The sequence below is a fragment of the Pipra filicauda genome, unplaced genomic scaffold (genome assembly GCF_003945595.2).
Source record: "Pipra filicauda isolate LSUMZ 115617 unplaced genomic scaffold, ASM394559v2 scaffold29_size4552773_pilon, whole genome shotgun sequence".
In the NCBI taxonomy this organism is placed as follows: Eukaryota; Metazoa; Chordata; class Aves; order Passeriformes; family Pipridae; genus Pipra; species Pipra filicauda.
The window spans coordinates 1,202,740-1,491,097 of NW_024104420.1; the positions used below are offsets into that span (position 1 = coordinate 1,202,740).

At 36.6% G+C, this 288,358-nt stretch overlaps 1 protein-coding gene and 1 non-coding gene across 6 annotated transcripts; both read left to right on the forward strand.

The window, feature by feature from the left end:
- Positions 1-2,582: 2,582 nt before the first annotated feature.
- Positions 2,583-149,728, forward strand: PRR16 (proline rich 16). 5 transcript variants are annotated; one of them, XR_005564240.1, is made up of 3 exons: positions 2,583-2,853; positions 103,196-104,090; positions 144,208-149,728. XR_005564240.1 is itself a non-coding variant. In XM_039383091.1 (3 exons), the coding sequence occupies exons 1-2, from the start codon at positions 2,692-2,694 to the stop codon at positions 103,952-103,954; spliced, it is 921 nt and encodes a 306-aa protein (XP_039239025.1). In that variant the 5' UTR covers positions 2,583-2,691; the 3' UTR covers position 103,955; positions 144,208-149,728. The 5 variants fall into 5 exon arrangements, 2 of the variants coding, with proteins under 2 accessions (XP_039239025.1, XP_039239026.1); XR_005564242.1 differs by lacking the exon at positions 144,208-149,728 and adding an exon at positions 120,005-120,049; XR_005564241.1 differs by lacking the exon at positions 144,208-149,728 and adding an exon at positions 109,893-110,414.
- On the forward strand, positions 54,781-54,852 carry TRNAE-CUC. The gene has a single exon. It is a non-coding gene; the product is annotated as a tRNA-Glu (tRNA).
- Positions 149,729-288,358: the final 138,630 nt, after the last annotated feature.

A 288,358-nucleotide genomic window follows, 5' to 3' on the forward strand; every position in this document is an offset into this window, starting at 1 on the left:
ACTATAAAAAGAATAAACTGATAGCACACTGATAAATAACACTTTATAAAGAGACAGCAGCAAAAAGAAATAAAACAATTGGTAGATAACTTCCATATGGGAAACCACCTACGAGTTAACTGAGAAAGGGTCTGGCAAGGTATAGAATGTTTTTCAAAAGGCATAAAATTGCTTGAAAGACCAATAGGACAATGAACTTTACTCAGGACTTAGAAGTGCTGTCAGTTTTTTTCAGAGCTAAGCAGTAGATACTTGAATGAATAAAAAATATCAGCCACTATATGATTCTGCACAGCTCTCAGAAGAATGCCACTACAGAAGTGGAGGGATTGGTAAAATGAACATGATTTATCCTCAAAACTTTGGGAAGTCTCCAAAGGTGGTCACAAGATTAATGAAATTGGATAAACACAATATTATGGGTAAAATCTTGTCATGACTTAAAACTAACTGATGAGATAGAACAGGAGTCAATTCTCCTTTCTTAAAGAAAAAATATTTAGCAGTGAGCAAGAGATGGCAACACTTTTTACTGAGACAGTATATAAAATGTAAGCAATTGTGTATGAGGGGTATATTTAATAATGAATTCCCAATTGGACTGGACAGGGTCTGTAGCAAATCTAGTAGCAATTTGTGACAATGATGATTATTTCTACAGTAATATGGTAGAAACCATCACTTACCCATGTAAGCCATGTTATGTGTAGGTACGTACAGTATACTGTTGTATAGTAACTAACTTTTCTCAGAAAATAGGCTTTTTTCTCTAACTAAAAACTGGATATGTACAGGTGTCTACACAGATGATTTCACTGATAGCTTTCTGTAAATGTTTTATTTTTTCTGTTCATACAATGCCCTTGAGGAATAATATTCAAACATATTTAAAACTTATTCAACAACTTGTGGGTTTCTTTTTTCCTAATTTAGTGGTGACTGCAGTTTGGAAATTCTGACTGTATTACTTAGCTAGCTTCAAAAATCATATGATGTTGTTGCTCATATAGAAACAGTTAAGTAAAAATAACCAAAAGGAATGCTTTTAAAAGTCAGTGTTGGAAGAACTTTAGTGAGATGAAAAAGAAATCTTCCATTTTACTTGAAAATCAAGAGGAAAGACATGGGCTCTCCTTGAACACGGTCTCACTGAAATTATTTGAAAGGTCTTTAAAACACCTGGGAAAAAAATTTGCACTATATGCCCACTAACAAATTATTTCAGCCAAACACCACAGATTTTATAGTGACAAAATGTGGAGAGACAATTACAGTTAATGCTAGACAGTAACAGGTGCTGTCAGGCCCTCTCTATTCATATCCCAGTCCCACAATCTTCCCAGAGACAAACTGTTCATCACCAAGTGAGATTTTTACCACGTGCAGACACAACATTCTGGGCAAGGTTGCTTCTCCCTTCCTGCTTTAGCTAGGTTAAAACATTTCAGGCTGCCAAAACTCTCAGAAACACAACATCAAAGTCAGCTGCAGCCATGCAGGGCAACCCTTAAAGCAGGGCTTGGCTGCATGCCTCCTTGCTGTTCATAGCTAGTGGGAGGTAGGAGTACCTAAACCAACTCCTTTTACCTCTTTTGCAGCAAGACGAAAAACCACCAGAGGTGAGTGATATCTTGCAATCTCTTCATTTTGCCCCACAGATCAGTCTGTGAATAGCGCCAGGGAAAGTGAGTGTTGTAAAGCTGCACTGGCCTGTAGTTCAGAGAAAGAGCCTGACGGCACATTCATCTGGCTCACGTGCATTTTTATTTCTATTGATGAGAGACACAACCTTTACTTCCCAACCAGAATAGGGTCTACCGACCCCTGCGTTTTTGCACGGCAGTATACAGGGGTGAGCAGACGCCTTTTACCAATTCTGTGGCTTTTACAGAACACTGTCCTTCCTCATAACTTCATTCCAGCAGCAAAGTTCAAACCAAGCAATGTACACTCCAGGCGAGCCAAAGTAGTGACTTTACAGTACAGGGGTATGTGAGTGTCTCTTCCCAATTATGACTTTTATCACCAGAAACAGGCACTGGTGTTGCCTCCTTCGACAGGAATTATTCAATGAGCCAGCCACGAAAAGTGTTTCCTTTTTGAGGGGCTGTTTTGGGGGCTAAGTATTTTTCTCCGGAGAGCTTGCGCGACCCGTCCCCGCTCCCAAGGACCACCGGTGCGTGCGCGCTGGGGGGGTTCCAGGGGCGATACAGCACCGTGCACTCTCTGGGAGATACAGCGCAGCCCACTCACCCCCGCGGGCCTTGAGGCGCGGAGGAGGCGGGAGAGTCTCTCTTCCGCAGAAGCCGCCTTGCCTCCCCCGCCCCTCCGGAGCGCGGGCGGTGGGCGCTCCTCCCCCGGCCCCTCTCGCCGCCCGGGGCCGGTGCCGGGGCCGGTGGTGGCGCGGGCGGCGGCGCGGGCGGGGCGAGGCGCAGGCGCGGCGCACGGCGGGGCTGCAGCCGGGCCCCCGCGCCGCTCCGGGAGCCCATGGCAGCAGCTGCACAGCGCGGCCGCCCGGCGGAGCGCGGCGCGGCGCGGCGCCCCCGGCGCGGGATGCGCGGGCGGGCAGGCGGCGGCGGCGGCAGTGGCTGCGGCAGCTCCGGGAGCCGGAGGGACGGGGCCGGGCGGCCGGCGACCGCCGCGCTCCCCTGACCTGCGTGCCCCGCTGGCCGCACCGGGCTGCCCCAAAGGATGTCCGCCCAGTCCAAGGGGACCGCATCCTCCTCCTCTTCGCCGTCCGAGGGGCCGCCGGCAGCCTCCAAAGCCAAGGTGAAGGAGCAGATCAAGATCATCGTGGAGGATTTGGAATTAGTCCTGGGGGACCTGAAGGATGTCGCCAAGGAACTTAAGGAGGTGAGAAACGAAGGGCTGCGCGGGCTGACCTCCGGTCTGCCCCGTATGGGGCGAGAGCCCCATCGCCCGCAGGCCGGGGTCCGGCTCCCGGTGCAGCTCCGCTGCCGCCCCCAGGCTCCTTTCGCCGCTTCTTCACCGCGGGTCAAGCAACTGGTGTCCAGGCTGGGTAGCTCCCAGTCGTATCCAGGGGCGGGCGGCTGAGCCTCGGTGCGGCGCCCGGCGGTCTGGGATGGGACGAGGAGCGCGGTTGGAGCCCCGTGTCCCGAATGCCAGGCGCCCCGTCGCCGGGCGTGCTCCCCTCGGCTGCGAGGCGGCTCTGCCTGGGAACTTCCCACCTCAGCGAATCCCTCGGAGTTTTATTTTTTCCCGGGAGGCCGAGAGTGCCTCTCCTGCGAGGTTCCTGCTGGGCAAGGAGGGTGTTCGGGGGAGCTGCGGGACTCGCAGCCCTGCCCTATTCCGGGCTGCGCCGGGCCGGCATCCCGACGGTGGGAGAGGAGTGAAGAACGACCGCACTCCCGCTGCAGCGGGTTTAACTTTCGGGTTGCACCGTGCAGCCCCACGCTCACCCCCAGGGAGCAACCCGGCTCTCATTTCCCCCCCGGGCCGGGCTGAGTGGCTCCGGACCCGCGCACCCGCCGCCCTTGGCGAAGGGTCCGTGCCCGGCGCCGGCAGCACCGGCTTGGGGAAGTCTGCTTCCGCCTCTGCAGCCTGCTTCCCTGGGAGCTGAGCGCCCTGTTTATCTTCTTTATCTGGCAAGATTGCCTTTGCAATCTCTCTTTTGCCGGTGGCGAGTGTCATCTTTCTCAGGTTAATCTGCAGGCAGAGTGCGATTACCGCGGGCATGTTCATAAGCAGGGAAATGAGTAGCCGAAGGATGAGAATTTGGCTGTCCTTTTGGAGATTTCTACATTCTCTTGATTTTGCTACACAACTGGTCGACAGATGGTTGGATTATGCACCGAAATTCAAGTCTAGAATCTCTGTGCATTGCTTTATAATCCCGTATTTGACATTTATAACAGGCTGTGATTTTTTGCTATCAAATATTAGTTTTCTATTTTAACAACATTGTCAACAAGTTTCATTCAACAGTCTTTTGCCATCTGAGGCAATCTGAATTTCACCCAGTGCGTTGTATAATGTTGAAAGATGTATAAACACATGGCTCACTAATCACAGCTGTTAGGCTTCTTTCTCACTCACGATTCCAGATTTCTCCTTTTTTTTATTAATATATCTATAATTTCTATTTTCCTTAATGTACTGCTGTCTATGCTTTGTAATTTTTGTGGTATTTTGAAGTGGGAGTAAACACTGTAGAGCAGCTCTTACACCAGTTTTTAAGACTGATGGTGCAAACTGGCTTCTGTTGCTGCAGAAGAACATTTTCAGGACCTGGAGAGGATGTAATGTGCTTTGTCCCATGAATGTAAATCGTTCGCCGCACGTAATCAGCCCTAGCTTTCTTCTAGTGAGCAAACAGGATTGCTGTAAGTGGAGATCATATATCATCATTTACTGTGGCATGTTTTATCTAAGCAAACTTGTCTGTTCTGGTTGACTGCATCTGTGATAGAGAAATGGATTTACCTCTGCTTGATGGAGAAATTTATAGAGAAGTGGAGCTGTAACTCTCTTAAGTAGCGTGTACCTGTTGAAGGGTGGAAGGATTGCCAAAACCATCTGTTTTGAGAAAATAAAAGTGTTTTTATAAAAAGAATAGTTAAATCTTGATTGTAGCTACACATGAGATTTTGAGTAATGCTTTTCACCAAATAAGTCTTACAAAGATCATAGCTGTGATAGTTCAGTAAGCAGGAATTGAATACACATACATCTCCTTGCTTGCAATATTATCATTATCTGTTAAATACACTGTGTATGATATTTACATTGAAAAGTCTGCAAAAGTTTGACATCTGAGTACCTTCAGTTGGCTGCCTTTGTAGTATGGACTCAATCTGTTCAAAACCGTTTAGACATAACTGCAGTGTATACTTTTTAGGTGAAAGTAAGGTAATTGATGATATTATAAGCTAATCATCAGTCTTTTTCATAGATTGTTTGTAGATGTTAGAAAGCACTGGCAGCTCATCCGTTAAAGCAAATGCGAAGTTAGCTTATAGTCAGTTTTGGTGTATTACATATAGAAATATACCTGTCCTTTATTTAGGTTCCCTACTGTAGGATCAGTCAAAGGGATAAACTAGTGGATGTAAGTTTATACCTTCCATTTTCACTACAAATTGTGTTTTTCTGTTTTTCTGAAAATGTTATTGCTACCTTTCCTCCCTGCCCTCCACACTGGGGGTTTGCTGCAGTCTAGCTGTTGTGCTGTGTTTTCTGTTTGGTGTTTTTTATTTTATTTTTTTTTTTCTTCTATTAGGAATATGGTATTCTGAAAAGAGCATTTCATTTTTTTAATTACTATTTCAGAAGTCTTCAGTTCTGGTATAGCGGTAGGACATGAAGGTTTTTTTTGGTGCAGTTCCAGTAGTAGTTCTGAGTAGAAAATTTGGTGTAATATTTATTTGTGGTATACATAATTTGTAAAACAATTTTTTTTCTATTTATACCTACATATTTGTTAACCTTAAATATAAATTATGATTATACTTAAAATAGCACTTCAGGTATTGTGATAAACTGGATGTCTTCTAGCATCCTTCAGTCTTCTTTTGTAAGATTTTATGGTCAAAACGCTGTCAAATTGAAATATGGTTTCATTGCTTCAAAGTGAACTGTTCTGTAACAGTAAAGAGCATGGCTGTACAGGACTTCTATGCCTTGTTACATTTAGCTTATGATGGTTTACTTACATTTCTATCTGCCCTTCGTTCTGAAGCTTTTTCTAGTCGGTTCTTTAGCTTTTTTTGTTTTGTTTTTAAATAGGGGAAAAGGAGGAGTGGGTAGAAGATGGGATGTTAAATCCAGATGCACAAACCATGAAGTTTATAAATATACTCTAGAAGCATGTGACTAAATCATGTGTATTAAAACTAGTACATTTTAAGAGTTACTGTGTCTCAGAAGTGCAACATCTGTCTCTTCCTTCCCACCTCCCGCACTCCCCTTCCCCCTAATTTATTGGTCTTGTCTGCTTAGGCTGAGGTAACCACAGAAGATTAAGACTGCAGAAAGGGGGTGACGGGGAGACATGATAGGATGGAGTGATGCTGAGTCCAGAGTCTCAGCTGGTGTATGGCAGTCTTCTCTAGGGTGCAGTTAATTTAGGGGAGGCTTGGCCCCTTTTGTCTTCTTGCTAAAGAGAAACATCTTGAGGCTGTGTAGCAACAACAGGATGTGTTTTTGTGTTGAAATGGATTAAGTGGCTCTTATTTGATGAATATTCCAAAGAAAAATCAAAGGAGTGCCAGAGGATTGAGTAACACTTTCTATTCCTTTAGTCCAGATTATTTCAAAATCAAGTTGGCAGAGCCTTAAACTTTGGTTCTCCTCCAGAGGGCTGAATAAAAGACTTTTTTCACTGAAGTCTGTCTAGAAAGATGATTATTATAAAGTCTTGTTTTGGAGTTGATACTTATCTGTCTGGTACCTAAATAATGTCCAGCTGGAAACCAGAGGATGTGTGCTAAATTATATTGATTGTAAAATGCATGATGTAGCCCTAATTCTCTGATGACTTCAGAAGGGACTGTAGGAGATGTGCATTTGCAGCTGCAGACAACAGGGCACAGAGATTTATGTTATCCTAATACTGATATTGTAATTTTTAAGACTTCCCTCCTTTCACATTTTATGATAATGTTGCACATTTCTGTAGCCTTGCACTTGTTTTCATTAAGGAAATACTTAACTAAATAATTTGATAAATACTTTTTGTAGCAATAAAAATTCATCGTGCAGAACAAATTCCTGGAAGTTATGTGTGAGACATTTGCATAGCTTTTAATTGGCTAAATACTCTTCAACCTTTTATCAAAAGGAAGCAGCTGTGTAGCTATTGCCAATGTTTAGAATAATCCAAAATGGAGGTTCAGGAGAAACAGAAGCCCTCATAGGCGTTGCACATGGATCAGTAAATTTCCAGTCTTTTGAATCTACCTCCACTGTTTTAAATCCTGTGAAAATGTCCTGCTGATGGAATGAGTGCATAATTCTCTGTCATCTAACTGATGTGTTTATTATCCATAAAGATGTGATCTATAAAATTTAAGCATGACTTAACAAATAATATTTTCTAAGTGATGAAATTAGCAGATACCAATCCCCCTCCCTCAAAACACCATAACAAAGTTTGTTAGGGGATAGACAACCTGACTTCATAACCAGGCCGGTCATCATTCTCTTAAGTGGAGAGTGGTCATGTATTTTGTGGTCTTAATTTCTGAATCAGGCCTGCAGAAGTGTTTTACGATTTCAACACCAGTGTTTTCCATTGCATTTTTGGTTTTGTGTTCTGATAACAATGAAGATGGTAGGAAGGTTCTTGCCTGTTAATCCAGAAAATAGGAGGCTCCAGTTTGTATCTACCAAATACAAATGATTGGAGCAGCAACAATCAGTCATGTATCAGTATCTCTGATGTGCAGGCAGCAATACAAGCAACAATATAAAAAATCTTTTGGGTTCATGCTGCTGCGTGGAGCTGAGCCAGGGAGTTATTACAGCATAGTTATAGGATATACTATATAGAAATCTAAGGGTAGGTAGAACAATACCAAAGCATTTTAATCTATTCCTTCTTCTCCTTCTGATTCTTGCCTCTTCTCCTCTTTGTATTCTCTCCAGGTGTCAAGGACCTGCCACTCTTTTTACTATGCAGTGGCAGTTGAAGGGAGAGGTTTTTGAGCATATTTGTTCCTACCATTAAAAATCCAATAAATGCAGATGCTCTACTTATATCTGGATCCTGGATGCAGGCCTGCTTAACAGTGTTCCTCCTGGAGTCTTGCTTCAGTGGATACACTGTCTGTATATGCAGATCCTGGTCAGAAATGAGAAGGACAGAAGCTTCTTCGTAATTTCTATTGCTGTGGCTGGGATTGTGATCCAGTTCAGGCACCAGGACCAAGGTGTATGAGTGAAGGAATATGCCATTCCAAAACTTGCAAGACTTTTTTTTTTCTGATTTCTTATTACGTTCCTTAATGTCAAATGCAATCATGAACCGTACCTGGATATTTGATTGCAGAGTATGATTCATTATGTAAGAGAAGCACTGCACAGCAACTTTATTGTGATCTACCCAGGGATCCAAAGAAGGCCATAAATAGTCATTGCAGATAACTGAATTGTAATTTTTCTTTCCATTTATTTCTTGTGGCCTATGAAGCATTTATACAGTTATAGAGAATAAAATGTGCAATATAATAAGATAAAACTCTTACACTAGTAGTGTCAATAAAGCTAATGGAGCTAAAAGGTAATTGTGAACCTTAAAAAAACCCCCATGTGTTAAGGTTGTCAGGAACGTTTATATGCCAATACATGACAAGGTGAAGTTGCTCCACATATCATTTGTAACCAAAGCTACCAAGAGTTAGTAATTGCATTGTGTAACCCAAAGAAAATAATAAGTGGTGTACATATAGAGAATTGCTTGTCAGTATCAAGAGGCTTGACAGAGGGAAGCATACTGTCAATTTGTGCTAGCTATTTTATGAACATCCATGTCAACTACTTCATTCCTTGTATGTACTACTAGGCTCCTGAGAGCAATGTATTGTACAATGGGGAGCTAACTAGAACATATATAAATTCAATTTTCAAATAAAAACAGTACCACAGTGAAAATATGTATTTTTTTTTTTAATTTGAATTTCACACAGTCTGTCCAGTACTGACCATGATAAAGAAAACAAAAATAGTAAGGTACAAACTTCTGTCTGTTGCAGTCAGATTTGTTCCATCGACTTTGGAGGGAACAAAACTTAAGTTTGAGTGATGTAAGTTAGTTTTGGGTTGCATAATTTTTATTAAAACTTCAGAATTTAGAGGAATCGGTTGCTGCCACATGTATATATGAATGCATTATGCAATACCAATGACTTGGTTGAACACCATCATTGATGTTTTGAATATCTTTGACAGTTTCCTCTGGAAATTATGCAAAGCTTCTGTTTCCATTATTCACACTGGACAAAGTTCTGGAATACCCTTCCCACTTCCAGTCAAAAATTCCAGCCAAATTGCTGCTCACATGTTGTACACGTGCTGTACACAAATAGTTAGTACTCCTTGTGGTAGCTGTGGGAGAGGTGCTAATGTTGTCCCTGAGTTTAAAGAGTACTTTCCCACAATACCTCTTTTGCAATACCTTTATGAATGAGCATCACTATTTTCTTCCAGTTTTCATTTCTTTTAGAGCTGCAAAACATTGACATCTCGTAGTCTTCTCTGTATGTTATACTCGTTCTTTAAAAGGCCGGTGTACTAAATGTTCAGTAACCTCACAGGGTAACTCAAGTATTTGCTGTGCAGGCTTTGTTTTCCTTTGCTAGTAGTTGCCATTTTTGTTTGTTTGTTTTTTAATAGAAGCAGTAAATAGCAGTTGATGTACACTGTATTTTTAATGAGTAAAATGTTACCTCTTCTTGAGGTACGAATGTGTGATAAGGGCTGCAGCTGATACATGCCTCCTCCGTAGAGTTCCTGTCCAGCTCTATGCAATATTGACTGGTCATTCTTGCTGTAGCTACCTTCAAAATGCCATTTATTATTGTACCCAGCGGAAGAATCAAAGCAGACCCTGCTTTCATTGTGGAAGGGCTGAGAAAATCCTCTCTCTCTCTCTCCAACCTCCCTCTGTCAGGTCGTGTGTGTGTTGAGTGACGCATGAGAGGTCTTAGTGGCTTAGCTGCTGGCATTCTGGTTTAGTTTAAAATTGTTGCACTACAGCTGATGGGAGGTCGTGAGGAATAATTGCCTCCAAACAGTAGTAATACCATCAGTTGTTGCTTTTGTAAAAACGATAGTATATATTTTTAAAGGTTACCAGACTCATCTGTTGTTTCATGCAGCATGTGCCACATTGCGTTATGAAGACTGAGAGCACTGATGTTGAATCATTTCCAGATTTCATTGTAGATTATTTCTCAGTAATGTGAAAAATCCTGTAATTTTAAAACTTTTCAGTTTTTTCTCCTTGATTTTTTTTTTTTAATAATCCAAGTCATTATTTCAGTCCTTCACCCCTGATGGTATTATGTTTTTCTCTTTTTTGTTGTCTGTTTTCAGTTCTTTGAGTGAAGAGCTTCAAGGTAGAAGTAGAGTATGACATCCTTACTTGCACTATAATCATTTGCCTTGTAAGTAGAAGAAGATTAGGAAAATCTTAGGAAAATAGTGTGAGAAGTTTACTATGTATTTAAAGTGAGACCAGCTGCAGGGTGCTCCAGGAGTACCAAAAACTAGACTTGAGCTTTTCACCCAACTGCAGAAAATTAGATAAGTATTTAAAATATGCAAAATTTTGGTATCTAATAACGATTCATACTTTACTGGAAATGTCACTGTGTTAAAGCAGGCAGTTTATGTGGCTTGAAGGATGCAGATTCTAAAAACTAACAAACTGAAAACAAGAAAGAAGACGAAATTAATTCTCTATTGTAGTTTATTGGTTTATACCCATGTATCTGTCCTTTCTGTATAAAATTATTTGGGAAGATGCGAAAAATCAAGGTCAGTTTGTTTTTTCTTTACTGCGGTGTAATAAAACAAAATGTAATTCTTTCTTTGTATGCTTTGTCACTGAGATTTTCAGCTAAATTAACTACTGAAAGTTCAGCAGTTATTGGGCAAATAATTGGAGCAGATATATTTATTTTTTAATATAGAATCACAGACTGGTTGAAGTTCAAAAGGATCCCTGGAAATTGTCCAACCCATTCAAGAGTCAACTAGAGCAGGTTTCTTAGGATCACCATCTTGAATATCTTCAAGGGTGGTGACTCCATGACCTTTTTGGATTACCTATTTCAGTGTTGAATCACCCTTACGGTAAAAATGTTTTGTCTTGTGTTTCAGTAGAATTTCATGTATTTCTAATTGTGCCCAATGTTGTCTCATTTATTCCTTCTAATCAAGTCTATAACAGATGCTCCAACCCCTTAGTTATCTTCCAACCTCTTTCCTGAACTAGGTCCTGTTGTTCATATCTGTCTTGTACTGGCGAGCCCGGACTTGCACACCATATTTCAGACTCAAACTCAAAAAATCAGGTATATATTCATTAAAAATGCTATGTCACAAACATTAATTTCCCTCAATAGATATTTCTTTATCTGAAATCTTTAAATTAGCTGAAAAACCTATTTTCTACCTTTTTGTTTGGATTCTAGTTATCTGGTTGTTATTACAAGCAAAAACCATCCATGATAGATAAAGTTCACATTGTTTTCTAAAATTTGCTTCATTTTTTCTCAAAATACTACAGAACTGTTCTCTTAAATAAATGATTTTCAGTTACCACCTGGAGTGCACTTTATTCTGTATGTGTTTTTACTGATGATTGCAGTCACCCTTTGAATGGGGTAAGTTCATGAAGCAGGTGGTTTCTGCTACTGCTATGGAGTTTTATTTGTGATATCTAGAGTGATACAGTCTAGACTTATTTCACTTTCATTGCTTATGGATAATGCATGTTTTAAGGTTCAGTAAAGCTGTGGCATTTGGATAAAGAAATATTCTGTGTATGAACACAGTGTTTGGTAGTTTGCATAATTTATTAAGACTAGGAAACTATACAAGTATATGTAGATCTGCTCAGGTAATAACTTTTAATTTCTCAAAATCAAAGTGCAGATGGTAAGACTTACAGGAAACTGATGTTCGATCAGGGTGGGATGTTTATGTTCAAGCAAAAGAATGAAGAGGTTATGATTATTATTTTTTGTTGTTTCCTGTTGACGGTTGGTTTGCATGTGCTTGTTTTCCTGTTGGTGGTTATTTGATTCTGTGTATTAAATAAAATTCATAGAAAGTGAGTGGTTGAATTGTAAGCACTTTAAATGGTATGCAAACACCTTAATTATTTTGATTAGATGTTCTTAAATCTTAGCAAGCTGATGTGATACAGCTTTGACTTTGCTAGAGCTGTGCCATCTTGTATTGACTGCACTGTTGTCTGTAAGCAGTGCCAGTCATTCTGGAGATTTGGTGTGTGCGAAACTGGTGTCTTCAATTCACATATCTAACTTCAGGAGAAATTAGAAACCCAGTACTTCTATAGACAGTAATATGTATAAACTGCAATGATGAGGTTCCAGTTCTTTTATCTAAGCCTCAAGTTCATTGCATACCAAGGAATTGTAGACTGAGATTGAATAAAGCTAGACATACATAGAAATTTTACATTTGGTATCATGTAACTGATGAAAATGTCCTTTAAAAATCTCTAAAAATATCTTCTAAATTTTAAAAGTCCTTAAAGGTAGTTTAAAACCTTCTATTCAATAATTAATCTTTTCTATTTAGTGCAGGATTGTAAGTATGACAGGTAGCATCCTAATAGAAAAAATTGACTGTATTTTAATGAATGACTGCTGTATACTATTTCTAGGAGATGAGCACTTGACCGGCATCATGAATATCTAATTGAAGTTTCTTATGAATTAAAAAAAAAATAAATTAGTTCTATCAAAGTCAAAGTTTACTTAGCAGATGTCATCTTAAAAACAGGAGCTACTTTTATGATACCTTCAACAGAATATTAAATATACCTAGTCAGTTATTGTTTCAATAGTTTGGTAGTCTGCTACAAACTTATTTCTGTCTTAGAATATAAACTATTTTTGAGTTTGTATGTTTAACAAGTATTAGTCAATCCAGGGCATAAAATAAAACGCTAAAAGTAAAAGTTAATAAATAACCCTTTCGACTCATACTTTCTTTGAGAAAATGTAAGTGACCTTGACTTGATGCCTCGTATTATGCAATCAGCTGTAGTTAATAGCAATCTATTTTGAAAACAAGGAAGATCTTGTGGATCATGTACTAAATGTGAACTCTGCTTTTGTTTAGTTTTCACCTCTTCTTAGAGTGACATCTCATAACGTCCTGGTATAATGTGACAGCTTTTCAAATTACTTTTGGTTTTTTATCACTATCTTTTGAAAGAGTGGCAAGGCCCAGAGGGAATTTGAAACATTATTGAGCCTTAATTTTCTAAAAATCAAGGCAGAGTACTTGTGCCATGTTCATCTGTTATTTCTCAGTTTAATTTACTAATCAAGAATGAGGCATCAGTTTTGTCACTGTGAATTACAGATATGATATATCTTCCTTGTTTGCATGGTTTCTTGTACATAATGAAACATAGTTATCTGCTACATAAATGTTAATACACTGCAATTAAATCTTGAACAAGTAGATTTTTTGATAATTAAATGTCTATTTTGAACAGATTAAATTGTTTCCTTGCTTTTTGTATGGTAACTATAGACTTGTAGAATGCTGTGGAATTTTTCCTTGAAGAAATTAGTGTTAGACTTTGGTAGCCTGTATGGCTAGAGGACAAGATGTCAGCATCTTACTTTCTTCTGATGCAACACCCTAGCAGATGGATATGTCTTTAAGATTTTCTTCTGGTGAAGGAGATATTCTTGGAGTCTTCACATGCTTCCTGTTGCAGACTGCCAGTTGATACAGACAGGGGACATAGTACAATGCTTTTGTGGCTGGAAACTCTTTAATCTAGGCCAAAAAACTTCAGTGGGCAAACAAATAATGACAAATTAATAACAACACCTAGGTTGTTGTGGTTTCTTTGTGCTAGTGTTGACACTCAGCTCTGGTAGCTCTTTAATATTTCTTCATCTGGCTGTACATCTATGTTGGTACATTAGTAAAGAATATATCTTTTTATTTATTTTGGTAGACTCTCCGTTTGGTGAAACAGATCTTTTCTATCTCTGTTTTGGTTGACTTGGTCTTCATAGAAATGCGTTTAATCCTGTAGGTGAGGTCTAGTCAGAGCTTTGCACAGTGTTGCTTATCTTTGCTGGAACCATCTGTTTTCCTACATCCTGAGGTTGCATTGAAGTTGCCTGGTGGTAGCCGTTCCGTGATGACCCTCTGTGCAGAGCTCTGTGAACTAGTGGATTTCCAGTCTGTAGAACAAAGGGATAGGTCCCCCCTGAGCCTCCTTTTCTCCAGGTGAGACACCATCTCAATTCTTCAGTGTCTTCTTCTGTGACCAAGTGACTGGTTTAGTGGATGAGGGAGAGGCTGTATATATGTTGTCACCCACAGTGTCCTCCTGGAGAAACTGGCTTCTTCAGGAACATAGCGGGTGTACTCTTTTCTGAGTGAAAAACTGACCAGGCTTAGAGGGTGATGGTGAATGGAGTCACTGGTGGCTAGTCATGTCGTGTTCCCCAGGACTCAGTGTTGGGACCAGTGCTGTTTAATATCTTCACTGATGTCCTGCATGAGGGGATCGAGGACTCACTCAGTCAATTTGCAGACAACACCAAGTTGTTGATCTTTTGGAGGATAGGAAGACTATGCAGAAGGATCTGGACAGGCTGGGTAGAGGGGCCAAGACCAATGGTATGAGGCTCAACAAGGTGAAATGCTGAGTTCTGCCCTTAGGTGACAACAACCGCATGCAGCGCTACAGGCTGGGGGGAGTTTGGCTGGAAAGCTGCCAAGCCGAAAAGGAGCTGGAGGTGCTGGCTAACAGTGGCTTAACATAAACAAATATTGTGCCCAGGTGGCCAAGAAGATGAATAGCATCCTGACCTTTATCAGAAATAGTATGTCCAGCAGGACCAGGGAAAATATTGTCTCCCTGTACGTGGCCCTGGTGAGACTACACCTTCAGTCCTGTGTCCAGTTTTGATCCCCACACTTAAAAAAAGACCTTATGATGGTGGTGTGAGTCCAGAGAAAGGGAACAAAGCTAGGGAAGGGTCTGGAGCACAAGTCTTGTAAGGAGCAGCTGAGAGAGCTAGGGTTATTTAGCGCGAAGAAAAGGACATTCAAGAGACCTTATCACTCTGTACAACTGCCTGAAAGGAGGTGGTAGCCAGGTCGATGTCAGTTTCTTCTCCCAGGTAACAAATGACAAGACAAGAGTTGCACCAGGGAGGGTTCAGGTTAGATATTAGGAAAATTTTTTCATGACATAGTTGTAAAGCATTGGAACAAACAACCCAGGGAGGGATTGAAGTCACCATCCCTGGAAGTGCTCAGAAACCATGTGGATATGGTACTTGAGGACATAGCTTGCCAGTAGAAATTGATCTTAAAAGTATTTTCCAGCCTTAATGATTCTATGGAGCCTTTCACTACTTAATATCAGTTGCAAAATCTAATTCAAGTTGTTAATTATCTCTTTAACAGCATATTCTTCTTTATTGTGCAGTCTTTATTTTCATGAAGTCACAGCAGACTTTTTAGTTCTGTGTGCTCTCTGAGGTAGTTTCAAACCAAGTTAGTTCTGGAAGTGAAGGGCTGTGATATTTCTGATTGGTGTTGTACTTTTACTTGAACAATTCTTCTCTGTATTTAGATTCATGAGCATCTCAGTTAACCTTGTTAGTCCCTTATAGTCTGTCAACATCTAAGTTTTTTAAATGCAAAACCCCTTTATGTTTGGGTTTTTAAAATGATTTATTAAAGTCTAATTATGTTGATCTACTGTCATTATATGCCAGAGTAATTTCTATCATTACCCTTTTTACAGGGTCTGAAATGGTCTGCAAGTATAATTTTTACTGAAGCAGTGGCTGGTTGAGAAGGATATGTCTGCTTTCACCCTCAGGAGTACTTGTGTATTACCATCAGCAATAACAATGTTGCAGGTGTTAATGGACATATTTGGAGTTGGGAAGTGCCAATGCCAGCAAATGAGTACTGGACAACAAAGTAGATTCTGCAGGTTTAGTTGGTCTGATAAGTTCAAAGACTAATTGTTATTAAGGATTTTTATGAAACATTGGTTACAACACTCTGGTGTTAAATTATTGCTACAGTAATTTATATTGCAGAAGTTGAACCTGCAAAGAGATAGGCTGAGAAAGGCAAGACACAAAGTAAAGGAAACTGATATTGATCTTCAGAGTCTGAGTAATGTCTGTGTGATCTGGCAAGGAAATCTGAAATGTCAGGAATACAACTTCAGAAAGATTTTCACTGAAATTTATCCTCGTTATTCTTTGTCCTTGCTATTCTTAGTTTTATTTTTTCCCCACCTCCTGAAAAAACTTCCTCTTAGTCACCTTAAATTGCCACTCTTATTTTCATGAGGGAATATGTCCACTTTGACTTTTCCACAGTAGTAGTCACTTATTGTTATTCGTAGACTTATGTATGTTTCTGTTTCTTTGGGGATTCTTTTGTTAATATTTTGTTGTTTGGATATTTGAACATCAGATTATTCTTGCATTGTGCATGATTAAGAAAGCATATATGGTAGTTCTGAATTTTATCTGACTGTTTTCTCAGACCATGATTATTCTCCAAAAGCATATTTCAAAATACCTTTTTCTTTTCTCCTCTCTTATTACATCTTAGAGTAAACAAAGGCTGTTTACATCACTTAAATTTCATGCTTGTTCTAAGACAAAGTAATGCTTCTAATTAACTACCGTTAGGTGTCCTAGCCTACTTTGTCTTGTGGCAATGCCTTAATTCTCTCATCAGGGCAGTGAACTTCCTCAGTGTTTCCTGTTTCCCCCCCTCCCCTCTCCCTAGTCAGCAGACTTCTGGTAAGGTTTTTCAGGCTCTGGGAAATGTTATATCAGCATACCCAATTAGAAGTAAGAGTAATAGTAGCTGAAGTCAGCAATTTAAGTTGTTTTCTTCTATGAGGGAGTGACATTAATCATTTGTCTTTGCATGTTGGTACAAACCTATTCTATCAGTGAAGTAAAATAATGTATGAAGGACCAATTTGCTATGGGATGCTGTATGTTCATGTCAAAGGATCACTGTCCAAAACGGCTGGGTATATTTACAAATGCATAAAATGCCATTCTGAAGAGTTAACTTGGTTTTGTTAATTTCATTTTGTTTTGTAGACAAACATAATGTTGCAGAAAGTGTAACACATCACTAGATTGCCAGGTGCTTCCCAGTATAAAATCTGACCTTCAGCTATTTTGTAAAGGTCAGATAGTTCAGACAGAATTTTTCAATTCTGAATTCCATATCATGCTGGTATTATTTTTTAGAAAAACCTTTCTTTTAGACTAAGTAGCTGCTCTACTTTAGAGCAATAAGCATGGGAAAATGTTATGGGTTTGATCATACTTGTCATCTTCATGCTTGAAAGCTTCCCTCCCCCCAGCCCTCCCCTTCACATCCTTTCTGTACTGTAGCAAAGAAGTCTAGCCTTTGCTAGAGTATAGTTTTTTGATCACAGAAGCCTGTCTGACAGGACCAGGGGATGTAAATGTTCCCTCTGAGCTGCTATAACAAGTTTGATTCTTTTTCTCCTCCTCCCCTGAGTAGGCCATGCCACCATCCTGAGCTAACTTGGTGGAGAGATGCGTAGCTCCAATGAAAGGAGAAGGTTCAGGACAAACTGGGGTTAAGATGCTGTGATGTACCTAAATTGCATGTACAACTTACTTTTGCATAAAGGTTGTTAGAAGAGTGTGGAAAAATGACCGTAAGTGAAAAACTAATACAATGATTAAGCTGTGTCCTGAGATGTGCATGTTAGAGGGCTCTGGAAAGAAGATGCCAAGTTTAAGAGTTTCGAGCTGAATCTATGTATTAAAGACCTTTTCTTCGGAGGGCTGAATAAAAAGGCTCCCAGGATCCTGGACTCTCATCTCTAAGTGGGTGAAACCCTCTAGTGAAAGGTATATCAGTCTTCCATATCCTTCATATCATGAGTGTCAATTGTCTTGTTTCTTTGCGTGCCAGAGGTCTGTCATGGTTTGAGAGCCCTAAAAATCCAATTCCCTAGTCCAAGCCCCCTCCCACATCTCAACTCAGTGTGAGATGGATTTTCCAGACACCACACGAGACTCAGAAGGGGGGAAAGGGAATATATATTACAATGACTGTACAAATAAATACTACAATTCATTATATACAATCTTAGCTATCTCTACCATGATATAAGTATTTACAGTGGATCAAATCTCTCCTCCCCTCCAAATAAAAGTCCAAGAGGGAAGAAGGAAGATCCTTTCCACTTTCAGAGCAGCAGTCTCTAAGGCAGCAGGCTCTCTTCCTCTCATGCAGCATCTGTATCTGGATCTCTGCCAGTACACACGACGGTTATCCAAGCCCCTCGGCCTGTCGTCTCCAGGCGAGGGTCTTCTCTTCCGTGGACTGCATAGCAGGGACAAAACTCGCTTCACCACATCATATCATGGGGTGTAAGACCCCCATGAAGGTCCCTTCCTCAGGGGATTCACCCCTAAGTCAGAACGTCTTGGGCAGCTTTCAGTTGAAAGCCTTTGCCTCAAGAGTTCTACCAGAGCTCCTGTGCTCTGTCTCAGGCTGCTAGCTTAGCTTGGCAGCAGTGGCGAGGGGGGCCAAGGTCACCCCCTCTGCATTCCTTCTCCATCCCGGTCCAGCTTTCCAGGACGCTTTGAGCTTCTCAGCTCTTCTCTGCAGTGCATGTTGCGCTTCACCCTTCCCTTCCAGGAGGTGAGGGGTCTCCAAGGAGTTTGGGGGGTTTTTGGTTTCAGTTCTTACCCAAACTTTCTCTGTAGAACTCAGTTCTCTCTCTTCTGCCGGCTCTCTCTCTCGGCTCTCTCAGACAACTCTGTGTCTTCCTTGGCTGCATGCTGTTTGCTGCTTCTTCAGTTCTTATCTGTTGGCTCTTTGCCACTGCTCTCTGTCCGCTGCTGCCTCTGCCACTGCTCCGTCTGCCCACTCACGGTGGAGAAAACTTCTTTAGTTTTCAGCCACAGGTACTTAGCCCAGCATTACACTGTTCCAAGTCCCTGCAGCCCCCCCAGCCAGCAGCCGGGGGGGCCAGAGCCCCCCAGGGGGCTCCTGCCCTCACTCCTCGTGGCTTTTACAACATGGCTACTTCTCTAAGAACTAACTGCAACTACCTTCTCTTCCGTTCTGCTTGTGATATGTTTATATTTTGCAGAAGCGCTCATTGGGTAAAACCTCAAAACTTCAAGGCTCACCACTCCCTGGGGTTTTACCATTTTATAACTTCAGGGGGAAAACTGTTTCCCCCCACCACAAGGTCTTAAAATGATCTACATGTCTCAACTATCAGCATGGTGCCAAATGATGGAGTTGATCTTTTCTCCTGTTTTGGTTCACTTTTAAACTAGGAGATGCAACATAAGCTTATGGTTTGTGTTCTTAAAATGGTTTCTTAGTTGGTTTTGATGGAGTTTTCAGTTGCATTCCCATAGCTGTTTTATATAACACTCTACCTTGGTGTATTTTGTGATGGTTCATACTTACTATGTAATTAGCTGTATGGTACTATGTTGTTATAATTACTTGGTGTAATAGCCCATGCCTTATACATAGCATGATGTTTAGAGCTTTTCTGAATGATGAATTATTTCCTGTTGACCTTTTCTGTGATGTGTCATTATGATGCTGGAAAGTCTTATAGATGTTTAATGAATTCATTTTCATAATACTGCTATGAGGTGAGGGGGTAGTATCTCCAGTTCACAGACACGAGACTGGGGGATGCCAAATGTGAAACAGTAAAGCCCTCATTTTCAGTGTATTAAGGACTTTATGGATCTCCTTACTTCAACTGAAATAGGTTTATCTTTGACAAATCAGATATGACTATTTCAGGTCAGAAAATAAGAAACACGCATCTGCAATGTAGGTACAATTTTGGTGGCAATGACTTCCTGTGGTATCACCAAGCTAGGTAACAGAGGCAGGGGTAAGATCAGGGTACGTTCGAAATTAATTTTTTGAATTGGTTACTGAATCTTCCCCCTGCCACTCTTTAGGGCTTTTTAAAGTCTCTATTGCTTTGGTATCTTCCAACACAATGATCCAGGACTCTCTTAAGAGAAGATATTGGTCTAGTCTCGGGCCAGCTTGGCCTCTTCTGTTCAGTCAGGTGGGTCTTATGTTGAAAGTACTGGGCAGTCCTAGTCTGGACCACAAATATATGCGCCAGGGGCTCCAACTAAAATTCTAATTTTGGCCCATTTACCCTAACTTTTGCCCTAGTTTTTAGGCTTTAGAATTCAGTAGAAAGGGCACTAGAGGCATGTAAAGTTTGCATTAATTTAAGTGGATTAGGAAAACTGAAACATATATTGAAACCAACATCTAGAAACAAATCCTTAACTGAAATGAGGTACTGATATTCATAATTTCTGAGGTGGTTTACGCAAAATGAATCTGCAGCTAGCTGAAATTAGTTAACTCAATTATGAAGAAGTGTAATAGTTTGTCTATTCGTTAATTGTTTTCAGTTGAAGTACTGTCAAAATCAGGAGAAAATACCACCAAAAAGCTGACTGTATTTTGGGGAAGAGATTTCAGCCTTCTGTTTGAACAATGTGGTATAGTGGAAGGTGCCCCAGTGTATGGCAGGGGGTTGGAACTAAATGACCTTTAAAGTCCCTTCCAAACCAAACCATTCTATGATTCAGTGATTCTATTATCATTATTCTGAGTTCTCGGAAACGCTTTTGCAGAAGGATCTTGTAGTGCTCATGTAATGTTCACTGATCACAAAAGCATCAGGTATAAGCAACTAGCTATTTTAAAAGTATATCAGGATCTGAAGAGTCTAATCAGGCTATGGAAATATTTTTACTTATGACTGAATAAAGTAACTGTAAACAATAATTTTAAATGATCTGAATTGCGTAGTGTTATAAAATCAACATTTTGTACTACCATTATTATTTTTTCTCCTACAGTCTAAACTATATAAATCCTTGTTTAAATTTCAGTCCTGTTCTATCTTATTTCTCGAAGATGATCTAAATTATTTTCATTAAAAATTCATCATGCCTTGTGAAAATGTGTACTTGTTTTACTATGTTAACTTGATCAATAATCACCTTTCATTATACTATGACACTCAAAGAGAATCTTTTATTCTATAATTATGAATGATCTTTCAGAAGAGAGTTAAAAAGAAAAAATAAGGAAGTGCAATTTGCTTGTGCTTCACATGTACTGTGAAAAGAGACTAATTACACTTTTTTACTGGAATTTTCATTAAGCAAAGGCATCAGGGAACTCAGGTAGATGCTTTTTAAAATTGTAAATTGAAATTTATAAAAAACATAAGCCTATTGCAAAAAAGGGAGTTCTTCCCATAGATGAACTGTGTAAGACACTCTACTTTGTTTCCACAATGCATTTAGCTTCCTTGTAGTGTACTTTTTATGCAGTAAAAGGATGCTAAAAATGAAGATATGAATCTTTTCCTCTTTTTATCTTTTTATGGTAGTTCCTTATTTCTTTCACTGGATATTATCAATGTTTTATTTCTTTTTATAAAGGCAACACAACTTGTGGAATAATACACCGTTAGGGAAGACGCTGTTTAGCTACTTCTCCAAAATGTTTTTCAGTCCTGAATTGTGTTGCAGCATAAACCAGAAGGCAGTGATGTATTTTGTTTTGCATATGTTGCAAGGCTCTTCACAGCTTGGAAAGATGGGAAGGGGAGGGTTTTTTTTAAGTTTTTGTTAGATTTAGAAGTGACATATAGGTTACATATAGCTAAAATTATGAATAAGTCAGCAGTTGAAACTGAAAAACAGATTAAATTGGTCTTTTGTTGATTTTTAGTTTCTGTGTTTTTAGGTTAGAGTTTTTAAGCAAAACAGAGTTTAGCACAGTTTTGATACGTGTATGCTGTTGGCTGTTCTTTATGTGTACACGTGCACAAGTACACTCTCTGTCTTACCTATTTGGTTTGTTTTAAATGTGGTTTCTTTTGGATCTTTTAGTCACCTCTCTAGATGATCACTGTGACAGTTTTGAAGGTCTATCATGTTCACAGCACATTTTTCAACTGTCTTGCTTAACTGTTGATGTCCTTCCATTGCATGTGCATCTGTTCAGCTGCTAGGAAGACCATCTTTCCAGTTTCATTAGCTGAATAAGAATTAGTTTTAAATTCAGTTGGAAGTGGGGATTGTTACTACAGCAAACTTCCAAAATGACTCCTGTCTATGGCTTTAAACTTCGGCTTCAGCAAATTCTTTTCTTGAAAACCATTTTAATATCTGAATTAGATTTTAAATTTGAAATTAAACTCTGAAGTTAATAATTTTTCCTTTGTTGACTTAGTTTTATGTTTTATGAGAAGTATAGTGCACGTGGAAATATCTCCTGACAAAGGATTTTGTAAATGAAATTCTGTGTAACTTTATAGCCTAAACTCAGCTCCACATCTGTGCACTTGGTTTGACTGTATTTCGTGACCTCAATAGGGTGTTGTAAAAATAACTGCACTAAAGATTGTTAAATGCCTATATATTATAGTAATAGGACCCATCTAAGTACATAAGATAGATAGATAGGCAGATAGCATTAGTGCATTAGAGAGTTTCTTGAGAACACTAACCAGATTAAGTGCCAGTATTCTCCTATGTAGTAATGTTAATTGCTAATTTTTGGCAGTTGCACAGGCACTAATTACTTTTTAATAGAACCAATGGAAGAAAATTTTCCACTAAGCTTTTATGGATAATTATTGCAATTTTTTTCCTTCCAGGAGCTTGAAAGTTTGCTCTTGTAGCATCCATCAGATCTGTCTTCCAGATAAATGGAAGCATTGCAGTACGTGCAAGATCTGTAGTTTATACCAGCCCTGTCTGCTTTTTAAATTATACCATTTAGAACCTACTCCTTCACTGAACAGAGAGCTTGTACAAATAACACATCAACACATTGCTTTGTCTTGTTCAAATGCATCATGTTTCTTCACAGTGCGTTACCCAACAGCCACATCTGCAGGGACTGTCCACTGTACTCAAGCTTTTGAAGCGAAGCCTCACAACTATGCTGAATAAATATAGAGGAGTGCTAGGATTTAATGCACTAAATTTGCCAGGGTCTGTTTCCTTTCTATGGCTCACTCTCTCATTATGTATTCATGTGTGCTCAAAATAAAAAGAAGAAATTGCTGCATGAATTGTCTCAGAGATACAAGTCCCACGGAAGATGATAAGCATTAAACTACGTCAAAAGGTGAGTGTGTCAAAAGGACACTGCAGCTGGACTGAAACAGTATTGTCATTATCTTATGTCACCCTTCTGTCAAGGGTTTCTTAGAGTTAATTGGGATTTTGATGTAGTGCTGATCTTTCCTAATTCTTCATAAACCAGTGTCATGCCTTTTCTTTAATGAGTTAGGCTAAACGTTTGTGGGTTTGTCTTCAAACCCCACTGTGGTATTCCACCTGGGTAAAGCATCAGATCTTCAACTCTAGGAGACTTCTTGAAGGACAAGACCTACAATTTTAAAAGAAAATTAGGGTCTGTGTTGGTCAAATTCTGATAGTTTATAAGAAGGTCAATAAGATAATAGATACATGTGAAAATGGGGCCCCCTGGTGGTCTAGTGGTTAGGATGCGGCGCTCTCACCGCCACGGCCTGGGTTCAATTCCCGATCAGGGAATTCCTCCGGGCAGATGGAGCTCGTCAGCCCTGTAAGACCATCCAAGAGAAGGTCACTCTAAACAAACCTACGTCCTGAGGACCTCGCTGCCACTGTCCAAGCTCACTCGGCCCCGGCAGATGAACCTCAGGATTAAAGGGTGGGCTCAGTTCAGCGCACACTGTGTCTCACCTAAAAAATCCACTGCGCAGGCTCGAAGGGTAATGATCTTTCCCAAATCTTCGTTCGCGAAGACTGGCCATACACACACACACACACACACACATGTGAAAACGAGACTGTTTTGGTGGTCTGTTGGCAGGTAGGGACAGTGTGCCCCAAAACCGTGCTCTCAGTGGTGATTGATGCAGAGTTCACTCAGGTGTGTGTGTGTCCTACATTCACTCTTGTCCTGTGTTTGGCTCTACAATACCTCTCTGACAAGTCTGGCCCTCTTTGAAAGATTACCAGAATTTGGAGAAAAATTTTTGTAGCTTTTTTTTTCTTTTTATTCTGACTGGAATAATTGTCTAACCAGAAAGATTAGAGGGGAGCCAATGTTTATATTTCAAGTATTATTCATAAAGATTTTGTTCTTAATGTTGTTATATGCAGAAATTCCAACCTTTACACCTTAAATTATAAATTACATCATGATATGAAATCCTGATCACAAAGTAAGAAACCTAAGTTTTAATTTAAAAAATAATTTAGATGTTAGCAATTGCTAAACCTGGTTGAAGCAGTGTTTGCTGAGAAACCCATTAAAAAGATCTCTTAGTGTTTGTGTGTATATAAGGATGATGTGTTTATAATGTAGCATATACTCATTCTCTTCTCTAGAGCCAGTTGATTTGCCTTAATTGTTCCTCACTGCTTCTTTCTCCCTTTCTTTATGCTTATAATTACAAAAAAACCCCAAAACAAACAAACAAAAAGAAAATAATTTCTCCTTCTATTAAAATCATCTTTCCTTTCCAGACAATCTCTTTTCACTGTCCTTGCAACTCAGTGATTGAATAGTCAGTATCACAAACTTGCTTACAATACTTCACAGGGTATTCATTTGCACATTTCAGGGTTTCTCCAACTGCAGTTCCTTTTGGTTTTGATCAAGATGAAAATTATTTTTGTTCTCCTGACGCTTAAATAAAATAAACTGCAATTTACGAAGTTTGTTGCACTTTCTGAACTCTTCCATAGAATGACAATATTTTAATCAGTTTGTATTGAAGTATTTTTTAGTTTTTGTAAGTTAGTAATTTTTACAGGCAGAGTCAAATTAATAGGTGAGAGGGAACAGGAGCAGAAAAGAGAGAAAAGGCTTCTAGGGAAAGGAGAGCACTCTTAACAGTTGAAATAGATGGAAGATGGCTGAAATATCTGTGTGAAGTTACTGTCAGCATTGGGTGGAACTAAGTTGTCTAGTTCTCTCACCTCCTAGTGGTAAAAGCAATTACGTGATGTGAATAACCTGTGCAGGACTGTGGGGAAGGTGATTAAATCTAAGAAGTTCTATTTTCTAAGATCATCCAGACATGGAACATGGAGCAGGAAAGCATCAACACCTGTTAAAACAAAGAGAAATCAAGAAATCTCTGTAATACTGAGGATAAGGAATAACACTCCATATAAGTCACTAGATCTTATAGCAGCTTAATCCAGAATTCTCATTAACATCTGAATGTTGGGCTAAATGGCTAGCACAGGGACAGGAATGGTATTGTCCTCAGCAGCTGTCTTCTCATAACTAGTAATTCCTTAATAGAGTATTGCAGAATGCTGATACATGTAGAAGTTTATTAATCAGAACAAAGTTCTGACTGTGTGATCATTGTCTACAGTTGTATGTAGTCCAAGGAACTCTTAGTCCCAAGCACTCAATTCATGGACCTCATTAATTGTTAGAGCTGTCCTCATATACATTATCAGAACTGCTGATGCCAGTGTTCTGCCACTTCTCCTGCAGTGTGTGTAGGGAACAGAAGTACACCAGGAAATTGGCTATACTATCTATTTAAAACTTCAGATGTTAATTTGTCATTAGTATACAAAGGATTTTGTGATGGGTAGTTGGAACTAGGATTCTCTTCTACTGTAAGAAACTCTGGACATTCAGAAGGCTCTTAATTCTCTACCATAGATGTTACTGTTTCAGACATGAATTTGTCATTAAATTGAAACTGAATTAAAAGGTAGTTCATTCTTAATTTCAATAAAAATATGAAAAAGCTTATGGTTCTTAGCAGGAATTATTTCTTACAGTAGCAAAATGCTGCAGTTTGTTACACATGGAATTTTGAAGCCTATAGGTAAAATCAAGGTAAGGACATGTTTCAATAATTGATACAGTTTCCTAATTCTATATCTAGTTTATTAGAACCTACCATCGAAGGAAAATCTAAACAGTTGGTGCTAAGTCTAAGGAAACTCTAATGGCAGTGCTAGAATTGAAAGGTTTTCTTCTAATAGAGACTACATTCTCCTTTTCTATATCAGTGTAAATTTATTAGGTATAAATCTGCTATTTTTTAAAATTATAATTTTGGGAGAAAGGAATTAAAAATGTAATTTTTTTTTGTGGTCAGAAGTCATCTTTGTTGGTTCAAAATCTGTGCTTCTCTGATTTTGATGATAACCAGAAATTTTGTGAAGAAGTAGTTATTTGTGGACTGTTCTTTAAAAGACACTTAGACTGATTTACTCTTCCTAATTTTATCTCATTAGGTGCTGAATAAGTTTGTCTCCAGTGACCACTTAGCTGCCTGGATGATTTAGGTTGTATTCTTACTCTTTTTTTGGCCCTTGATTGAGATAAGAGAATTGCAATGACTTTAGAGGTTTCTGGATTTTTTAATGTCAGTTCAGTTTTAAAAATACTAAAATTACTTTAGTCCATGCTTTATAAAATGTTTTCCATTTGAAAACTCAACAACTTATTCTATAAAAGTTAAAATGCTAAGATTTCTATTAAAGTGATTCTGTTGTTCTGATGATGGCAAATCTACTTGGCTGAGATAGAAAACAAGCTTTGGTGGGTTGACCTTGGGTGGCTGCTAGCTGCTCTATCACTCTCCCTCCTTGCCAGGACAGGGGAGACAATAGGATGAAGAAGCTCAAGATGAGGACAGGGAGATCACCCAGCAATTACCATCACAGGCAAAACAGTCTTGGGGAAATTAATTTAATTTATTTCCAATTAAAAATAGAGTAAGATAATAAGAAACAAAGGCAAAACCTAAAACACCTTTCCCTTAACTCTCTCCTCTTCCCAAGCTCAACTTCACTCCCTACTGTACTCATCCTTCTCCCGAGGGGTGCAGAGGAATGGGTAATGGGGTTTGCAGGCAATTCCTAATACATGATCTCTTGTCCTGTCTCCCTACAGTCTTTCCCTGACTTTTTCAGCTTGGGTACTCACCATGGGATGCGTATTTCCTTCAGAAACAGACTGCTTCAGCATGGGTCCCCTATGGGTCACAAGTTCTACCAGAAAACCTGCTGCTGTGTGGCATCCAGGCTGCAGCTCCTGCCAGGAGCCAGCTCTGGCGTGGGCTTGCTAGGGGCTGCAGCTTCCTTCAGGACTCATCTGCCTGCTGTGGCATGGGGTCCTCCACATGCTGCATGTGGACCTCTGCTCCACCCTGGACTTCCAGGGTGACAACCTGTCTCACCATGGTCTGCACCACAGGCTTCAGGGGAATCTCTGCTGTAGTAACTGGAACATCTCCTTTTAGCAGGACCTGTAGCAGTAGACTGACCCTGAGATAAGCTCAGTTGGTTAGAGCACAGTGCTAATAATGCCAAGGTTGTGCGTTTGATCCCCTGTAGGGGCCATTCACTTATGAGTTGGACTTCATGATCCTTGTAGGACCCTTCCAACTCAGAATACACTGTGATTCTGTGATAGATTGTAGTGGTTTGAACCTTGTTTTCCCCAGAGGCTAAGAGAAGTGGTAGACCCCAAGGGGTGGAAACCCCTGGAAGTTTTGAAGTTCTGCCCAATGGGCGCTCCTGCAGAAATGTAAACATACCACAACCAGACCGGAAAAGAAGAGTTGTAGTGTTTGGTTGTAGGAGAGGTGGCCATGTTGTAGAGCCACGAGGAAGGGGCTCTGAGCCCCTTGGGGCCTCTGGCCCCCTCCCAGCCCCTGGCTGGGGGGCTGCAGGGACCTGGAACAGCATAAAGCTGGACTAGGTGCCTGTAGTATGCCGGGAGATGTTTTCTCCATGGGCACAGAGCAGCAGCCGACGCTGACCAGAGAAACAGTGGCAGAGAGCCAGAGATAAGAACCTGAACTGAAGAAGCAGCAGAAGCAACATGCAGCACTGCAGAGGAGACTCCTGGAAGGAGAGTCGAGGAAAGGAGAGCCAGCAGCTGAGAGCTACAGAGTTCTTGGGGGTAAGACTGATACCAGATCCCCAAAACTCCTTTGAGACCTCCTGGAAGGAGGAAGATGATGGACTCTTACTTGAAAGAGCCTTGAAGTGCGACATGCACTGTAGAAAGGAGCTAGAGAGCTCCGAGAGGAATGCAGGGGGAGTTGACCTTGGCTTCTCCCCCCTCGCACTGCTGCCACGGTGGCAGCCTGAGAGACAGGGCACAGAGGCCCTGCAAGAGATACCAGACCGTCACGAAGACCCCCCTGTGTCTTCGTGATATGACGTGGTGAAACGACCTTGTCTGGGGTTACGAAGTCCACGGAAGACCCCTCGGTTGTGAGGCGATGGGGCCGGGGGAGCTTGAATACCTCCCTCGTGGACGCTGGCAGAAAGCCAGCTATCAGCTGCTGCATGAGATGAGAAGAAACCTGCTGCCTTAGAAGATGCTGCTGTTCAGAGACTGGAAGGGATCTGTCCTTCTTTCCCTCCTGGACTTTTATTTGGAGGGGAGAAGAGATCTGATCCATTGTAAATACTATATGTCATGGTAGAGATAGTTATGATCATGTGTATAATGTGATATGGTATTTATTTGTACAGTCATTGTAATATATTTCCCTTTCCCCCACTTTGGAGTCTGGTGTGTTTTGTCTGGAAAAACCTCTCTCACATTAGGTTGAGATGTGGGAGGGGGGATGGAGCTAGGGAATTGGATTTTGGGACTATCTCAAACCATGACATAGATCAAGGGGTAATGGTTTTAAACTAAAAGAAGGTCAATTTAGATTAGCTATAAGGAAGAAGTTTTTTACAATGAGGATAGGTAAACACTGGAACGGGTTTTTCAGAAAGGTGGAAGATGCTCTATCGTTAGAAACATTCAAGGTCAGGTTGATAAGGCTCTGAACAACTTGATCTAATTGAAGATGTGTCTGATCGTTGCAGGGAAGTTGGACTAGCTGACCTTTAAAGGTCTCTTTCAACCCAAACAATTGATGATTCTATGATCTTAGCTAATGGGTGCAGCTGTGTTCTGTGGTGGAGCCATTGGAGCTGGCTGGAAAAGCTGTGCTAGCATAGAGTAGCCCTGGTCACTCCTCACAGAGGCCACCCTACAGCTGACCTGACAGTGCCTAGGCATCTTCTCCCACCACAGAGCATACATGGAGTGTACAACAGATTGGAGTGTTTGATTAATAGGTGACTTTTTTTTCTAGGAAACCCAGATACTGAAAGCAAGGTGTGGTACAACTTCTTTTCATAATTCAGAAAACATAAAACTGTTCTAAAATATAAGTTCCACTGATGACTGGAATAAGTAAAGCTGCTTTTTTCCTGTGTGTGTGTGTGTGTTTGTTTGTTTGGTTTGGTTTGGTTTTTAATGTAAGAATTCCCTGTTTATTTGCAAAAAAAAAAAAAAAAGAAATTGGAATCATGTCTTATCAATGAGATGCTGGTTTAGAACATTATAGTATATTTTTTACCTAATTCAAAACAATATGGAGGCACTAGGATCTTTCCTTTGTTTTTGCTGTCTGATAGAAACCCTCCTAGGTGAGTAGCTGAATAACACAAATTTGATATGTGCTCAGCCCTGCTGGACTGATACATGGCTGCTTTCTTTTTTGGCGTGATTCAAGTTTTTTCCCCTCTATCCCCTTCAATGGTATTAGTGTCATAGAAAACTTTGTAATTAATCCATAAATATTTTCTTTCTTGCAATTGGATAAATGATTGGTTGGTTTAAATGTTAACGATGCTTTAACTTTTTAATTTGCATTGAGACATTTTAAGTGTTTGAATGTCCAGGGGGGCATTTAGTTTTAGGTTGTCATACATAAGGAGCAGGTTTTGGGTGAATGCTTTGTTGCAGCTTCAGAGGGACATTTCGAATTTCCTTGCAGAAGCAATTTGGACTCTAACACTCAGTAAGAGCACTGAACAGTCAGTGCATTATGATGGTATTTATACTGAGAGCTAAGAGACTTTCTTAGGGCATGAAGCTTACTCTGACTTGCCTAAAATATAATCTAGTCTCCAGAGATGGAAGATTGTGGTTATTAGTACAAAACTACTATTTTAATAGGTCTGATAGTAATCAGCTGTTAAAAGTGAGCATCCACAGTAATATTGTATTCAGAGTCTTTGTAAGAAAAACACTGACACCTGAGAGGAAAGAGAAGACAATGTTAAATCTATCATGTCACACTTTTTTCAAAAAAAGTGATTTTTAAATTATTTGTGTGATCCAAAGTGAATCTATTGATATTTGACTGACTTGAAAGCCCCCTAATATCAGCATGGTTAGGCACAAGTATCTGTAACAGTAGAGGTGAGGAGAACCTACAGCTAAAATGAAAGACAAAAGAGTACGATGCATAAATTTCAGAAATGGACAAGAAATGGCAATTATAAAATTTTATGTGAGATTCCTTGGGTCCCTTCCCTTGAGAAGTTGTGGTGGTTTGAAACTCCCAAGAATCCAATTTCTAAGTTCAAGCTCCCTCCCACAATTTGCCCCTGTGAGAGGGTTTAGTAATGGCATGGACTTGATATCTTCCTCACTTCATGTGGAGAGTTTTCAGACAGAACACAACTATTCGGTATTGGGGGAAGGGGAAAATATTTACAAAGGTTTATTTACATACATATATATATTTACATTAAATTAATTTCTTCTTTTCCTTCAATAAAATTCTAAGAAGAAAAGTCTTTCTGTCACTCCTCAGGCCACAGTTCCTTCATTTCAGTTTTTTGTGGCACTGGTTAGTGTCCTTCATCTTTCTAAGGCAGCAGATTTAAGTATGGCAGTCAGGATTTTTGTTCTTACTTTGTGGAAATTCCAACCCTGAGCCTGAGCCTTCGGAGGATTTTCCTTGAAGACCTTCACTTCTCTTGGGTTAGAGCATTTAAGGCAGCTTTCAGTTCAGTCTTATCAGAGCTCCTCTGCTCTGTCTCAGCTTGCCAGCATGGTAGCAGCAGCAGCAGCAGAGGACAAGGTCATCTCCTCTGCATTCTGTCCTGGTTCAGCTCTCAGGACGACTCTGAGTTTTTCAGCTCCTTTCTCTCTCTCCCTCCCTCTCTCTCTCTCTCTCTCTCTCTCTCTCTCTCTCTCTCTCTCTCTCTCTCTCTCTCTCTCTCTCTCTCTCTCTCTCTCTCTCTCTCTCTCTCTCTCTAGCTGCTGCTGCATTTTGGGACTCTCTAAGGGTTTGGAAGTCCACCCCTCCTCTTCAGGAGGTCTCTGGGTTTTGGGAAAGTGATACAGTCTTACCCCCAAAACAGCCCTGTTGGGTTTTCCTCTGTTTTGTTGCCAACTCTCCCTGCTGCAGGAACATCTCTGTGTCTCTCAGCTCTCACGTTATCTCGCTGCTACTGGCTATCTTTTGGCTTTTAGCCATCGCTGTCTCTGTTCGGGACTGCTCCACTCAGTGTCTTCTGCTGCTGCTGACAGTAAGGAAACTCTTCCAGCTCTTGATTACGGGACCCGGTCCAGCTTTGACACTATACCGGCTCTCCCATAGCCTCAGCTGGGGGCTGGGGACCCTTGGCCCTCAGAGGGGCTCACTGGCCCCCTGCTTCCTCCTGGCTCAGATCATGGCTACCTACCTTCTAAACTATCTTCACCACCTTCTCTTCCGTTTCTGTGGGTATGTAATTTTCGTAGGGCACATGTGGACTTTTGATTGGTCCAGTATTATCAGTGGGGCAAACCATTACTACCTCAGAGAAAAGGTTTTTCAAACCACCACAGAAGTGTTTTATATTGAACTACTCCACTATTTTTTATTCATTGAATATGTTTCTCTTATGAGCAAGTGGATGCTATGCTATGTGGGAAGCAGATCTGAAGTATTGAAGTGTTGCATGCCCTGTGTGGAATGAGGACAGTAAAGTGAATTGGACTTGGCCTTTTTAAGTTCTAGAAGTGAAATATTTTAGTTCAGGAGGAAAAGGCAAAATGGAAAACAGCAGCTGAGAGGGTCTGTACACAACTGTTTAATTTTGCTTCATGGTTAACCAGAGCTTACGACCAGGCCTCCAAGGTTTTGTGTGTGTGGACTCAGAGCCCTGCAGGGTAATTAGTCCAAGGACTGTTAGTCAAGAGTCTGTTAAAAATGAAGGCTGGACATGGGTCACTGCATGTATCAGAAGGAAGGTCCCTCCTCCTCCTCAAAATTTGACAGGTAGGACTGTACCTTCTACAACAGGTATGAGGCTCTGGAACAAGAAGGCCAGACAACTAATGAGGTGGACAATGGTCCTTCGGGGGTAGTGGGGCCTCATAAAGCAACACCACATGTACCCCGCTTCAAGACCTCCTCTGTTAACAGGAAAAGAAGGGTAGTTTTGTTAGGAGACGCCCTTCCAAGGGAAACAGAGGGCCTGATATGCAGACTGGACCCAACTCACATGGAAGTCTGCTGTCTCCCAGGGGATTGGGTAAACGACATTATTGGAAAACTTTCCAGTCTAATAAGGCCCCCTGATTACAATATGCTATTGGTTGTTTGAATTGGCAGTGATGAAATAACAAAGGGAAGTCTGAGGGCAACCAAAAGACACTTCAGGGCCCTGCAACGGTTGGTAGAAGGATAAGGAGCACAGAATCTCCTCGATCCTTCTTGTAACTAGAAATAATATCGACAAGAACAGGCAGATTCATCAGGTCAATGAGTGGCACCAAGGTTGGTGTAATCGGAAAAATTTTGGGGTTTTTGACCATGGGATAATCTATTCAACACCTGGTCTGCTGACATCTGATGGGATGCACCAATCTCTAGGTGGTTTTACCTAGAGTTCTAAAACAGGAGCTTGTTGATAGAGCTTCAAACTATCTTGGAAGAGGGAAAGGGACAAAATCAGGCTCGACAGTGATGAGCAATGGGATGGTGTGCCAAAATGTGAAGAAATGAACACTAATGGGATCCCTCAATCTGTTTCATGAGATACTGGATACAATGTACCACACCTGAAATGCTTCTACACCAATGCATACAGCATGAGGAACAGACAAGAGCAGCTTGTAGCTTTGGCTCAGTCCTGGAGATTTGACATCACTGGCATAAGTGAAGCCTGGTGGGATAAGTCCTGTGACTGGAATGCTCTGTTAGACAGTTTCAGGCTCTTCAGGAGGGATAGGCAGGGCAGAAGAGGTGAGTGGTGGCACTGTATATAATAGAGGGGTGAGAATGTATAGAGCTCACAGTTGGCAATGGCACAGTTGGGAGCCTCTGGGCAAGAATGAAGGGGCAAGCAAATAATGCAGATGTTGTCGTGGGAGTCTGCCATAGACCTCCCAGACAGGACATGGACAAATTATTCTTGGAGGAACTAAAATACACTTCCAAACCATCTGCCCTTGTCCTTAAGGGGGACTTCAATGTGCCAGAAATTAACTGAGAGCATCACACAGCTGGTACAAGCTGGGCCAGAAGATTCCTAAAAAACCTGGATGTCAACTTTATGGAACAAGTCCTAAGGGAACTGACTCGGAAAGATGCTCTCCTTGATCTGCTGCTTGTCAACAGAGAGGATCTCATGAGTGAAGTGGAGGTTGATGGCCATCTTGGCCACAGCGACCATGAAGTGATTGAGTTTAACATCTCTGTTGACAGGAGGAAAAGTGCCAGCAAAACCTCAGCTCTGGAGATGATGAGAGCAGACTTCAGACTGCTCAAAGAATTAGTAAGTAATTTCTAATTAGTAAGTAATTTCCCCTGGGAAAATGTTTGTGCAGCTCCTGGTGTCCATCGGTGCTGGTCACTTTTCAAAACATCTCCTCTTAAGGGCACAGGAACAGCAATTCCCAAATGTCGGAAGTCAAGCAGGTGAGGCAGAAGGTCAGCTTGGCTAAGCAGGGATTTTCTCTTGGAAATAAGGCAAAACAGGAAGGTATATACCCAGTGGAAGCAAGGTCAAGTGACATGGAAAGAATTCAGAGATGCTACTTGCTGCTGTAGGGAGAAAATTCATGAGGCCAAAACTCAGCTGGAGTTGAAGCTGAAATGTGGAGGACAATAAAAAGAGATTTTTTGAATACCAAGCCTGACAGAGTTCAAAAGGTGTTTGGACAATACTCTCAGATACGTGGTTGATTCTTGGGAATGGTCCCGTGCAGGGCGAAGGGTTGGACTCGATGATCCTTATGGGTCCCTTCCAACTCAGCATATTCTGTGATTCTGTGAAAATACCTGAGGCTGGAAGGTGAAATGGACTCAGTAAGTAATTGATTGATGAAGGGAAACAAATCCACAGGTTGCTCCTACAAGTACTTTGTGATGCAAAATTATTTATATTACTTGGTTATGTATCAGGACCATATTTTGCACCAGATGCAATAGAATAATATTCTTAGTGTTTTGTGGTGTAAGAGTAAGAAAAAAAATGGTGCAAGGATAAGTGAGAGCACACAGTGGAGGATTGGGAAGGGAAAATAAAGCAGGTAATGTTTGAAAAGGTTATCCAGCAGGGAGGAACCTTTTTCAAAAAGATGTTTTAGGTTACTCGTCTTCACAGGAATGCTGGGATTAGTTCTGGCTGAGGCAAGTTTATCTCTCTCAAGGCCCAGGAAAAGGATGTTGCAATAAGCTGTACAGTTGCTGGTGACTAACCTCTTCCTCAGCAGTCATGGATGTTTTTCATAATATTTCTACCGTCAGATCATAACAGTATTTTTTGGCCTGTAATGATTACGAAAACTGTTCAGCAGGGTGTATGAGTAAGAGTGCCCAGCAAAATACACAAATGTACAGCTGCCTTTTCTCCATCAGTAATCACTCTGTCTTGGGGAATGGAAGCCTATATTTGTTCATGGCTGTAGAACCTGTCTCTGAGAACAAGTAATTGCAGCACAGCAAGAAGTGGATGCTAGAAGTGATATTGATGGCTCACCTGCTTCCAATTATTTATTGGCTTCTCTAGTGAAGCCAGAAATTGTAGTGGACAGATGACATCATTGACTCTTTCTTTTTTCCCTGCTATTTACCCACCACAAGACTATAAACTACAGAAGCTTGTTATAAGTAGTTTCTTTTCTCTCAAAACTGATCCAGCTCTGTTTTTGCAAAGCAATGTCATCCCCAAACACTCCAGCTCCTTTTTAGTATTGTTGCACCGTCAGATTCCCAAAGTTTACAAGCTTCCATTGCAGTACCATGTTTTGTGATTCTTGTTTGTCTGGTTTTCTTAAAAGCTCTAACCCCCAATCACGGAGTCAAATGTCCTGGCACTGCTTTCATGGTGTGTGAATGCGAACAATTTCAAGATCTCCAGCTGTCATCATTGCATTAGTGCCTTCGCTGCAAAAACCTGAAGGATGGGAAGAGCTGGAAGTAAATATATGCAAATACACTGTTCAAAACCCCTACTTTTTAAGCAATTGATGTGAATTTTGGAGGCTTTTTGAGTTTTAATAGTTGGTTGGTTGGTTTTTTTCAGTTCCTTATTCTGACATAAAAATATCCCATATGTTAGGGCAAGTAGCACATGTTTGCACTAATTAATCACTTCATCTTTTAGTGTAGTGCCACACTTTGGTTTTTTTGGTCACTAATCTCAGAAGTCACCTTGCCTTGCCAATAATAACTCCAACAGGCTGTGAAGAGTTTTTCTGAAGGAAGAGAAACTGAACAGCTTCTGTCAGGATTGTTTCTGTTAGAAGTTTCAAAGCACTGGCCTTTTGATGAAGTTGTCAGAGTGGACCTGGTAAGATGGGGCAAAAGAACATGCAGCTCTGATCATGTTACCTGTCATGGGAATGAGTTCTGCATCACCTATGGTTTCTGGAGGTGCAAGTCCCCTAAATTCCTCTGCTTTCTTCCTTTTCAGACATGTGTCAGGTTGTATGCGGTATCTGTTTCAGGAACAATGTGTTTTACTGATCCTAATTTTATAAAACTCTTCTAACATATCATTGCTGTCTTGCCTATATGAAGCATGAAGGCTGTTGTTTTTTGATCTTTGTTCTCCAAGTTTAAAAGCATCTTGTATGTTAATTGCATGCTTGATTTTTTTTTCTTTTCATTTTTCCAGGTAGTGGAAGAGATATTTAAAGTATGTGAGGTACTGTACATCTTCTAGATTTCCTTTTGTGTATGCACAAATCTGTTGCTCAAATCTCTTGGTTTTGCCTTATGCAGATCAGTTTTGAGGCATATCCTCATTACCCAATGGCTTTAAAATAACAAAACAAAACCAAAAAGACAGACTAAAAATTTGTTCTTGGACAAGCATAAGAAATTAATTATGCTCAGCTCCAGTGAATAACCAAAATTAGTAGAGATTAAATTGGCCATTACTGCTATACATTTTTTTCTAGACCATGCAGGCGTGATTTTTTTTTCTATGAAACTCCTTTTAAATTATTTACTGCTGTAAATATGGCTTTGAGGAGAAAGTGTTTTTCAGCATTTCAGTGTATTTGCTGCATGACTGATGCAGCCTGACTTATCACAACATGACTTGTCATCAGAAAAGAGCTGAGAAAACAGAAGTGAGTTCCTTGAAGCTAAGGGCAGAGCAAGTAAAATGCATGCTTTTAAGAATGGCTTCTCTCTTCTCATCTTGTTCTCTTTCCACTTAAAGAAAAAAAGCCTAGCTTATAGAAACCAGGCAAATAGTAAATTTTAAATATGCTCCTGGATTTGGAGTCTGTTTTCTAGTGATCAGGTAAAGGAAAAAAGATAGGGGACATTCCATTGTTTTTTTTTTTTTTTTTTTTTGAGAGGTGTTAAACTCTTAATAAAGAAGGAATGCTGATAATTAGCAAAATAACTATAAAGGTTGTACATTCCAAATGCTGTTGCAGTTTCACTGGTCACTTTTAGTAGTTTGAAGGTTGGAAACATTAATTTTCAATGATCTAGCCTATCTAGATTGTTTATTAGCATTCAATTTTTATATTTTTTTAATAATATGTTTTGTTAGTTTCTGTTTTTATGGATGTTCTTCTTTGACTAATAAACTTAGTGGCAGTCAAAAATAAAGCACAAATAAGAATATGTTCTCTATAGTCAAATAAAAGTATTTAGTAATTTTATACATATTTAACAGTGTGAATACACAGAGGAATATAATTAGTTTACTGGAGTTGTACTGCTAAGCTCTTGTAGGGCAAGGTAAGAAGACAGTGATTAAATAATTGTTAACTACTGTCTTAATGAATGAATTCTATATTTGCTAAGAGTGAGTTTATCTGAATGCTACTTATATTGAAAACAAATTTGAAGCATGTTTGAAGTTATTTCAAGGCCTCAGAGTGTTTAACGAGAGATACTTTAGTGCAGTCACAAACATATCACGTTGTTTTTATGTTTCAAAACACGGTCTGTGCCCTAGTCCTAAGTACTCAATATAATTTTTGCTGGCTTTCTGCTATTAATGTGACAAACAAAAGTGAGAACTAAGGTAGGATTCTAGTACAAGGCACCACTAATGGTAGACTGATATGTAACAGCATAACTTCAAAGTGAGTGCTGTATTATTTTAGAAAGCTATTTTCACTTCAGGATGGGAGAGAGAGGATGAGTAGCGACACAGTGAGTCCAAGTCTACCATGATGAAAAAAGCAAACTACTGAAAAGGAAGCCTAAAGAGATGTAGCATGAGTTCCGTAACCAACACTTCTATATGTTTGCCGTATTTTGTGGATCATACAGTGTGAATACATAAAATTTCTCTTCCTTCCAAGAAGCAGTGGGCACAGCGGACAAATAAGGAGGAGATTTGGTCCAGATAACCTCTAGAGGTTCCCTTCCAGACTCAACCATTGAGTCGTTCTGTGTTTGCATGTGCTTGAACTTTACTAGCATGAATCTAAAGACAAAAATTATTTTTATTATGTATCACTCAGCAGCATTTTCTAATATATATGTTATTGTAAAGATTATATAATCATAGAATAATTCTTAGTTGCTATTCAATTACAGATGAAGAATAGCAGGAAAAATAGTTTACCACAAGACATAGTTTACCAAAAGAGCTTATATTAGAAATATTTTTCAGTTCAGTTTCGTCTCGGTGCTGGAATTGAAATATGTTATTTGCTAGTTAAGGGAATTAAAAGAAATTGGCTTAATACTATTTTATAATCTTTTCTCCATTAGTTCAGTGACTTAATATACTAAAAAGCATGTCAGTCGTCAGGAAAAATTTAAGAATTACCTCTTTCAATGGATGTGCTTGTTTTTCTGTGAGTATATCTTTTGTTACTGAAGTCTGCCAGCTGCCTGCTATTTTTTAAGGAGTTCTAGTGTGTCATTGGCTAATAGTTGCCTTGAAACTTAAAACAGATTCAGAGTTAATAAGGATAAATCTTGGTCTGATCCTACAGATGTGTCCTTTTGCTTACATAGTGCAAACACTGAATATCAGCTGTAGAAATCTTATTAAACTGTGTAAATAAAAGAGAATACATTTGGACTAATGTTTAGTCAATCTTCCTTAAATGAAATGGAAAAGGTACCTAACTCAAATTTAGTATAAGGTGTTATTGAATTTGTATTGGGAAGATGAAACAAATTGTGTTTTGATTTAATGTGGGTTAATTTTTTCATTGAGTCTGCTGGTATGGCTGAATTAGTAGAGATTAAATTGGCCATTACTGCTATACAGTAATGATAAGAGCATGCAAAAAAAAATCCCACTCATTTGTTTGTATTTCCAGTGTTGTAGTAGAGATCTGGGTTTTGCGTATTTTATTTTGCAGCTGGAAGATATTTTCTTTTGGCTGTGTTGCTGCTTGTTTTGTGTCTGGCAGCTCAGAAAGTTCAGGCAGTTACTCTTCACCCTTATGAACATGTTCTTTTCTGAGCTCTGTGACTTCTCAGCATGGTTATAGCCAACCTAATTTGGTTCTATGAAATAAGCATCAGCAACATGTCAAACCAATGACTCTTGAAAAAAATACCACTAAGAACCCTATTAAAAAACATAAAAATGTGTCACCTGAAAATATTTATTTTTTCAAGTATTTTGAAGTGTAATTTTTTTTTTCAGGTTTTATTTTGTCTCGGTGCAGAATATATGTCTGGAAAATGTTTGGGTTTTTTTTCCCCCAAAGGTTTCATCTAGCTTGAGGCAGGGATAGAAAAAGAAAGGAAAAATGAAAGAACATGACTGAAATACAAACACAGCTTTGAAAACAACTGTAATAGTTTTACTTGTCCCAGTGTTTTTGCAGAGTTAAGCCTCCCTTTCGTTGTCTATACTTTATGTGTCTTATCACATGAGTGGCATCTCTTGTTTCTTCAATACTCTTCCTCCATTTTCCTTGAAGTGGAGAAGAAACATTTGTTCATTAAATACTTTTCAGCTTGCTGGAGTGGTTTGACAATTTTTATGTTGTAATAAGTAGGAAAGCTTGGTTTAGGAACCATCTGCAAGTATATGTTTTATTTTCAGACACTGCAGATAAATACTCATAGAAGTATGAGTATTCTACATAATAAGACTATAATAAGTAAATGTCTAATAAGAGACTAGTAAGTAAATGTCTTACTCATTTAAACAACCATCTTAGGCTCATCAGTTCCTTATTTCATCATGTCTGCATATCAATTAGGCAATTTGGAAAAAGTAAGATCTCTTGGAAGAGATTGCTTAAGCAATTTATTGGCTGCAACTTTCTTTTTGAATATAAATGACAGTGCTGAGTAGCTATGATTCTATGATTTTTTTATGGGATTGGTGAATTCATCTCTGGTGTGTTGAAATGGTTGACTCCTATCGGTTGCATGTTCCTCTAACAAGATTATGGGAACGTATTGATGATCACTGAATTCCCTTTTCCTGTTAAAATGTCATTATTTTTTTCTGTGCTAAATTTCACTTAAACACATTAAAAAATGGAAGTCTGAAAAATGCTCTACTTCTCCAATACTCAAAAAAAAAAAAGGCTAAATTATTGTGATAATTAAAAATATTTATCTTGATATAAAAATAAAAATATTTATCTGTGTGAGAATGTCTTTGGCACTCCAGAAGTAAGATTTCCAAATTTGCAGTATACAGGCTGAGTAATTAGGCCTATAGAAACAGAGCGTTAAATATATTTGAGAGGAGGAGAAAAAGGAATCAGTTTCGAATACTTAGTGTAATCCACAAAGACAAAGCTGCTATCTTCCAGAGAGCATTGACTATGAGTCCTGGCTATGCTTTACTGCACTCCTTGTGGGACTTGCTGAGGTAGGCAGCTGTACAGTGTACTTTTGCATCCCATCTGTGTTGTCTAAGCTTAACTGGTGAACAGAATGACCTGATGTTCATAAAAACTTAAGTCGTTTTCCAGGAACTTAGTTGTTCTATGCTAGGGTTGGTCCACTGTTAGAGACAATAGTGCTGGGTCAGGGTGGTGTTCCTGAGGCTGACCTCTGCCTCTTACTTGCCCGGCTTGGCAGTGCCCTTCAATAGTCCTGCTGGAGTTGGTTCATCTGGAAAGGGGTGTGATGACACACGCCATCTGGAGGGAGTTGCAATAGGGGGCTTTCTCTGTGGAATTTCTGACTTGAAAGTCAAAGAGCAGACAGACCTTGCACAATATATGTCCAGGTAGGTTTTCAGGTCTCCTGAATTGCATCCTCTATTCTCAATGCCACTGGAAGCATGATAGTTTTGCATATTCGTAGTGTAAGTGGTTTTGGCAGGAATACTCCAGACATTACAAAACATTCACAGAAGTAGGTTCTGCTCTGCATTTAGTTAGCTCCCTGGGCCAGCCAGAGCACTTTTGAGAGAGTTTACCAAAGCTGCTACTCTTCACAAAGCTTGTGATTTGCCTGAAAGTCCAAGTTTTCTGCTCAGCAACAACTAGCGTGCTCTTTTACCATTCACTGAGTGCTGTTTTAGGTGGTGTAGTTTGTTGGATTTTTTCAGATTCTTTTAGTAAATGAAGTAGAATAATATGATCTGTAATCTTTGTAATTGTCACTGATTCCTTCGTTTATATGCTATAGAGTATGTGTGAGCAAGATAGTGGTGAAGGAAAATGTTTACAGATAAACACACCTATTTCTCTTCCAGAAGTATGACTAGAGGTAGGTTAGCAGATACAAACTGAAGGACTTCTGTCTGTGCTACCAATGTGTGTTTTACTATTTAATCTCTTTGCAGAGTATTGCAGATGTTCAGTGCTTGATTTAGAAGGTTAGAGATGAAAAGGATGGCAGCCGTAATTAAAAAGGATTTATTTTCTGAACACAGTTTTTGTTTCTTCATTCCTTCCCTTGACCTTATGTCAGGGATGCTGAATACCTTCAATTTTCTCTTAAGTAAAATGGATTCATCTTCCAGATGCTCAGTATTTCTCAAACTTACTGTGATTTCCTTTTTTTTTTTTTTTTTTTTTTTTAAATCATGTATGATAGTGGTTGAGATAGAAATGTTAATAGTAATTTTGGAGAAGAAACTACTTCTTCTTAGGCTAATAAGCATTTTAGAGATAGTGCCCTGGCCTGTTTGACCAAAGATATTGAGTTAAAACAAGGTATTTTAATGCCTGAATGCCTGGCTTTGTTCTGGTTTTTTTTTAAGGTTTGGCAAATTTCACATGACTTTCAGTAAATTGCCTTTACATCATTGTCATTTTCATCTTATTTAATAAAACCTGTTTATTCTTAAAATAAACAAAATAAACTCGCTTATCTCACTTCAGAGAATCACCTTTTCTTTAATTAAACTTCAAATAGCATAAAACTGTGGAACCTATATAAAATAATCTTTAACTCGTTCTCTTTGCTATTCTCTTCTTTGACCATGAAAAATAAAAAGACTTATATGCCTTAATCTTTTAAGTTTGCAGGACTTCATCTGTGCAGTGAACACCTAAACTCTTCAATTACGAGTCAATATAATCTAAATTTCACAGATTTTTAGAATTCAGAAGTGTTCTGAAGTCTGCATAGTCTGTGAGCAAGTCCTTATTTTTATAGATTTCATGCTAGAGGAAAGAACTGAGGGGCTCCATTGGTCCCAAAAGCTGTTTGTGGGCTTGAATGATGAGAGCAGCTTAATGTAAGAACTAATTTTTCATTTGCCTGGTGGCTGCATGATGAAGAAGCATCTCAAAACAGGAGTTTCCTAAATGGAAAAGGCATTTTTAATCCCTGACTGTGGTGGCTTGACCGTAGTGGTCTGTTAGGCAAGTGCCCACCAAGCAGTTCTATGACTCCCGCGGGAATAATCTTAACTGTGTTATTGCAGAGGCATTATCAAGATTGCTGAGGAGCTCAGTTTGGTCAGTTTTGGTCAGTGACAGGTGTGTCTTGAAGCTGGCAGGAACTGCCTGTTTCAAATGTGGGGGACACTTCTGGTGTCTTCTCACAGAAGCCCCTTTTGCAGCCACCTTGTTACCAAAACCATGCATGTAAACCAATACACTTACAAAATGCATCACAAAAGGAAAGAAGGTTCCTTTTTGGTAGCAAGCTAGTTGTTATAGAGCTTCCTTTACACTGTGACTCAATAGGGAAATAAACAGAATCAGAGAATCATAGAACATGCTGAGTTGGAAGAGACCCATAAGGATCATTGAGTTCAACTCTGACATTTTGATCTATGGAAGAGCAAAATTCTGGTTTTGAAAATGCTATTATACATGGCAATTAGATACTAAAATTTTCAATTATCATTATTTGTACCTTATTTTAAAAGTTTGTTCTAAAAGACTATTTCATTAAAAATGCCCCACAATTTCAATTTTCTGTCTTGTAAATGAAATAAATGAGGTGAAATTTGGTAGATTTTTATTATTTGGCAAGCAAGACTCTAGGGCTGGCCAACCTAGGAGTTTATTAAATCATTATGTATAACAGTTTCAGCACTGGGAAATTAACTTTTGGTGGAGAAAAAGTCTTCTGCAGATTAGTAAACTGTTAGCATATATGTTAATGGAGTTTTAAAGCCATGACAATACATGTGAATTCTAATACAGAAGAGGCAGCTTCCTTCCACAGTTTGTGCATGGACTGGATCTGCTGTTAGTGCGAATTGTCTGGGTATGTGTAAGAATGGTCAGTGTCATGCAAAGTATTTTTTGGGGAAACCCTGGGACTTGTTTGTGGTGACAGTGTCATTCATTCTGCATGACCTGTTGCAAGCAGTGCAGTATCTCCCCTTCCATTTTTCTGCATTTCAGGAGAAGGCAGAAGAGAGAAGGTTAAAATTTGAACTGCAGATTATTAACAAATATTTTTAGCGAGTGACAGGGCTTGCTTTGGGTTTTGTTTTGTTTTGTTTTGTTTTGTTTTGTTGTTGCTTTGTTTGGTTTGGTTTTGTTTGGTTTTGGTTTTTTTGTTTGCTTTTTGTTTTTTGGTATATCACCATTAGGGTGGTGACCCTGCTCCACTGCTCAGCCTTAGTGGGGCTCCATCTGGAGTGCTGTGTCCAGTTCTGGGCTCCTCAGCACAAGGGAGACCCAGAGCAGGTCCAGTGAAGGGGGCAACAAAGATGATTAAGGGTCTGGGGCATCTCTCCTATGAGGAAAGGGTGAGGGACCTGGGCCTGTTCTGACCTGAGAAGAAACAGCTGAGAGGGGACCTCAGTAAGTATCTGAAGGGAGGATATTCAGAGAATGGATCCAGCCTCTTAGTGATGATGAGAGCTGACAGGCAGGAGCTGATGCGCAGGGAGGTCCACCTGAATATGAGGAAGAACTTCTTTACTGTTTGAGTGACCATGCACTGGAATAGATTACCCAGAGAAGCTGTGGAATCTCCCTCACTAGAGGAATTCAAGAACTGTCTGGAATCAATCCTGTGCCATGTGCTCTAGGATGACCCAGGATGTGCAGAGAATTTGGACCAGATGACCCATGTGGTCCTTTCCAACCTGACTGATTCTGTGATTTGCAAAATATTTTCAGTTCTTTGGGTTTGTTTGATACTCATAATGCAGATCCAATTTTGCAGCTAGATTCAGTACTTACGACTCATCTTGCTCAGCAGATGTATTTGTGAATTAATTTCATTACTATTTCTTACTCTTTATATCTTGGTATGTAATATTCTTAAAAAAAAACTCTCTAAAAAAATCAGTATTTGTGTGAAAAAATGAAGTATTGAGCCTTTTTGGTGAAGTATTCAGTCCCATTTGTTTTTTATAGGACAAGACAGTGGGAAGCTTGGCAAACAAGCATAACTTAATTTGCTTTCAAAGATGTGAATGCCTCTTGAAGTGAAAAGATCCACTCTGTTGCAAATCTAAAATTAGATTATGTATAATGTATTCAAATCTGACAAAACACAATGGCTCCATGATGAGTGTCATTTTGTTGATATGAAAATTATTTTAAAATCCCTTTTATGTGGGCTTTTTTATTTAAGTTTAAGCTCAGGTTGAATACCTCAGACAGTGTAACTCTGTTCTCTGATGGATTTATATAATTTTTATCTTAAAATAAAATAAAAAGGAAGGGAAGTGAGGACGTTATTCCAGTATGTGCAAACTGCTGAATTCTTGACACAGCTTCCACAGCTTTAACCCATGAAGATTTTCTAACTCTGCAATGAATGAAAGAAATTAGAGGCAGCCGAGCTTTCTACCTGACCAGGCATTTCTGCAATGGGTCTGCTCCTTGTCAGACCACTTGGAAAATTTTTACTTGTATTTTATTTTTACCTTTTTTTTTGTCTTTATTTCAGGTTGTTTCATGTGGCTTGGAAAAGCTCAGTCTCTTAGGACATGTTAACCGTAATACAGGTGCCACAGGAACAGACTCAAACCAAGTCCAGGCCAAAGCAGGCATAGTTATGGGATGCTGCACCACTTAGCACATCTTGTTGGCTTGCTTCTGAGCCTTCTGGGAATTTTCCAAACAAAATATAGCAGATCTGTGACACTGCAGATTTAAGTAAAATATTGCATTCTTTGGTACAAGATAACCATATCTTCATTCTCTCTATTGCAGTACAGCATAGTTTACTGAGGCTGAAAGCTCTCCTCCCACTATTTTAGGTAGAAATTGAGAAAATGATGCATCTAGTGGGAGTACCCCCTAATTCAGACATGGTTATTCAGATCTGATGCTTAGTCCAGGCTTACTGTTAATGGCAAAAGAAATTTAAATACAAACATGCCATGTGGGCAATTCCACACCTGCTAATGACCTTGTTTATAATCTCTTTTCCTTTAACCCTCACATCACTTCTCAAATGCAGATTTTAAACTAAGATAGTTTGTTTTCCCCAAGATGGTTCCCTTTATACCTTTTTTTGGTATGGTGAGGCGGATATCTGAATGGATTACCCATGCCACAGCTTGAGCATGAGATTGATTGAGGGACAGAAAGTGGGTCATGTCAGTCTAGCCTGAAAAATATAGTAAGGATTTAGATGACCTGCTTTACCCAGTGTTTCAATTGTGATTTACTAAAAAAATTCTTAAAATAGATACTACTTAATTTTAACTTTGCTCTAAACAATACGTTTGCCAAGACAAGTATCAATGTAGATGAATATTAATATGTCCCCTCCTCCCCTGTTTATTAAAGAAGTGAATCAGGTCTCACATCTTAGAGTAATTCTATTAATTTAATGGCTTGTATTCAATGTATGTATTAAAAGGTGGACTTTGAGAGGGAAAAAAAAGTTCCTGTCCACTTGCAAATATGTGTATTTGTATCTGGGGCATCTGTGGTGGCATACATGGTAGTACAGCAGCTACACAATCTAGCATAGCAGATAGATTTACAGCTGTAGGTTGCAGAGAAAACAGTCCTAATTTTTGTATTACAGTTCCTAAATTCTATCATTAATTGCTTTTCCATATTTAATCTGAATACAGTAAAGTATGGATTGTAATTATTACTGGAAAATAATCATAAACCAAGCCTAGGTGAACAAAATATAGCGTGTATGGAATATATAGTTAGTATAATTACTCCATATATGTAGACACGATATTAACTTACAAATCAATTAGTACAGTTCTACAAGACTTTGTCTCAGAGACTTTATTTAAAAACACTCCAACTTGATAAATTAAATAAAGGCTGTGTTATTCATTGATACATTTTAGATTTGTATAAAATTATCTACATAAACCTTTATTTTAATAAAATCTTTATGTCATGTCGCTTGACCATAGGTCCATGCATATACATAAGGCACTAAGTCCTGCCTGAAGTAATTGTATTTCCGTAGCTTGTTAGTTTCTTGATTTGTCAGAAAGGAACTCCCGCAAATAATTTATTAGTATTTATAGTAAGGTATAAAACTAAGTTGACTGTGCACTAAAACCCACCTGGGAAAAGAAGATTATGTTTATATACCTTATGGGCTATATACCAGAGTGTGAGGTTCAAAATAATAATTATAATTCCAATTATAATAGGAAAAAGATACAGATGCTGAAGTGTATGAGAATGCATTGCATGACTATAAACCTTCAGCTTCTCAAAGTTGGATTAGTCATAGAATTTCTTTCATGGAAGTTCATGCAAACATCCCAGAAAAATGAATGAAGTGCTTGCTCTGTCACTTGCTTTGCATTTCCTTGAAAAAAAACAAACAACGAAACAAAAAAAACCTGGTTAACAAGAAGGACAGAATTTTTAAAATACTGGTTTTGTTTTAAGTGAAAGGCAGAAGGTCACTGTCAACCTGTCTGGGCTTCACTTGGATATAAAAGAATGTATTTGAAACTCAAATGTTTTGAGAATTAAGAGTACACCAATGCTAATTCCCTTACTTTTTCTGCTCTGAAAGTCTACCATACTATTTATATTTGATAATAGAGAGTTGTGACCTTTAGAAAACCTGATTTCAAGAAGGATAAAAAGTGGTATTAAAAGTGAAAGGTTTACTGCAAATACTGGAAGAAAGGCATACACTTTGGAAGCTAATGTTTACATAAAACCCCAAAATGTTACACTGGTATTTCTATGATAATTAATTAACGTCGTGCCGGGGTAATCATAATTCAAATGACTTGTATGTTTCCTTTCTAACTGCTGAATTCTGCTCTTTTTAATACTTGATGACTTTCATCTAGCCAACAGCCCTTCTGAAGATATTTTTGGTGCAGTACTTGATGAAAATAGATCAATCTTTTTTTTTTTGTAGAACCCCTCTTAGATTTGTATGACTTTTTTCCTTTTCCACACCTCTACAAAGACTTTCTATTAATTATCTCAAGTCCAAGTCAATGGCATTGTAAGACTTTTATTTTTTTTTTGAAGCATGTTATGACATACTAGATGTGATCTGAAGTAAAACTGATCTGAGGAGAGCAATGGCATAGAGTTTGGTCTTTCTTGACATTGGCCCAATGTTGTGTTGCAGAACAGAGTGTAGTGCAGAGATTTCTGAAGCAATGGAAACTCTAGTTAGTTGTAAACCTAATTTGAGTAAAACAGAAGAAACCTTCAGCCTAGACAAATCCCTTCATGTAATCATAAAATTAATTGGATTTTATTTTTTTTTAAATTTAAAACAAAGGGATTAGTATTTCAGAGGTGGCATACTATTTTTAAACTGGAATCATGCTTTGGTGCCACAGTGATAAGTTTTTATTAAGTGGGTAAAACAGAAAAGGTCTGGGTGTTATGGTATACAATGGAAATCCACTGTTTGTAGGGGTAGTCATTCGTACGGTTGTTCCTCCTATTGCTCAAGGCATGAGAAGATATCAAGGAAACTTCTCCTTGCCAGCACTGAAATGGTAATCAGAAATACAGGACAGCTCCATCAGAAAAGGAAACTGGGGGGTGTCTGGTGCCAGGAGCTGCTCGCAGCAGAGTCAACCAGAGGGTCAGACCACACTGCTTGGGGCTTCATCCCACTGGGGCCTGAGACCCTCTGATGATCCACAGCCCCTGGACAGTCTGCGCCAACACTTACGTGTCCTCCCGAGGAAAGGTTTCTGTACAGCCAGTCCTAACTTGTCATGTCCCAGTCCTTGACAGTTGTTTGTGTGGCCTACGTTGTTAATGAAAAATAGTCTGGCAACAATAATGAAAATCCGGTATTTATGTCACCAAAACCAGGCTATTATTAAATGGACCTAATGAATTTAATGTATTCAGCAATAGCGTTTCTTTGTGCATTAACATCCACTTATATGCATGCATCATTCCCTGTGATGATACTCATTAATAATAATTGCAGTACTTACAGGGTTACTCTTTCCTGCAACGAAAACATCACAGCTTGATCTAAGCATTAACTACATCTAGCAATAGGAGTTGACAGTGCAAGTAGGATTCTTAGATGTGGTAAGAGTAGGTTTGAAAAGAAGTGAAAGTGATATGTTAGAAATTATTCATTTGGAACACAGAATCCAGTTTTAGGCTGATTTTCAGAGGGGAAAAAACCAAGACGCCTCAGAGGATCAGATAAGATAGAGAAACCTGGTGAAATTTGTTGCATATAAAAGTGGAGATTACAAATAAAGAAAACATCTGTCAGGATTAGGGTGAAACTTTCAAATTGCAAATACTTATAAATGGCTCCTTTTTCTTCTGTTGTATAAAGTAGTGAAATTATTATGGAATAGAATTACTTATCTGTAGTTCTGGTTGATAACAGCCTCTGCCCCAGTGGATCACTGAGAAGTAGTTTACAGATAGGTATTTTAGTTTCAGTATTTTATTTATTTAATTGATTTGTTTGATCTTCCCGTGTGATTAGTTACTGAAGTTTAAAACAGCTAGGTTTATCTGTTTCTGTGATCTATGTCATAAATGGAAGACTGTGTGGTATTCTGAAAACTGGAGTAGCTCTAAAGAGGAATTTCCTCTTTTATTTTATATTCTTAAAAACCTGTGTCTGAGAGCAGAGCATTAGGTAAAGTAGTACAATCAAGTGTGGCAAGCAGTGCACTGCAGAAGGTTACTGTTACAAACATTAAACCCTTCTTGTACATTTTAACAACACTGAGAGCACAACGGAAGGTTTTAACCATTATGCCAACGTTGATCTATGCAACTGACATCAGCCACTTGCTAGACTTGTCACTTCTGGGCTCTTGCATGTTTTTAAAACCTGTGAAGTCTGTGAAGCATCTCTAGGTGCTGCCTCTCCCTGCTGCAACTGTGCCCAAGTGTCTCTGTCTCTCTGCAGCAGACCCATCTGGCTGCCTCTGGCTGCAGGGTCCTGGGATAACCTGTGGGCAGGGAGCTCAGAAGGGGCTGGCTGCAAGGTGTCCACAACACCTGAGTACATGTTCTGACTTCTGATAAACCAGTGGTTCCCTACCAGGAGCTAAACTGTCATCTAAAGTAACATGATTCACTATTAGTGAAGGGATCGTAGTTGTTCCATAGTACAAAAGGGATGCCTTTTGCTGAGATCTTGGATGTTGAGAACTGGATTTTCACCTTTTTTATCATGAGACTACTTACAACTTAAATGCCTTTTCAGTGATGCTGTGAAAATGTGATTGAATTGGAGTAGTTAATGAATTTGGCTTCTTACAGAATTTGTTATCTAGTCAAACAGCTAGGCTTAAACAAAAAAACAAATAAAAGAACTGAATAACTGTTCCAAACCTGAGAAATCTGTGACTTTTACTGGCTGGGGGCATTTTTAGTCTGATAATCTCAATTTTAGTTCTCATTCTAGAAAATGTCAGATAAATAGTGTGAAAATCAGTCATTTGTGCAACTTCTATTCAATTTTCCACCATTGGGAGTATTCAAACTCCACTTTCTGTAGCTGGGGGTTTTGTTTGTTTGTTTGTTTGTTTTTAAAGCAGGAGCTTGTGATTTCTGCTTTGAGTGCTCGGGTTTACATCTGGTTGGTCAGAAAGGTGCAGTACTAGTGTCAGAGAGCTTATTGATAAAAAAAAGATTAGAAGAAGCATGTGGAGTTGCTATAGCAAAGATCTGATACAGAGTCAGACTTGCCAATTGGCCAAACTAACTTTTTTTTTCAATTCTGTCTTGGTGTCAAAAGTTGATGAATAAAATATCTTGGTCAACTATGAAGCCCATAACAGCAAGTTAAGAAGTTAATATTTCATAGAGTCATGGAATCATAGAATCATAAAGGTTGGGAAAGACCTCCAAGATCTTGGAGTCCAACCTTTGACAGAATACTGCCATGCCAACTAAACCATAGCACTAAGTGCCCCATCCAGTCATTTCTCGAACACCACCTACCTGGGAAGCCTGTTCCAATGGTTGAAACATAATTTCTGTGCTTCAAAAGCTATCAATAAAAATGCTAATACATCTTTTGCTCTCCTTGTTGTTCATTTGAATCTTTAACACTTTTTGCTTGTTTTGGTATTTCTTCTGAATATTAAGATCTTTCCTCTGAATATTGAATAATAATATGTTTAAATTATTGAGGTGTTTGTTCTGATAGAAGCTGACTACCTTTTCTCTATTTCTAACAGGATGATAATACTCAGTACTTATATTAGATTTTCCATATTCTAAGTTTTGTAGTCATCAATTAAACAGATAACAACACTTGTTGGAGTTGGATTCACAGAATAACTTAAATGCAAGACATAAAAAATTGGAATGTAGTACTGTCAAATTCTAATGTTTTCATTTTAGTTCTGTTGAATAGAGTCTTTGCAGTCATGACTAATTCTCTAGTTTTGATTTAGTTTCTAATGGTAAAATTGAAATTTTGAATAACGTAGCATGCAAAGGATCTTTCTAAATTTTGGCTGCCATAGCTACCATCTCAAATGACTTTTTTTATTTCTTTTATTAAGATCAAAGTGGCACATTATTCAGAATTTTACTATAATTCACTTTACAGTCAAATGTGTATTTTAATATAATTTTCTTTTGTATTTTGTATATAACACAGTCACTTATCTCATCTTGCATTAGCATTTCCAGATATTGTTGCAAATGCAATATTTAAATGTGGATTGGTATGTCTGATCTGCTTGTTATTTGTTCAAAGGCAACGCACAACTGAGTTAGATGTTAATAAACTAGTTACAGTATTTCCATGTTCCATTGTTGTATTCAATTCCATTTCAGTATTTCCATAATTTTAAGCTTAATTGCAAAGTTTAAACCAGGAAGTAAAGTGTTATTATTTTTTATATAGCAAAAGATAGCTATAAAAGATAGCTATAGCAAAAAAATTCTTCTTTGTAAACTGGAGAGGGCTGCCCTTGAATAATTTTCAGGTAATTTTCATGTTTGTGACTGTTGTAAGTAAAAAACCCCACCATATTGTGGTTTAAATTATTTAACATGCGTATTTATAACAGAAGTTTCACATGGATCATTTATACTCAGTTTGGAGAGGGACAGTGATGCATAAAATGTGTTCATATTACAGTATTAGCATCTATGAAAATGTTTCATTTACAGAATACAACATAATAGGCATTTTGAAGGTCTGATGCTTTTCCTGTGTTGGTAATCCTGATTAAAGTAACATAAGTAGGAATTGACACAAGCTGGTGTAGTCTATTATGCCACTAATCCGTGGTTTAAGGGTTCCTAAGATCTTGTGCACATTGGTATGAAGGTACTTAGTTAAACCATCATGTAAGTGGTCTACAGATAGATTTCATTATGTCAGTTTTTGCTAAGTGTATCTTTTGTGTCCATGGGAGAAAAAGTTTTACAGGATGATTGAAAAAATATTGTCTGTAAGCAAAGACTCTGTAAGTAACCTGAAAAAACCCGCAGATAAATAATCTCTAGGGTATTTTGAAACGTTAAATAGATGTACATGGTCTATTAAGAGATGTATTTTATTTTTCAAGAAATAAAACTTTCATATTGATTAATAGACTAACAAAAATAATTGACAAACGCCTGTTAAGATTATCTCAAACTGTTGCAGTACTTAAGCACAACAAACCAAAGGGAGGACTTTCTGAAAGTTAATTAAATTTCTGTTAGTATTTGTAATCTCTGTAACTTTAGAGAAACCAGGTGTTGGAGGTACATGGTTTAAATATAAGTCATGGCATTTACTTCTATAATTAGGAGGTTGCCCTTTTAACTTAGGTCAATGTATCAACATCTATAAAACTGATTATACATGCTGTTTGGGAAAAAAACCCCAAGTTCTGCCATTGGAACTCATCAATCGATGCTCATCGTTTCTTGCCAATACAAATTTCAAAAGACGTTTAAAGTCTTGATAACACTAAGTGATACTATTAGAGGTAGTTGCTGGGTTCTTTGAAAATGTCAGATTTGTAATAGCATACCTGGCTTTTTTAAGGCAATGCTGTGACAATTTAAATTTTAACACTTGAGTTTCTTGGCCAGTTTAAAAGAAAAAAAAAACCACTCAAATTAGAATCAGATGGATTGATTAAGTTTATGGGCTTTATCACATACTTCAAGTAAGTTTTGAGGTCCTTATAAAACAAGAAGCTTCTTCACTGAAATCTGAAGAACATCTGTTACAGGCAACAAAGCCTGAGAACTACTTTGTTATAGCAGACACAAAGATCTAGTAGAAGGTTTTGACTAAACTTCTGTAATACATTTCCCACTAGTTTGGGAAATTAGGAAGCTGTTTGATATAAATGATGAGTTGGAGGCAGACATTTTTCTGTGGGAACTTGCTGACAATGACAGTCAGTTCAGCTGCTCCAGCACACGTGGACAGAGGGACAGATCTTCCCAGCTTCGGAGAGGGCTGATTGAAAGTCAGTATAAGTGATATAAGTGATATATAAGACTATAATGCTTGAAGGGAACAATTCCTATTGAGAGGCACCTAAAGGGAACATTTTATATTTTTGTATATATATTTTTGTTATTTTGTATTTATTGAGGACAAATACAGCAGTGGAATGAAACTATCACTCTGATTTCTGAAGAAAGGGCCATTTTCTTTTGAGAGATGACTAACTTTCTTGATAGCATTTACAACTAATGATGTAGATGTTCTAAAAACCTAACCAAACAAAACCTCTGGATTTGTTTTTGCAAGCTTGAATTCCTATAAAATGTGTAAAATTGTTATTTTAGAATGGCTAGAGCATGAACTACTGTTTTAAAAAATTATCAAAGTGAGAGTGAGCATTTTGCACTTGTCAGTGAACAAATGGAAGGAACATTTAAAGAAATGTCACCATATTGTGTCTTTGCACCTTTAACTGATTTCCATGAGTTTAATATAGATTTTTTTAATTGCTGCTTTCTCAAAGCAATTCTGGGTTTTAGTACAAGTACAGAAGGCATTAAAGTAAAACCAATCAATTTATTTAGTTCTACCAATCTATTATTCCTGTTCCTAAGGGCCTGCAAAGCCTTTAAAAATTGGGTTTTTGTTAAAGTAATATTGTGGAAATAAGGAGTAACTTTACACATTTTCTAGTTGAAAGTAATTTGGAATTTTAAAAATGATACACTGACATCACAACCAGGCCATGTGCTTTCTATATTTAAAGAACTGTACCAAGGCATTCATTGCAATTAGCTGAGATAATTTCTTCTGAGCTATAGATATATCTATATGGAAGATTAAGTGTTTTTTGGAAAGAAATTAGTGTATTTTATTTTACTAATGAATTATGAATGTTGAACTGTGATTAGCAGTGTAGTATGATTCTTCAACTAGTTAGAAGCTCAAAGATGGATACATCTTCTAATCTTAACTGAAATATACAGTGATTTGATCTGTTTCATACAATTTTAGACCTGTTTAAGATCACTCCTATGAAAAATTCAGTTGAAATTATAGTAAATTGCAATACATTTGTAGAAACATGATCAGATTTTTCTAAGCAACCTAACTAGGAATTGAGGATTTGGTACTGAGTGAAAAACTTAATATGAAATTGGAAAAGAGTATATGGGAGAAATCTGACAATGTGGTAAATTCTTATTTTTCCTGCAAGTATAAAATGCAGTTTTCTGTTAAAATGGAGAACTACCCTATCTAAAGCAGAACAAGGTGTTCTGTATAGCAACATTGAAAAGATCTTACGAAATTATGGCAGTGCTCACTCACTTCAGGTCTCTTTCCCCATACAGCATGGAAATATGGATAAATTCAACATGGGATTTGCTGGCCAAACCCAGGCCAATCCTGCATCCCAGCAGAGAATCAGCTGAACTGCAGCTCCATCAGGTGGTCACAGGCAACTGTCAAGGGTTTGAGAACTGGGGCAAAATACAGTTCTGTGAACAGACACCAAAACAGAACACCAACAAAGGGCAGTCAGAAATAGTTATGACATGGAGGAGGCAATACTAGTGTAAATCATAAGTTGGATGAGCAAGTTAGAAATACATTTTGTTGAGGTTTTTTGGTAGTGTGAGTTTTTTTTGTTGTTTTGTTATGGGTTTTTTTCCTGTTTCTTTTATTTTTTTACATTTTTGCTAGAGTATCCTATTTAGTTTTGATTTTGTCCTTAGAGATGTCACTGGCATGAAAAGTAGTGTGGCCAGCAGGTTGAGTGGGGTGATTCTGCCTTTCTACCCTGCTGTGGTGAAATCCAGCTTGGATTGATGTATCCAACCCTGGGGTCTCCAGCACAGGAGGGACATTGACCTGCTGGAGCGAGTTAAGAGGTGGGACGCCAAGATGATTAGAGGGATGGAGCACCTCTCCCATGAGGAAAGGCTGAGAGAATTGGAATTTTTCAGCCTGGAAAAGACAAGGCTTCAGGGTCACCTAATTGCAGCCTTCCAATACCCGAAGGGATCCTACAAGAATGATGGAGAGGGACTTGTTACAAGAGCATGTGGTGACAGGAGAAGGGGGAGTGGTTTTAAAATGAAACAGAGTAGATTTAGATTAGATATTAGAAAGAAATTCTTTACCGTGATGGTGTTGAGGCACTGGGACAGGTTCCCCAGAGAAGTTGTGGCTGCCTCATCCCTGGCAGTGTTCAAGGCCAGTTTGGATGAGGCTCTGAGTAACCTGGACTAGTGAAAGAAGTTGCTGTCCATGGCAGGTGGGTTGAAACTAGATGATCTGTGAGATCCCTTCCAACCCAACCCATTCTGTGATTCTACCAGTGAATGGCTGATATATATTGGTAAATCAAGTCTGTGCTGTAAATTCAGACCATCTGCTTCATGTTTGAAATTCTAACTTTGCAACAAGTGAAACAAAAGTGTTTTCATCATTTGTTTAACACTATCTATGAAGGCCGGGGCCCCCTGGTGGTCTAGTGGTTAGGATGCGGCACTCTCACTGCCGTGGCCCGGGTTCGATTCCCGGTCAGGGAACTCCTCCGGGCAGATGGAGCTCGTCAGCCCTGTAAGGCCATCCATCTAAGAGAAGGTCACCCTAAACAAACCTACGTCCTGAGGACCTCGCTGCCACCGTCCGAGCTCACTCGGCCCCAGCAGATGAACCTCAGGATTAAAGGGTGGGCTCAGTTCAGTGCACACTGTGTCTCACCTAAAAAATCCACTGCGCAGGCTCGAAGGGTAAAGACCTTTCCCAAATCTTCGTTCGCAGACTGGCCATGAATCTATGAAGGCCTCTTATGCTTTCCTACCTGTTTTCTCTGAGACACTCACTTTCTCGTGGAAACCTTAACTTCCCTTCAAATATTAAAGGAAAGGGAGAATGTCACTGTGAAGGTATTTGCTGGCCTTTCCTAGTTCTAAAGAGGAACACCTAGGGAAAAAAAAGATGCATATAGTGCATGTATGCATCTATATATACCCGGGTTAGTTATCTACATCGGAGACATATTTACTCTTCCTGCTACACCCAATAATGTATATTGAAACAGCTGAAGGAAGCTTGTCTGGAAAGGAAAGTAAGCTGAGGGGAAAAGCTTCTTGCTTGAGCTCTGAGGGGTTTGTCTCTTTATTTTTAGCATAAGATGGAAAACTGCTCTCTGTCACTGTCTCACTTCAACATGATTGAGTAAATTGTCCCTGATCAGTAAAACCCTAAACAGCCATGGGCATTCTAGTGGTTTGTATTGAATAAAATTTAAAGATGATCAATTTAAAATGTTCCATCTCTCAAATTAACATAAATAATCAAGATGAGTCAAATTCTATTACACTAAAACTTACAGGGAAAAAATTATTTGTAATTTAGGCTTCTGTGTTTTTTGTAGATAGAAAATGCTTATTATTTGGAAGAGGGAAGATACTTAATATTTGATTTCTACATTTTAAAAGAAATTGAGAATATCCATTTCAGAGAAGAGAAGGGAGAGATTAATGTGCACTAATTTGCATTTTTCTCTGTATGCATGATATCATGGTTTGTTTTTATTTTTCCTTGGTGCTTTTGATTAACCTTTTGATAACAGAAACTGGTTCTGTTCAAAGAGAATTAGTATTATCTCTCATTTAACTGAGGATGGAAGGGGAAAAATGGCTTACAGGCTACGGTTTTAAAAGACAGCTCAGTTAATTTTGACAATGCATTTGATGCTGGCCATACATAAACTTCTTAATTTTTCTTGAGAAAATTGTCTGATTGATTTTGTATTTGGTAGTATGTCCATCAAAACACATTCCACTGTTTATGACTTTTGAAGTGAAAATTTAAAATTGTTTTTTCATGGTCTCTCAAGATATTCTACCTATGTCTGCAAGCATTGTGAGCATGTCTTTGCAAATGTGGTATAGATGTAATTTCGATGGATAAAGGTACAGCCACTAAATATATCACAGATGTAGAGACCCTCATCTACCATGGATGCTGTCTGAAGTCTTGAAACAATTTATTTGTGCTAATCTGACGGTTCCTGAAGTGTAAGCCTTGGTCTCAGCCTTTGTCAAGTCATATGAAGTAGGGTTGGTGTGTGTGCAAGGAGCCTCAGGACCTCTGTGCTTTGCACTGCTACATGGTATAGATAGGAAGAAGAAAAAAAGAAGAAACACAGACCTGAGTACCTAAGCTCCTTGTGTGACAATTCAGGAAATATAGGTACATTTAACTAGGGATTGCAACAACCAGCAGATGGGACATGGATGAACTGGTCAGGAGAAAATGCTTTTGGTGCTGTGTGGGTTTTCATCTTGCCTTCAGATTGCAGGTTGGATGTCCAGCTCTTCCTAGTGTGAATGCTTTCTTTCATAAACAGCAGAGGCATCACTTTGTTATAGAAAATGTCAGGAAATGTATGAGAGGTGGTATCTAAAAATAACAGTGATAATTGCTTTCTACTGGTGGGAGGATTTATTTTGGAACACAGTGAAAAAAGGAAAGAGTCGAAAGGCTGCAGCCAAGAGAAACTGCAGCAGGCTTTAGCCTCCATTTTGGTGTTGTCTCTCAGTTATTGCAGATATTTTCAATGCTGATTGCTTATGTTCATACTTGATGTAAAATTTCTCAGCACAGATACCTGAGATGTTTTTGCCGTTATTTGATTACCACTCTCCCTCAGCCATGGAGCTGGAAGCCATATAGTACTGGTTGGTCGGGAAGCAGGTTGCTGTTAGGGACTGAGCAACATTCTGTGCAAAAAACCCGGATGGGGTTGGTTCATCAGAAGTGTTGGGATGGCGGGAAAGTAGATGGAAAATTGGTAGATTGGGAGATACATGTCCTGTTCTAGTTTGCAGGATTACAGAACAAATTATTGAGACTAATCTGCACTACTCCAGTGCTACGAATACACAAGATTACAGCTATCTGCCTAACCTATTCCATCTTTTATACATTAGTGCCTGAAAGAATAAAACTGGAGAAAACTTGAGAATTTTGGCTCAAGTGGAGATGTGTGGTAGTAAAATATAGTTTTATATTGAGTTGCATGTCTGTTGATGTTTAGGGATTACGTAAACGGCAAAGCATTTCTTTTTGTATTGTTATAGGAAAAGCATCTGTTAGCATCCTTCTTAGTCCTTAGTTTTAGTACCTTTAAGGTGATGCAAATCTGCATATTTATCAGTATCAAACTATGTTTACCAAAACTAGATGTGTTCAAGTTTGAGATATACTTGCTACAGCATTTGCAGTACATACACATATTTGCAAAATGTTAAAATGCATAGCTCAGGTAGTAAGATGCAAAATTGTAGGCCTTTTCAATTAAAAAAAAAAAAAGAATTTAGTCTTCCAATTCTGAAATCAAAGGGGAAATTTATAGATGATCCTTTCCCCTTTCTGTGCTCTAAGGTTGGATCAAAATCATGTCTTCTATGAATTTCTGAAATTATAGAGACTAAACAAAATTCCCAGTTGATCTGGTTTAGTGTTCTACTGTCCTTACTCTTACAAAGGTTTTCCTAATGGAGTCCTCTTTGCTGCATTTTTAAGATGATTACTTTTCCACTACGTATTTGGTGTATAGGGAACTTATTCACTTCAGTTTTCTTTGCAGGGACATCTTGCAGCAAATTTGGAAAACTGTTCTCAAATGTTTTGATCCATTTTACTATTTTTTGGTGTACTGTGCTGGGCATATGGAAGACTGGTAGGGAAGAGAGTTGTAGAAAAGAAAAGAAGACAAGTATACAGCAGAAAAGCGTAGAGAAGATGATGAGACAGAGATTACAATTTTACTGGGTATTGTGACTGATCATTCAGCATGAAGAATTGGTAGTTTGCATGACATCTGGATTTTATACTGATTGGAAATTATTATATGGTGGTTTGGTGAAATAGCCTAATGATTTTTGTTTGAATTATTGTGGACAGGTGACTGTATCTGAGAATTTCCTCATTTTTGGAGCACATTTGTTCCCCTTTTGACAATTTTAATGAAGATAACAAAGAATTTAAGATTAAAGACTGAATTGGCCTCTCTGTGAATAAGGAGTGAAGTACATATGCAGTGAAATTTCTGGGGCACATCTTCTGTCTGTGTCAAACTTGTATTGGGCAGAAATACAGTATTATTTCTGGATCTGTCAGTCATGCACTTTCAGAACTAATGAAATGCAAGAGACCTTCTTTTGAATGAGTTTCCTATTCTGACAGTGATATTACTTTTGAATTTTGTCTGCTGGGACAGAAGTGCCATATTTCTTTGCTAAGATAGAATACAAAATTTTCCTTCTTTGTTGCCATGTTAGACTACTGTTAGCTGTAGATATTCTTAAATCTTTTAACATAGTATGTAGTATGCAGACAACCATGTAGTATGCAGATAGCCACACCAGAAAGATGTGTCTCCTGTAGATGCTTCATTTTGACCCTTCTCAACCTGTGCCTGTTAGATTTTTTAGTGATTTTTTAAAATAATTTTCTTTAGCAGATTTATGTAGCAAAATGATGGGAGCTGATTGCAGTCTGTGAAAGATTCAAGGCACTTTTCATTGTGTCCACATGTTTTCCCCATTTAGTTAATTAAGAAAGGTCACAAATTAAGATAATACACAAGTGAAGAATAATACTCCACATGAAATACAGTTATTTGAGACAGCATGTACTTTACTGATTGCATGGGAGTTAAAAAAAATCATCTAGAAATTTAATTTTGTTTAATAAATATGATTTTAGTTTTTAAGTTTGATAGCTGTTCCTCTGTTCTGGGAATAATTCTTACTCTCTCGTAACACTTTCAGAGATTATCTGGATTTATTTTTTTAAGGGTCTCAGTCTTTCCTAGCTTCAAAAATGTAGTATTCTGCTGATGTCATTGTGAAAGTTGTGTGTTTCATGCTAGGAAATTGTTCTGTTTGTGAGATGCTGACACAATTATGAGCTTTTCCATCCATTCACCCCTTTTATTAATGCAAAATTATAGTTTATGCAAATGGCTAAATAAAACTGATGTCTTATCTACAAAAGCTCAAGCTCTCTCTTTTCCTGTTCTGGATTTGGGACAGAGATGGAGAGAAGTAGCAACTTCTAAAGCATTCTGCTCTGCTACCTAAAGAATTAATAAGCACAGTGCCAGCATCAAGAACAGAAAGCTGAGTTTCAGGTGTGGACTCTGAAGTTCAGTTTGATTTCTGGAAGGAGGAATCCACAGCACAGATCTGCTGCTGGTATGTATTAATATTGGCAAACCCCTTCCTTTTCGATGTGCACAGGAGGGTTGGACAAAACATGGTTGTTGTGCTCTGTGTGAGGATACTCAACGACAAAAATTCTTTGCTATGTTTGCTAAACTGAACATAATATGACTCAGGAAGTGGTTTTTGACACTGTGGGAGTATGCCAGCTATGCAGCAGCTCGTGGCATTTCATACTCGAAGGGAGACTCCTGTCCCCTTCTGTTTCAAATTAAAACAAAGTCAGCGAAATGAAGAGGTTTTATTTTACTGTTTTAGTCAATGCAGCACACGTATGTCTTTTCATTGTGAACTCTTTCAGCTGTCTTGCTGTGATCCTATACATCCTGTGACCCTCTAAGTAAACTCTTCTGCCCATCAACTCTGTTTCACATCTGGTGATCTATCTCTTACAGTCTCTGCATTTAACCAAGAGTCTCCTGAATAGTTTTTAAGGGTTTTTTTTTCTGTGAATCTTCTAAAGCCCTCTGCATATAGACAATGTAAATCTTCACTTAACCAAGTAAGATAAGACAAAATGTTAATATTTCTCTTGGCTTGAAATTTGCCACAGGATTCAAATGTCTGTGAGGTGTTTTCAGGAAACAAGAGTTTCCGAGGATTTATACAGAGATTGTCTTAACTCTTTAATCTGTCTGCCTGGGTAGGGTAATCTCAGCAAAAGACAGAATATCGTAGTATCCTAGGATAATATTTTAGTTAGTATGGCTTATTATGTATCAGAAATAGTGAATATAGAATGGAGAAAAATCTTTCTCTGATATAGCGTATGTAAAAAAACTTCTTATTTAATACTGTAGTATCTTTAGGTATTGATGGAAGCTCATTGTACCTAAAAGTTGATTAGGCTCTGAGATAACTGAAGTTACTGTTCTTGTAAATGTTCTCTATCATTTTGTGGAAATAGAAATTAAAAAAAAAATTACATACTTACCATAGATAAGGAAGCCCCATATTCCTGCATCATTTTCCTAGCAGCTCTTGCACGACATTTAGTCCTGTTTTTTGTCTGACAACACCTCCTGTGAAATATAAGTATTTATCCCTTTGCTAAATCTCCTGTCTGCTTCAACATATTGTAATTTCTGAAATAATTTTTTTTTAGAGAGGGGAGTGCCTGTGAGGGATGTGCTATGAAGGTGGAGCTTCCGTAGTTCAGGAACTGGTGACCAGTAGCTTATAGGCATTGTTGAATCCATGGAGTTGCTAAAGCTTTGAGGTCTTCTGCATTTTTAGTGGAGATACTTTTTTTTTTTATAGCCTCTTTCTTATATGTTGGTGATTTTGGAAAGGTTTGGGTTTTCTTGGTTGTGGGTTGTTTGTTTTTTGTTTTTGGTAAAAATCTGCTTTGATGACTAATATATGATGAACTGTGGATCCAAAGTCCTTTCTTTGGATTTAGCTGGTTCTTCTTCATCTTGGGTTTGTCTAGCTGATTATATTCTTATTGAGAGGCAGCACATAGTTGGCTTGCATCTTATCTATTTCAGATCACATCTCAAGCTCCTGATTTGAATTCCAATCCTCTTCTACAAAACAACTAGTTTGTCAGTGCCTGTGGATTTAAAAGGATAGTCTCCTTTTCTTTACCTTGTTAGTAAAAATGCAGAATGGCAACAGACCTAAGCCACATACCTGAACTGTCTCATTTGGTCAGTTTTTTCCAGTGTTACAATGACCCATTTGCAGATGAGGTGTTTTCAGGAAACTGAGTGTTTGTGATTGAGTGCTGGTGATGGAGTGGGATTCCTGTATGAGGTGGTTTGAAGTCTGCAATTACCTGCAGGCAAGTTTTTCTTTGTCAGCATGCTTTAGAAGTGATGGCATGGTGCAAGGATCCTTTTCTCAGATTTGTCTGGTATTCAGGGTTATCCTACACTTCAGCTCATGGGGCAACAGGGGTGACTGAGAAGGATTTTGTAAGGTGCTAATTTTGGTGGTATTTATGACACAGAGAAGCCTTCACATCTTATACCTCTTACTCTGGGCTCCAGTCTCTGAAATTGGAGGCCTGCATTGAAAATCTCCTAGGAAAATGGGGAGAAGTGCATAGGCATAACTCAGGGGCTTAGAGGATCAATATCAAGTGGAAATTTCTAACCTTGATGAACTGTCCAGGAAAAAGTCATGTGCAAATTCTGTACCATGATGTATTTGCAAGACATCTGGCAATGTCATGCAATAGATGTTATCTGATTTTTTCTTTTTTTCTGAGATATCCTAGTCTCCCTCTTCCTTGGTTAATGAAAAGTGTATTGTTTTGTTTCTTTATTGGTCTAATCTCAAGTAGACACAAAGGGGAGAAAAAGTAATAAAACTTAGCTGTATCTGTTGCAGACTGTGTTTTTGTAACAAACTTAGAGGATAACACATGAGGAGAAAGCCACAAGTCTTTCCATCTTTATGTCTTTCCCATCCGTTATATCTGGTACCCTGTGACAGAAGCAAATTAGATTTGTTTTGACATGATTTGTTCTTGACAAGCCAGTGTTGGCTATTACTCATCTCCCTCGTTGCTTTGTCTGTGTTTACAAGTAGTTGGTTTGACTGTTTCTTCCAGTAGTTTTTTAGGAATTAAAGGGGTTTCAGTAGTTCCTTGGGGTTTTCAATAGTTCCTTGAATTGCTACTCTGTAAATTTTAAAAGGCATGTATTCTTTTTGCCCTTTTCTAGTCATCTTGCATCACAGCTTTTCAAAACAGTTATTGAAGGGTTATACTGTTAGTGCATACCTGCTTACCTTTGGTGATTTGGGATTCACATACTTCTGCTAGGGAATACAGTTCTCCATTCTTTCATGTTCCTTGTCTTCCCATTTACTAGCACTGCTTTGCTTTTACCAGCATGTTTCCAGTTGCAGCGTTACAGAAGGGTAACAAAAGAAAATACCTCAAAGTGCAGTAGACAACTGTATGCTGCTATATTATTTTACTTCTAGTCAAGAAAGATTAAGTTAAAATTCATGAGAAGCAGGACACTGGGCTCAGACTTTTCTCAGCAGAAATAAATTGTGCATTATATATTATTGTCCACCGTTTTTGTCAGTAACTGCTACTTACCAAGCCACCTGTTATGTTCTTTATTTTGTCACTTCAGTTCACGATGAGAATTTTTTTGAAGGTGAAATTCCTGATGTTTTGTATCAAGAATGTACAAAAAACCCCAACACACTAAAACCCAAATTAATATAAGAAATTCTAGACCAGGCATCAAGCACCTCAGAGTCCTTACACCCTAGAGAAATCGGGAATGCAACTACATGATTACGTGTATATTCAGCTGCACAAGTCTGATATTTCATGGCTAATCAATCTTCTTAAGTAAGGATTCAGTTGGCTGTTAAAATCCTTTGTATGCAACTATTTCACCCACAGGTTAAGAACTAACTGTAGGAGTAGACTTAGGTTTTCCAGATGGAAAATCGTTTTCTGTGCCACTCGTATGCTTGCATCAAAATTGATATATAGTGCTTAAGAAGTTATTTTAACAAAAAGTGAAAACTGGCACTAGCATGTTTAGCAACTTGATATTGATGGTAAGAGTGATGAGTAAGAACTCTCTGATAACTTCTACTGTAGCAGTTTGCATTTTTAACTTGTGAAATGGTAGGGTCAGACCAAAATATCTATAATTAAGCGAAAACCTCTCAGCAAGGTAGTTGAGAAGTCTGGCTCCAATTTCACAGTTTCATGCCTTTACTCTGTGCCATGTTTGAACTATTGAAATAAAATGGCTTGATAGACTTACAAAAATGCATAAATTAGTTTCCAAGAAACTAGAAGAAACTATAGCTTTTCTGAGGTGGATTGTAAAATTTTCACAATTTTAATTTCAGAAAAAAGGAAAATTCCAAATTTCATTCAGCTCTGAAATCAAACACTATTGTTGACAGAAAACCTTCCGGATTAATTAATAAGTTCTGTTTATAATATAAAACAATAGGCAAGCCAGATTGTTGCAAAAAAAAAAAAGATGAGTACATTTGACTAGGCAGACAGTTCAATTTTGAACATTGTTTTCATCCTCTTTTTTATGTTCTCAGAATTTCCATTAGAGAGATTAATTTGATATTTGATTTGTACTTATCTGCAGTGCAGTCACCTTGTCATGTGTTAAATAACTGATATCTTTTTTTCTCCCCAAAATTCATAGTCGTCCATGTAAAGGTATAATGTGAGTGTTAAAATAATTTCAGATTAATGATTTTCTGAAGACCAACTAACTGCAAGCTGTGGCTGTACTGATTACTCTCAAATCTCAGTTCTTTCGTTGTAGGTTTCCTTGTATTACCTTAAAAAAAAAAAATAGCCATAACCGAAAGAAGGCATGAGAGGTAATAATTCTTAAAGTAAATTTCCTTAAGAAGTTATGGAAGACAGAAATAATCTCATGGTTGTTTGAAGCAAATTGTACAGCTTTTGCTAGGTAAGAAATGTAGCTCTTCTGTGTTAAAAAAAAAATAAGAAAAAAAATAAGAAATCTCACAAGTAGATTCTCCTTATAAAGTTATATTTGTTCTCTGTGACCCTCTAGTCAATCAAGTACGTACCATCTTTAAAGTGAGAGATGTTTCTGAGAATCTGCAATGTGCACACTATTCTGAGGGTAGCTAAACAAGTCTTTTTCAAGTGATATTTCTATTATAGCTGTTACATTTCTTGTTTGTAAAATACTATGTCCTAAAGTGGTTTTGGAATGATGATTAAAATGCTTGTTGCATACAACTTATATAGTTTTTTTACAAGAGGGTCTGTAACTGTATAAAATATCATAAAACATTACTATTTATTAATAATAGAGATAGATGGCAATCCAAGGTACAGCATTCCCTCTTTTTCCACTTGAGACAGGAGACTGATGTGGTGGCTCATGTGAGAAGCATGTGTGTTAAGCAAATGACACAATGAGAGAGGAATCACAGTTGCAACATGTCTGTATCTGGAAAAATACATCTTTAGTCCTGAGTGCCGCAAAGCTTCCAGGGCAGTGAAGCATTATATGTTCTTGTTGCCCTTATTCTCCACATGAAGCTGAAGCTCACTGCTGAGGCATGGCAGTGGTTTCTGATGTGAGAGGTCTTAGAGTGCAAGACGAAGGTTAGGAGAGCTTGCAAATGCCCAAAATGTGGGAGGTGCAGCAGGGAACTGGATGGTCTGGTAGCATGTGAGGCTGCCATATTGGCAGCATCTGGTCACTGCTTTTATCATACAGAGGAAAGAAGTTTTAGCTGGAAATGTTAGTTTGAATTACTTGGAGGCATAAACCAATCTTGAATTGACTTCTGATACAATCTGCAAGCAGTGGGAAAACACACAGCGGAGCAAGACTTCAGTTCTCTCCCACAACTCGTATTTGCAATGTCACCAGTTTCACAGGACAGCAAATCTGCAGAGCATCACCAAAAAAACCCCAACAAAGACACACAAAAATACATTGACAAGTTGTTTCCTTATGGTTTTAAATGTGATAGTTGTCTAAATTCTCCTGGTTTTATTCTAATAAGTGTCTAAAAGCTTCTTGGCTTGCACTAGCTTCTGCAAGCAGCATCACCATACCAACGCAGAGAGCATACCAGGTGCAAAACCCACCCAAGATTTATATAACCAATTTATTATCCATGGAGATGATTCGCAAAGGCTGAGCTGTGTGTTACTGTGGAGACCTTATTAGCAATTTTAAGCTGGATTTGGTATATCCATGTGAGCTGCAGCTGCAGCAGTAACTGCAAGGAAGAATACCCCGAGGGAGAGATGATGGGATTTTTCATTTTCCTTAATCTTAAGTGCAATTTTGCCAAGCTTCTTAATGAACATTTAGCTTCAATTTTCCCTGATACTGAGGAGGAGTGTGTTTTGTAACAGTGTCTGTGTCCTCATGAATTCTGGAATTTCACATGAACAGGTTGTTCTGCTTTTGGTGACAAGATGCTGCTGCTGCCTCACCTCTGTGTCTCTCTATTGTAACAAGAATTCCTGCACCTACTTTTTCTCCTGCAGCTGTGCTGATGAAGAATAATGCATATTTCATCACATTTTAGCCCCTGCCCAGTTTCATATGCCTTATTTCAAGACTGGCAGCAGTCATACTGACTCATGTTCAAAGACATTATTCCTAGTTGCAAAAGCCTGGCCAAGAACCTCTCTGAATTACAGTCTAAGATGTACATAGGGAGGAAGGTGACCTATTTTGACTCTCCAGAGGATACTCACAGCCTTTTCACTGGGACTATTCTTTGCTTCTTAAAGGGAAAGTTGCCTTTGACTGCCTGTAGTAGTATACCGGAGGTAAGTTTACTTGCTTTGTATGTAGGCAGGTATTATCTGCAAACTCTTGACCACCTTTTATGCACAGATGGAAAACGGTGTTCAAAATGTGCAATGGCTGCCAGATTTGTATGGAGAGGGAGACAGACCTTACTTAAATCATTACTGTTTTTCTGTGTTTCCAAACAGCTTTAGATTCAGCTTTGGTGGGGTCTGTGTCCTAAAATAGTCCCTTGGAATTACTGTTGCCATTATCTAATCTAGTGATGGCACTGAATAGCTGGTTGATCATGAGAATACTCATTTTTATAGGGTCATATAGACTTTGGCTGGCTAGTAGCCATTCTGGGTGAGTCCCTTAATTGTTAGTGATTCCTGCTATGTTTTGTGGAGTAATAGAAGCATAAATCTTGATATTTTTTCTGGCAAGGATTTGCTCTGCCATCTTTTAAATGTATTTTGAATAGGAAAATATCCTAGTCCCAGTATGCCTGACCATGCTTTTTTGCATATTCTTTTCCTTTCTGAAGGATCACTCTTGCATTTAGGTTGTAAGAGCAGAGTAGTTCTTATCTGGCAAAGATAAGAACAGCCTCTTCCTTAGCTGTGTAGCTGACAAATGATTAGTGAAAACCTTTTACGAAATGTAGGCTTAAACTTGGCATTGACAAGCTAGCATTTAGTATTGTGACTGACAGTATCAAAATTAATTTTCAGCAAGGTCCTCTTCCATACACAGTGCAATATTTTGGGGAGAGTTTAGCAAGATTTTCTAAGAGCAATGACCTGCCTGCTTCAGCCTTTGCTGAAGACAAAGACTGAGAACCTGAATTTTGGTTAAATTTAAGAGCTACCTTACCAGTCCACCTACCAGTTTTGTTTTAATGCCTAACAAATTTACATCTTTCAGAGACAGTTCTTCCCTGGTTTAAAGATTTTGGAACCAGATATCAAGAGACTGACTGCACACAAACCCTGCAAAAGCAGTTGTCTTTCAGTCAATCCATTCAAAATCAACAAAACTGAGTCTGCAGAAATGAACTTTGAGGTCTGTAGCAGGTCAGCACAATTGACATACATTCTTTTTAACAATACTGTTAAAATTCTTATAGACATCCTTCCTCCTGTCTGCCCTTTCCTTGGTGTTAAGTTCAACTTCTGTCACCACAGGGTGAGTGGTCCCTAAGTGGTTGGCTATAGTTTTGGGTGGGTGGTGTTGGTATAAGCAAGCTTTCAGCATGCGTATACAGTCCAGGACAGTTGCAGTGCATGTTTCTTCCTCTTCTTTGCTGAGGAACACATGATATTGCTGGCATCTCCTTCTTCCTGCTGAAGTCCGAGGTGGGCTTGCACCCCACTTTACACCAGGCTAATTTTTATTGGTCTGTCACTTTAGACAGAATTTTTTGTATGCAGTGTGTTTTCTCAATGAAACCGAGCAAGAGTTCTGAGATGCTGGAATTCTATTCTGAGGGGATGTTACAGACCCTCGCTCTGAGAGAAATACAACATTAATGTTAAGGGACAAGTGGTACCCTGTTCCAGAGTTCTGCCTCTGTATGTTCTGTACTAATGAAAAGATAACAGAAAGGACAACTTAGTAGTCATGAAATAGATAGAATGGACATCCAGGGAGATAAGAGAGCTGAATCGGGGGGGTTTTGCAAGCTCCCAGTGCGTAGTCAGGAAAAGTTCATGACAAAGAGGACCCTCTTGAGGCTGAAGGGCCGAAAAGACCACCAGAAGGCTCCCTAAAAGGACAGCTCTGTCTCAAGCTCCGCCTAGAATCCGCCTATTATGAATATGATAATTAGATTTTGAAATTAAATGAATATGCATGTATAGATGTTGTAATCACTCATAAAAACTGTATAAATTACTTGGCTTTTCACTGAGAACTTTGGAGCTAGTTTGTCCAGCGCGAGCTGGCTGGTTCCCCAGCGTTGCTCAAAATAAATACCTTTGCTGCTTAAAGACTCAAAACTGTCTCTGAGCAGTCTCATTTCTGCCAATTTTGGCATCATCAAGTTGGATAGTTGGTCTTAGTTGGCTGTAACTCTTGCTGTGTCTAAAGAAATGCTTTTCCTAGATCCCAGGTTTCAATGCCTTCAACTGATGGCAAGAAAGTTGTTTGTGGCCACAGGATCTCCACTGTAATCCTCTACCCAATTATTGTATGGTACTCATACTCCTTTGCCCTTCATCCTCTGTCAACGTTTTTTTTTTTAATGCATCCAGGCTAAACCAGCAAAACCAAATCTCTATGCAAGCCAAGGCAGACTTAGAAAAAGCCTTACAAGTCCCGAGGCCTTTCAGAGTCATTGCAACATGTATTACTAGCAATGGTGATACTGTAGTCACAAGGCTGCAAAGTGATAATACAAAGCATATGCAATGCATATTCCGTATGATGAGTAATTTGTTGTGTAACAGTCTTAAAGAATTCTTAGCAGTCAGGAGATCTTCTAAATATATGAAAGCCAGCTGTGAAGCAATTAAAGGCCTGATGGAGGTATCATAATAAAGAGAAGGGCTCAAAAACTCTGCCACTTTCCAGCTTGTAACACAACTTCAAAGGCAACACGCAGAAGAGGTATGCATCATCAAAGTTATGTTTTTATTAAACAGGAAGCATCACCTCCCACATTTCATATAAAAAGAAGTAGGTCTAAAAAGTGGTTTTAATATTGGGTCTAAAGCAATGTACCAAGGCAAAAGAGTAGACCACATAACACAGGTTACAAATGCTGAAAGGCAGGTCAGCAGAGCATCGGGAGTATATCACTAGCATTCAACCTTGCTTTAGGACAAAATTCAGAAAAAAGCTGGTAGCAGCTAGGCAGACAAAAGCATAGATCTGTTGATCAGTCCATGTCCACTGGACCTTAGATGGGCAAAACCTGGGAGTCTTAGTGCTACGAAAACGCAGGCAATGTTTGTATTTGCATATTGTTTTGTTATGCTGTTTCCATTCTTATAATTGAAGCTTAATGTTAGAACTTCATGAAATTTCTTTGTTTTTACTCTTTAGTTTGTCTGAAACTGCAAATGAGTTCAAATGTAATCATTTTGGGCACTATTCTTTGGAGAAAATGCATCCAGACCAGAAGTGTATTGTTCTCTGTTGCAGAGTTTAATATGTGATCAGTGTTTCTAGGACTTTGATAAAAGTTTTGTCCTGCAGTATGAGTCTGTTTTACTGTGTTCAGATTGAACAGAGAAAGCTTTACAGTTGTAAATGAACTCTGAAGTGTCATACTCACATTAGGCCTACATTTTCTAATTCTAAGTAGCTCTATCTTTTTAATACCCTAGAGGGACTAAACGTATTGTTGATGGTTTTATGTGTATATCTTCCTTTATTGTGATTTGCAGCATCTTAATCTTCCTTATATTTTTTGTAACTTATTTTCAGCTCCAGTCTTTTCACAAGCGTGTTAACCTAAAATTGAATTACTAGGTCTCCAGTGAAAGTAATTTTGAGCGTGCCCTGTGTAATTGTAGGCCTAATTTCTCTGTATATACTGAAATGTATATGGAAGCTGTTATGACTCTGTGGGGAAGAAGAGCCAGAGGCCATGGAATGAAGAGATTAGAGGTGGTGTAGCAATGAGCAGAAAATTTCTGTTAAGCAGATGAGAATTCTTGTATGCTTCTTATACTAAGTTTGTTTGGTAAAAAATAGCAAAAGCACTTTTGTTGTATGGATCCTTGAACTTAAGAGTACATAGTGGTATCACAGGAGCAAAACCAGTACTCCATAGAGTACCACTTCCCGTTTTTTATATGCATGTGTACTCTTGAAGTTGCAACTTTCTCAAGCAATAGATTTGTTTTCGCTATGCTGATTACAGGCTCTCAGGATGCTGTGTTTCTTCCTACCTATCCTTAATAACCAGGGTTTCTACACCTACATATCTTCTTTCACTATCCACAACATAGAGAAGTTGGGAATTGTTTTCCTCCTACTGTATCTCTAGCCCTATCTTACGTTCCTCTTTTTTTGTTTGGTTGGTTGGTTGGTTTTTTGTTATCAAGAATCTTCTTTCTCAAATGAACACAACCATTTAAAGATAGTTTCCTAGAGCAGATAAGGCATATTGTTAAAATTTTCATTCTCAGAAAACCTTCAAGTGAAACCATGCTTTTGGTAAAATAGGGCATGTCTGAGCTGGGGGAAGCTCTGTTATTATAGGACAATTGTGTGTTCAATACTACATTAAACCTGCATTTACTGTGTTACAGTAGATCAACTAAAAGATATTGTAGGGAAGAGTTTATTACCATGAGCTAGGGTGATAAAGGCAGAGTGAGCCATGTGTTTCTTCTGTACCTACAGATGAGAATCAGCTAGCCAAAGTGCTCTAAAGAAGTCATATTTTAGCCCAAGTGTAAATGGGGCAGACATACTTATACAAGACATTTGGTACCACTTAAAATAAAAATCACACGTCTCGTATCTGAAAAAGCCTAACCCAGTACCTGGAGTTTTGCTGTGCTTGTATTCTTTAGGTCAGATGATGGCCTGTGAATTGGCTCTTGATTTGTCTCCCCTGAAAAATTGGACAATTATACATGAAAATTATCTAATTGTCTTCTTTTTCCCAAAAATATGGATTCTTTTGTATGGGCACAGGACCTTGAATATGAGTTGGAATAAGTTAATATAGAAAATAAATCGCAATAGTGAAATTTGGTAATATGGTTCTCCATAGCTGTTCAGGTGGTTGAGTCTCTTGACTCTCCTGTACCAATAAGATTAATTGTGAAAGTCTTGCAGGTGATTCATCATGAGCTTCTACAGACTGAACATCTTTGTTCTGACTTCTTAGTGCTCTTGAAACACCAGTGTGTAAAGTGTTTTTCTGCTCTGACTCATGGTTTTCTTCAGTAAAAGCAGGAAATATAATGCAGCCTATTTATTTTAAAAGGATTTATTTTATTTATAAACACTTTCTTAAAATATTAATATGGGGACAATATTGGAGAATGTTTTTAATGTTTTTTCAAAAGCAGAACTATACTGAAGCTAACATTTTCTGCATGATTAGATAAATTATATTTAGGTTTCTCAGATGCTGATTATAAATATGCAAATTGCTTCAAGGAAAGCAGACAGTAATAGCTTTTATTGTTCCTTTTCTAGATTCAGGTAATAAAGAAACCTTGCTGTAAGACCAAATGCTTGTTCTGATGTTAAAGACTGATAGCTCATAGCCTTCCTCAGGAATTCCTATGTATTCTCCTATAATTTTCTGTCATTGTTAATTATCCAATGTGTAAGATAAATGTGACAGAACTTGGTTGTAAAGCTTTGGACACCAGATGTTACAAAAAATGTCTATTTAAATGCTGTGAGATCTGGAATATGTGTAGCAATATTCCCAAGTATCTTTAAACATAGTTAAAACTCAAGTACCATTGTGTGCAGACTGCTCTGAGTGGTAGGGTTAACTGTGAGAGTTCTCCAGATTAAGGATTGCTGGGTTAGAGGTTTAAGAGAATTCAGTGGAAATACCAGATCCCTCAATATTGCTGGAATAAATTTTAAGAGTCTGTCTTGCAGGTTTTATATGTGTATGGCATAAGTCTTTTTTCTTGAGTATCTCAATATCAGTAAATTGGGCATGGCAGAAAATGATAAATCAGAAGTGACAAATCCTGAAGTTGCCAAGGTAGTCATAAACTTCCTGCCTAAAAATCAGTGTCTACTGAGGGATGTTGTCAAAGTCTAAAATGGGATAATACTCTAGTTGCCATGAAAAACCAAAGAGTTTTGAAGGCTAATTAATTTGAAAACTCTCTTTTTCACATTTTGACTGAAAATGAAGTTTGTGCTTCTCAGGACAGAAGACGCTGAATCAGAGAATCACGTTGCTGTGGGAGAACTTGACCCTTTATAAAAGGCTTTTACAGCAGAGGGGGTAGAGCATATTTCTGGTGGAAACTAAGGGAACAAGTATATCTTTGTTCAGAACTCAGAACTGTGTATCCCACACCACTGGTAGTCATTTTATACTGCAGTATTTGCTTGAGTTAAACCTACATCCTGGGGACCTCACTGCCACTGTCCAAGCTTTGCTCGGCCCCGGCAGATGAACCTCAGGACTAAAGGGTGGGCTCAGTTCAGCGCACGCTGTGTCTCACCTAAAAAAATCCACTGCGCAGGCTGGAAGGGTTAATGACCTTTCCCAAAAATCTTCGCTCGCGAAGACTGGCCATTATTATTTGCTTGAGTTGTATATGTAAAAATTCTTATTTTAAACACAGAAATTTTTTGTTGCTGACCTGCTGCATTCTTTTTCATGCTGAAATTCCCCAATTGTGTGCTGCGTACCAGCATCCTGTGAAGCTGTATTAATAGAATCTGTCTGAGAACCATATGCTGTGTTTCAAACTGTCTTTTTTTTTCTGGGAATAAAGATGGCTAGAGATTTTATAAAATATGTCTGACAGTCAGGAAAAATAAATTCAGACTATCTGTCAGGGAGCATAATGAAGTGTATTTATTCAAAACTATGTTTTATTTGAACCATGAACACTAATTTTTTTTTAATATGTAAATATTAGATGTATAAAAGTGAAAGGCAGTAAAATGGGAAGGAGAAATATATCCCTTTTATTTTTTTTGAAAAATGACAAAAGTCAGAAACGGAGGAGTTGACAGTGACTTTCATGCATTCATATCTGAAGTGTAAGAAAAATACTTTTTCACTGACACTTTTTTTTGGTATGTCAACAGCACTAATTGCTTAAGATTATAAATGAAACACTAAATAAGTAAAAACTTTTCAACACTTAATGCACTTAACAAGCTTTAAATAAAATATTTATTACTGTCCTCAAGAACTTTTTTTACGTGCAAAAAGAAGAGCAGATGGATATTGCCATGCTGTTAGAAATGCTTTGTCTATAAGAGTACAAAACTGTTTTTTGAAATTCCAGTAATAAGTATCAACTTCTCAGGCAAAGAAATTTTACTGTAAATTGCAGAACATGAACCAGTGTATCAGGTAGCCTTTTTTTTAAATACTCAGTACATTATTGATGTGAATCATTAATAGTTTATTTTCTGAAAATTTCAAGAATATACTGAACCGAGAAAATCATACTGTTGTAAAAAAAACAAAACAAAAAAACCTCCAAACCACACTAAAAAATAAACAAACAAAACCGAATAAACACTTTTGAAAAGTGAAACATTATCGAATAAGATTATTAAAAAATTATGATCAGTGTATTGATGTGTCATTGCTATCCAGGAATTTCTCTTTGTGAAATACTTCTGTGACTGTGGTACCCTTAGATAACTGCTTTGGGTTGTTGTACCTTGTGGTGTAGGTGAACTGTATGTCTTTGCAATCTGCAATATTTCTTACATCATCACCTAAACTGCACCTGTTGTTTTGGTATTGTGCTCAAAGGTTCTGAGTATGTAACCATTAAGGATTGTTGCTTAGTTGTGCAGCATGCGAATTGTATATCCTAAATGCTGGCCAGACATGTTACAAACAATATCTAGTAAACCCATGAAAACTGTTGAGCAGCTGAAATGCTTTTTGGCTTCATAATTCGCCTAAAGGTCTTCTGTTCAGTCAGCAGCAGTCTCTGAGGTCTCTGCTTCCGAAAGCAATTTGAAGCTGAAGGAATTCTACTCTTGCAATCATGTCTCTTGTACCTGAGGGAGGCTAAAGCTGACTGCCTCTGTAAATCACATTGGTTCTCCTGCACTCGATGTTTGCTGTTGTTCTGCTGTTTTTTCTTGACAAATGTTACTTTGATAAATTCAGTTTGGCAGGCTTGCTCGAGGAAGAGTCTTTGTGGTTATCACTCCTTTATATACATGATTTATTTTTCTCAAAATCAACTGCTGGCGTCATTCCCAGTTTCCTCTCTAACTCTGTCAAATTACTCCTGGTAATATACATTAGTTTGAACTGTTTTTTTAGACTTAATGCTGGGTTCCAATCATAACTAGCTAGCTGAGAGGAAACTGGGTTTTCAAAAGCCATTGAAAGTAGAAGAACTTAGTAGTGCTGCAGTGTGTTTGTGTTGGAGCACAACTGGGCTGTTTGTGTCTAGTTTTGATGCTGTGACAAGAGAAAGAAATCAACAAACTGGAGTGAGCCCAAAAGGCTTTCCAGGTGATTGCCTGGAGCGTGAGGAGGGACTGGGAGAACTGCACTCCTTCATCCTGCAGAGGAGGATAAGAGAGATCAGAGGATGCCCAGTGAGCATTGTCTGCAGCCTAATGGGACATTTTGATGGAATTGGAACTGGACTAACCAGACATGCATAATAAAAATATGAGGGACAACAAGCAAATTGCAAGGAGAGCAATTCCAATCAAAAGTTAGGACAAGAAATTTCTCATCAAAAGTGATGAGACACTGGAGTGGGGCCCCAGAAAGCAGGGCATAGTTATGCATTTATAAAAAGGCATTTATCAGAGTGAAAAAAAATCAGAGGATTACTGTAATCAACTTAAAACAAGTAGTGACTTTACGTTAAAATTTAGTTTTCTTAGAATTTATTTTTAATTGATCCTTTGAATTGTCTGTAAGGATCTTTAACAAAGGCAGGTCGACAACTTCCAGTTGCTGTACTTACTGTATACTTAGTGACTAAAAGTGCTTATCAATCCTGTGATTTGTAGGCCCTTCTTGATTTTCTTCCTGAACAAGAGGTTCCTGAACAAGAGGCCTTGGAGAGGTTTTTTTAATTCAACTATAGAATCGATTTTCCTCTTCTTCTGTTTTAAGAAAAATGTTAACATTTTTTTTTGTGTTAAAATGCTCTAGTAGCTCTAAAGTTGATTAATTTCTATTGCTCTTTGTTTTCAGTTAGGGTTTTTAAGATAGTCTTTAAAAATAAAAGTACCATAGGAATCCAATTGGTCACTTTCTTACAAAGGCAAAAGTAGATCATACTCAAAAGAAGAGAGTATGTCTAAAAATGTTTTTATATTTTCTACTAATAGGGATGTCGGTCATGTTAAAAATTTGTGAATATATTCCAGACATGTAGGAGTTCCCATGTTGAGGAAATAAAGTAGTAAAGAATTAATTTTCAAAATTGAGCAAATGTGATCTATTGAAGAATAGCAGTACAAGAACACAGTTGAAGGAGATGTTTTAATCATCTTAAAATGTGAGTCTACAATTGTATCCCCAGACATCTTTTCTTTTTAATCTGGAACACATACATAATCTTTCAATCCAGAGGACTGAGAAATGATTTATGGCCTTCATATTAGTGCTTCATTTTGCTTAGAGTTTACATGATGTTTTTGTGCCAGACTACATAAGATAAATAAGTAAAATTAAAAAAAAGAGAAATCAAGTGTCATCTCCACTTGATGTTTACAGTATCTTGTCATTAAGTTAAATGAAACAGCATTAATGTCAGAAATGGTTGTTGGGTTTTTTCACTTCATTCATCAGGTGGAAAGGAATCTTGGAGTGAGATCTGTGTCCACGAGAGAATATGGACCCCTTCTAGCATTTCTTACTCTCTATTGGGTTCTGCATAGTGGTTAAAATGAAACTAGGTTTTTGTAGGGTTTTTTTTAAAGAAGACGAATTCTGTAATCCTTTTTTTTTTTTTTTTTTAAAAAAAGAGGAAAAAAATTTAGGAATAGGGTTAGGTCCAGGAAATGCATAGTCCAAGGAAATGTATAGACTTACAAGGCAATGTAAGTCTGCAAAAACAAAAAGCTTATTCCAATCCATCAGAGTAACTTTTGGTTGGTTAAATAATGGTTAGGTTTCTGACTGCCTTTACATGCCAAATTCTTCAACGCTCTAAAGATGCCTTTGAGATTAACTTCAAACACCTTTTGAATCTACAGGATGTGAGTAGGGAAGGAGGTGGGCTCTTGTTACAGTGATCTGGCAATGAGCATTCTTGTCCAAGTTAGTAGCCCACATTTTATCCAAATTTGATGCCTTATACATTGATATGTGACTGCTGTTCTGGATAAGGCTTTATCCCACAGGCAGCCAACAGTGAATGTTGCAAAAAATTACATTTGCATACAATTAGGTGAGATTTATCCATTTTTTTATAAGATCAAAGGTCCTCCAGATATTTTCTATTTGTATAAAATGTTGTCAGTGTTTTCCTCTTAGTTGTTCAGAGAGGAAGCTACTGCCATAATATCATATTTGTCTGATTTATTTCTGTACAAGACTCAGTCATTCATGCCATAACCTCTCCAACCTCTCCACTGGTCATTCCATCTCTTCTCACTATTGTATAAATGAAAACTAGTCTTGTCCCCTGCTATCTTTACTGACCTCTCCTCTTGTGAGTATCAGAGCTGGTTAGAATCATGTGTGAAATGGTGCACTGGATCTAGGTCACTTCCACCCTACTGCGATGTGGGTGAAGGAAGGATGTACATATAATGCCGTGGGACATAGTGCTTTGAGCAGTATTACAGCACCAGTACCCTAAGCTGGAACTTATGTGGGAACCCCAAGACCTACCAGCACTGCTTCTCAAGTATTTACTGCTAATTGTAATATTAAAACTTGATTTAGAACAATCAAACATATAACAGAATTATTTTTTAACAATCTTCTCTTCTTACAGCTGAAACAGTATTTCAACATTTGTCAAGTTACTATTCAACAAGGCAGCCTCTCCTACTGTATTGATGTGAATTCTTTACAAATCCTTTACAGTTAAGCAAAACTAAGCAAAACCCCACAGCAAGACCCACTGCCTTGTACTGGGAGGCCAGCACTGGACCTTGGATTCTAGATGTAGCTAATCAGTGCTGAGTATGAATGATATTCATTGATGAATGATCAACTACCAGGAGGCTACTGACTGTCTTTTCTGTAAGGGCACACTGCTTGATCATGTCAGCTTGGTGCCCAACAAGACCTCCAAGTCTTTCTCTTCAAAGTTTCTTTCCAGTCACTTAAGCACCTGGTGCCTGAAGTCGTGTGCTTCCAGCCCCTTTCCAATATGGGACTCCCACTTTGATAATCTCAAACTTTGCCTGCTCCATCTTTGCTACCTCCAGAGGCTGAGGCCTGTGAAACCACAAGGACTTGAAGGAGATACAGTCCATGTCTTTCTTCTTGCCTCTGATGCTTTCCAGGCTGTTGAGTTCCTCTGTGGCACAAGTGATCCACCAGCACACTCATCCTGCGAGTTCCCTGTTGTCCTCACCCCCTAGAAGGCTGGGACTGATACTGGTATTTCATGTGAGTTTGAAGAAAGGTTAAGGATGTGTTCCCAGTCAGGGAACTCCTCCAGGCAGATGGAGCTCGTCAGCCCTGTAAGGCCATCCATCTAAGAGAAGGTCACTCTAAACAAACCTACGTCCTGAGGACCTCACTGCCACTGTCCAAGCTCGCTCGGCCCCGGCAGAGGAACCTCAGGATTAAAGGGTGGGCTCAGTTCAGCGCACGCTGTGTCTCACCTAAAAAATCCACTGCGCAGGCTCGAAGGGTAATGACCTTTCCCAAGTCTTCGTTCACGAAGACTGGCCATGATAAGGATGTGTTTAAGACCCTGTATGTGAAGTTTCTGGTGTTCTCCAGTCCTCTCTGACACTTACTTTTTGACTGCATGTTTAACCTTGTGCTTTTTCATAAGCAATAATTGTGAATGCATCTTTGTAAAATTTGACAGCTTTTTTCATTTCAGGACTTTCTCCAATTGTCAGTCCGTGAAATTTTTTAGGTGTATTTGTTCTTTATTTTCTGACTTCAACTGGATTTTCACAGATGTTGCGAAAAAGCCCTACTAAATTTTATTCATTTTCTGTGCAACTAGAAACACTGTTGGCCACAATGTTGGCTACTGTGCAAGCTGAGGAGGTTTCTGAATTTAAAGCTTCCATTCTCAGAAGGAGAAGTAGGAGGCTGCTGAATGAGAGGAAATGCCACTTATTCCACCATGGTACAGAATTCCAGTGGCTATAAACTGAGGGGAGATCTACTATGGCTTGAAAATAAGCTTCCACATTCATGTAGAATTAAACATCAGCAAATAATAAATAAACAATATATATTAAAGCCTCTTTTCCTGTCGCATCTGACTGAAATTAGGTTCTACTCTTCTGAATCCATTTGCTACGGTAGCCTGCAGCTATAAGGAGAAATTAAAGTTCTTTAATGTTATTTGATGAGAAATTCATGCCTTTAATTCCAGAAACTGGAATAGCTGACCTCACTGTAGAGGTCAACAAATACATAATGCCAAATAATAAATCATATCAAGGATGATAATTGCCATCAAATCCCATTTATAAATATGTGTGCTCCCTAACATAATTAGAATTAGAAATACCTTTTCAATAAAAAGATTCATGGGGCATTTTATTTCCATGCATGAGAAATTAATTGGGTAATTTTACAATGGCATATGAAGATTGTTGATTGTAACATTGGCTAAGAAATCATGGCTTTTGTAGCTCAGTTGTGGTGGTTATTATGCTCACACTACTGATTTTTGCACTCCTGTTAAGTCTGATAGTCCTTTATGTGGATATCCACATTTTTGAATGCACAGCCAGCTTCTGAGAAAATTCTGCACTCCTAAGAGACTCTTTAGCCTATTTTCCAGTCAGTATGATTTTGGAAACCTGAGTCCAAGTACATTATTTTAAAAATACTTTAAAAAAATTAAGAAATCTTGCCTTTTTATACAATGACATTAGGAAAGTAATGCTTCAGGCAAACTAGGACAATAGGGAAAGACCAACTCTTTCTTGGGAGGTTTGAGCCATGCAGACATCACATTTGTTATCTTACAATCAACATGATGTGAATAAAAAGTAAGATGCTCATTAGTTCAGTCAGTCCATCTAAGCAAAGCTTATACTGCTTGAAGTTATCTGTTCCATTTGTTTGAATACTTTAGTGCTCTTCATATTACTGAACATGTCACGTTTTTCCTATGAGACCACAATGGTCAAAATATCAGCCTTCGAGTATATTAAATGCTGTGTTTCTTTCCATCAAGCTATTGAAGTATTTGCTTTCAGGCTTAGTTAGTATAGCTGTGATACTCATTGTACATTTCCCAAATGTGAAGAAAAGGACATGTTCAAGACACATCAAAATGCAGTATTTTAAAGTTCATCCAATATAAGAGGCAGAGTCTTTGTACATAAAATCTGAATTATTTTTATAGGATTGCCTTTAATCTGAATCCTCTGTAGGGATAATTCCTGTACATTAGGGCCAAGGAACCCTGGTCTTTCTTTCATGAAGAAATTTCACAGAAGATAGTATTCCTCAATTATGGCATTTAAAATAGAGATGAGTAATTTTTTTTCTTAAAAGCTAGATTGCAAAGCATTTAATAATTCAGAAAAAGTTAGGCAAGAAAAGGCATAATACACAATTGGAAGAAGAATCTTCAGGCTTAGCAGATGTGAATTCAGAGTAAAACGAAATGGCAATCAAGATCACTAATTTTCTTTTTTTACTCTGTGCCAAAAGTACATAAATAAAGTTTCCAGAGGAACACAATTCTTCCCCTCTACTGCATAAAGTGGAAGTGGAAGCACTACAGAAATTGTGTTTATATAACCGTTGTTCTGTGGAAAGGGCAGTTTGAAACTCACTAGCTCTAAGATGAAGTCTAAAGATGAAAGAAATCACTGCTCTTTCAGCAAATGTGTAGAAGAAATGTGGGACAGAAAATTAAATGTACTTGATGGATACAGTGTCTTTAGCTCTCCATGTTATCAAGTTTTGTTTCATCAAGTTTATGTTTGTTGAGTTTTTTAATTATTATTTTATTATTTCCATTTCCTCCTTTCCATTAAAGTTAAAAAAGACACGCAAGAAAATTAGTATGTTTTGTGCTAGGAAGAAACTTATTCTGAAGGCAGACAATGAAAAGTGTGTGAAAAATAAAAACATGTGTTCATCTCTCTATGTTAACCCAGAATAATTGTATTCCCTTAAGATGTGACTTAATTTACATGGGTGAATGTTACAATAAATAAAGCAAATGTACTGTAAGTGGTACTCTTCTTGTATATGAATGCCTTTTTTTGTTTGGTTGGGGGTTTTTTGTATTTATGAAAGTGCTGAGATTGCAGATGAACCGAGCTGGCACATAACTTTATCACAATGATTGTATCAATTCTAATATTGAAATGTATAGTCAAACGTTTTTCCATTTATCCTGATGGCCATCTGTCTCTAGGCTGCGTGTACTCAAGGGGACTTGTTGATAGGGGCTGCTGCTGGACACATCAGTTAAATCAGTAAGCACCATAACATCATCTTATCTCTTTGCAATGCAATTACCTGCGGCTGTGTTCACTCTTATCTTTCATTAATCTCTACTGTTTCATGTTCTCAACATTTATTCACATAGTAGAACAGGATGACTCTTAATTACCCCAAATACTCAGCTTTCTTTAGTAACTCATGGTTCTGCCTTTTTGGGGGACAGAGTCAGGATGGTGCATGGGTGGAAACCTAAGATTTACTTGAAATCGTGACACTACCTGCCCTTCCCCCCCCCACTCCCTGCTTTCCCTAAAAAACATTTACTGGAGGAGAATGTATAATCTATTGAAAACATTCCAAGTTATAGTTCAACTTTCTTGAAGGATTTTCTGAAATGAGGAAGAGTGTAGGAAAGATAAAAGAATGACTGACTTTAGCTAAAACTGAAATTCTAATGATGCTGTGCCTTGAAATTACATCTTGATAGTTTAATTTAATTCTTCTTATGTTCTGCATTATGAGAGCAAGTGACTAATCTTACCTTGGTAGTGGTGAATAGGAAAAAGATTAGTCACTCATACTAAGGTGTTGGTGAATAGCAGTTCATGATTCGATTAAACCTTCCTTCAGCTATCACTTTTCCCAGCTGACGAAACTCAGTCTATTTAGGGTATTTTATTTCTTTTCTGTACAAAAGTAATTTCCTTGTGTTAGTTGCCCTTCTAGCTACCTTTTCTGGTTCTACTGTGTCATCTTTGGGATGAGAGGCCAGAACTAAGGACATTGGTCCAAACAGCACATTTTTGATTTTATCACTGGCCTTCTGCTGCCAGCAACTAAATTTTTGTTGCAGCTAAACTTCTATACCTTGTTAGCTCACATAGTTTGTGGATTTGATTGTGCTGTGTTGGGAGATTTGCTACTGAATTTCTAACATCAGGTGACACAGGAGGGAGAAGAAAGGAAAGGACAAAAGAAGCAAACATATACACTTCAGTCTGGTGCAGTTGTACTGAAGCATTCAGGGAGTTTCATGCTCTCTATAGCATGTAAAGTTTATTTGGAAAATAACAGCTGTGATTGTGAGCCTTTTCATCTCAAAACAAAGAGGAGTTGGGGGTGTTCCTCTGATTCTGATTTTTAAATCTTACTGAAAATAGAAGCAGCATGGTGCCTTTTACCACATAACAACTGTTGAAGTTTTAGTTATCTTTTTCTTTATCTGTTCCACAAAGATTCCTGGCATTGTTGAATGTTTCCAGGGGGTAAAAAAAAAAAAAAAAAAAAAGTTGTTATGAGGGAAGGTGCCCCCTCAGCAAGTTTCTGCCAGGGAGAAAGACCTACCACACCATACTAAGCAGTTTTGTGCACAGGTCTGTCTTTTTGTAAATACCTTAGCTATTTCCTAAATTGGTATTGTAGGCTGTCATTTTAGCTGGAAAGTGGCAATAAGGAACACCAAGAGTTAGTAAAAGGTTAGTATGATTGTCTTACTCATGGCGGACAATAATCTATCAGTGATTTTGAACAGGAAAGGAATTTTTTTCTGAATTTCTAGGATGGGTGTTTAAAAGAAAATTTTTGTACTGATATTCCTAGTATTTCTAAGGATGAACTCATTGGACTTTCTTTTCATAAACTTTTACTGGTAAATAGGTCATTTATAGTCACAAGTATTTATGAATTAATAAGTGCCTGTTTGTGAATTCAATGTACTGATCTAAGCATGGAATTGCAGTAATTTATGCTGTTACCGTAAAAGTAGTCATATAATAATCAACACTGAGCTCTGACCTCAACCTATGGAAATCAGGCTTACTAAGTCCTTTGTGATGTTCTGAATAAATTTTTACTGCATAAGTTCTTGGTAATGCTTTGTCAGGCTTATTTCTTAAATGTCCCTAAATGCTGTGCTTCCTACAAGCATAACTGATGTCACTGCTTACACTTTTAATATTTTTTGTATGATAAGGTACACATAGAGAAAAAAAAAACAAACAATTTTAAGTTTTGTTAGTTCATCTCCAGAGTGGAGGACTTTCATTCTGATTTTCCTTTCCTGGGTTGGGACTGTCTACGTAACTCCCATTGATTCTCAGTACCTAATTCATTCCACTTTGCTCCCTCCCTTCCTGTTAAAAAAATTAAAGGCACAGTGGCATTTTTTTTTTATTTTCTGGTGATTATTTAGGTTTGTGGTGGTGTCTACCTCAGTGCATGCTTGGGGAACCTCTTCAGTGGGTACAAGTAGTGCATGTGAAAGCCTAGATGTTCTCCCTGAAGCAGCTGTTGCTCCCACTACCAACTTCAGTATGTCCCTCACCACCTTACTCTGTTCAAGTCTGAAGATTCTTTCCTTAGGCTTATCCAGATGCCAGGATCCTTACAGATGAGATCTGGGAATCAGACTTGGGGTACCTTATACAAGGAGTTTCTTAGATCTATTTGGTGCCTTAATAATTTAAAGACTTCTCAGAAGCTATTAATTTCTAAAAACAATTTAGGTGATCTCAAATGTTTTAATATACTGCCACATTGAGCACATTATATGTGTATCATACTCCAGAAAGAATATGTATCTTTAAAAGAGGAATTTTATTTTATTTTTCGTTAGTGGAAAACTAATTTCTGGGAGACTGTATGTTCCCCATCACTACCTTTTCCTTACATTTCATTCTTTTTTTAATTCTCAAGTTAGGCATTTTATGTTTCTATATATTATTATTTTACAAGTACTTGCATGAAATTAGCTGAATACTTGATATGTTTATATGTCTGTCTGTGTGAGTGGTCATAATAAACTATATATAGTATGCATATAAATTAAAAAAAATAGTCCTATTTTAAGACAAAGTACATTTGTCATACATAGAAGAAATATGGTACAGGTTAGTGTCTTTGAGATGAGGCAGTGCATTCAGTAAGAATGAAATACTCTAAATGGCTCATTCCCACTTTTGTTTGAAGTGTTAAAATTCCCAGCATTTGACCATATCCTTGGACATGCACAGCCAGTCAACACTTCTTCAAACATGCAGCCTTTATGATATGGGCTTTGAGCCTTGTGCCACCACCTTAATGCTCCTGTGAATTGCCTGTATAATCATTTTCCTTTTCAGTCACCTCACAAATGCCATTTGACCGATGAAATACATTAAAAAGTTACTTTGTATTTGTCTATATCTTCTTCTCAAAGGAAATAGTAACTACTGCTCTGTGTACTCTTCAGTCTTTTTTACATAGATCATCTCTGATCTATGTAATAAGCACATCTCTGATCTATGTAATATGCACATAATAAGCTTTGTAGAGAAATAACCCAGATCAAATTTTCTAATATAGTACTAGGCCAACATTTCTAGGAGTAGAAATAAAATATTCTGTTGTTCATTTTTCACTCATGCTCTAGGAAAAACACCTAGCCAAACACTTGGACAGTAATATTTTCACTGGTGTGTGAACTTGCATAATTCTGTGTCTTCTGCATGGGCAGTTACTCATTTCTTAAAGGTGAATAAAAATAGGCCAAGTAATGTGTTACATAAAATCTTTTCCATAGCCCAGCCAACTTCCTAGAGCCATCTTGTTTATCTGAAAACAACTTCACTGAAAAAATGTATTTACTAGCTTGCTTTCTAGTAACATAGTATCACTCCTAACACACCATATTCTCATTAAACTTGGTATAAAATTAAAAAACAATGTTACACAGCGACAGGCAGAACTACAAGCAACTAAAAGCAAGAAGATACATTTGGGTGAAGGGGAGGGGGTTGTTTATGAAGTTCATTTAGTCAGTAAAAAAAAAAAAACAAACAACAAACAAACCAAAAACCCAGCATGTTATCGTAGGTAGCATTTAGTGCAAATTTTTCTGACTAAGAGAAATCAGAAACGATGTTGAATTTGAGCCTGGTAAACCAAAATAATGGAAATAGATCTACTCTATTCTGTAGAAGAAAGAAAAGTTGTTTTTTATGTAAAGATAATAGAAAAGGCAGGATGGTGGCCAGAGTTTGAACTTCCAGGATCAGGGAGAAAAGTTTGATCCAGCATGTACCCTGGGGACTGGAGATTTTGCCTACTTACTCTTCATTTCATGCAACTGACTTTTTGATATCTGAAGTTGCTTCAAAGCTACAGTGGAATCTTCTGCCTTCTTGATGCCAGCAGAGACTCTTCTAGTGCAGTCAGAGCACAGGCTGACAGAGAAGGATGTTTTGCAGGCACGCCTATGCACCTTGCACAGCAGAGACCATGAGGCAATAAGAGCTCCCTTTCATTGGCATGGTGCTGCTTGACCCACGGCTTTGCTGGCAGAAGAGTGTTATATGTGTTCTCAAGGTCTACCTAATGTGATTAGGCCAGCAAAACTGTAGAACTGCTCTGAAACATGATGCCTGACGATACGACATGGGCCGCAGGGCGGGCAGCACAGGGGCAGTGCTCAGGCAGGGCTGTTGCAAAGGTCATTGTGTTACCTGGCAGATGTAAGTAGTGGTGATTAAGGTAAGGTGGAGGTTTTATTCTGTGAGGACTGCAAAGTATGTTTCACAACCACTTTACATTCAGATGATGAACAGTTTTTTCCATTTCTAACAGTAATGGATTCCTAACATCCTCAGGAGAGTTTTTGTTAAGTTAAATTTAAAGATTAACATCTCTTGTAGAAGTTTTGCTCTTCAAAGTCTTCCTTCTGTCATCTTGTTAGTATTGTACTGGCGAAAATGAGAAAGAAATTCTATACATATTGTTGACTGTCTGATTTGTATATGGTTTTTTCATACGGCTGTAATCACTGTACGATAGTTTCCTCCCTTCAATCAATCTACATATTTCAATCTTTCTAGGCATCAGACATCCAAGAGAAGCAGGTATGTTACACTCTTTCATGCAAAGATGCGTTCTTGCATATTTTTCTTATTGTCTATTAGAAAGCAAGAATATTATGTATCACTCAGTGATGCACTTACTACTTTGGAGATTATGATTTGTGTGGCTTTGAAACATGAAACAGTATGAAGACAGCATGTTTCTTCTTTGAGTTGGGTACTACCAATGATTGCTAAGGCTTGAGGAGTCTGAATTATTCTTACATTTTTTTCTTGCTATGTGCATCTTGTGCATGTCTGGTACTATTGTGTATGAAAATTTTAATGGGTTTTTTAATATTGTTGGTGCAGTTATTGCAATACCTCACACTGATGCAGTCTAGAATATTGATTTCTTGGCGGCAACAACAACAATTAGCAAATTTCCATGTTCAGATTTTATGAACATGAAGGTAGTAGCTTGTGCTAATGACCAGAACAGGAGCTTAATAGAAAAAAATTAATTTTCTTCTACTAGTGTGTATTAATGACATGATTTTTATTCGGTATATCTATAGCTGCTTCAAAAGTTGGCAAATGTAAATGACTGGATGCTTTGAACTAACATGGTTTTGCTTTTGCTTTGGCTCAAATGTTAAATATTTTTTACTGAACCCATGACTGCAGGAAAGTTGCTTGGCAAAAGATAATAGTGAAAGATTTGAAAAGCAAATAGGTGTCTGAAATGTCAGATACTGAAATTGTGAAAACTGTGTTTAATTTTGTTCACATGTTTAATCAAAACAAGGTAGAGGACTAATAATAACATGATAGAAGTGGACAGTGTAATGAATGGTTGCAATATGTGCAAATAATAGATTTCAAAAGATTTGACAAGGCAATGTAAGTCAACAGAAAATAGAATTTAATTTGATTTTCTTTGAATGTTGCTTCTTTGATCAAAACATTTCATACCTCATGGATTAAAGACAGCTATGTCTTCATTTTTCATGATGAAAGAAATGATTTCTCCCCTGACATCTGAGATCACAAGAATTAATTTTCACCTCCTTTTTTTGGTAGAATGTACAAAATGAAAACTTGGAGCATAGCATCTGGTTTTAGTAAGGAGATGGGATGAGCCAATCTGGTTTTTTTTCCTCTTTCTTTTTCAAAGTTTTCATTTGATTGAGAGAAGGAAGTAGATATATAAAGGAGTTGAACTGGGCAGAAGGTTGGAAAGAAGTAAAGCCTAAAATCCTTTTTTTCTCACTTAGTAAAGATGTGGTGTGTTTGAAAGCCAGAGTGCTTTGTTCCAGCTGTCAGCTGGGCTTAGAAAGATACTACTGCTTGCTTCTTTTTGTAAATGAACACATTAATGAGAAAGTGAGATGCACTTGGGTGTCTAGCTGAGTTTTTTTTTCAGTTAAAAGTCTAATGTGTAGTTTTCAGTAAACTGTCCTGGTTTATCATGAATACAGCAAATAATTGCAGCCTATTAAATATGTATTCTTTGGAAGATTAATTTGCGTAGCCTGGAATTATTTATTTCTATGCTCACGAATTCTCTTACTTAAAATCTGTCTTTGCAGAGAAGGATTAAAGGTAACTCTATTGCTGTTAATAGCACTAGTGAAAAGAACTGTACTACTGATTTTTTTCTTAATTAGGGTTCACCCTTTACTAGATCTCAGTGAGAAAAAATACATATTCTTATGCTCTGCAGTTCTCTCATTCACTCCATCAGTAAAAACTGTCAGCATTAATGAACATTTTCTGTCTCCACAACATCTTGGTTCATGGATTCCCCTTGTTATTGCCTCCTTTATATCATCATGATGTGCTCTTTATTCTTTTTCTCTTTTGTTAGATAACAGTGCTACCCTTTCAAATTATACCTACTGGTAGTGAGGAACCTAGTTTCATCTGTGGCATCAGAATCTGATGCCAATGAATAGAAACACATTAATTTAATTAAGAAGAGAACTAAAACTTTATTTCATTATCTCTAACGTGGGTGTACTTTTTAAAACAAATTATACTACAGTTGTAGTGCTTTAAAGATTCAATCTTTTAGATGTCATGACTCTGTTCTGCCTATTAATTAAATTTATTCTAATAATTCTTGGAAGCCTATAAACTGCAACTAGATAGTCTGAACATAATGGTGTTTTGTCCTTCCTAAGCTTCTAAAAGACTTGAATATTTTCTGCCTCAGTAGAGAAGGAAAATCTATTACATATCACAGTCACCCTTATTATTTAATGATCATTAAAAAGAAGAAAAACTAACCTAAGCCTTCTGTCTTACACTGGCTGCTTATTTGATGCTACCATGCCTACCTGTGTGTAGTACATTAAATTATCCTGGTTCTGGGATTTATAACTTTGTATGTCAGAGGTGCTGGAAATTTTGAATTCTTTGTTACCTGTGCATATGGCAGCTCAGACAGTGCAATGTCATGAATAAGCTGAGCAATTTTAATGCTTTATTTGCTTCATCACCTTTCTGCTGTGACTGTTTGTATATATGGATTCAACATATGTGTATTTTTTTATAATCTTTGATGTAATATCCACTTTGAAATGACTTCATGTTTGTGTAGCATATAATTGTTTCTGCTAGTCATTGAGACACCATAATGGTGTTTATTTTTGTTCATTGGAAAAAATGCTCAGTACAAATTCTAATAGTTCTGTGTGGGAAAAGGTACTATTTTCTATAATGCATTAAAACCAGATAGTTAAATTAGACCTGCATCATCTGTGTGATCTGTAACCAATGAATGTATGAGTCTCTGCACATCTTGGAACTCTGAGAAGATCTATGCATACTGAGACAGGTGAGATTGTTTTGGTTAACATGGTAAGGGAAAGCTTATTTCATGCAGAATTTGTAAATGATTTTATGTCAGTAGGTATTTTTGTTTTCATTACTCTTACTTTATTAACAATTATGGATACCAGAGAGTATCATATCACAGTTTTCTAAAATCTAGAAACAAGCAGGGGCAGAGAATTCCTAGTGTATAGTTTAGGTAACCCTGCAAATGGACAGTGAGTTGGGTATATATGATAGCTTCAGAAAGTCTGAGTGACTTTGGCACAAATTTTTTATCTCTTCATTAACTTGCTGTATTACTGGCATGTGTGGCATGGAAACTGGAAGCACCAAGCCAGACATGAATGAAGCAGAAGAAGCCTGGAAGATCAACAGAAAGTAAGAAAAGTGTGGTAATGGAGACTTCTGCACTATGCTACTTGGCTGTCTTCTTCCCTCAAAGTATGGTGATTTTTGACGTGGGTAATCCTGTAAAAGCTGAAGCCTGAAATTTTTCTGAAAACTGATCAGAAATCTTTATCTTTCTATACCAAAAATAACGTAGTTCAACTGCTGAGACAGGTTGCTCTACTGCTTTGCTGTTACTTCATGTAGCTTCTTCTCACCCTTATCCTCGTTCATCTTCTGTGAAAGGTTTTATAGGCTCAGTTCCTGTGTGAACTACAACTTTTATGCAGGGGAGTATTTAATCTTTCATTTAATGTGTATATTTACTTTGGATTTATTTTAAGAAAAGGAAAGTGATATTGCTTTCTTGAAGTTTGGATTCTGGGACAAGCAGTTTAAATCACTGCTTAGGCAGATATGACTAATGTTTGAATGGGAGTAAGATCTAAGACCCCAAGTAGTGCTATGAGTGTACTGGTCAGTGTCTGTGAGAACATGACAGAGGTAGTTTGACATATTCACAACTACCGTGGGGACATTGTAGCCTAATATGTCGTATACTTATACCTGGCTCTTGAAAACATGTAATTTCCACAATAGCTTATAATAGCTGTTATCTAAAACATAACTCCACAATATGTAGTTAGATGTAGTGAATTTTGAGTGTTGTTTTTTGTTGTTGGTTGTTTGCTGGTTTTTGTTTGTTTTGTTTTGTTTCATTTTTATAAATGTTCTAGTGCATATGTTGCAAGGAAATGTTAATGAAATGGATATTGAATTTTGAAACATCTATACTTGATACTTGACTGTAAGTGTTTTATTTATCCTGCTGTAGAGAGAACCTTAGACAGCAAAATTAGCCAACAAGATTAGCCAAAAACATTCTACTCTGCAGTAGTGTAGGAGAATAGTAGTAATAAATAGCACATATTTTGCAAGGAGGGTTGCACGTTTACAAGAAATGTAACTCTTGTTCCAGAGCATACAAAGTAAATGGATGAGAAATAAAGAGTACGGAGAAAAATGGTGGCACATAAAGATGGAGCTTCTTTCTTGAGTTAACCCAGCAGTTATGTCAGTAGCAGAGCTGGAAATTAGAAACCACTGGGCAGGCTTCTATTTCCTGTGATCTCTTTGAAGATAATCTGTAGAGTACGCGAATAGGGAACAACTACATTCAAAGTAATTGTTATTTTATTTTTCTCTTAAAACAAAACGTTAAAATATATTATGAATTATTTCTACTGCTGTGAATGGATAGAAGCATGTTTAATGACTTAATGACGTTGGTTTTGCAGCAACAATATGTTGGTTTTACCCTTCTTAATCTGGAGGAGAGGGAAACTTTTGATCTTAAAAATACTTTAGGAAGTAAAATTAAGAACAACAGAACTGCCTACTGTAATGGTGGGGAGAGGAATCATCAGTGGACCCATTTTTTTATACATTTTATACAGCAATATTAGATGAGATTTATGGTATACTTTCATTGCATACACCAAACTGTACTGTTTGTTACTGTACTGTACTGAAGTCTGTTGTACTTAGTGTGTCTTCTCACCAACTATGTTCTTTTGAATGGTAGAGCTGCATTTTTCTTTGAAACAAAGCAAACTAAGATGACCTCCATAGGATAACAGCAGAAGCAGGCACTTGATCTGTCTTTCTAGTGCTTCTCTGTGCATCCTGCCAGCTGCACTGGAAAAATTCCACTCTTTACATCTTTACATCTAAGGACCACTTCAAAATAATAGGTACAAAACATTTCATTCCTGCTGCCAGAAGTACTGCAGTTACAAGAAGGGGATTGGAAATTATAAGGACTAGATGTGAGGACTCTTCAAAGTGGATTAGTAATGTGGGTGGCAATCAAAGAAATGATTTAGTACGTGCGTTATTAACCTGAACGGAACTTTTGCTGCTTGTATACGGTAAGGGGGGAAATCGGAGGTGGGTGGGGAATGAGAGAGAGAGAGAATAAGAGTGAGAGTGAGATTGAGAGAGAGAGAGAGAGAAGAAGTATTCATGTCTTATGAACTTCAGAAGACACTGTGGAAGGAAGCTCCAGCAGATGTAGAAAACTTTTGTTTCTCTTCCCTTAAGGTTTGAATCAGATTTTCCTTATATTGTCAAAATCGCTATAGAAATAATGATTAATATACCATAATTTAAAATAAATATTCCATAGCTTTTTTATTAACATGCTAACTCAAATAAAAATGCTTTGTAGGGAAGCCAAAAGCAAAACAGAACTTCAAAGGCTAAGTATCAACAATTCATTTAAAGAAGTGAATCATTTTTACTTTATCTTTGGTTGGAAATTTGTGGTAGCTGTACTGAATCTTGACTGCAGTTTGTTACCCTGCATGATTGAGACAGGGAGTTTCTCCCCCACCCTGCTCATCACTAGGTTTTGCAAGTCTGTTTGGAAATAATTTTCTACTCCCTGCATCAATGTATTCTACTACTGCAGTTTACTGCTGTAATGCAACTATTCACTTACTGAAGAAAACAGACCTCTTCAGAATTTCATGTTCAGCCTTTAGTTAATACTTCAGATAAGTCATCCCTCTCTTTTGCATTGAAAATAGCAAAGTTACCTATACCCAAGGGAAACCTATGTCATAAATGCAGAAGGATCTGAAGTGAGTACACAGCAGAGTGACTGGACTACAAGTGGTAAAAACACATATTTATGGTACTGAGTACAACACCATGTACCGTGTGAGATGGCCAAACTCTCTTTTGATAGTTCAGTAGTGTTGAGAGTGCAAATACATTACAGGCATAACAGGCTCAGCTGCTTTGCAGATTGTGCAAAAGCAAATAAAAACATTTTCTTACGTTATTAGAGAGCTGGTGTGCAACCAGAAATAGAATTGGAACAGCAGCTACTAGTGCCAAAAGCATGAGCTAATGGTCTTATAAGGACAAAAATCTAATATTCATTGCTTGAAAAAACATCTATGGGTATTGTATTTTGGCACACTGAAATAATTATCTTCTTCAAAAGTGCTGGAAATATCTGAGCTACAAATTTCCTGATTTTTTTTTTTTTTTGAGGGAGGGGGAATTAATAGTACAAATACTAGATTTCAAAACAGAAGGCTTCCTAAATCTGAAAAATGTCTTAAACATGTTAGATAAACATCTTTAATGCTCAGCATATAGAGTGTGTATCTCATTGCAAACATTAGCTGTAAACTCTATTCTTTGTTTCTCGTGCATCCTCAGTGTATGGTATTCGTTATTTTTTTTTTTTTACTGAAAGATAGATAGAACACTTTCTTTGATCTCCAAAATAAGTGATTTTCTTTAAATTCAGCTTTAACTGTAAAATAAGTGCCCATGGATATAAACATGTAACATTATATTACATTGTTTAATTTGAATTTAAAACATTTTAAACAGCTGTCTTGGCAGTGATCATGTTATGCTAATGTGAATACTGTAGTTATTGTTAAATCATTTAGTTATATTATTTATGAAAAAAATCCTTAGCTACAGTTTGCTTTTTATTCACAGCTTGAAATACATAAACAGCTCTACTAATGACTTGAAGGGCTCAGATTTAGATCTAAGAGGCAGACAAAAGTTTTGCATATAGAACCTAAAATGAGATAAAACTCTATTTTTATATATATTTCTCTTGTCCACATGTAGCATTTTATTGAAAGGAACCTGAAAAAATTATATCCATAAATATTAAGATAAAATATTCTGTGCCTTTTAATTAAATTCCTCTAATATGTTATGCAGTGTGAGCAGAAGTCATTTATCTTGAAGCAACAAATAATTAAAAGGCAACCATGTATTCATGTCAAACCTGCATGGTTCATAGCTTTGGCTGATTCATTACTTTTTATTAGTGGTGCAAACTCACTGTGGGCTGTTTTCTGTGATGTATTCTGCCCAGTACATCCAGATGGAAAAGATCAAATTGAGTCCCAAGAAGCCTTCAGTAGGATCACTATTACAAAATATTCTGCACTTTCTTGTTCTTGGAACACACTTACTTCCAGGTGTTACATGCAGTTCACCAGGAGGGCAAGGGGGGGAAGGGAGTTTATGCATTTGAGACCTTTCAGCTGGAAAAGTTACAAAACTCTTTAGTAATAATCATCATTATCTATAACATTATTTTTATCCAGGCAGATAGTTCAACCTAGTGCATAAAGAGAAGCTCTTTCAAAAACGGAGCATATCACCAGAAAGAGTATTGTAGGTATGTGTGAAGAAAAGAAGTCTATTGCTTTAGTAGGCTATGCATTTTTTGAACATAAAAGGCAGATGATGCTGTCACTTCATCTAAAATTTGCTTTAAACATTGGATTTGTTCAATATTTAAAATAGAATAAAACTTAATGGATTGTGCAATTTGGGGTAATATTTTGAAGCCAAAAGGACTGGTTAGAAAATGTGTCTATTAAGCTAAATCCTCCAGTATTGTTCAGCTCTGTTGAAACTACATTTTAATAAGTGTCCAACATGCTCAGAATTAGTACTTCCAGATTAATGTAAATGTGCTGCACATTTCGGTTGGGCTTAGATGTGGCTTTGGTGCTGTAACATAAATGGTGCTGAAATACTAAAATATGGTGACCATCTAGACTCAAAATAGTATTTTACTAATATAATCCTTTAAATCAAAAATCCAACAGAACATGTGTTCTTCAAAAAGATATATTGGCTGTTCTTGGAGAATTTTTTTTTGTTTTAGTACAAAAGAATGTTAAACATTTAGTTCTGGAGTCTCTTTTTAGACTGCCAGAGGAAAAGGAAGGATACTGATTAATACTCTGCCTAGTGAGGTGGTTTACTTAAAATCAGAGAAATATACTCAGTGCTTAGACTGGAGTTAACATAAAAGAATTGCAATAGAGTTGTTTACCAGCTTCTTAGAAAATTCTTTTGGGTATGCTCAATATTTCAAATTATTTTTCAGAGCTATAATGTTACAAGGTTGGTTTCTTGGTTTTTTTCCCCCCCCCCCCCCCCCCAACCATTATTAATGTATCTGAAGAGGGTATTTGAGAAACTATTTATGCGAATACGTGAGATTTCTAATCCTACAAAGGAACTTTCAGTCTTCATGGTAAGCATTAACTGTTTGGGGATGAACATACTTTAAGGAACTTCTACATTCTGTTAACCTTAATAGTTTAGAGTTTAGACAAATATTTAGCATTCATTTAAAGTAATATGCTGTCTAATTAGGCAAATCACTGTATTTGTAGTCATCATGAACCAATTTTTATATCAAAGATTGTTATGTGGGGACTGAAATCTCTAAGATTTTATAGTACTGCATTCTCAGCTGTTTTACAACATATTTATTCAGAAAACATTAGCAACAATGAAAATGTACAAGTTAATCACTCCTTAGTTTTTTTCCGCATCCAGCCACTTTCAATTTTGTTACCTGTTTTGAGAAAGAAAAACAGTAGTAAGCTGCAAGGAGTATTACTGGAATATGTAAATAAGGATTGTATATTAATTCTCAAGTTTTTTACAGGGAAGACTTTTTACTTTTATTTACATGTGGGTTTAAGCATTGAATGCTGATTAGCAATCTTTCTTTAAATTTCCTTCTTTGGGCCAATGAATTAAAATAAATGTATGCAGAAATACTTATCAACTGCATATTTGATATGCCCAGCTTCATCCTTTTCAATGTTTATTTTTCTTTTCTTATCTAATAGCATAAAAATAGAGGTTCACAATCTTTGTTTTAAAAAATTTATAATTCTACAAGTTTAGAATAAAGTGTGCAAAACTCAAATAATAAAAAAATTACATTCTTTTTAAATGGTCACACAGGCTTCATCTACACTGTAAAACTTAAATTTGAAGAGTAAGAAAAAAAAGTATAATTTACATCAGTGTAACAACAAATGAAAAATTCCATTTTTCTTTGTAAGTTGCGTGAAATCAAATTTTCTTTATATTTTATTGTGTAGTCCTCATACATTTCTGTAATACTTAAAAGCCCTTTTTTTTTCTAGTTGTGAGTCTTTTTTCAGTGTTCAGAACAAGCTGTGCCAGATTTTCTTGCTGCTCTTAGAATCTGTTTTTGAACAGATTCCAGGTTAACACTGGGTTAACTAGGTTAGGTAGGTTAACTCTGCTGCCCATAGAGATATGCATCATATTTGCTATTTCAAATACATGGACTGACCTGCTCTGCTCACAGTGTTGAGTCTGAGTTGCAGGTTGTCTTTCAACCTGAGTAACAAGCTACATGTGAAATCATTGCACTACTTGCCAGAGTTAAGACAAGTGTCATCATTCTGTGTCTCTAGATGTGAAAAAACAGATTTAATCTGCTTTTTTTTTTTTTGGTGAAATTACTTACTTTCTTATATTGCCAAATAGAGTTCATGTGAGGATTTCACTGGAAGTATGAGATTCTGTTGCCATTAATAAAGAAGACTGTCCTGTTTCAACTAGTATTTTAGAACAGCTTTTTTTTTCTTACAAATATTATTTAAACTTACTTTTCTCAGAAGGACTTTTTTGCTTGGTTTTTTGTTACTTTATTTTCTCAGGGTTTCTGTTTGTTTATCATAATTTTATCAGGATTTGTTTGTGTGTGACAAGAGCTGTAATTGTACTATTCATCATGCTATGAATACATGCCACATACCTGCCTTCATGTTTCTTTTTGGTCTTCCAAACTGCATTTGTCTCAGACTTCATCCAAAAGGGTTCACAGGTGAATTACTATGGCTATATTAAATTCTTAAAGGGGAACTTGAGGAGCAGCTTACTGTAATTTCTATTTCTTTTTTTATTCCTTCATGAAAAAGAAGTCTTTTTCTTTTAAGATTTTGAATGTGGGTTTCCCAGTTTGCTTTCCCTGAAACACTAAGTCAGAATGATGATACCGAGCTTTCATGGCCTTTTTAAATTCTCAAGAGCCCAACATGGTCTTAAATTTTCATTTACATGTTTCAGTCCAGCCTAACTTGGTGTTCTATCTACTTGAAAATGTCAGAGAACAGTTGAATAAAGCCTGTCATTGAAAATTAGGTATTTTTTTATTTTATTTATGTACAGAGGCTAAGATTGAATGTATTGTATCCGGTTCTGGAATGTCCACAGCACAGGGAGAGCATTGACCTGCTGAAGTGAGTACAGAGGAAGGACACCAAGGTGCCTAGAGGGATGGAGCACCTCTCCCATGAGGAAAGTCTAAAAGAATTGAAATTTTTCAGCCTGGAAAAGAACAGGCTTAGGGGTGACCTAATTTCAGCCTTCCAGTACCTGAAGGGAGCCTACAAGAAGGATGGAGAGAGACTTGTTACAGGGGTATGTAGTGACAAGACAAGGGAGAATGTTTAGATTGGATCTTAGGAAGAAATTCTTTACTGTGGGGGTGGTGAGGCACTGGAGCAGGTTGCTCAGAGAAGTTGCTGATGTCCCAGCTCTGGAAGTGTTCAAGGCCAGGTTAGATGGGGCTCTGAGCAGCCTGATCTAGTGGAAAGTGTCCCTGCTTATGGTAGGGGGTTTGGAACTAGGTGATCTTTGAGATCACTTCCAACTCGGGCCATCTGTGATTCTGTGTTAATGTACTCTAAAGGGGAATACTAGCTTGAGAAGTTACTAATGTATTCTTTAGCCAAAATTTTATGGTGGCAACAAAAACTCCATGTGTATAAGTTTGCTTAGGATGGAGTTAATCTCTTAGATGCCTTAACACCTGACAGGCTTCACACCAACCTCGTTCTTTGCTAGTGCTGCAAGGTGAGTGACTGAGCTGCTGGGATGCTGTTGTAAGTCGCCTCATGAAAGCTGAACTTCTAATCTGTATGGAAGTTAGTATTTACTCAGATATCAAATTCTAGTGCTTTGTTAGAGTATTTTAGTATAAACAGACATTATTATTTGTTAATACAGTTTCAGATATTAAGATGCTGATGTAAAATGAAACAAAACAAAAAAACCCCACCGCAACCTAATTGCATGGCTGGGAGGGCTTCCGCAGATGCGGTTTTGCAAAACAGCTACAGCTTGGGTATTATGCAAGTCCATGAAGCACTTTGTCTATAAAAGCATCTGTGTTTTTTCTCAAGCCGAAAGAGGTGTAGGTGGCATCTCCATATAATGAGGGTGGGAAACTGCAGGATATTGCAGATGCTAAAAGCTTATACAGGTTCAAGCAGAAATAGACATGTTCATGGTAGATAAATATGTCAAGATCTGCTTAATACAAAATCTGCTGAGTTCTAGAGTTAGAAATTGCTTGAGACTGGGATAAGGTTCTGCAGAAATATTTCTGTGTGACTTTTCTATTCTTGTGTTCTTGCCTGAGCACCTGCTTTTTGTAATTTTTCACAATATTGTTCTAAGTAGACCACTTGTCTCTCCTACTACAGCTCTTGTTTTGGGTTCTTTTTGCAATTTTTTTGCTTACACCACTTTATAAACTTGTTTCAATCTAATTTTGGTTTCTCCTTGACCTGGTAGCTGTATTCTTTTGGGGTTGGAGGAAAGGGAGAGGACAGGGAGCAGTGTAGAGAAGTTGACTGTGGCAAAATACAAAAGATATGAGCATGGACGACTGATGCTGGAATATAACCACTCGAGAAAAAGGTCTTATTTGGATGCTATACAAGTTAAACTTTAAAGGGCGATAATGGCTCTATCACTGTTAACAGGGACCTCCGTCTTGTTTGTTGTTAGCTGTGTAGTAGTTCAGGATTTACAGGCACTTGGTAGGGGAAAAAAGCTTCTTTTGTGTCCTTGGATTGCTCATTTTTGTCAACAAAGGACTAATAACTATACAAGAAATAGTAAGATAAGGTGATAGGAATGTAAATAGTTTGACAACTTGTCCTTTAGTAATTATAGCAAGTGAAAGATTTCTTGTTGGATTAGAGGTGCAATCACAAGATATTAGAGCTACTGATGTAGCATAACCAATTCCTTACCTAAAGGCAAGAATAACCTCTTTGTACTAGAGCTGATTACTCTTTTATTCTTAATTACATATTTATTCCTGGGTCGTGTTAGTTAATTAATTTTAGCACATACAGTGCAAAATTTATCTATGTCAAACTTTGCCAGGTTTCAGAATTACTTAAAAGATAATGAAATTAAGACATTTCAATTGCACTTATTTGTAATTAAAGAATACTACCTAATTTTGGTCATTTCCCTGTTACTTTTTTTAGTTCAAACTAATAACTTGTCTCATGACCTGATTTGATTGTGGTTGATTTAAAATCAAATTCAGTATCTGTCCATAACTATATATTTTCTAGTAAACTTCCAGCAAACTGTTAAGTCAAATCTCATACCTGCACACTGCTGTGGTGTAGTACTAAAAAGTAATTTATGGCTTGTACCCATTCCATCTCAGAGATAATATCAGCTAAGTACTGCTCCCATTCTCCTTATGCAGCTTTTTTGAGAGCTACTAGCCTGTGCAGAGGCAAATAATTAAAAAAAAAAACAAAAACAAAAACCAGAATCTAAGTCATAAATCCATGTGAAACTTCGAAGAACAAAAAACCCAGTGCAAATGCCTGAACATCATAGGGAATATTATAATTTTTCACTTCTGTGAACTTAAAAATTTTTATATCTTTAGGAGTATATTAGGTTTTTTTTCTGAAACAAAGTTTACTTCTTTATTCAATAGTTGCCAAAAAAGTACAGTTATCTGTGGTGGAATTGAGTGAAGCTTGTGGATTATGTATTCACTGAACATTGGCACCCTATTGCCTTATTTCACCCTGCCTTAAAATAGGAGATAATAAAACTCTTAATATTTTTGTATGTGTATTAAATAATCGCAGAAAGAGAAACACTGACATCAGTGTTTATGATTAACGTAGGTATTCCTTTTCAGAGAAGTTTAGGGGTACAATTAAGGAGTACAAGAAACTGTTACTTTCTCTGTCATGTTTTAGTCTTATGGTTACAAAGAATGAGATCTGTCATCCAGTGAATTTTGAGTCTTATCAGAGGAAGTAAAAACCATTCAAAATGTACAGCTCAAATAACTGAAATATTAGGGCAGCATAGGCTGCTTTTGATAATCACAAGACTTCTTGGACGAGATTCTGAAGTTACTTTAAGCAGAGACTGCAGTGGAAAAGCAGTACTTTGTACCAGGCCTATGATTTTAAACAATTTAATATAAGAGTTTGATAACACTGAGAGATGGGTTAACTGCATGATATCTTTGCTTTTCAAACTGTTTGCAACTTCAATTTTTTCCTTTTTTTTTTTTTTTTTAATTGGGTTTGAGTATTATATATGTCATTTTCCGCTGAACATGTAGTATTGATTCATTCTCCATATACTGGTAGTTTCAGAACAGAATTTCTGAGTCCAAATCCATGTTGATAAGAGTATGGTTTTTTGTTGTTTGTCTGTTTTTTTTAGTTGCACATAACTTTCTCTTACCCTGGCTATAATGAGGAGCTTTATATTTTCTCTAATGATGTAATATACTGTGCATATTGTGAGAGAAAACAGGAAAATTGTCTCCAAATAGTGATCTTTAGTCTCAATTCACTTAATGGTTCTATCTCACAAATGCCACGCACTTCATATTCCTGTTTAATCTTTGTGAAGTAAGAATAAAATCTCATGTGACGTCACTATAGATCTTATGTAAGCCTTGAACTAAAATGTTTTGTCTGCTGCTTGTGAAATGTGCTCTGACATAGCTACCTTTCCTTTCTCAGCTTTCTTTACACTATTCTTTTGCTCTCAGGTATCATGTTTACGACACGCATCCATTGATTCACTTTGGCTTCTTCAACCTCTGTGCTGTATTGCTCTAATTATTCCAGAGTGCAATCACTGTTTCATTTCACACTGCTGTCTTAAAATCTAGTGATCTTGCCTCGTTGCCTACTCTTAGTAACTACTACCTGGCAAGTTGTCATTTTCCTTTTGGCTTCATTTTATTCTCATTCTGTAATTTCTATAATTTTCTGTACCTAATAGAATCCTGAAAGCTCTTGAAGCGGATAGAAATACAATATTTTGCTTGTCCCTAAAATGTCTCAAGCACCTATGGCATTCTCTATAAAGATTTGGATTTTGCTGGTAAAGAACCCTCTGATTACTTCCCACCGTCTATTCAATTATATGCTTCTACACTCTTTTAATATTCAAGTTATTAGTTCAGATACCTTGAGAAAACCTTCTGACTATAAAAAGGTTTCAGAAAGGTATTTAAAAGTATTAAAAATGAGTGCATTGACAACCAAGAACTCAACAGCCATAATGTTCATTTGCTTTAGCAAACATCTGTGATTTTCATACAGTCATACAACACTGATTTTTTACCTTGTTCTTGCAGCTAGGTGCTCAATGTAGAGACCCCTAACAAGATAACTCACTTGGTTAGAACATGGTGCTAATAATGCCAAGGTTGCAGGTTCAATCCCAGTATGGGCTATCTGCTTAAGATTTGGACTTGATGATCATTGTGGGTCTCTTCCAACTCAAAATACTCTGTGATTCAAGATTCTGTAATAAGTTAGCCTCTCTGTGTTGAGTGATTTAGGAGCACTAGTTCATTTGAGTTCTTGACTGTTTCCTAATTGGAATGTTCATAATTAACACTTTTTTCCCCAAATGTACTGAAAGGCTAGTGTGTCTACAAAAAAAATTAAAAGAACAAGAAAAAGCAAAATAATTAGGAATCATAACTAATTCCACTTTTCTCGATTTCTGTTTGCTGAGGTGAGGTTTTGTGTTCGTTTGTTTTAATTAGTTTTTTGGTAAATTGCTGTTAGTGATGTTTTTTAAGCATACGCCTGCTGTTTTGGGTTTAGGTAAAAATGACATTTAATTCATATCAACTGATCACTGATTCTAAATGATGATTATAAATTCTTATGTTCTACAGATGTTGTTGTTGCTGATCGTGTCTGTAGTTTGAGCATTAGTGAAGAAAACGACCTGAGTCTACATTTAAAAAAACCTAAAAGGACAAGAGATTACAAGATAATTTTCAATCAATAAGCTGGAGGTGAAGGATAAACATATCTACATTAAGTTTGCTTTATTCAAAATTTTTTTTCTGCTTATTGTGCAGCTATTGTCAAAATAAAAAAAAAAAAAACAACCAAATAAAAACCAAACCATCCAAAAGCTCCATCCACACATATTTATAAGATGTAAGCATAGATTTGACTTATTGAATTACTTAGATTTCAGGATAAAATATGTTGGGTCTGTCCATGTGCTAACAGACTGATCAATTCTTGAATTCTGCTAGAAAAATCCAACTCCATCCCCACTGGGCGCCTAATATTGTTATCCGGTACCAACCCAGAAAGAGGATAAGAATAAACTGACATCCTGGTTCATTCAGGGGTGTCATACTGGATTCTACAGAGCTTGAAGCCTCAGGATATAGCTATCAGGGGAGAAGTAGGCATCTCAGTAGAGCTCACATCTGGTTAATGACTAAGGAGCTCCTCAGGCTATGAAATGGTGTATCCCCAATGCTTGTACATGTGTTTTATTCTAGAACTTAAAAAAAGCAAAAATTCACTGGACAGATTCACTAGAACAGCACTTTTTGTTTGTGTGTTTGTTTGTTTTTTTATATTCTCTCACCTCCTTAGAATTTGCATTGTGAAACAGCCTATGTTTTTCTTAACATTCATTTTTCTTTTTAACTATGTCAGTTTCACTGTGTTAGTTAGGGGTTCTCTTGTTTTTCAACTTCTTTGAATTTTACTTTCTGGGATAAAAAAGCAAAAGAAAATAAAAGTACACAGAATCACAACTTGTGGTGGGAATGAATCTGGACAGATAAACTATGTTGTTACGTCAGAGCCATTTCATGCTGGGTTTATGTTTTACAAATGGATAAATGACAAAAAAAAATCTGATGTACACTTTACATTTGCCCAGAAGACAAAAGATAAACTCTGTAGTCATTAACTTGAAGGGCAGCTAATAACAGACTTTCTTGTTACTCTTGAGAAAGTTTTTGCGCTGCCAAAAGGACAATCTGAATGGACGCAAATTGTCTCACCAGGGTCTACCATTTCATGACATTTGTGCTGCATAATTTTTCTCTTTGTTTTCTTGCCAAGAAATTTCTTTGGTTCATGCTGCATCACTCCATTCTGTAACTGTTATAGTTTATTAAAAGAAATTAGAATGCAATATTATATTTAGCCAGACCCTAATATTTACAAAATCCGTACTACGCTTGTAGACGGATGCCTAAATTTCAGGATTACTATCCAGAAAATGACTGTCTTTTCCTTGTTCCTGTTTCCTTTTGAGAGGATCTCTCTGCCTTGGTTTGCTTATGTAATGGAAGGTGATAAGGCAAGTTCTTTCACCTGTAAACTCATTCTTCCTATGAATTTTGATACTGGTGTGATTTGTCTACCTTAATTCTGAAATTTCCAAGAGTAGTCGTATGCTGTACCCTGGAGGGGATGTTTGGGATCTGACAGTTACTAGAGTTCAACTGTACATTTCAACTTCTAGAATAATATTTTGAATTCTGATTATTTGGGGGATTTAATGTCTGTCTTTTAAGGGTATACTTTTTCTTTATTCATTTTTTGAGAAAAATCAAAGTGCCAAAATAGAAACTGAAATGCAGCATAATACTGGGCTTTGAATAGTGATTAAATGAGCAGTTCTTTTGGTCTTTTAGAGTAAAAATATTGTAAATTTTTTTCAAAGTTGTTTGAAAGCTCTCTTTCTGAATCATGCTTATTTGCATGTTTGCTGATTTTAGGAGAAGGAAGACAGTGAACTGAATTGCTGCATATGAATTTTCATGAATTTTGTATTATGCAACTCTGAGCTTCCAGTATGAGCAGTGAAAGCTGAAGTGCTTTTTCATTTTATGGTGGTTTTGCTTTTATTATTTACTGTTTACTACTGAACACATGAGTGACTGGTTTGGCTGAAAAAAGTCACTGCCTTCAGTAATGACTGTCAATTCTTTTGCAGTTAATATATGGCTCATATGCCTAAAAATAGTGTTGGTTTGAAACAGTAATATTACAGTCAAGTTACTGAAAGCAGGAAGTAGAAATGAAAGTTTCCGTGGCACAATGACAGCATCTAGTTTTATTTCTGGGCTGCCCCCTCCAGAACATCACAGATCAACCACAAGAACGCCAGGCAATGGCTCAAGCTTTTTGTTCATGCACCAAAGTTAGCTAGCAACATTTCAGTTACTGATTATTTGTTGTATATATTGTGAGGATGTAAAGGACAGAGATCAGTTTTTAAATGTGTTCTTACTTTAAATGTGTAGTATCTGTTGCAGTTACATTTAATTTGTAGTTTGAGTTGTTCAAATAGTTACTGAGTGAAATGCAGTTTTCAGGAAGGGCTTTTAATTGTCACAGACAAACTTTCTCTACTAAGTAAAGGTGACACGGGTTGCATGCCCTATGAAAAATCAGTAGAAAAAGAGGGCTTTGAAGACTAGAAAAGATCTAACATTGTAGAATCTACAAACAGAATTATGGGAGGTAGAGGAAAACTTTGGTTTGTTTCAGAAGATTGTTTCAGGGGATTTCAGATCTTACAGAAAATATTCATGAAGGTGGATAATGCAAGAGGGAAGTTGTTTCTCAGACCCTGTTTTATGTTAAAAAATTGTCAGGAAAATGTGTACCACTTTTATGATTGTAGGAATATAATATCACCTATACAGCACATCTACTGTTTGAAAGGTCAGAGCTAAGAGATACTGTGCAGAAGTTTAAGGCTCAGAAGCCGTCATGTAGAAGCTAAAGTTGAACAATTCTGTCTCCTCCTACACTGGAAGGAAAAGCATAATATTGAAGGATTACACTTCACTTACTATGATATTACCAAGTAAACCCTGGAGGGAAAGAAAGGGAATTTCATTCTAGACTGTTTCAAGTTATATTTCTCTTGTGTTTAGGTGATAAGCTAGCAAACTAGCCATCCTTATCGTTATTGTTGTTGTCATTTTTATTATTATTATTTTATTATGTTGACAGGAAAAAAGAAATAATGTTCAAAAAATTGGATGCTTCAGTTCTGGGGAGGACAAACTGATAGTGGAGAGGGCTTTTGTTTTTCCCTGCCTTCTCTGAGTCAAGGTTTTTCTCACCATTTTCAATCTGGCTGTTGTGCAGGTGGTTGACCAAATTGACACACTGACGTCTGATCTGCAGCTGGAGGATGAGATGACAGACAGTTCCAAAACAGACACACTTAACAGCAGCTCTAGCAGCACAACAGCTTCCAGCTTGGAGAAAGTCAAGGTGCGCGGCAATCCCCCTCTCATCAAGCCGCCTGCGCACCCCTCTGCCATCCTCACCGTGCTGCGGAAGCCAAACCCACCTCCGCCTCCACCACGACTGACGCCTGTCAAGTGTGATGAACCTCCCAGGCCGCCTCCTTTGGCCAACCCAGTCAAGACGAATGGCACCCTGCTGCGAAATGGGGGCTTGCCAGTTGGGCCCAGCCGCATCCCAAATGGAGATGTGTGCTGTATACCGAACAATAATTTGGAGAAGGTCGTGGTGCAGCCTCTGATGCACAGACCTGAGAAAGAGCGGTGTCCTCAGCCGGGAGCAAGGGAACGGGTACGATTTAGTGAAAAAGTGCAGTACCACGGCTATTGCCCTGACTGTGATGTTCGGTATAACATTAAAAACAGGGAGGTGCACTTGCACAGTGACTCGACCCGTGTTCCTGGAAAGCTGCCACACCAGTGCCCTCCTCTGCCACCTCCACCACCTCCACTGCCTCCATTTCCTCTGGAAAATGGAGGGTTGGGGATAAGTCCCAGTAATAGCTTTCCTCCTCCAAGACCTGCAACTGTGCCTCCACAAACTGCACCAAAACCCCAGAAGACCATCTTGAGGAAATCAACCACTACAACAGTGTGAAGTATGCCACTTGTAATAACTCTTTATTTTTTCCTATATATAAACATAAATAGGTAATGAGCACTTTCTACTTGAGCAATAAAAAGACCCAATGTATTACTCCCTGTGTCCAGTGGAGTGGCATAAAAATCACATGGTAAGTACAAAGAGGAATACTGTTGATCTTATTTGTACCCACCAAAAATACCATTAAGCCAAAGGATGCTGAAAAAATATTCATTATTTAGCAGTTTCTTAATTGTAGCATGGTTTAAAAAACAATGAAAAGAAAGTTCAGTACAAAAATACTGAATAGTGGTCTGTGACAGATTTCAGTCTATCTGACGTGAGGCAATAAATATTGCTCCTGGGTTTTAGGGCTTTTAAAATGTCTTTTGATGAGGCAAAGTGTAGTACCAGCTAACAGCGTTTGACTGCAAATGCATTTTTCTCTACATGACTGCTTGAACGAATGCATTGTGTGTGGAGTGGTGCAGTAGGAATTAATCATTGGACTTTCAGGCAGCTTGCTCTTTGGTGGGGAAGTAAAGAAATAATTGAAACATATGTTGGCATGGCTCTGGAAAACTGAGTTATCTTGTGTTTTATTTCTCACTTGCTCAGTGTGTCACAGCCAATGTAAAGTACGGAGTTTTAAGATGAGCAGGGAGAGCCCCATTCAGTTCCCCTGTATTTCCACTGCTCCATCCTCAAAATGGTAGTGATATTTTATCTCATGTGCAATGGCAGTAGATTTTAAAAACAAAGCCCAGTCCTGTGTTTTTCCCAAAGCTTCTGTCTGGTGCAAATCTCTTTTGAGGGCAATGAACATGTTGCCTAAGGCCTTCAGGGACATCCACTTAATTCATGTAAAGAGCTTTGAAGTTGAAAAGCTCTGTGCAATTATGGAGCATTAACATTGCAAAACAAGATATTTTACATGTTATCACATTTTGATGGTGAACCCAATTAATATTCTTACTAGTTGAAAGAAAGTCCTCAGTGTTTTTAATTATTTTATGAAAGAACATCCTTTTATTCTCACAAAGAGAATTACAGGGACTTATAGTTTAAAAAACATCCAGTCAGTGAAGGAAATCTGATAATAAACCTGTTATTTACAAAACTTGTTCCAAATTAATCTCAAGTGGCCAACAGCAAATACTATACAAAAAAAATATTCTTATTTCAGCTGAAATGTAAAAGGTACTTTGTGATGAAACAGACAAAACTAGACAAAACAGATTTTTAATTTTAATTTCTCTTTACATGCAGTAATAGGTAAACTGAAAACCAATCCTCAAGCTATTTCCCTGTATACATATTTCAATACATTTATAGTATTTAAAATTAAACAATAAGAATAATCATGACAAAAATTCTAGCAAATTACTACCATTTGGAAAACTTTGCAGTAAACAAAGATTGTATTTTGTGTAAATATACATTTAGAGTCTAAAGCTTCATGCTTTATTCCCTGCATAAAAGGCTAAGGAAGGAAATAATCTTAAATGCTTAATCATTCTTTCCCCTCATCTTCCCATGTGTTTTTCATGATGCACTTTACATTTTGTATTGTTTGACTGTACTTAATCCCATGACAGCTGTTGCCAAGTGAAGTGAGTCCTGGCACTTGGCAGCAAGAGGCAGTAACTCATTCTGCATGTGCGTGAGATATTTGCTACCCAAGTGAGGTTTTTGTCGCGTAGATTCTGCTCACATGCTGGAACTCCACATTACCTCCTTTGCTCGGATGTTTAAAATTACATTTAAAATCATTGGAATTATGTGTGAACATATCCACATTGCATATGTACAGGTTTTCCTTTTAAAAAGAAAATTCCTGCTGTCTTGACTTTATCACTACTGTAGACATCATATACCTGTTATAAGTTAGCTTAGTATTTTTTTCATTCTGAAAAGAGCTACCGTGTAGAAGAAATGATAAGAAAATGCAAATCAAATATTACATACTTTATATAAAATGTTTGTTTCATCTTAAATTAGGGAAAATAACACTGAATCCTTTTAGGGGAGTAGGGTCTGCTGCACGTATCTTTCCCTGCTTGGCTTAATTTTTCCACTATGAACTCACATCTGATAGCAGAGCACAGTATTTCTCCTTTGGGCTTTTAAGAACATCTTAGTACCTCCAAGTTGGATGCTGTACTCAGTAGATGTGCACTGATATACATGTAAATGTCACTTTTGTTTCAGTGTTAAGTTTAAAGTTCTCAGCTCTGGAAAGTTTAAGTAGCATCTGAATTTCAGCAGTTCATGTTCAGTTTTGGTATCCAAAATTTCCATCTTGTACTTTGTCCTCACTTGAAGAAATGCTTTCTTTTCTCTTTCCCCATGCTTCCCAAGTATCTTTTCACAAACTACTGCCCCTCATGAATTTTCACACAGGTGCAAATGCTGTGCTATAAAAAGAAAAGTTCATCTCTTTGAATGCAATGCTGTCTTTGGCCAGAAATGCCAGAGTTTCCAAATGTGACAGAAATACATTGTTTTTCAGAAAAGTTTTCTAACTCAGGCTTTTTTTAGTGCAACATGTTCCAAAAGTCTCTGTTAAATCGTAGTACAAAAGTGGAATCAATTCTGTTTTAATAAGAATGTCTCTGGCCTGTGTCCTATTGTAAGGTATTTTTATCAATGTAACAATTTCACATTATTGGCAGGACAGGATAAAATTAAGGTTAAAACAGGTAAACTTACAAAGCACAGGAAACAATTAACTCTAAGTTTTACAGCACTGTCTGATAGAAATGGCATAACAACAAATGCAATACTGTATTCAACTAGCAGTGGTTTTTACATTTGTATTAGGGATGTAAGCTCTGTGAAGCATTTTTGAACACCTACAATGTAGCATGCTTCACACTTTACTGAGGAAAACCCAGTAAGCTAATCAGAACTGGACAGGAATTGTCTGCCTTTGAAATGTAAGTGTAATATCTCTGAGATTATATTTAGTGTTTTGCAAAAATATTCATACTTGAAAAAAGTGAAAGTCCAGTTACAGTACTCAGAGCTTTAATTCAATGTTTGCCATTCAGTTTACCATTCAGTTTTGATTCCCCAAAGGTATTTTAAAGTCTGAATTGTCCAGATCTAGTCTTGTCAAATGCAAATAGGAGAAGGTGGTTTCCATCAATTTAATGAAAAAATAATTTAGGAAAATTAAGATAAGCAATCAAAATTGCTTAATTTCTAATAATGGCACTTATTAATAAAGGCTAACATGTGAATGCATTGTAAGAAAGAAACACTAGGAGAGTGGAATCCAATAACAATACTTTCTAAGGACATAAGATGGGAATCTTCGAAAAGATCATGGATTTTTCTATAACCTAGTAGAAGTCATTGTTCTTCCTGCTCGCTTCTGAAGTTGTTACGCTTTTTATCCCATCATCCATTGTTCTTGAAAACAAAAAAAATTCCAAATATTCATCTAAATTTTTTCAATCAATATTTTATTTAAAATATGACATGAAGTAAGTGAAATAGACTACAGCTCTTGCTATTAACTTCTTTCAGAAAACTTTATTATTGGTTTTGAAGAAGAGAACAGTGTGAATCTTTTAATTACCAGATGGATTTGCGTGTGCCCTCTGGACTTTCTCAGATCTCTTTGTTTCCATGTTCTAATTATGACTTTCCTTTCAGTGATACCATGAACAGTGATTTTACATGTGGAGATAAAATCATGCTATGGTTGCTATGTCGCTTGTCTGATTTACTGTTACAGTAGGCACATGTAGTGAGCATATATTTTTGCAGAAGCAGCATTTCTCATATTCTGTATATGTGCTGTGATCCATGCTTTTTCAGAGGCTATGTGTGTGTGTAGAAGCAAAATGCCTATCCACTGTTCAAACTAGTAATAGTAATAAAACATAAGGCTCAGAAATGCAGCAAGGTTTTGCAAGCGAGGTAAGTGCAAAAGCATGTGGTAGCATAAATATCTATGGTAAACCATGGTAAGCACAATGTCTTGAGTACTTAATCTGAAAAATACTTGGCACCTGTTAAATAACTACATGGTATTTTGTGGGGAAGTTTGTGGTATACCACATGCAATGGTTACATGCTGCAGCCTAACATTTCCTTATCTATTAACACAGACCAAGAAGTCCATAACTGAAGCAGCAGCAACAGCGCTGGTGTTACTGGCTCAGTGGTGCATGCAAACTGCAGTACAGCCTCGTCTTTGGTAGCAGTTACACGTTGATGGCTCTTAACTGGGAAAAATTAGGAGGGATTTTATCTCACTAGCCTGTTTTATGGTGGCAAATAGTCCAAGAGAGCAAGTTCCTCTGTCAAAATTTTGTCAAGATATTTTGTCCATCTTGGGTTAGCTCTGGGGAGCACGTGCAAGCTAATTCCTGGTGCTTAATGATATAAGATCTGTCTAGCTCATGTTGGTAAAAGAGCTCTCTTGTAGCTGTGACTGGAGCTGCTGGGAAAAATGGACTTGACCAGGTATCCTGCTGCAGGAGAGGGGCCCATGCAAGTCTGTGCAAGTCTGCTCCTGTTCTCTGTTTCTTCACATTTTTTCATAAATGGCAGTATTATATTACTACATGGTTGGAGCGTTTTGTTAAAAAATTGCAGTTGCTCTGTGTTCATCAGCTGGGCTATATTGTTTCTGTGGTGTAAGCAGGTGGGACTATGACTGTGTTTGGGTTGCCCACTCCTTTGTAATGCTGAATCTTTGCAAATTTTGAGGCAGAGTTTTCTTACTTTTGAGGTAATCAGTCTCCTGTCAGGTTATAAAAACCAGATGAGAATCTCTCATGCAGGTGTGATGAAGAGGGACTAGAACCTTCCATGTCTTGAGGGACTGTTTTTGTTATTGCAGGACTGTGTATCTTTTTTCATGTGAAAATGTTTTTTATAGACAGATGAGAAAAATGTCAGGTCTAATCCAGGAAAAGAAGTAGAACATAAATTGCACCTGATAGCCAACAGAAATGCTTCGTACAATGAGTAAGACCAGAAACATCCTACTGCCTTGCTTGGGGGAGAGAGAGAGTGGAACTCCAGGAATTGCTGCATCTTTCTTCTCAGGAGTTTTTTTCTTTCATCTTGAAACACTAGATGTATACTAGATTGCTAAGGAAATTAGTCTACCTTACTGTTGGCTGTAAATTATGTTCATAATAAGTAATTATGTGTTTATGAGAGTTTTCTGATACCAGATCTGTCCCTCTGTGTTTTCTGTTTGATCTTTTGACTAACTTCTTATCCTATCTTGCAAGTAATAATGGGGTAAAAGCTACACAAGAAGGGAAAATAATAGGTAAATTTTGAAAAAAGAGAACTTTAAACAGATATATTTAAGTATATTCCTCAACAGTGCTTACATGATGATGACAACATCAATCTAAGAGCTTGTTTTTCTTTAAATTTCTTATCATTACTTTAAACTTAATCTTGAGTCACCTTAAACTTAAGAGAGCACATAAAAAGCCAGTCAGTGACAGAATTTCTCATAGAAGTGTTTATTTCCTTTCCAGTTCAACATTGATTTTGCTAAGTAAAAGTTAGTAATACATGTCAGTCTCCTTCTTGGATAAAAGAAGGTGAAAACCAAAACATTATGATAGTATCTCTTTGTTTATACAAAGAGATACTATCATATTGTTTATACACAATGCTTACAGAATATTTTTGGGTTTTGCATACTGGAGCTAATGTTCTAAATGGACTCCTGATACTGAAGCTAATTGGCTTTGTCCCTGCTTCAAATCTAGGATGCAACTTGTGCTCCAGATCCCTTGACCAGTTGTCCCAAGGCCTTGAGGTTCCTCTTGATTCTCTGCGGCATCCTTGATGGGTTATTGCAGGGAGATTGAACTAGATGATCTTTAAAGGTCTGTGAAAGAAGGAGAGGCAGAGACAATGTGTGAACTGACAGTAACCAACATTCCCTGTCCTTCTGCACCACTTGCAGGGAGGAGGTAGAGAAATCGTGAGTGAAGCTGAGCCCAGGAAGAAAGAAGAAGTTGGGAGAAGGTAGTTTTAAGATTTAGTTTTTATTTGTTATTTTTCTACTCTCACTTGATTGGTAATACACTAAATTAATTTCCCTAAATCCAGTCTGTTTTGCTCATGATGGTAGTTGGTGAGTGTTTTTTCCCTATCCCTAATTTGACTCATGAGCCTTTTGTTATGTTTTCTCTCCCCTGTCCAACTGAGGAGAGGAAGTGATAGAGCAGCTGTCTTGGGTACCTGCCATCCAGGCAGGCTCCCCCACACACAGTGTCCAAGAGTGCCAAGATCTAGTGCGCTGTTACTGGAAAATGTCCTTTCCTTATAATTGATCTTCAGAAAGAGAGAGTGCAAATTAAAAGTCAGGAAAAATAAAGTAACTTTATTTCATACTCTCAAAACTTTTCTGCAAGTTTGAATTTTATGGCTGTGATTTGCTTTACCTAATTAAATGTTTAGAAGGAAACTTATTCATTAATTCTGGGGAAATAAGGTTTCTGACATGAGAGGATCCATTAACATAGTAAAAGAAAAAAAAAAATACTGTTCTTGTTCTCTGAGTTAATAAAATCAGACTAGAAATGAGATTAAGATTCTTTACAGTGAGCTGTGTAAGAACTCACTTGGAGGAGTAATCAGTAATCCACAATATGAAGTCTTTGAATTAATATTGTATTTCTCTTAAAAAGGAGGTGCACTAGGTCTAAGGAAAATACTTCGAAGGTCTACAGTGGTAAGCAGGAAGGCAAAGTAATTTACTCTATTGCTTCCTGTTAGCCATTAAAAGAACTTATACACCTTTCATTATAAGACAGATGAAAAATATACTTTTATGATGTTGCCAGCAGGTGCAATTTTGTACTTGACAAAGAAGAGAGATGAAAAAAAAGAATCAGTTAAGCATGCCAGAAGCAATAGAAAATTAAAGTGTCAAACTTTGTTTTTTATAAACAGGCACAACTCGGTACAAATTGTTCAGGCTGTTAATGAATTGCTTGTACTTGGTGACTTGAAATGAATGGGTTGGAAGCCTTTTATGGGTATATATGGAAGTGCTTCTTTACTCACTAGAATCATGATTTTAGAATAAGCCATCTTTGTATACCTGTGTGTAAAATCTGCAGCAGAACAGAATACTGCAGAGGAGCTGTATGGGCAAATACTTTGGCAGCCAAATTTTTTGTCATCTGTGCAGGAATCAGCCTCAATATCAGTCAGTTGATGCAGCCATAGACAAATGCTCTTCAAATTCCAGTGCTGATGTGACTTATTACACATTTAACCCTGCACTGTTTTTGGGAAAACCAAAACCTTTGCTGATCATTCCTGTGTCATCTCTACAATAAGTGAACTACAGGCACTTTGTCAGTGGAGCAGTGAACCGATTGAGTGGCCCAAGCTGTCTGAAAAAATTTTTATTCCCAAAATCGTTGAGTCAGTCAATGAGACAGCCTATGAAAGAGGAGAGTGGAAAAGGAATCAACCTTGTCACAGAGATGTGAATTTTTGCCTTGACTTGACTTGTTTCTAAAAAGCATGATAACAATACACGCAAAATGTTTTCATATATCACCAAAATAACTGAGGATAAAATATAATCAAAATAAGATTTTGAGTTGTGTTATGTAATCCTTCTAGTAAAATAGATCTTTTCATAAGAATTAAGGTAATCATAATACCAATAAAGTAATGAATCCACAAGGAAGAGCTTTTCATGGGTGTTTATTTTCTAAAACATAATCACTGCAGATACGAATGAAACACAAATGGATTTTTAGCAACAGAAATAGCATCACTCTAATTTCCATTAGTAAGATAGTAGTTAAGCTTTTTTTCTGCTAAGGACTTGTTGGGAAATTATTTTTATTTCTATCCTAGCAAGTATAATGAAGAAACTGTGTATTTTTCTTTCTCTTTTTGAACCTCAGTTTTGAGTTGTTTAAAAAAAAACAGAAACAAAACCACACCAAACCAAACAAACCAACACCAAACAAACAAAAGCACAACAAACCCCTGGAAACAAAGAAACAAACAAACAAAAATGGGGGGGAAAAAAGGAAGAAAAGAGAGGAAAAATGTATTTGATTCCTTTGTGCTATATAACACATTTGGCATTTTGAAGTGCATTAGTAATGCTCACATTTTCAACTTCTGAGAAACTCTGACAATTGAAATACTAGTTAGTGAAAAACTGACCTACAAAAAAAATGAAAGTAACAATCAACAGAACAATAAATTCAATGGAATTTTGATAAACATGTATAATATAAATAATTACTGAACAGACTGGGAAAGAGACTCATCTGATAAAGATTTACTGTTCCCGTGAGTTTTGACAAAAAACTTAGTAGTTCACTAAAAGGAATTTTAAGACTCTTCCAACAGCTTGTGTAGAACGTGTTCTGCATGTACGTGCAATGACATAGTAACTGATTCGTGACATTGGTTATGAGTCTTTACAAGAAAGCCTGTGTAAACCAATAGGACAAATTTTGATGATACACTTATTTTCATAATCCATCATAATTTTTTTCATATTAAGTCTCTATTTGTTATAAATTTATTTAAAATATTTTTACAAGGTCGTAATATATTACTGATAAAGTATATCACTTTGTGCTAGATTTGTTTAAAACTTTTTAGTAATCACACCTCCTGAAGAAATGTAGAAATACAGCTATGGTCATTCCTAATTTGTAATTTATGTGTTTGAAATCTCTGTAAACAACTTTATATGACCCTGAATACTTTACAGACTGATTTTTTTCCCTGTCCTGACCTGATTTTTAAATACAAGACTAGTATCTTAAGAGCATGTCTAACTTGCAGACTTTTAAGTAGACACTACTTGGAGAGCAGTTATACTATTTGAGAGCTATTTCAACTTGAATTTTGCCAAAACTTGGAAAAGACTCATAGATACTGAAATAATCCTCACTTTATGATAATTCTAAGCGTTGTTCTAATTAGTAAAATATTTTGTTACAGTATGTTGAGTAGATTATTATTAATGTGCATGAAAAAGATATCATATCCTAGGGGAAGGAAGAGATGAGAAAATTATTTTAGAAAAATGTGTCTACATCTGAAAGCCAACAGCTAACATTGGCTTTGTCCTTTGTTTTGTTAGAGATCTTAAAATGCATATATTTGCATTTTGGTTTATTGTCATTTAGGTTTGAACTTGTCATTGCGATATACAGGCCGATTATGCCAGTGTTCAGTGCAAAAGTACAGAAAATGAAAGAATTTGTTCCAAGTAGTTTGTAATTTGGTACTTTCAGGTCATTTCTGATCACACACACATCAGAGTAAGTCTACTAAAACCGTTTTCCGTTATTCCATGTGGGAAACAGCTTTTAGAGATTGAATTGTATTGCTTAGGCAGAAGAAGCATTAAACAAGGGAAATGCTGAAGCAGAACAGTAAATACATATGAACTTAAGGCTCAATATTTAAATTTTGTAGCATTAATGCTTTTTTTGCATACATTGTCCATTTTCAGCCTCTTCTTTTTTTTTATATTTAGTTCCAGCTGTACAAAGACATGGTGTTCAATCATTTCTTTTAAGGCTAGAAGAACAAGAAATAAGGTTGTAAATACGTTATAACTGACTCATTGGTTTCTAGAAACTTAGCCTTATTGATGTACCTTACTGAAGGGAAACCTTGCTCTATCAAGCTCCACTGTTGATCTTTAGTCTGAATTCACAGGCTGAGACAAGCATTTGTATATACTAGTATCTCTTTTAACAAGTTTGTTTCACTACCACTCATTAACCATACATGCAGGAGATTAATTATTTGTCTCTCAGACATGAAATGAATCTTTTAAATCATATTTAAGTGAATATTTCATCAGCTTTCAAGCACTGGTGTTTTTTATGGTGTGTTTTCAAGAAAAATTTGATCTATGAATGGAAGCTTTAAATGCTGGAAATACAAAGCAGAGAGCTTTGTTAAAGTGCTGTAAGATTTTAGGAAAAAAGATACATATTAGAAATTAACAGGAAATTTTGTGTAAGGGCCTGCCCAGTGTTCTTGAAGCACAAAGACAGTTTGGTGCCCTGAATCTCACCAGAGCTGCCACTTTTCAGCTGTAGGGACAGCTCAATAAAGCACTCAATAAAGGTACAGTTTTGTCCCTGATATGTTGTTTGTGTCACATGTGTTCTGGTCTGGGCCTGGGAACCTTGTCCTGCAGCTGTGCTGTCAGCAGTGCATGTTCATGGTACTGGGCTTTTGTGACAAGTTTGTGGGGGGAACAAGGGAAAGGCTGCAGGGGTGGCTTCTGTGGCTTCCGTGGGAAGGTATCCCCCAGGTTACAAAGAGTCAGTTGCAGCTGTCTCCAACACAGACTCACTGCTGACCAAGGCTGAGCCTGTCTGCGATGTTGGTAGGACCTCTGGGATAACATAGTTCAGAAAGTGTAAAAAAAGCTGCACAACAGCAGCTGGGAGAGGAAAGTGAGAATATGTGAGAGAATCAACCCTGTGGACACCAAGGTCAGTGAAGGAGGGAGAGAAGGTGTTTCAGGTGTCAGAGCAGAGATTTCTCTGCAGCCCCATAGTAAGGCAGGGTGTCCCACTGCAGCCTGGGAGGGCCGTCGTGGAGCAGGTGGACGCTGTGACTCCATGGGAAGCCTGTGTGGCAGCTCTATCCTGGCAGTACCTGTGGCCCCATGGAGAAAGGATTTGCTGGCAGGACTTGTGACTTCACAGGGGACCTGTGGTGGAGCAGTTTGTGAAGAACTGCACGCCATGGGAAGGACTCGCGTTGAAGTTCATGGACTGTTTCCCATGGGAGGGACCCCACGCTAGAGCAGTGGAAGAGTGTGTGGAGTCATCCCTCTGCGAAAGAAGGAGAGATAGAGACAATGTGACATGAACTGATTGTAACCAACATTCCCTGTCCCCTGGCACTGCTGACAGGGAGGAGGTAGAGAAATTCAAAGTCAAACTAAGCCCAAGAAGAAGGGAGGAGAGGGGAGAAGGTGTTTTTATATTTGTCCTTATTTCTCATTTTCTTACGCTGATCTTTGATTGGCAATAATTTAAACTAATTTTCCCAAGTTGGTTCTGTTTTACCTGTGATGGTAATTGCTGAATGATCTCTCTCTGTCTGTATCTTGACCCATGAACCTTTTGTTGTATTTTCTCTCCCCTGTCCAGCTGAGGATGGGGCATGATAGAGGGGCCTTTTGGGCATGTGGCAGCCATCTAAAGTAAACTCACCACAGCACAGTGGAACCTATGGACCTGTGACTATCTTTTGCTATTCTTTCACTACTTAACATTAATTTTTCAGTTCCAGTTAATCTAAGATAAAGAAGAATTTCTGACTCTGTCTTGAGAAATTGAAGTTGAATACTAGTTAAGAAAAAAATTGATACAAAGTAAAAACATGAGTGAGATCTAATATGCAGTTGTAATGCTCAAAAAAGTAAATTATATAGTATTTTGGCAGTCTGGGTTCCACACAATATTTTTTGCTGGAGCAGTTCTAATTTTTTGTAAATCCTGTATGCTTCCATCAGGAATGAGGGAGAAATCATTAAAATCAAATCTTAATACTGACAGCCATTTTCTGATCTTCAGAGAAAGAATTTATACTAGAACTGTTTTTATAATACATTACATGAACAAAATCAAAGAAGAATTTTCTTCAAGTTTCAATTTCACATAGTATGCTTTTCAGTTTATTTTATTTTATGTTAAAAGGACTAAATAGAAGGAACACAGTGCAGGAAACTGTTTTTCAGAAAACTTTCAGTATATGTATGGCTTGGTTATGAAATTATAAACTGTATAATCTCCTATTTGTGGTGCAATGACAAAGGCTTTTCAAAACTAGAGCTGCCTCTTCCCTCTCTAAATAAAAAGGATCTGAGGTCAAATTTACCTTAAATTTTTTCAACATAGAGCTCACTAACCATCACCAGGTGATACATGAGTTAAGCAAGTAGCTTGGAGTATTGTATCTCTGCAGGGAAACCTCACAAATTACACTGAATATAAGCAAAAAAACACATGATTTTTGGTTACAATCAAAGGTAGTTGGTATTTAATAGAGCAGATACTACAGTAAAAATTAGGTTTATAAACAGTGTTATATTGTTGATGTAGCTAAGCACTGTAGACTCAATCTTCCTCACAGTTCTGTTTTTCTGAAGGCTGAGAGTAAATTACAGCATGAGCCCTGGACAACTAATTCCTGGGCAAATTGGACCCACCTAAAGGCAGGCAGCTGTGATGTGCAAAGGGATGAGGAGGAAAAGTGAAGGGAAAGGGTGATTAGAAGACATTTTCCCTGCCTTATTTCTCAAGGAGGAACTGTGAAGGAGAGAAATGCAGCTATTGGGTGAACAGAGTAACTGTAACTCAGAGTAACTCATGGGATTTACTGCTTCACTTGGGTCCCTAGTTTCTTGCTATGGATACAATTTATTGTTGTAACTTGTTTATCACTTACCATATGTTTCATGTGATGTACAACAGGGAAAAGTTTGTTTTGCCTCTTTTCTTTGGAGAACTTTTTGGTAATTTCTAATTTTTTATTAATTCCTTCCTAAACCCAGGGGCTTAAAGTGACTTGATATATCAAAACCCAAGAAATTTTGCATACTCATTTTCATCATTTTTGCTTACTGTCAGGGAGTTTTTTGGCTGTCCAAACTGTGCAGGTGCCACATTCATTTTGCATTAGAAGCTTTTTCAGCATGTTCAGTAGCAAGTATTTTGGGATAGTGTTAAAATTTTAAAAATATTTTCTTTCCCCCAGCTATTATGGCATGCCCATGTTTATATGCAAGAACATATATAAATGTAGATAACAGAAAATTTGAAAAACTAGAAAAAAAATGCTCCTTTGGTCAAACTTTCAAAATATGAGACTTCTTTCTGGGCATATAATTTTAGAATGGTACTTTAATAATTTATTTTAAAAAGACAGAGCTCCAACTTGAGTGGAGGAGCTTGCTACTCTTTCAAACATGAAAAATTTAAAAACATTTGTAAGCATTTATGTGGGTGCATGTCTGTGCATAACAGTGTTATAGCAAGCAACTGCACGCTTGTGCTGTTAATTCTTGCCTTTTTTAAGACATAAAAGTTTATTGGGCAGTAATGGTTTCAGTCTCTTTAATATCTGTCAAAGGTTAGTAAGCATCAGATGCTGGGCCCTGGGTGTTGCTGAGGGTTATGTTTGTTGGGAGGCTGCTGATTGCAGCAAGTATGGCAGAGAGCACCAGGAAGTTATTACCTATTACCCCCTCCAAAGGTCCAAACCTTAATTTAGAACACAGAAAGTGTGGAAGAAACATTGTCAAAGTTATGCCATTTAATTGCAGGGCTGAAAAGCAGAGAGCTTTGGAGAGGATGAATAGGCAATGAAGGGAAGGACCACACTGAAGTGGAAAACAGTGGGTGAAGTAGAGGTGAAGAAGAAAGGATGAAAGAAGAATACAAGAATATCAAGCCCACCTAGAAAGTATTCTGAACTGCATCACCACTGTCTGATATCCCAGCTTAGTAGTTTTATAGGTAATCTCTAAGTGGTGTCTTCACAAAATTTTTTTCCTGAAAGCCACATGACACAAAATGATAAAACATATAACATTTGTTACTTTTCTATTGAATATGCAAGGAATGGACAAGGAACATTTGCTTTTGTTCCACATCTTTGTGTATTTTCATCTTCTTTTTTTTTTTTTTTTTTTTTTTTTTTTTTTTTTTTTTTTTTTTTTTTTTTTTTTCTTTTAATTCTCATAATACCTGGAAGTTCTTTGGCTGAACAGGAAGTTTTTCTTTTGAACTCTTATGACTAACATAACCACAGGAAGCCTAAGAGCATTTCTGGGATTTCAAATAAAAGAAGTGCAGCATGAGGTAGGTAACATTTCATAAAAGTCATAGAATTGGTCCTGGGAGTAAATGGAAATTATAGAAGTACAGATGCATCTTATAGAACATGACAGTTAAAAGGGAATTGCACTGAAATATCATTTTAAATAGCTTAGGCAAAAATTAACCCTCTGAATAGGCAAGACCAAAAACATCACTAGAGCCAGTGCCTAGATTATTACATCAGGGTGAGTTGGACCCACTGTAATAATGAAAGCATATGCAGCTTGAAAAGGGCATGGACAAAGATAAATTAGAAACAGCTGTCAGAAAGAATTTTTAGAATCATGCATTTATGAAGTAGATACTGGCCAAGGCAGTTGATGGAAATCACAAAGGGACAAGAAGAGGGGAGAGAGAGAAAGAGATTGACATCTCTTACTAGCAGCTTCAACTAAAAAAGATCTATGCAGGAGATGTCTAATGTCCCTAATACTTGGTTTTACTCACTGCCACAGTAAGCTATAAAACGGCAATATTGAAACATGTTTAATCTGCCTCTTAAAATCTGTCTGTGTTTATGAGTCAAATTATCAAATAATAGAACAGTTTGGGCTGGAAGGGACCTTTAAAGATCATCTATTCCATCCCCCTGCAATGAACAGGGGAGCATTCAACTACATCTGGTTGTTCAAAGTCCTGTCCAAACTGACCCTGGTTGTTTCCAGGGATAGGGAATCTATAAGCTCTTAGAGAAACCTGTTCCAGTGTTCTACTACCATCATTAAAAAAACTAATTTCCTTATGTCTAGTCTGAATGCTGCAATAAGGTCTCCCTTGAGTCTTTTGTCCCAGCTGAACAATACGAGAACATTCTATTCTCTCAGCCTTTCTTCATGGGAGATGTGCTCCAGCCCTCTAACCACTTTTGTGACCTTTCTCTGGATTTGCTCCAACAGGATGATGTCCTTCCTATGCTGGGGACCCCGGAGCTGGACACAGCACTCCAAGTGGGGTCTCGCAAAAGCAAAGTAGAGGGCAGAATCACATCCCTTGGCCTGCTGACCACACTGCCTTTGATGCAGCCCAGGACAAAGTTGCATTCCTGGGCTGCAAGCACACATTGCCAGTTCGTGTCCAGCCTCTCATCCCCCAGCATTTCCAAGTCCTTCTTGGCAGGGATGCTCTCGATTTGTTCATCCCCCAGATTATATTGATACTGGAGGTTACCCCAGCACAATGCAGAATGACCTTGGTGGTGTTGAAGCTCATGAGGCTCACAGGGGCCCACTTCACAGCACTTACATGCCACATCCAGCATGTGCCAGGTTATTAAGGTTATGGAAATAATTTCATAGCCACTTTTTGTAAATCCGGCTTGAAAAAGACTGTGCTCACGGAATTTGAGAGAAACTGACTGCTTACATAGTATACTGAGACAAAGCAAGCCTCCAGTGCTTTGAGACTTGCTACAGGATTACTTCTAAGGAGCATTTACCAATCACTAAAATAAATAATGTATCTAATATTGCTACTTACTAAGAGACATCAGATGGGCACCAGATATATTTGAGGCTGTGTACTCAACTGCCTATGGTGAGAACATGTGAAATGTTTCTTTCCAGATAATATTTCTGATTAGACTTAAAGCAATTTGGATACAATTGCTATATCCAAATCTTTTGCCATTTAAACCACGTTGTAATAATCTAGCACAAGGATGAGCACTCAAAAAAATATCTACAGATATCTACTGTAGAGACAGAAGCTTCAGCTTGAGGTATCAATTCAAGGATTCTTTGCAGTGGCCATGACGAGTTATATAGTGTCATATGGATTCTGAGGTTCATACATAGTGACAGTGACAGATCTGTCTGTGTATAAATTAGGAGTGAAAATCCCTGGTAAATTAAAACCTGAAAAATTCCATGGTAGTTCAAATAACTCTTTAGTAGAAGGAAAACGTATGAACTTAACAAGAGCTGCTTGCCAGGTTAGCTATTCAGACTTGAACTGTTTGAAATCACTTGCAGGACTGATATTAACTGCTGAACCACACATACCAGATAACCAAAAATGTAACTTAGCTGAACTGATATTTCTGATTTTCATTAGACAAGGAAAATGGCATTTTTGGTCATTAAAACATTCAGTGAAAAATGATGTATGATTTCAATTTTTCAAATCTATGAGTATGCTGGAAGTAAAATTCTGCTGCTTTTCCCCCTTTCAGATGAAATAAAGCCAAAAATGCCCGATGTGTGTTCATCAACTCTGTCCTATCCTGTTCTGGTGATACTGAAGGAAACAGTTCCCACTCACCTTGGAGAGGTGGTCCTCAGCTGGTCCTTCTCACCTATGGAACTTCTGAAGGCCCCAAAATCTTTGTTCGTTTTCCCTTGTTATTCCATTCCTTTATGGTTTAATTGCTCTAAAATGTATATCCATTAATTTTATCTCTGAAATCAGGACTTCTAAAAAGTCAGAGCATTTTTTAAATGATGTGTAATATAGTAAAATTATTTACTATAGATTTTGACTGTATATATCAAATTTCACTTAATATAGGCGTGTCCTGTTACAATTCTTTGGTTCAAAGATAATAAAAGTAGCATTCTGGTTTTCCAGAAAGAGAAACTTTTATTCTCGAAATTTAATCTTGGGTATCCATTCATTGTTTTGTTTTCCCCAAAATTACCTCTTGAAAGAAAGGAATATGAAATATTAATATCTCCTTTTGTACTTTAGATTTATGGTTGCATAGTGCAAATACTCATGAGGAGTCATGACTTCTATATTTTAGATATAGTTGAAACCTGATGACAAAACAGCTGAAAATATTACAAACACAATATTGTTATTTTGGTTTGTGTTTTGTTTTTTTGTTGTTGTTGTTGTCTTTGTTGCTTTTAATTCAGTTAATTGAAGGGGAGTTGTTTTGTTTTGAGCTTTTTACTAAAATTTTTTATGTAGCAATGCATAAAAGGAGGGGGCCAAGTTGGAGGCTGATAAATGAATCTATAGCTGCACATGTTTTTACCAAAATATTGCATGCTGCACTTAAGTGTCCGAAAAAGTGGAATTGCAATTGGTCCACCACTAATCATGTAAAAATATAATTTAATTTTATAGTATTTGCACCTTGAAATCCATGTGCTAATCTGTTACACAATAATATTTCATATTCACTGCTCTGCTGTAAATGTTGCTCAAGGTTTAAAACCACACACAGCTGTCTCTCTGTTCTGTAATCACACACTGCACTTTGAAAATAGAGGTTAATGACCCTCTTTCAATGTGAAAACCCTGTAGTGTCTGCAGTAAGTTTCAGCCTGTTGACCTTTCTGTGTTAAATATTCCATGGCTGTAGATCAGGGTTGATTATAAACCTGTAGACAAATTCAGCACCAGCAGAAGTAGACAAATTTCACAAATGTAAATATAATAATTTATACAAATAGTGGGTTTGGTCCATTAAAACCATGAAACTGATACTCATGTTTCCCACAATTTAAACGTTCCTTAACCATCTTGTACTACGATGAAAAAGTTTATTTGAGCTCTTGAAGATTAATTACTGCAGTTTTCCTCTACCTCACGTCAGTTATGCACCTAGAATGGTTTAAAAGGGAATTGCTTTTAAGGAAGTTTTTAATACCTGCTTTTTCTGAAATTTTAAGGGCTCAACATAAAACTGCCATCTCTAGAGAAACAATGAATTTTGTTTGAAATGTTGCTGTTAAGCAAAATTCCACATTCAGTTGGGCAAAATAATACAAAATTGCATTTATAAAGTTAAGGTGAAGATGAATGACATTATTAGGTGTACACTAATAAAAACTAAAAAAAAAGAAACCTGCTTCTTTATTAGAAAATCAAAATGTTAATTTCTTTAAAAAGGTAAATTCACCAGAGGAAGAAAAGGGTTTTTTTACTCTCTTTGTGACAGAAATCTTAGCTCTTATGCACATTTATAAAAACATTGCTTCTTAAGAACTGTTATTATATTTGGTTACCTTTTGAAAATGGGGACGTTCATATTGTAGGCTCTATGTGGAAAGCTTAATTAATAATTGTGAAAAGTGGATCTAATTGTGTAGTAGAGGAGTGGGGTGGTAAGGTTCTAAAAGACTTAGGTAATAAGTATTTATTGAAACTAGCTGCATTCAAGTGACAACATATTTCAAAATACTTGAGACAACACATTTGAAATCTGCATAATAAAATTTCAACTATTTGTCTTTTTAAAGAGAGAGACTTCCTAAAAGAGCTGGCAGAGCAAATCAGATTTTCCACTTCAAAGAAAACTCTACAATCCTACAGCATAGTTGCTATGCTGCAAAATGGTTGGGAAGTTGTTGAGAACTCCTCCTATGGTCTGGCCTCTGACAGCAGTTGCCTAAATGCCTTGCTGCCATTTCCTGACCAAATATGCACTGTAAAGTCTGTAACAGATTCTTCTCCGGAATTAAGCCAGATCTTCAGGTGTCACTTTTCAGGAGTACACACAGATTTGTGGTTATCAGGTAGACAGAGTTACGCTACAGAAGTTTCTAGGATTAATCCCAAGGATAAATGAATAAAATGTCGTCTTCATTCCAGCCCACCTGGGAAGCTTAAGTAATTTTTTATAAATCCATAAATTTTATTCCACTTCTTTATAAAAATAGCCTTCCTTCTGAACTAGATTTGCAGTTATTCACATATCCTGTTCTGGACCATACTGATTTTTGTCAGATATGCAATTCTCCAGGTTTGTGAGTAATGTAGTGCTCATCTAAACCCCATGCAGATTTGTAAATTAACAAGACTTGTACTATTTTAAATAGAAAAAATTCACTTTCATCAGTGGAATTCGTATCTATAGTTTCTGTGTATATTTTATTATGGTAATTATTATACTTATTTTGTTAGAGGGATTTGTTTGTTTTTGTTTTTTTAAATATATTTTTCTGTCATATAAAAAGAAACAGCTCTTGCTTCATAATACAGACTGGTAGATATTTGTTAGATATTTTCATTTTATATATGAAATTCGTATATAGCTGAAAAATTTTAGGGATACAGACATGTTTTGAAAGATCCACTGAATTTGTCTAATCTCAGAGTACAGGTCTGTTTACTAGTGCACACAGCAAAACTGAAAATTATGTTCAGAATTACAGAACTGTATGCATTTCAGGGGTGTAGCACCACTTGTTACCTTTGTTTTGCAGAGCCTGAAGTTGGATTTGCTACAGTATATAGAATTCTTTCTGTTCCAAATACCCGTTTTTAAAAGACCCAGAAATAATTTTAGATTTCACAGAGTTATTATAATTTTCTTTTTATGATTTACTAACATCTCTAAAGGAATGTTGCTATAAAAAAGTTTTTTTCATGTACTCTCAAGTGAATTCTGCAGAGATCTATTTCTAATGAAAATCATTTAATTTTCTATAAAATAAAATTGTAAAGAACATGTTAGGTGTTTGTGCTTGTAAAGATTGCTTCTGCTTGAGTTTTTTCTTTTGTTGTTTGTTTGGTTTTTTTCATGAGCCCGAAATATGCTGAAATTCATATTCGAGGAAGGAGAGAATTTAAGTAAAGGGGAAAGAACATTAAAATAGGGTAGTGAGCTATGGGTAGGGAAACATGGAGGCTGAGTGGAAACCAGGCATTACTAAAAGGAAAGGCTAAAATCTTGTCTCATTTACCCATGAGTACTCACAGATACAATATAAATTCAAGCAAGAGTCAGACAAACTTTTTAATACAGCTATTGAAGGAACCGTACCATCATAGTCAATTTTTCTTGAGAGTGGAGGAAAATCAGCATGTCATAAGAGCCTTTAGCATTTTTTCATAGCAATAAATGAAGAGTTCTGTTGTGAAGAATAATGATATACAACTCTGAAAACCGCTTTGTTGACTGAGGCTTATGTACTGTGGAGGCCTTCAAAAGACCTGGTAAATGTGTATTCCCTGTCATGCTATGTTCAAAATCCCCTTTCAGAAGATAGTGGATTTATAAAGTCTTAATTTCAGGTTCCTTTAAAATGAATTCTATTATTTTATAATTACTGACTTAAAGATATCCAAATATCATAGATTCATAGAATGGTTTGGATTAGAAGGAACCCTAAAGACCATCTAGTTACAAACTTCCTGCCACTGGCAGTGACACCTTCCATTAGAAGCCCCATTCTCAAAGGCCCATTTAACCTGACCTTGAACACTTGTAGAATTTGAGAATATGTGAACAGTTATGCATTCAAACATGAGAAAACAGAGGTATTTATGAATATTTCTCATGTTGAAAGAAGGTAAGCGCTGAAGACACATGCTCAGAGTGTGATGATGTGTCCATCCCTGGAAACATTCAAATTTCTTTGGGACAAGACTCAAAGCAAAGTGGTCTAACTCTAAAGACTGCTCTGACATGGATTGTACTCCACCTATTCCTTTCAGTTTCAGGTTTGCTCTGACTTTTATCTCAAATTATCTAATAAAAATCATCTTAGAAAGTTGCTGCGTGGCACTTCATTAATGGACAGATACTAATAATGTTTAGTTTAATTGTGAAATTCAGTCCAGAAGATATGTTTGGGATTGTTAATATATATTTTCTAAACCATGTGTTAAACCTGGTTTTGCTCAGAAATTAATGTACTGTGAAAGGTAGGTATTAATGCATGTGTATGCCGTGAGCTATTTCAGATTTAGCAAGCTAGAGAAAGCTATATTAGAATTCTCTCATGTGTGCCGTGGTTCTGGATGGACTGGTCTTAATTTTCTTGAATTAGTTGAAAATTGGCAAGAACATGAAATGTATGTTTCTGTGAGTCTTAATTTTGCTCATAAATTTGCAAACTGTGTTTCAGTCTTTCTGTGTTAACACTGAGTATTGTCTGAAGTCATGTTTAGCACCGTTCTTTTTCCTGCTCTAGGGATATCTGCTCTAAGTCTGTCCCTTCAGGCTGTTCACTGAATGCTTTCCACAGTTGATTCAGTCTTTCCACCACCACAGACATTCTTAATTGTGTCGCTTTCTGAACTGAAATGAAAACACTATGTTGCTGTATCATTTGTACCATATGTCGCTGTTGTTTATATCTGCAACAGAGAATACAACCATCAGAATTTTCATTGGTTTTAGTTAATGACACTATCAATGGTATTATGTTTAACTTTCCCTTCCTTCCCGGAGTTTTCACATAGTAATGTCTTCGAGCGCAATCATGCCTGTCTTTCCATTCCTTAACACACAAGGCTATGCTTTCTGTTGATCCAATATTGATTGATGTTGCCAGTGTACTGTCTGTAGATGCTCTGGCCTATTGAATTCGTTTAGTAGTATGCTGAGTTAGTGACTGGGTGTGGTGATCTTTGAGAGACAAGTACCATATAGAAAATAACTTGATAAAAAAAATTGCTTTATTCTGGGTTATTTTTTGCCTAAAAAATACATTTCCTTTTTCAAATGTAGATTTGTCATGTCAGTATAAAAGATCTGAGAAAGATATTGTGTTCATTAAAAAAAAAAACAACAAAGAAGATAAAAACCCAAACCTGAGCTTTGCCTCTGCCTAATTTGGAAACATGTGGAACATATAAAGTTACATGTTACACCTCTGAGTCCATTTTTTCCGACAGCAACTCACCATTTTTCAAAAGTGTTTCACACTTAGAATTACTTCACAAATATTACCCTTATATTCCGGTAGCACCATCAGGCATTGTTGTCTTGAATATCATAGGCGATAAAGCAACCCAGTGATTTAGTGTGTTCTTTTGACAGATGGAAATAGTTGCAATTACTGAAACAACAGCAGATATTGTAGAATAATTTTTCGTGGAGGTATTCATTTACTTTGCACTCTCATTTGCCTTGCAGAGAGAGAAAATCACAACTGCATAAAATAATCCCATAGTTAGCTCATAAAATGGTCAGGCTAGATGAAAGGTTAGGAATGGTAGTGATTAAATGACTATAGACAGCAGCTCAGGCACTTTACATGTAGAGATGAATGCAAATAGGTGGAAATTATGTGGAATATGAGTACTCAATTGCTTCCCAAGTCTTGTACTGCAGTAACTTGATTGACATGAAACCTAATCTAGATTTCTTCCCTAATCTAGACTATCTTTTTAGAAGTTACCTGGAAAATTTATCCAGAGAAGCACCTGAGGAAAACATTATCTTGCATTTTCTGTTGCTCTCATCTAGCTGGATAGCTATCTAGTTATATATAATAATTATTATAATAAATTAGCTTTTTAATATAATAGTTATATTAACTATAATAGTAGTTATATTGACTAGTTACCTAACTAATTATTTATTAGTTGTCAGTAGGTTCTGGGAAATAGTACTTGCTTTCTTATGTTGCAATATAACAAAAAGGCATTTACAAGAAATACTACTCTTCCTTGTGTCTCGCAAATATTCAAGAAATTACCAGTTGAAGCAGTCAAGAAGAATAAAAAATGTGGAGTCAATGATATGGATGATTTGGGCTTGACTCTATAATGAGACTACTGTTTTTGCTATTTATTTTCATGGGGTAAATTGTAGTGACTGTTTTAAGACATGTCTTTGTGACAGCTGGCATAACTCCTGATAAGTTCTCTGTCTTTTCTTTGATTGATTTTAGATTTTGGGCACTGTGTGGGTACTGCAGGTACAGCAGGTAATGAGGACAGATTATGCATCCTGAAAGAAGAGCAAAGGGTACTGCAGAGCAAGATATTTGGGCATGTGAATGGAACTTTTGGAACAGACGGTGAACATTAAGCACTGTTGTACTGGCAGACTCAAAGAAAAAGACACCTACATTAAAAAAAAAAAGAGAGAGAGAAAAAAATGATATTTTGAGTATTGTGGACTTGTAGGAATCTACCTAAAACTGTTGAGTATAGAGGAAGCCTGGGGGTACATTCTGGCCAAGGGGAATCTTGTTCAAAATAATTTTTATTTTGATCCAGCAGAACCAAATTGCCTTTTTTCAAGTGTTACCTTATTCCAAGGCCTCTGCTGAAACCTAACATTAAAAATTGAAAGACCTTTTGGTGTTTAATGCATATTCTGTTTAAGGAAGATGCTGGCAAATCTACCTGAAAACTGCATACTATTTCAGGTCCTGAGGAAGCATTTTTGCTTATAATTTCTCTGCTTAGTGACCTAAGGTAGCTGTCAAAATAATTTTGGATAGTGCAGTATTAGCATAGAAAGCAGGAGGGAACAAGTCTATTTTGGCCTAAAATGTGTTTCTTTGTTTATAATAATTTTTTCATCTCCCATCACCTGTAGTGAGTCTACAGTCATGCTGTCTCTTGCTCACTGGCTCGTGTATCATTTTCTGCAAAAGTTGCATAGTTTCAGCAAAAGCAATGGGAGAAAATCTCATATTCAGCATAATTTGTAATTTGAACTCGTGGTTCACTTCTAAATAGAAGACCAGGGTTAAACTCTAGTCACAGGAGGGAAATGAACACTGCTTTGCTCACTACTAGAAGGATATTTGAACGTTTAAAAGCTACTTTCATCTCTCACCTCTCTCCCTTCCCTCTCTCTTCTATGTGCCTTCTCTGGATGCATTACAAAAGGGAAAAAAAAAAGGCAATCACTTCAAGTGGATCTGATCGGGTCAGTTTTTACTATGAAAATCTATGTTCACAGAGAAATTATTCACAAGAATGCTTGTTTAGAAACCCCAGTAAACCATGAATGTCAGCAGGGCAAAGTGGTTCAGCCTTGCAAACGTCTTTTGCATATCTACAAAACCCAAAATACGTAAGGTTGCAAACTGCAGCTTTTATTAAGTAAAGGCACCTCCACTATTCAGTAGCCACTAAATAGACAGTTCAAGATAATAAATTATAATTTGTACTTGTGTTTTCTTCTGGACATCTCTGTAATCAGTTTTAATTTGTGGCATGTTAGATAGGACTAGATGAACTTCAAATAATCCTTCAATGGTAAATAAGTGGTTTTGTACCACTACCTGAAATCCTAATAACTTTTGGAAAACTTCAGATATGTCTAGGAACAAAACCGAAATTAATTGTTTCCTTTTTCATTTTACTGTTCTTCACTTTGACAGTGCAATGTTCTTTGCTGTTCAATTTTACTAGAAGTGATTGCTTTTCTTGAATATTTGGCATAGTACAGCTGAAATTGTTTTGCATGGAACATACATTGCAGAGATTACACTTTCAATTGGCTGATGCCTTATACTTACCTATAAAAGCAAAACTGAAGTCATGATGTGATATTTTCTTTTCATTGCTGTCTTGTGTGTTAGGAATTTTAGTTTGGAATATGTAAAAAGTTTTTCTTTAGAAGTATTCAGCAATGAGAATTCTTGATCTGGATGTTAATTTTATGTTCCTTGAAAATTGTTTTGGTTGGTTTACACCTACATTTTTATGTCTACAATCAGATTAAATTCCATCCTAAATACTTATGATGCAAATCAAAATACAGATTGACCTAAGCAGCCTTTTTCCCCATCTTCCAATGTATTTTAGTTTCTCAACAGTTACGAATTCTCTCGCCTCCACCACATACAACTTTGCGGCTTGCTTTTGAATATTTAAACTTTTCACTTTGCTGTGGCCAGCATTCTATTTATACCTTGATAATAATATTGATAGTAATATTATATGCTACAATTCTTATACCATGCATATGACTTAATGATAGTAGTTCTATTATCGAGGAAAAAAGGCAACGCAGAAAGAACCGTATATTGCAGAATACACCATCTAAGGAGTCTTTCTGCTGTGCCTTTTGCAATCGGATATGTCTGTCACGTATTGGCCTCATAAGCCACCAGCGTGCCTGCAGCAAATGTGGATAGAGCCTTCCCAAATCTTCGTTCGCGAAGCCCAGCCATGATGATGATTAGTTCTATTCTGGTCACCTCATTGTGTCTCTTTCCTGTCCTGGCTCATTGGAACTGAATGCTGAGTTTTGGGAAAGACAGTGCTCAGATAAGCATCACTACAATCATTTGATGTCATAGCTAAATCTTTACAAATCCAGTCTGCTCTCAGAAGGTGTTCTGGCAAAGGTGTCCACCCAGTGCTGTTTATATGGTACCACCACAAGCAGATCGGATAAATGGATGCTGCTGGGGCTAGTTCTGCAGCTCATCCCTGCTGGTGAATGCTCCTAAAATCCAAGATTTCTCTCCACAGACAATGTGTGGGCAAGTTCAACAGACAATTTTTTCCAGAAATACTTTGTATTAGAAATTGCTGTGAAAATATTGTGCAACATTTATAGGGCTGTGGCATTCAACTCTGTGGGGCTCAGAAACCTCTCAGTGCTGAACAAGAAGCTCATCAGTAAAGTAAAAAACATAGTGTGTAAACAGAAGCACACTTACCAGAAAGTTTCGAGGTGTCTAGTGCTTTTTTTGGTACTTAATCCAGGTAAGGGTTTAAGCAAATATAATCATTTAACTAATTTTTTTGAAAAGTGAAACATTATTTTCATATGATCTTTAACATGCATCAATATGAATAGATAGTTGTGCATTCAGCAGGTTTTAATTAAATTAAATAAGAAAACATACCTCTTGAAAGTACTGTGAAATGTTTCAATTAATCTCTGCAGGTTAGTTGAAGCTGTAAAAGGTAAGTTTAAGACACTGAGATTTTAAGCAGTGTAAGCATTTCTTAAACAAACCCTGAGTTAGATATCAAAGCACCTTTTTCAATCCTTCGCAGATATTTGCATTTAGATATTCTATAAATAAATTATTAAATACATTATTTAGAAAGTTCTGACCCACTATTTGATTTGTACAGTGGGTACAAAATATGATGGCATTATGTGTTTGAAATACACCTTAAAGTAGTTAATAATGTAGAGACATTAACGTCTCATCTTAGTTTTTATGTTCAACCTAGAATTCCTTGCTAAAACCATCTTAAAATTAAAGGATAATTCTCTTGTGCATTAGGATTTGAGTATCACTGTTTTATTTCTGTAGTAATTAATGCTGTACCACCTGACACCAAGGCCAAATTGTGTTGTTACTGCTAAAGAACTTTGCATTTTAGAAAAGAAACAGGGGAAAAAACAAAACACAAAAGCATGGGAAAACTATTTTCAAATATTGTAAGTGTGAAATATATATAAATTCCATATTCTGTAGGAAAGTTACTTGGCCATAACAATATCTTCTTTTGTTTTCATTATTTAAATTGAAGCGTGGCATGTATTTTGTAAAAGAGGAAAAAAAACTATTTAACTAATTTTCTTCCACAAATCTATTATTGCTTCGAAATAGAACCGAGCCATGAGAATTGCTCATAAATCCGTTGTACTGTAAGGTGTCTGCTATAGAAAACTGTAGTTATCTGTAATAGATCTTACATGCTTAAATAAAACAAGATTCTCAGTGAAAATCAGCTGCTGAGCCCGCGTAGGGTAAGGATTGACTGCAGAATTCTTCAGGAGCTGCAGAGGGAAGCTCATTGAGATTCTCATTGGTCTTTCCAAAGATCCACGAGAATCCATAAGAAAGAGGAAACTATAAGAGAAAATAGAGGTGAATTATTTGCTATGTAACTGGTGAACGTTTTAATTTTTTAAGTCATTAGTGAGTAAACCTGTAGGAAGAAGGTCCATGTGTGTAATAGATAGGGAGCATGCTCTACTATTTGGAACTTTGTTGGAACAGTCAACAGGCATTGAACAGCGCAAGAGCGGAAGACTGAGCAACCATGCAGAAAGCACAATTAGTATGATTAAGAAATTGATGAGGGCACAGTTAAGTGACTATTGCAAGTGCTAGCAACCTGGATAGCTGTCAAAATGAAAAGGAAAATTTCCATTTGTTAAGAGAAATTTAGTAAATTTTTAGCATTACTTAGATTTACAGTTTGCATAACTGGACCAGCTCATTCTGAAGTTATCACCTCACTTATGTGTGACAAGTTCATATATATTATATGTCAATGAAGAGAAAGGTACCTAGGTTTAGACTAAGTCATAATCCTAATATTAAAATGTTAGAATCATAAATGCCTATGGAAGTATTAAAGTCTAGAGAGATTAAAAGAATAGGCTCGTTTGTCCCTGGATATTTTATAACAGTGTTACTCTCTAGGAAAAGGTCAGAAATTTTGGAGTGTCTTCTAGTCACTCAGAATAGTCATGGAACGCTAGCAGTACGGATCAACATGTTGACAAGGTTTCAAGAGTATCAATGTACATTTCAATGGAGAGAACATTTGCATTTTTCAAAAAGCAAATTAGGAAGCATCATGTGGCAACAATACATTCCACTTCTCTTAAACAATGCCTTGAGAGAAGTATTTAAGTAAATACCAGAAGAAATAAAATGAAAAATCGTTACTCATTGTTAATGCTATGAATTTTTCAGATGATCATTTTCCCGAGTAAAAGCATGTACTATACTAAAATGATCCACCCTATCTCTGAGGTGCAGTGGCCTTGTTGCAGTATTACAGGGCTTGTTTGAAAGATGCAAGTCAACCTGAAATACCCAACATGGAACAGAACTGACTCAGAGTAAGAAAGATTAAGTGATATGGTTAGTACATATTTTACTTCTGTATCTTCCATTAAAACCCATCAATTTATCACTCATAAGGTATGACAGAAAAAAAAAGAAAAAGAAAAATCTGTTGTAAGAGCATTAAATCAAGTGGTGATTACTTCAGCTGATTTTTTTAATTAGTTCTTTTTAAGTACCCAGGTATTTTAGTAAGTAGTGAAAGGTACCTAATATTTTTATGAATAAGTTATTTCTGAATAAAAGCTAGATTTTAAGTTTACTAAGAATATAACACCTTAGGGACTTTTAAACATAGTTTTTGTAATTACTGGAAGATAAAATGAGAAATTCAGATTTTATTAATCATGATTTTTCTTCTAACTCCATCTTGGTTAACAGGCACTTATTTAAAAATTCTTTTAAATAAAGGGGTTTTATCTTTTTAATATTGTAATTTTCTGAGACAGAACTTTATAGTACTGTCTTAATCAAGATCAAGAGCATATTGATTCTCCTGCAAAAGATTTTATGTTACTTTTTTCTGGTTGCCTATTTTTTTAAGGGAAAAAAATATCTGAGATACCATCATCCAACTTGGTTTTGTAGTGCTACTATCAGGCAGTTGCAATAAAAATAAAAATATTAGTAATTGCTTCTACATTTAGATTTACTAAAGAATTACTATCTGAACAGCAAAAGACTTGTATTTCAATTAAACCAATTAAAACTTCTAAAACACAGAACACATTTTAATTGCATCCTTTTCAGATTGTTCAGCTAACACTTAATCACTTGTGGGTTTTGAACTTTCCTATTTATGGGAGCTTATCATGGGGTGAAGGAAGGAGGATAATACATGGAAAGAATTATTCACCTCTAATCTGTACTGTAGGAAATCCTTGCATACCAGATAATTCCCTTTTTTAACAAGTGTATAGTTTGACTTCAGCCCACAGGCAAGATAGAAGGTTCATGTTTTGGTTGCTATCAGTAGCTCTACTGCTGTATTTCTATTAAAATCAGAAACATGTGAAATGTAGCTAACACAGTACTGGTCTTAGAGTCCAAGTCATCAAAAAGAAAAAGAAAGGTGATAGTTTTACTTTTCCTCTATTATCACCATCTGAGGTGGCATTGTTTCAAGTAATGGAAGCCAGCATGGCCAGAGGGTCCATTTGTATCCATTCTTTTAATCACAACTCTGTAAGGAAACCCAGTGTATTTTCACTCAAGTAAAACATGGACAGTATATTTGTATGGCCAAAATGAAAACCTGAAATCTGTCATTCCTTTCAGTATTTAGATATTCTATCTGACACAAATCCAATTATTTTTCATTCACTCAAAAATAAAGCATGGGACGGATGTACTAGATTTACAGATTGCTGGAGAAGGAGATGGTGTTTATAGACTGCCTTTCTTTTGCCCTCTGTTGCTAGAGATAAGAGAAATCCAAATTGACTTGCTTCCTCTGCCTGAGGCGTTTTGAACTCACAGCTTCCCTATGCCTGAAGCACCCTCTGTGTTTCTCTTTGTAGCAATATGGCTTCAGCTGCTCATGGCTTCTTTGAGAGTTTGGTAGAGGAAGGTACTGCTAGAGCAGAAGGACTGAGTGCTGGGATGGGGGTTGGATTTTGGAAAAGCAGTAAGCAAGAGGACAGAGTACCCTTTTTTCATCTACTATATCCTATGCCTGAAGGATGGAGTGAACTTCTCTTTTGCAACCTCCACAAATGCAGTTTGTCCAGCAGTTATATACGTGCTGCCAAGGGCTCTCCCTGTTTTGGGACATCTCATCTGAAGTCTCCCCATTACCCACAGTTCTCCATCAAGTCTCCTCCAGATCCTGAGCTGCTGTTTCTGCAAACAGGATTACCAGCCAGATCATTCTTTGTGCCAGCTTTCCTACTTTCTCAACGGTCACAAACAGCAAACGAAAACCTCACAGAATTCTGTCTTCCTGTCCTTTCTTCACAGGTCCCACATCAGAAGCTGACTTCTCACAAGCTACGAAGAGGATGTGAAATCTTCTCTTTAACTTCTCTCCCCAGTCCTTTAAGCAAAGCCATATTCTCTTGATAAGTGTAGTTACCTGACACTCATTGCAGCAACAAAGGCAGCTAAATGTTTTTTCACCTGCTCTCTCCTGGATAAGTTTAGACAATAAAATAGCCTAGAATTTGGTTCTCAAAGTAAAATACTTTCACAGTTATCCTGAGATTTTTAATAGAAGATTGCAGAACGATGTAGCTAGCAATTTACTGTTCAGCACACACTCTGTGTTGGTGGGAGGAGGGGTAAGACTTCACTCAAAATGGAAGGTGGTGTTGTGGAAAAAGACTTTTCAGAATTGAGCTGTCAACTTGTCATTTGTCCATTATATATTTTGCAGTTTTGATATGGTACATGAAGATTTTGTTACATCATCACTGAGCTTTCTGATTGCTGACTTACAGTTGTGATTTGTGCAGTGATTTTATATTTATATGGAAGAGCTTCCTATGTTTTTTCCTGTTTTTCTGTTTCCTTTTTTCCTGTTTTCTGGTTGGAAAATCACTATGGCACAGGTAAAACAGTTTACAAAAGTAAATGAAACATGTTTACTTTGAATGATGCTTACACATTGATACCTTTTTTTATCTAGGGAATGAATTTTGAAACTTCAATATTTCTTTGTAAGCAGTAAGTATGTACTTTTAATTATTGATACAGATGATTCAGTTTATTACTCTAGTTCATTATACCAGGAGGTGTTTGTGGCTATAAAATACAAGGATTTGTGGCTACAAAATAAAAACAACCTTTTCCAGTTTTATTCACTTAAAAGTTTGTGTACTGTTCATGCTTAGAGACTCTTTTAGGCATTAAGAGGCTCTTAGATAACTTTAAAAATGGGAGGTGATACTAAGGAATAATATATTTTTCAATATTACCTGTAGAAGAAAATTTCATCAGGATGAAGTTAGACCTTCTCTTGTTGAGTTTACAGGAGAAAACAAAGCCATTTTATTGGTCATTACTATTTTAATCAGGGAAGAATTTCTAGTAAATACTTCACCTCTGCATTATGCTGTCCAAAACACAATTATTTGCACACACAAAAAAACCCCAAACACCCTCACCCACCAGTCTTTACCAGGCTCTGCTCACTAAGGTCTAAAATCCTGTCTTAGCTCTACAAAGAAAATCAAGAAAGTTGATTGATAAAAGAATTTAATTTTCTTTAATTTTACTGTATTGCATTCTTTTTTTTTCTTTTATCTGGCTTACTGCACCATCAGGGCAACTGAGAATCTGCTGTGTAAATTCCTTTATCTGCATTTGTTTTAGCTGCTTTTCATCAAGTACATTTAATTTGTCCCATTGTTGTATATGGTACACTGTGCAACTTTCCTTTTCCTGAAAGCTGCCCTGACTTAAGTAAATTGGTCTTTTGAATTCCTCATGTGTGTTCAGTGCCTTAGAGGGTCACTGTTGTCTGTCTTTCGCTTCTTTTTGCACATTTTAATATTAAAAGGAAAGAGGGAACACAGTGATAGAGTTCAATAATGAGAAGTCAAAGATAATCTACTTGTCAGGGCTATTTTTTTTACTTTTTCTGGTAGACAGGTGGCGGTTTATGACCCTCCAGATTCTTCCAGGCTCTGACAGATATGGCACATAGAGCTTCTTCAGCCTCCTGTCTTTTTGGATTTTATTTCTTGTATTGCTACTCACTCTTACATGCTCTATTCCATGGAACCATAGAATTGATTAGGTTTAAAAAGACCAAGGAAAGAGATACTTGAGAATATGTGTTCTGCTAATTTTGACTAGTTCAACAAGAGCATAGAATTTCTGGATGCACTGGTTATAGAAAACAAAGCCAAGTGTCTTTTCTGTATATCACAATAGATAGAAAGTCCATCCTACTTGAAAAAGAATTAACAGTTATTTTGTCCTTCTGTCTCATGCTGAGGGGGAAATGCTTGAAGAGATGTTTGAAATATACACTGGAGCATCTGTGGCTTGTCTGCAGATGTGCAAACTCTCCAATTTTGAACTGTGACTTGGGCAACAGATTGAGGTATTTTATGGCCAGACAAACAGTGTATTTGAGGCCTGTGCTTAATGGGCAAAGCGCTGAATTGCACATTTTGCTAGTAACCTTTTCCTGAATGCATTAGCAGGAGAGTTTAGTGGGCTGTATTTGATTTCTGAGCTGCTTTTGTTAGGCGAAATATCTTTTTTGTTAAGCAAATGTCAGATGAGCATGGATACCTGTATTGGAGCAAGGGCAGCCAATGATTTTCAATTAGCAAGACAGTCTGCACTGGCAGAGGTCTTAAAGTTTGCAAATGTTGGTATTAAAAACAAAGAAAAACCCCAAAATTACACACACACACACACAAGAAGTTCATTATGAACCAAGCCTTTAAGCATATTTGATGGACATTATAAAGGGTCTAAGCCAGAGATGCTTTATGGCTTTCAATTTCTCTTATAATGAGGAAATCATTATTTTCTTACAATGATCTGAAACTGAGGTAGATCATTGCCTGTGTAACTGTCCCCTTTTCCTGCTGGAGATCATCATATCCTTCTCCCTACCCTCTTGAAGTAGTTCTTTACTATATTTGTCTCATGTGTATGTTTTGATAGGGATGTCTGTGCTGATAATAATGAGAAATTAAGTTCCTTAAAGGCTAAGTGGAGGTATGATTTGTTGCTGAGCTTATGTCTTAAGCAACTGGACTGTCCCATCCAGTTGTATATAACTTTATACATCATTAGACCTGGATGGAAAAAAACACTGATCACTAAATGTCAAAACATACTGTTTCATTCCAGTCTAGAGACTTCTGCATATTCAGCTTAAAATGGTTAAACAGCCTACAAAAAGAGACTCATGGCAGATTTGCAAAATCAGAAGCTGAAATGTTGATCTTCATTTTCTTTCCTTTTTCCAAAGATAACCCAAAATTTCAGGGGTTTTTTCAAACATAGTGTTATATTACAAAAACATTACAGCGTTCTGGAAGCTCATTTCTAGGATTGCTCAAAATAAATTAAAAGGCGTAATTCTGAGTGTCTAGAAAGAATATTAACGCTGATATTTTTGATAACTTGATATTTCTGCCTTTTTGACATCAGTTGCATATGACTTGTGTATAGTCATTTGGAGTGGTGGGTAGGAAAGCTAATAAGTAGGTTTTAGGTTTTTTTGTATACAGGTATTTGCAAAAGCTCTTGAAACAAAAGTTGACCCCTTGAAGAGAAAGTGCTTTGAATCATTATATATTTGCAAAAGTTATAAATTCCTGTATTTATTTTTATAATTTTGTAAGAACATATATTCTAGTAGAGTAATCAAAAGTCAAAACTCTTACCAAGGTTAACCCCAGAAAGTATGTAGTGCTTTCCATAAGAAGATTCTTTCATACATCTTCAATGTAAATGTCATGCCAGGTTGATCTCTTTCATGCATGTTGTTGCTGAAAGTACAAGACATATGAAGATACCAAGTAATTTCCTGATTTTTTTTTTGCCTTCCAATCTAAGAGTATATTCAGCTACATTTTTACAGTATTGATTGTGGTTTCTATTCAGTTTCTTCCTGATACCATAATTTTCTTGAGAGCTCAAGAAAGTAGCTGGTTAAGTCTTGGTAAATTAATGGGTAGAAGCTTCAGTATTTTTCTTTCACAATGGAAGAAGTCTCAAGCAGTTGGTGCAACCTTTCTAGTCTGCCTTGCGATGGAAAAGAGCTGCAGTTGGTGGCTGGGAAATCTTCCAATAAGCTTTTGAAGCACGGAGACTTGTCGTAAACACTGTCCCATTGGTACATGGTCTCAAGGCCTCTCTTGCACTTACAGGTTTCTGCCCAAGATAAAGCTGCGAGCTACTAAAAAATTTCTAGTAGCTAAAAATTCCTATCAACAAAGTCCAGCAACATCATAGAGCCCACTTTTCTTTTGTAAAGAAAAGAATGGAATTTGAATATGTTGATTAACCAGAATAATAATGAATAGTAATAGTAATGAATCATTGCATTGTTAGCCTTTAGTTGCATTGGCATGTTTAGGGAGTCCAGGATAATGTAGTTTCAGTGATCTCCATGTATCTAGTGTCATTGAAATTAATATTTTTTCTCATGTGACAAAACATTTGTGCTAAATGATAAAAGAAAAAGTAAAGCACATGTTAATGAACATCATGTTGTTATCTAGAATTACAAACTATTTCATCCTTCAATAGGCAAACTGTAGAAAAGTTGCACCAAAGAATTTACAGATATTTTCTGATGACTTTTAAGTCCTTTTGGCTTGCAAAGTAGGCCTAATCCTACAAGACTGCTCAATTGCTTGAGTAATTTGAAATAAATGAAAGATCAGCAAATGTCAAAAAAAAACCCAAAAGGGTGGAACTATTGATAGTTACATTGTCTTCTACATAGCTCCTCTCACCCATATAGTTTTTGGGGTTTTTTTAAATCAGCAGGTGGAGGGCTGCCAACTCACTTTTCATCTATCCTTCTTAGCTTCAGGCTGAATGAGAAAAGGTTACATCTGTCAGCTGCAAGATATACTCTGGGGAGAATGATTTTCAAACCATTCACACATCACTTTAAGATATGTAATTATACAAAACCTTCTAAACTCTAAAAATTGAAACATAAAATTTTTTAAATAATAACAGATGCAAGTCCTTTAAGGCATTTAACTATTCTGTGTGAACTTTCAGTTGTCCTCAGACTAATGTCCCTTCAACTGACTGATAAAAGCTTTTTCCCTTTGTCATGTAGATTATGCCATATACCAAAGTAAATTATTATTATTCATTGAGTGTTGGTCACATGGATTTGTATCCTGTTTTCTGTTAGATAGTCAGCTTCAGGAATTGACTGTTGTAAAAGTAAGACACAGGAAATCTGAATTCTTGCATAAAAAATACTGACATATATGGGGCATGGAGTGTTGGTTTCTTTTCTAACCTGTCCATCTCTTTTACTTTCTGCCAAGAACTAGAGTGTAAGAAGGCAATGATGGCAAAGTCCTGAGATTAAGCAAAGAGGCAATACCGTTGATAAGGAATTTCCCAGCACTAGATACTGGATGTGACTTTCTTTGGCAACTCATGGCAAATGCAAACCTACTTCACCTTTAATATTTTTGTTTCAATATTTATTTCCTATGGTGTTGCCTGGGTTCAAATAGATAAATAAACTTTGTAACCAACTCCCCAACTGTATTACCAGCTAATATTTCAGTAATCATTAGAAATAAACAGTTAGTTACATTAGTGGCTTAGCTGTCTTTTGCATCTCTTTCTTTTACTAATCTTTGTTCTACCTCTATTTGACACAGATGTACATTCAAACTAATTAAGGAAATTTGCTTTGACTCACCATGAAAAGGAGGGCAAAAATAAGGGCAGAAATATGAAAATAGTATCATATATTAGCTAGCTCTTATGTTTAAAAAAATGCAGTAAGAATGAAGAGGTTGGTTCCCTAGACAGTATCCCAGAGACAAAATGAATCCAAAACAACATCTCAGAAATATTTGTGAGTATTCATCTCATGAAGGATACGGTGTAGCTTATCCAAAAAATTATAAGAAAAGAAATAGGCTTCCTAGGAAGGTATTCACACTTGACATAACCAATTCTACCTTAAAATATGCATAATGCCAAAACAGTTTTCCAGCACCTAAGGGACCAAAAAGGCAAATGAACAGAAAGTCATGTTAAGAAAAATGACCTGATTAAAAAGGCTTCTAAAATTTGAAAATGGTAAACAGAAATGTATTGTTTCAGCCAAGAATATGCCTGAGGGATTTTAAAAATGCTAATTTATATGTGCTTTCTGTTCATGCTGAGAAATAAGTTCTTACTTCTCTAGTTAAAATTTATGTATAGTTCTCTTAAGAGATGAGGTGCCTGTGACCAGTGAACAAGACTGCCAGAATTTCCCATGATACACCATCGAACTTTTTCCAGTGCCATTCTGTCCCCTTTTAGCATTTTGTAGTTGGAACTCTGACATTTTTGACATTTTGACATTCATCACGGCAACCCCTAATGTAAACTATTGACTCCCATGATGTCAAGATACCTGGTACCTGTCAGCTGGTAACTTTGGTTGCCTAGATGTTCCCTATGTTGAAAACTAGTGTAATCAACAAACAGAAAGATGTGATTTCGCATTGTAGGTCCCACAAATTACTTCTCTCAAATCTAAACTGTTTGGGACTTGATTGAGACAAGCACCAACCACATCAATTTGGCCAGCAGTTTATAAGTAAGAAGCAGGAGATTTTATGAGTTCATATGTTGATAAGCATGATGCTCCTGACATTCGTTGCATGCTTCTGTTAAAATTGATTTCTCACAATAAAAAAATTATTCTACAGTAGCTCTCAGAGCCAGTATTCTGACAATCTTCATGTTATTGAGCAAACAGATAAAGACAGTAAATACGTACAAAGACACTATTTAAGCAGTATGAGTTCAGTTGGAAAATTATATTTAATGAATATTTTCATGATGTACTTTCAGACATAATTTACAGATTTCTATCCAGGATTGACGCTATAGAACTATATATAGGGAAAGCTCTGGAGATGTCAAACCTGGCATGACAAAGAACTTTAGAATTGTGTTGAGGAAGGGTTATTAGGAGAGGTTAGCAAGAATTTAATGCATACTGCCAATGTATAAATGAATAATAGTGTATAAAAAAAAAAAAAGAAAACTTGTAACTTTAGATATTTTTCATGCCATTTACAATCTCTTTCAAAACTTTGAAGGGAAAATTTCCAATAAGCAATTGGGAATTCTTTTTTGCTCACTGACAAATAAATTATTTATGAATTGAAACAATAGGATGGGGCAATCACACATAAATAAGTTTTATGGAGCTTCTGAGGAAAAAAATAGGAATCATTAAAAGTGTGGTGGTGGATTTGTTAACATTCTGTGTTGCTTAGATTTAGGTGGTTTAGTTTTTTCAGAGAAAGATGTCTCAGCAGGACTATATAACTGAACACAAAAATCAGAGATCATGGTGGGGATTTCTTGGACAAAAGAAACTAACAAAAAAAACTTTACAAAAACATTCCCTTTGTGTTTAGTAATTCTTACTTCTATTGAGGGGATTAACATTGTGTAATTACTCTTATCTGAAAGGAGTAGAAAGCTTAGGTTAATATAAATAAAATAGTCTATGTCTGAATCTAAATATTTCTGTATCTTTCAGGTATAAGTAAGTAACTGAAACAATGTCATTACTATTTAAACAATATCTAGAAAATATGGGCACTATGCTTAAGAAGATTTATTACTATGTGATTTTGTGTATTTTTTTTTCCTTGAGAACTTTTGTTATACTCCTAAATATGTGAGAACTGCGTTCTGACTTCTGGTATGCTTATGACAAATAACAACATGTGTCCAAATTATACTGTCTGGGCTAAAATAGCCCAAATAATGGAGCTTTTATTTAGGCTAATCTTTCAGTGGCTTTTATCAGACTCTTAAAATGATGTGGAAATTATAGAGCTTAGTATAAATCAAGTAAATCTCATTTTCTCAATTGAATGTAAAGTGCATTTCCTGGTTGTTTTCTCCTTTTTCTTGATAAAAGACACTAGACCTAGCATAGAAAGCTGCATTAAAAGTATTCCTTTCTGTGATCATTGGTAGTCATCACTGCACTCATCAGTTCAAAGTTGATAATGTCTTCTGTATAATTTTCTTCGTTTCTTCCAATCATGCCACTGGATATTTTGTTCTTTAAATACTGTAAATTGAAGCTGAGTTTCTCTGTATCTGACAATGGTGTAAACATTCTGTAGCTCTGATGTGAGAAGATGCTTCCATTTAGTAGACTTTTCCCTTAATATTTTCCATGCACAGAGTTCTGAATAGCAATTTGTCCAGCGACAGTATGGTCATGACCATGATGAGAAGGAGGATGTAACTGTAGAGGGGACTAGACTCATTCTCAGTTTTTAAGAAGACAAACAGAGCAAAGCAGAAGGGCATAGGTTTTTTTTCAGGTAATACATGCAGAGCAGTAAAATAGATTTTTTATTATAGAAGAGTAGTTATCTGGATTTGAATGGGGAAAACAGTAACATTGATTTCTCTGATTCTCTGGTTCTTGGGACTAAACACTGATGTGGTAGGAAGAAAATGAATAAATGATGCTGCCAAAGTAATGAAAGGGAGAAAGGATGAGTGAACAAAATGGTCTCCTATAAATTGTCTGAACCCTAGCTAAGGTCAGGGGTTTTTTCACTCTGAGATTATTGACAAGGTATGTTATGTGGTAATGAAGGGATTTTATAATGATGAATTAAGTATAGCAATCTGAATGTACAGCCTCTCTATCAAAATAGTACAGACCATAGACTTAAGAACTAGACAGTTCAGGATAGGAATCTGAGATTTTTATTTTTTTTTCAATGACTGGCCTAATTCCTCTTTCTGCCTCACTTCTTCATGTGTAAATAATGACTGTCAATTATGTATTTTTGGGGGAAGTAGCAAGAGGAACTGCTTCTGTTTTTAATACAGGCTTTGCAACCTTATGAACTTTTCACCAAGCAAGTCTAATCATAATCTTTTAATTTGAACAAATTCTTTATTAATGTGGAAAGGTGCAAAACATTTTCACAATTTGTACTCTTTAGCACAGACATCATAAACAAAAAAAGATCATCTTTTCTTCTTTGGTAGAACGTTGATGAAATGAGGGAATGAATCAAATTGTGTGGGTTTATGACTTAATGAAAGAAATGCTAGAGAAACTCAGGTATACTTGATATAGCACTTGCTGGTTTTGTGGGGAATCATCCTGATTTTGGTTGAGATAAGAGTTCATTTTCTTCCTAGTAGCTGGTACAGTGCTGTGTTTTGGATTTAGTATGAGAATAATGTTTATTAGCACACTGATGTTCCAGTTGCTGCTTAGTAGTACTTACTCTAAACTCAGGATTTTCACTTTCCTATGCTTTGCTGGTGAGGAGCTGCACAAGAAGATAGAAGGGAGCATGACCAGGATAGCTGATCTGAACTGACCAAAGGGATATTCCATGCCACTGAACATCATGTCCAATATATAAGCTGGGGGGAGTTGGGTGGGAGTTGCTGGTCACAGCTTGAGGACGGGCTGGACGTCGGTAAGCAGATGGTGAGCAACTGAGTTGCGCATCACTTGTCTTTCTTGGGTGTTATTTCTCTCTCTCTTTTTAATAGGCTCGTTTTTGTTGCAGTCGTTGTTGTTGTTATTTTTATTATTATAATAATTATAATATTTTCATTTTATTGGAGTTTATCTTTTTTTTCCCCAGTTCTCCTCCCCATCCCCCCATGGACTGGGGAGGGAGTGAGCAACTGGTGGTACTTAGTTGCTGATTGGGGTTAAAACACAACAGCATGATATTGAATATGTTTATAAATTGCAACCCAGAGGAAAAGAAAAATCATACTGCTTTTCATGTCTACAGCTGCTCAGCATTGTATTGTGCTGTATTCAGAATAAGTTTGAGGAACAATTGTTTTCTGACAAAGACAAAATACTATTTGCATTACCTCTTTTGTGAGTATTGCTATTATTATTTTTATTGTTACATATATATGTTTGTTGTACCTTATTCATCCTGCTTCTGAGAATTAAGCTGCAGTCAAGGGCAATATTAACTTTTTTTTTGGAATTTTTCTGAGGTAATAACATACATGAATCATTAGCCCAAATATAGCTGAAGCCTGAAACTGTGAAAGCTGAAAAAGGGTTTTGTGTTTCTAGTGATATGAAGACTGTCCTCAGTTAAAAAGTAAGCTGCTAGCAGATGTTTAGAATATTCATTTTTTTCATTAACAATACAAGTCAAACTCTAAATAGTTGATTAGGAAAAAATTTCCTACCAAGCCAGTGTTATCACTAATTTATTATACCATGTTTGCTAGACTGTTGGGTTACACTGGGCCACAGTAACAATTCTGAGTGTTAACTAAGTTTCCCTTAATATTTGATATTTTGCTTAAGTGGTTGGGAAAAAAAATAAAAAGGATTCACAGCACATCAACTTTAGATACCTTTTTTTTCTCTGACAGAGAAATTCTGAAATTCTGTCTTACCCCTTGACAATCTTTATCAGCTTAAAGCATTTGAGTCAATATGAGATAAGAGGAAATGCAAATGAAGATGTAGATTCACAAAACTAAAATCTTATGGCAAATAAGTGATTTTCCCTCTCCTCACAGATTTACACCTGTGAGTGTAAATCACCAACAGTGGAAGAGGAAATTCTCACTTTTTTCCTCAGGAGAAGTGAATTTAATCATTTAACCCAAATTAGTGCCCTAGCTACCAACAGGTAAGTATTCTAAGGTCTCTGCTTTTGATGCTGCTGCTTTGTCTTGCCCAATGAATACAGTTAAGAAAACTCAGCCAGCCAGGGAACCTCAGCATCAGATTGCAGCATTATTCTCCTTCACTGACTCTAAGACTACTTTAGTATTTACAAATTAAAGCTGTTTCACAGAACTGAATCTGAAAGACCCAAATCAGAATTTTATATAGTATCTTAGTGATTAGGAAATTTACTTGTCAGGTAAGAAACTTCTGCTGAGTTTCACTTTCTATTTAATTTGTGAACAAGTATTAAAGTCCAGATTTCACATGTGGTATAAATAATGTGATTCCAAAGACACCATTGAAGTTAAACCCATTTAGCCCAGCAGAGAACCAAGGCTTGTACCCATAATAAAGTACAACTATAAAAGATCAAGTTCAAAATATCGTAATTTTTTAACTCCTGCTTTCAGTAAAAATGGAATGATCATTCAAAATTATGTTTTCTTTTTTGTTAACTTTGTCTATTTAAAATAACATTTTTATAACTTTTCCCTTGTCTTCTTTTCTTTTTGACAGCACCTTCAGGCTTGAAGGAACACCTATATTTGGAGGCACGTCAGTTAATTTGTTGCATATCAGATTCATCATTGTGACTTCTTGCAGGCCAGATCTGAGAAGTAACCAGGAACGTGATCCTTAGTGGAGAATGGAAGAGCCCTTCAAGTGAGAGCACAACTGGTCACTAATGTAATCTACATTGAGTCATCTTTCTCAGATCTGACAGCTACAAGCTGAGTCCTGGCAAAAGCCACAGCCTTAAATTCCATTCAGTGGGAAAGAAGGATGAGAGAACTAAATGTCTTGCCCCATTGCAGAGACCACTGTCTCCAAGCCTGACACCTGAGTTCTGTGCTGAGCAACCAGAGTAACAAACAGTGAGGTCTTTTATGAGTACAGCCAGCATCCACAAATATTTCAATATGTAGCCAAAAGGAGAAATGAAGCACTTGTGATATCAGAAAATGAATACATTTACTATAACAGAGGAGTGTTGCTGTCTGTGGGGAAAGAAGACCTCTGTCATCCCTTGTACATATTCAAAGCCATACAGGAACAGGGCATCAGTGAAGTTAAATCACTTAGAAGGATGCTGTTTCCTGTCCTCCACCCAACTTTGAGGAAGTTCCGCTGTTAGAGATTGCATCGCAATGCACTTCTAGTATTTGCACTGTCACTTCCATTCAGGGTAACGATGTGTGCCACCATTTGCACAGATGGCCCCAGGAGATTTTTGACCACAAGCTATACTTTGCTGGGGCTCCAAAAGGAATTAAAAAGTTAGAACTGAAGAAAGACATTTATGCTCTCTTTCACTATGGGGATCTCTTCACAGAAAGGACTATGGTCCTTTCTTAGGATTAAATAAATACATGCATATACATACATATATATATATGTATATATATGAAGAAGCATCAACATGATAAGGTGTATTTAAAAAGGGGATATAATCTTTTTTAATAGTATCCATTTTTTTTTATCATATTAGCAGCCAAGAAATTTAGTCTATTGAATTATACATCCAAAATGTTCCTATCAAACATTGACATTTTAGTCCCAGTTACTGTTAAAGAAGTCATTTGTAATATGTACTTGACATTAAATTTTTCTAGCCATTTGTCTATACTTCATGGAGAAATCTAACAGACAAGCAGCGTTTTCATTTTATTTTTCTAAATAAATATGTTGTTTGTATTATTTGCAGTCACTCATTTTGGCTGGTTTTCATTATCTCCAAAAGTGATTTAAAGACAGAACCAAAACACAGAAATTGTTTGTTCTTGTTAAGCTGTAATGATTTGCTGAATGAAAGCTTTAATATAAATACTGTAATTTGTAAAATGATGAAGTATATTTATATAGGCAAGTATGTATGGAAAACAAAAGGAGGTATTTTAACTCTTAATTTCAGAACATAGTTTATTTTAATAACCACAGGAAGAAATTAAATATATAATGGTTAGGGGTTTTTTTATAAAATCAGTGGATTTTAGTAAGTGAAGATTTGGATGTTTAAGAATGACATGAATGTAGTCTAATAATGGTGGTTTCCCAAATTATACAGAGACCTTTTGTCAGCTGTCTCATTTTATTCAAAAACTGGTTTAGTTTTTTGGGGAGTTGGCGGTTTTTTAGGGTGCATGTGTGCTAGCATTTTTGTTTGGTTTTTTGTTTGTATTAGCGTACTGACAAGACCATGAAGTTGATACTATTTGATAGTAATTTGAAAAGCTACAGAATAAGAGGTTGTTCCTTAGGATGATCTACACTTTACAGTTAAGAACAGTCATTGTTATCCATCTAATGCAGTGGTTTGTTGTACAGTTATTGAACATTTCAATGCTAGAGCTGTTTTGAATAAAAACTTTTTTTTTTCATTTTTTTTCTTAGTCCATTAGCCTGTGTGTAATTTTAAGAGAAAAGTAATGCATTTGGTTCCCAGTTCACTCAAATCGTTCATCTTAAATCCAGTCATATGTATCTGATTTATAAAGCGGAATAGGTTTTTCTTTTATTTTATTGCTTCATGGAATCTATTAAGTGCTCACTAACAGAAAAAAATATCTTTCAAAAAAAATTAATCTGTGGTTAACTTTGTAAAGGGCAAATATCTTAAAAATGTGTTGCTCTGCTCTAATGTACTAACCAGTGTATGCGTGTATGTTTGTGTGTGTGTGCACGCATGCGCACCCTTACCTGCTCATGAATGAAATGCCAGCTCTGCTGAAGTAAGTGCCACAAGTCCTGTTTCTGCAAAAGATGCTCATATTACTGTATTTTTTGGTGAAAGACCTGGGCTCTGTCTTTGCTTGTGACTCTGAAGCCATAAACAGCTTTTGAAGTTTGTCAGGAAATCAGAAAATGAAATAATAAGTTTATATTAGACTCCGTCATTTGGCAAAACTTGGGATGATCTGATGATATGACTCTTTTCTTTTAAAGAAAGTTAGTGGTCAATTTCCATTGGTGCAATGGATAAATGAAACCTTTTTTGTATTTGTTAAAGAATGATGGTTGTGTTTTGTTCACACACAATTTAGCTTTCCAGTTGGCTTACAATCTTGTTACTATGATGTCATTTCTGTGTCATTAGAATACCTTGTTTGGACACACGACTTGCATGGGCTTGGTTTTGCTCCCTCTTTTGATAACCTATACTTTAAAATTGGAAAGTTCGTTCTTTGAAACTAGTATTCAGAGTTGTTTAAGAAAGGGGCAACATTACTGAAACAGTAAGAAAATTTCAGAATACTAATTTGAAGACTTCCATTATTGCCTAATGATAAAACTTGGAAAGCTCTTATTTTTGTGAACAAAATGCATTCGTTTATATCTGAAAATAGCCCAATAAAAATCTAGTGAAATAATTTGTTACTACTTGCAAATATTTTTCTGCTATTCTGAGTTCTAGATCAGCTTGTTTGTAAAATTTTTATTGCACAAAACCCACCTGATACAATGTACAGTTTTCTTCAGAAAAATACATGAGATATGAAAAATAATGACCTGGTCCCAGATATGATTTTATATAATCTGTGTAATGCAAAAATAATGCACATATACCAGCACGTAGGCCTAATTTAATGACAAATGTAGTTGGAATATAACACTGCAAACCACAGTTCTGATCAGTCACGCGTTGTTTGGAGCTCTGCTTAACTGGGACTTCATGCTGGAAGTGTGTGCACATCTATGTGCACACACATGCACTGTTATGTATCATGTTTTATTCTACTACCAGTGACACTGGGATAAATCTGGATTGCATGATTTTTGTAGATTTAAATTAAATCTTTAGGTGAGTATTTAATATTGGATATAAATTGAGCTGATGTCTGTATACTATGCAGATACTCACCTGAGATAACACCTCGACACAAGATTTCAGAAATTGTTGACAAATAATTAGCACTGAAATGCTTTTTCAAAAAGTTTAAAACCAGAGCAGACAATTAGATTATCTCATTAAACAATAAAAAATTTGTTTTGTTTCCCTTGTCTTAGTCTAAGCATATTGACAAGACCAACAGAACTTTTTTCAACTAATATGATGTTATGATGACTGGTTGGTCCTTTTGTAGGCTTATGTGTGTTTTGTGTATAAGAAGCGCCTGAAGGTACGGTTCTAGAGTAATAGTGCATTATTTCATTACCTGGCATCTGAAAAGGCACCTGAAGCAGCCAATAGGCTTGAAATGCTGAGATGCGCAAAGAAAAATGCTGACAGTTCTGGATGTGTCTACAAGACATACTTTCAGCACTTGAATTTTTTTAAAAGACGAGGACCACCATCATTCATGAAAAGAATACGGACGTGTTAAAATAGCTATTTTGTAAAATGGAAGCAAAAGATTACAGAAATCTGGTGATCACCAGAATGTTATAAAAGTGTCCCTTTCCTGACTCAAACGATCACCCCAAGTGTCACATGGCATGAATATTCCCAAGGGACAGATTTTTTTCTGCGATCGGTGGTGTGCTGGGTCCACAGCAAGGCAATGATGCTGTAAATAAGACCTGACCACAGGTTAAGTGGTAGGCTGCTGTCTGAGGAGGGGTGGAAGAAGGACAGCCATTGCTCTGCTCTGGAGCTCCCATTGAAGGTAGGAGGCTGTTACTGAGGCTGGATCTTACAGAGAAAATTAGCTGAACAGAGTGACTCATACATTACGGTAAGATTGCTTAGAGGACTGCTGAGACTAAATTAATGATTTTCATGGGCTGGATAGTTGAAGATCCCATAAGAGAAGAAGTAAAAGCCAGGTGGATGTGGTTCAAATTACTTCAGCTGAATTTCTCTCTAGATTCAATAGACTTGCAGGGCTGTAAAGAAGCCAAAAAATCTCCCAACAGTTGGGCTCAACTTGAGAAAGGACAATTATAAGCAGGGACTCCTGTCAGAGAAAACCTGGAAGGAATACTAAGAGAGTTAAGTCATAGCAGATGGCACAGAGACTATTTAAGGTGGTGTATCGAAGGCAGAGAGCAAATACATCCTGCTTAGCAAGAAAGGATTGAGAAAGGGTAAAAGGGAAACGCATGGCTAAGTAGCAGGGTGTCAGAGGCTGCTTAGGGCAAGAAGACATCCTTCAGATAGCTGAAGATTTTTAAAGAAAATGTAAGGACTATAAGATTATTAAGACGATAAGTAGGTAAATAAATAAATAAATACCACAGCATGGTTAATCAAAACAATTGCAAGATACATAAGAGATTTGTTGACTAAAATAGTTGCAAGAAACATAAGAGTTAAGAAGTTCTATTTCTACAACAGAGCAGAGGGAAGTCTGGCAAAAAGTCTGTAATGCCGAAAGATAATCAAGGAAAACAGTAGCACTTGGAAGAAGTTATAGGGAAAAAATTGTCTTAAGTTTTCAATTCTGCTTGTTCCCTAAAAGGGCTTTGGCAGATTCTTACACATAAACTTTTCCCTGTGGAGGAACTCATATGGCTTTGTCAGTGTGAGGTGTTACAAAACAAAATAAAGAGGTACACATCTAAGATTTTTAAAGGCACTCAGGGACAGAATAGTCAAAATGATAACTGTGGTATGAAATTAATTTTATAAAATTATTTTGATAGCTTTTGAGATGTGAGATCACAACTATATTCCAATTTTAAAATAAATTTCAGAAAGGTTGAAAGAAGAGTATAGACAATTAGATCAGTACTGGGCAAAACAGCTGAAACTATAGTAATATTTCTTTGAAAAGAACTAGAAGGTGTTTAACAGTGTCAATAATACCAAACACTGCAGGAAATTGCACAGCTAGCTAAGAGAAAACACAGAGAAAACTGCAGCTGCCTAAGAGGAAAGGGCTGCATTCATTAAAAAAAAATGTAAAATATGGGAGAAAATGGTGATTTTGCTCAGTTTTTGCAGTGGACAGAGGCCATGAGTGAAGTTTCATGGGGCATGTACTGGGATCCATGCATCTCTAAATATATTTGAACATGTGAATATGCTGGAAAAGTAGTGTATAGTTATTTGGTAAATTTGTTGGTCATACTAAATTATTAAAAGTATTAAATATGAGTGGCCTGAATGACTGGTTATTAAAATGTAAAATAGAATTCAGTGAAGATAAATGTAAACTGATATGTATGAAAACAATTTTGTATTTTGCATATTTCACTTAGCTTGATATCTAGCAGTTTAATGTTTCTATGAAAATGTAAGTCTTGCTCTCAGGATGTCAAAAAAAATGCACATATGCAGTTAAAAATTGCTAGGAAAGTAAAAGAGAAAATAAGTGAATGTCATTATATTCAATCACTTCACTGCACTTCAATCAACAGAAGTGCAGTAGACCATGAAAGTCAACTTTTTAAACACTATGTCCAGTTCCTCATCTGAAAAAAAAATGTATTTAAATTAAAAACTTCAGAGAATGAATTACAAAGGTAGTGAAATGGTAGAATTAGATTCTGAGAAGTGACAGCAGGCAATGATTCTTCTGCTCAACAGAAACGCGAAAGAGAAGTAGAGCAGTAAGATCATGAATGGCTTCAAGTGTTCAGTGGTCGTGGACAACAAACTAGCCACTCAAGCTCCAAAACAGCACCACAGTGGTTATTTAAGCAACGTGGAGGGAAAGTGTGGAACTCCTTCACTCAAGACACTTCATATGCCAAAAGTTTATGGGACTTTGCAGAGTCTGTGAGGAGCACAGCAAATATAGTAATTGAGAGCTGCCAAATTAAGTGATCCTGCTTTTGCCTCAACCACAAACCATTGGAGTCAGAGAGAGCGTCATGAAGATGAATTTCTATATGCACGTTATTGATCACTGTCAAGTCCTTTGTGGCCCAGATACACCGTTTACATAAGCTGAAACCCTGAGTAAGAAAATTCACTTATGTGTTAGTTCATTACCCTGTTACATTGAGGTTTAGGTACTGAGATTTGAACACACACATATAGTAATTAAGCAGACTAATGCCAGGCAGAGAGATACATGTTTCAGGAAGTAAAACATCCCCAAGTAACAAAACCTACTTAGGGCTGATTTTATATTTCTTTTAAGTAAATGTGTATGTGTGTTCATTTGCTTACTTAACTTTGTCACTGAAATAAATATACCAATTAATACAGTTGCATTGTGAGTTGTGAATGGAAGCCATCTGGATCATCAGAATGAAGAGCTTAGAATTTATTTATGAGACCCACATTGATATGGTCCCTGTGAATTACCTACATTTGAATAACTGGAGAGTTTTTACACACTTCCACCCAGCTGACAGCAATTGGGCATATAAGAAACCCATTATTTATAGTGAAAACTTTACTTTGACACTTTATTAGAGATATTAATACTTAAAATGTATCTTACTAGAAGACTTAGTCAATAGAATTTAGATCTTTTGAAAATTGAATTGCTAGACCATATAAGATTATAAATGAACCAAAATCTGTATGTAACGTGGAATGTAACAGAATTTATTTGATTTAGCCTATTATTTTTTCCATTTAAACAGATTTTGCAACAGCGATGAATAAGTCGTGCAAAAATGATTGTATAATAAGGTCTTTTTCATAGAGAAAAAATATTTTAAGATGTAGCTAGAAAAGTGAGTAAATTTCTATTTGTTATAATTCAGTAAGCAAAATATTGATTATTATTGTATGTATCACTGTTACAGTTATGGTACTACTGATGAAACGGGAGAATATATTTGGCTTTAAAACTGTCTTATCTATCTATTTTTAGAACTAATGCTTGCTTTTTTTTCCAGTTTCTCTATAAGTTTCTCCTTTCATATTGTTAAAAAAGACCTCTGGTTTGTTCATTCCTCTGTTTTCCAACTACAATTGTCACTGTGACATTATATAACTAACTTAATTCGTCTGTTGGGAATTTTTTGTCTGTTGATCATATGCCCTGTCCTTTTCTCTGAGAACAGATATTGCAGAATGGTCTTGTGTTAGCAGACTTAGTTTAATGTAGGTTGCACTGATTTTATCTTATGGAAAAGTAAATACTTAGTGTTTGTATGCAGAAGCTAACTAAAGACACTATCTTTGCTATGGGCTGTTTAAACTAAGTTTTTCAAGAAAAAGTTAATTTCAAATCTCTTGAAAATGGATGGAAAGTATTTCCATTTGCCTGGTTATGGCTTTGTTCCATTTGAACTAACAATGTGATGTTTTGAACAGAATGAATTGAACGGAATGAAATCACCGCTACATAAGTAATCTGTTTCTACTTGCAAAATTTTTACTTTTCTGACGTTGTAGAGGATCCTAGCTCACACTTAAACAGGTTTTTGATTAGGATTTAAAGTTTATTTTTTATTGTATGTAAAGAGAAGAATAAACAAGGAATGATAAAATGCAGTGTCAAAAGGGAGATCTTTATAAAAGTAAAAATAAAATAAAAAAGAAAAAAATTCAATTTGTTTTGGAAAGATGCAGTCACAAGTTAGCTGAATTATAAGACCTTGTATAAGACCCATAGCTAAAACACCTAAATTGTGACACGGAGAAATTTAATAGGAAAGGTCACACTGAACATTGGTTTCCTGGAACTGAAGCCTTCAAAATATGAATTAATAAATGATAAAATATAAATCATAATTTTACCTTCAAACTATCAAACTTTTGCAGTTAGGGCTGCTAAATCTAAGCAATGATGAAAGTGCTGGTTAGAAGGGATTTCTGGTTAAAATCTATTCTGATTTCCCTTTGGAGGTGAGAACGAAGCTTTGTTTTCATAACCTTTGCTGGTGGTGCACCCCCGTATTCTGTGGGTATCCTGGTATAGTGCTTCATCATGAAAAATTCTTCTGTACATGCAACCTGCTTTGTCCAACTTGCACTGTACCTTGTATAGTCCCGTTTATATTGTTTGCTACTGCTGCAAAGAGTTTAGCTCTGCTTCTTCAAATATGGCCCTTAGCTTTAACTTTGCCAGACTGAAAACATCTCATCTCCCTCAACCTCTCCATGTCAGTCATATTCTTTAGGTTCCTGCTGTGTGTTCAGCAAAGTTCACCTAGGTCAGGGCAAGAGCATATTGTTGGCTTTGTGGCCAAGTCCCTTCAGCCTGTTTGCTGCTCATCCAATCAGTCTTCACCGACCACAGCTCTTCTACCCTGGGTACAAAGCTTGGCCCTTCTGCCTGTTAAACTTATTGTGACTCCTCTAGGCAAAATCTGTGAATTTTCCCCAGATTCTACTGACTTGAATTTTTGTCATTCATTGTGTTGGGCACTCCTCTTAATATCATCCAGAAATTTGTCAAGTTTGCATTCTGTGTCATCATCCAGGTCCTTAATGAAGGGACACCAGTCCTGATCCCATGTGTCAGCATGGAAGTCGTTAAGAGTGGTTGAGCATGATTTGCCACTGATAAGTCTGTGTGTATTTCTCCTGACTGTCTTGTCTTCCATGTGTTTGGAAATTAATTCCAATTGAATGCTATTTGTGAACTTTCCAATGTAAAAAGTGACATTACCTGTTTCAGAGTTCCCTTATCTCCTTTCCTTCTTAAGATGAATATAGTATTTGCCTTTTTCCACTTGTTGAGGACCTTTCTTGATTACCATACTTTTTAATAGATGATAGTAACTTTGAGCTTACTCTAGCCAGCCCCAGGTGTTGACCTTGAGGTCAATTTGATCTGGTATCCTGTACTTCAGTCCTTCTTTAAATTGTCCCAGGATTCTTGGTCTCCTATATGCCTGCTGCCAAAACAAGACTGATACATGCAGAAGTTAAAAAGTTTGCTTTGTCTGCAAAGACTGAGGTGAAAAGGTCATTAAATAAATCAACTTTTTCCATAAAATCTGTCTGTCAATTGGCTCTCCCATTCAGCAGCATAGATATTTTTTGAATGTCTTTCTGTTATTAGCTTACTTGTAAGAATTCTTCTTGTTACCTTTTATGTCGCTAACTAACTTTAGCTCTAATCGGGTTTTGGTCTTTATGATTTTTATCCTTAACAGCATAAGCAATACTTTCCTATTCTCCCTTTGTTTTCTGTCCTAGTTTTCCCTTCCTGTATGATTTCTAGCGTTTAAGTTCTCTTCCTGGTGAGAAATTGTCTTTTGGTTAAATTCCCTGATCTGCCTGCATGAAGGGGTACTTTTATTCTGAGATCTAACTAATTTTTCTCTAAAAGTCAGCTAGGTATTCTGGGTGCCCCTTGTAGGAGACTCCAAGGGGATTACTCCAGCAGTATTGTAAATAGATCAAAATCTACTGGCTTGAAGTCTGGAGTCCAAGTCCACAGTTTATCTTCAGTGCCTGTCTCCAGATCTTGATCACAGTCTTTTCCTGGTCACTGCAAACCAAACTGGCATCAGTGGTCCCACTCACAATTTTTTCTACCTTTTTGAGCACCTGGTCAAATAGAGTATTCCCCTGGTTGGGCCCTTTAGAGTTCACATGAGGCATTTGTAAGCAGGGCCCTCTAGACACTTCCACAATGATAAAGAATTGTATTGCCTGTTCCGCAGGTGTCCATGTGGTCAAAATCCCTCATGTGGATCAACAGCTCTCATCAGGGGATTCCGCTTAACTGTCTGTAGACAGCCTCAGAGATGTCATCAAGTCAGGCAAAGATCTCTATCACAATATCATCCCTGTTGCATGCTCTTTGACCTAGACCTGGAGAGTCTTCGCAGACACCTCCTTGGTTTCACACCAGGTTTCTCCTCAGCCAGGGATTTCCTTCACATAACACATACCTCTGCTTTGTCTTTACTGCCTACCTTCCCCCAGCAGTCTTGTGGAAAGGTCTTGTGAAGACAGTCAATTCATTCTACTGGAAGCATTAGTGCTGTGGAACTGAAGAGGACAAGAAGTAAATGCCATATATCTTACAGTATTCAGCATTAGAGGTTTTGATGCATACAGTAATCTGACAGAAAAGATTTATGCATGGCTGGACAAGCACAGAGGCAGGAGACTAACCTAGATAACCTTTCTATAAATGCAAGAGAGGTTGTCAAATGGAATGTGAAGTTGGGAATTTGAATATTACTACCTTAGTAATCAACCTGGAGCAATCAACGTGGCAAAAGAAGGTGGGTGAGTTCCCAAGGGTAAATGCGAAAGTTACACTTTAGATGTACTAGTCACAGAGAGCTGTGTCCTGCTCATTGTGATGCATATTGATCAAAGAGGCTACCTGACACAGCCAGATTAAATACTTGGTTGCCGGAGTTTTCAAATATAAAAATTATGATCAAAACACTGTAGAAAGGCCCAAAAGAGTGTGAAATTTACCTGTTATGCTGACTGAAGCTTTGATACCAAAATAGTCTCTCATACAGGCAAACATAGAAATTCTTTGAATACATTATTTGAATTTGCTTTCATTTTAATAATTTTTGCTTAACCCATATGCATATGAAAATGCATGATTATCTGTGTAGACAAAATCAACACGAAGGGCAGAAAAAAGTTAAATTGCTTGGGGCTTGACTTCCACTTAATTTGGATATGTAGCAGGGTGAAAATATGTATGTCCTGGCGCAGGTATAAAGATGATTTATTCTCATTTTAATTCTACTTTCTCTTGACAGCATAATGCTAAAGGATTTACTTAAATTAAAATAAGACTTTCTCTCCTTGACACTATTGTTTTATCCTAATCAACTGCAAATTGAGTCACTAATGTGTATTTGGCTACTTGAAGGATAGATCTTGAATTAAAAAAGAATCAGGATCATTTTTTCCTGGGAGAATCTTGGTAAGATGTGAGTGGGAAAAGAGCTGAGAACAAATTATGTTTCTTTTTCATTGTTTGAGATCTATTATGTGACAATTAGAGTTATCTTCTGGATATACATCTTTCCACTGGCATGCAGCACGAGCAGATGGGAAGCTGATTTAGATTAGACACTTTAAATTAAATAAAGCTACTTAAGATGAATCCTTCTTTGTTCAAGATCACTGAGATAAATTTTGACCAATGATTCATGGTCATGTTTAAAAGAATTTAGTAATTTAGGGCTAGATTCATGGAGCATAAACATTAAAAGTAACAGATATGCTGCTTTTTGCCAAGACTTTTCTAAGCCATGGAAAAACTTCCAATTTTTTGGTCTGCTATAATCAGAAACCATGCTGATACTAGAAAGGAAAAGTTTACTTTACTCAGATAAATAGAAGATAACAACTTCATAGCTTTTCATATTCATTAGATTCAAACAAATATTACTAGATTATCATCTGTACTTTCCTGCATTAATATTTAATAAGTCTTCTTTTTAAAACGTACCCTAGCAACTAGTATATTTTTCTTTTGGAGGGGATAATATTGATAAAGAAGAGGCATGTATTTACTCAGAATATGTAATTTAAATGTGAACATTTCTAAGAAAAAATGCGTCTTCAAAATCTTTTCAGACTCCCATTAGTGTGAGATGGGCATGGTATAATCCTCGAGGGATGATATTTTAGTTGTGATTGTAACAGAAAATGCAATTTAATGATGTCTCTAAGGACTGAAAGATTAGGGCTGCAGGCAAAAAAATATAAAGAACATAGGGATTTTCAAATGCATGAACTGCAGTGGTAATACATTCTGTTCTTCTACCCTCTGGACTCATGTCTCTGATAAAAGCATACTTATTACACAGATAGAGAAGGATAAAGACTATAGACATCACCTGCTGTTTCTCCTGCTGTGTTTTCATGTACTACTTTGTCTTCATAGAAACAATCAGTTTACTGGGGTATGTCTTGTGGGTTTTACTATTATTATCAGTTTTGAAATTTTACATGTTAGGAATTTAAATATTATGATTTCTTTTAAACTACTATTTATTCTGATGTCTGAAATCCCTGTTAATTTGATGGTACAAATATTTTCATGGTGTTTGATTTTTGCTAAAATCTGAAGAACACTTACAACAGCTAATGTGAGTGACCAGCCTTAACTGTTTAAATTCTTGTCTGTTATTTTTGGTTTGGTATTAATCAAATCTCAGATTATTTTTTTGCATTTATCCATTTTTTAATACAATTTTCCCTTTTCAAACCAAAATAAGCTTTGTTTGCTCAACTAAGATAGCATAAGGCAAGTTTTTGTTACACTGATATAAATCTTTTTATATAGATACGTAGATATGAACGTATTTTGTGTTGAAATCAAAGTTGCACAAAAATACCATTCTAATGTTTTAAATTCTTAGATATTATATTACTTAACACCACAAAGATTGAGTACACTGAGCTTGCATGTTTAGATGCTTTTTTTTTCGTTTTGGATGAAGCAGTTTTGACATTTATCCTCTTTGTCATTGTGCCAAGGGCAATTCATTTTGTTTAATATCTTGCTGAAGAGTGGAATGACAGCAAGTATTGGAATCAAGTATTAGACATGATCATACTGTAGTAAAGAGTATTCCTGAGGCAATATTAATGAATCAATAATATTAATATTGTTGAGTACAAAAATTAGGATAACTTTCCTTTAGAATATACATGACAAATTTCTGTCTATTTCCAATATCCAATCTAGAAATGATGCTAAGGGTTTTTCTTGAGTGTTCATGAGACTGCAGTTCCAGAAATAAATACTTCTCAGAGAGTGCTTATATAAGTCATGATCATCTGAAGGCAGAATATGTTTACTGACAGTTAGAATTGAGCATGTCAGTCTAACTGTGAAATGCTGAATCCATTAATATTTACTCCTTGGAATAATAGTTATTTGTTTGATTAGGCTGCTTTTTGGATAAATATGGTTAGTGAGCTAATAATATAAGCAAACCACTAAGAAGGAGGCTGTCTTCAGTACTGCTAAAGCACTGCTGGAATGCTGTAAATGGCAAATGAAATAAATATAAAGATTTATTTTTTGAATACAAAAAAATTTACTTTCACTGTAAATGGCAACATGCTTGTTTCATGTAAGTACAGCGTCATCCTTTAAAGCATGCACAGGGACTAACAATTTATTTACTTGACTGGCCTTTACTTAACTCTATTTTTTTCCCCCAACTGATTGTTATGTTGTTATGTTGCTTTGAAGCCTGTGCTGTTATATACTAGTGAATAGCTATGGTAACAAGACCTCGTTTTACTGAATGCTGTAGGATCCCACAGAAAAAAGTGTGTGCTGAACTGGATTACAATTCCTCAGAAGATCATCTCTCCCCATCTACCCCACCATTCACTTCCATATTTTCAGAGTCCTAGTTTGTTAACTGTGTCCAAAAGTCTCATCTGAGCCTTCAAAGAGCCCAGAAGTATAACGGCAATTCAGTCTCAAACTACCAGCACTGTTTCTTAGGTCCTTCATTAAAACTGTCATTGTGTCTTCCCAAAAGAAAAGTTCTATTGGAGCTTCTGAGAAGTAACTGCAAAACATGTCATTTAAGTCCACAGTAAGTGTAGTGGTATTTTTCTGACTTTTTGTAAAGATTGATCCATTGAAGTACATACCTTATACAATAGGTATCACTACAGACATGTTGCTACTACTCAGTTCATCTCCTGCAGAGGTAATATGGATGATTCTGACCACATATTCACAGAATGTTCTTATGAGAAAAAAGAGTAATAAAAGAAATAAAAAGAAAAAAAGAAAAAAAAGGAAAGGAAAGAAAGAAAGGAAGGAAGGAAGAAAGGAAGGAAGGAAGAAAGAAAAAAAGAAAGAAAGGAAGGAAGAAAGGAAGAAGGAAAAAGAAAGGAAGAAAGGAAGGAAGAAAGAAAAAGAAAAAAGAAAGAAAGAAAGAGAAAGAAAGAAAGGAAGGAAGAAAGGAAGAAAGAAAGAAAGAGAAAGAAAAAAGGAAGAAAGAAATAAAGAAAAAGAAATAAAGAAATAAAGAAAAAGAAATAAAGAAAGAAGAAAAGAAAGAAAGAAAAGAAAGAAAGAAAGAAAGAAAAGATTTTGCCCTTGACAATTAAATGTAACTCTAGCATAATTACTACAACAGCTGGACTAAGACTGAATGTGTTGCCAAAAATTGTAGTTTCATGCACTTTCAGGTTAAAGAATCAGTCGAGAAACTAGACAGCTAGCAATTATGCATACAGAAAGGGCTTCTTAAATAGCACTTTTGGTAACTTTTCAGAGTCTAATAAAGTTCAAATATACAAATAGGCCTCATATTCCATATGAAAAGAATTCCTATACCTCTAGGTCCACATCCACTTTGTCCAGAGCATATTTTCTTATGTCTCATATACTGGAATCCAAGAACCTCAGAGAAACCCATAAATCATTTGGGAGAAACAAAACTCTAGGCAAAGGCAAATTATTTAACAGTATTTCAGAATGATAAATATGAGAACATTATTGAAAGTGACATACATAGTAACTACAGTCTTCCATAGGCATAGAAAGAAACCTCTCTGGTTGAGTCTGAGAAATAATGTATAACTTAATGGATGAATGCAGAGTAAAATGAAGCCAAAAATTTAAAAGTTTGTGGCTTCAAATACTGTGAATATAAAGGTTTTGACTCAGTGCACAGAGGTGTGTTTATAAAAGAAACTAAAGAGAAGAGTGATAACAGTATACAGCAACAGAACAGGAAGACTGTCTTTGGCAGCATTGATGTATGAATAAGTGGGAAAAGTAATTAAGTTAATAAATTTCTATTAGAATGCTCATGAAAAGACAAGGAGGGCAAGCCTGTTTGCACAAACAGAACTTTTCTTGAATCTCAGTCCCACCAGAAAAAAACCCTGATGTCACCATTTGTTTCTGATTGAAAACCTCTTTGAAACCCCAGTGTTTATTGACAAATTTGAGTTCTTTCCCTATGTTAATAGTTTTTGCTCAATTTATTTTGATATTGGATCTAAATATGTACATCTGATTTCACAATGCATGTAGCATATAGGAAGTAGACTGTTGGTTTAAACCCAGTATGGCTACATATATACTGAAAGCAAAATATATTGAAGTTTATTTATGAAGATGGCTGTGCCATTATTGTATGGAAATAAATTAGTACTTATTGCTTTCTCATATCCAGCTTTCCTACAAAGACAGATACCAGATTTTATTATTCTTGTGACTTGCTATTCTTGTAATATAACTCTAAAGCTGTTGTTTTACATGCCAAATGAGGGTGGATTGTCAGGGGAATAGCAAGCAGCATCACAGGTTTTGTGAGACAGTTACAATGATCACTACTACTTTCTTAACCTGCAAAATATAGCAACATCAACCACCACCAAAACTAAACAAAACCAAACCAAACCAACCAAACGACCCCAACAAAAAACCCACAATCAAGTGAAAAAAAAACCCCAACAGCATTCTAAACCATCCTACAACACAAAAGATTGCTATTCAGGAAGTACTCACTCCATCTGTCTTAATTATAGAAGCTTAAATAAGATAAACTCTTGGGTACGTAAATATAAAAGGAGAATAAGGAAGTACTGGGCCAAAGAAAAATCCTTTTTATTTAACTCAGTTGTATTTATACCGCTGAATCTTACTTTACTTTATTCTTTTAGAAGTGACCAATATTTTATCAGAGCTGTAAAAGTAATTTAACTTCAGCTGTTCCAAATGTGCACAAAAGCCTTTCAGCAATATAGCACCACTAAGTAGTTCATCACTCTATGTGTATCCACTGCAAGAAACCATACATATTTGGGTTTACAGGTAGCAGTTTCAAATTGACAGAATGCTGTACTCTGGTTTGTTGAGCATCAGACCTTTTACGTAAATGAGAACATATCTTACTGTTCCAGAGCTTGTGGGTTTACCATCAAAATAAAATCATGGCACATAAAAGTATTGGGAAACTAATTTTATCAAGATTAATTTTATTTAGTCATCTTGGAAGGTGGACTAAAATACAAAGATTCTTTTGTGGTGTAGGTTTTGACAAATGTAATAGTTGCTATCAATTATTTTACAAGTTTATTTTTAGAATTTAGACTTTTTTGCATATTTACAGATTGCTGACCAAGATAATAATTATTTTCCTTCATGCTCTTTGATTCTATCTAATAACTTCTTTGTAAAGAAGAGACTTTTTTTTTTACAAATTTTGTTGGGTAAAAAATGTTTTCAAAGTAGTAATATTTAAGTCCTGGGTTATTTTTGAAGTTTAATCAAGAATGCATTTTGCTCAGCTTCATCAAGATAGCAGCTACATACTATCTGCAATGTTACAGCATGTAGTATGCCTACTACTCATTTGGGCATATGAATCAGGCTGGGAATTTAATTTATAGCCTATGTAGAAATGAGTTCTTGTCTGTTCTTGAATGAACGCTGGCTATCTTGAAGCTCTGTTTTTGTCTCTGTAAGATTTTCAAAGTCACTCTGATTTTACCTTTTTTTTAAAAACCTAATATATTCTGTCATAAGGAAGAGCTAGAAAACCATGTATAGATAGAATGTGAGAGAAAAGAACCTTTACTCTTTTGGGTCAGTGACAATTCTAAAGTCACTGGGAGATTTGGAAGCAGGAGTCACTCCACCTGAGCCCCAAATAATCCACCATCTTGGTTATTGAAGGCATACGTATTTTATTTTGTCCAATTATTACAAGTGTCTTCAACAATTCTCAATAGCATAAGTCTCAGATAGGTCTTTTTCTTTCTGGCTGCAGAAAGCAAAAAGACTTTAATCAAAATGTCTTCACTGAACTGAATGTCAGTGATATTTTGATGACAGAGGGTACTAAAACATCTTGCTCCTGTACTGAATAAGGTAAGTAAGAAAAGACTTATTTCGACAAGGATCTGTACTGACTACCTGCAAGTTGCAGATAGCTATTGACAGAGCTCTAAAAGTCTCATGAAACTCTGGTTTCATTCAAATGCGTGCCTTAAAGATTCTTTAAAGGGTGTTTTCTTTTTCTTTTTTTTAACAAAGTGTTTTTGAGCAGTCTGGCATTGACATTTTTAATGAAATTATATTGCATGCAGTTGCAAGGTATTTTTTGAAAGCCCTACCACATGAACCTAGGACATCATCATCTTTTTGTTAAAAAGTGTATGTCTCATGCTAAAAACCCATTATGTTTTTATGTTAATCTTTTGGTATAATAGCAATGGTTATCTTTTCTTTGGATTTGAGCCCTTAATTTCACTAACAGATTATTAATAGAACCGCACTATCAATTCCCCCTTCAGAGAACAAAATTGAAAGCGTAATGTATAGGTGACTTTGCAATAAGTGTACAATAGAGCTATAATAAAATCTGTCATCTCAGTCTGCAGCTGAGATACTTTGTATTACCACTGTAAGAAGAAAAAAGGCAGAGACAGTTGCTGTGGTGTGAGAGCATGGAAGTCATGTGTCTTGTTCAAGAACAGTGTACTGTTTTTCAGATATCGTCTCAAAGATGTGATCCATAGAGTATTTTCTAGTGGTTTATGCAATGTTATCTCATTATAAGATGCTGGCATGCTTTCTGGATTTCAGCTGCTGAACTGCATTTTGAGATAGCTTAAACAACTTGGCAAACTTGCCTAATAATCTCTTTCATGTTAAAAATTGCATAGTCATTTTGAAGGTGTAAATAGGAAAAGGAGAGTTCATCAAGCAGTCTCCTTTTTGGGCTGTGTACTATCAAAAAAACCCCTATGTAGTTCAACACTACCATTTTTACAGTAGACAAACTTTGACTTTCTTATTAAAAAAGAAAATCAGCACATTAATTTTGGTGTTTTCTTTATGAAATGCTCTATTCCACCAAAATAAAATGTTTAAAATTCTTCAATTCTTCTTTTCTCCCTGAGTACAGATGGTTCAGAAGAGGTTATTGAAAAAATGCTTATAGAAATAAATCACCTGAGTCACTATATAATAACCATCAGACTTGCAAAAAAGGATGAGTGATTCATTCCAATACACACCATTTTGGTCAGATTATGAGCATGCTTTGGAAAGAGTTCTCATTGACTTTTATTTCTCTAGTTGTTAAAGTAAAGGTTTACCCAGATATAGCATCAGCTATTATCCTTGGGAGCAAGGAAGTTCTGTACCCCAATTTTAATTCTGATTGTGGCTATGCTGTTTATTTTTAAAGTCAACATGCAGGAGTTTAGCTGGCAATATGCAATATTACTGCAGCTTTTCAGCCACAGAGCACTAATCACAGCATATTTTCAGTCTAAGTTTTTTCTTCTTTGGATTCTGTATGGTCACTAGGTCTCCTGGAGCAATGTTATCCCAAAATTCAAGTATCTGAAAAATGCAATTTTTTCTTACGGCAAGAAGTTGGAATGCAGCACCTAAATTCAATTTTCCCCTGTGTTCAGGGACAAAGTAAAAGCAATGCAGTTGTATCTGTTGTGACTTAGCTCCAAGCACATTGCCTATACATCAATTAAATGAGGATAGTCATCTTATTGAGAGTTCTGAATAGCTCTCTTATTGTACTAGATGAGATGCTAGATGCCAGGAGGGAAGGATATGTGGCATAGTAAGGAAGAGGGCATAGAAAAAAGGTTTGGCATTCAGATGTTGTCGCAGTGAATCTGTTAGCTAGTCCTGACTTAGTAACCAAAGGTTCTTCATTCCCATAATTTTTATGCTTTTCAGCATATTTTCAGTGTATTTTCAGAATATTTTACTTTATGTTTGATCTTTTAATCCAGATGTTTTTATTCCGGGTTTTGGGTTGTTTTCAATGTAGCAACCAACCATGATAGTTTAGGTAAAAGCCAAACCACCTGTTTAATCTCTGCCTAAAACACCATAGATTAAAAAGCAACTAGCAGTAATTTAGAAAAACACAGGTCTGGCACTGACATGCTAATCTGTGTAGATTTAGATGAGTATGGGGTTTAGGTTTTTTTTGAAACCTTGAGAAAAAGACACACATACTGTTCATATCCTTCATCTATTTTTTAAAGTCTGCCTCTACTGAGTCAGCTTACACATATAGATACTAAGGTTCCACAGGTTATTTTATTTTCATTTAACTTCGTGCTCTTCATTTGGTTTCCTGCCTAGTTCCCTGGGAAAACAAGGCCTATGAAATTGTGTTGTCTGCCTCTTTTGCAATTTTCAGCCATCACCAGGCAAATCTGGCATAAGGCAAGGGGCTCGATGATGTGAGGTTTCCAAGGTCCGTAGAGGGGGAAATGCAACATTTTTGTCACTGCCCAAAGGTGTAGCTTGGCTCAGTCTTGGAACGCAGCTGAGATTCAGTACGTGCTGCAGACACCTTGACAGGCAGGTAGGGAAGAAGGTGGGAGTAAAGAGAAAAAAGACAGGCATCCCTTGGAAATTGCTCTTTGCTGGTTGTGGTGTGACTGTGGTTCATATGTAACATCCCAAAGGAAATTAAACTGGAAGAATATTGCTATGTTTTTGTCAATACAAATTAACCTATGCCACATTATTGATTAATTACATTATCCATCCTCTTTTTATTCACTGAAGTCACTAGGATTTCCACATTAAGAGTAAACAGAGAAAATCCTGGCGTGCAAGTCAAATTCTTTTGTCTCATAAGCAAAAAAACCATTTGTAAAAATTATGTAAAAACCATGTAAAAATTACACTTCTCAAACTTCCATCTCAAAACACTGCAGTCCTCTGATAGAAATGAAGGCATGCTTGATGCTTCAGTGAGAATGTCTTTACCAGCCTATTTCACTACCTATTTCTGTTGGCCAAGTTTCATATAATCAGTTCACATAAAAATAATAAAATATATTTAAGTTTCATGTGACTTCTTCTATGAAAATGTCATAAGAAAAAGCTTATGTGGGTAGGAAACAAGAAGCTGAATGACGACTGGTAGCTATTTATATGGTAATTTTGCTTTATCTCAAATATATTTTAATGTAATGAACATTTGTAAGTAGTGACTTGAGAACAGTACAGAGATACTGAATTGTACAAAGGAGCATGCTCCAAATTATCCTAAATTATACTTGGAGTAGCACTGAGGACCACAGAGATAAACCAATAGGTGTTTGTGTAACTTAGGGCACAATTTAATCTATTTTTCTCTAGCAGGACTATTCATTATGAACACAATTTTCCATAAATCATTTTGAACTTGCGGGCTACATTTATCTGATAGATAGATACATAATCCCTAAGAAAATAGGCTATATTCTCTGAATCACAACTAAGCTACAGTGGTGCAGCAAAATCAAATACACATTCTGCAAAAGCTTTTCACATAAGTGACAGAAATGTATGAGGCATGAAAACATTCTGGCCAAACAAACAGGATCATATAGCCTCTAGACTTCAAGTTGCAACCAGTGCAAGATTTCGGTTTACAGTTTGCTCCAAGGGTGGAGAGAAAAAAAAAAAAAAGATGACAAATGCTGTCTTGTCACATCTTTATGTGGCATTGAATATTTGAAGGTGTTTAATCACAGTGTTGCAATACTAATGTATTGAAGAACTTCTTTCCGCCTCAAAGTCTTTGCAGCCCTAGGAAACTGCATCAGATATTGGAAATGTTTCCCGGGTGTTGGATTCAGAGTGGCACTGGTTTGTATCAAATTCAATGCCAGCAGTGTTCTAAAGGAAACTTGTGCCTGAGTTAATTTGCTGTCACAAGTAAGTTTAACTTCAATCAATGTTATTGAAGTAACTCAGCATCTGAAATGAATGTTTTATATGTTTCACTGGATTGCGAGAAAATAAAATTTTGCAGCATGAAATAGAAGTGCCAGAAGAAAACTGTACATTGTAAAGTGTCATTATGAGCAGTACAAGTAGTACAATATAAATTCAGAAGTGCATTTCACCATGGTGTTAAGCAAAGAACCTGAGCTCACAAAATGCAGCTGAGATTCAGCTTACTAAGAATTGCTTGTCCTGTACAGCCACAACTGGCAAGTCTATATGTACCAGTACCCACAAGCAATGCTGTTGCCTTAAGAGGACAACATGATGCTGTTTTTCAGATGAGTGACACATTCTGTTACATGGTACTTTGTGACAATTTCTGTCATGACTGACATCTACAGGAGCTTCCCTCATTGGGAAGGTGAGAAAATGGGAAAAAACAGAAAGCCTCTGGGTCCTTACAAATTGAGGGCTTTTTACCATTAATGAGAATGAATTTAATCAGTGGGAAGGCATCATGATGACAATGATGAATTTGTATGATGACAGTCAGCCTGCTTCTGGGTGTGTATTTATTTTGGTGGGTTATTTCCTACTCAGATGGTCATTAAAGGAGATGTACAGGCAAGGGATAATAAAAAAAAAAGAAAGAGATTAAGCTTAACTGAACAGAAATGGTCCTCTAACCTAAAATAGAGGGAGATTTATGAAGCCTAGAGAAGCTGACCCTAGCCTGAAAAATACAGAGAAAAAAAAAAAAGCAGAAGCACTGAGCTGTCAGGTGTAATCTAGGTTAATTTCAGACATGGTGCAGAGATGTTACAGTTCTGAAGCCCTGTTGAAACTTGGGGATTATTAGTTCCGATGTAATTCTTGAGTTAATGTGCATTTCCTGAGTCAAGATCTGATCTTACATGGCATTGCTTTGATCAGTGTGGATTTGCTGTTATGGTATTCTGCAAGATGAAGCACTGAACACTGGGCAAGTGTTCCTTTACTTGGCTTTCAAAAGAGTCAAGTGCATAAATATCAATGCATATTTGCATGAAAAATGGACTAAAACAGCAAGCATAGGTACGATGGTCTACATATAAAACTCGCTTATTTTAAATCTTTTCCCAGAGGAGTGTGCACATTTTGACCAATACTCACACTTTTTATTTTACTGTGCCTCCACATTCCAGCCATCATCCACAGCATTTTCAGGGAGAACTTTTCTAAAAGCCTAAATGTTTTGCTGGAGAGTACAATGTATTACAGCTAAAATTCAGGTAAAAAATAATCCAGATACACCAATGAAGACACTCCCAGAGAAGGGCCATGGCTTGTTTTCTCCAGGATAAACTGAAAAGCAGATCTGTCATTTCACAGGTGTATGCTCTGGAGCCTGGAAGGAACATTCTCAAAAAAATCATCCTACATTTTAGCCAGAGACTTACCCAGGATCTGATTGGGTTTTGGGTTATTAAGAGAGATAATATTTAGTAACACATGTCAATTTTATTTACTGACACCATTACAAGCAGAAAAAAGTACTTGGGGAAAAAAATGAACTAGGGAAGAGGCACAACATTCCAAAACATACAGCTAAGTTTTTTCAGTAGCTGCATCTGAAATGTGCATGTTAATTTTTTATTATGAAGGCATGCATTTATTATTTCTGAGTAGAAATCTCATTTTGTGGAGTATTTACATCTATTAATGCAACTGTGCAGCTCTTAAGAAATTACCAAGATTACAATTGTGACAGAAATTAACAAAGACAAAGCTTTATCTGCTTAGAAAGCTTAGGAAAAGAAGTTCAGAATTTACAAGGTCTTATTTTTATAAATTGTTTTAAAATGGCTAGTGTCTAAAAAAGCGTTTAAGAAATATTATTTTAATAGAAACTGTTTCATACTTTAAACTAATAATTTAGTTCATTTAAACAGGTACCTTTAAATTCTATTTCAATACCTACAAACTTACAAAAAGGAAACTAAGATATACATGAGGGGTTGCCTCACTGAAATGGAACTACTATCACATGACAACTATTATTGTAATTTAACATTGAAAAATAATGGTCTACATTTAGAAAAAAATACTATCCTTCTTCTACAGCATATTTTAAATGTTATTTTATAGTATTATAAATATAGATATTAATATTAATAATATAAGAAAAATGTATTTAAGATATATAAATATATATACAAAATAAAAATATACGTAATATAAGGAAAGGTAGCTAAAAATAATCTCTTGTTTGGCTCTCACTTTCTCCATACTTCACATGCTTTCCACTTTTCCAGCAATGAGGGTTTTGCTCTTGTCCCGTTAACAGCTTGGCCTCTGTTCACTGCAGTCAGCAGAAGCCCTCTTACCTCTCTGACCCAGATCTGTGCTCCAGTCAACCAAAGATGTTGTATTTGACTGGGTTTTTTGTTAAACATAAACTGTTTGACTTACTAGCTAAGATTAACGTAAGACTAATACCTCAAGTAGAGCTGGTCCAGGAAGAGCTTTAGGGTTTGTAAAGAGTGGTAGAAGAAGATGCCTCTTTAGGGATCAGTGCAAATATCCAGCTATTCTGGCTTCAGGTTTGAACCTGTTATTAAAATATTCTGAATCAGTTTGCCTAGCTCCTAGTAAGTACTATACTAACGTATGAAAGAAGTAATAATATTTGTTAAGTTTTTAAAATTAACAGAAATGTTTTTCATTTGTGACAGTCTTTGACAGTAAATACAAACACAATACAAATGTCTGTGTTCCACTTAAAGGACAAAAATGTTCATAGAAAACCGTGCAGTAGCTAGTTCTCTATTGTCACAGTCAGAACACTGTTTTACCACTATCAAAAAAAACAAAAGCTGCAAAATATAAAATTCCATAACTTTTGTAATTCAAGCCCACAAAAGTTTGTTCAAATCCTGCCCTAGGATTAGTCTAAGCCTGTCAGAAGAAGCTTGGTTCTTCTGTGAAGAGGTTTTGTGTGCAAATTCCCAAGGGTATATTTCCATATTTACTTTGCTAAATTAACAGCTCTTCTCCAGTGAGAGATGCATAACCTGTTTCCCTCTCTCCTTCCAGCCCACCTTACTTTACCTTCTCTGCAGCACTTAACTGATCACATAATAACTTGACTCAGTTCCCCAAAAGAGCAGAAAAGTGACATGGCAAGCAAGAAAAAAATGTAACATTCTCTATTGGGCTGGTAGTTCTAGTTCACTGTGTGATCACAAGAGCAACAGAGGCATTCTCCTCCCATGACCCCCCTACTCACTGGAGACCCCATCAGCTTTCTTCTGGTGAAGACTAGCTGCATTCTCATATTTGTCATTGCATACATCATCAGTTCTTGTCCTTCACTTATATCAGCACTGAATGCATCTTCCCTTCTTTCTCAGCTGATATTGTGGCACATAATTCTTCTCTCACACACTTTGGTCTTTATTTATTTAACATACTGCTGTCCCAGCAAATCCTTGTCAGTGCTTTCTGTATGTTTGGTTTCCAACTGTTTTATATCTTGATATTATTTAAATCATTAATATTTAGTCTGAAGTGATGGTAAAATGTGTCTGAGCATATATTATGAATAAATCCATTGAAGGTTTACACAATTTCTGGCTACAACACAGGTTTAGATTAATATTAAATAAATCAAAGGCTGATTCATTTTTAAAGAAGATAACTGCTGAACTGACAGAAGAGCTTGTGTTAGAAGTTTTGCAGAGCTTTCGGGGGAAAAAAAAAGAGTAAAATATGATACAACTTGCTTTTATGATACTAAGCAGACTTTTAAAAAGAAAAAAAAAAGCAACAACTGCTAAGTGATGGATTTTCAAAGACTCCAGCTTTGGTTTCCTCATTGAAGTAACCAATATCTTCACCTAATACTGTCTAGAAAATAACATTCAATTTATTCTTAAACTCTTAAAATATATTTTTTTAAACTTTTGATACTGGAGTAGTTTCTTTTTAAAGGCAGGCATCACTTGTTTGTGCCAGACAGAGGTGAACAGGAATTGCCAAGTACACGATGAGCAGTGCTGTGGGCAGTGCAGCCCAGCAAGCATCAGTGAGATAACACCAGCTTGGACCCAGCACATTCTCAGTTTTCTGTTTGCCAGGATGCTGGTCAACCAGCAGTCCACCATCCCATCCCCACAGGGCCATGTCAGCCCTGGAGGGGTGGCACACAGCCAGGACCTATCATGGTGGAGAGAATAAAGCTTCCCTCAGCTGAGTGAGAGCAGATACATTTTTGGGGCCCTGTAATATACAGCTGGTTGACTTTCCTCATTGCCTGGATTGAAGGCACAGACAGATTTGCCTTTCTTCATGTCTTACCTTCCATAAGCTGTGACCCTCAAAACACAGTGTTTAGGAGAGTTGACTTCAAGAGGATAACACTCGCAGATCTCCTAACTGCTGGGATTTTTGGTACATAATCTTTCTCGGAAGCATGTCTCTGTCTTCATTTTTGAGGTGAGAGGGGAAGCACAATCCAGCATTGTAAGTGATTAAAGAACCTTATGTAAATAAAACCCAGGAAACCACACACCCCAGTAAATTTTTATGTCCTTATTAATTGGTATGTGATACTACAGAGTAACCAAGGCTGTAAAATATAGCAGGGTTCATTTTTTTAAAATCCCACATGTGAAAAAAAATCTCATATATTATTTCTATTATCTCATATATATTTCTATTTATTTTAAGAAACGCTTTATATCTTGAAATTCATATCCTCAAGAAACACAGGAATGGACAATTTGGTTTTTCAACCTAAAAAAACAATACTTGGACCCCAAGCTGGGGTCTTGCAGCAATACCTCCAGTTTTAACATTTTGGGGAACATACCTAGTTTTGCCTTAGCTGCTTAAATATGCAAGAATTTTTAACAGAGTTGCACTGATGTGTTGTGCTTGTGGGTGAAAAAGCAGAGGTATAAGAAGTTTTTTGTTAGGGTTAAAAATCCTGAAGAAAACTGTGCATTCAGTTTTCCTAGAAACAAATATAACTTCTCATCACACACGGGGAATGTAGAAAACTGCATTGTGAAAAACTAAGAGCAATTCTTTGAGTTCAATCATTGACTGAATGTGTTTCTTGGAGCTTTGTGAATAACTAAGCTTGCAGCTTATTAGCCAAATCAAGCCCAGCAATAATTCTGAAATACATTTCTGATTGACTTAAATTTATTCAATATATATTTTTGAGATCAAGAAAAGCATTTACAGATAATCAGTTGTTTTTTTAAAAAAGCTTAATTGCAAAGATTGTTGCAGTGTGTGTTATAGGTTTCATATATATACATGTATTCTCTCAAAGCTAAATGAAAATTGAACTTGCTGTTTAAGCTTTTGCATATTTTAACTCTGGAATATTATCATACTAATCTTAGTTATAGGAGTTGGGTTTTGTGGAAAAACTTCTTATGTCTCTGGCGGGTTATTCTTGAACTCTGTTTCATTATCAAACTATCTAGTTCCAAGCATGTTGGCACTCTCTTGCTTTCACGCTGAGAGATTAGTATCCTAAATATATTTTTTTTAAGTGAGCTTCTCTCATACTTTTCAATTTGGCAATAAATTTCTATGCAACAAACCATTCCCATTTGCACATTAAAGCAGATTAAACCGTGGCAATTACTTATTAAAAGAGAACTGTATGGATGAATATTAATTTGGTATTTAAGTTACATTGAGCTCCTTTGGTTTCATGTTTCTTAAAAAATCTAATTTTCTGTCTACCACTGCCTTCTGAGAATCCATGTTCCTCTTATTGACTATATGCTATAAGAAGTCAGAATAAAAGAAAATGGTGTATAAAAGCTGGAACAGCCTGAGACAGTGTGCTAGTATAGTAAGATAATGGATAACATTTATTAAGTAGATTATATGTAGCAGCTCAATAACAGGAGAGTGATTCTGATAGTTCAGAAAGCTGTCTTCCCTTTTTTATACTAAAACTTTTCTGAACTTCTGCCTGTGCTTCTCCTTCCTATAATTTCTTTGTTGGTTATGTTGGTTATGTTGGTTATGTTATTTGGTTTCATTTTCTTTTTGTCATTCTCCTTTATACTTACAGGTCTTCTCAGCTCAAAATCATCTACAGATTTCATTGAAACAGCTTTCTGCACCCAGGTTTCTTTAATATCTTCATTAATGCCCTGCAAGGGGATTACCTGTTTCAATCAAATCTGTGACACTCAGCATTCCGGCTTTAGTCTTTATCCTCGTTTATTATTTTTTCCTGGCCATCCCAAATGTTGTAAGGGATCAAACATTTTGGGCAGTCAGAATAATAGATTAGAAAACAAAACCCATTTCTCTTATGACTGAATAAATTATATGAAAATTAAAATAAAATCATAACTAAAATTACTTTCAAACAAGTAAGGAGGATCAGCTTTCAGAAAGGAATAGGCCAAAAACACATCATGGAGAAAACAAATAAACAAAGAGCCCTGAATAGTGAAGTTAGTTCTAGAAAAATGTCTCTTCCATCTCATATGGAGACATTGTAGCCCCTGAAATGTTTATTTTTTGGCCATCTTAGGGTAAATATCACTGTAGAAGATCATGATATCTAAGCAAAAATATCATTAATCTCAGCACTGATTAATGTCACTCATATCATATCATATATCATATCATATCATTGCTTTGTAGAGCTACAATCACTATGAGCCCCATTATTCACGACAGTCTACTGGGCTTGAATCTGAAATGCTTTTAATGGAGTAATTTACAAAATTATTGCAAAATAATTGTGATCTCAACCAATATATCCAAAAAGACACTCCCAACATCAGCAAACCCCTTTAAACAGCTTATCTAGTTTATCATGAGGTGACACAGTGATTAAGAGTATGATATGGCCTCCTAACTTCGAAAAAGATATTACTAAGGTGAGTAAAATTTCATAAACTTAACCTGAGGAAAAAATAATTATTTTCATGACTTATGTTAATGTAACCACGTGAGACAGTTCCATCTATGTAATAGATATAATGTACATGACATCTGTAGTAATTTCGTCTTTGCTCACACTGAACTCTTTTTGTGCCAGGTAAGTGAACAAGTTATAGGACATTCAACCAAAGGTTTCCAGTGATGACAGTTACTTAAACAAAATAATAGTACCAATGCTGAACTTTACACAGAAGAGCTATCCAGGTGAATCTCAAGTATATGAGTGGCTTGTGTCATATCTCATCTTCTTTACAATCAGAAAGCAATAGATTAAGTTTTATATGTGTGTACATTAATTCAGTTGTAAGAAGATGTCATTGGCTTTAAACAACAGAAATCTGAAAGAAATCAGATCATTAAGAGTGTTTTCTGAGTTTGTTAAGAAGAGAAGCATTCTCTTAAAATTCTCAACAACAGCTGGAGATAAATTAATTTTGGTTTAGTATGTCTTTTGAAGCCACACATGCCTAATAATGCATAAACTCCCTTTTCTTTCCCCTCATATCTAATTATAGTAGCATCAGCAAGATAAAGATAAATTCAAATCCTGGAGTGCAATTAAACTGAGCTAAAAAACTAGCCTTGGTATTTGGCCATACTATTTACTCTGCATGCAAAGCATTTGTCCCAAGGATATTGACATTGAAAACTAGTAAATAGGAGAGAGAAAAAACCAAACCCAAATAAAAATGAGGTACTGTTCTAGTTCTACCAAATATAGAGCAGGAACTGAATTGCTGAATTACCTGGTTTTAAAGATTTAGGTTGTGAAGGGAAAGAATAGCCCAGCCCTCTTCTTTGTCCTGTTGCCCTTCTTTTTCAGACACACGCACACACACACACAAAGAGAGACATGCACACACATCTTGGATGTGACACATTAAAACTCCTCTACACACATTTGGTTTGCATTCCTTGCAAGGACATATGCTCAGTTTGCCTGTTCCATTATCTGATTATCTGTGAAGACCTGAACTGTATTAAATTCACAGTCTGATGGCCTCTTCATGACTTTGTATGACAGAAAAGCATTTAATTTTAGGTGGATGTTTCCAAAAGAAAGAAAAATAGAAAAGGGGGAAGGAAGTATGAAGGCTCAGATTCTCATTTGTTAGGTTGTGCCTAGTTTTCACTGAAATAACTAAAGTGTATAGTACAACTTTAAAAAAGAAATCAAACAGCACATCCCCAAAAGCATCACACTGTCAAATTCTAGTTTCTGTATGTTGTAATGAATACTTACCTTGAAGATTGAACATGGGCTTGAGAGAGGTTGGGAGACAGCAGGCTAAACATTGCCAGTTATTTTGTCCTGTATCTTGTTTTTTTCCATTTATCTTTGGTTTTGTTTCTGTGTTTTGTTGGGTTTTTGTTTGTTTTGGTTTTATTATCTACTTTATGGCTTGGTATACAAAAACAAGTTTTCAAGTTACTTATCCTGACAATTTCCATGTGTACAGAATCTTTTGACAGAATTAGAACCTTTCTCCTTCCCTTTTCCCCTTTCCCTACCTCCTTCTTCCCCTTAACTTTCCTCTTCCCCTTCATTTCTTTCTGTTTTTTTTTCCTCTGAAAGAGAGACAACTGCAGTTTGGGTGAAAAAAAGTGCTTCCCTTTGCAAGAAAAGATACCTAAAGTCCATATGACATATCTTCTATGGATGCCAAATGGGTTAGTTTAATCATAATGTCTTATTAGTTTAATCAAAATATCTAAATCTCAGTCTGCCACTGCATGTATGTCTTTAGATTTTTTTTCATCATACTTGATACATGCACTACACCTTCAGCCTGCAGAGGCTGAAATTCTCTTGTCAAAGGAGTTGCTTAACAGAAGCATGAGAGTTGAAAACATCCGTTCATGGTACTAACATTTGTGTAACTGACTTGATTTGTACAAGAGAAAATGCTAAAAACTCAAATCTTGGTGTCTGTATTCTTTCCAGTTCTTTTGTTCTTGGAAGTGGTTAGAGTTATGTGAAAGGTTTAAATGGATCCCCTGTCCTGTTTATAGTGACTTGGGAAACTCATTTATTAGCCAAAAGCTGTTAATTCTGGAAGTTTGCCTGGAAGACTGTAACTTGGAGAGAAGGAAAGGAAACTGCTGAAACCTCAAAAATCACGCAGAAAATTCTAATACACATAGCCATCCCTTATTGTGAACTTGCAAAACTACTTTGGGTGTGAAGTTCTCTTTTCCAAAAATAACTCAAGCAATTGGAATATTTTATGTGTTGTTCATCAATAAGAGACATAAACTGAGTCTACTGAAGAGTCAAACAGCCTGCTTTCTTCCCTTTGATCTTCTTGTCCGCTCGTACAAGCCAGAAACTCACATAAATAAACTGGCAAAGACTTGACTCAAAATATAACATAGCTGTATGTATTTTTACATATCCTGTTTTAGGGAAATATTTCAGGGTCAGTTAAGAAGTATAGCTTCCTAAGAGAAAATAGAGTGTATTCCAGTCCATTTACTGTGATTCACCTTTTCATATAAGGGAAGAGAACAAAATATTTTCCATAGATTTAGCCCATTAATTCAGAATCTTTGCTTAACCTCCTGAAATGTGGCCTACCCTTTTCTGGACATTTGCCTTTTTTGACAAGGATAAAAGAGCAATTTCTCAGACTGCGGAACAGACAGAAGAAATCTCCCTTGTTTCTGGGTGATATTGGATGATATGTTATAATAACAATGAGAGAAAGTTTGTGAACTAAGGTTGTGAAACGGTCAGCTCTCCACAGTACTATTTATCTAGTAGAATAATGATTAGCACATCACAGTTCACTCCCCAGAGTAGACACACTAAAATTCAGAACAGAGTTTCATTAGGTTCATAGCAGACAGGAAAAACTCTAATGTTAATATAAATAAAATAAAAATTAAAAAAAAAGTGAAAATAACTTCATAGGGTGCAGTTTGTGTTGAGTAGCCTCATAGTAATGAAGTTACAGGGGAAATGGGGCTGAAGAGGAAAACCTCAGTAAATAAGTACAATGGAAAAAAAAAATATTAATTTTCTTATTATTATTATGTGATTTCACTGGGTCTGAGGTACCTTGCTGGAAAAAGGCAATTGTAATGCAGTCCAGTGCATATAGCTCAGGAAAGCTTGAGCACAGGAGGGAAAAAGGCATGGTTCTTACAGTTAAGTCTCAGAACTGTGCAGACATCTCAGCGTGGGTGAGAAGAGAGCCCAGGTGATATCCATTGTCTGATTAATCTGGGCATGTTTATCCTCTTGGAGGACACAGGTTGAATGCGCCCATCATAAGATGCTTAACATAAAAACATAGTAAGTGAATTACACAGGGGAAATCAAGATTCACAATGTCAATTGGTTCAACTAAATTAGTGTCTGCAAACTGAAGTGGGCAGATTCTGTTCACGTTTCAGTAAAACACCTATTCCATTCCACTATCCAAAGGCTGAATAAAAACTGTTTATTCAGAGAGGCCCTGAGGCTGACTCTAGTCTTTTACACTTGCAGAGTAACATGGAAAAGGCCAGTGGTTCCTTAGAGGAACATTTCAAAGAAATTCAGGACTTATGCACACAAACCTTAATATTTAAAGTACAAGTTCTGATCTAAAAGTGATTGCATAAGTAGAACACAGAGTAAGAGGACTTAATATTTCTTATTTCAAGGCATTTCAAGGCACGCTGTATGTTGAGTATCACCTGTGTCTAAGCGTTCAAAACACCTTCCTTGAATAAGAACCTGAAAAAGCAACATCTTTCTATTTCTCCTCACCAAGATAAAAAACAAATGTGAACCTGCATATTTATCAATAACAAACCAATACAACATTTTAAGATTTTTTTTTTTATATACATATCTTATTTGATTGATGTGCATTTTCTCCCTTTTGCATACAGAGCTATGCTCAATCAGCTGATCAACAGTTCATGGACTCAATATCTCTAGGGAGTTAACACAGAGCAAAATGAGTGCAAACTTTGGTTTAGGGTATTGAACTCCTCAAAATGCTTCATAATCTGTGGATACTAAACTTAGGGTAGCAGTCCGTCAGTTGTAAAACTGTACTGGATGTTCAAGATGCCTATTAAGGACCTGGCTGTTGACTCTGTGTTGCAGTGGTGATTGGTTAAAAAAGTACTTTCACAGCTGGGTGTAAAGTACTGATTATGCTATAGAAACCTTATGCCTGCAGCTTCTTGAGAGAAGATATCTAAAAAGCAGAAGCGACATAATTTGATCTTATTGTGCTTCGGGCACACATGGACCGCACTGAAATGTTAAATCTGTGGCTGAAATTTGCACTGACATAGATCTTTCTGTACAGAACACTTGTTTGTAGAGAGAAGATAAGATTGTTGATTTTTTGGGTTTCTTTTGGTTTTTTTGTCAGAGATGTACCAAAAAAAGTGTGAGGCACAAACACTCATGTATCAACATATCTTTGGGATTCAAAGAAAATGAAAAAAGGAATCTGGGAGAGCAGTTAAAATATGGATGTAGCTGTTAACTTATTTTATCTCCTCTGTAAAAAACTGATGATGAGACTAGCTTAATTTGCATGACCATTACAATGCAATATGATCTCTCATGAGATTTGCACTAATAAACAGTATAAAGACTTCTCTGCCTGGAGGCATTATTTCCCTTGGCTTATTCTGCTCTGAGATTATATTATATAAAAAGACTTATGAACAGCAATTTTGCAGTTTAAAAGCTCACAAAGTTGTTGTGTGAAAATGCAGCTACTCCATGCTGTCTGTCGTCTTTGGTCAGCTTGCATCAATTACAAGCATCTTTTTCCATTAAAAAAAAAATGAAAAATTAAATCTGTGCTGGCAAATACAGAAATGGCTGATGGAAGGGATGACAACTTCAAGGCAATTTATTACAACGAACAAAAAATGGTGCTGGCATTTTAGAAAAGGTGACAAAATCTGTATTAGACAGGTTCTTATCGCATTTTGCCATGGCTGATGCAGAGCAGCAATAGACAGCACTGTCTGCCAATTTTTGTTTCATTGGTTTTCTCAAAAAAAATCTCAGTAGCATAATTCTATATCTCCTCAAAACAATGAAAAAATTTCCCATATTTAATTTCTGACTTTATTTATTTATTTATTTCCTTACTTGTGTGTTTTCTGGTACCATCATAGTTTGCAAAGTTAACAATTTGTCTGTAGAAGTAGGTTTGTATATTTGCTTAAATATGGCAGGGGTGAAACTTGTAATTTATTAGTTTTATGTGAAACAAATACGTCTTTCACTCTCTAGCTGTGTCCTGTGTCACATTAAAGACTAAGTAGTGGACAATATGAATCTTCCATGTTCTTTTGATATTAGGTAGATGCTTTGTAAATAAAATGGTCCATGTGTAAATAAAACTTAATCAAAACCCAACTAAGCTGACTGAAACATTCTTACAGAATACATTGAACTTCATCTGATGCATTACAGCTTCCTGTGGTGGTGGTAAAACAGTTTTCCCCCTGCAGTCATAAAATGGTAAAGCCCCAGGGGGTGGTGACCCTGGAAGTTTGGAAGTTTTATCCAATGAGCGCTTCTACGAAATATAAACATACTACAAGCAAATGGAAGAGAAAGTTAGTTGTAATTTGGTAGAAGTGGCCATGTTGTAGGAGCCACGAGGAGAGACAGCAGCAGTCCCACTGGGGGCTGGCCCCCCCCCAGCCCCCAGCGGGGGGCTGCAGGGACTTGGAACAGCGTAATGCTGGGCTAAGTACCTCTGGCTCAAAGCTAAAAAAGTTTTCTCCACCGTGAGTGAGCAGAGACAGAGCAGCGGCAGAAGCGGCATCCAGAAACGGTGGCAGGGAGCCAGAAAAGATCAGAAGCGGTAGAGGCATTACAGCCAAGTAGGAGAGACACAGAGATGTCTAATGAAGAGAGAGAGAGAGCAGGACTAAACTCTACACAGAGTTTTGGGGGTAAGAACTGAACCAGACCCCCCAAAACTCCTTTGAGACCCCTCTTAAATTGGGGTGGTGGACTCCTACTGGATGGAGCAAATGCAACATGAAGCACCAGAGAGAGAGGAGCTAAAAAGCTCCGAGAAGAATGCGGAGGGGGGTGACCTTGGCTCCCCTGCTGCGTGAGGCAGAGCACAGGAGCTCTGCAAAGGGGCTTGAATCCCCTGAAGATAAGGGCCGTCACGGAGACCCTGGAGCTTCATGATATGACGTAGTGAAGTGACCCTTGTCCTGGTGAACACAGCCTACGGAAGAAGACCCTCGCTTGAAACGAGTGGCCGAGGGGAGCTTGGATTCCCCCTCGTGTGTGCTGGCAGAGATCCAGCCACGGCTGCTGCTGCATGGGAAGAAGACAAGCTGCTGCCCTAGAGAGAAACTGCTACTCTGAGACTGGAAAGGATCTTTCCTTCTTCCCTTCTGGACTTTTATTTGGAGGGGAGAAGAGATCTGGTCCATTGTAAATACTGATTTGTCGTGGTAGAGATAGTTGAGATCGTGTGTATAATGTATTATAATATTTATGTGTACAGTCATTGTAGTATATTCCTTTTCCCCACTTTAAGTCTCATGTGGTTGTCTGGAAAAAACACATCTTATACTAGGCTGAGGTGTGGGAGGGGGCTTTGACTAGAGAATTAAATTTTTAGGAGCTCTCAAACCATGACACTTCCGAATAACTTTTTTTTGTGTGTGCTTATCAGTGGTCAGGAAGAGCTACTGAACCGCCTTTGTGAACCCAGCAAAAGTGCAAGTGCAGGAAAAAAAGGAGGTAAGATTATCTTGAATTTCACAACTACTGCATATGTGGTAATGAATGTACTATGAAATTTGCCTGGAGTGAATAGCATGTATTTTTCTGAGTTAGTATATAATATATATCTTCATAAATATCTAAAACAAATCCTGAAATTAAGCAGTATGAATAAGCTATTCATTTAAGCAACTAAAAGATATCTATTTCTGGTACAACTATGGTTATTTATCATAAATACATAATGGTATATAAAATAAGATTTTATTTTAGTGATGTAAATAAAACCATAACATGGAAATCAGAATTAGTATGAGGTAGCTTTTTTTTATTTATTTATTTCTTCTTCTTATAGAAAAGAAAAATCTTTGGAAGGCAAAAGCTATCATTATTTAGTGAGACTACCTATAATTACACTTATCAAAAAATTATTTCTTACTAGAGTGGCACAGTTTAGCAATTCTGCTTTGCAATCTTTTTGAAACTGAATTTGTTTATAATAGCTGTGAAGCAGTTTCATGCGGAAGATATTTCAGAATTTTGCCCTATTCTATTTTAAACATTGTATGCTTCCCCGTAACCATTATCCTTATGAACACCCACATCACTACCACTATGAGAAACACAGTATTTTTAACATCAGGAATGATTTCTCCATATTATAAAACTGCATATATGCAGTTGGTAAATGACAAGGAAGGAAAATTATCAATTTCTACTATTGTGACTATAGAGGAAATTAGCTTCACCCATTCATGAAGTGGATAAGGCTTTCTGGTAGGTGGGAAACACTCTCTTGGTTCCTACAATCATCAAACAGAAACACAGTAAAAGTTTTAGTATGACAGGAATAAAAAAATCATAGAATTTTGAAAGAGAGAATAGGAGGTTGTGAATTAAAAATTGTTGAATGCTCAAGCCTAAAAGAAAAATGATATTTATCTTCATTATCTCTGTCACCTGTTAAGGAAAAGTAAGTGAATGCATGTAAAAAGGTAGTGAATTGCTCCACAAACCATTCATATGCTTATGTAGTATACATTGATATCTGACCTGTTTTACGAGCCATGCCTTGTTTCTTTAACAGCTAGAGCTGCTGCTGGAGCTAAGATGTGCCTTGGTCACAGTCCTGATCCCTCAGGAGTGGGGGAGCCCTTGAAAAAAAAGTTCAGTGGGTTAGTCATGTTCAAGTTCAGGTAGGAATGTCCAGGTACCTTCCCTGGCGTGTGAGGGGAGAGTTTTACACTGTCAGATGGAGCCCTGTGGATCATACGCAGTCCTCTGGTGAAAGACTTGAGTCTGGGGGTGCCTGGGGAGTCTTTGATGGTTTATGACACCTTCTAAGACAGGATCACTCTTTCTCATGCCTGCATAGTTGAGCCAGCTGTGCCTTTTTAGAAGGGATAAATGCCTTCAGGCCTGCCTGTGAATGTTCCAATACTTTATCCTAGTCCGTGGGACAACTCAGCTTCGTACAGCAGAGCTTCAGAATAAATTGCCATAGGATGGTCAGAGATTTATTTTCAAAATAATTTTACCTGTTGAGTAGTCTCTAAATATTAAAATAAACATAGGAGTCAGCACTGGCATCCACAAGCACGTTTTTTGCAGTTGGCGTAATTTCCGTGTTTTGGATTTAAATAGAAAAAAATCCTTAAAGTTATTCTATAATGAGTGATAAGGAGAAATCAATCTCTGTGGACTAGAAATTCTATTTATTTTCCTTTCTTCAAATCATCTTCCTTTCTCTTATACACTGTCTGATTCAATATCCTCTGTAATCTGCTTTAAAAATGCCATTGTTCTGAGACTTCTCTTTAAAAAAAGTAACTTTGAACACGGTTAAGACAATGACAGGCAACCAAAGCAGGAATCAAGCTGTGGTCTGTGACCTTCTCAGTCAGACCACAGGAGGATCATAGGGTACAATCTCTTGTACTTTTTTTTTCAGACGTACAAAAGACAATAGCGTAATCCGGAACAGTCACTGAGGCTTTAAGAAGACCATGTTTGACTAGCCTGATTGTCTTCTGTGACTTCTTGTATAGCCAGGAGGGCAGTAGATGACCTAATTTTAGTCAAGGTTTTGACACATCTTCCACAGAATTCTCATTTGAAAACCGTTAGTCTCCTTCATGTGGGAGATTGGTGTGGATGACATCCAAAAGTACCAAGGAGCCTTTATATGATCTTACAGTTCATTATCTATGGATACTACATGGTATATTTTCAGTATTATGGGTCAGATCCTCTATTAGTCCATTAATATAATCAATATAAAGTACAATCTCAAAATCACCACCTAGAAACAGCAGAATGCTGCTTGTGAAATACGAAAAACACCTTTTATTTCTTTGTGAAAATAAGTCAACTAATCAATAAATCAACTTCATCCATCCTAAACCCCCAAATCTAACATATACTATTTTCTTTATTAGGAGGTCACTTTTTAGCCACTTCATCTCTAACTAGTTTTAAAAGAGAATAGATATAAAGACCTATCTGTCAAACCAAGGAACACCACCCCCACCTGCCCACTCCCACACACATCTCGTATTAAGTAGCAACAGACTGTCTGATAAGGAGCAGAATGAAGGAGTAATACAGTCTAAATCACTAGAAGGTTTCTTAGCCACACTGAGTAATAACTTATGACTGAGATGACATTCAAATGAGAATCCTTCCAAAATTAAATACTGCTTATCATGGTTAATAATGACAAGGTCTTATATGGAGTTTGTAGAGAGTTTCCTATGGTCTTGTGGGTTTTTTAGGTTTTTTGTTTGTTTGTTGCTGTTGTTGGCTTTTTGTTTTGGTTTTGTATTGCTGCCTTTTTTCTCAATCAATGAAAATATTAACTATATGGCTTGGTAACCCAGTATATTATTTCAAGTAAAACAATTCTTACCAGTAGGCTCAAACCCACTGTCCCTTATTCTTCACTTAGGCTCTGCTACTGAATAAATAGCAGAAAGATCTATCCTTCACTCTAGCTATAAAATTGTGCTTTGCATTGTCCCTTAGGTATTTGCGTTTATGAAGAAGAGTAAAAGATATCTAAAAAGAAAACCTTCAACAACTTGAAGATTAAACTGAGATTTGCTATTCAAGAATATTACAGAAAGGAAAAAAATATGCATTAAACATAGGACATTCTCTGTCCCCATAGAAATCCTACCTGCTTCAGCAGTGGGTAATCTAACTATTATTCACGTCTCATGTGCTTATAAAAGAAAACAAAATGAAAAAAATGACAATGCTTTCACAAAAGTATGTAATTCTGCTTGTTAAGGAGAAGATGTCTATAGCTAATTTGTCTTTATCAGAACAAATACTTGCAGGTGTTGACATAGGCACCCTGAATTTCACAATTATTTCATAATTGTGTTTTGAAGCAGTATTTTTTTACATTCATTTATTTTTTCATTATTTTTTGACACAATAAGGTCACCGATGTATTTTATAGTTTTCTATTATTTTCTGCTTGTCTTACTGCCTCTATGTTAAGACAAATCAGTTTACCTTAACAGGGCAGGTGTGCTGTCTAGAATACATTAGCTGAGCATTAGGTTGTATTTCAGTGGTTGAAATAGAGGGAAGTTGTCTATATCTCTGTCATATTTATGCTTTTTTTGCCTCTTATTTTCATTATTATATTGTTTGTTTATTTAACCTGGACAGTGATCAGATTGGAAAAGACAAATTATAGTGGAAATCAGGATTTTTTTGGTGCACGGACTTTGTTACAAGAATGACACTGTAGTAATTGAAACTTTGAAGCAATATATTAAGATGAAGGATCTTCTAAGTGTAGATCAGTAGTAAATGGAAATAACATTTGTCTTAACCATTTGTTTAGCAGTTGATTTTGTCAGGCTTTAGATTTAAAACCAGTGAGCAAGAAACAAAGCAAGAAGTGGCAGACCTGAAGTGTTAGTTTCAGCCCTGTAGCACTATTGACATTCAGCAGCCTCTTTCTCTAAAGCGTTATAATACTGCTAGAACCTGTCCCAAATCTTGCTCAGCTGACCTCTGACTTACTACCTCCTGTGAAAATCACAGTTACAGAATACTTCAGCACTTACTTGTTATACTATAAAAATTTATAGTCTTGAATTATTTCAACTTTAAAATAATACAGGTTGGGATCTTTTTTTGGTTTTGGTGGGGTCTTTTTTATTTGTTTGGGGGTTGTGGGGTTTTAGGTTTGTTTGGATGATGGGGTTTGTTTTGGAGTTTTTGTTTGGGGTGTGTTTTTATTTGTTTGGGGGTTTGGTGTGGTTTCTTTCTCTTTTTTTCTTCTTTTCTTCCTTCTTTTTTTTTTTTTTTTCCAAAAGGCACAAAATAGCAGACCTGTGTGATTTGACTCAGTACTACCCTTACCATAATGCACTGTGGTAAGAATAAGACTGACAATCTCCTCCAATCTGTACTATAAAGTACTTCATACTTGATTCTACCATTATGATTGCAATTATTACTACTGCTGCTACTGACTTGCTGGTATTGAAAATCATTAAGAGGTGAATAATAGTTCCTATCTCCTTCAGACAGCATTTTGAATTGAAAAAACTGAAATGATAGACCAAAATCAACTTGAAGCCTTTGTTTTTCTGCCATTATTAAAATATATGCAGAGCATATGTTTTGGGGAAAAGATAATGGAGGTTCAATGTTTTTATTCCTTTTAATTACATATAGGTATTAATGCCAACACGTAGGCATGGGTAATATTAATTGAAAACTGTTGTGTTGGCTATTTCTTTTCTTCACCCATATTAATAAGATTGCTAAGTGTCAGTCATTACTATGTGATCAGAAAAAACATCTTCAGAATTTGGCAGCATATACTTAAAAAAATAATGATGTGCTGTCTCCTCACAATAAGAACTTCAAACTCTCTTGAGCTATCTGAGAAGTCTACATTGGTAACAGTAAACATCATAAAATACACACATTGTGGGACATTTAAAAAAGTTAATATATAAGGGCATAGAAGAAGTCAAAAGTCTACATGATTTTATCAAAGCTGGTTTTGTCAGCAAAAAAGAATAAAGCATTAAATATGGGAAAGAATTTATGGCACAGATTGAGTCAAAATGAGAATTTGGCTTTATTGAACATTAGAATTAATTACAATATGAGAATTGGCATCCTCATAGGTGGAGGGAGGAAGGGACTTAACACTAATATTAAAGAAGGAGTTAAATCAGCAAATCACAGCAGATGTGTGTATATGTGTGTACCTAGAAGTATAAAAATGCATACACTACTTAAGTGTAAAACCTTAAATGGTATATAATGTATAAATAGCTTATGTTGTTGCAAGCCTACCAAGCTAATGTGGTAAGGAAGTTTAAGAGAAAAACTTTCTTGTTTCTGTCCAATGTTTAGCATTTCAGTAAAACAACAAGAGGCATCAGGAATTCTTATAGTTGAGAATAAATATGGTATACAACTGACAAGGATGTTAAGAATTATCTACAAACATAAAAACTGAATAAATAACCCCTGAAAAAGATGGCTGACAAAGTCTATGATTAATTTCTCTACTCCTGGAACACTGAGGAAATCCTTGAAGTTTAAGTAAAAATTAATGCTGTATTATCATTTAAAAGGTGTAAGCTGATCAGCATAACTCCCAGCCAACTTTTATCCTAAAAACTGGTGGGAAAATTACATATTTGGAAAGACTAAATGGTTGCTAAACTACTAAAGATTAAAATCTTGCAATTCATTAATAGGTATATAGGAGTACAATTGAAAGGCACTGTTTTTTCTATATTTTTTATTGTAACAATATGTGAAAATAGAGATAATAGCTGTTGAAAAAGACACTAGATTCAGAAGAGGTAGTGAAACAATTAAAATGGAAGAAATTAACCTCTTACAGATACCATGTGCAGTTTTGTACCTCCACTATAGGAAGGACATTAATAACTGAAGCATTTCCCACCGATGTGGTTGGCTCTAGGGATTCTACAAGTAGATCAGGATGTAAACTTGATCTGAAAAACTGTCAATCTATAGGAGCCTTGAGTTTTAAGAGTTTATTGGGTCTGGTGGGATGGAGTTAACTTTCCCCATAACAGAATTTGTAGTACTGCCATCTGTATTTGTAACAAGAATTGTGTTGATAACATATCAGTGTTTTGACAACTACTGAGCCATGCTTGCAGAGCATCAATTCTGTCTGTTGAAACCCTGCAAAGGTCAGTAGGCTGGGGAGGCTATAGACTTGGAGAGGACTTAGACAGGACAGCTTACCTGAGGGGACCAAAGGTATATTCCATACCATACCTTGTCAAGGTCGGAAAGAAACAGCTAAGAGACAAGGAGAGAGGGAGACATTTCTTGTTAAGGTGATTCAGAATTACAGAACATGCCAAGTTGGAAGGGACCCACAAGGATCATCAAGTCCAACTCCTCGTCCTGCAGAGGACCATTTCCAAGAGTCACACCATGTGCCTGAGAGTATCATTCAAAGGCTTCTTGAACTCTGTCAGGCTTAGTGCTGTGACCACTTCCCTGGGGAGCCTCTTCCAGTACCTTCTGGATGAAGAACCTCTTTCTAATATCCAGCCTAAACCTTCCCTAACACAACTTCAGGCCACTCCCTTGGGTCCTGTCACTGGTCACCACAGAGAAGAAATCAGTGCCTGTTCGTCCTCTTCCCCTCACAAGGAAATTGTAGATTGCAGTGAGGTCTTCCCTCAGTCTCCTCTTCTCTAGGCTGTACAAGCCAAGAGACCTCAGCCCCTCCTCATACAGCCTCCCCTCAAGGCCCTTCACCATCTTCGTTGCCCTCCTTTGGATGGTCTCTAATAGCTTAATGTCTTTCTTATATTGTGGTGCCCAAAACTGCCACAATATTCAAGTTGAGGCTGCCCCAGTGCAGAGCAGAGTGAGACAATCTCCTCCCTCGACCAGCTGGCGATGCTTTGCCTGATGGCCCCCAGGACACAGTTAGTCTACCTGACTGACAGATTCAGCTGGCCACTGACCAGGACCCCCATGTCCCTTTCTATGGAACTGCTTTCCAGCATCTCATCCCCCAGTCTGTACAAACATCCAGGGTTGCCCCATCCCAGATGCAGAATCCAGCAACCTTTCCTTATTGAACTTCATATGGTTGGTGACTACCCAGTCCTCTAATTTGTTGAGGTCTCTCTGCAGGGCCTCCCTGCCTTTGAGGGATTCAACAGCTTCTCCCAGTTTTGTATCATCTACAAACTGCTTAATATCCCTTCCAATCCTGAGTCCAAGTGATTTATGAACGTGCTGAAGAGCAGAAAGCCCAAGATGGAGCCCTGTGGAACCACACTAGTGACAGGTCACCAGTCTGATGTCACCTCATTCACTGTTACCCTCTGTGCTTGACCCGTGAGCCAATTGCTCACCCACCACATGATGTGTGTATCCAGCTCTGTGCTGGACATTTTGTCCAGAAGGATCCTGTGAGAGATAGTATCGAAAGTTTTACTGAAATCCAAGAGGATTACATCAACTGTCTTCCCTTGATCAACTAGGTTCGTTACCTTGTCATAAAAGGAAATCAGGTTTGATAAGCAAGATTGTCCTCTCATGAAACCATGCTGATGACAGCACTATCTTTCAGGTTTTTATGGGTACAAGCCAGGGAAGGGAGTTATAGTGAGGAACATTCATACTATTACATCACCTGAAGGGGACCCCTCCGCCCTCCTGGCACAGGGATTTGGAGGGGGGCTACGGGATTCGCAGCAGGTAAAAGTTGTTCCTGGGTCCCAGCCATGGTCAGGAGTCATCCCTGTCTGCAGACAGCAGAAAAGCCATGCCAGGAACCGGAAGTGCACCATTAAACTGTTATTTTTCCTCACATTCTTTTTTTTATCCCTGTATAAGAGGGAACGGAGTTCATCTTATTGGAATTCCCGCCTCCAAATATTTGTCTTTAAACCAAGACACAGGTGTTTTCCACTACCTCCCAGAATAAACTTCTCCATAACTTTACCAGGCACTGAAATGAGACTGATTGTCTTCTGAAGCAACTGCTACATGTATTGGAGCCCTGCTTCCAAGGAAGTGGCTGGACATCACCAGTTGACAGGAATTAGAGAATAAATCTTGCAGCTTTGCTTCGCTTCAATTCAAAGTCTTTTCCTGTTCTCATTAAACTACCCTTATTTTGATCCATATGTTTTTTATCTTGTTTTCTCCTCTCTGTTCTGCTTAGGAGGGAGAGTTAGAGATCAGGTTAATGGACACCTGGTGGCCTGCCAAGGACAACCTACCACAGTCCTTTTTTGGCACCCAATGTGAGGCTTGAGAAAACAGCAGTTTTTAATTCAGTGTGCTGTAACTATGATATTTATTAATTGGCAGGCTTGTGTAGGTGCCACAGAATTTAATTGTTGCACTGTTCAGCTCTTTATTTTGCTGAGCTTAGAAACATATTAATAGAAACAATGGCTATGTGCTTTGTCCTGGTATTGATGCCCTAACTGTGCTGGAGTAGCTATATTGTGGACAGGCTGAGAAAACATAGGTCCTTCTCCTAATCCAGGAGAAATATGGGTGATTTTGTTGCTCAGGCTCCTGAATTCCTTATTCACGTTTATGTTAGCTGTTTATTAACACTGTCAGCATACTGTCAGGTTTCTGAATCTGGTGTCATCCTGGCGTAAGAGAGGACAACTTTGGAGAGAGGTGAAATCAAAATGTGCCCTGAGGGAGCTGGTTCCTGTGTGGCAGGCTGTGGAAGTATTTGAGTGGGTGTTTCGAGCAGTTATCACCTCCCATAGACTGGGATTTTATATCTGAACAGGCAAATAACCACTCTGAATTTATGTACCTCCTGATAGAAAGGTATCTTTCCTACCCCAATAACATCCAGCAGCTTCTAGCACCATTTTGAGGCTTGGCCTATATCTAGTGAGGCACAGTTCAGTACTATTTGAGCATATGATTAAGACAGAAACCCAGAACATCTCTGAGGATACCATGACGGAGACAGTGATCCAAGCTACAACCAAGAACACATCAGCTGAGACAAGAATCCAAACTCCAACTATGGTAATCATGAAAGCAGTGAAAAGAAGTGGACATGAAGGTCAATGGGTCCATATAATTTATGTCCCTTCCTAGAGACCATGGAATTGACAATGAAAATAAAAAACAGGCAAATATTTGCTGTCTCTGGAGGCTGCTCCTCTTGAATATGATGGCAAGATATACATTCAAGGAAGACATTGTGAATTGCCAAGGGAAGTGGACTACCACTGAGAAAGACATCGAGTATATGAGAGTGGTGCTGAAAGTCTTCTACAATGATCTAGATGACAACAAGGTCTCCAAAGATCCATCTGACAGCCTGTGTGCGCTGGCCATATGGAGGAAGATGGTCCAAAATGTGCTGGACACCAAATGGTTTAATGTATTGCCCAGATTTAGGTACATCATCTAGGGAAAAGGCATCTTCCTGGCTCTGAAACTTTGGAGAAAATCTTTCTCCTTTCTTTTCCCCTGGGAGAGCATCTTGACTGTCAGGGCTGCCCCATGGAGCCCCAGTGAGAGAGAAAGCAAGTCCTATGCACACCCCACATTGCAGTCTCTGATTCTTTATGTATGACCAGCTGGAGAGTTTCAGGAAGTAGGATGTCAGCATACCTTTAAGCTGGAAGCACATGTACACAATTTGAGGGGAAAATACATCCAAGAAGAGGCCACCCAAGAAGACTGTGGGTTTAATTGCTGTTGAGATGTAAAAATGTTGAGTTTTTGATACTCCTGATGCAGGAAAAGAATCACCATGATTACCTGCCTTGCTTCTGGTGAAGAGACCTCTGGTCTGGCAGTGCAGGGGTCAGACAGTAAATGCTATGAACAGGAATATGAACAGGGTTTCTGTCTTTGAGTAGGAGGAGTGTTAAGTTATGTGGGTTCAGTGGCATGGCATATGAGATCCACAGAAATAACAGGCTTTGATAGGCACAAATGCCTATTGTACACTCATACCATAAGGGTCCCATGTATCCTTGGCATAGACAACTTTAGAAAGGGTACTTCAAGGACCCAAGTGTGTCAATGAGCTTTTGGTATAGCCACCAAAAATACAGAGAAAAGCTGAACAGCTGTCTATTTTGCCTGACCTCTTGGTCATGCGCAAATTGCTACCATGATGGTGCACCAGTGGCAATACACACCAGCCAAGAGTTTCTGATTCCCATCCATGACCTGATTCATCAGCTGGAGAGCCAAAATGATCCACAAGAGTTGTTCACCCTTTGGTAATCCCATATGGCATGTGAAGAGGTCTGATGGGGTGTGGAATTTAACAGTGGACTATTGTTGCCTGCATGAAGTCAAGCCATGGCTGAGTGCTGCTGCACCAGACCTGCCAGAGCTCCAACATGAAATCTGCCAAATGGTATGCTGCAATTGATGATGTGTGTTTTTTCAAATTCCTTTGGTAGCTGAGTGCAGGCCACTGTTTGCTTTTATGGGGAGAAATGTCCAATACACCAGGAATTGGCTGTCTGAGGGTTGTAAGCACAATCCCACCATTTGTCATGGAATAGTTCAACCTGCATTGGAATAGAAAAGTCTAAAAAGATTTAAAAAAAAAAAAAGAAAAACCCCACCTATGTTAATCACTTTATAAATATGCTGTTACTTCTTTGTGATCTGGCTTAAAAAATGTCATAACCTTCAAGCTTTTGGCAGGATCTTAAAATTTACTATCCATTTATTCAAAAAGGATCTTAGGATATTGTGGTGGTTTTATATGGAATAGACTTGATTTTCTTCACACTGTCTTGTATGGGGCTGTGTTTTGAATTTTTACTGGAATCACAGAATCAGAGAATTGACCAGGTTGGAAAAGACGTCCAAGATCATCAAGTCCAACCCTTGATCCAACACCACCGTGATTACTAGACCATGGCACTAAGTGCCACATCCAGTCTCTTCTTAAAAACCTCCAGGGACAGTGAACCCACCACCTCCTTGGGCAACCCATTCCAATGTCTGATTAGTCTCTCTGTAAAAAATTTTTTCCTAATATTCAACCTAAACCTCCCCTGGCACAACTTAAAACCATGCCCTCTTGTCCTACTGCTGGTTGCCTTGGAGAAGAGACCGATACCTACCTGGCTACAACTTCCTTTCAGGTAGTTATAGAGAGTGATGAGGTCTCCCCTGAGACTCCTCTTCTCCAGGCTGAACGGCCCCAGCTCCCTCAGCCTCTCCTCATAGGACTTGTGCTTGAGCCCCTTCACCAGCCTTGTTACTCTTCTCTGGACCTGCTCCAGCACCTCAATATCCTTCCTGAACTGAGGGGCCCAGAACTGGACACAGTACTTCAGGGGTGGCCTCACAGGTGCTGAGTACAGGGGAAGAATCACTTCCCTGGTCCTGTTGGCCACACTGTTCCTGATCCAGGAATGCCAAATGGCCAGGATGCCATTGGCCTTCTTGGCCACCTGGGCACGCTGCTGGCTCATGTTCAGCTTCCTGTCAATCCAAACTCCCAGGTCCTCTCTGTCTGGCTGCTGTCCAGCCACTCTGTCCCCAGCCTGTAGTGCTGCAGGGGGTTGTTGTGACCAAAGTGCAGGACCCGGCACTTGGTCTTGTTGAACCTTATCCTGTTGGAATTGGCCCAACTCACCAGCCTGTCCAGGTCCCTCTGCAGAGCCCTCCTGCCTTCCAGCTGATCGACACTCCACCCCAACTTGGAGTGCAAGTTTGCTAATGGTACACTCAATCCCTCATCCAGATCATCAATAAAGATACTAAACAGGGCTTGACCCAACACTGATCCCTGGGGGACACCACTAGTGATTGGCGCCAACCGGATACAGTACCATTCCCCACCACTCTCTGGGCCCAGCCCTCCAGCCAGTTCCTAACGCAGCACAGAGTGCCCCTGTCCAAGCCATGGGCTGCCAGCTTTTTCAGGAGTGTGATAAGTAAGAGGCTATAAAAATTTTGGTTGCAAGGAATAAGAGAATTTATTAAAGCCACAAATAAGCAAAACGGCTAGCCGGGCGACCGGAGGAAACCCCTTGTTCCTGCCGGGGTCCGCAAGAGGGATCAGCAAACAGCACTTCTTATACCCTTTTTCAGCCACCTTCCCCCCAATGTCATGTCATTAGTCCATTGGCTTTGGTTTCGCGGGCTAAGTCCTGTTTGGTTCCTCTTTCGCGGGCTGACTCCAGGTTGGTTCCTCTTTTCGCGGGCTAGTTCTGTTGCTGAGGGGCATCAGCCAATAGTCCAGTGGTCAATAGTCTCTATGGGCCGTGATGCTGGAAATTTCCACTGGGGTGACAATTAGTCAGCTCGATCCTCGTGGTCGACATCCCTCTGTTTGTCTTCATATTGCTCTCTATTAATATACTTAGAACAAATACTTTTAAAACATCAAAAGATAATGTGCCAAATCATCGTTGCGTTGTGGTTTGTTAGTCTGCAGCTTACAGATCTTGTGGTTAGTTATTACACAACACTTAAACTTGTGATTTCAACAAAGCACTTAATACAACATTATAACTTCATTAACCCTTCTCAACTTGATCTGCAAATTTACTCTTTGATTACTTATAACAAGGAGTATGCTGTGGGAGACAGTGTAAAAGGCTTTCCTGAAGTCCAGATGGACCACAACCACAGCCTTCCCCTCATACACCAGGTGGGTCACCTGATCATAAAAGAAGATCAGGTTGGTCAGACAGGACCTGCCCTTCCTAAATCTGTGTAGGCTGAGTCTGATCCCTTGTCCATCCTGTAGGTGCTGTGTGACTGCACTTAGGATGATCTGCTCCATAACCTTGCCAGGCACTGAGGTCAGGCTGACGGGTCTGTAGTTTTCTGGGTCCTCCTTGCAGCCCTTTATGTGGATGGGCATGACATTTGCCAGCTTCCAATCATCTGGAACCTCCCCAGTGAACCAGGACTGTTGGGAAATGATGGAGAGTGGCTTGGCAAACTCTTCCACCAGCTCCATCATCACCCTAAGATGGATTCCATCTGGTCCCATAGACTTGTGAGGATCCAAGTGGCTCTACAGGTTTCCTCCTGAATTACAGGGGGGCTATTTGGCTTCCTGCCTCTGTCTACCAGCTCCGAAGGCCAGTTGTCCCGAGGACAACCTGTTGCCGTCTGAAATTCGAATGCCAACAGAAAAAGAACTGCTCAGATTAAACAGGAAACCTTGGACCACAGGGGCTGGGGGAAAACCCACCATCTAAAAGACCAGACAAGATCCATTGACCTGTCTCCTCCAGCAGGTGTAGAGAGACTTTGCATGATACTATCAGGTATCCCATTGTTTTTTCCCTTCCTGTGTAAATCCTTCTTTCGGGTAAAGCTGATCGGCCTTCCCCAATGTAACCCTGCTTACTGGAAATATCAAAACTTTTTCCCCAAAATGTAAATACTGTGTCGGAGAAATGTAAAATCATTTTTCCCCTTATGTCACCCCTGTTACTGGAAAGGTTAATAGATTGTTGAAACCTCTATTTGGCATAACGCTGCCTCCTTATTGGTATGTTAAACTCCCGAGACCCTTAAATAGCGGTTTGTGTGTTCAATAAAGGTATTCCAGTTTTTACCCCCATGTCTGGGATCGTGTTAGCTTTATTGGACTGTTACAACAACCTGTCTTACTGTTGAAAACTGAGGCAAAGAAGATGTTAAGTACCTCAGCCTTTTCCTCATCTTTGGTGACTATGTTCCCCTCCATGTCCAACAAAGAATGGAGGTTTTCCTTGTCCCTCCTTTTTCTATTGATGTATTTGTAGAAACACTTCTTCTTACCCCTAACAGAAGTGACTATCTTGAGTTCAAATTGTGCCTTTGTCTCTCTAATTTTCTTTCTACATGACCTAACTATATTCCTAAACACTTCATGAGTAGCCAGACCTTTTTTCAATAGTTGGTAAGCTCTTTTTTTCCCCCCTAATTTTCTTTAAAACTTCCCTATTCAGCTAGGTTGGCTGTCTCACCTTTCGGCAGACAGGGACAGCCTGCTCCTGTGTGTTCAAGACTTGCTTCTTGAAACATGTCCATCCCTCCTGGACCCCTTTGTTTTCAAGGGTTGTTTCCCAGGGTACACTGTGAGTGTACCTACTAGTCTTCTGAGTAGGCTCTAATCTGCCATGCAGAAGTCCTGGGTAGAAATTTTATTGATGGCCCCCTTTGCATCCCTGAGTATTGAAAACTCTATTATTTCATGGTCACTGTGCCCCAGACGGCCTCTGGCCGCCACATCTCCCACCAGCCCCTCTCTGTAAACAGCAGGTCTAGCAGGGCCCCATACCTGGTAGGCTCATTTATCAGCTAGAACAGGAAATTATCTGCTATACGCTCTAGGAATCTCCTAGACTGCCTCTTCTGTGTTGAGTTCTCAGCAGACATCTGGCAGGTTAAAGTTGCCCAAAAGAACAGGGGCTGGCGATTTTGAGACATCCACCAGCTGCTTGTAGAATAATTCATCACCCTCATCATCCTGATTGGGTGGTCTGTAACAGACTCCCACCAGCCTGTCAGCCTTGTTGGCCTTCCCCCTGATTCTGATCCACAGGCACTCAACCTTATCATTAGTGATTTCAAGTTCTACAGATTGAAGAGATTCTCTAACATACAGAGCCTCCCCTCCACCTCTCCTACCTTGCCCAACCCTTCTGAAGAGCTTGTAGCCACCCATGGCAGCATTCCAGTCATGAGAGTCATCCTACCATGTTTCTGTGATGGCGACTACATCACAGCTTTCCTGCTGCACGATGGCTTCCAGCTCCTCTTGTTTGTTACCCATACTGCGTGCACTGGTGTACATGCATTTCAGCTGGGCTGCTGATTTCACTTCTAATTCAGGCTTTCTACCCTTAGACTCATCTCGAAAGCAGTGTTGATAACTCAGGGTTGTTTTCATTATTGCTGAGCAGTGCTTACACTACAACCCATGACTTTTCTCTCTTTTACTCTCCTGATTCTCTTCCCCATTCTCCTGGGGGTGAATGAGTGAGCAGCTGTGTGGGGCTTGGTTGCTGGCCTGAAGCACAGTGTCACGTGGAGAAGCAACCACAAATCTGGGCAAGGTGGTTATGCTTCCTTCATAGCCTGAGATAGCACAATTGTTTTTTCACAGCACTGTTTCACAAAGCAGATATAGCTGTAATGGATGATCCAATAGTGTGGGTTTCAGTTATGACTGTTTTTTCCTTTATTCTCAGTGATGTTAACTGTTATAATGTTTTGACACATGTTGACGCTGATTATACAAAGACATGACAGATGCAAGAATAAGTGGTGAGGAGAAATTCTGTGTATATAAACAATAATCAGGCGAAATCATGTAGTTTGAAGTAAGAATTGGACACATAAGAACATACCAGAAATGTATGTGTAAAAGTAAATATTTATTTACTTACTATGTTATGTTTCTTAGACCTAAGTTTTGATATTTTATAGAGCAGATACTTCAAGCTACTCTGAAACAATTCTATTTTAAGTCTGTAGGCAAGGAATAAGATTTATGTCAAAATGGACTGTTTTAAGATTCCAGTGTTCACTTATGTCTGGAGCTCAAGAAGCCCAGGAGAGTATCTATTAGGAATTCTTTACAGGGTAAACAGAAACCTGTTGTCCTTTTTGTTGTACTTATCTGGTATGTACTATCTGGAATGTACTGGAGGAGTATCTCGTCACTCCTGTAGGGGTTTCCTCTTTATTGGAACATGAAGCTATTCCAGAGATATACGGGAGTGTATATCAGGACTCAATACAGGACTGCATTGAGTTTGTGTGGTAAGGTTTCGGTAGTGGGGGATCTAGAGAGTTGACTTCTCTGGGAAGCTGCTGGAAGCTTCTCCCACATCTAATGGAGCCAGTGATAGCTGACTCCAAGATGGACCAGCTGCTGGCCAAGGCTGAGCCCATCAGCAATGGTGGCAGTGCCTTTGGGAAAACAGAAGTGGAAAAAATTGTTGCATAGGAGTACTTGCAGCCAGAGAATAGAGGAGTGAGAAGACGAGACAGACAGCCCTGCAAGGCTGGTGAAGATGGAGGCTGAGGAGATGCTCCAGGTACCAGAGCAGAGTCCATGGAAAAGACCATGGTGAGGCAGGCTGTATCTCCCTTCAGCCCATGAAGGTCCATGGTGGAGCAGAGATCTGCACTGTACGCCATGGAAGGGATCCACACTGGAGCAGTTCATGAAGAACTGCAGTCTATGGGGAGGACTCACGTTGGAGAAGTTTGTAGAGGACAATCTCCTATGAGGCGAATCTGGCACCGGAACAGGGGAAGAGTGTGAGGAGTCTTACACATGAGAAGGAAGGAATGGCAGAGACAACATGTGATGAACTGAATGCATCTCCCATTTCCCATCTCTCTGTACCACTGGGAGAAGGAAGTAGAAAATTGGGAACAAAGTTAAGCCTGGGAAGGAGGGAGAGATTGAGAGAAGATCCTTTTACGATTTGTTTTACTTCTCATTATACTACTCTGATTTGATTGGTGATAAATTCAATTAATTTCCACAAGTCTCTTTTGCTGATGACATTAATTGGTTAGCGACCTCTCACTGTCTTTATCTCAGCCCACAAGCCTTTTGTTATGTTTCCTCTCACATGTCCCCTGATGAGGAGAGTGATAGGGTGCTTTTGGTGGGCACCAGGCATCTGGTCAAGGTTAAACCAGCACATGTTACAGAAGACTAATGTATACTAAGAGTCAACTAAAAGGAAAAAAATATTTTCCTGACATCAGTCATCTAGTCAACCACATATTTTTGTATCCAGAAAATCCACAAAAAATTGTGGCTATTAATATATCTGGCCACCAACTCTTTATTATGATTGTAGGGGTGATATTAAGCTGAAGTGAAAGAGATTCTGCCTTGGATTATTTATTCAACATTTTAGTATTCTTTATTTATTTTGACATTTGCTCCAAATTTGGAATCAACTCATATGCTTCAAAATGTAAATATTGATCTGAATCTCTCATTGTATGACTAAAATAAGAAAGTTTGATATGTTATGGCTTTGGAAAGGATTAAATTTTTATATATCCTCTCTTGAAGTAGTGTTTTAGGAGTTCTTTGATAAGCACGTATTTAGCAATTTTGTTCTTGTGTATTTGGAAGTATATGCATATTCTTTGCAGTCCTAGCACCTTTGGCACATGGGAAGTGGTGGAAATCCCATGTAACTGCTTTCTGGAAAAGCAGTTCATGCATTACTAAGACTGAGACCTCAGAAGCCAGCTCAGCATGTTAGTGAGGGTTTGGTGAGACTCAGAGTTAAATTTGGAGGGTTTTCTTGGAGAGGATAAGCATCTTGGATGATGGAATGATGGAACAAAGAAGGGCCTTGGGACATAATACAAAGTTGCAACTAGACTTGCAGTCACAATTGCCACCATTATAATGCAACATTTGCATGATATGTTTTTTCTTATTATAACAAAAGAGATAATTTATATCACCTTCATAAACTTTGAAAGAAATAAAGAATTCTTACCTAAATATAGTTTTTCTCTGGAATTCTAGCTCATTAGCATTAGAATTATATCTTTTAAAATGGTGACCCAAAGATATGCTAATAATATCAATCTTAGTTTTGAAACAAGAGGGTGAAGGAGTTCTTTCTGTGAACCGATTTAATTCAATGTCTATGTTTTTCCTTGGGAAGTTCTCCTTTTAATTAAGCGTTCTATTACTACAAACTGCTGTGGCCTTGAGAGGGAACAAGCATGCAATTTAAACGTATGCAAGCAGTAACTAATAAAAACACTTACCATCCATGAAATAATGGAATTTGAAAGTATAATGAATCAACACATACAGAAATTATTGGACAAAATGGTTTAAAAAGTTTTATAGAACAAAATAAGTAAATAGTATGCCATGAAATACTGGATAATTTCCCCAGACATGCATAAACACATTATTCCTGGTCACAGCCAAGTATGATTCATGGTAAAAACCTTCACCCAAATTTCCAGGGAGGGGTTATTTAATTTTTTACCTAAGAAACAAACAAAAAAAATACAATGTGAAAAAGTAGTAAGAAATAATTTAAAGTGCTCAAAATAAACCCTTTCATATCACAGTCATTATTTAGGCTTATGTTTTTCTATATTCAGATGATTTATAAAAAGCATGTTTTGGGAAAGCAAAGCATACACATCTTCTTATGAGCTGGATCCCAAAATAATGTGTATTTGAAATTCTTTTGATCTTAGACATGAGTTGTTTCCATGTTCGAGGAGATCAGTAACTCACATGTCAAAGTGTTGGTAGGATGCCTGCCCTCTCTATGCACTCCTTTTTTTTTTGTGTCAATATGAACATTATTCATTGGCTGTAACTTTTTAAGGTGGACGTAAAGGTATACAAATTACTCTTTTCCACCAAGCTTTCATTCAGTTTTAATCAAGGAGTCAGGGGAACATCAGAAAAAGGAATGATCAGAGAGAGAGGAAAAAAAAATTAAAAAATTCAGACTTAATGTAACTATATCTTCTATAATTTCAATTAAAAAATTCAGATGTCTTAGGTGGTAAAGTGATGAATATTTAAAATAAAATATCTATGCCTTCAAAATAATTATTCATAATTAAAATCTTTTAAAAGCAAATTCATAAACAGAAGTTTCTCCTAGTGAAAAGGTTTAATCCTACAATGCTATTTACGGAGTTTCTATATCTTAGTCTGATTGATAATACCTGTGTTAATTATTCTCCTAGAGGATTTCCCAGCAAATTAAGAAATAGCAAAATTAGCAAGTTTTGGATACTTGAGTTTGCTTTCACAATTTTGAGTATCTGCTCTTTTCTCATTGGAAAAAATACCATGGGCTTTTTTCTCAAGTACAAATAAATTTCCTGGAGCATTACATAGAATACAGAACACTCAAAGTAGATTTCTTTTGCAGTTTCTGAAGAGAGTTACAAATGTCAGAAGTATTAGTTTACTGATGTATTCCCTGCTAAGGCTGTTTTCCAAACTTAAGCATAGGACATAATAAACAACTCTTTACCAACATAAAAAGGAAATTTCTGTAAGTATGCAGCTTTTCTAGAGAAGACTCATATGGCTCCATAGTGCTTGAAACATTAATAAGGACTAATTTGCAAATAGTTCTGTGTTTAAAATTATGAGTGGAAAAAAGCTAAAAATCCCTAAATTGATACATTAAGTAATATTAATAAGGAAAGATGATCTAAGTGGAAAATTAAAAAGAAAGCCTCTTGAAAGGCATGGGTATATGAGATCTAGGAATTCAAAATTACTGAAAGAGTGCATAACATTGAAGGATTACAATTTACATTGCACATTAATTAGATTATGCAACATGCTTATTCTGTCTGGAGCAGTGAGATATATTTATCTTAAAAATAAAATGAAATTGGAAAAACCAGGTTTACCAGACTTCCCAAGCAAAAAGAGGCCTCTTCTTCAGTCTTTCTCATACATCCTGAAAGGAGTAATTGCTCTGAAGACCTCTAGGTCAGCATCTGAAGATATTATTCATGTCTTTTAGAAGGCTGAAGAGGAACAAGCCATGTGGGAGAATAAATTTGAAGAAAAAATTGTAATACAGAAAGAAAGGTTTTTTACCCCTGTATAAGAACTTCATGGCTTTTGGGAGATGTTGGTTTTAACATTAAAAAAACCAATCCAAACATAAACCTCTACACAAACATAAAAAGAACAACCCACTAAAGGAGTCAGAAATGCAGTTGTGAAGTTCTTGTGAATCTGTAACATGGTATCAGAATTGAATCTCAAAGCTGAAAAAGGAAGATTTTGAGAATTCTGGGAGCACAATGCATGTGGCTCTGGAACAAAAACTGGACATACTTAAAATTATACAAGAGAAGCAAGACAGTAATAAGGTAAGCTGGTTTACCCAACAACAAATCCACAAAAATCTACCAAGTAAAAAAATTAAAAAAACTCAGATTGAGACTTCATGGAGAAATCCACAGAATTAATTGTTTCAAAGATGTGGTATAAAACACTTTATTGTCACAGACGAAAACACAAACCAAACCCAAGTGCAGTATTAAGACAGATCTACTATTTTGCAGAAATCAAAATTAAAGACTTGTTTATAAAAAAAGCTGCCTGACTTCAATTAGCTAAACTAATTCCGACCTATTCACCTTAAAACTCCCCTGTAGTAAATACAGAGAAATAGCTATTTTTAGCCATAGTTCATGTGATTTTAGACTTCTGTCTTATGATGAGATAAATATCACTCTACAAATTCTCTTCACTTTACATTAATGACAGCAGGAGACCATAGGTAGCTTGGAGAAAGTGTCTTCAGATGTAGGCAAGGTTTACAGATAGACAGAGAAATGAATCAGATAAACAAATGTGCAGATAGACAAATGAATCCAACAGCTAATAACTGAAATATCACATCGAACATAGTACCTGTCTTACAAACCATTAGTGTTATTCTGGTGCAAAGATGAATGAGACATCCGAAAACAAAATGTAGTATCTAAAAAAAAAAAAAAACAATCCTCTGGAATATTCTCAGACAGAAAGCATAGCATTCTGCTGAGCAACAGTGAACTCCTATTCTACCAGTAATTCTAAAGGGAATCCTAAAAAAATAAAAAGTCTCAGAAAAGGAAATATGGACTAAAAGAATCCAATCCAAAATTAAATTATTTTGTAGGAATAGCAAAGGAAAATAAAAAATGGTAATGACAGATAGAAACAAGGGTAATTTGATTTTACATATATTAAATATCATTAGTGTAGCACACTTCTAAATGCGTTGCTTCATTGACAATGCTGCAGTCAATATTACTTTAAGAAAGACAGAAAGAGGTATGCATAAATGGCTTCAGAAAACACTCTAGTGTGAGCTAGAAGCTATTAGCATCAGCTAGTGTTAAAAACATGATATACATCTCTTCCTCATAAATATTTTTACCACTATATTCTTATGATTTGCCTCTTTAAAACAGACCCCAAATTCTATGTTCTGTCTTAGAATCCTTCTTTATAAACAGTGAAGTTATGATCTAATATCTGCCACAAAATACTTCACCATTTCACATAACAAATGAAAATTTCTATGAAGGTTTATCTGAAAGAGCATCCTAGAAAGATGCATTCTTTCACATCCACCTTTTTTTTTCCATTTGTGCTGGAAAATCCTAAGGGAGGATGGAAATATTTATGATTAAGAAAAAGGCAGTATTGGGTAAACTGGGACAATCAGTAATCTTTTAGTTTTCAAGCTACTATGCTTATGAAAAAGTTTGCCCTATAATTTCTTTTTTTTTTTTTGAGCCTGTACATAAACTTTACTCTGGCCAATCAGCTCTTTAATTAAACTCTATTCTGTTTGTCCTTTATGATTTTTGCAAAGAAAGTTTTATATCATATAGTAGGAGAATTTTTTGGTTGTAAATAAGTTTTTTTAGCTTTTTTTTCTTTTTATAAATGTATTTTTCTATATTTTCAGCTCCACTGATAATTTGAGATAAAAAGCTTTTTTTAGGCAGCAGAAACTTACTATAAAAAGTAAACCATATAAACGTGTGTGGTTTTTGGTTTGGGTGGGTTTTTTTTGGTTTTTTTTTTTTTTTTTTTTTTTTTTTTACTTTGAGATATATTTTCAAAGTGTCTTGCTTGTGTGAAACAAACTATCACCTTTTGTACAGCAGCACAATCTCCACACTCACTCCATTTTGAGATACAGGTAAATTAAAGACGACAAGACTTTTCATTCTAACAAAGTTCAAACTGTTATGGTATTGTGACAGTGATTGCAGTTAGTGATATCTAACTTGTTACTTATTCTGCTAATGATCCATTTATCATTTTATACTTGATCTTTAGCTTATCTCCAGGAAATTACTGAGGATTTGAGGTTTTCTTTGATAAAACATGGGGGAGGGGAAAGAAGATAATTCTTATTCTTCAAAATTTATGATTTGAAATCATATTGTAAATAGAATTTCTTTAAATTCATTAAGCAATAAGTCTTATTCTGTCAGGTTTTGTCCATGTGTAAAATATGTCATAGCATATGTACTATGTTCAAGGTATTTTTCTTAAAGTTCAGTGCTTCCATTCGTGTCATAGTTCTTTATCCACTGGAATCCCTCTAATCATATGATTATTCCTTGTACATATATTTGCTTGTTATTCTCTTGAAAACTTATGTAACAATCAAATTCTCTGTGATAATCTCGCAAATAGAAATCATTGTGTTTTGTTACTAACTTTGCACAACTGTTGACAGATGTTTCAGACTCGATGATCTTTTGGGTCCTTTCCAACTCAGAATATACTGTGTATTTACTGTGAAATTTTTTTCATGATTATAAGCATATAAATTCATATATTCAGGCTATCATCGTCATTACTCTTCCTCATTCTCATTTTTTCTAACAAAAATGTTATTCTGAACAAATTTTGCCTGAAAGGCCATGACATTTTTCACTTTCATTTTAGTTCTCTTTAGTCTATTTTTTTCTCCTTATTGCTCCGGTCAGTTCAACTTTTATATTTTAAAATGTTAGGTTTTCTCAAAAGAAGCAGGTAAATTATAGTAACTATAAATGTCATTACAAAACATGAACAAGTTGGGACCCTAATCAAGCCTTTTTCTTTTCATTTTTATGCAGCATTGCTTCAAGTAAGGAGGAGAAGAAAGGTCAAAATAACGGTACGTTTTAAGAGCAGCAAGGTAAAAAGATGTAGGGCAGCATTACCATTTGCGATGTTAATGTAACAGACAGGTAAGAGAATTTATATTCTATATTAATATTCTACAAACGGCTTTTCTGACTGGAGGATTCGTCAGTTTTTTGGACTCACTTGCTACACAGTTCCTTCACTGTACTTAGGTTAATGTTTTTATCCAGACTCCTTTTTCATCTAGACTGTCTTATGTAGAAAGTGTCTAATGACTTGAACAGGGATGAACCAAAAAATTGAGGATGGAGGGAAGTTTCTTTTCATCCAAACTCTCATCAATCCATCTCCATTTCTCTTTAAGAAAAAAAAAAATTAAGAATTCCTCCTTGATGAAAGTGTAATTTCCAATTATTCTGAATAAAATTCTTCTAGTTAGAAAATTTTAACAAATGAAAAACCAGAAAAAACAAAAAAATAAAAACAAAATAAAATAAAAACAAAAGGGGAATGACAGGCCAGGTTTTGGTATTAGTCAGAAAAATGTTCAAGAAGGATTTGCCTATGGATTAAGACAGCTATTCAGTGTACCAGAGACCTGTATTTACCCCAGGTCTATGTCCACACACAAAAGAAATGACTGTAGTCCTCAGATTAAATGGTATTTTGGGTTGAATTACTTAGTTAATTTTGTTAACATTGTTCTATTCTAGATACTATTCTACTTTGTATACAGTAGTTTAATATTATTTGGACCACAGACTTGCACATAAGTGTCTTGCCTCTAAAGGGACATTGCCAGAAAAGATAGAGACTTTCTTGTTTGCGGTTTTGTGCTTGCTTTGTATTCCATCATATTTATAAATCAAATTCAATGTCTTAAAAACGAAGAAGCAGAAGTGGCAGCAGGTCACAAGCTGTAAGCTACTGTCTCAATGTCATTGAAGCATGTTAATCCCAGCAACCTGTTGGAATACCAACACCTCCAAACACATTTTGATGTAAGGGGGTTGATTTGATTCCGGAAGCTGCTAAAGAAACCTCAAAAGCTCACATGATCTTAGAGACATTTAACAGAAACCCCAGGATCATGCATACTGTCAAAAGCATTACACAGAATAAAGACAGAATACCACATAAACAGAATCTTAGTACATTCCATCTTCCCACCCTGTCTTCCACTGTCCCCCTCCCCTTTCCCCCCGCCCCCCCCCTCCCCCCTTTAGTGACTTCCAATGACCAATTTTAAGTTCTGATTTTTTTAAGTCAGTAACTCACTCTTATCTTGCCAGGACAGAGAAATATCTGTCTAGGTGAAACCAAGAAGACTGCAAGTATATGATTACTGCTGCTAGGCCCTACAGTCCATATTAAGTTCAATCCTTTCCAAATTACTGGCACTTCCCAGCTGGTTCCTGATCTTGGTTGTTTCTTCTATCTTCCCTATAAGAAGGGCAAGTATTGAACATCTACTACAACTGTGTGGTTTAACTTTCTTCTGCTAAATAAGAATATTTAGTCTGAATTCAATACCAGCATCATTCGTTTCTTCTCTTCACTTGCAGAGTCTCAACTCCCAGAGAGAAGGAGGCAGTAAGGGGTGAATAGTATCAGTGTGGTTGGTCGTTCACCAAGGTTTCTCCATTATTTTCTTTTCTTAGCTGTATGCTGTTATTCCATGTTAGTAAGAAACATTCTCAGGTCTGTCAATAGATGGGGCTACAGATTCTACGTTTTTAGTGGCATTTTCAGCTTTGCTTTTATTTTTTTCCCAAGGTTGATAAAAATTATTATTATTTACCCTCATTTCTATCAGATATATTTCCTTCTGATTAGTGAGCATTAGTTCAAGGACTTCATTTGTCTGCAACTTTTTTTTTTAATAATAAGACATTCTGATAACATATTAAATTCTACTTTTTGCATTTAATCTTCTTCACCAGATTTGCACCTTAAAAAAAATTGATTGCTGAAACACCCACAATAATCCTCTTTAACTTGTTGTACTCATATCTTTCTTCTATTAACTCTATGCATCCCAGACTATTTTTGTGTTATTTTGTAATTATATCCCATCAGACATATGATACAGAAGGAAAAATATTTTTTCTATCTTCTAAGTCAGCATTTAAAATAAATGTATTCTCTCGTGCGAAGTATTTCAGACTTTCTTTGCTTTCTCTACTCAGCACAGAAGTCTACTCTTTTTTAATGATTAAATTTATAAAGTTCATGGTGTCTCTTTGTGTCTTCAATATGAACCTTTCACATCATGTCATTTTTATCAAAAATAAATAAATTACTGTAAAATGTAACCTGTAGTTATGTATCACCTGTAGTAAATAATTGCAAATGTTGTTCCTCTCTTAAAGGGATAGAATTAGATAACTAAAGGTTGCATATTGTATCTACGCAAAGTAATTTTTGTTTTTTTCTTTAAACATTTCACTTGCTTACTTCTAATGGGAATTTATGTATCTGAAATTTTCAGTCTTGGAATTCTGTGTACTGGAGAGTTCTCTGAGTTAATATGAAGAAACAATGGTATACAGAACAGAATTTGAAGCTATTGTAATATTAAAGTAACTACAAACTTAGCTCTCTCTTTAGGTCAAAATTTTTCTTTTATAAAAAATATTAATTTCTGGTTAAACCTATTTCAGCTTTTTTTTAACTGTTCTCTACATTTTCAGGTATTTAATAAAAGGATTAATCTCTAATTTGGATTTTATTCTTCTTTTATCCTTCTGTTAATTTTCCTGGAGATTGTTGGATCACAATGTCTTTGACTTTACTGTTCTATGTTTTACTGCTCTTTACAGGACTGAAATTGAATAGTGGATTTGAAAATAATTTATAGGTATCAAAAAACATAGACTTGGACATCTGCAGATACATGCTGTGCATATAGGCCCCTACTTCTCAGAAAAACTCTATGAAACAGAGTTATAAGTAAGACTACTCAGCTGAATAAAAAATTCCAAAATATGTACTAAATAAATGTTACCCAATCAAGTAACAGAAGAATGCAAGTCAAGTTGTTTAATCAAATACTGGTTGCTGAAAAAATTGCAAATAAATTCAATATGAGAAATAATTTTGAGAACAAACTAATTTACGGCTTTTTGTTGTAAAAAGAGCTTACAGCAAATAATTCATCTCTATATCATTCTCTATGGTACACAGAATACTATTAAAAACAATACATTGATTTTGGTGCTACAAATCCTTTAACAAAAATCAAAGAAACATTTAAGTAGTTTATGTGCCAGGTTCACACAATGACACAGGAAAATTTTTTACCTGTCAAGGAAACGTATATTGCAGGTAATTACAAGATATGAGGTTTGAACATTTTCCTCAACGAGTTGTTATTCATATTTTCTACCCAAAGGGATACTGCATTTGTTGCCCATGCTGTAAGACTGTGGTATATTATCTTGCAGATTCTCAGAGGACAGAAGAAGGGTAGAAGTTTAAGCAAAAATAAAAGTAGAATTAAATCTTTGCTGCTGCTACTGCCAGACCTTTTTTTCAAACTCACAAGCATACTATAATGAACCTCGTTCTTACCGAAAAACTGTGGTTGAAAATTATAATGCTGCACTTCAGAAATCATGATTTAATTTTTGTCTTTTAATAAAGGCTCCACAGACCTTTTTCTATCCCTTTGGAAGCACTTTAGGCATTGATTATGGAAACTTGCATAAGTTCTTTTTCCACGACAAAATTGGTAAGATTTCAACATAAAAGTAGTAATAATAAAATATAAATGAGATCAAGCCCCTAGAAGATAAATAGAACATTTTCCCCAAAGATGCTTATCCACAGATTAAATATGGAAATCAGAAATATCAACTAAACATACTACTGCTGAATCATGTTGATATTTTTTGTGATGTGATACTTTATACTTTGAAAATATGCATACAGTTCAGCAGGAAAATTCTTGGAAGTAGTTAGGATAAGTTTTACATCTCCTCCCTCTTCTTTATGCAACTTTATATAAATTCCCTTTCATACAACATGAAGAAAAAAAATCTTTGGAGTGTGGAAGTAGTAGAAATGCATGTGGTAACACAGAGGCACAAAAATCATAGGTTTTATAGTTCCTTTCATGACTTGTAATTTCAAAATTACCTTAGACATATGCCAGAATATCACTAAAGGAACATACTCTCTAAAAAGAAATTCTGCCCCGAAATTCAGAATTCAGAAATAGTTAATCCATTTGCTGTTGTGAGTGTCTCTTAGAAAGAATTTACTGGAACATAAATTTTATATGGTGTCTCTCTGGGAGAAAAGGAGGAAAACTTGAGTAACTTAAAAATTGTATCAGGTTATGTAAAAACTGTAAAGAGTAATGTTGAAGTCACTGTACTTAATGTACAGTAATTAACATCCTTATCTGTATAAACAGCACTGATAAACTTTGTTTACACAATTTCTGCAGCTATTTCTCCAAATTTATAAAGAAACAGAAAAAGGAAAAGTTGAAGACTGTGCTCAAATGACTTATTTCATCTCACCTTCCAAAATATTTTACATTACAGCAAAATTGTCTTTGGGCTGGCAGTAGCTGTTATTTTCAGGCAGCTTAAAGTACTGCTAGTTCATTATTCCTACTATAGGTATGTTGGACAGCCCATGGGCACTTTGCCTGCAGCTGTGGATGGGCATCAGTATATCAGCTCAACCTCAGTTATTTTATTCATGGTGAGGCCAGCACAATGGAGTTGTTTCTCTGCTTTATCTGCAGCATTTAAGGTGATTTGGAGAAAAAATTTAATAAAAACACCACTCACAGCTCCAGAAAATTAAAATCCATCTGAGATGCTTGAAAGACTGGTAACTGAAATACACTTATTTTGTTCTTTCTAGCATTCTAAAGACCTGGCAAGCAGATTTGGATACAAAAATGCTGTAAATGAAGAAATACTTTACTTTCTCAAAACTACAATATGTTCTAAAAAAGAATCAACCTATTAGATGGACTAATGGGATCAACTTAATAGGATTTTACTTCCACACTATATGCCAGTCATAACTGAGTAAAAAGCAAAGGCTCTCTGAAACGAGGAGATCAGACTCTGGAAAAGAAAAAGGAATATAATCCAGATTGTTTCTGTAATCTCATTCCTGTACCTGTGGCAAAGTTCTTCTTGTTTTTAATGTAGAAAGTGTTTGCTCTAAATATTGCCTTTATCTAGGAGTAAACAAAACTCCTTAAAATTTGTAGTTTTAAAATAAATAATTTTAAAAATTTCCACGATAGAACTTGTAATTTTGCCTGCTAGTTATTTTTTTATTTTTGAGGCTAAGTTTTACTAATTTTATTAAAATGCTCAGGATTGTGTGAGGATAAAGTTACACACAGCTACCTACTTCAATCATATGTAAAACCAATACTTAGTTTTCTGGGGATTCTAAATACTTTAAAATATATAATTTAGAAAAAAATTCTAAATTATTTACAAGAAGAGTGGTTATTCTTTCCTGTATTTATGAACATTGAAGGTTTGTGTAACTTATCTCTATAATAAGTTATGTAATGCACAAGAGAAATTCTTACATGACTGTTTCATGATGCAGCGAAGCATTAAAAAGGATCTAGCACATTAGATCTCCTGAGAGGCTTATGTACAACTTGGTATATTTTGTGAAAAGGTTGGGTGGATTTACTTAGAAATATTCTTTCAATATAAAAGGTATATCCTATTCATAAATTTCACTTAAATTGATACAGTTTAGTCCATCAGAAAGAGGATCAGTGAGGCTTGCTGAAAGTCTTCTAAAAATTCTGTAAAGTAAGTGAAAATTACATCTAGTTTCTCTGACTCCTTCATTTTTATCTAGCTGTAGAACAGAGCAGCAGCCGGTACCATTAAACCTGAGCAAGCTAAATGGAGTAAATGACATCTTCCCAATCCCTTTCTTAATGAATAAACAATGTAACTCAGAGAATCAAAGTGAAATCTACAGGTACATTTATCCTGCCTTACTCCTTTGTCCTCCCTTCTGATCTGGATTTGTGACATTTCCATTATTTGGAGACCTCAGAAGGAAAGCATTTTAAGTACATTGGTGCAAAGGAATAGATTGTTTCTTTAATCAATCATCCCTTTTAAGTTGTCCAAAACCAGTATTTTAAGCCTTTTTCTATTTTGTTTCTGTAGGGCAACAAGTAAAGCACTGTTATAAGCCAAAACTAGGATTCAGATAGGTACAAGCAACATTTATCACAGTCTGATTTTCTAATTGTACACAATACGTATTTCAAAAATAACATACAATTTTCAGACTGTAAAACTGTAACAATACTGTAACGGATCTTAAAATTATATACCTCAGAAAGGACCACCTGTTTTTGCAGATGGGAAGATTTTTCCTTATTCTTAAGTATCAAGATTGCACTACTATTCAGGAGGTAATCTTTGTATGAATATCACAGTCCCTTATTCTTCTTCAAAAGTGATGTCATTCATTACTTTTACTACAATAATCCATAGCTGAGCACTCTTCTACTGGTTTTGTACTGTTACTTCTTTTCTACACTTCACAGGTATGTAACATCACATGTGGATCTAAAAACTCATTACGTCATTTACTTCAATAATTCCTATATATATTTAACTTATGTACCTCAGTCATGTTTTCTGGAGTTCTTAATCTTGTTTTGTTCTTAACATAGGTTTGAATTTTTGTTTTTAAATTAAATTAAATTTTAATTTTTTTCCATGTATGTTTTTAATGAAGAGATTCCCTTAGTACTTCCCAGTGTGTGACATAAAATATCTCCCAGGCCAAAAATTAACAAAGATGACAATATTTGGTGAATAAAGCAAGCATTCTTGTCTATTTTGGCAAAGAATAGAAAGAAGTCAACTTTTTTAACTTGATCTCTTGAGGCATTTTGGTTTAGATGTTTTTGAGCTTTTATTTGATTGAAGTCAGAATAATCATGTTGTTGGAAAAAGAAAGAAAAATAACTTTACCCAAGCCAATAAAGTTCTGAATTACAGATGACTATAAAATTATCTTGTAATTACTTGAAGGAAAAAATGTGATCTGAAAACTCTTTTATCCAAAGGTTTTTTTTTCAATAAACATTTCATTGCCTGAAGATAGGACTGAAAGCTGACTCAGTGTCTCCAAATATCATCAAAAGTCCAGTTACTGTCCTATAACTACCATGATTTTAAGATTAGAAATAGATAACCAAAAATCATATGCACATATAACTTTCAACATTTGCATATGGACTACTGAATATCTACCCCAACATCTCAGAAGTATTTAACACCCATGGAGGACTATCATATCACACAACCCCAAGGACTGAGTAGACTAGAGAGGCTGATTTCTGGGTGAAATTTCTAAACAGGACAGAAAGAGAGCAGATAAATAAAACTAACCATGAAACACCCAACCTACATCAACACTATAGAAAGACAGCTTCTCTTACAGAAGAAAAAGAATAAGTTGGTTTGGAGGCCTTTAGAAAGACTGCAACACTGCTTTCTTAAAAAATATAACTCATTTCAAGAATCCTACTGCTAGATTTTTATTTCCTGTGAGAATGAAAACTGCCTAATCAATATGTTCATACACAATATATATCTAAGGTCTTGACTATAAGCCTAGTGAATGAACAAGGGTTCTGACATGCAATAGGATGACAGACTACTGTTTTTAATTTCATATATTTTGGTATATGCCTTTCATTACATTTTATTTCTAGAAGCAAATTATCATACTTCTGTAAGCTTAGCCCCTTTCTCCAGTTTTTGCACACAGGGTTAAGTATCACTAAAAACTCGCATGACAGCTGGATCCATGTCAAGAGGGATCTGCCAGCTTTCTTCAAAGTTCACCTCTCAGTCTTAATATTGCACATCAGTTTTTGTTCAGACTACTATTTGATCTCTGTTTAAAAATCAATTTTGTCTAGCTGGTTGATGGTGCACTGCCACTAGGTAGGACATTTACAGCCCAGACACATACATATGACACACCTCTTAACTTATCTTCTAACTTCTTCCGACTAATACCAGACCTAGCTTTATGATAAATGATCATCATTGCTATTGACCATGAACAGCTTTGCTCTTCTGAATGGTTTATAACTTCATTTTGTGTTTCAGCTTCCTTTTTGTGAACTGACTGTTGTCAGTTGCTGAATTTACTAAATGTTGTGGAAATACATTCCTCTCTGGCAGAGAAACATGCTTACTGCCTCAGCTGCATCACAAGAATTAAATGAGGTGCATAGGTTTGACATGACTTACTTACTGTATTTTTTCTCAACTCTGAAACAATATTCCAAAACTAAATTTCCCTGAATATATAATTATGAAGTCAGGCAACTGGCACTGACTGTCAGAAGAAATGCACTAGTCACATCAGTTGACTCCAAATCATACCATGACATTCCTGTTGGTGTAGTATGTTTCCTTCCACTTGAGTGACCATATTCAGTTCCTTTGGGCTCTTTCCAGGTCTCTTGTGAGCCCAATGTTCAACTGTTGTTTGAAGGCTTTGAAAAATGCTTTCCACAGGAGGAAGAGGAAAAACATGTTAAAAAATTTAGTACAGAAAATAGATACAAATTAGGCTCAAGCTGAAGTACTGGTATGCTATTAGTACTGGTATACTATTATAAAGTAATTAATACAAATCTCATTGAAATTCAAACTAAATTGACTCAAAGACCTTCTCACCATTACTGCTAGTTTACATTCTGCTATTTCTATAAAATATGGTTATTCTGATTCTCAGTTTCAAAAAATGCCTTGGTTCATGCAGTAGAGAGAAATGCATACCTTAGCCAACCAATCCATCACTTGAGAGAGGAAGGGCATGGTATGGATAGTCAGTATTCCATTTCAAGAGTTTCCAATAGCAAATTTCTAAGGAATTACACCAGGAAGGTAGACCCTTTTCCCTCCTGATATGTTTTAAAAACAAAACTATTCAAGGAGAATTTCCTGGTCTCCATGGAAGCTTTGCATATTTGACAGTCTACTGTCTCATCCGATACTGCCAGTGATGATAATGGAATCAAATTACTCATCCTGACCTCTCCAAGAACATTGTCAAGCGATTTAGAATCAATTCTTTATTTGCACTGGAAATGCAAATGAGGAAAACTTCCAGCCTTCAAACCAACATATTACTTCTTATTGTATGACTTCTGGTGTTCATAAGAATACTGGTCTTTGAGTAGTTTCCAGAAAACACAAATTAGATAACCTCCCAGTCTTCATGGCCAGTGGATTTACTACAGTGGAAGCAGCCAGGATGCTATCAAGTAATGTTACGTTTTCCAGGACAGTAGCCAACGATAAGGGGTTCTTCCCCATCAAAATTTCTGCTGCATCTCAAGCTCCAAGAATTGCTGAAAACTGTACATATAAATCTGAAAATATGTAAAACTACCATATGCACCAATGCAAACTGAATCCAGACGAATTTCCCAAATCAGCAGAAATCTTCCATTCTTTGCTATTCCCAAGAGCAAGGTTTGTGAATCATATACTGATGATATATCTTATTGTATTATTATCCAATCTTGGCAAGATAGTTCCAAAAGCTACATTAGAAAATCATTAAGAAAAACATTAAGATATTTAATATTTTTAGGACCTTGTAAATTAAGTTTTCCATCCATTTCCTAACTACATACATATGTATAAACCCCTCCAGCTTGACCTCTTCATAGATTCCTATCCAGATGGTTGAGTTCCAGTTGGACTACAGACAAAATAGTTTCTTGAATTTACTTCTGTGTATCAAATACGCTACTTGAAATTCTTATTATAGTATAGGAACAAAGGAATTTTGTTATCTCATTTGATAGATGACCTTGTTTCATTTTTCATCCTTGTTTCTCCAAAACCTCTTTCTGTAAACCATTATTATCTGCTATTTCAGGCATAAATACTTAAAAAAAAGTATAGATGGTATTCATCTCCTTTATTTCTTTTCCTGAGACAAAACAGAGGATTCTGTATTTATTAGATGAAAGAAAGGGTGAGTAGATAAGAAAATCTGAAGGGTAAACTTGGAGATACCTTTAAAGTTTTAATTACCAGACTGGAATTAAAAACAAAGGGTACATTACAGTTTACAGTCAGGGAAGACAGTGAAGGTCATGTAGTTGATCATTCCACCAAAAGCGTTAGCATGTGAATTTTGAGTTTTGTAAGATTTCTTGCATGAAGTTTAGTGTTAACTGTCCCTTTAACGATGGGAACATGTTCAAACCGAAAAAGGAAAAGGACAAAATTATCATTATGTGAAATCTCAATGAGACAAAAGTCTAGACATTAAATCTTTGTTCTTTTCTTTCACGTGGCATGATTCCATCATGAATCATGTCTATCATTTGAAACATTATCTACAAATGGCATAATTAGAGGTTGAAGAAGATGGAAGTTAGAAGATTTCTTCATCTACCTGACTGATTTCCAAATTCAACTATTTTAAATGACAGCATATCTCCCTCAAATTTGGATCTGTTTAATCTGTTTATTCAGTATTCAGATAACAAGAAGATCTTTCAGAAATTTTATGGAGATGATATTGTCCTTCTCAAAAAATATAAATGAAATAAGAGCCAGCAGTGTGTCCAGGTTGCCAAGGAGACCAATATCATCCTGTCTTATATCAGAAATAGTGTGGCCAGCAGGACCACGGAAGTGATCACTTGGCACTGGTGAGGTCACACCTTGAATACCATGTTCAGTTTTGGCCCGCTGACATAAGGAGTGGCTGAGAGAGCTGGAGTTGCTGAGCCTGGAGAAAAGGAGTCTCAGGGGAGACTTTATTGACCTCTACAACTACCTGAATGGAGATTATTGCTGAATGGGAGTACAACTCTACTGCCAGGTAACAAGTGACAGAATGAGAGGAAACCACCTCAAATTCCACCAGGGGAGTTTTAAATTGCATATGAGGTAAAATGTCTTCACTGAAAGGATTGTCAAGCATTAAAACAGGCTGCTCAGGGAAGTGGTGTGGAAGTGTCCAAAAAATGTGTATATATGGCACCTAGGGATGTGTTTTAGTGGTGGACCTGTCAGTGATGGGTTAATGGTTGGACTGCGGTAGTTTACTTTGGCTGAACGCCAGGTGTCCACTGAGGCTTCAAAGATCTCCCCCCCACCCCCCAGAGGGAAAAAGGGGAGATGAAAAAAAATATAAAACCCCAGGATTTCCAAGAAAGGCAGTTTTATATTTACACAGAGAAAAAGGAAAAAAAACTAATAACACTATAAACACATAGGCAAGGAAACTAACAGTAAAATTCTACTTTCCAAAATAAGCAAAGTGCTCTTTCTCTCTCCTCCAAGGAGCAGCTGTACCGCTGGATAGCTATCAAGGAAAGAGAACAAGCTACTTCCTTCTCCCCTCTTTGTATCTGAGCTGACGTAACATGCAATGGAATATCTTCTGAGTCAATATGAATGTAGTAGTTTGAACCTTGTTTTCCCCAGAGGCTAAGAGAAGTGGTAGACCCCAAGGGGTGGAAACCCCTGGAAGTTTTGAATTTCTGCCCAATGGGCGCTCCTGCAGAAATGTAAACATATCACAACCAGACCGGAAAAGAAGAGCTGTAGTTTGGTTGGGAGGAGAGGTGGCCATGTTGTAGAGCCACGAGGAAGGGGCTCTGAGCCCCTTGGGGCCTCTGGCCCCCTTCCCAGCCCCTGGCTGGGGGGCTGCAGGGACCTGGAACAGCATAAAGCTGGGCTAGGTGCCTGTAGTATGCCGGGAGATGTTTTCTCCATGGGCGCAGAGCAGCAGCCGACGCTGACCAGAGAAACAGTGGCAGAGAGCCAGAGATAAGGACCTGAACTGAAGAAGCAGCAGAAGCAACATGCAGCACTGCAGAGGAGACTCCTGGAAGGAGAGTCGAGGAAAGGAGAGCCAGCAGCTGAGAGCTACAGAGTTCTTGGGGGTAAGACTGATACCAGATCCCCAAAACTCCTTTGAGACCTCCTGGAAGGAGGAAGATGATGGACTCTTACTTGAAAGAGCCTTGAAGTGCGACATGCACTGTAGAAAGGAGCTAGAGAGCTCCGAGAGGAATGCAGGGGGAGTTGACCTTGGCTTCCCCCCCTCGCACTGCTGCCACGGTGGCAGCCTGAGAGACAGGGCACAGAGGCCCTGCAAGAGATACCAGACCGTCACGAAGACCCCCCTGTGTCTTCGTGATATGACGTGGTGAAACGACCTTGTCTGGGGTTACGAAGCCCACGGAAGACCCCTCGGTTGTGAGGCGATGGGGCCGAGAGAGAGGCTTGAATACCTCCCTCGTGGACGCTGGCAGAAAAGCCAGCCACAGCTGCTGCATGCATGAGAAGAAGAAACCTGTTGCCTTAGAAGATGCTGCTGCTTAAGGACTGGATGGGATCTGTCCTTCTTTCCCTCCTGGACTTTTATTTGGAGGGGAGAAGAGATCTGATCCATTGTAAATACATATGTCATGGTAGAGATAGTTTGTGATCATGTGTATAATGTGATATGGTATTTATTTGTACAGTCATTGTAATATATTTCCCTTTCCCCCACTTTGGAGTCTGGTGTGTTTTGTCTGGAAAAACCTCTCTCACATTAGGTTGAGATGTGGGAGGGGGGATGGAGCTAGGGAATTGGATTTTGGGACTATCTCAAACCATGACAATGAATCAGGCGACTTATCTTAGGTTTCCTCCCAGGAAAATGAAACAAACCCACTACATGGACTTAATGGTCTTAGAGGTCTTTTCAAACCTCCATGATCCTGTGATTCTATTAAGTGTTCTTGTTCTATTTTCTGTATTCCAGGCTCAGCCTAAAGCTCCCTTTCACACTATGAGTGCCCTGAAATTGGCAAAGGTTTGAAAGAAGATTAATTAGCTTCTAATAGAAGGTTGTACCACCAATATTTGTACTATGAAGTGAACAGTCAATGGATATTTGACATTGCTAATGACCAGGCTAAAGGTGAAAAGAAAAAAGAGACCCATAAAACAAAATAGTTATTACAAAAAAGTATACATTATTACTGCGAGTTGTTCTGCTACTTAGAAATTCAGGTATTTCCTATACCTTTTATTACTATAAAGGTTACCAAAACACCACAGTGAGTCTGAAGAAAAACAGAAGGTTTATAATTTAATACAGCAGTCATCAGACTAGACTGACAAAGGGAAGAAGGTGGAAAGAAATATTAATGGTATACATCTTACCGCATACACAAGGCATGTAGAAAAATTGTTGGAATTAAATATGTAATTTTGTAATTATAATTAACCCAGATACAATTTAAAAAATGTTAATTACATTATGAAGATGTTTTGAGAATTTTAGTTTTAATACAGTTCACTTGGGTCACTGCGACTCTTTATGAAGTACAGGAAGAAGTATATACAACATGCTTTAGACCATTTACCTGGGCTGCTAGGAAAACAGTTATGGTCTAAATAATATTAGTGATTCATGAATGAGAGATACAGGACTCAATAACAGTATTTATCAATTGTATTCAGAGTAAAGTTCAATATAATAAATCAGTGGTAATCAAACTATTCAGATGATAAAATATTTTGAAGCATAAAATGTTACTTTTAAGACTTTTTATGTTTTCTATGGTTTCCTTCACTCTTTCCAAATTTCTAGTAAAGTTTAGTAAAGATTTATTATTGTTACCATTGTTATTCTCCTCCTCTTGCTATTGAAATCTTTGGTCTGAGTTTCTTTCTTTCCTGTTGTCTCCTTTGTTTTGCTGAGAGTTGTACCCTAAATAATATTATAAAGCCCCTAATGGTAGATCAGTTTTCTGTAATATCTGTTTTAACAGCTAGAGGCTATTCTGTGACACTGACACAATAGGAGAAGATTTCATATCTAGTAATAATTTTGTAGCAACAAGTTTTTAAGAGCCACACACAATTGAGGACTTGCACTATATTTATACATCTGCATCGTTGTAAGTGTTGAGAAAACAACAAAAGAAACAAGGGGCTCCACACTTAGAAATCAACCCCATGGCAGTAACCTGTAGAGGGCACCTTGACACCTCCCTTTCCTGCTGTGTCACTCAGCAGGCAGGTAGGAGCAATGAGCTACCTGCGGCTTGGTGCCTTAGGGGCAGCAGCTGATGGTGTTGCTCAGGGCCAGTCTGGTGTCAGGAGTAGAGAAGACTGAGGCAAAATACAAGCCACAAAGGTAAGAAATACCAGGAAACTTTCACGGAGGGTTGTTGCAGTGAGAATCAGGGAAGATGAGAGGCTTGGTTTGTTTTCTTCCTAATTTAAATAGATAAATAAACTATCCTATTTTAAGTGAGGGTAAGCACTGAGTGGGAAAGCTGCTGGGCTTCGGTGCTCCTTTTTGATAACTTAAAATCTCATAGGAACCAGAAGAGATCTACTATGTCTGCCTCCCATGAGGCATTCTGTAGATGTTAACTTTACGTTTTGATGTTACTTAGTTAGGAACATGCTGGTCTACTCTGAAATACAATAAGAGAGGCTATTAACACAGCAGGAGCATGTGTCTTGTCTGTAATATAAAGGCCATTTTTTTGGCTTTGGAGGATAGGGGCTGTATCTCTAAGGAGCTTTGGAGAACACTTGAACACCTATTCTCAGTGAATGAGAGGAACAGCAATTAGCAACAGCTGTACTACAAATGGGCTTACGCTGAACCACAAGAAAATAAACACCTCTCATGTAAAGAGTACTGAACGAGCAGTTCTACTAGACCAGGTAATATACATCCATGGAGAAAAGTAATTTTTATATGTAAGTAATTTCTATACAGATTTTTTTCTCAGAACAACAACAAAATAATCCAAATCAACATGACCTAGACTTTGAAACTCAAAAATTTCAGATTCAACAGTACACATCTCAGTGTTTATATATTTTGTTCCAAAGTCATGATACTTTCCGCTACACAAGCTTGGAATGAGCTGAGGCAACAGCTGTGTGAATATTGACCACTAGGCTGATAAGCAGAATTTCACTTTAAAAATCTACTCATCTCAGAAAATATGCTGTAGTCTGGGTCCTTGACCAAGAATTTCTGGAACAGGTTTCTACCTCTGCAATTCTGAGCATGGATCTCCTCTGCAAGTCCGTAACTCCTGTTGTTTCAAGGAAACAAGCAGGGCCTGGGACATACATATGGATATGGAGGGACCTAGTGGCAGACCTAAGAGGTCAACTTGAATAGCACCCATGGCTATGGGCTTAACGTTCCTCTTAAAGCGGCATCATTGAACTATAGGTTCAGATTGAATGAAAAGTAAGTTTAGGGCTCTGTACTGTGCCATAAAGCAGAAATTGCCAGTGATTTAAGATTTAATTCTCTTGAATTTCTACTCTGGTAATAGAGACATGTGGGAAGAACAGAGAATTTATTCATTCTACCAACTGCTCTCAGGTTGTTTACATAATAATTTAAACTCTCATTATACTAATTTCAGGAGCAAACAAGCTTAGAAATAGTTTTGGGAGCAGATAATTCAGAACTCCCTTGCTACCAGTTAAGAGCCTGAGTTTCTCATCAGCTTCTTCTGTGTGTTCTTGCTGTATCTCTCTGTGGTCCTAAGCATCTTGAGTAATTTGTTGTATAATGGCTTTTTCCTCTTTCCCGTCTGCCCTTGTTCTTGGTGACTAGGAATAGGGATGGGGTTAATTTTTTCTGCTGATAGATAAAGTTTTATTATTTGTTTAGTTTCTACCAACCACTTATTTCTATGTATAATTTATGTTATTCTGACAAAGTGCATTTGATATCATTTAAAATGTGGTCTCATCTTGACAGAGATATACAGTCCAATTTAGGCAATTCATAAGAAATATAAGAAACACTGTAAAGATATAGGTAGGATGAAAAAACAATATACATTTTTATGCTTAGCTCCTTAAAAGAGTTTAAATGCTGTTTTGCAAAACCAATGACTGTGGCCTCATTAGCATATTGTTGAGAGGTTATAATGGAGAGAAAATAGAACAGACTCCAGAGGAACATCAAATCTCTGTATACAATCTTTTCTGCCGCTTGCTCTGTGGTGTGTTACACTTCAAATTTCATGGCAGAAGGCTGTATTTGTCCTTCACTGCTGCGTTTCTCTTGTGGTTTTTTTTCCTCTTCTTTTATGCAATACAAAACACACAGGAAGGGAAGTGTGCATGTGTGTATTTGGATGCCGGTTGACATAAAAAACCTCAAAATATAAAATTAGCACCTTTGGGAGAAAGCTTCCCTTAACAGACTGCTTTACCTCTCATCATTACTGCTATTCACTGTCGTATTTGCCGTCATTTTCCTGATCAGCAGTGACTTGAAATTGATGTGAGACACAACTGGTAATGATGTAGAGCTCTCCTTTGGTTTTGTTTCTGTAAGTGTGCACCTGGGTTTTGTAGATTGACAGAACTCTTTTTTTCTGCGGAAAACAGACCTAAGAATTATTTAAACCTTATTCAAAACATTATTGATGAACATTATGCAAGTTCATTCTTATCTGAAGTTCTCAGTCATATAGAGTTAAAATTATCACAAATTATTTTAATTTTATTAGAATTTGTGTGATATAGGTCTTTAATAAATTATTGGATGTTAGGATCAGAGCACCATGAAAATACTGTCTTTAATCCTATTACTATATTGAACAGAGTTATCTGGGTAGTCTAAAATCAAAATCTTAGTATTTGACTTGACACTAATTTTCAAAACCAGATTAAATATATGTAAAATGCTATTTTTTAATAAAAGTTGAAAAAATTAGGGAACTGCTGTAGCTTCGCTTTTCACATTTTTTATCTTATTTGTTTGACATGTTCCAACTTAAGATGAGGGAGGTTTAAAACTGTAATTGAACTTATAAGTAAGATCATGCGGAAGTTGTCATACTTTTACTTTCATTAAGACACCATTACTTTCAGAAATAGACTCATTACAGTCTTTGAATGCAATAGGGCACCTCAACTAATACAATGGAGCAGAGGCTCAGATTGTTAGAGCATGACACACCAGACAGTGTGATTATATCTGTACAGGGATACTTGCAGAATTTCTCCAATAAGCCATGTTTTAGTGCTTGACACCAGAAAACTTGCTAAAATAACGTTTCTGCAATATGGGAAGTAAAGAAGTTTTCACTGATAATTTTGGGTGAAAATAATTCCTATTTTAAAATGCAGTACCTGATCTAGAGATAATGTCATACAATTATAAAATCATTAAGGTTGAAAAAGACCTCTAAGTTTGTTGACTACAACTGCTAGCTTAGTGTTACTGCTAAACTGTGTGCCCAAGAACCACGAGTTTTTTGAACATTTCCAAGGATGGCAACACCACCTTTCCCTGGGCAGCCTGTTCCAATGCCTGACCAACCTTGTGGTGCAGAATTTTCTCCAAATATCAAATCTAAACCTCCCCTGGCGCAATTTAAGGCCATTTCCTCTGGTTCTATCACTTGTTACCTAGAAGAAGAGACTGACACCCATCTGGCTACAACCTCCTTTCAGCTGATTGTAGAGAGAGAGAAAGTCTTCCCTAAGCTCTCTTTTCTTCAGGCCAAGGAGCCCTAGCTTCCTCAGATAGAAACACAATTGTTTGCTAGACATCTCCATAGTTTACATTAATTCTGTATTGTATTGATACTGTAACAAACATTGTCTTATTTATTTTGGTTCTCTTTGCTTCCCAGAGAGGCTCTTGACTAAACACAGATCACTGATTGTAGGAATAACAGTGTGAAGGGTTTTCCGTCCTTAAGATAATGTAATGCCTAAACTAAATTCCCAGTGTAAACTTGCACATTGCACATTTCTTTCATGTACATATTCTTAGCAGTTATCTCAAGCTCTTGAAAGGTGTTTCATGACTTACACAGGGTTTCATTGTATTAGACAGTCCTTTTATGATGTTTTTCTTCTATCAAAGATGGCTTTAAAAACCTGAGAGATTTTTTGTTACTTGAGAGCAGAATGGTGCCACACTTTTTCATTCCACTGTTGCTAAGATGTTCTTGATGGGTTTTTTGACATTAATAATTTCTGTCCCAGAAAAATTGCATGGAACAATCTGACAAATCATAGATCTTCTAGAATAGAAGAATTAGTGTTTGTTTTCTTTTGATTAGATTCTGGACAAACCAACCAACCAACCAACCAACCAGACAAACAATCAAATAAACAAACAAAACCCAAATCAAACCAAAACACAAACAACTCAAACCCACCAAAACTGTGATGTTCAGATGAAATATTAAGTCTTATCCTTCAACCATTTTGCTAGGGCATTTTTATTGCATCATATGTAATGTTGCTGTATTATGTATATTAGGTTATGTATTATTATAATATGTTTTTGTTATTGTTATATTATGCACAATTACATACTTTCAATAATTATTGTAATCTGTGAAACTGCATTAATTATTAATTTTTAAGCAATTCCTAACACGCAGTATCAGCGCTACCATCACAATGCAGTGTGCATGAGATTTTTATGCATTCTTTCTCACAGGAAGAACAATGAAACTGAACACAGGTAAGAGTTGTATGTGGTGGAGGACAATTTTTTCTTCACATATTCAGGTTTCAAGTAAATACACTCTTGAAGAGTGTATTTACATGTCTTTGTCTATGGTGTAGAGATAAAAAAAGATAATGAACAAAGAGACAGTGGTAAGGAAATAAGGAAAGTTTGGAGAGTGTGAAAGGAGTGTGTTATTTGTTTTGTCTTGCCAAGAAAACTCTACTCCACACTGAAATTATGTCATCCCTTATACTATGGTAGTGGGGGAAGAAAATAAGGAAACCACATTAGCACGGTCAGAAAATTTAACACATGGAATTTTTTATGAATATTAGTAGTTTCAGCATGAAATATCTTGGTAATTTGTTTCCAACTTCAGTGCTTCAGTTGATGTGATATTACTAAGATGATGAGTTTTTTCAGAAATTTTCTTAGCCCCAGATTACAATGTAAGCAGTTGAGTATATGCTTAAAATGGGCTTCTCTGAAACTTTTCTACGCAGCTTAAAAAGTAAGCTTCAGTATTAACTGACTAACCTACAGTACTCGCCCTAGTCAGCAAAGATGACAGATGGCTAGCTAAATGATCACACAGTTGGGACACAGCACCAGGGAATTATGTTCCTTGAATTTTCATAGTAGGTAAAAAATTAAATCATTTTTCTTTACTAATTCATCAGTAAGCTAAGAAAACTGATTTCATTACAAATCACTTCCTCTCTCCCTGTCCCTAAAGAAAAATCCTAATAACCAACTTTTTTTAAGTAATCCTGTTTTCCTTACAACTGATATGAAAGAGAGAAATCTTCTTTGGACCAGTAAAAGGTTCTACAGCTCTAACAGTGTAATAACTAACCTGCAGTTAAATTTTCTTATGCAAAATTGCATGAGAGCGTAACCTTGGGTGTTCTACATTTTTCATAAAATCTTGATCTGTACACTCATTTCTGTGAAAAACAGTGTTTTAGAATCTTTCTTTTTCCTGAGTGGTGGGCTGGAAAAAATGTTGTGAGACTCTTTGTTGTCGAAGCTGAGGATTCGTTGTGTGTTAACTTCCAAATTGCTTTGAAAGCAATCCTATATAACAATGAAAAAGGGTGTTTGAAGAGACAACAAGTTGTTTATCTGGTGTCAAATATTTTTGTATGGGGAAATATGCTATGCTCTCTCCTGGGTTCAGCTCCCTTTCCGGTTAGTATTAACCTATGCCTACTTTGAGTAAGAGAGGTTGGTAACTGTACTATTCTCCCAATTCTTGTGATAATTAGAAAAGTAAATTTTCAAGAACTGAAGAGGTTATTCCATGGTAATAACTGCAGAAAAAAGGCTATTTACTGAGAGCATTTTTGTTTTTTGGGTATAGTTTGATCTGTACCTTTACAGCAGTTTACATCAACTTCACATATATTTAATGAGTTTTTAATTTCTTTCTTGATAAATTTCACATTATCTACCAAAAGCTGTGTTTTCTCAAGAGTCGTCACACTGACACATTGAAACATACAAAATAAAATCTGCATTGTCAGCTATATTAGAGTGTAGAGAAAATAAGAATGTTATTCCTCTTTTAAAAGTATGTGATTAATATGTCGCATAGATATCTCATGTGTTGTACCAAAACAAGATGCTCATTTTTTTATTTAAAAAAATGACTTAAAAAACCCCTTTGTTACAGGATGTGTTAGATCCATTGACATCTCCCAATTTGTTTTAATAATCAAAATAATGTCAACTGTTATGATTACAAACCATTTATCACAAGACTGTGAACTCAGTGTATATGAATAAATACTTGTTAAACTTCCAAACCCAGTTTTCATAAACGGGGAAATGAAATGCACATGACTGTTGAATGACACTGCTTTTAATGGGGACAGAGAGAAAGTTGTAGAAAAAAGGAGAGCAGATTAAACTTGAAGGCCTAACAGAATACTAAATAGTTTTTTATAGTGTGTCTGGTTTCAAGGAGTTGTAAATAAAATATTTAGCACCTCAAATTATATTGTTTCAATACCTGACAGTCAAGACGGCACTTTCCTCTAAATTGTGCATGTTTTCTTTCTGCAGAGATACTGCAAACTTTTTTTACGCCATATGTGCTTCAGCAGTGGTTCTGTATTAAACGACCCTTGTTGTTAGTGATGGAATTTCTAAAACTGTATTTGAAAAGAGTGCATATATTCCCAAAGTACTGTTTCACAATGTCAGGGTGATGCTCAGAATACAACAAAATCCTGATACATTTGCTGGGATTCAACACCACCATGACTAATTTATCTACTTTGCAACTTGTTTTCTTGTAAATTATTCTGAACTCTTACCGTTATTCATGTATGTGTGTGTGTGTGTGTGTATATCTATCTATCTATATATATATCTATATATATCTATATATCTAAAGAAAACAGTTTGGATTTTTTTTTTTATTTGAAATATCTCTTGTTTCTTAGTGAGAAATGTCCATTATCTATTCATTAGTGTTGCTTCAGTGATAGTCCTGTGTTTTGTAAAAACGTCAGTCTAACTCTGTACTGCAAAGGATGCTAAAACTCAATATGTTGTAAGGAAAAAATAAAGACTATGCATGTATTTATCACTTTTTTAAAGTTTTATTTTATATGATGCTCCTCTGAAGTAAGGCGCTTTTTTTAATGCAAATGTAAATGGATTCCTTTTGGGAGAAAATACTAGGAGAAGTTCTATGTGTATCAAAGCTTTCATGTAAATTAATGGCTTTTTTAGAAAGCAGAAGTTTGTTAATGACGGTAATTACTTCAGATGATCTAATGTGTGAGTACTTATTTCCAGAAAGATCGTGCCTACAGAGGAGCTGCTCATTGCATGTGGAATTTGTAATAGCTGTATTGTGGTTTTCACATAAATTTGAAAATTATTACTTTCAGTTTCTTTTATTTGTTTGATGAATAACTCTTGCCTAATCATGCTGATGCTCTTGCTTATGTGAATCTCATTAGGGAAACTTCTTAATAATGATGGCAAGATGTTACAGTTTCCACAAAATTGCTTCAAAATTTGAATGTCTTATGAACTGAAGTATTAAGAAAGTTGATTTAGCAAAACCTGTAAATATTTAAGCTGAATTTCATGTTCTTTTTGGAATAAGTTCAAATCTTCAAGACATTCAGAAATTTTTTTTAATAGAAGGACTTTTTGGTAATTATGTTTTTTACTCTGTAGAGAAACACGATAATGACTGTCTATATACCTCTACATAACAAATCATATCCAAGTATGGAGCTTAAACTGCAATAGCTATGATGATTTCAAAAGAAATATATATTTTCTGCTTAATTTTGAGCATAGATTATAGATGAATAAGATCTACTTAGTTATTTAACAATAATTTTAAAATAAAGGCTGACTCATTGAGTTACTGTCTGAAATCAGGGTATAGGCTAATAGTATTTTCATCCTAGTGATAATGCTCCTGTGAGTAAAAAATGTTGTTTGCATATTTAAACAATTGCTTAATTCTTTTTTTCAGAAGTATTTCATGTCAGGTTGAAATGGATTGTTTTCTGTGCTCATGTTTGCGTATTACTTAGACCTGTTCTCTAGGTTAGTCTAGGATATAACAAAGGATCTTTTTAGAAGAAAACCATTAACCTACTTCAAAGTAGCTCTATGATAGAAATTGGTAAATTCCAAAAGAGAGAAGTAACATTACAAGGTCAGTATGGATTTATTCAACACTGGGCTAACACCGTTGCTTGTTCAGGTGGAAAACGACATGGATAGCAATGTGAGGACTAGCTAGCTGTCACGACACTAGTCGTGCCCTTGTCTTAAATCCTTCTCCTGTGCACAAGGACATCTAAAAAATTAATTACTTAAGCTAAATTTTATTGACTGTCAAAGCTCAGAATAAATGATGTGGAGCTGAGCAACCCGAGAGCTGCGTGTGTTAACAGGGTAGTGATCTACAAGCTGCTCATAAGGAATAACTATACCTTTAAAGTGTTCAAACTGCTTTTGGAAGTCAGAAGGTGCCGTGTGAAAGTAATGATATTTGACAATGTGATTCCATCATCAGGCTACTTCGAGGACAAATTATTTTTAAAAAAAATCTTATTTTAAACTATCTAATACTAATGAATTAAAAATTTAATTGTAAGGATGTTATGTTACTTGTCTTTCCTGTTTTTCAAAAGTACAGAACAATAAACTATTTGTATGAAAGACGTATGGCCTAACTTCTGAAAGATTTGGAAAACCTAAAAGAGTACCAGGATGTCCTCTATACAGTGAGATGACTCTAGAAGGTCTAATCTTAGCAGAAAGTTGTAGGGCCATTAAGCAAAGAGTGAAGGAAGGAAACAGAAACATTGGGAGAATTAGCTTTGTTTATAAAGTAAAGGAAGACTGAATAAAATAATCAGATAATTCTTTGAAACAGCACAAGAAATTGTTATATATTTTAAGGAAAAAAATTAAGTTAGTTTAACTTAGCATTCTAAAGACAAGATAAATTTGAGAACCTGTGCCATTTTTTTTTACAGAACGTGTTGGAAAAAGAGAAGAAACAGACCTTTTAAAAGTCATTATCCAACAATTAAAATTTCATTGTTGAACAAAGACTTTTAGACCCTAAATGAACACCTGCAATCGTTGTGCTGTTGACTAATTCCTACAATTAAAAAATAAGATGCCATACAGATAAAGTGGAAGGTATGTTTTTTTCTTTAATAAGTGGAAATGCACCTTTAAATGAAATAGCGGTGTGATTAGTGCTAACATTTTTTAAAGTCAAGCACTTAAAGTCCTGCAAAAAGGGAGAGAGATTTGTATAGAATGAGATTCATTTATGTAGTCTATTAGAGGGCATTCATCTTAGAAGCTTAGGTTATTTTTAAATATTGTAATCAACAGAGAGATGTCAGCTCTTCATTGGTGTTACTTTTCTTTGGTTATAAAGAGGGATTAGTTCTCTGAAGTTCTGCAATTGCTTTATACTGGTATAATTGTGTGTTGCCATGAAAGGAGCTCATGCAGCTGCTGGGTGAGCTTGATCGGAAATTGATGTGGTCACAAACTAAGCTGATGAAAGAAAAAAGTGAAATCTTTCAGCCAAATTGGTCCTCAAATCTAGCTCATTGATTGGATGCATGAATACTGCTGCTGGCAAACACAATAATGTGGGAATGCACAGAGAGAGTTCAAGGAAAAAGGGTCTGTGATTCACAAACATATTGGCTTAAAGTGAGCTGAGCCCTCAGTTAGGTAATGTGAACGTTGTGCTGGGGAATGTATATTCTGATATTAAATATTAGTTTGTCTGCTTTTCTGCCTAATCTTTTTGCATATGCTCTGTGTTTAGGACTGAAGCCACCTTTCAATGGCAATACATAGAAATTAACTTTCTCTGTGGGCTGGTTATTTCTAATTGCAATCAGTAAGCTTATGTTCACCTTCTTTAAAAACAGCTCATCTAGGTCATTGTTTGCAGCAGTGAAATTGTATTAGAAAGAACAGCCATCAAATTTAACATGGGAATATAAATCATAAGAGAAAATCAGTATATCACTACTAAAAGAAACATACAGAGTTGTTTCTCTTGTAGAACTAAATACTTGTTTTCTCATGCTTTAAACACTGTTGATGAACCCTTGTTTGGTTACATCTGAGTCACACTCACACACTGCTGTGCTTTCCAAATTACCCAAGAAGAGTTTCACCTTGCAATCACATGATAGCATGTGATTGCAGTCCAAATACCGAATTCCCCTTACTGACTACCAGATAATTTTCATGCCAGCAATTTCTTTAAGCTAGCTTTTACAGTGATATACTGAAGAAATGCTAGGTATATTAATTAAAGTGTTTGCATTCTATACTGCAGTGAGTGGTATCACATTTGTATGGCAAACTTGTTTTCTATGTTTTTAGGTTGAGTTTTACAGCATCTTGGATCCAGTAACAAGTTCATCTGCCTTTCTGCCCAGGCTTCAGAGGAAATGTCAGATTAACTGACACTTAGTAATTGTTAATTACAGTGTTTACCTTCCTAAATGAGGAGGAAATGTTAGCACTCTTTCAGGGTACTATAGTCTTCTGAGTTAAAAACTTATGTAAATAGCTAGATTGGAGGGGCAGAAAACTAATGTATGCTGCTATTAATATCATCTTCTCTGGTAAAGAATCTGTGTTCTCATTCATTCATAATGCAGCATTGTCATATTATTTAGAAATAAATTTAAATTTAAAAATGAAATTTAAAATAACTATATAATATTCTGTCACGTTTAAAGAACTATTTTTTCTATTGTACCTGTTTTCAGTTTTAAAGAATAAAAACTGTGTTTTATCATTCTAATTAGATCAAACTGAGTATTTTTATATTTTTTTTCTCCAAGATCATCTAATTATGCTACTGATTCTTGAATTTTCTGTACTTAGAAATTCTACTGAATTAGGGCCTTCTCTCTGCTGTACCTTTACGGCACACTTATCTGTTTGATTGCCTTTCAGTCTTTTCATGACTTGTAATGGAAAGCTACAAATTAATAAATGCGCTCCCTAACAAACAACAAGCACACACACACAAACTCCTCCAAACCCCTAAACAAATAATTAAAAAAAAAATCTAAAAAGAAAAGAAGTTTCAGTCTCAAAGACAGATCTGATCGGAATTTGTTTCTATAAATGTCTTCATGATAATGACAAAACATCTTAGCATTTGCTGTTTCTCATGTTGTTACCTTCCATTGTGGTTTCCTCCTGTGCAATCACTTATTCAATATAGTAAAGTGATAGTAAATTTTACTTTTATTTTGAGCTTAGCTGCAAGCCCTTTCTTTTGGAACACCATAACTGAGTAACGTTTTGAGCTGAAAGATGGGAATAATATTATTTCTCAATGAGTACATGAGCTGTCACTATATTGTTAAATATTTTTTATTGTTTTGTTGGGGGTTTTTTTTGCATTGCTACAGATCTGTAAATGTGGCTCATTTTTGCAAAGTAATTCTAGTCTTACTGATGTGAAACTTATGGCATTTCCTGATCCTGTTATACATGTGTCTTATTCTTTTTATTCACCATAAATTCTACTTACTGATGTACAGCAGGTGAAATTAGTCATCATGTTTCGATGGTATGAGTTATTACTAATTAGTATATGATTGACCTAAGATTCGCCTTTGACTATATTATCACATATTAGTGTGTATATATACATGCATTCAAATAGGGGACAACTCTTTGCTTTCTTTTCAGGCTTGACAGGCTTTCTGACACTAAATGTTTCAAACTGCTGTCTGTAAAAAGCTGCTTCAGGTGGTTTGTTTCCCCCAAACATTTTCTGTGAATGCTCTATGGCATTTTTATACATACATGTAGACTACAGTAATGGTTTTGCTACATTCCTTTTCGATCAATTTTTTTTAGTGCAATGAACTAATGCTTGGTTACTATCTGCAAACAGAAATTAACTGGCTATTTTTTAATTTATTTTTGTATTTCCTCTATAGCATATGCAGAAGCATGATGAAGTTGTACAAGAACAGTGTTTCCTTTGTTTTAAGACCTATTTGGAAAACTTTCAAAAAAAAAAAAAAAAAAAAAACCTAAAAAACCAACCAACCAACCAAAAAACCACAGCTCTATATATCTTACCTTAAATTAATGAAGGTCATCAGAAGAAATTAGTTTGCTTTTTGTTCAATTTTGATTGAATGTATTACCTCCTAACACTTGCTAAATTCCTCACTGGTTTGCAGAAAGGACAAAAATCACACTAGTGCTCTTTCCAGAATTAATGGATGGCAGCAAAACCTTTTCAGTTATCCTTTCCTACGGTTTTGGAAAGCCAAAATTTCCTGGGTAAGAACACTGGCGGGTAAAAGGGACGAAATTTTTCCATATAGTTTTGTGTATCCTCTTCTTAGTAATTTGTTTTCTGTTATCTGAGGCTGTCAATATGTCCAAACTCATGAAACTCATGCTTCACAACTCTGAAAAATTTAAGTCTGATTCGTTATATCATTGCTAGATATATCACTTCCTGCCTAAAGTAATTAGCCTGGATTTCTGTAAATGCTGAAAATCAACACAGTTTTCATATGTAGAAATGGATTTTAAAAATTGCAAAAATGTATATATATCTATTGGTTTCTCTTTAGTAAAATGATGTTCCAGATGCTTTTTTTCTTCTCCATGTTTCAAACCTTTTCAGCAGTGCTTACACTTCAGACCCAGAGCAATGTCCTTGGTTTGGCAATACAAATTTATTTCAGCCTTCAGTAACAGTAGGAAATGAGAAGGGACGGGGGACAGGAGGGACGAAGAAGGAGCAGAGAAATAGAATAAAAATTCTAGACATGGGGTAAAGCAGGAGACAGATGTTAAAAAACAATGTCCTATTACTATAACATGCTGACTCTTCATTGCTACCTGAAACTACTTTCAATTCTTGTTTTAAAACTCATCGTTAAGTACTCAATAACTCCAGACATGATATCTCTGAAGTATGTTTTCTCATAAACAACTCTCAAATTAAATTCAAGAGAATTTCCATGAGTTAATTATCTTCTCTTGAAATAAGTTTACTTTTAAAGGCTTGCAAAACAGTGCTGGAAACTGAAAGAAAAATATGTAAACATTCATAAATGAATGTAATGAAAGATATCTCGTTATTGAATCTTATTTGCCTTACTCATAGGACAATTTTGAGAATTAATGTTTGCACACTTCTGTGTTCTGCAAGTGCTATCAGTAGTCATACTCTCTTTTTCATCCAAAGTCAGAATATAATTTTCATGCCATTCCTGGGTCACAAGTTGGCAATGAGTAGTTGCAGTACATTTAACCTTGATTTCATACTCCACTCACAAGGAAAGAAACAGTGGGTAAACCACTACTGACAAGATTTTCAATTAGGAAGCAATACTGAAGATGATATGTTTTAGGAGAATAGATTCATAATGTGCCTTGCACAGCTCTGCTGTCCCGTTCAGGGAAGTATTTAATTCGTTTTTATATTTATTCATTAGCTCTCTATTAACAGGTTTATTTAGGAGATATTTGTTTTTTAGATTTCTTTTTATCCCTGTTTTCCCTCTCCGTTTTCCCTCTCCCTTTTCCCTTTTTTCCCCCCTCGGGAGTTCGCTGTTGTGTATAATATATTCAAATTGTAGATATAATTGTAAATATATGTAATATATATATATATATTTGATATAATCCCATTTCGTTCAAACTTCTTTCAGTCTTTTTCCTGTGGTTCATTTTTTTCCTCACTTGGGGAGAGTGGGAGGGGGTAGCAGACAGCTTGAACTTGGTGGGAGAGCCAGGCCAAACTGATACAGTGGCATTAGTAAATGTCCACATGAGGACAGAGAGAGAAATTGTAGGAAAAAATGAAAATACTTCTTATGCATCATTCTATAATTAAATATCAAGACAATCTATCACAGTAATTTGCTTTCTGAAAAGCTTGTTGCTTGAGTACTTTGTTATCATCATGGCTTCTCCCCAGCTCTTCCTCTATATTAAATACATAATTACTTTTCTAGTCTATCTTATGTTTGCCAGTAGCAGCAAGCACAGCACACTAAGGATGAAGGGTGAAGAATAGAAGAGAGCAAAGTATGTTTTTCTTTGCACTTTAAACTTTTAATTGATTGTAGTTGAAAAATGTGTAGAAAGCTCTCCTATTCCCCAAGTAAAAATCTTTAAAATGCAAACTGAGAACCCATTTTTGCTTCAACTGAAGGAGTCTGTAATTAGCTACTGGTATACCTTGATAACTAAGCATTTGCCTGCCCTACAAATAACTGCAGACAGTCAAGGATGGGTTGGAATAGATACCGAATTTTTTAATGGTACTAGTAAGTACTGCACATATGTGAAAGTCAAGCTTCATTGCTATAGTCCTGAAGTCAGCCACCATTTACATCTAGATTGAGAATATTATGTTTTTCATTCAAGTGGTAGGGAACAGCTGCTGGGACTTGTGACCATATCTGCCTGACCTATTTAGAGCAGGCAAATGGTTCACAAAATTATGCTTTCTTTGCTGCTTGCGATCTGTTCATGAAACACATTGGTACTGAAAAAATGCCTGTTATTTTTGACTTGAGGGTGGGAGTTTTTGTTGTGGATATTTTTTTTCTTTTTTATTAGTTCCCTCCTCCCCCCATACCAGGCAAAATCACTTTACAAACAGCTTAAAACCTATTCACTTCAATAGTTTATGTAATTGTTTAAATGTCAGCTGTATGTAAATCTCTGAGAGGATATAAGGATAACATTGGGCATATTTCCTCTTTCAGTGACCTATAGTATCAACTTTTCAGTATTTTGCAAATACTTCAAATAAAAATTTCTAGGTGAATATTTTGAAATGTCCACTTAATGTTTTGATATTTGCTGAAGACTGCAGTGCACATATCTTCAGCTTGAGACTTGAACCAATAAATGTCATGGTTCTGGTTGTGGTAACTTTCAATTAATCATTAAAATGCCGGTGAATTTGGCTAATATTACTATTTCAGATATGATTATTTATTTTCAAAAGTTTCTCATATGAAATATAATGCTTATTCATTAAAAAAACCCACCACCTTCCTTGTTTTTTTATCAATGGCAAAAATGCAGTGGTATTTGTTCATGCATGGCACTAATGGTTTCAGTGAGAGGAAAACAGATTGAAACTGTGGAATGTTTTTGACTTTTTTTAAGAGAATAGTAGATATTTGGATACAGCAGAATTTACAAATGCTTTTTTTGAACTTCCTTTGAAAAACAGACTTCCTTACAGCATGTAAGCTACTTTGTGCTCTCCACAATATTTTGGGTTAATTTCAAAATCAGTTCAAAATAAGAACTAAAGCATCTCTCACAAATAACGTGCATCTGTAAATAAGTTATTGCTGTAACACAATAAAAACAGACAACAAGAACTTTTGGTTGTTGTTCCGAGTCCTAAGAGATTTCTCAAGCACAGTGCATCAGCTGTAACAACCCCAAACCAGATTTTTAACTGCAAGTTATTAGGTACATATGTGGTTCACATTAACATGCACCATCCCTACACATTTCTCTGTACTATCTATTAATGTTTATATTTGATTTTCCCTTGGCTTGGGTGCGCATACCTTGTTTGTAAGGAGGGAAAGTTTGCTCCAAGCGCAGATGTGAAACTATTACAGCTATCTCTTCCTGGGTAGTTTTTTTCCTCTGTGAAGGAACACAAGAGGCAGATGATGAGTGATAATACTTTAAAGATGCAGATTCTCCCTCCCTCCCCTGCTCCTCTTGTTTTAGTCTCTTTCCCAAAGACTCTTAATCTAGAGTACTTTGGCATGGTTTGATACAGTGGAACTATCTGAATACTTATGAGAGACATTTTCAGACAAATAATTAAATTCCAACAGTTGTGCCATATATTCATGGCTAGGCTTTGCAAACGAAGATTTAGAAAGGACTCTATCCCCATTTTCTACAAGCGTGCTGGTGACTAAAAAGGCCAACATGAGATAGACAAGTCCGGTTGCAAAAGGCACAGCAGAAAGGCTCCTTGGATGGTATCGGCAAGACACGATTCTTTCTGCGTTGTCTTTTCTCCTCAAGAGTGATCTGGTGTGCGCTCTCAAAAGAAGCAGCAGCGTTATAGTGTGTCTCCAAACTTCCCAATTGGAGGCCAGAGTAGAACAGTGATGATGATCAATATGGCCAAGGCTGAGATGTTGCTTCAGGGAGTCCTTGTATCTCCTCTTCGGGGCTCCTCTCTTGTGGCAGGCAGTGGCAAGTTCACCATAGAGCAAGATCTTAGGGAAGCTGTTAAACGCTGCAGAGCTACTTCTGTGTGGGCAACAAGGGCGGCGGCGTCAGCATAAAGCAGCTCCCGGAGAAGATGATTTAAGGTCTTAGTGTGGGCCTTCAGTTACCTTAGGTTGAATAGGCTTCCATCGGTATGATATTGAATGTAGATACCATCTTCTTCATCGAGATCTGCTGTGGCCCTTTGGAGCATCATGCTGAAAAAGATTGTGAATAGGGTTGGTGCAAGAACGCAGCCTTGTTTCACACCATTTGTAGTTAGAAAGGGCTCAGAAAGTGCATTACCATATCTGACTTGGCCATGCTGATCCTCATGAAGTGAGATGATCATTTTAAGGAACTTGGGGGGACAACCTAAACATTCCAAAATCTGCCACAGACCTTTTCTGCTCACAGTATCAAAAGCCTTGGTGAGGTCAATAAAGGTTGCATAGAGACCTTTGTTCTGTTCCCTACACTTCTCTTGCAGTTGTCTGAGAACAAATACCATGTCTGTGGTCCTCCTGTTGGCTCTGAAACCACATTGGCTTTCAGGAAGAAGTTCTTCTGCTAAGCGGGTATTAGTCTGTTCAAAAGTATTCTTGCCAGGATTTTGCCAGCAATGGAGACCAGAGTAATACCACGGTAATTTGAACAGTCTGATTTATCTCCTTTCTTCTTATACAAGGTGATGATGACTGCATCACAAAGGTCTGATGGAAGTTCACCTAGTTCCCAACAGCACACCACAAACTCGTGAAATTTAGCATGGAGTGCTTGGCCCCCATGCTTCCAGACTTCAGGTGGAATTCCATCAACCCCAGCTGCCTTGCCGATTTTCACCTGCTGTATGACCTTAAGAGTGTCTCCCATAGGAGGGGCAATATCCAATTCATTCTTCACCGGTTGTTGTGTGATGGACTGAATTGCTGAGTCTTGAACTACACGACTAGTACTGAGAAGAGTCTGAAAGTGTTCAGACCATCGATTCAGAATGGAGGTTTTGTCTGTCAGAAGTGTTTGACCATCTGCGCTGAGTAGAGGGCTTTGTACCTGGTATGTAGGCCTGTATGCTGTTTTCAGGGCCTCATAGAATCCTCTGTGATCACCCGTATCTGCACGTAATTGAATCTTTTCTGCTAGATTGATCCACCACCCGTTCTGGATGTCACGGAGTTCCTGTTGGAGCTTGCTCCATGCAAGACGGAAGGCTGCTTTTCTTACATGCCAAGATGGCTGAGCAAGGTGTGCTTGGTGAGCAGTTCTCTTTTTCCTCAACAATTCCTGGATCTCTTGATTGTTTTCATCAAACCAGTCCTTGTTCTTCTTGAAGGAGAACCCTAAGGATTCTTCAAAGATTTGATTTTTTTTTTAAAGGAGTATTGATTCTATTCCATGCAAGAGAAATCTTAATTTCTTATTTGAGGCTCATAAATGAGTTGACATACAGAGAATAAACTGACTACATGGTTTCAAAAGCATGACTAAGTGCCTTAATAAAGCTTGTCCAAGATTCAATGCACAATTATTTGGGCACGTTTTATTCTTCCTCTGAGCTTCTAATACAAGTAATTAAGAGAAAGTGTTATTGTCCTACTCTACCACACAATTAAATTGTTGTTTGTGAAAAGCATAAGGTTTTAAAAGAAAAAAAAATAAAAATTATTGCCAAGACAGTAACCAGGGCAGAAATATATTTTTTAAATACAACAATTCAGTATCATTTCTTAAACCTATACTCTTTTGCAATTTTTTGTTGTTTTGTGGCTTAATTTTGGGTCTTTTGATACTTGATTCTAAAATACACTGCATTAGTGAAAGATATGCCCAACTGTGCGTGGTTAAACTACCTCCTTCTTGCTACAAATTTATCCTATTGAACTACAGAGGTTACTTCCCTGGTGTTGAATGTACTGGGCAATGTAAAAAAGTTGACACTGAGAGAAAAAAAAGTTCTCAAATTTTATGCTCTGTCAGGTGAGAGTTAAGGGGATGAGTTTGCCGGGAGTCAAAGATTACAAGGAGAGAGGGTTTTGTGGAATGAAGCAAGAGAGGGGGAATTTGAACTCTGAGATGAAAGGAAGGTGGAAGATGAGTTTACTACACCCATACTTACCACAGATACTGCAATTTCCCTTTTTAATTTTTATTGCTAATGTATTCTACTTGCACATGCCAGCTGGATTATCTACAGGGAAAACAGCAAAAAAACAGAAGGCTCACACAAGGGATAATCACAAAACAGAGTAATTTAGTTACAGAGCCTATAACAACTGCAACATACAATCTGTAGAAAGAGTATATGGTTTATTACTATGATCCTTTGTGACTTTCATTTATACATATAGGCCATTATAATTCAAAGGCCAAAGAAAACAGTGAAATATGAAAAATCATAGGAATACAGAGGTGTATATATGACACCAAAACACAAGATGCAGGATCAGTCTTGAGAGGGTAGACTTTGCCTTCTGCAACAAATGAAGATTTTTTTTCAGTACAACTCAGTAGCTTATTGGATTGGTCATGTTGTTGTCATTAAAAGTACCCAGCAGTATTCATACACAGTGCCTAAGCATAGTCACCAGCTTATTTCCTTTTTAGTTCTTTTGTTTTATTTTTCTATAAACAAGAGCAGTATGATACCTTAGGTGTTCTAATGATGCTTCCTTTGATTTAAAAGGCCTCTTTATAGCTCATGCAAGCTTAGTCTTTCTACAACTGTAACATCAGCTCCCAACACTGAAAATTCAGTACAGTTTTACCAACGAACTGAGGACCTAAAGATCTCATAAACTACACAGGAATGGAAAGTCATCTCCATTTTCAGGTAATCAAAAGCTGACTTGGAAATGTTAAAGGAGGAATAATTGTTCTTTTTGTTCAGTTTGGCTACTCTATCACAGTCACATTTCCTGTTGTATCTTCAAGTGAATATTTGCTAACACAGTAAGGAAAGAAAAGGATTATATAGCTATTTTTGTCATTTGATCAGTGAGGTTATGTTGAAAGAAAGTATCACCTCTTGGTTTCAGTGCTTGGATCTCTTCCAGAGTTTTGTCATGTTTTCTGCCTACAAATCCCACCATTTTATATGATGAATCATAGAGTTAGAAAGCAATACTGTCCCTTTTGAAGGCATCACCTGCAGAGGGACACAATCCATCTGTTACACTCCAGATTTTAAACCACAAACTGCCCAGAGCAGTTACATTTTATTTAAGACTTTTTAAAAGCATTTTGGTTTGTTATAACCTCGAATTAGTGTCCGGAGAAAGAGTCACTGTTCTCTAAGAGAAATTCTTTTAACTAAGTGAGAAAAATAAGATATTTTGGCAAAAGATTTTACAGGAGTAAAATACAACCAAGAAAAAATATTTCACTGAAACACTTGGCACAAAGACGCATTACACCCACTATGATCAATCAATATACCAGCTTTAGTAAAACACAATTCATTCGTTTTAAGTTACCCACAAGAGAAGTAAAGAGTTAAAGAAGAAAACAGATTAAAAGAGTAAAGAAAGAGAGAAGAAAGAGAGAAGGAGAGAGAGGAAAGGAAAAACGGTTGCCTCGTAGAACAGCTTTCATTAATTTGGTGTCACTTTCTTCCAGAATGATTTTTAAACAGTTATCAATGTTTCAAAGATCTATCATTTACAAGGTTCTTCTGGATCAGCTGGCCCTTACTTTATTTACTGCTGTGCTAGATGTGTCTTTCTGCTTTTTCTTTTCTACTTTTTTCTTTGTTTTTAGTCTTCTCTTTCTCCAATAAATTCACACTTTTGTTCTTATTCTTCTGGCACCTTATTTTATCAAATGCTTGATATTGTTATTAGCAAAAAACTTTCTGTTTAGCACCTATTTAGAAAATTTAGTACTTGATTAGGTACCTAGAGGGTCTCCAATTCCCTCTTCAGTTCATTCTTTCTGAAAATCACTTTCAAGTGATTTAAATTAAATAAAAAAAAATAAAGCTGTTCCTAATTTACTTTTGACTGTCAAAATAAAAAATTCCCCCTCAGAAGAGAATTTTTCTTAGCCTATCCTCCTAAATCAGTATGGTTAATTCAATTATACTCTCTCATCTTCTTGATAACTAAATAAAAAATTCTCACCGAAACTAAGTTATTAAGTTTTATCTATCTTATGGCAATCAACAGGTGGTTTCAAGAGAAACTTAAAGTAATACTCCCATCAAGATTAATCTGGTGTCATCACCTGAAAAAGGCAGCAGCCACATGCACTAGATGGTCAACAAACTGATTAATTTAAACCCATCACAGAACACACTGCCACTTACTCATCCAAAAAGGAGACAGAAGTGAGTCAGAGTATGAGGAGATGTGTGAAAGGTTGATAAATAGTTGTTCTGAAAAAAAGGGAGAAGAAAGTAATGTGCTGGTAAAATGTGGGAGATACAGTTCTGTATATGGACAGACTTGGTTTCTCTGCTTGTGGAGTTATTTGGGGTTTAGCTGTTAAGTTTATTATCTGTGCCAAGTGCTTCACTTTCTGTTCTTGGTAATTTTTCAGTCTTCTTCACTAAGAGAACAGGTAAGCTTGGGAACAATATGTAATGAGGTAAGATGCAGTCTGCAACATGAAATTATAAACTGAAATAAAATGTGAAGTGAGCATAAAAAAAGGGAAAGCATAGGGAAGAAAGATTAATTTAAAAGTAATAGAGAATATATATTTATGATAATCAACTGTTCTACCCTGCCCTAACAAGGTAGGTTTTATGAGCTTTTATCAGAAATATACTCTTTTCTAACTGCAATTGCAAAGGGGAAAACAACTAAACAACAGAAATTCCCCTCAAGATAATGATAAGTGTATGTTTTTTAATAGTGGTTTCTTCCAATTATATTGGTAGAAGTGCGTTTTCAGGAGAAATTTGTAGGACAAGAATGGTGTTGGTGACATCAGTTATATCATGAATTTTCAGTTAAATATGATTTTCCTGAGTTAGGTCTATTCTTTCATAAACAAGAATCGTTATAAAGATTTTTCATCTAGTAAGAAGGTGACAGCAGAGAAAACAAACTGAATTCAGATGTCATGTTTTGACATTTTCCCACAAAAAAAATTCTTTTTAAATAAATGTTCAAATTGCTGGATGAACAAATGACTGGAAGTTTTTATGATATGCAGTTCAACAGAAAAAAAAAAAAATCAGTTTTAAACCAAAATTTAAGAAATATTTTACTGCAAACTATGGACCAGCTAAGCAAAATGTCGGTTTTGTGTAGAAATTCCTGAGTATATAGTTATAGATATAATTAATTGCTAAGAACATGCAAATAAGTATTTCATAGCAAAAAGACTAGAAGCATCAGTGTTACTGAGTCAACTATGTTTCACTGACTCAAAATTACGCAGGATAGCATTTCATGGGTTTGGAGTAAAAGGTAGAAGACACAAATATATGTGTAAAGGTTACTATCGCTTGTGTTGTACATTACTTAAAAGCATATAAATTTGAAAAGTCTCATTTGGCTTCTCTTACCTATAGACTTATTAAAGTAAAGAATATGTGAACTTAATGATAGTTTTTTCATCACTGTAGTGAGAGAGTCCACAAGCATCATTAATGTGCATTCATTTCAATTGCCTCTTTCCTCTCTCTTCCAAGCCTTCATTTGGTATATCTTTCACATTGAGGATCTGATGCCAAGACGAGTGGTCAGGTTGAAGATGTCAGTGATATTGCCATAGGTAAAAGATGACCTTAATTAACTTATAATCTGAGACACTTTTTATCTTAGAAATAGGTATGATACAACTGAAGGAGGAAAGAGGCTGGGAGTGATACATGCTTGTACTGTTATCTCACATTATAAAATGCAGCAGCTTGCGACCCCGAAAACAGACTAATACTCCTAATGTATCTTTTTAACTTACACTTGCAAATTTCAGCCAAGACGGAAGACAAATAAGCCTGACTTCTCCCTGATGGACTAGATCTCAAGCAATTTCATGGTTTAATAAAAGGAGTGACCTCTGGCTATTTCTGTTATTTCAAGACATCTACAGAGCCACTGCATTTGCAATTTCTCGACTGAACTTTTTTCCAACACCAATAAAACCAGTTGAGTAATTTATCTCAGTGAAGAACAAAACCTTAACTTCTCTACTGATGATGCGTTTTGAGCCAATATTTTTTTAGTCATTTTAGACATTTCCTCCTGGGTTTCACACTTCTTATACTCTTCTTGGGTAGCATTTCTAAGCCCACCACCTGGGAACTAGAATTATTCTAATTTCATTTTGCACGGTTGCATTTGCGTGAGACCATTTATATATACTATTTACTTCAATGACTCATGTTTTCTTCTACAGTTTTGAAGTATTTTAAGCAGATTAAGATAGAGAGTTTGTGAAAATCGCATAAAGTTTAAATGCTAGCTCTGCTTTTCCCTTTACAATGAAATATTTCAGTCTACAGATTTACTTGTGCTTACATTCTAATTTTGCACCAACCACTCAGAAATGTTTCCATGATTTCTCAAATACATATTCATTGTTGGGTGCTTTGTGATGCTTTCAGAGCGAGATGTTATGTTGTCATATGCACAAACACTGATGGATTTAGGGCTTTTTGGGTTGGATGTAATTTATGTTAAATCTCACTTGAAAGTTTGGCAACTTTACTGTAATTATTTCAGCTATAGAGATTCCTGTGTTGTCAGAAATCACTAGTGACAACTATCTCTAAAAATATTTCATCTGTTTAGACATTTTTTTCCCTTTCAGGACCTTTTTCTAGGAGTTAAATCTTCAATTTATAAGTATTCAATGTATTGATATCCCCATCTTTAGATATATATCCTCTGATGTTGCAATCACAATATAATGTAGGCTTAAAAGATGGAGTTTAGTTATCTGAATGAGTTTATAAATGCTTTTCTACATGACAGACACTTGGCTATGCAATTTATTTGTGAGGGAAATGTCAAAAGATAAGTTAAAACTCTGTTAAGTCCAATTTGTTTAAAAGATTAATTTGTGTGTTTAACACTGCCTCAATCCTGGGTCACACAAGACCTTCTTTAGTAGCAACACAGTTGGTAAATTCAGTCTAGAACAATGTTATGGCTATTAATATTTAATATAAAGAATAAAATGTTATCCTCAAACTTAAGTTTCAAAAATTAAGAATGTAATCCTTTGGTTTAGCTCTGACATGTATAGAAAGAGAGGATTACCCAAGTATTATTAATAACATCCAGTACTTTATCTGACCAAAGCAAAATGTACTGCATTGTTCAATTTAATACATTACTCATTATCTCATGAAATTTATGTCATTCCCCTATCATCTTCACACAGAAAACTCTACATGAAGAAAGGCAGCTGCTTCAGAAGAGATTTGCTCAAGTCCTTTGTTAGTGTGAGAACTATAGAGGTATTATAGTATAAGTCTAAAAGTACCCTATGAAAATTTCAGAATTTCTTTTTCAGTTGTCAATAATTTCTAAAGCAATTCCTACTAGCTTAAGAATTTTATAAAAATTTAATTTTTTTCATCATTATGATTCTTCTAAATAAGAAAGGTCTCTGTAGAAACTTAAATGATGTCTTCTTTCACTCATATGTTATGAAGAATAGCTGGGCCTTTTTTTTCATTTTAATAAAATATGAACGAGTTAAAATAAAAAGAAAGTATAACAGCAAAAGTACTACTCACTTAATATGACAAAGAACACATTATTCCAGCTAGCAAACATTTAGTTTGGACTACTGCAGTTCATAAAACAATGAAAAGAAAGAAAAGAAATATTTTTTAATAACTTGATAATATTGTAATGATTTTTCTAAGCCTTGTGCAATTACCTTCAAAGATATTTTGATGCAGGAGATGAAGGTAGCAGATTTCTTTCTTTACTGACGCAGATATCTTAAAATTTAGAGGACAAAATGGAAAAGTTGTTTTCAGAATAGTTGTGGATTTCAAGTTAATTTTGCTTAGTAGAATTCTTAGCAGATGCCTTCTAGGGCTGCTGTTTCGGAAGAGTTTGTTAACTTTAAAGCAGATATTGTTACCCTATATTTCAGAGCACTACTGCCTTAAGAATATGTGAATGTGAGAGGAAACACAGGAGTAAATTGTATTGATAAGTGGCTGAATCTCCTGTTACACCTGGGAGATAGCAGCTCCAGACACTAGTGCAGACCTAAAGTTGTTATAGGCAACAGCTATTGTCTGTGTGACTATTTACTGTCATAGTCTAAAGGGGTTTGTTGCCTCAAATTCATTTAATATGTATGAGTGATGAATTTTAGAGCATTCTATGAAAGGCCAAAAAATTCCAATTTGTGAAGAATTTGAAGGCATGAAGCAATGGTCTGCTTTTTAAAATCTGCCAACTTAAGGCAGTTATTTGAAAGTATAGTAACGTAAAGGCAGAGGTCCTTCAGCAGAAACAGCTTTTAATTAAAGATCAGCGTGACACACACACATGAACTCACAGGGACACTCAAAATTGGTTTTTGTCCTTACCATAATACCTTGCCCTCTATTCATCAATGAAACTGAAGATGTTATTTTATAGCTATATAATTTCCAGGATGACTAATTTAAAATTGAAACATTCAATATTAGACTCAAAGTAAGACTCTGAACAGTTTTTCACTTGTAATAACATTATAGTATGATAATGGAACTTTTTGCTTCTGCTGTTAACATCTGATAGCCTGATAAAAAAGCAGGAGTGAAAATAACAAATGTAGGATTTACTTACAAGAGGTGATCATTTGGCTCAATGTGTGTTGTTTGGTTGAATGGTGTGTCTTTTGGCTACTCTAGTGGGTCTTTTCTTTCCCCGAGTATTCTCTTTTTTTGAATTTTTTCCATATGTCCTAGTGTAGTAGTGTACTGGTTTAAGAGTTAACCAGCAGGGGAAATGAACTCAACTCAAAGGAGAGATTATAAGTCAGAATAACAATTTACTAAAATAATACAGTAAGTACAATCATACAAACAAACAATTGGTCTTAACCCACAAAACCCAAATGTATAACCCAGTACCCTGGGGCATGAACAACGTGGTGTTCCTTGGGCCCCGCTTGAGTCCAAAGTAAAGGGAGAGGGGAAGAACCTGCTGGTGGGAGAGCGGTTGCAGTCTGGTCAAAAGTGGTGATTGGAGTCCAGTATAGGGTGGTGATCCAAGTCTGTTTGAGAGCGATGAGCCGCAGTCCTTCTCTGGATCCCACAGAGTGGTTCCAAATGTTCCAAGACTCCAAGATTATATATCCTGCAGTTCAGGCAGGAATGCTCAGCACTTCCCTCAGGGCGGGGAGTTCCACAAAGGGTGTGAGGACAGGAGCATCCTCCTATCTCACAGGCCTCTTAACACCTAGTTTGTAGCCTGAGGAGGCTCTATGGGCAGATGGTGTAAATGGTTCATTGATAACAGTTTCTGGGAAATGGCATGGAAGGCTATAGAATACACAGTTTTGGGTTACACCCATACCCTGATGAACTGGTCTCAGTTGTCCTAACTAGGACAAGTAGATTTTATGTAAGTCAATATAGATTCTTATGCTTTCTTTATTATCAATATGAAGATTCAGAATTGAACGAGTAGACGCGTTTGCACATGAGACAGAAGCTGAGAACCAAAGTGATGTTATAGCACTTTGTGTCTTCATCCTTGTCTCAGTTTGAAGAGACTGGAATGTTTGCTAAAGAGGATGAGTTATGAGATAGACCAAACTCCTCTCAACAATTGTAAATTCAAAATTAAGGGGCTTTAACTGAGGAAGTGTGGAAAGAAAAGAAGAAATAACAACCCTTTATTAAAAGATATATGTGTGTTGGCAAGAACAGTAACAGAACATAAAAACAGCTGAACAATAGTCCCGTACCCAGAAGTTCCCTTCAAACAGAAGAAAAGGTCTGTCTTTAGCGCAGTTCTAATCACGGTTGGCGGGGGCGCTGTTGGATCGCTGGAGGTGCAGGGCCTGCAGTGCTCGGTGTTGGCCTGCAGGGGGCGCTGTTGGATCGCTGGAGGTGCAGGGCCTGCAGTGCTTGGTGTTGGCCTGCAGGGGGCGCTGTTGGATTGCTGGCAGTCACCGCGCGGGAAGGGGGCCTGGGGGGGGGGGGTGATCTCGAGTCGCGGGAGAAGCCGAAAAGAAAATGGGGACACTTCCCCTAATGGAAGAAAGGGGGAAAGGAAAGCAGTCCACCCCCAACGGAACTCACTGTCATTCCCAGATGACGGTGTCTCAAGGCTCCTCTTCTCTCTCCCTCAGTGGGCACAGAGCTCTCTGATGAAAACACAGTAGGCTCTGGCTGGAGTCACGAGGCAGTGTGCAGAGCCAGCCGAGACCAGTGATCTGGCTTCACCAGGGCGAGAAGCCAGAAAGACAGGCCTATAGGCCTTTTCTCCAAATGCACCCACACAGACCCCCGTCTCCGTCCCAGAGAGAGAGCTCAGCAGTCTGACCTGTCCTGTGTGAAGGCGGCCAACCACTGCCCCCGTGAGCCAGGCCAGCTACCAAAATCCCAAACTCCGTTCCCTTTCTCACTCCAGCCTTCGATGGGCCATTAGCTAGGAATGCGGCCTTGCTGGCTAGACTTTTTGTAAAGCTAATTCACTCCCTTCCCTACTCGAACTCCGTTCTTCCCACAGCGGAGCAGGGGAAGAAAAATTCCACTCCTGGGATTTATAGCCTATAACAATCCTACATCCACTCTTTTCCAAGGAGCCATGACATTCCTCACTTTTCAGAGTCGCTTTAACTATAAATGTTTGTCATTGTTTTATCTGTGTTTGCATCACAGTTTAAAAGATGAGTAAAAAGGAGGAAAAAAACAATCTGAAGGTGAACATAAACACTTCGAAATTTTTCTGTTGTCCTTATTTTAAACTTACCACAATTTGGTGTGTTCAATAGAGCCAAAAAGCTGTCCTTAAGGTAGAAGTAAACGTGTTTAGAGTATTACATTAGAACAGAAATTATATGTTTTGAATGTCACCCCTTGCTACGTTACCATAAAATTGGGCAGAAATTACACGTTCAGAGAAGAAAAATGGGCTGCTTTTCCCCATCTGACTTCTTCTGATCTTTACAGGACATTTAGGTCCTGATGTCTGTTTTACCAAAGATTTTTAAAAATCAGACTTTTTGTGTTTTAACCCAAGACCAGTTTATCAACTCAGCCCCACATAGCCCCTCACTCACTCCCATCAACAGGATGAGGGGAATAATTTGAAGGGTAAAAGTGAGAAAACATATGCATGAAGATAAAGTCAATTTAATAGGTAAAGTAAAAGCTATGTGCACAAACAATGTAAAATAATGAATTTAATTTAATAGGTAAAGCAAATAGGTAATTTAATAGGTAAAGCAAAAGCTGTGTGCACAAGCAATGCAAAATAATGAATTGACTACTTCCCATAGACAGACAGGTGTTCAGCGATCTCCATGAAAAACAGGCTCCATCACATGTGACTTGGGAAGACAAGCATGTAACTCCAAACATATCCCCTTCCACCATCTGCTCACAGTTCTTAATGTTTAGCACAGTTTTACGTGGTACAGGGAATTCTTTTCGTCAGTCGGGGTCAACTCCCTCAGCTATGTCCCTCCCAGGTGTCCACTGCTTGCTAGTGGGGTAGAGTGAGAAGTAGAAAAGATCTTGAGCAGGCATTGTTCTGCAATAATGAAAGCATCCCTGAGTCATCCACACTATTTTCAGCAGATATACAAAACATGGAACTATATGAGCTACTATGAATAAATTTAACTCTATTCCCAACAAAACCACTACAAGACTTTCAGTGTAAAGAAAAATCACTTGAGGATATTCTTTAAGATGCTTGTGCTGGAAACATATTTACAGGAAGTCTATCAGTTCAGTATTTTATTTGATCCCTGTAGTAAGACACTATTTTTAAAGGTCATCCTGGCCCTGCTAAACTGTTGATCGAAAATGTTGACATTGTCTTCCAGGATGTCAGATTTGTATTTTTTTAATTTGACTGAAAAAAATCATTGAAATTTTTTAGTTTTAAGAGATTTTCAGCAGTTTTTGAACATTAATTCATCGTAAATGTATGAATATATTTTTGCAGAATGTATCTGTATGTGAAGAGCACATTTACTATTTTTAGATGCAGAGAAGTATTTGAGTTTGTTGGAGGACATGAGTGAATGCAACTAATTATTCATATATGAAATTATATTGTAATAATCTGTCAGCCTCTACTATGTTTAACAGAAAGCAATCTTTGTGAATATACTGTAATGAGCTTTAGAAATTTTGCAGTATTTGAAATGCATTAGGCTTATTCTCCGCTTGCTTGCTTACACGAAAAATGGTCTGACATTACTGAGTTTTAAAATAAATCAGCCTAATATGTTCTATTTGCAGCGTATTTCAATATTAACATATTTTTATGCCATCTCTATGCTTTCACAGTGCATTATCTTCTATTAGGTCATGAAACCAACAAATGATTCTCAGTAAAATCCTGATGCTTTTTCCATAGAACCACAATAATGCAGCTTGGAAGGGTCTTCTTAGAGGTCATCCTGTCCCATCTTGAATTTGAAACAAGGTTACTGACAATATAGATAATTTATGGCTTTTTTTGTAGATGAATCTAGAAAAATCTCCAAAGACATGAGTTCCACGACCTCTTTGGAAAACCTACTCTAGTGCTGCGCTGTGTTCCCTGCAGTCACAGTTTACCCTTTCAGGTTCTTAAAAGACACAAATGTTATGACAGTATACAAATACAGCACAACTGTAAAACCTTTTTCTCATTATCCTGCTAATTCAAAAACTGTAGACTTTTATTCAAACAGCATGCCTCAACAGAAATGGCAAAAGCTCGGTATCATCGTGTTGATGTTTCACTCTCTGGTGAAGTCACAGAATACATGAATTCTGACTTAAGATTCTTTGAGGAAGTTACAGGAAATCCTAAAATTAATTGCGAAACCACGTAAGAGTCTCCAAGAGAGTCTGATTTTTGTATAAGTATTGAGTTTGCTGATTAACCATATCTAACGGAAATATCATGTTCATAACTTTTCAGCTTATCATGGTAAATACATTTCAGTGGATGGATTTCCAAGAGGAGATTTTTCTTTAATCAAAACAAATCAATGCACAGTGTCAGCTTCAGCAAAGTTACATTGCAGAGAAAAGTTAGGAAAATTTCTCCTACTCCTTTTTTCCTATATTCTTAAGTATTTTCACTCTTCCGTGTATGTTAAAATGACTCAAGTTGAAGAAAATCCCTGCAAACAATTCCACTGCAACTTTTTTTACTTTCTTCAGAATTTAGAAATCAACGAATTTCTGTCTTCAAAATCTGCAAGTCCTTACCTACGTTGAATTACTCTTCTATTCAGCTAAAAAGCAGTTTTGTGCTGTTTAGGTGAACTGTATCTTGTATTGTGTTAAAGAGTTTCTATGGTACCCTCTGATGCAAATTAAACACAGGTTTGTGCTTAAATATAAAAGAAAAATTTAATGACCAGTGCATTGTTCTTATACATGGAACCTGTAAAGATGCATCAAAAGCATTCCTTACACAGCCTTGCACTCATCCTGAGAGCTGTTGCACGGAGCACCTCAGCCTAGCCCTGGGTTTATCCCCCAGCCCAGGTCTACTGCCTAAAGGTGGCCCCTGAGCACTCCCATTCCAGGATAAGAAACACTGAGGCTGTTCCTCATCACCAAAGGAAACTTCATTCCCTTGCAAGGAGTCGCTCTGGCATTCCTGCTTTCATTCTCTTTAACCGCTTCCTGTATTTGGGGCTTTTTGCCTTGTGTACCCAATTGTTCCTCAGTCCCAAATCATTACTGCTGAGAAGTTACAATTACAATTTTGCCTTCAATTATTAGTGTTTTTATAGCACTGTCGTAAGCCATTGACATTGCTACAAAGAACTGAATACAATTAATAATACCTTAACATGCTATTGCCCTCTGTTTATGGACATATGCATCTTTTCCTAATAGACTGTAAGTTGAAGAGTCTGCTAATATTTCCTGAATAAAGACGATTAATCAGTTGATCATAAAACAAGTTTATGAAAGCACCTTTTTTGACTGTAACAATTCTGTATGCAAGGTAGTCATCTTAGTTTAGATCTACTGTATTACTTGTTTAATTATGTGCTGATGTCAATAATTCTGTATCTGTAAACTCTATGCACTAAATCTCAGACAAAAAAACTGTTGGATTCCAAATTTTGAGAAAAAGAAAAACTGCTTTTCAAAATTTCTTTTTAAAATTAAGTAGCTAGCTGCTGAGATCAGGAAATGTCACTGCACCACGTCTGTGAAGAGACATATGCTGAGGTTTTAGTACCAACACAGTGAAGACACAGTGGAGACTCGATTTCCGAAGTTTTAGGCTGTCAGCATCCATTTGGCAGCTGAGGCATCCTCCTTAAAGAAACTGAAACAGAATGTAAGCTCTTTTCACAGGGAGAGTAATTACAGCATGGACTCCCCTCTAAACCTTACAAGAACCACTACAGAAAACAGCCAAAACAGTTTTTAGAGAACAACAAAAAAGAGATATTTATATTAGACAAAAAGGCTGGTAATTTATGTTTTCAGTCTCAATTTTCTTTGTTTTAGAACTAAACCAAAATTCCATCCATGATGCTTTTTCTTCAGAAGAAATTGCCAAAACATTTTTATGAACTTGGTATGAGTACTATATGGCACTTTTATTGCTTTTTGTGAATTCAAAATGTGCAAGAGAAGCAAGAGACATAGGAAATTATTGGTTGATTATTCAATGTATACATGGTAATCTAAGGCAACAAAACCATTTTACTCATCTTTTAAAGTAGATGTTAATTTTTTTGGTATAGGTTGCCTGGAGTGGAACTTAATTGGTCTTTAGCCTTCAAATGCATAAGCATTTTGTTCCTGACATGTGACTTGCTGACAGTATGTTGCCTGGTGCTCTGAAATTCTGTGGCCTCTGAAAATGCTGTGAAAGTTTCTACATAGCATGCTGTAAGCAACACAGTAGACCAGTAACCTAAATGACTAATAAAGGGTAGAAACAATAGGAAAAATATGTTTACATTCATTCTAGTTGTAGTAGTTAAGGTGGTATTTTTCCACTAAAAAAATTTATGAGACAGTGGGGACTGAATATGTCACAAAAAGTACTTCTCATTAGAAGCATTCACTGAAAATTTCTGCTGATTAGTAATATTATTTCCAAACAGAATATTACCACGTTGGCAGTTTATATTGTTATTCACATGAGCGTGAAAATACCGATAACAAAAAGTTTTAACTTCTATTTCATAAAAAATAAAAAAAAAGGTGGAGATAATTATATTTCAGGTGTAAGAGTGTAATTTTTCCTTATCTTTCTTTTATAGGATATTTTAATTTTTTTGAAAAAATCAAATTATGTTTTAAAAACTAAAACAAAATATAGTGACTTACAGTGTTGAAGCTCTAATTTAGAGATTGCAGTGAGATATATCTCCCAGAAATTTGAAGTTACCAATCACCTGAGGAGAGTGATATGGAAGTGGGAATGCAAAAGACTTGTGTTTCATGAGTAAAATTTTAAGCACTGGCATAAATACATATTTTCAGTAAGCCTTTGAACATTAATACCAAACATACAAGATACTGAGACAGTAATTTTGACAGACATACGCGGTGAAGAAACTTGCATAAAGAACGTGCAATGTAAACCAGCAGGTAACAAGACAGTGGTTTTATAAAGTTGATTGTATTTCCCTTGAAGGCTACAGATGCACATATCTTCAGCATATTCTAGAGTTTACCAATAATTTTCATCGGAGCACTCAAACTGGGAAGAGATTGCTCCTGTTCAGCTTTGAAGGTAATGAGTGTGATGAGGGGCAGTGGATTAGAGGCCATAGCACTGAACTATTACAAGCGGAGAATGTGAGTGAGCCAGGAGTTTAGATCACTTTCCCACACTGTCTCAAGCTGGGAAACAGACTTGTTTTAATGCAGTATTGTGTGCTCTACTCCATCCCTTTCTACATTTCAGTAGCTGTATGGCCCTTTGCAATCTGTTCAGTTTACCATTTTTTGAGCGGTAGGGTATCTTTGAACAGTAATAGGATATGAGAAGTAATACATTAGTATTACTAATGAGATTCAGTGGATTTAAATAGTAAGATCTAGATGAAAATTAATACAGCTGCATGTTGTGTAACTAAGTATTTAAATGTGAAATTGCATAAAATCTAGTCCGGTAAATTAAATCTATAAATTTAAAAATACACTGCTTTACATTTAATATGTAGCCTTTGTTTTCATGTCTTGTCACCACTTTTTTCATACTTCTTACCATTCACATTAAACATTTATGTAACTCTACTTATATTAATTCATATTCACTGGCTTAAATCAGCTTAAAAATAGAGGTTAAGATGCTTTTTTTTAATGAGCTGAAAACTTTAATTAGTTTTAAATTATTTTTAAATTCCTAAAGTAGTAGATTACTAACATTTGCTATTGATTAATCAATAGGGATACTTACTATATGCAACCATGTTCTTAAAACTTCACCAAGAAGAACAAAAAATATTATTCAGTCAAGAAACAGGAGCTACTCCTCTGCAGTACCTACTGTCTTTCAAGAAGTATGTTCTACCTTGGAGACCTTAGCATGCCACATTTTTTTAATACAGGAAAACAGACATGGAAAAGTTTAGGCTTCTTTATTCTTCCCAAGGAAGAAATTCTGGAAATAACAGAGGTAGAGGAAATGGCATCTAAACCACTCTTACCTTGCATTATGATTTTGAGTAGGATTGTTCTGTAAATGTCAGTGACTTGAATTTAGCCGATTATAGTACTTTGGTATAACAAGGAGAAATCTGTCATGCCAAATAGCTTTCAAGACTGCCAGTAAATGACTGCAGGAATAGGGTTATTTGCTAATATTGGGTTGTTACAGCAGTGGTCAGAAAAGCCAATGTTTTGCTGAGCTTCCTGAGTTTACAGTTGCTTTATTAAAAAAGCATGGAAGTAGATACTGGACTTGAAAGGACCTAGTTGAGCCTTTAGTTTAACTATAAAATTTTATATATGCTTGGCACTTAATCCCATTGTGCCTGAGTTCCCATCTAGAAAGAATACTGGTAGTTTATTGATGTTCTATTAACAAGATGAAAAAGTAGTTTGTGAAAATGCAAGAAAAAGACTATATGAACTGTAAAATTTCATGTAAGAAAACTATGGGATTAATTTATGGAATTACTTTCCTAGATCAGCTTGATTGGCAAGGAAAGCTTTAGAGTTGGGCTTTTTTTTTCAATTTGTCAAACCCTTAGCTTTTGATTTTAATGCATTGTGTCAGCTATATTGCAGGATGTCTATATTTCAATCAAGTTCCCTTTGATAGCATGGATTTCTTTTTATGAGCCTTGGTGCTTTAGAAGTGCTAATCCATTTTTTTTGTTTTAGTAAAAGTTCTGTAAATGTGATTTTTCCTTTCGATTATTTTGAGGTTTGGGTTTTTGGGGTTTTTTTTTGTTTGTTTGTTTGTTTGCCTTAATCTTTGTACCTCTACCTTGTTATTCACTTTACAAAAGGGAGACTTGAGTGATGAATTACAGTATATTAATTGCTTGGTTTTGAGAAAAATTTTGTTTTTCCTTTTTCTGTCCTGTTCTGGCCCTGAACCATGTTGTGTTAGCAGCAATTATTTGCTTAAGAGAAGGACATCTAGAAAGGAGATGACCTCAGGGGGTGCTGGTTTGTGTAAAATTATCATCTCAGCGTGACATTTGATATAACACAGATGGTGATGGAGGCTTATATGGTCACAAAAATACTGTTATATAATATTTTATATAGTTTTGGCTATTTATTTATTAATTTTTACTAAGAGCTGTGGAGAGATGTAGATTTATGCTAGCATATTTTACTACCCAATTTTAACTACTGTTTCCATGGAGACTCCTTCCACTCCAGCATTTTCACAATTGCTGGTTTTAATAGGCTACCAAGAAGTCACCATCTACCAGTACAGAATAACTGGGAATAAGCTAAGTTGAAAGAAGTTCCAAGGAAAGCAGGGTTGGGTTTTGTTTTTCAAATGTGTGTTGCAAATTTGTGTTTCAGGATTAAGAATTTTTTTTCTTTATGAATATAGAAGTAAATAAATTGCATTCCTCCTTTGTGAAATTTCCTTTAAATAACTTTAAGCATTTTCAGTTGACAGCTACGTGACATCTTGTTTCATTATCTTGTTTCATGATCTGCAATTTAATTGTGTCCTTTCGCTTCACTTTGTGTTATTATTGAAACTGAAATAAATCGCAAAAGGCAAGTGAGATCTATGATCCTCTCTTTTTATAAAGCACTAATAAAAATGGAGTAAATAGGTTCTTTCTGTGGCAAAATTGTAGGTAGCTTTGCCAGAACTTATGGTAAAAGACACTTCTTGTACAGTGACACTCATGTATCTAAGATATTTCTTTCATCTTTCTAAGAAGACGAAAGAAATATTTAATTATTGACTCTGCTTTCTGTCACTGCTTTAAGCTATGATCTCACAGATTATGTTTCAACATGCAGCTTTTTTTTCCAGTTTATGTTCTCAGGTTTTGTTTGTTTCTTTTCCCTTTGGCCTGCTATGGAGGATGATCAACTGATTAAAAGCCTGAAAGCACTGTTTTATCACATTTGGAGGAGTGGGAAACAAGATGGTAAATATAAGCTCGCAGCTCTTTTCTATGAAAACTGTGTCCTAATAACTCCTTTTTTTTAAACATACTTCTTAATACTTTATTTTTATACATGCACCTTCTTAGAAAATAGATGGGGTTCATATGTATATTTCACCTGTACCTACTTTATATGCTTCAATACACATTTTCTATCAGTTCAGCTTTCCTTTTCACACAAAGGAAGACTGAGTAAGAAATGTGTTTTAGAGGGAAGTTACTACAAATACTTCCAAACCTGGTGGAGGCGGATTAGCATGCTGATATGAATTGTTATTGATCATTGGTCTCTGTAAGATGCACGTTGCAGACTGAAAGATGAAATCAGTCACCTATTAGCATTTTTAGTTTTGTTACTTTAGCACCAATTGTGCATAATTTATCTGTGTGTAGATACAAATAATTGAATGACTGATTTTATTTTAAATACTAATAAGTATTAAACAGTGAAACATTGAAATCTTCTATTAAGTTAATTGCATTATATATTATATCTCTGATTACTTAATATATATTTTAATATATAATATTATATATTATACAATACAATGTTTTGTATATTATGGCTAATATGTAATAAATATTCTAATGATAATAGAAAATATTGTATATTTATATATTTATATCATTTAATAATATATTTTATACCATATAAAAAAGAAATAAAAGTCATTTACTGAAATGAGTAAAAATTAGAAAAATATTATATGTGTATCTCAAAAGAGTAACATAAATAATCTACCCTGTTTTGAGACTCCATACAACATAACAGAATTATCACTCTTTTCCTTATGTCTGTAGAGGCTAAAGTGTAGGACCTCAGGATGCAGTTTTGCTCTGTATGCATTATCTATGTGCTCTAAACATGCAGGTCGTTAAGTTAAAGAACAAACACTACTTCATATAACATTTTATTCAGTTCAGAAAAAAAAATACATAGACAGGGCAAATTGGTTCATGCCCTATTTGAGTCAACTGTTTTGTACATAGTTTCATTTGTGGTTTTCATTTGTTAGAATGAAATTAATGTTATTTTTATTTAGTGAACATTAGCAATATTAGAAAGAAATACTTACATTTTATACTGGTTTTATATTTTAATTTAAAAAGTGTTGTTACTCCCTATTTTCATTTTCAGTATGTCCCTGGCAGCAATAGTGATGCCTTCAAAGTTTTTCAAGTGCATGAAGACAGTATTTTTTTGTCCTTCTAAGGATAAATAGCAAATATCATTGTTCAGCTAATGAAACTGTGCTTCTTTTAACACAAAAGCTACAAATAGAAAAGATATGTACACTGGAGCTATCAAGAATGGATGTAAAAATCACCAAACATGTAAATACATCTAATTCTAGAGAAAATAAAAAGGTAATATACTATATACCTTGATACTGCTAAATTAAAATTATGCACTTGCTCTATAACATTGAACAACAACTCTGTTTTTTAAAAACATGACTATTAGGAGACTTAGAGAATGCTTTTCTCTTATTGCTTTGCTTTTGGAGCATGATATTTGACAAAAGTGTCAACAATATTTGAAGCTTTTTTGATTCTTTTTAATTACTTTTGTCTCCCAGCCATATATGATAGGAAAGGACTTGTAAGAATTTTAGAAATGATGGCAGCTGTCCTTTCTGCTGGCAGATATTTTTCCAATAGCTGTTTGCTTAGGTGTTGGAAAAGATCTGGATTCTTCTCTCCTCTCTGTGTGATGGGACTCAACTTCTCATCTTTTCAGAATGCTCACCAAACCATTTCTAAAGCTATCTCAGGAACTTATACCTTCCTCTTAAGTCTGAACTTTATATAAATAGAATAAATCATTTAATTTTCCAGTCACTGGTCCACTAGAAATTTATTCTGTAAATATGCTGGGTTTTGCTGGAGTAGGGTTAATTTTCTTTACAGTGGCTGGTATGGGGCTATGTTTTGGATTTATGCTGAAAACCGTGTTGGTAATACAGAGATGTTTTTGTTATTGCTGAGTGGTGCTTGCACAGAGCCAGGGTCTCTTCTGCTTCTTGTATTGTCACTCTGATGAGGCTAGGGGTGAACAAGGACTTGGGAGAAGACACAGTCAGGATAGCTGACCCAAAATGACAACAGGGTTATCCCATACCGTATGGCATCATGTTCAGCATGTATAGCTCGAGCAAGTGGAATGAAAGGGAGAACAGGCAGAATGATGGCATGTATCTTCCCAAGTTACTGTTCCATGTGACAGGGTCCTGCTCTCCTGGAGTGAATTCATTCCTTGTTTTTCTTTGTTTGTGTGTGTGCAGCTTTTGCTTTTCCTATTAAACTGTCTTTATCTCACAATAAAACCCCACGAGTTTTCTGGCTTTTACCCTTCTGATTCTCTCCCCCTAGCCTGCTGGAGGAGGAGTTAGCAAGCAGCTGCTTGGTGTTTAGTTGTCGGCTGGAGTTAAACCATGACAGCAGAAAACAGTTATTGATAAAAATTTTACTTGTTCTCACTTTCCACGTGCAGTTCTCAGGGTTTAGTTTGCAGATTTCCCCTCAGGAAGCATAAATGCATGCATGTGCTCTGAATGAGGAACCATGGGCATCCAGGTGTACTTGGGAAACATGGAGAATTTTTCTTGCAGAAGTTCTGTAACAGCTGTGATATTTGTTTCTCCATGCTAACTTTTGGTAACCATCTGGCATGAAAAAATTAAGTAACTGTTTTTTGTAAAATGCATCGTTCATCATGCAAAGATGTAAGAAGTTTCTGTCATTTTCTAATGGCAATTTAACTGATTTTCTTAGAAACCTACCTAGGAGCAAAAGAAGTTACCAGAAGTCAGTTAGTCACCTCCAGTCTGAAAATTTTTTATCTTCTACAAAGTGGCAAACAGTCAGGTACGTTTAGAACTACAGACAGTGGGTGCCTGCAGCACTTCATACCTTTCCTTGGAAACAGTAACCTCTGAAGAAAAGTAAAACGATACCTGAAGCATCTGCTCCATGTGTAGCTATAACAATGCAAATATACTATTCCATGGTGCTAAGATCTGATTAGTGAAAGATACCTTTGCCTAAATTATGATACAAATGAGATAGTCTGCCAAAGTAATTAATACAGATTTTATTTAACAGTGAATGTGAGGTAGAGAGATAGAAAGAAATAGAAAAGAGAGGAGAGAGAGAGAAAGAGAGATCAAGCAGAAGACAGTCACCACACTTGGATTCAGTGGCATCCTGCTGGTCTTTCTTTACCCTGGGCTTCTCGATGGTGGGGGTCTCCAAGTCATTCAGAAATTTTGACTATTCATACATTTTAGCAAACAAAGGAAATTAGTGCTCATTGGCTACACAATCCTCCTATTTTATTGGTCAAATGATTCCCTTGCTTCTTATGCTGATTAGTCCACATGCTCAGTCTTTTTCTGTTTTTGAGCCAGTGGGTTTCTTGGGACCATGGGCTGTAAGTCCGTGGTCGCGATATTCCCCTGCTGGAATTAGCTTTTACTCAGTCAGAGCTGATTTCAGCACATTTGCTGAGCTGGTTTTCTTTGTGGTGTCTAAATTCTGCATTTTTTGTGTCCATTATCAGCAATATATTCTACTACCCCAGCTTTGTTAACCTTTCTCTGAGTCTGAGATAACACCCGGACAAGAGTATCACCTTTATCTTATCTCAAGTTCCCACTGTGGTGGCTTAACTTACAGTCCAAATTCCAGGTATTCACAGAGGCACATTCGGTGGAGTTTCAGTGGTTGGTGGTGGTTGCAGATGCCATCTGTCCCATAGCTTGTGGTGATCTTTGTTTGACCAGTGGCATGTGTATAAGCAGTTGCTTTTTTACATGGTTTGCCATAGTGGGAATTTTTGTCCAGATGCGTTACTCAGAATGTGCTAAGCAGACCTCGTCTTCACTGGGCCTGTATCTAGAGTCATCCTGTCACTACCTTCTGTGCTTGTCTCATGGCAAAGTCCTTCTGTGGTCTTAAGAGTGCTTGAGAGTCTTTTGCTCTTGAAGTCCTTACATATGGTCAATGTACATTGTATTATGATTTGTGTATCATCCATGGGATTTATTATGAACACTCTGGCTCTTTAGAGGGCTACAGCACTCTCCATATTTAATCACATAGATGTGAAGAGTGAAACTGAATTCAAATTGTTGCATGATGGGAAGTACAGGACAGTAGAAGGGAGACAGGAACTTGCAGAGAAGGCTGAAGCTTCCCTCAGCCTGTAAAGAAATGTTATCCTTTGTTTCTTCTCATGTCTACCTAAATCTTGTGCATTTCAACCTTTACCTCTCATCTTAAAGGGCTCTAATAGCTTCCTTGGGATCTCTGTCTCACTTCTACGTGGTATATTCTACAGCTTCTGTTGATCTAGACTATTAAAAGGAAAAATCATAAAGCGCAAGCAATTAGAAAGGAGGTGAGTAAAACAGAGTCCTTTTTGCACACTTTCTGACTCTAATGTTTTGATGATTCTGATTTCACAATTCTTTTTTGCATGAGTGACTATAACACAGAGATTTTTAGTGTGCTGTCAGAATTGAGGCAGTAGAGAAGTTTGACCAACATCACAGAAGCAAAATTTATTGTTGACAAGAGAAAAGAAATACATAGAAACTGTCAGTGTAGAACTTATACAGAATACTAAGTAAATATGACATTTATTGCTATTACCAACATGGAACATCAATTCTTAAGGGACATTGAACTGTGCTATAGCCCTGACATTTTTAAAGCCCTTGCCATTAGAGCTAATGCAGTTTGCAATTTAACTATTACTAGAAAATATTCACTTCTAAGCTTTATCTGGAAATATTTCTACTGGTGGCAGAAGCAATTCAGCACTCTAACTGGAAATAATTTGTTAATAAGCAACAGCATAATGCTTACATTAAATGCAAAAGTCTAATGTTCATATTAAATAAAAACTTTCTCTGCAGAAATAGTTTTAAACTTCCATTTTTTGGATGCTGTAAATACTAAAAGCTAAGAAAAAATTTTTCAGAAAAACAGGGTGTAGTGGTTTGAACTAGGTTTTCCCCCCTGAAGCTAAGAAAATGGTAAAACCCCAGGGGGTGGTGACCCCTCTAAGTTTTGAAGTTTTGTCCAATCTGCGCTCCTGCGAAATCTAAACATACCACAAGCAAACAGAAGAGAAGTTAGTTGTAGTTTGGTTGTAGAAGTGGTAGCCATGTTCTGAGGCCACAAGGAGCAGAGGGTGGGAGCCCCCTGGGGGGCTTTGGCCTCCCAGCCCCCAGCGGGGGCCTGAGGGGACCTGGAACAGCATAGAGCTGGGCTAGGTGCCTGCAGCTGAGAGCTAAGGAAGTTTTCTCCACTGTGAGTGAGCAGAGACAGCAGCGGCAGAAGCAGCGTCCAGAAGCGATGGCAGAGAGCCAAAAAGATAAGAAGCAGCAGAGGCATTACAGCCAAGAAGGAGAGACACAGTGTTGTCCGAAAAAGATGCTAGCAGCAGCTGAAAGAGAGAACTGAGTTCTGCAGAGAGGAAGTTTGGGGTTAAGAACTGCAAAACTCCCCTGAACTTTCTTTGAGATCCCTCCAAAGGGGAGGGGGTGGACTGTTACTGATTAGAAGTCCTAAATGGAGTAAAGGAGCTAAGAAGCTCGGTTGTCCTGAGAGCTCAGCCAGGACAGTGTGTGGAGGTTGACCTTGGGGCCCTCCCTTGCTGCAAGCTACAAAGAAGCTCGCAGCCATCTTGAGGCAGAGCACAGAAGCTCTGCAAGGGGCTTGAGTCCCCTGAAGATACCAGACTGTCACGAAGACCCCCTGTGCTCATGATATGACCGTGGTGGAACGACCTTTGTCTGGGGTGAACGTAGCCCATGGAAGACCCCTCGCTTGGAAACGACGGAGCCGGGGGGGGGGAGGGGGCTTGGATACCCCCCTCGTGAGTGCTGGCAGAAATCCAGCTATCAGCTGCTGCATGTGAAGAGGACAGATGACTGTTGCCTTAGAAGATACTGCTGCTCAGAGTAGAGACTAGAAGGGATCTGTCCTTCTTCCCTCCTGGACTTTTATTTGGAGGGGAGAAGAGATCTGATCCGTTGTAAATACTTATGTCATGGTAGAGATAGTTGAGATCGTGTGTATATAATATATTGCAGTATTTATTTACTTGTACAGTCATTGTAATATATTTCCCTTTCCCCCATTTTGAGTCTTGTGTGTTTGTCTGGAAAACCCATCTCACATTGGATTGAGATGTGACAGGGGGCTAGGACTAGGGAATTAGAATTTTGGGGATCTCAAACCATGACACAAGATTTTAAAAGAATGTACTTAAAAGAAGCAATTTTATCTGTATTTTACAGTGCATACCTAAGAACATTCAAAGTTTGCTTTTCTAAAGAATAGGAAATGCAATTAGAAAGCATTAATTGCGGCAGTAATACTGCTAATGTGATTTGCATTCAATGTACCTGAAAAAGAAGGGGAGAATATGCTATGTGTGACTGTATGGAAAAGGTTGGCCCAGTGTTTTTGTTTGCAAATCTGAACGAATATTGCTGCTAATGTTGGCAGGACTTCTTGAAGTAATAGTAGATAGACATATCTTCAGTTACAGATCACTTAAATCTTGTCAGAATGTTTCTTCACACGCTCCTCAGCTTGATGTTGTCATCCAGGTACCTTGCTACTCCAGTGTTTTGTTTTGGCAGTCCCATGCTGAGAAGATTGACATGTAGTCACAGAAACCAGCATAAAACAACCATAAATTGGCTGTCATGACATTGAAAATCTCTAAATTATTTGATTGTTTCATTCTTCGCAGTAAAGTAGCATTTACTGAATTCTTAACAAAAAGAAAATATGGAGATTAAAGACTACCAGGAAACATTAGATATCTTTGGAATTATGTGAGCACTATTACATTTTTTTATATTCTAAATTAGTACACATATAATTTTGGCAGAAATTCTTGTTGTTATTTCAAATGTTGTGAAACACTTGAGAAATTTGGTTCTAAATCTTCCCTATATATTGTTGTATACTGCCAATCTAAAGGTGCTTTCACTTTAAATCATTTCACTTTTTTATCTTTCTGTTTTTTATCATTCTTTCCGCATGCAAACACTATGAATACAGTACTGTAGTTGCAACTGAATTTTTTCTTCAGCACATATGTACAGTGTTTTCAAGACTGATTGATCTAAATGTGTCAAACCCTTTTAAATTAGATTTGAAAATTAATCTAAATTCCAAAGCACAATGACTAAAGACTGAAAGATAATTTTAGTTAAATTTAGTGTTTGTATTGAGAAAATGAAACTAACTTTACAGTGAAAACAGTATCTTCTTATAACGCGCTTTGATCTTAGATGTGCAATGAAAAAATAGAAAGTTGAATATTAGATATTATGATATCATAATAAGCTTATTGGTGAATAGCGCTAAGAATTATTAAGTTTTAAAATAGTTTATTTATTTACAAAATGCGTATGTTTTTAAGAGCTTTTAAGTCTTTCAAACATGTCAAACAACATGTCTCAAATGTTTCAATTGGAAACACAAAAATATTTTCAAGAAGTGAGAAACCATCAATACAAGTGCTTGGTACTTTAAATGTCAGGGAAATATTGATTTTGACTCTAGCAAGGTTAAGTCCTATTGAGATATTTCAAAAATCTCTGTCTTTCCTTGTGAACCCTGTATATGCAGGGTTGAACAGCTGTTGCATTCTGGCTCAGAGACACAAATGTAGGAAATAATACTAGTGAAGTTCTTGACTGTTCTTAGTGGCACATAGAGACAGACATTTTTAATAATAATTTCTATATTTCAGTTATTTAATAAATTATGCAATAGTAATTTACATTTTTTCACGTTGTTCAGCTCTTGCTTTACAGTTTCTGCTTACCATTTTGTGTATGATTTTCACTCTCATCCTGTTTCATAAGATATAACATTCCCTTTCTGCAAGCAGAATGCAGCTCAACCAAGAGAAATGTCAGAATCATCACTATAAGCAGAACTGAATAATAGCACTGTATGTGCATCCAAAATATTAGTTCAGAAATTTAACAGTAATTCAGCTTTTAGACAATTTGTTGAAATATGATTCTCCTTTGAATAAATGTATGGTAAAATTTAAAAGATTTTAGCAGACAGTATCTGTATAAAAGAAAGAGTTGCAAATTAGGGCCCCTAGAGATGAAAAAGTAATTCACCCTGTATCTGGAAAAGTGAACTATTGGCAATTCAGCATCTGAGGGCAGAATTTACCATCTGTTTAATTAGGGTTGTGGTTTTTTGATCCTTTGACACTAATACGATGAACCTCATGTGTATCAGTATGATTACATTTCTAGTCATACATGATTTCTAACTGAGTGTTCACTTCCAGAAACTTGCGACTTAAGAAAGGGCAGTAGGAATTTGTAGAAAATTATGTTCTATTTCCCACTCTAGTATCCTGTCAGCCTTTTTCAGTTTAGTTTCTGATCTAGGGCCCTGGGAAATTGTTTGGGATGGTAATTTCTTTCTTCAGTGAATGACAGTTTACAAAACCATTCAGGCTTATAAAGTGTTTCCAAATTTGCTTATTCTCCTCACAGATTTTTTTTTTTTTTTAGTTACTATCAAATTTATTAAGGCAGCTGTTGCAGTTTTTTAAAAATTACTATTACATAACATAGAGTTACTCATTTGGTATGTAAGAACAGCAGAATTCTTTTAGAGAAGGACTTCAAAGATGATTAATGTGCTGTCAAGTGTTTCATTTGTGAATACATTAAGTTAGAATAAATGGAATCACACATACTCATGCCATTATAGGCTGCTATCCTTTGCCAAGTATAGAATCTCTGTAGAGAGAGACAGGTAGAATAAATCAGAAATTGACCCCCCTTAAAAGTTCAAGGGGCTCAGAGGTGAGTGGGTGCCAGGGCAGTGTTCCCTGGAGAGCCAATCACCACTCATGTTGTTTGCTTCTGCTCAAAATCATATATCACAGCACCAGAAACAGTTGGCATTGCAGCCTTCGTTGTTTTGCTGTTGGTGTCTGCTGCATGTAGGTGGACAAGGCCAAGGGGTGGCTGGGCTCCCTCTCTTCCCCTCTGTGGGGGGAGAGGGGAGCCCTGCGACCCCCCAACTCTGCCTCTGGCTAGAATTAGAGTCAGCATTTGGAGTGTGTGCTGTGAAGGAAGAGATTCACAGCACCTGAGGTAAGAGGGAGGAGGCCAGGCCTTCTTCCCCCCCCCCTGCAGCTGTGGGACGCTTGGGACAGTGCATAACTGAACCGAGCTGCCTGTGGCCAAGGCTAGGGGGCTTTTTCCCCCCACTGCATTTAGGCTGGTGGGGGGTGGATTTTGAAGCTCAGCACTTGAGCAGAGCCAAGTGGATGGGCTGATAAAATCAGCTCAGTGCTTGGGAGAAGAATCCCAGGTGAAATTGGAGACGGGCCAAGAGAGGCTTGGGAGTTGCCTGCCGAAGCTGACCGGAGGCAGCCAAAAACTGACTTAGAGAAATGAAGATTCCAGGACGCGTACGCTTGATAAGCTACACTGCAGCAGCTTACGTACTGAGGTGAGACACCGAGAGGGAGAGATCACCAGCAGCAGGAGAGCAAGGACTCAAAGCTATCTTCTTGGACTTCATGAGGAGAAGAGACTACAACAAACAACTGCTGGAACTTGGTGAGGAGGGAGTGTTCAGGAGCCCAGAACACTCCCACGGCAGACCGTGTTACATATCAGCCTTAAAGGCTGCTCCTGGACTAAAGTTAAAGGAGGGGCTTGAAAGCACTGACTGATAGTAATGTAATATATATATATATAGTTGCCTTTAGTTGGTATAGTATTTATTTGTGCAAATAAATGTATATACTTCCCCCTTCCCCTACAGAAACCTCTGGCCTGAAAGTTTCTCTCCGGGGTTAGGATAAATTGTTGAGAAGGGGTGGGAGAAACCTAAAAATTGGATTTTAGATTTCTAATGTGGCTCAAACTGCTACACTATACTATAACAGAAGTGCTTTATGGCCATCTGAATAAGGTAGTTCCTGTTCTCACTGGCATGGCTTAACCTCTTGTCTCTCCTTTCAAGACTTTTCAGTACATCTGTGCACTCTTCTTGTTTTATCTCTCGTTCTTCCCTCAATTCAATTCTGTTGTGTTCAACATATTGTACAAAATATGGCAAGAGTACAGGTTCAGTGTCTTTCTGTGTAGTGTGAGCAAATGCTATTTGTATGTGTGTCAAAGCTGATTAAAAATCTTGCATGCAGCTTTTCTGATTTGAGATTGTCATAGTCATTCATATAAAGGAAGCTCAAAATCTAGTGCTCCTAGTGCATTTGAAATGTTTCAGTTGTGTGTAAGGCATTAAAATCCTCCTCATTTGAATTGTACAATTTTATGTTTTAATGTCACTGCCTTGTGAAAATGCATTTCCTTGTAGCCTGAGCCTCTGAGATCAAGAATTAATAAGGGTTTTTTTGCTTATCATAAATACAGTAGCATCTTGTGGCTATATGAGGATCAGAGACCCACTGTGGTAAGTCTAGTAGAGAATTAAAAGGCATTTCTGCTCCAAAGTCCTGAAGGTTTTATTATAAATTTTACCCTCTGATATTAAATATGCCCTTATAACCATAATTTATGTCATCCTTGCCCACAATACTGTTCCCTATTTAATTACTCTTTTGCTTTATGAGTTATTTTGAACTGTAGTGAAGTGACAAGTTGTGCTATTTCTATTAGATGAAATCTGATGAAACATCAGGAATCTCCTGTCTCTCAGTGTATGAAGGAAATCCTATCTTGAAAAAATGACATTTAGAGTTTATGAAACTAACAAGGCAACCAAAGAGAAAAAACTCCACTATAATTCTTACCTTTTCAGTGTATTAGTTTCTTGGCAACTGATTAACTAGTTTCTCATAACCACGTTTCAAAAATGGCCGTTAGAACATATTAAATGTCACTGACATGAACACTGAGGCAAAGACAAAGGTGTTTCACTACATTGACCTAAGTAAGTCTCTCTTTCGTTCACTGGGTTTTCTTAGAAGGCTGAGTCATTTCCTCTTTTCCAGTGACTGATTTATTGGTTGTGCCTTTCTCCAGCCCTCCTTTCTTACCTCAGAGGTCTGGGATTCCTGATGGCTGGGCTCAGCAGTAGAGATTGAGGCAAAGAAACATTGAGTAATTCTGCCTTCTCTATGTCTTCCATCACCAGGACACCTGTCTGGTTCAGCAGTGAAATACCCATTTATGCTGTGATATCTGTAAGATTTATGTATTTTCTCCATGATAATCTACACTTCAGCGCATTTTATTGAAACTGGAAAGCAAAGAACAAAAAGTAAATAGTTTCAATTTTTGAGTAATTCTGCCTTCTCTATGTCTTCCATCACCAGTCTGGTTCAGCAGTGAAATACCCATTTATGCTGTGATATCTGTAAGATTTATGTATTTTCTCCATGATAATCTACACTTCAGCGCATTTTATTGAAACTGGAAAGCAAAGAACAAAAAGTAAATAGTTTCAATTTTTTTTTCAAGTCTATAGAAAAGATTGATTAGGCAGTGAAGAGCAATTTATTTTTGTGAAAAGACATGCAGAGAGACATGCTTGAGGAACTCTTCACTTGACAAATATTGAGCAACACCACTTTCAGACAATGCAGTCTGACAACACTTGATCCATTTCAGCTACGTATATTACGTTAACTATTCAGAAACCTGCATCAAAAGATTATTAAATCTTTAGCATCTCACAAAACACATTCAGCGGCACAGTGAAATCTCAGAAGTGAAAACTTTGTTTGTAATTGATATGGAATGTTACACCAAATATCTTTCTAGGAGACAGATAAACTTGAAAAAATAGTTTCACTTAACCAAAATATTAATCATTAAAGGTAAGAAGTCTATGAACAAGTTCTGTGTTTTTTTGGTTGGTTTTTTTAACAGGATTATAATGCTGAGTTAATAAAATACCTGCTTCCAGTGCCTAGTTAGATTTTTAGCAGTCTTGCACTTGCAGAGGAACACTAAATTCACTAGGTTTGTTAGAGTACTAAGTAATCCTAAACAGCATTATTGAATAACTCCAAGTTTTAAAAGTTTAGTGGTACTTGAATGAAACTTACTGTTGGCAGAAAAGTTATGTGAGCTAAAGTAATGGTTGCTGTTTCAGTATATATGAAGTTGAGTTTTCTGCCATAAAGAAAAAAAAGGGATAGTTATGGCTTCTTTTATTGTTTTGACTGCAGTAAGGTTTGTTTAGCTTTTATTAGCAGCAGTCCTTGAAGTTCTCCTTGATATGACACTTGCTTCAAAATGTATTTCTCACAGATAAATTCAGACTGCTAAACTCCAATGTCAACAAGCTTTCTGGTGCATATTTTACAAGACCATCTAATCAAAGGTACCTTAAGATTTTATTTTGTTTCATGATATCTACTACTGTTGAATTTTCTTGAAAATTTGTCTCAGAGCTATTCTGGTACATGTAAAATTCATATAATTCACTGTATATGCATGTATGCAAGGCTGAGAATATGCCAAACAACCGTGCAAGTAATGAGAAGGTGTACAGTATATTAGAGGCCTTTGTGGTACATTTACTTTATGATGTTCTTTTTTAATGGTTATATTGGAATCTAACTTAAAATAGAGTCACTCCCTTTGGATACTTTTCATACATCAGAAACTCTGACCTCTATAAACAATGATGGTTTTGCTGAGTATTTTGTAAATAATTATTATCCTAATACTTTTTGCGTAGAGTGGGTGGTTTTGTATAAATGACTTGCCTGACACACAAATTTGAATTTATTGCTCATTTGTTTTCTATTAGTATATGAGAAAACAAACTCATCCAAGTGGCAATGGAGGCAGAAGCCCAACATTATTTTCTTCATCTGAATTGCACACGACGTCTGTAGCAATACATGCTTTTAAAAAATATGTTTGTAGTAGTTTATTGCCTTTCTATTGATTTTTTTCTATGGATAGTTTATGATTATAGTTTGGGAGTCTTTGTTAAGTAAGTAAGGAAGTGAAGAACAGGGAATGAAGCATTTCTTCAAGAGACAGATCTGTGAGCGAAGGATGCACACAATGAAAGATGGAGGGATAGAATGTTTACACTTAACAGTGTGTAAGCACTTCATGGAAGTTCTCTAATCACTGCTTTATTTGCACTATAATAAAACATGTACCAAATAGTCCTTTATAGGCCAGTTCTCATGTCCCACACAGTTAGTCTCATTAGTCTTGTCTTGTCCCCTAACTAAGAATTGTTTCATATGTTTCATACTCTGCCATAAGTCTTCTTCATCTTAATCAGTCCATAGCCAAAAAAATAACTTCTATAAGCAGCAGAAGACTGTGCTTGAGATTAGTGGTTTTATTCTGCCTGTCCTTAACAAGTAAGGACTTTATCTTGGAAAATTAATTAATTAAGGCTGATGGTTTTCCCTTGGTGAATGTTAAAAAAAGCAAATATGTAATTGGTTTTTATACAAATGTTTTAAATTATGGTACAAAAAAAAATGAGAGAAATGTACAGGGTTTAGAAATTTAAATTGGACACGATGGTCTCTGTGGAGAAGATGGTTTATTTTAAAGTTTTTTCCTAAGAACTCATTTGGTTTGATTCAAACACTCATCTGGCTGAGTGGGTAACAGTTTAGATACTAATACAAGATATATATTAAGAGTTCATACATCAAATAAAGTTATGAAGATAAACCAAAAGATTATGCTTTACTAAAATGTCAATGTATCTTTTTTTACAAATACTCTAAGTAATGAATCATTTCAGCTAGGGTTATACAAAATAACAATAACAGAGATTTTAAGGGTATAAGGCAATGGGGGAAAAAAAAAAGACCAAGTCAAATCTAGGGAAAAGATGATGCATTCAGTTTTACCTCAAAGTAGTGTCTTGGAAGTAGCAAGTTCTGTTACAGAAATAAATCTGATGGTTTTTCCATGGTTATGACCTTCATATTAGAAAATCTTCAGATACCACTGCAACAAGTCTGGCATCTTTGCATTAACTGCAGTGACAATAGAGTGGTAAACAACAGAAAAGATTGATTGCAGGAAGGTCTCATGCTCAGTGTACTACATCTCTTATTTTCTATGTGATTTTTGTTCAATTTCTCTACAGAGAAAAGCTTTGGATATGTCTTACAAACACCCAAAAATTAAAAACAAAAAACGCTCCAAACTCCCTTCCCCCTCTAAAAAAAAAAAAAAAAAAGAGAATAATTTTAGTTACTGCACTTTAAATGTCATATTTAATAAATATATTAAAATCCCAGCAGCTAAACCTCCTGCTGAGAAGCTATGAGTGCACATCATAAATGCATCAGAGTTGGAAAAAAAATAGTTAAGAATGAGTTGTCTACAGCTCTAAAAAGATGTTTGAGTAATTTAATACATCTCATTTATTCAATAAGATATAAAGGAGTCCTGAGAAAGGAAAGGGAGAACAAATTGCACTGGAAGGAAAAAAAAGAGAAAAAACCCCCCAAAACTAACCAAATAAAAAAAGTCCAGTATGTTTTATTACAAAGCAGAAAATTTATTTCCATTCCTGCTATGATAAGCTAGTAAAGAAAAATACACTTTTTTCACAATTTTTACCTAAAATTCTCTGTATGTTTGGGGTTTAGCCTGGCATTTCTGTGCTTATTAATGTTTCTGAAAGTATACTGAAACATTTTAATGAAACATCTGAGTTCCATATGCTGAGCCACCACTGTATGAGGAAGTTCCTCTATTCCTGTATGGCTGAGGTTGGCAGGAACCTTCCGAGATCTCCTGGTCCAAACCTTGTTGTCAAGCAGGGTCAGCTGGAGCAAGTTGCTGATCCTTCCAAGATTTTCCACTTTTTCTAGAAAATTTTAAAATGAATGTTTGCATATGAAATGGATACTCCTTTAAGCTAGATAATTTTGTAACAGATTCCACTTGCAGTCACCATTTATACCAGTTTGCTGGCAGTTAAACTTCGTACTGTATTATGAAGTTTAAACAGTAAAGCTACTATAGAGTAATACTTGAGGAAGAAACAGAAATGAAGGAAACGGGAAATTAAAAGAAACATGGAACTGTACCCAGAGGTGGTAGGAATATGCCTATTCTAGTGAGGAAAAAGCAGAAAGGAGCATTATCAAGAACTAGTAGCCTCATTACTGACCTTAAAGTTTCTCATGTTCCCCTTAATTTTGATCTACTTGCTGCTCGGTTCCTCACAATATTCCAAGATGGAAACAACACTTTATAATGATGCAATCAAGTGAAAGATCTCTAACAGAGATGTCTATAGCAATCTTAAATTCAAGTAACCTGCATTCAAACTGGTCTACGAAATCTCAGTCTAATTCACCATGAATATTTTTTCAGCTAAACTGAGCTATTTTCGTTGTTTTGTATCTCTGGAAAAGGCCTGCAAATACTTTCCTGAATTAATGAAGATGAAGTAGCTTTGTGGGAAAGCTGAGATCTTCTTAATTATTGCATGTTTAGCATGAGACATTCTTAAAAGACTGCTGGAGCTTTGAATAAATCCTAGCTCTTAATGGCATCTTCATGAATATAAATGTAGAAGCACTGCAGGGAACTTTATCACAGCTTCAAATCAAGTTGTTCTTTTGATGCATTTTACCAGAGTGGTCACAAAATGCAGGCTTTCTCAGAATCAATTCTGGGTCACTTTGATTTGATTTGAAGTTAGGAAAAGTAATTCTAGGTACTTTTTGAAATGGTTATTAGTTCCATTTTTGTTATTGTGGAAGATGATTAAATGTTTTCTAATTTGCAAATATAGTAAACCCCCTGCTTTCATAAACACACAGAACTGACGGTAATTAACACTTTCCAAATGTCTTACTGAGGACACACACATATTTAAAATGATAACGCTGTAAGAACTATGTAGTGTAGTCCTCAATTTTTTTCAGCTTCTCAGAGGGGAGACTTAGATTAGATTCGATAAGGATATTCTTTACTGTGAGGATGGTGAGGCATTGAAACAGGTTGCCCAGAGATTTTAGGATGTCCCTTCCCTGGAATTGCTCAAGGCCAGGTTACATGGGGCTTTTATTAACCCAGTCTGGTGGAAGGTGACCTTGCCCATGGCAGAGGGGTTGGAGCTTGATGATTTTTAATGTCCCTTCCAACCCCAAAAATTTGATGATTCTATGATTTCCACTTCTTAATGTTGTACCTATAAATTTTACATTAATTTGAAAACTATGTGTCACTTGTAATACTCTGTATTTGGTATGAAAGTATAAAACCTGCATGGTTAACCTTGAAAGTGAAATACATCATTCTAGACTAGACTATGACTGAAAATTTCTTTAGTGTAGATAGAGTTCATGTCAACGCCATGAACGCCATGCTTTGTCATGTGTTAAGTCCACACGATATGTAATTTCCCTCCTGCAAATACAATTAAATATCTGGGCTGTCTTATCTCACCAGAGGACTGAAGCCTCCAGGGTTCTTACAAACAAAGGAAACCAGCCTGGTTATGCTCACCATGATATCTACTATAGTTAGATTGGTGTTGCAATTAATGCCCTCTCAACTGTTAGTTTACTGAATTGCATGGGTGTTTTGCAAATATCTTGTCCAGTTACAATAAGCAGAAGACATTTCTAGACAAACATGTTTACTCTTTACATACCCATCATATGATATAAAATAAATTCCACTACTTATGTAAGTTGCCAATATTTAATCCACAGAAATCTGTAAGTATTTACAAGACCCTTGTAAATACTTACTTACTGACCTATCAAACTCAGACCTTGTCAGATGCTGTGTAACAAAGTTGAAGGACCCTAGGGAGAAGCTCTTGTACAAAAAAATCTGAATATTCACAGGCATTTTTCACGTCTACAAAGGGATTACCTGCCAAGTTAAAATGTTAGCGAGCAGAGAATATCAGAGAAAGGAAATGCAGCCATCTACATCCATATTTTAGGTCTTTGGATCTCATTTTAATATGTCACTTTAATATGAGTTAATTTGAGAAAAATTTTATCAAATTCATTGTAAAGCACATACCACAATTTTTTCATGACAAATTCTAAAGAGTTCTACCTGTTCAATCACTGCCAATAACATGGAAAAGCAGGAGATCTGAGTCCTGTCATTATCAGAATTGTGATTCATCAGTTAATCTATCCTGGTTGTAGGTTTATTTACTTTATTTATTTATGTACAAGTTTTTAATTAAAAATTCAGACAAATTTAATCTCTGGGAAATTTAATAATCAAAAAAAGTTAAATCAAGGTCACTACCAAATTTATTTAATTAAATTTAGGTCAGAAATTAGTAGTACATATGAACTAACACATCAGACGGATTCCTGACTTTATTACTTATTTCATAACCTCAGTAATACTATTGATTGAAATGATCAATAAGGACTCTTGTTTTATTGTGACTCATAAAAGCTCAGCCAGGCTGTGCTCACTGAAGGGTTTTACTTTAAAAATGTACAAGGCTCCAAAAATTCACCCACCAAATTTTTTTAAAGGGCCTTCAGGTCTTTCAATACCTTAAGAGGGAATGCAAGGGAGAAACTTTCACATGTGTTTTCAGGAGGTACTTTTACTTGTAAGCTTTAGAAAATAATGGAGCTTGGCAAAAGGTTGAAGGGCAACATTCAACCAAAATAAATTGTTCCACAAAGCATTGACTTAGCACATGCTAACCCATCCAGTCCTAAGTTACCCAAAATATTAAGAAAGGAGATTAAGAGAAGAAGTAAAGAAAGACAGAGAAAAAGAGAGAATTATAGCTACCACTCCAGACCTAGTATAAATCCAGCCACCAGGAGTTTAGAAAATGGCAGAGTCCAACTACACAGTGGCCATACGGCGTTACTTTTATTGGCTTTAGCACACCTGTGGCCCCCTTGCCCCCAGGTAGGATTTGTATTGTGCCAACAAATCTGAGGCTGGATTGGGACGTGGTGTGGGGCAGTGCTCCTGGCATCCAGTTGCTGACAGGTGCTCTGGGGCTGCCCAAGGAAGCTACAAGGGGCTGGACTGCAGCAAGGCATCACCCTCTCTTTGTGAAATTTGATCTGTCTCTTCCCCTTACTCCCCCCACTTGAGTTAGTCCAAGTCAATACTTAATACAATAATCCAGTCTCACATGAGTAGAATGGATTGTCTTGTAAGAACTATTCCACATATACAGTTATTTTAGTGCTTCTGAAAATATCAGTTATTGCAAACTGAGTTTTCCTTTGAAGTACAAAGACCAACATCCACTATTTTAGTGGTATTTAACGTCCTAACTCCTCTCAAACTAGTCATTAGTTGTGGAAGCTAAGTATTTTGAATATCTGAGCACAAAGGATTTGTTTTCTGCGTTCGTTGTTATGACTAGCAAATGCTACTAGCCAGTTAGCTACTGGGTGTTCATTAATAAATTTTGTGTGACTACTATTGTGTGACAAGTATAACAACAGTTTTTTTCTATGAAGAATTTAGCAATGAATGGGACTAAATACTTAGGCATGGAGCACAAGACTTGAGTACTTATACTAAATTCGGTGACCCACTAAGAACATTTAATATGTATTAATATGAACGTGCATTCCAGAGAGTAATGGCCAAGTTCTCACTGACTTAATCAAAATCATAATAAGCTTGCAAAGTGTGTTACTATACTGATTTTCATACTTACGGCAGTAAGTAGCACTTATACAGTAAATATATTCCAGCACCCTAAGTATTTTATATCTTGTGCTAGAAGAAAGATAGAAAAGTAGTTTCTTTTTTTTTCTTGTTTTACTTTGGTTTGGAAATTCTGCCCTTGTATCTGCTGCTGTCCCATCTCTTAGTGTGTTGTTAGGCAGAATGTTCACAGGAACAGCTGACTAATTTGCCATTAGCTTCATTTGCAAAATGATCGGGAAATTCCTGATTGATTTTTCTAACAGGTGATGTGTTGGGTTTCTGAACTTACAGGAGGTTATCTAACAACAGTAGTGTGAAAAGTAGTTATGCTTCTGCCTTTGAGGGTAATACAGAAAAAGGCACCCTTCTATAGCCATTGCTGACATAGAATCTAACATGTTATGACATGTAGATTGTAGAGTGCAGCTCTACTGGTACCATACAAAAATCTGTAATTTTAATATATTTATTTTATTGTACCTTTCAGCATAAAGTTTTAACCACTGAGTATGGTACCCCTATCCTTGGGTAGTTATCTTCCAAACTGTGCTTCAGCCTCATGGATGTGAGAAAACAGTAAAAACTTCATCAGATGAATAATGTAATATAAAGCCATTTTGACTGCATTTAAGCTGTATTTCACTGACAACAGACGGTGCTCATGCAGTACCAGAGTCTACCTGTACATAGCAGCTAGAGGAAAGGTCACTTGGCTCACTGCACCAAAAGTGACATGTTAGAAACAGACCTGGAAAGCACTTGACATTAGCACCTATTAGTTTCAGAGGCCTAACTCAGATAGAAACTTCAGCAAGACATTTAGAATGAGAAGATAAACATACCTTGAAAAATTTCAATTAAGAACAACCTTTGAAATTTAGAAAAACCAAATGGTTGCTTCTTGCAAGGTGTTGCAGCCCAAAATTCGAATATCAGCAGAAAAGGACCTACTAGGATTAAACAGGAAGCCTTGGGCCACAGGGGCTGGGGAAAAACCCACCATCTAAAAGACCAGACAGGATCCACTGACATTCATTTTGTGTGGATTGTCCTGATCTCCCCCAGCAGGATGTGGAGAGACTTTGCATGATGCTATGGGTCCCTGCAGATATCCCTTTGTTTTCTCCCCTCCCTGTATAATCCTTATTTCGGAAAAAGCTGACCACCCTTCCCCAGTATAATCTTGCTTACTGGAAGTATCAAATCCTTTGTCCACTGAATGTAAATATTGGATCCGAGAAATGCAAATTCCTTTTTCCCCTTATGTCACCCCTGCTACTGGAAATGCTAATAGATTGTGGAATCCCCTATTTGGCATAACCCTGCCTCCTTATTAGCATGTTAAGCCCTCAAGACCCTTAAATAAGCACTTCGTGTGTTCAATAAATTATTCCAATTTCTACCCCCAAACCTGGGGGTTTTAGTCTTTTTGGACCCGTTACAGCAAGGCAGAGCATTCAGCAAAAGTCACAAAAATTGAAATTAGGTTCATGTGATCATAAATAACAGCAGGATAGGTTGTCATGCAATCTCTAAGAAACATAATCATGCAACCTGAAGTATCAAATTTCTTCACACCACAATCAGGGAAATGAAACACTTAAAAAAACACTGATAGTCTTACAGCCATCCACCTTTCTCATTAATTAAGACTGCAGGGAAAGAATTTATGGAGTAACTAAGCCTAGATATTATTGCCACTGATCATACCTGCTACTGTGCAGTCTGGTGAAGACAAGTAATCAATAAGACCTAATTTAGAACTTTCAATCTCCAACGGACTCTTTAAAAAAAAAAAAAAGGGCAGGTAAGTTTCATTATCTTCTAATAAAAATTGTCTCCTTTGCTCTTAACCTATTATTATTAAACAGGGATCTCTCAGGTTCTGTTTTTGTGTAACTGATATCTGTGATTTACTGTTACCTCTCAGAATCCTTCTTCTGCTTTTTTTTGTCAGAAGGCGATCATGTGGTGAACCCAGACATTGTGGAATTTTATGTCTTGGCCCTTCAAATTATTTTTAACATTGTAAAGTTGTCAGTATCAAATAGATCACTAGCTGCTTATGTCTGATGGCAGAGGATAAAAATTTATGCCTGACAAAAAGGGGATAAAATTGGAGGCCACCATGTAAGGTGTCACCTTGTTCAGATGTAAAGTATTCTTGAAAAAAACCCTTGTCTATCAAGAAAATTGTCAGTAATTTCATGACACTAAAAATGCTTTTAGCAACTTTGGCAGCTCTTCAGGTCTCAAAGACTGGAAGACATGACATGTATTTCATAAACAATATATTTTCCATATTCAAGAAGATAAATCACAAAGCCTTTGAGGAAAAGTAAATAGCAGATTTTGGCATCTCTTTCTACATCTGATATTTCCCATCTCTGTTAAACTTGTGGATAAGTAATGTAGTATTTTTTTTCTCACAGTTTATATTATGTACAATAACAGTTTCTGCCAGTTTCTCAGGCAGATCCTGTTTTACTACAAAAATACACTTACGAGACATAGTGAGTGTGATTACTCGTCTTGATTTCTCAGCTGAGGAATTACAAAGAATTTTGCTAAATTTATGAAAGAACTTCTATCATTCCAATGAAAATCAACAGTCTTTGTTACAGGAGTTCTAATTGTGCAAAAGTATTTCATATTTGAAAAATGAGTTGGAGTGGAAAAGGTTTTACGGTTCTAAATGAGCAGTTAGATACCCTGACCTCGGTCTGCATCCTCGAAACTGCTTTTGGCCAGCAGAATCCCTAAGTCTGCTTGAATTGACAGCATCAGAGAATCAGCTACCTACAACTTGTGCAAGATTCTTTGAGCACCATAAAATAGGTATTTCCCATGCCTGCTTCAAGCTCACAAGCTATTAAACTTTCTCTCTGAATGTCTGCTGTGTTGAGCTTTGGAAAGCCACAACGGGAATAAGTACTGAACCTAACAGCCTTTCTGCTAAATAGGATTATATGGGATGTAGGAGATAGGTTAAAAACATTGCCTTGCCCACAGATGCTTGAATGAACTACTACCTCTCAGGAATGTATCTTATCCATGACTACAAGAAGATTTTCTGTGATATGTTTAAGCTGTTTGATTTTTCATGATACAATTTAAAATTTATGAACATATTAATGTTAAGTGCACTCATCTCTCTGGGTTTATTGCAATTTCTAGTTTAAAAAAATATTTGAGTAATCCAAAGCCTGCGTATGTAGGTTTTAAGTCTTTTACTTCCTTTATAATTCTCACATTTATTTTTCAATCGCTACATTAGGACAGGACTTCAAAAATCAGTCCCAGAACTCCTTATTGCTCCAGAACACATGCCTTAAGGGAACAGTAAAAAACCTGACTGTACCAAAATAATTTTCCTAGGGCTTAGTCTTTCAGCATCCCAATTCTAACTGAAAAATGTCTTTGAATATCTGTAATTACAGATTAATAAATGGGCTTAAATAACCTAAAGGTATACTGCCTAGTTAAACATTCTTGAAATTTAAACATTTATAATTTCTGTTCTGTCCCCTGTCCACTGTAGGCATAGAACTATCACTTTATCTAGAAATATTTTGAAATACTTGACTTTTCAAGCATTTTATAAAGTAGGTAAAAAATTGACTGCTCTAAAAAAAGGAATAGGAATATTTCTTCTGCATCAATCAAATTCCAGCTGTCCTCATCTGAAGTATTTTTTTTCTTTCCAAATTCATGATGTTATTTGTTTGCCTCATAAAGTAAATTTCAAACTAAACCAATTTACTTTGCTACTTTCAGTGCAAATCTTTGCTTCTTGAATTGTGATAGCAATGAAGACAGCTGTTCTTCATTATGAATTACCCTATCTTTCAAATATACTTTATTTAAGGTAGTCTAATTTCTCAGTAAATTATTTCCTGAAGTAAATTATTTCATGAATTACTTCATGAAGTCCAGAGAAACTGCCCTCATGTCTAGAGGTGTGTAAGCGTAGGGGTGATTCATCCAGCCACAGCACATACAGGACATAGAGTTATGCATCTTTCACACAGATGCTTCCAAATGAATTAGATTTTCTTAACCATAAACATTCAATATTTTTTGCATTATTGACTAGCTATTTGTCAGTTTTAGTCTAACCATAAATACCAGTAAAACAAGCATATTCTGCGTTTAGATTGGTTTGCTACTGGAAGGCTAAATTTTTACTATAAGTAAAAAACTATCCCCAAAGACTATATATAAATGATATATAAATAAAATATATATAAAGATTTTAAAATACAAAGACTAAGAAAAGCAAAATGCAGAAGGTAATTACAGCACAATTAATTTTGTGGTAGTATTTACAGACTAGACAAAACAAAACCAGGGCTTAAATTTTGTGGTAGTATTTACAGACTAGACAAAACAAAACCAGGGCCGATAGACAACGAGATCTCAAGTTGCTTGTTCAAATTCAACTCTAGCTACTCTATCTCGTAGATAATTGTTACTTTTAATACTCACAGGATTCCCCAAAACTTTCTAGTGTTGTCTTCTGTAGTGGGTTGGTTTTTTTGATTTTTTAGGCCTTCCTTAGCGACAGTGTCAGAAATCTAAGGAAGTATTCCATATCATCCCTTTCTGTAACGCAACATATAAAAGGCAAAGATAAGAGGCCTTCGCTCTCTTTGATCTTCCAGCGGCTGAAGACGACAGGTCCCTCTCGCAGACGTTTTGCTTGTACAGACCAAAACCTGCCTGCTCCGACCTGCTGTTATCTCCGTCCCATTCGGGAGGCGTGGGGAGTTAGTTCTGCTGTCCTGTTCAGGGAAGTATTTGTCCATTTTTTTGTACTTATCCACTAGCTCTCTATTAACGGGTATATTTGGAGGATATTTGTTTTTAGGTTTTATCCCTGTTTCCCCCTCCCTTTTCCCTTTTTCCCCCTCGGGAGCTCCCTATTGTGTGTACAATATATATATTCAAATAATATATATAATTGTAAATATATGTAAATATATATTTTTGGTATAATTCGATTGGTTTGAATTTCTCTCAGTTTCTACAGGTTTTTTTCCTTTGCTGAAAGGGGGAAGCAGGGGAAAGGCTTTCACTGAGCATTGGAGATTTTTGGCAGGAAGCCAGCTCAAATTTACTCATCTTCTTTTTAGCATAGAGCTCCATGTATTAGTATAATGGAGGAACAAAAAACGTTCAAGTGAAAGAATTTATTACTCACAAATAATTTATTAAAATTCAAAATACTTCACTGTAGAATAATTATCTTTTGGAACTTTCAGAGTGAAATCTCCATGTAATCTCAGTCGATTTTTGACTTGTTAAGTACATTGGAATCCATAAAGACTTTTTTCTAGCTACTCTAGGGCAAAGATGCCTGGGAGTAACAAATGCTCAAAATTATTAGGGAGTCTATCCTACCTTTCCTTGATTGCAACCCTCCCTTCACTGTAGGAGCACAGCCTTAGGCAGTACAGTACTGAAGTACCTTACGCAGTCTGCTGCCCAGTAGATTGCAGATTACAAGCAAATGCTGAGATCTTTCACAGGTATACAAATATTGATTATGAGAACAACCATGTTGTCCATTATAAAGGAACAATAAGATCAAAAGGGAATTTACAGAATAATAATCTCTGAAGGTGTATGTCCACTAAAGGCTCCGGAACTATCTTCTCTAGGATTTGTCTCTGAGGTTAGCTGAGCTTGAGGGAAAAGAGCCAAACTTCAAAACATTTAAGTAGCACAGGTTGTTTATAGAGCAGCAGACTTATCATATTAGCTACATGGCATATCTGACTTCCTATAATATTTGTATTAAGTATTTAAGAACTCCCTTTTTGACATATGGACTGTCTTGAAAAAAAAGTTCTGAATTAAAATACATTCACTCTACCAAACATTATTTTTAAACTATTTTAATTATAATTAGAATAATATCCAAACATCATTTTTAATTTAAACATCTGCCAGCTTCCTTTGAAAATGCTGTTGCAAAACATTAATAAACTAAATTTCTAAAGGCTTAATTTCAAAAAATATTCATAATTTCAAACGGAACAGAATGGTTACTTCTGGTTGACCCTAATCAATCTATGCAAATAGAGTAATCCAGCCTAAACACTTGATCACACTTGAGATTGTATTAAAAGCACGATTTACTACAAATATGGCACATTTGTAGCAGGCATCAAACTAGGCACAGCACTAATGTTCTGAAAAAAACAAGTATCAAAACTCATTTATAACTACTTATCAAAGCAAGATGTTGCTCACCGAGTAAATTTATGAACACAGTCAAATTATACCTCTTTGAAAAATTATATATATCATCATCATCATGGCTAGGCTTCGCGAACGAAGATTTGGGATATATATATATAAAATCCACAGACAAAAATAATATGAAACCATGAAACTGTTTTGCTGGTTTTCAGTGGTTTTTGGGTGGGTTAGGAGTTTTTTCCGTTTTTTTATTGGATTGGATTTGGGAGGTTTTTAGGGTAAAAAATCCCCATAGAATAGTCAATGCATTTCACCTAGTCCTTTTGTTTGGATTTTGAAAGAAAAGATAAAGTGAGCAATAAATCCACAAACTCTGAGATAGTATGCTATTAATTTTAAGCAGCAGAGGACATTTAGAACAAATAAGAATCTCATACAAAAGGAAAGTTTCCCATGCATCACTATCTGAGAACAGCTATAAAGCATGGAAGTAACTAGATTGAAAACTGTCGTGGGGGGTCTTCGTGACAGACTGGTATCTTCAGGAGATTCAAGCTCCTTGCAGGGCCTCTGTGCCCTGTCTCAGGCTGTGAGCTTCTTTGTAGCTTGCAGCAAGGGAGGGCCCCCAAGGCCAACCTCCCACACCGTCCTGGCTGAGCTCTCAGGAATGTTAGAAATCTGTTATCTTTTTTCTTTAGCTCATATTAGAAAAGATACATCTGCTACTTCTCCGGTTCAGTTCTTATCTGTCCTGGCTCTTAGCCAGAATCTCTGGACGCTGCATCTGCCGCTGCTGTCTCTGCTCACTCACAGTGGAGAAAACTTTCTTAGCTCTCAGCTGCAGGCACCTAGCCCAGCTCTATGCTGTCCCAGGTCCCCGCAGGCCCCCGCTGGGGGCTGGGGGCCAAAGCCCCCCAGGGGGCTTCTGCCCTCCGCTCCTCATGGCCTCAGAACATGGCTACCACTTCTACAACCAAACTACAACTCTTCTCTTCCGTTTGCTTGTGGTATTTTTACATTTTGCAGGAGCGCAGATTGGACAAAACTTCAAAACTTCCAGGGGTCACCACCCCCCTGGGGTTTTACCACTTTCTTAGCCTCTGGGGGAAAACAAGGTTCAAACCACTACAAAAACAAGGGAAAAATTTTACAAATTCTAAAAATATAATTTCTTTTATAAGACAAATCATGTATTTTGAATACTGAAACATGCTACATAGACTTAGAGTAATCAACACAATAAACCTATGTCCCTATAACTAATTTTTAACAAAATCTAACATATGGATAAGGAGAAATTAAGTCGTTTGTATTGCCCTTATCTTTTACAATCATAGATGAGTGCCTACATCTGGCACTTGAGTGCCTACAAGCTGGTTTACCCTTTCTTAACCCAAGGTTTCTTCTTCCGTCAGTCAAACACTCTTTCTCTTACAAGGCAACACCATCCAAAGCAAAATCTGGTGAATGGCCATCTTGAAATTCATTTTATCTTGGTTGCTTTCAATACATATACAGCTTAAACTACTTCCACCTACTAAAGTAATAGGGTCAGCAGACTTATCTCTATGCCTGCCAGCTCCCTTCCATCCTGTTCTAGCACATCACAAGAACAACATATTGTTGTTCCACTTGGACTGGAGGCAGACACCCAAGTAACAAGCCACCTGTTTAATATCTAGCATTATTCCTTCCTTTCTATGCAAAGTAATCCCTAAACTTTTTTCAAATGCTCAATTGAACTGACTTAAGCTTAGAAATGAAGGGGGCACCCAGAGTGACTTGTATGGACAAAATTTATGTGATTATGGCTTAAACAGTTCTTCCTTTCAAATGTTCTGAAATTCCCATGATTAAATTAGAATCAATTATTTTTCAGATGTAGGTCTTATAAATCAGTTTTATCTTTGGACTGATCTAAACAGTGATTATTTATATCTATTGATTGAACTATTTATTGAACTTGCATTTGAGGTGGGGTAAAAGGAGATTTTATCAGAACAATCCTTCAGCTACATCAACAATATAACTTTATCAAACTTTCAGTAGAATTTTAACTGTCATTATGATAGAGTACCAATATATTGGCTAAAGCAATAATATGAAATACAATTGTCAGAAACTATACAAGCTTATTTTTATCAAGCATCCTAGGTCTCAGTGCTTTGACATTTAGAACTTCAAAATTAGAACTGTCAGTTGCGTTAATAATTTTGGAAGTAAATAGTGCTGCCACATAAAGCTTCTAGAATAAATTACTAATGTTATTAAAACAGACTGATCCTTGTATTTTAAAATGTGACACTGATTGTTTTGATAAATTCAAAGGTCTATTTGTTTCTACTCCAAATCCAGAAAAGCCTTTTTTTTTTTAACAGATAACAGAAGGACAACATCAACCAAAACAGCTGACTTTAGCCTCTACCTCAGCTATCATGTGTACTAGATAGTATTGTTCATTTTTTACACCCTACTGATCATTTATTTACATCATAGGAACATTTGAACATGTAAGTATAAGTGGGAAGGAAAACACAATCCCTTTTGATCAAAGGACAATAATTTTAATATACAAAATTTGGGTCCCAGATGGAAAGATGTTTCTGGCTTTGCAAAGAACCAACAGTACAGAACAGTAGAGGTTATCAGCTTAATTTACTCAACAAAGGCCTCCAGACACAGCTACTGTATTTCCAATTTACCTAAGTATGAAAAAATGCAAAGCTAAACTTAGAGCAGATGAGAGAGTCTCAGGTCTCTCAGGGTCCTAGGCTTGTCTTTAATTCCAAGCTACAATTCTTTTCCATAGAATCCCTCTAAGGGCTTTTCAATCTACGTAAGTAAGTGCAACTTTCTAAAATATTTTAATACAAATTTAAGATGCAAGCCCTCATTCTGTAGCTAAATTATTTAAAAACCCTATATATTTATTTGTCTTTCCTCTCCTTTCAGCTGGAATTTTATTGGTGCTTTTGTTTCTGCTCCTCATAACTTCTCTTGTACATACAGTGAAAAACATAGAAAATACAGCAAAATCTCTAACATACACTGACAGGCCAAAATTAATATAAAGGAAATAAAATGCAATAACCACACTGAGACTTAGCAATTCTGTAACAAGTTGGTTTGGAATACTCAGGTGTTTTCTGTACCCTTAAGTTATTGAAAACAATCAATTTTTCTCCATTTTACTCACTAACTTTTAAACTATTGATTAATTTAATAATTGATTAAATTTTTAAATTAAGATATGGGGGAAAATACTGCTACTGAAAGAAAATACTGTCCAAATAAAATTGATGCATGCTCAGTTTTGGCATTTCATGTTGCAAAAAGTGATAGAATCAGATATTTCAGAGGCATATTTTCTTTACTTCTCCTAGAAATTGTAATGGTATCTAAACATAAAGAAAAAAGAAGGTACTATTCTAATTTCAAGGTGAACAGATATAGCTACAAAAGTAGTTATTTAATAAACCGACTAAAATAATTAACAGTACACAGGAGTGTGTACTGTTAATCAGTTAATCATCTTATGATCTAATATAAATTAGAATATCAAATACTATTATTGGACAGGTAGATTTTTCAGTTCTTTGCAGGACCAGGCTTTGGACATCCTCGCTGCTGCTGCTTTGATTTTTGTGCTAGAAGAAAGGAGTGCAATCCCTAATTAGGGGGTAGGTCAGACAGTTAACAACATAAGCTTTCTTTTTACAATTTGCTCTATGAAATTTGAAAATTACATTTCCATAATTTGAGATAATTTTTATCAAAGGGTTTGTTGTATTTTCAGTCTTTATAAAGAAGGTGGATTATATGAATGAGTAGAATTTGAAAGTTTAACTTTCAAGCTGCTACGGGATTCAACTTTTATTGAAGTATATGATAGATATAACCAAAAGATTTCTATTAAAATTAATAATTACTCAGCTAAAAGTAACTTTTGGTGCTGTTTCATCATTGAGTTATGAGAAAAATATGAAAATAAGTGTTTAAGAAACGAAAAGCTTTTTAGTATTCAGAAGATGACAAGTATTAAATTTAAAATTTTTATAAATTATTTGTAATAAATTTGGCGTTGCTTTTATATTTTCTCCTGTCCAAAAACTAAATGAAGTTTTTCTTTCAGTTATTAGTAAAGGAGAAGAAAAAAAAATGGAGAAAAGTTTACTTTCCTCTGAGAAAGTAATGTCAGATTTTTCCCTTCATTTTCTCAGAGGATTTCTGGGAGGTCAAAGGATAATTTAAAGTTCTCTTCATTCTTTATACAGAATTCCCCAGAGTTTATAAGAAGGTTTGGGTTGCTCAGATGAGAGAACATACTTTAGGTTTTATTTTTTAAATCCTATAATATAAAGTGATTTACTTTTATAACCACGTATACATATTCAGTTATGATATTTCTATTAAAAGTAGTAAGGACCAACTGACTAAATCCTAACTTGTGAGCTGGTTTTATCCATATTCTATTTATGAAAATATTCAGCAGTTAATAATAGGTGGGGTATTAATAGAAGTAGAAAAAGTAAATTAAAACTTTACTAGTTCAATATAAACTTAAATATTTTTCTCAATTCTTGTGAAATATTAATATTTCACTCTCTATTTAGTCTTGAGATTTCACCATTATAAAAAGGCCACTGCACAGCTTGTAAAATTAAAAGTTCTGAATCCTAAAGAAGCATAAAGATATAAAACTAATTCTGATTTTTCCAAGAGTATCAATCAACTTGAATCAAATTTATGGTTTATGGATATAAGAATATGGATATGAACAAGGAGATGAAAACAAATATACTATAGGACCAGTAATATTGCCCCTAAAGTTGTAAAGTCCAGCCACCTGATGTCTGCTAGATATACAGAATATTCAGGGGAGATAAATACTGTTTATATGGAACTGAAATTGGAGATGATTAGGATCTTCCATTTAAGGTGCTGTTCAAAATTATTCATTCTTTTAAGGATGCTGACCTGTACATTGTAAAGATATTTATTGCTGTTCAGTCCAATGGAAGCTAGATATTAAGTAGGCTTATTGTTTCACTCCCATTTCACCTTCAATAGTACCTCATGAGATTATGCTGATTTTTAAACTAACATGTATCCTGAGCTATGGTACTGTGGCATACTGATGAGGTCATAACTTTCAAAATTTTTCTAGTCTGGAGGACTTTTTGTGACCTAGATGGATCTCATCTATCATGAACTTGAATAATACTTATTTCTAATGTCAAATACTACTGTCATCTCAAAAAAAATTATATCCTTTTTTTTTTTACAGGCTTGAAACAATTTCTCTGACAGCTTATCAAATGATTTTTCCAGCTAGGTCAGTGGTATGTCAAAAGAGATGTTATTTCTTCCTGCATAATATCTCCCCCAGAAAAAGCAGATATCTCCATGACTTGTTTAATTATCAGCTTTACTGCTACAACAGTAAGTTATAGCCCTGCTAGCATGACAAGAAAAACAAAAGGGCAAACTAATATGCCAAAGTAGAACTGCTCAAAGTTTCTTTATCATTTGGAGGCAAACTGAGAATATTCAATGGCATTTGCTTAGCTGTATTTCAGTGTAAACAATTTTCTTAGTATTGAACTAGTTCTGGCTTTAAATTTTGGAGTGCTTGTGCATCAGTAATCCCTATTATCATCTCTAGTGTCATTTGACAGGAAAGCTAAGAATTATTCCAAATTACTGTGATTTGGCTTAAGCCCACATCTACTTAAAATCAATTATAAAAAAACTTATTGAGATTATTTGAGGCAGAGCAAACTTGAAGCTGAATACATTGCAAAAACTCATTCTTTTTTTAGTGTATGTTTGCTATATATGTTGCTGTCTTTCACTGCAGCTGTACAAGACTCATGAAGACTGTGAACTAAGATTTATTTAACTACAAAAAACACTTGTGTAAACATGGCATTAATACATTTTAAGATTCCTTTGTACAGTATTAGGGAAGCAGAAAATAACAAAAGAGCTAATCTACAACTCATTAACACTAAGAAACTATTAAGTATTCTTAACTGCTTTGAGGGGTACTTACTGTCAATAATTTGGTGCTAACAATCACTAATGCTGTAATTTTACCTACAAATGTTTACAGTTGTCTAAAATATTAAGAACTTTACACTTGAAACTTCTGGTTTACCATTTGTCCTGTTTTATCATTTAGCACAACCAAACCCTGTCATTAAACCAAACAGCCATTTCCAGTTATTCACTCAGTGCCTTACTGTCAAAGGAATCATTACCTATCACAACAGGAAAAAGTTTGATTGCTTTCAAATATTACAACAGTCTGTCCATGTTCTGCATACGTCTCAGCATCTGTCAAGCCTGCCTGAGAAAGAAGCCTTTTTACTGTAGATAAATCTACAGTACTCTTGAAACAAGTCGTTGATGTGTTTATATTTTAAGACATTTTTCAATTTCTGAGAAGTTTGCATTCATGTAGCCTGAAATATTAACTAAGCATTTAATTATGACACTAAACCCCTACAAACCTGAACAGATATTGGTTAATTAGGACATACAGTGAAAATCCATATTCTTGAAGTACAGACATGTTGACTCATTGAAAATCTGTAGAACAGGCCTCTGTTAATGTTGAGTTAGTCTTCTGGATTTCTCTTGTTCTAGTGTTTCAGATAAGACTGTCTAGCATTAAAATGGATCTTATACACTGTATGATCTTCCTAGGAAGGGAGACATCATCAGAAGTACTAGTTTATTACAGGAGCCCGAGCATGTCTGATTCACAGGAGTATAAACACAGATCCACAGAATGGCTGAGGTTGGCAAGGACCTCTTGGATTCATCTACTCCAGCTTCCTTGCTCAAACCAGCTGAGTTAGAGCTGTGAGACTGAGAAAGACAGGGCATGTGTGAAAAGGAAGAAACACTTTTGCGTTTGAGATTGTAGCTATGGCTGAAGTAATAGCTACCTGAATGTACTATCAGATTTGCAGTATTTGTCTGAATTCAGATTTTATTACACTGAGAGTACCAATTTTGGAAGACACCAGCTAGAAAATCTTGTATAAGGAACCTAAGCAAAGGTGCAGGACCATTTAAGGATGTATTCAACCCTACTGCAGACTCTGCTGCCATCTGATACAAATAAACACCACATGGTAGAATTGGCCAACTTTCAAAATGCCACTGAGACGTAAAATTTGAAGGGATCTTGCATCTATGCAACAAGGCTATGGCACTGCTTGGCATGAACAAAACATCATGCCTTCAGCTCAGCTCTAACTTTATCATGAAAGAAACTAGTAGATGGCAACATGCAGTGCACAGGTTCAGCAAGTCTTCAGTGAATTTCATCTAGCTTTCAAGGTGATCAGTTTAACACTAAAGGAGAAATTTTGCATCCAGGAAATAAAATTTAAGCGTGAGAGCTACTGCTAGGAGGAAAGCCCCAGTGGAAGATGAGATTTCCAGATACAATTCTTGCTGCACTTATATCCTTATGACCACACCCACAATAAAGGATCTGACACACATTATTAAACAGAATTATTGGTTTCCCACTGCTTTCTTACCTAAAACTTAAAATAATTTTGACCTAATGTTCTGTTACAATCAGTATTTCCCTCTTAATTTTTAATCACCATTCCTATCGTAGGTATACTAAATTGCAGAAGTCCCACCACCTTCCAGATATTGAATTGCTCCATTCTGATGACATAGTCTATCAGGAGTGAAACTGAGCCTGGGAAGAAGCAGGAGTGTGGGACAGGTGTTTTTAGTCTTTTTCTTATTACTTGCTATCCTGCTCTATTATTAATTGGCAATAAATTAAATTAATTTTGTCCAAGTAAAGCGTGTTTTGTCTTTGGTAGTAATTTGTAAGCAATCTCCTGGTCCATATCTCAACCCACAAGCCTTTCCATTACATTTTCTCGCCTGTCTTGCAGAGGAGAGGGGGTGAGAGAGGAACTTGGTGGGTAGCTGACAACTGGCTAAGTTCAACACCCCACACAAGTCAAAACCTGTGGTCCAAATTTTCCATTTGCTAAAACAGGTAAAAGTGTTAGCTTGTCATTGAACCCTTGAGACTAATGCCTAATTTTGCTATTGCTGGTGAATTACATGGAAAATATTCTGCAATATTGGAAATAAAAAATATAAATCTTCAAGACTGAATGTTATATGGCTAGCAAAGGGAAAGTATTACTTATTCAAAACAGCAGAGTTCCAGCTTTTGACTTGAAACATTCAGTAGAATATGGGTTGTACATCCTACCAGAGAGTTGGGCTGTCAATATAATTGATTTACTGAAATGTTACTCTAATATTTGACATTGATAAAATGTTCTATTCCGAATATAGGGTAATTTGAAAAGTATTTTTGGTCTACATGAAGTTATTAAAAAATAACAAAGACTTTTTTTTATTAATCGCGAAAAAATCCTAGCCAAAATGTTAATAATGTCTAACTATATGTATTTCCTCCAGAAATATATCTTAACAATTTGAATGACAATATGAAAATATTTATGAATCTGCTGGTGTGTCTTTTGTTTTGTAACCCAAGATTCTTTTTAAAGTAATTTACAAAGATTGGCATAACCTGTACTGAAAGAAATATTGAGAATTTTCCACACCTGCAGTTGCAGTGCTCTTCTATGATTAAGTATTAAATACACCTTGACACCTCTTTCCCATCCTCTTATAAAGTTCTAATAAGTTTCCCACATAAATATTGTTTTTCATTTGAAATTGTTCATTGATGAAGTGAGAGAAAGACATTTTTTTCCTGAGTTTTACATGTGATACAGAGAAATCTTGGCCAAATAAATTTTTGGTTAGCCTAAAATATTGAAACACATCCAACTCAGTTTTGCCCTTGACAGTCAATAATGTAAGGATAAATACAAAAGTTTGTAAACTCTCTACTGCCTTAAGGAGAAACAGATAAACTGCTTCCCTTCATTTGTCCTTAATGACATTCCTGAGATTATTTTTCAAAATCTTACTTATTTTGTAGCTCTAAATCAGATTAAATGGGGAGCAATGGATAAAGGGAAGCAGCCCAGAAATTCCAGAAAAAGAATTGTTTTCATATTTTCCTTTGCTGTTGAGGACAGATTTTCATTTACCCAAAGGTTTTCTAACATTTGCTTAACAAACAAGGAAATGGTAAAGTGTTTAATTTACCCTCTCATGTGAAGAGCAAAGAGATTCATAGCATTTAGAACAAATACCTGTCTATACTAGTGACAGAAATTCTAACAAGGCTGATTTACCCCCATGCAGGGATTTCTTTGGCTAGTTTTTTTGCTTTTCACTACATCAGGTTGATCAAAGACTCGTCCAGCCTGGCTTTGAACATTTCCAGTAATGGGGCTTCCGCAATTTCTCTGGCCCTCACCATCCTCATTGTAAAGATCTTCTTCCTTATATCTAATCTAAATCTGCTGTCTTTCCATTTAAAACTATTCCTCCTTGTCCTATCTTTATATACTCTTGTAAATAGTCTCTCTCCATCTTTCTTGTAGGCTCCCTTCAAGTACTAGAAGGCTGCCATCAGGTCACCCCAAAGCCTTCTCTTCTCCAGGCCGAGCAATCCCAACTCTCTCAGCCTTTTCTTCTAGGAGAGGTGCTCCACCACTCTTATCATTTTGGTGGCCCTCCTTTGCACTCAGTCCAAGAGGGTTCCTATGCTGGGGACCTCAGAGCTAGATGCAGTACTCTAGGTGAGGTCTCATTTTTGGCTTCATTTAGACTTTTAGGTACTGACAGTTTCTCTTGAAGAAAAAGTGCAGAACACTAAATTAGAGTCTATAGGTCCTGACTTGACAGCTATCCCACTGGACACAAGGTCTCTGTATTCTCTGGTATACTACTGTCCATCACCTGCTGAAAATTCTGCAAAAGTCTGGACTCCAGGAAATGGGTGATAAAATACAATTTCAGTGTGTTCAGTACCAATTAAACCATGTTAGGGGGTTAATTCCTTGCCTAACCTGTGTTAATATTGCTGAATGTTCAGGGTCCTTAAGTCATATTGTAGAATACTAGAGAAAATTTGGGTGATAGCTTAGCTTACACTACACATTAAACTTGCAAGAGAAATATAAATGTTTCATTTTATGCGGTGGCGAATGTACTTAAGTAATGTGTCCTTCTTATGTAAAGTCAAACCAAATGAATAATTTAATTCTGAACTACAATGATTTCTATCAGACATTGGTGAACGACTGTTTGAAAGGAAATGGGATGTATTTAAACAATACTTGTATTTACAAATGTAGAAAATTATTTCTGCTATTCTGCAAGTGGTGATTTATTTTGGCAATATGATCATCAAAGACCAGATTGTGACTTGTGCTACTCTTCAATACAGAATAGTAAAAAATATTTCTACTACTGTACAGTCATTGTTTCTTTACCAGGAAAGATAGAAAATGGCACAAACAGCTGATCCATTCATCTTCTACTCAACAGAAGAGCCAGCACAACTGAACCAGCAATGTGGTGTCAAGAGGAGATCTGACGCAATTTATTGCTTTACAGATATACATATGTATATAAAATAGATAAAAAATAAGTAGAAAACTGTGGGTAAGCTAAATGGGTTAGAATTTGATCATGAATCAGAAATAGGATAAAATTCAATTGTCAAGTGATCTAATTTACACCAAAGTAAATCCCTCAAAACAATTTTTTCCTCTTGTTTTTATTATACAGTAACGTCCAAAAGACAACTAAGAACAGATTTTGGAGACAGGATAGTTTACTAGGTAATAGAAAAGTGTAGCAGGAGAAAGGCAACCACACCATTATCAAATTGTCTTTGAGCAACGAAGGTCTGCTTTTTTTCTTTTCATTTTAAGTCTAGCACAGCCTGTATGTCCATTTGCATTTAGTTGTGGACTACATTTCCATTTACCTTAACTGTTTCAGCTGAAGGGGGAGCATTCATGAAGTGATGTTCCTCCAAGTAGACATGTTTGGCTTTATCAGAAATAAGTTACAAAATAAAGACTCAATAGTATAAAGAAGAATTTCCTAGAACTGAAAAACATATATTAGTGAACAGTTTTTCTTATGAGTGTTCTTCCTCCAAGGTCTTATGAGATAGTACTTGTCATACAGTTCAGTGGTTGCTAAGTAAATATTCATTTTATTGTTTTGATAAATCACTATCTGACTTGTATTTTTTTCATGCAAAATAGCTAATTATGTGTTATCTTTACAAATAAGCAGAATGTTAATTAGGCAGCATTGTTCTGAATATGCCCTTCACCAAGTTGTCTTTGGTTTTGAACTAATGCTAGCTATCAAAGTAATATTTGCATGTGAAGCTGATACTGAACCAAAATTTGCATCTGTTCTTTGTGATTCATCTAGCAAATGATAAAACCATTCAGAAGTATTCAATCTATACATTTGAGCAACTGGAAAAATGGCCAGTTCTTTGAGGTAATCATTTTGCCTTAATCTTTGGAAGATCCTGTCTAAAATGGGGCATATAAAATTGCTGCTACAGAAGGCTGTGCAATCTTTGCTGTAAAGAGTAATTTGACAAATGAATATCAGGAATTGCATAAAAAAGTTTATTGTATCTTGGACTAGCTCTAAAAGACCATTTTAGCCCTATCTCTTATATATTACTAAAGAGTTCATGAGATACTGGTTTTTTTATTCACCATATCTTTATATATATACTCTTTTTCTCTTCTGCACAAACAAAATAGGTTTCAAATACATGATAGGTTTCCTTTCTTTCAACGTGGAAAGAGGAAAGCTAAAGCCTAGTGAGGCTAGATCTTATAAAAGAAAGAGAGTCGCAGAGGAATGCAAAATAGATTAAGCTCTGAAGCAGCTGGAGGAAAAGGCAGCAAGAGTCATATTGTGAAGTGCCATAACAAGTGGTGTTACCAGCAAAAAAAGTCTCAAAGAGTAGTGAGTGACCTCAAGGCTTTTACTGAAGCACTGTAGGAGGAAGCCTTAGAGTGACAACTTGTAAGTATCATATCCTGAATTATAAGGATTTTCAGAGCTAGAGCCTAGTTTTGAAAAGCAACAGGAACCAGATCCTTCAGAAGACATTTGATACCTTCTCAAAAATAGTAACAGGGAGAAAGTTATAAACATCTAAAAGCCCTTGTCCTTGTTTTTTCTCTGCTTTTTTTTCTTCCTGGGGAACTTTGTATTAGCACAGTTACATGTCTCAACAGACGGTATTTTAATACACAGGAGTCATACAAGACTGCTCAGATGTGACACTTTGAGTCACAGAGCAGAAGTTACACATAGAGGCAATTAAACTCTACAAACCTCTCGCAAGAGAAGAGGTAAAGTAATGTTATGGTTTAGAAAGGAAAAACAATTAGAATTCAATTTAAGAGAGAGTGAGGATCAGTCTGCTTCCTCTTCAAGATGAGCTATTTCTTTTCCCCTTCTCCTGGACAAAGAGAGAGTATTTTAGAATCACTTTAAAAACAAACAAACAAACAAAACTCACCCCCCTTATGCTGGAATATTAATTTTCATAAATATGACATTAAGCACTGATCTTTGGAAAATGTTTGGTTATCCATATAATGAATTAACTTTCATAATAAGAATATTTTCCTAGAAAAATGGCCTCTAAATCTAAAGTCACATCCACTGAGAGAGCAAAGGAAAACGTTGTAAGTATGCAGCTGAAAAAAAAAAAACTTTATTATGAAACCTCTCTCAAGGATAATTCCTATTTTTGATTTTCAAAACAATCCCTTTATGAAAGAAATAATAAATATTGTACTGTCTTTTTCTTCTTTTCATCCTAAGTGCCAGAACTGTGTTAGCATTTATGTTACTGATGTTATCTTTCCACAGTCTGAGACTTCTGGCATGTAAAAACTTGTCTTATGATGCATTTCTTTCATTCCTCAGGATTTGTACAACTGGACCAGTAGCTCAACTG

What these genes read in the sequence shown, in the direction of transcription:
- PRR16 (XM_039383091.1), top strand. Translation starts at nt 2,692, where the DNA reads ATGTCCGCCCAGTCCAAGGGGACCGCATCCTCCTCCTCTTCGCCGTCC. An exon ending in TCGCCAAGGAACTTAAGGAG is followed by an intron (nt 2,854 to 103,195) that starts GTGAGAAACGAA and finishes GCTGTTGTGCAG; the next exon opens with GTGGTTGACCAAATTGACAC.